The sequence below is a fragment of the Gavia stellata genome, chromosome 22, assembly GCF_030936135.1.
Source record: "Gavia stellata isolate bGavSte3 chromosome 22, bGavSte3.hap2, whole genome shotgun sequence".
Taxonomy (NCBI): Eukaryota; Metazoa; Chordata; class Aves; order Gaviiformes; family Gaviidae; genus Gavia; species Gavia stellata.
In genome coordinates, this window is record NC_082615.1 from 13075577 (window position 1) to 13329046 (window position 253470).

Consider the following 253470-nt stretch of genomic DNA (forward strand, 5'->3'; position numbering starts at 1 on the left):
CAACCCATCACCCCAACCCATCACCCCAACCCATCATCCCAACTCATCACCCCAACCCATTACCCCAACCCATCACCCCGTCCTTCCCTCCCCACCCCACAGCCGTGCCCGCGCCATGCCAGCCAGCTGCCGGCACTTTGCTCCCTGCTGTTTCCACTTTAAGAGGACATAAATCCAGTTAGCATGTCCAAAGAAGAAAAATCAAAATGTCACATCTGCGGAGACGGTTCAATTGAGGGGGTATTGATTGTCACAGAGAATATTCTCACTTTATTCACCTACTTAGTCCCTTCCCCTAGGCACATATGAATTCATCAAACATTGTCACACCACATAATAATACTTGTTCCCGGGTGTTGTCGCAGCAGCTCAGACTTTGTCTTGCCTTCCTGGCAAGCAGGAATTTAGGGAAGAAAAGCTTCACCGGCAGAACAGACGCATGATGGCAGCGGAGGTATCAATTAACCCTCCTGCGGCCGAGGGAGGACTCGAACCCCCTCACCGCGATCATGCGCAGGACTGCTTGGGCTTTGTTCCCAGTTCCTTGGGATTTTCAGTGAAGGGTATGAAAAAAAGTTGGAGAGAAAAGACGTTTTCCCTTTGTTTGCAGCCTTTTATTGTCACTTCTTCGCCGCCTCACACGGACCCGGCAGCCCTTTGGAGCAGGAGCCGGCAGAGCGAGGACGCGGTGGCTGCTCTCCTTCTCTGGAGGGGAAACAGGGCAGCGAAGGAGAAAATACAGCTGGAAAGGAGGTTTAGATGAGAAGGAAAGGCCACGGAGCTGGCAGCGTGTCTCAGGAGGAAAGCAAATGCCTCCTCCCCAGCCAGCCCCGCTGCCGGGCTGGGGTCCCACGTCCTGGGGGTGCCCGGTGGGACCACAGCTGGGAGAGGCAGGGAGGGAGTGATGGGTGCACGGCCACGGTCCCCAAAGACTCTCACTGGGGCAAAGCTGGAGGCACCGGACATTGGCATGGAGCACCAGGGTCATGCTCAGGTGCTGCCATTGCAGGTTGCTAATTCCTCCCAGGTAAAACGTTGCTACTAATTATAATTCCCAGTTACGAAAGGCTGGATGAGATGCTGTGGCTCAGGGATACAACCTCTGAGGGCTGTGCTGGGGGGTCCCTGTTGGGGTGCTGGTGCTATGGAGGCTGCAAGATCTTGTTGGGGCGAGCAGGATGCTGGTGGGGTCAGCGTGTCCTGGACCCCAAACAAAGGGGCTGGGTCACACCGGCACATCTCCCTGGGGATGTGCCAGGCTCCCTGAAGGCTAGTGACCCATGGGGACATGCCAAGTGGTGCCACTGTCCCCAGCCATGGAGCTTCTCCGTGTGTCCTCTCCCCTGCAGGGAGCTGAGCCGGGTGCTGCCACCGCTGTCCTCGGGCCACATGGGTGGTGGCTGCCACCAGCCCTTGTCTTCAGGTTGAAATAAATTGGAAGCATGAGCTGGTGCCTCTAACCATGTTTATTATTCATATTATTTGTGCGTTGATCTGATTCTGTGTAACGATTTAATCTGTTAATGGCCCCTGATTCAATCTGCTCCTCTCCACTTTAATCTCCTTTTGCCATTTGCACCTGATTTGCTGATTTATCTGACGGCCTTTTGGCAGCTCGGGGTCAGGTTCACAGCTCTCGGCACACCGCGGCGGCAGGTCACCGATGGGCGATGGCAGGTTGCCGGCACGCCGCGGCTGTGAAGGGTGAGGAGGAGGAGGCAACATGCAGCGAGTCCTTCCCGAGGGAAACCCCTTGGGGCTGCCCAAACCTGGGGACCCAGAGTGGGGCTGGGGTGCAGGGAGCATCTGGGCAGGTCCCAGCTCCATCACCACCCCTGGGCACGACGGGACCCAAAGGTGCACCTGGGTGCCGGTGCTGGATGGGGCTGTGCCCCGGGATGAGGGCTCGGAGGGGTGCATAGAGCCGCAGCCCCCCCACGCCTGGGCAGAGGTGGTTTGCATCGCACCTGATTTATAATTCATAACCTGGATTACGGTGGCGTGCCGCCTGCCGGGGTCGGTGTAATTTAGACCGAGGAAATATTTGCAGTGTTTTCAATTCCCCTGACATCTCAGGGGGGGACCTTCCCCCGAGCCGGCGGCGGAGGAGAGGGGCTGGGGACCCCCCTGCCGAGGGAGGGAAGGAGATGGGGGCACCGGCAGCCGGTGTGTGTCTTGGGCGCACAGAAATCTCTCCTGCTGCAGAGCCTTCGCCGAGACCCCCTGGGGAAAGGGCAGCTCTGGCACCACCGGCACGCGATGGCACGGTGATGCTCGTCCCCCGCCTGTCTGCTGCCCGCCCGAGAGGCGCTCACCGTGACATTGCCATTCCCCACCTCGCGCTGCCAAACCTCCAGGGCTGATTTATGGCGGCGCGAGGATGCAATCAAGGCCCCGGCCTCCGAGGATGCCGCGGCGGCTCCTCCGCTGCATTTTGACCAGGAGCACGCAGCAGGCGTGGCAGCTGCATGCCAATGGGAGTCGGTCCCGGCGGCGCTTGGGGACACGGCAGGTCTCCTCCCGGGAAGACGGATCTCTGCGCTGGTACCAGGAGATACTCACGGCAGGGCTGGAGGAGTGGGATGCACTTCTGCTAACGGGGACGTGGTGTTGGGAGAGCTTCGGGGGATGCGCTGAGCCGCATGTAACCGTAACGGGGCAGTGGCAAATGCCATCCCTCCAGGAAGGAGCCCCCCCGAGGCAAAGCAAATGTCCCCCCTGGCCAAAGATGACAGCAACCGTGGCAAGTAACAGGATTTGTCACCAGTTCCTGGGAGCAAGCCAGAGCCGAGGAGCCTTTTCATTCACCTCCCGGGGAGCCCTGGGTGCCCTGCGCTCCCCTGCCTTGATCCCGGCACCGCCGAGCCCCGAACGGCAATTCCCACCATTGGGCTGGTTTCTGTTCTGGCTCCTTTCGCCTGACGTGAAATGATTTTTGGAGGCAGTTGGTGGCGAGGGAGTACAGCTGCCGCTAAGTTATCCAAACGATTTATCTTAAGATTCATACAGAATTCATTGTGCAGGGAGCCTGGGCAATGTCGGCTTTTAATATTCATGCGGATTTGGAGGCAGTGTTAATCACAGGGTCTGACAATTTGCACTTCCCTTAATTGCCCATGCAGCCGGCTCTGCCCGGCCACCACTCCTCACCCAGCACCCCCGGGGACGGGTGCAGGGTCCCAGCTTGTCCCTGTTTGACTTTTCCTTCCCCGGGCAATGCTCGCTGTTGCTTGGCCGGCGTGGGCAACTGGAGGTGGGCACGGGGTCAGCTGGGGGGACTACTTGGTGCTGGAGGAGCGCTGCAGCTGCACCCCGGCCCCCTGGTCGGAGCATCCCCAGCATCCCGGGGTGAGCATCGGTGCATCCCGCTGCAGAGCTCGGGGGTCCTGGAACATCCAGCCCCCGGGGACTCTCCCCACCCTCCCACAGCATGTCCCAGTGTGGGGACTCGGAGCCGGACCCCGGCTGTGGGCGCAGGCAGAGCTGTGCCCTCGCTGCCGACCTGCTGGCTGCCACCATCCTCATGGCTGGTGTTACCTGTCACCGCTGTGACTCCGCTCCCATCCAGCCAGCTGCCACCGCGCGGGGACTGAATACCAATGAGGCTCACGGAGCTGCAGGCTGGCGGGTGGCCCCTCCGCGCGGAGCGGCACGGCGGGCACCCCCGGGGATGGGGAACAAGGTGTGCTGGGAGCAGGGCTGGCAGCTGCCCCCAGCAAGGTGCTGAGACCCCTCCAGTTCGTGACAGCCAGCGAGGTGGGACACAAACCTGTTACCAGCAGATGCAGCCTCTGGGTCCTGCGGCAGGACACCACCAGCGGTGCTCTGCCATGTCCGTGGCCAGTGGCATGCCCACGGGGACACATCTGAGGCCACTTCCCTCCCTTTGGGGCCGTGCACCCCAAAGCCGGTGCCACCCCGGCATGAGCAGCACCACGAAGGAGCCCGGGGCCAGTGTGTGGGGCTGGGACCCACCGACCCCATCCGTCCCCCCTGCAGAGCCAAAAAAACCCCAACCCCCCCCCAACGGCCCCAGTCCCCGCCTCTCGCCGGCGGCTCAGCCGAGGCGGCTGGTCGTGGTGCGGCTTTGGGTGGGTTTCAGCTGTCCTCGCGCTGTAATTGTCCTAATTAGATCTACATATTTTGATGAAGGTTTCACAAGGAAAAAAAAAAAAAGGGAAGGCAGGAGGAGATAATCGAATCGCAGATGACATTCCCATCACCCAGCCTCTCCGCACAGCCTCTGCTGCAGCCGAGTCGGAAAATTATGCATAAGGGGGGAGGAAAATTACCATAATCTTCCTCTGCAGGATGACACCAAATTCGGCTGGAGCTGCACGGGGTGGCGGGGAGCCAGGCGGCCACCGCAGCTGCTCTGCCCTCGCCCCGACGGTGCCACCACTGATGCCACCCGTCGGTGCCACCCGCCTGCCCAGTCTGTGTCCCGCGGCCACCGGCACTCTCCGGGGTCCTGGTCTGGGACCTTTGGGGCTGCCCACCCACTGCACCCTCCCTCCTTGCAGCACCCATGGGGTGGTGGTCCTGCCTGCACCGCTATCGGCCCCTGCGTGTGCCGGGCTGGTATTTGCATCGCTGGGTCACTGTGGGTGACTCCACATGAAGGCAGGTGCAGGGGACATCGGGGGGACGCGGGCCAGCGCTAGTGACATATGGGGACACGACGCAGTACCTCACACGCTGCCCTGTCCCCCTAACCAGGGCAAATCCCCTTCGCAGGTGGAGAGGGGCAAGCAGGGGGGTAGCATCGGGGCATCACCCTCAGCTCCTCCTGCTCGGGGACCGGGCAGGATGAGGCACCAGGACCTGTGGGGACCAGGCAGGATGAGGCACCAGGGTCCGTGGCTGGGGCTCCCCGGCTGCCTGCTGGGGCCCGTCCTGCAGCCGGTGGGTCCCCGGGGAGCCGGGCATGTCCTGCCCCATGCAGGGGGGTTGTCCACTGCTGGGGTGAGGGGTCCCAGCCTGCGGAGCACAGCCCACCACCCCAAAACCCTGCCCTGTGCCCCAGCCCATCGCACGCTGGAGCTGATGCCCAGGGGAGCAGTGGTGCTGGGCGGTGGGACTCAGCTCCTTTTTCTCTCTCCGACTGCAGAGGGGGATCCCAGAGCCGGGCTGCGAGAGGGTCCCCGGGGGGGCAAGGCTGGCACCGGGGGGACTGGGAGAGTCGGGCGTGCTGTAACGAAATGCAATTAAGATGGAGTTCTCTCCTCTCCCTTTTCTCTGCACATCTCCCCTGAGCTGCGGAAAAGCCCCTTTGGAGAGGCAGCCACTGTTCCTCTGCAGAGCACCTGCGTCTGCCTGCACCAGCACCCCGGGCCACGGGCACGCACCGTGCCACGCCGTGCCATGCCACGGACCACGCCGGTGCCCACTCTGCCAGATAAATGGCACACGGTGCCATCACACGGGTACGCCGGCAGCGGGCACACCGCCAGCACCACCAGCTTCTCCCAGCACTCGCCTGGGCATTGGTGAGCGAGGAGGGAGGGGAGCAGCCCTCGGCACCTCCAAGACGCCGAGCCGTTGGAGCCAACATCTCGCCCGCCAAGTGCTGGCGTGCCCCTCGGGGCCGGCGGGTTATTGCTGCCGTTCGGCAGCGGTAATTTGCAGGCAGGAGGCAAGAGCTGCCTGCCTCGGGGAGACGACGCACCCGGGGAGCGCGGGGCTCTGCTCCCACCGTTGCTGCCTGCATCGCTTTCGTGCTGCCGGGTGGGATGCTCGGCTGGTTTTGGCTGGATGCGGCCACCGCCAGCGGGTCCGATGGCATGGCCGAGCCGCTGCGCTCGCGCCCATCTGGGCTCAAGCCATTCATCCGCGTGGCGAACGCCTGAACTCCAGGAGCATGAGACGGGAAAGGGGGGGGCTGTGCCTCCCTCCCCGCCGCTATCTCGCCCTGCCTAAGCAGCCAACCTCCTGGGAACGGCTTCACTTTTACTCTATTAATATTTAAAGGCAGGAGAGCCGGTCCCTCGCCCCGGCATTGCCCACCACCCCCCATCATGCCACCTTCCCATGGGCTTGCACAAGGACCGCTCCCTGCGTCACCACCCCAGCCAAATCTCACCCTGGGCGGAGAAGCATCCTCACCCCCCCAAGACACCTCATCCCGCAGACCCCTGGGCCCTGCGGCTCTGCCCTGCGTGGCCACATGTTCCCACAGCCCTGCTGAGACCGGAGCAATTCGTGACACAGGTGGCCAGACACAGCGCTGGCGGGAGGGGCAGTGTGGGCTGCGGACGGGCACCCCAGTGCCTTCTGCTTTGCATCGCTTGGATCTTTTTTATCCCCTCAGTCTTTGCTCCTCTGCCTCCCGGGGAGGGACGCTGAGTGCGGTGGGCGACGGGGGCCCAGGTACGAAATGGCTTTTCTGCTGCAATGCCACAACCCATTAAACCTCCCCGGCTCAGGCCTCTCCCGGCCCCCCGAAACGGCTGACAGCAGCAAAGCAGGAGCCGCTCCACGGCCAGATGCTGATCCCGGCTCCCGTGCGGCTGCTCCGCCTGAGCAGGATCCAGCCCAGCCCTAATTAAAAAAAATATATATTCAAGAGCTTCAAACGGCTCCCGATGCCTGCGGGAAAACTTCCAGCCGCGTTTATTCTCCTTTTCCCGTCTCTGGCCGCCCCACGATGCCGCCACTGAACACCGATCCCCCCCCCCGGCTTTTTCCCCAGCCCTGTGTCCCCTCCCTCCCCAAATTTGCTCCCCCCTTTTCAGGGCATTTCCATGAAAAGAGGCTCTTTTGTTTCTTCGGATTTCATCTGCCTCCGCTGCCTGTTCCCCACCTCGAGCCTGCGCCCGCCTTTGTCCTCTGCAAATAAAGAACAAAAGGGGAAGAGATGGAGAAAATATGATCTCGCCTCCAAATGGGCTTTTTTTTTTTTCTTCCCCCAAGTCGTCCACGAAGCCTCGGATGCTCTTTAAGAGCCGCGCTGATGAATGCGAGGGCATGGGAGCTGCCATTAGGAGTGAATTGATCGGCTCTCGGCAGCGCGCTGCCAGGGCCCTTCGCTGAAAAACCAAGCAAGGGAGAAAGAATGAGAGTGTAGGGGAAAAAAAGAAAGAAAATGCCGAGTGATTGGGAAGAGTTTTCTGTCCCTGTTAATAATAAACACATCCAGCAAATTGCACTCGCGCTCCGGCGCAGGTAATCGCGATGCAAGGCCTTTCTTCTCTGCACCAGGGGGGAGAAACTTGAGTAAACGGGGGAAAAAATCAATTTCTGCTGCGGTTTGTTCCCTGAATAGGGGAATCTCCCGGCGAACATGTCCTTTCATGTCTGCTATTAACTCTGCCAGCTCCCCACCTCCGCCGCGCGTCGCCTCCCCGCACAGACGCGTTTGCACGGTAAAGAAGGACCCGAGATTCGGGAGAACAAAACAAGGGCTGGATGGCGGACGCCTGCGCCAGCGCGGTGCCTCCACGCCGGGACTGGCGCCACGGAGCCGGGCTGCGCGCGGGGACCGGAGGCCACACTGCTCGGCGTGCACGTCTGGAGCACACGTGTCGGGCGCCGGTGTGCACGGCTCAGGCGGGCATGTCTCAGGCGTGTACCGCTCAGGCATGCAGCACTCCAGCTGCATGCGTGGCTCCATCTTGCACGTCTCAGCCACGCTCATCTCAGCCATGCACGTCTCAGCCATGCACGTCTTGAGCTCGCATGTCTCAGGCATGCACGTCTCAGCCATGCACATCTCAGGCATGCACATCTCAGCCATGCACGTCTCAGCCATGCACATCTCAGGCATGCACGTCTCAGCCATGCACATCTCAGCCATGCACATCTCAGGCATGCACGTCTCAGCCATGCACGTCCCAGCCATGCACGTCTCAGCCATGCATGTCTCAAGCTTGCACATCTCAGCCATGTTCATCTCAGCCTTGCACCTCTTGGGCACGCACATCTTGGTCTGACCTGGGGCTCAGCAGCCGTGGGGTGCAGCCACGAAGCGGGGCTCCCGCAGGCAGCTCCCCGGGGTGCCCGAGGCGGGACCACGTGCCTCTGCGGACACATCTCCTGCGTGTCTCCTGATGTGCAGCTAGCGCATCATGTCCCCGAGGAGAAGCAATGCCTCCCACGCTCTAACCACCCGTGGGACCCAGAAACCGTGGGTTTTCCCTGCTGACTGTCCGGGACTGGCTCTCCCGTGCGTCCTCGCCGGGCAGGGGGGGACATCGGCAGCGCTGCTGCAGGGAGATGGGAGTGAACATCTGGGGGTGTCGCATGGTGTCCACGAGCAGGGGACGCTCGTGTCCCTGGGATGAGCAAGAGGAGAAAGAAACCACCCGCACTTTGGGTGGGCAGGGTGCTCCCCGGTCAGGGGTGGTGCCGGGGATGGGGAGAAGAGGAGGTGCTCAGCTTCCAGCGGGATGCGCTGGAGCCAAGGGTGCAGAGTCAGGCCCCGGGGTCCGGGCGGTGGGCACCAAACGCTGCTGCAGAAACACCTCTGCTCGCTCGCCCGGGGCTGCAGCCAGCACCGCCGTGGTTGGGACTGGTTCGGTAGCTCGGAGCTCGTCCTGACGCACGGACGAGCTGCGGTTCCCCTTCCCGCGCGGCCGCTCCCTCCCTCCACTAGGAAAAATGGTTTGCAACTCCATTAAGGACAGTGTAATTATGCGTAATAAAAATACAGCTGCCCTTGTGTGTGCAAACACAGCTTTGACGGAGTGCCCTTCCGCACCCAGCCCTTCTGGCTCGCTCGGCTCTCGGGCGAGCGCGTGAAGCCTTGGCCGGCTCCCAAGGAGAGAGCGGGACTCGGGCTGCCGCCGCCGGCCGAAGGCCCCCGAGGTCAAGGCGAGCGGTGCTGAGGGATGGAGCCCGCAGCAGATTATCTTCAGCGGCTGTTTAACTTTGAATCAGCCCTTTGAGACGGAGAGAGAGAAAAATCACATCGGCTTTTTCTTCCTTTTTTTTTTTTTTTGATTTCTCGTTGTTCCCCCCCTCCCCGCAGCCTCCGGTGCTGCTGCCGCTGATAAGGCGATACCATCTAATCGCCGGGTGACACACGCATCTCGCCGGCTGCCAACGCGCCGCTTAAACCCGCTGCTGCAAATAAACTCCCGCGGGAGCTGCCGGGGGGTCGCCACCCACGCCGGCCGGGTCCCCGCTGTCCCCAAGGGCGCTGGGGGACATCGCCCTGCCAGGCTCGGCGGGCAGCACCCGCGGGTCCCGGCGAGGGGTGCGTTTGGGGAGGGGGAGACGCGGTGCGTTGGATGTCGGCAAGGCGCCGGGGGCCAGATCCGGCGTCTGGGTTTCCTCCATGTGGCTCCATCGACATCCACCTCACCAGAGCCTCCCGGAGCTGCTGGTGGAGGAGGAGAAGGATGAGGAGGAGGAGGAGGAGGAGGAAGGCTCCTCATCAAACTGTTCACCAAACCCTGCGCCGGGGGGGGCGTGCAGTGCCCCCGAGCTGCTGGGTTAAACACAACCACAATCCCGGCACGGCACTTCCAGAGCAGAACCAGAAAGATTTTTTAATATAAAACTGGTAGCCAGCGGGTGAATTAAGGATGCTAATTGAATTTCATTAGGCAGAGGAGCCGGGCCGGTGGGAGGCAGGGAGGAAATGTATTTGATGTGTTTTAAAAGCCGCAGTTTCAGAATGTGGTGGTTTGGTTTTTTTTTTCTTTTTTTAATTTAAAGCCCGTCGTAAAAGGATCCCGTCTTTGAGGAGCTAATGACTCTCATGAATTATTTTTGTTGATTTATACACCCACTCGGCTTTTAAATAATATTAATAAAGTAAAAGTGAATCCGTTCCCAGGCAGGAGTGGGAGCGATGCTGCTCGGGGGGCGCAGGGGCCGCGGGATGGGGGGGACGGCCACCGCCTGACCCAGGCACCCCCCGACTCAGGCTCCGGCAGTGAAGCCACACTGCGCTTTGGGCCAAAACCAGGTGATTTTGGAGGCCGCCGCGGCATGCCGGTGTCCGCAGCCCCTCGCCAGAGCCGGACAGTGCCTCGCTCCCCTCGGCCGAGCGTTAGTATTCAGCGTCGGTGCCGTAATGGGCACTTTTCATGCCGGTTTGGTTTTATTATTATGCCAAGAAGCTTGCTTAATTCTCTGCTGTCTTTCTTCTGCACTGTTGATTTACACTGTTAGTGTTTTAATTATACAATTCAGCACTCCTTAAAACATGAAAAACTGCTCAACTTTCGAAGCAATTAAAAGGCAGCAGAGTAGATCAGCCCATCCGAGATGAGATAAGTAAATCAAACAATTAAAAAACTCATTTTGGGGGGGTTGGAATATCCCACTCCCTTGGTGGGAGCCCCACACATCCCGCCCCGGCTGCAGGCTTTGTCCCAGTAACTTGTCTTAGTGTGATACTGGGAGCAACTGGTGGGACTGCCACTGGGTGGGAGCGCTGTGGGATGCAGGGTGGTGGGGACAGGGTGATGGGGACAGGCGATGGGCATGGGGCGATGGGCACAGGATGGGCACGCAGGAGCCGTGGCGGGGACACTGCCGGTGTCCAGGAGCAGCATCCCTCCAAAATCCGCTCTCCCATCTCAGCGGGACACCCCGAGCACCCCTTCGGCCGGGAGCAGCGGGGCCGGAGAGGGGTGACCCCCGGTGCAGGACATGGGGAGAGCCATCCCTTCCCCGGTGTCACCTACCACTGCCCTTCTTCCTCCTCCTTCTTCCTCCTTGTAACTTAATTCCATCATCCAGGGGAGCTGCCGGCACCGATGGACTCGCATCCCAGGGGTTCTGCGTCTCCGGGATGAGCCGGGACGTATCCACGCTGCCGACACGAGACGCGGCCCCACGACCCTTCGGTCCCCTCGCAGGCACAGGAGTGCTGCCAACAGCATCCCCCCGCCAGCAGTAATTAAAAGCAGAAGGTAATTAAATATCCATCTCCAAAACCACCGTGGCTGCGAGGTCAGGAACCAGCAGGTAATTCATCTTTGGCAGCTTTGGCACCCAGCGCCGGCTCCGGCCACCCCAACGCGGGTGCCCACGGGGGTTCACCCCAGGCGGGACCGTGGAGGGGGGACCCACGGCGTCGGGGCACAGCCCCGGGGAAGGCTTTGCTTTGCGAGGCAGCCGGGATGCACGTGCCCAGCCGCAGCCCCCCAAAACCGCAGCCCCCGCGGCTGTGGGTGCGCCTGGTCCGACGGACGGGGACGTCCACGGGTGATGAGGAACAGGAGCGCGTCCTCCGGCTGCAGAGCAGAGGAGTCCCTGCGGGGCCGTAACTCCTCACCCTCCGTTAAACATTGTTGTTTAATAGGCCTGGAACAAAAATCCTGTTTTTTTCGTGAGTTACAGCCGTTTCTCCGCAGCGCGTGGCGGCGATCACCCCGCGCCCGCAGGCCCCCCCACCGCAACGCTCCCCACGTTCATGTCAGCTCGCAGACACTCGCTGGGCATCCACGGGGTCCACGTGTGCACGGACACCAGGGACCCCGTCGGAGCCCATCGCGGGGCGGCTGGGGACCCGCGCTCCCCCAGCCCCATCCCCGTCCCCGCAGGGCTGCTCCGCTCCCCCCTGGCTCTCTCCATGTGGAAAAAGTCCTTCTGCACCCGCCAGCGGGAGGGATGGACGCAGGGGCCGAGGTTGGGAAGACGCTCCTGGCACCCCGCAGGTGCTGGGCGGGAAGGGGGGACAGGGGCGAGCCGGAGCCCTCGGCCGTGCCACGCTGGGGACCCCTCGGGACAGCCCCGGCCGCGGTAGGGACCCTCCTCGCCGGCGCAGGACCATGTCATTTATGGGCTTGAATTTCCCCCAGTTCTCACTTCCATCCTCGCAGCCGCGTCAGGCGGTTGTCTTCCCCGATGGTTTATTCCCTTTTAATTTGAACTATCCATCAGGCGGTGCCCGTGCCGGACCAGGGTGCTGGGTCAGGGTGCTGGGTCAGGGTGCCGGGTCAGGGTGCTGCGTCAGGGTGCTGGGTCAGGGTGCCAGCTCAGGGTGCCAGCTCAGGGTGCTGGGTCAGGATGCCAGGTCAGGGTGCCGGGTCAGGGTGCTGGGTCAGGGTGCCGGGTCAGGGTGCCGGGTCAGGGTGCTGGGTCAGGGTGCCGGGTCAGGGTGCTGGGTCAGGGTGCCAGCTCAGGGTGCTGGGTCAGGGTGCTGGGTCAGGGTGCTGGGTCAGGGTGCCACATCAGCTCCATGGGAGCCACCAGCTCCATCAATTCCCTCTCTCCGCCCCGGGAATGCCGGACCTGGACAAGCTGCCCCCCAGGCACCCCGGGGGGGGCCAGCCGCTCCAGGTGATCGCCCGACTCGGGGACCCCTGCATGGATGGGGGGGACCCTGGCACGGGCCGAGGGGCTCCGGCGTTCATGGCCAGCGCGGTGTCACGTCCCTGGAGCCAGCGCGGGGTGGGTGACCCCCCAAAAAGCACCTCCAGGATGAGGCTTGGGGGCAGAGCTGGAAAGTGCGGCCAAGGGGAGGGCATGCAGCCCCCTGCCCCACTGCCCCCATCACCCCCCCTGCACCCGGTGACCCCACCGACCCCACCGCCCCCATCCAAGCACCGAAGCACCCGCAAACCAGCGCCACCGAGGAGCACCCCAGCACCCCCAAATACCGGTCCTGCCCCACATAGGGCTTGGCAGGGGGGGAGACGGGGCGTGAGGGACCGAGGAGGCGCAGGGACAGGGGCAGGGTGGGGTCCCTCGCCCCCCCCAGCCGCCCCCAAGGGTTTTTCCAGGGCTTTGGGGTGGTTTGGGGGGTTTGAGCGTGGCTGAAGCTCTCTCTTGCGGCAAAGCTGCTCCATTACAGCCCTACTCGAGCCGTCGAGCCTCAGCATCTCTCGGGGGGGCCCTGGCGCAGGGCTGCAAGCCCTGCGCCAGGGCCCCCCCCGAGAGATGCTGGGGCTCGGGGGGCTGCAAACTACCCGCCCGGATGGCCGTGCTCCTCCTTCTCAGCGGTGCACGGAGGGAGCGGGGAGGCCGGGAGTTGCCGGTGCTCCCTGCATACCCTCTACTACCGGTACAGCGGGGACTGAGACCCCACCAACTCATCGCAGGAACCATCGCGCTCGCGACCCTACCCTTTTTGTCCCTCCGCCCGAGCCGTAGCGGCGCTGTCAGGGGCGGGGTTAAGGCCCGGATGCGGAAGTGCGCGCTCACTTCCGCTTTCTGCGCCGTGACAGCAGCTGTGAGTACGGGGAGGTGGCGGGGGGTTTTGCGGGATCCGCCGCCATCCGCGGCTGTGCGGGGTTGGGCGGCCCCGGCGCGGGTCAGGGGAGCAGAGGGGACGCGGGACGACCCGATGGTGGGCGGTGGGCGCGGGGCGGGCGCGGGAGAAGCCGATGGTGGGCGGCCGTTGTTGGGCGGTGGGACTGCGCTGACGCCATCTTGGGTTGTTTCTGCCGCAGGTTGGACGCTCTGAGCCCGGTCCGGAACCATGGTGAGGAGAGGGCGGTTGGGGGGGACCGGGGAGGGCGAGCGTTGTCCCTCGCCTCGCCCCGTGGGGCTGGGGGTTGTCTTGTCAGCCCGGCAGGATGGGGGGCGGTTCCTCCCCCGGGTGTGAGGGAGCGTGGGGGTCTTTGGCTTGCCTGGCCCCGGGCAGGGTGGGGGTGTTGTCAGCAGCCTGCGGTGCTGGGGGGGTGACGGTGCCGAGCGCCACGTTGGCTTATGGCGGGGGGACTGCTGTCGGAGGAGAGGTTCTCCCTGACGTGGCTGCAGGGAAGAGATACCCCGTGCCCTGAGGCATCTACTGATGGGGGGTGTGGGTCTTGGCTGGGGGGGTAGGAGCTCACAGACATGCCAGGGCCCTCACAGAAGCCAGGATGTGCTCTGGGGACTGAGCTTCCAGCAGTTCTCTGTATGCTGAGTCTCTGTTTTACTTTTCAGCCTCGCAAGATTGAGGAGATTAAAGACTTTCTGCTGACAGCCAGGAGGAAGGACGCAAAGTGTGAGTGCTGAGGCTGCAGTGTGTGCCTCAGGGGAGGAGTGAGGCCGGACGCTCCAGCGCAGGAGCTGTTCTTCCCAGCCGGAGCAGGGCTGTGGGGCCATGTGTCCTCACAGAGCCTGAGGAGGTCCTTGGCTTGGAAGCGCTAAGGGACACGCAGTGCTGAGGCTTTCTGTGGGTACAGCATCGGTGATGTTTAAAGCAGCTTTTGCTCGGTGTTGACTGAGGTCACTGCCTGCGAGCAAAGCCACGGTGGGTAGAGGGACGCTGGGACGGACCCTGCAGGTGGGGTCTGCTGTTGGGGGCTTTGGGTCCAGGACCGGGTTTCTCCGGGGGCTGCTGCTCTGACACCCACTCAGCCACGTTTCTTCCGCTGCCGTTCACCCCAGAGTGTTGTGGCCAAGCCCCAGCTGCAGCTCGCTGGAAAATATATGTGGATATCACCCTGTCTCTGACTTGCTGTAGACTTTGAAAAGCTACAAGATGTCAGACGCTGGGGAGTTCTGTCAGAGTGACAAGCGAATCGTACTCAAACTCCAGTTTTCTTTTGTTGCAAATACAAAGACAGTTATAATTGAAACACGAGGAATGCCTTCTCTCAGTATTTAACAACGCATGAAGAGTTTTCCCTCTTCTCTTGCGTATTTGCATCCAGCTGTCACAGGGAAGAGGCGCTTTCATTCTGGAGATGTTTTGTTAACTCACGGGTGTGGGCGAGAAGGGGTAGTTCAACACCGAAACGCTATTGTAGCTGATGACAGCCCCTTACGAAGCGTTTCCGTGCCTTTCGGCTTGCGCCGGATTTTGCAGCAGCTCTCGTAACACTGAGCTGCAAGGGCTCTGCGGCAGGGAGGGAGAGGAGCTCACCACAGCTCTGAGCAAGCTGCTTAGCTAAAATGGCCTTAGGGGGATATAAAGGAGATGGGAAGCGCTGGCTGCAGAGTTCAGAAGCCACGTTACGAGCTCCAGCACAGCAGTTCGCTTGCAGATGACACCGGTAAATAACAAGCCCGGTGAATTGTCGCGCTCCATTGAAAATTTACGACGCAATAAATTTTTCACGTTGCTTGTTGTAAACCGCTGCTGCGAAGCAAAACGGCCTCAGAATGAAGCTGTTGGCTTCCAGAAAGGTGCGTGGCGTCTCTGCGAGATGGCGGGCTGAGCCCTCTGACCGGGGCAGTAGCCGTTGGTGACACTAGTGTAGAAAAAAATACTTAGTTGGGATTTTCTTCAGTGCAGGTGGGCCAGGCAGGGCTGCAGTCGTCCTCCCGGCTCGGGTGAGAGGGGACGGGTTGGGGTGGGCTCGCTGCCGTCCTGCTGACCTGTTCTTTAACCCTGCAGCGGTCAAGATCAAGAAGAACAAGGACAATGTGAAATTCAAGGTGCGCTGCAGCCGGTACCTGTACACCCTGGTCATCACGGACAAGGAGAAGGCCGAGAAGCTGAAGCAGTCCCTGCCCCCAGGTATCCCTCGGCGTCTGAAGGGGAAGGGCCCGTGCTGGGGCATGGCTGGGCCGGGGGCAGCAGGCAGAGTGGATTGAGGTGGGCAGGGAGAGCCCCCTCCCCAAGGAGGAGCTCCCGCTGTCCAGCAGCCTTATCCCAGCACATGTGTGTCCCCCATTCGGGGTCACTGACATGTTCAGGCCACTCTTCTTTTGCTGTCCCCGTGCCTGGAACCGGTGCTGCAGTTGGTTCCTCACCCAGGTAAATGGGGTTGCCCCTCTGATTCCCCAGTGTTGGTGTTCATGGGGAGCCAGTGGGCTCGGAGCACCCTTTCCTCGGCTGCGTCCCTCTGGGTGGGCGGGGAGAGCCGCCCCGGCCCCGTGCAGCCCCAGTGACAAGCCTTGGCTGCCCGTCTGCTGGTCCCCCGAGCAGGGAGCAAGCAGAGCCTTTCCAGCCATTAAGTCATCTCTTTCTCCTCCCCAGGTTTGGCCGTGAAGGAGCTGAAATGAGCCGTGGGTTTCTCCACGTTTGTTACAATAAATAAAAACCCTCAACTGTTGCCCCGTTTCACGTTTGTCCTTTCCTGACAGCGCCGGGCTGAAACCGTTCCTGTTCCTCTCACTGCTCAGAGGGGCGGCTCCCGGGGGGGGGGCCCGGTGTGCCCTTCTGGGGGTTCAGGAGCCGCTTTCGGTCTGTGCCCCAGCGAGAGCCGCTGGTGCTCCCCTTCCTCGGGGCCCAGCCCTGGGTGAAGGTCCCCGGTGGTGTCAGTAGTGGGCTTGAGGGGGGCAAGGTCTGCTCCTGGGTGGGCAGAGGGGAGCCCGGTGGGACTGGTGCCCACTGGGATGGCATCGCCCGCAGCAGGCGAGGGGGACTCGGCTGAGGGACTGCACACCAGGAGGAGCGAAGCTGTGATGGTCCTCTGCACCAGAGAACGTCCTGGTCCTGTCCCTCAGGTCCGCGGTGAGCAGCGGGGCGCTGCAGGAGCATCCGCAGCCGCTGCAGGAACCGCAGTGAGGTGGGCCAGGGACACCCGCACTTCGACTCACAGCTGGGCCTCTGTGCCGTGTCCAAACCAGCGCCCCGCTCTCTGTACCGGGCTGGCGAGGAGGAGGAGGAAGGGCTCTCGGTTTCCTGGGGCAGAAAGATTTTTGCAATGCAAAAATTGTTCCCTGCTTAAAATCACCAAATCTCTTCCCTGCTATCAGGCCGGGAGTTGCCTCACGGGCAGCCGGGGTGGGGTGATGGCCGAGCACTCGGGGCCCTGGCAGTGCCGCGCCTGCCGCAGCAGGGCCTGGAACAGCCGCAGCCATCACGTGTGGCCCTGCGCGTGGCCCCTGTGGCGGTGTCCCTTCCCTATAGCGCATGGACCATAGCAGCTGGTGAAGGAGTGCGGTGCCCCTATAGCGGGGAGGTAAGGGGGAGCAGTAGCCCTATAGCAAGGAAGTGGCATGGGTGTGGTGCCCCTATAGCAGGGAAGTGACGGGGTGCAGTGCCCCTATAGCAGGGAGGGGATGGAAGAGCAGCCCCTATAGCAGGGGTATGGGGTGCAGTGCCCCTATAGCGGGGAGGGGATGGAAGAGCAGCCCCTATAGCAGGGAGGGGATGGAAGAGCAGCCCCTATAGCAGGGAGGGGATGGAAGAGCAGCCCCTATAGCAGGGGTATGGGGTGCGGTGCCCCTATAGCAGGGAGGGGATGGAAGAGCAGCCCCTATAGCAGGAAAGTGATGGGGTGCAGTGCCCCTATAGCGGGGAGGGGATGGAAGAGCAGCCCCTATAGCAGGGGGGATGGGGTGCAGTGCCCCTATAGCAGAGAAGTGATGGGGTACAGTGCCCCTATAGCAGGGAGGGGATGGAAGAGCAGCCCCTATAGCAGGGGTATGGGGTGCAGTGCCCCTATAGCAGGGAGGGGATGGAAGAGCAGCCCCTATAGCAGGGAGGGGACGGAAGAGCAGCCCCTATAGCAGGGAGGGGATGGAAGAGCAGCCCCTATAGCAGGAAAGTGATGGGGTGCAGTGCCCCTATAGCGGGGAGGGGATGGAAGAGCAGCCCCTATAGCAGGGGGGATGGGGTGCAGTGCCCCTATAGCAGAGAAGTGATGGGGTACAGTGCCCCTATAGCAGGGAGGGGATGGAAGAGCAGCCCCTATAGCAGGGGTATGGGGTGCAGTGCCCCTATAGCAGGGAGGGGATGGAAGAGCAGCCCCTATAGCAGGAAAGTGATGGGGTGCAGTGCCCCTATAGCGGGGAGGGGATGGAAGAGCAGCCCCTATAGCAGAGAAGTGATGGGGTACAGTGCCCCTATAGCAGGGAGGGGATGGAAGAGCAGCCCCTATAGCAGGGAGGGGATGGAAGAGCAGCCCCTATAGCAGGGAGGGGACGGAAGAGCAGCCCCTATAGCAGGGAGGGGATGGAAGAGCAGCCCCTATAGCAGGGGTATGGGGTGCGGTGCCCCTATAGCAGGGAGGGGACGGAAGAGCAGCCCCTATAGCAGGGAGGGGACGGAAGAGCAGCCCCTATAGCAGGGAGGGGATGGAAGAGCAGCCCCTATAGCAGGGGTATGGGGTGCGGTGCCCCTATAGCAGGGAGGGGATGGAAGAGCAGCCCCTATAGCAGGGGGGATGGGGTGCAGTGCCCCTATAGCAGAGAAGTGATGGGGTACAGTGCCCCTATAGCAGGGAGGGGATGGAAGAGCAGCCCCTATAGCAGGGGGGATGGGGTGCAGTGCCCCTATAGCAGGGAGGGGATGGAAGAGCAGCCCCTATAGCAGGGGTATGGGGTGCGGTGCCCCTATAGGGGGAGCACGGGGCTGTGAGGGGGTGCGGGACAGCCCGGACGCGGTCCCGAGGCCGGGGCGGGGCGGGGCGGGGCGGGGCCGGCGGGGCGGGGCCAGGGGCGTGTCCGGGGGCGGGGCGGGGCGGGCAGAGCCCCGCGGCGTGGCGGCGCGGCGCCCCCCGCCATCGGCGGCCCCAGCCCGGCCCCGGCCCCGCCGGCCCCGCCATGCCGCCCGCCCGCGCCGACTACCTGGCGCCCTGGTGGGCAGCCTGGCTGCACGGGCTGCCGCACCGCGGCCTGCGCCTCCAGCCCGTGCCCGCCGCCTTCCGACCGCGGGACCCCGACTACCAGCAGGTACCGACCGCGGCACCCCCGCGCCCCTCGGCGGGACGGAGCCCCCCCCGGGCGGGGGTCCCGCCTGCCGGCGGGGCTGCCCCCCCCCCCCCGCGCCTTGCCGCGCCGCGATGGCCCCGTTGCTCCGGCGGCGCCCGGCGCCAGCTCTGATCTCACGGCCGCACAAAGCGCCCTTCTTCCCCGGGCGGGCAGCGGGGGCGCGGGGCCCCCCCGCCGGGCCGCCCGGCACCGGCCTCCCGCTGCCGCCGGGCAGCGCCGGCTGTGCGGGAGCCCCCCCCGCTTCCCCCCTCCCGGGGGGCGCAAAGGGGGTCACCCCCTGCTTTGGTGCTGCCGGGCCCCCGGCGGTGCCCGCAGCCGGCTCCTGGCACCCGCCGCAGCCCCCCCGCATCCCCGGGCACGGGCCGCCGTGACCCCTAAACCGGGGGGGGTCAGCGCCGGTGCCCCACCACCCCTCAGAGGGGCTGCTGCACCCCCACCTCAGCCACCCGCAGCTCGACGGCCCTGCGTGGGGATGGGGATGGGGACAGGGATGGGGACAGGGACACTTCCTCTTTCCCCGTGTGACCGTCCCGTGGGGCGCTGGACGTGGCCGCATCCTGCCCGCCGCCGGGTGCTCTGCGGCACATGACAGCCACGGGCACAGGCGCTGACTGTCCCCTCTCTCCTTCCCAGTCGCTGCTTTTCCTGGGCTTAGTGGCCGCCGTCTGCCTCGGCCTCAACCTCCTCTTCCTCACCGTCTACCTGATCTGCCTGTGCTGCTGCAAGAGGGACCAGGAGCCCGAGACCAAGCGGCCCCACTCCTGCTGTGTCACCTGGATGGCCGTCACCGCCGGGCTCATCTGCTGGTGAGGAACAGGGACGGGGACCCCGTGCTGTCCCCCTATCACCGAGGGGGCTGTACACTCCGGCCATGAGTCGCTTTAATTAGATCTGTGCAATTAAATACGGTCCATCCCTGCCTCCTTCCGTGCAGCCGCTGGTGCCGGGGCAGCCCCGGGGACCGGCCGCGGGCCAGCCCTGTCCCCATCCCCGCCACGGCCGTGCCGCCTTTCTGGCTAATCCCGGGGCGGGAGCGGGGCCGGGTCGCTAATCCCGGCCTGGAGCAGATGGCGGGCGGCAGCCGGGCGGCAGCGTGACCCAGCTGGCAGGTCCCGCGTGTGCCTGGCCTTAATTGTGACCGGAGCAATTAGGTGAGGGGATGCTTCTTCGCCCAGCAGTGCTCTGGTGGCTTTCCAAGCCCATCTCGGGTTTTGGCAGCCCATGGCTGGGAGGACCCCCCTCCAGCTGGCCCGGGTGCCCCCAGGCAGGCCTGGCCTGGGGGGGGGACGGGATGGGACACGGGGCCCTTCCGCTGCCTGGCCACAACCAGCTCGCCAGACAAAGGAGCTGGTTTTGCCTGGGCGGAGCGAGATGGCTGCCTGCGAGCGGTGTACGGAGCAGGGAAATGGCACTAATGAGCTTGGCGTGCTCCCCCCCGGCACCCCCCTGGGTCCTCCCGCTCCTCCAGCCTCAGGGCGCCCGCTGGCAGGCGGCAGGGGCTCCTTCTCCAGCCCCCCGGGGGCTTTGAACCCCCCCAGCAGCCACGCCGAGCCTGTTTGCGGCCATTAAAGGCCTCATCATGGCGAACAGGCCGGTGTCTGTTGGTTTTATTGGTGTCTGCCACGGGGAGGGAGGGAGCACTGCGTGCACCGGCCGCGTGCAGGCACGTGCCTGGCCAGGGCAGGGGCACATCCCTCCTCAGAGCCGGCTCCGACCTCCAGCCCGGCTTCGCTTGCTGGCGCACCGGGTGCCGGGGAGCACCGAAGCAGCCATGGTGAGCTCACCACAGGGCCTGGAGCAGCCGTGGCACGGCCCCCAGCCCACCGCCCGCCTCCCCTCCTGGGACTGAGCGCAGGAGCAGGTTTAATCGGGAGCGGCGTCGCATCCAGCGGATTCCCCTAATCTGCTTTGCCTGGCCCCTCCGCCCTTAATCTCTCGGGGTTTGGCAGGAGGAGCTTCAAACCCGCTGTGTCCGGCCCGTGGAGCAGCTCCGGGCTCGGGTGTCCCCAGGCCTGCGGGCACCAGCAGGGAGCAGGTCCCCATCACAGTGCTGTTCCTGTCCCATCTGCTTTGGCTCTGCCCTGCCAGGGGTGGAGGGTCCCCCAAAACCAGGATGTTCCAGGGAGTGTCCCCTGTCCGCCTGGTGTCCCCACGTCCTCCCTGGCTGCGAGGAAAGGCACCCATGTCGGCGTGAGCATCTCCGTCCCCTCTAACTGGGGGTTCCCTCTCTGCCCACAGCGCGGCCATAGGCATCGGCTTCTACGGGAACAGCGAGACCAACGATGGGGTGTACCAGCTGCTCTACGCCCTGGACCACGCCAACCACACCCTGACCGGCATCGACTCGCTGGTAGGGCCATGGGGCAGGGTCCCCCCATCTGACCCCCTCCGTGTTCCCCAGGGTCACGTCGATCCCCCATCCTGGGTTTGGTTAAAGCATTGAGGGGAGACATCCAGCTGGAGGGACCCAGGTGTCCTGCGCTGCCGGCTGAGCCCTGCCTGCTCTGGCTGAGCCCCCGGGGCAGCCGTGCCGAGCTGAGCGCGGGAGGGTGACGTCACCCCGCAGAATGGGGCCTTTGTGGCCAGGAAGGGGCGAGGGGGCCGCAGCGGGGGCGTCCTGGGGCATGGATCCGGCTCGAGCGTGGGGGGTTCGATATGGGGCCGCTCTGCCGGAGGGTCGGTGTCCCGCAGAAGGGGTGAATGGCTCTGCTCAGTGCAGGGCTGATGGCGGTGAAGCCCCTGGGGCCGTCCTGGCATGGCTCACCGTCCCTCCGTCCCCAGGTGGCGGGCACCACGCTGCAGATGCGGGTGGGCTTGGAGCAGCACCTGGCGCGGCTGAACGAGCTCCTGGCTGCACGGGGGGACTACCTGCAGACGCTGAAGTTCATGCAGCAGTTGGCCGGCAGCATCATCCTACAGCTCTCGGGGCTGCCCGTCTGGCAGGGTACCAGCGCCGACCTCACCGTGTTGGCCGGCGACATCGCCTACGTTGAGTATTACCGGTGAGCGGGGCCACGGCGCTGGGCTGCCGGAGCATCTCCTGGTGGGGCTGGGGAGGTGGGCGCGCGTGACAGAGCCTTCCTCTGCGCCCAGGTGGTTGGCTTATCTCCTTTTCTTCATCCTCGTCCTCACCGTCTGCCTCCTGGCCTGCCTGGGGCTGGCCAAGCGCTCCCGCTGCCTCCTCACCACGTGAGTACTCTGCGGTTGGGATCGGTGGTGCTGGAGCCGCCGGGGGTGGGGGGGGACAGAGCCAGACCCCGCAGCGTGCTCACCCCTCTCCCCCCAGGATGCTGTGCTGCGGGCTGCTGACGCTCATCCTCAGCTGGGCCTCCATGGCCGTGGACACGGCAGCGGCGGTGGTGAGTGGGGCCGGGTGGAGAGGGGTGGTACCGGCTGTGCCGGGGAGAGACGAGGGCTGTGGGTGCCTGTCCTGTCCTTCCCAGCCCCAGCGATGTCCCTCACATCCCCGCAGGGCACCAGCGACTTCTGCGTGGCCCCGGACAAGTTCATCATGAACCAGACGGAGAGCGACATCAGTGCGGGTGAGGGCTGGCCCCAGGGCGTGGCATGGAGATGAGCTTGGGGCAGGGACCCCAGCGCTCCCCCAAAAACTGCGTGGAGGTTTGGGGGGGGGCGGAGCTCTCCACTGCTGTGCTACACCCCCGTGCTGCTCTCTGCACCCCGGGGTGCTCACACCGTCTCCCGTTTGCTTTGCAGAGGTGGTTCACTATTACCTGTACTGTGACCAGAGCCTGAGCAACCCCTTCCAGCAGGTACGGGGGAGCTGGGCACCCCGTTTTGTGCTGCCTGGGGCGAAGGTGGCCCTGGGCAGCTCTGTGACCGTTCCCTGCTCCCCCTGCGCAGACTCTCACCGTCTTCCAGCGCTCGCTCACCACCATGCAGATCCAGATCCAGGGCCTGATACAGTTTGCGCTGCCCCTCTTCCCAACAGCTGAGGTACAGGGTGGGGGGACCCACGGCCCCATGCCCCCCCTCTGCTCCCCACCCTGCCCAGCGCTGCCCTGACCCCCGCCCTCTCCCGCAGAAAGACCTGCTGGGGGTCCAGCAGCTCCTCAACTCCTCAGAGACCAGCCTGCACCAGCTCACGGCCATGCTGGACTGCCGGGGGCTGCACAAGGTGAGGGGGGGCGGCCGGGACGGGGGCGTGCGGCTCTTGGGGTCGCCCCCCCACCACCGCCAGCCCTGCCCCATCCCGTCTCCTGCTGCAGGACTACCTGGACGCCCTTATCGGCATCTGCTACGATGGGGTGGAGGGCTTGCTCTACCTGGTACTCTTCTCCCTGCTGGTGGCCGCTTCCTTCTCCACCATCATCTGCGCCACGCCACGTGCCTGGAAGCACTTCGCTGGCCGGTGGGTCTGCCCGCAGCCCCTGCCCGCGCGGCCACCCTGCCTTCACCGCGGGGCACGGGGATCCCTCCGTGGCACCAGCTGGGCATGGGGGCGAACTGCCTTTGGGGCTGGGGGGGTGAGCGCTGGTGCCTTGTCCCCGCAGGGACCGGGACTACGACGACATGGACGAGGAAGACCCCTTCAACCCGCAGGCGCGTCGCATCGCCACCCATAACCCGGCCCGGGGGCAGCTCCGCAGCTTCTGCAGCTACAGCAGCAGCCTGGGCAGCCAGAGCAGCCTGCACCCCCCGGCACAGACCATCTCCAACGCCCCTGTCTCCGAGTACATGTGAGACTCACTTCCTCGGACGCGCTGACCCTTGGGTCCCCCCACCTCGGGGATGGAGCGTCACCCCGCATCGGGGACACAGGATGATGGTGGGGGTCTTGCTGTGCCCCCCGCTCTGACGGGCTCTCCCCGCTCCAGGAACCAAGCCGTGCTCTTCGGTGGAAACCCACGCTACGAGAACGTCCCCCTGATCGGCAGAGGCTCTCCTCCTCCCACGGTACGGTGGACGGCCGAGGCCAAGTCCTTCTTGTGATGCCCTGCGGGCTGGCGGGGGGGTTAGCCGGGTGGTGAGGAGCCCCTCTGCTTTGCTGGAAAGCGGCTCACCCGGGGCACCGATGAGGTCTGCCGGGGTGGGGACGGGGATGGGTGAGCTTGGCCCCCTCCTCCTGCCCTTGCAGAGGATGTGCCCTGCCTGTGAGCGCATCCCTCCTGCCCGTCTTGCTAACCCAGTTCCCGGCCGGCCCGTGGAGGCTGCGGGGAGAGGTCACCAGCCACGTGCTCAGAGGAGACCAAAATAGTCTTCCTTTCAGCTGCTCTTCTCTGCTTTATTTCTTATTTATTCTGACTTTCAAAGGACACTTGCCACAGTCACCCGTGCATGTTTACATTTCCCCGCTGTTTGTTTAAACCCACCCTGTCTGTTAACATCTGCTTTATTTTTTTTATCTTTTTTTTTTTTTTTTTGCATCAATTATTTTGGAGCTAAGTTGCCCATCAAGAGTAAGTTCAGCCGCTTCCTTCTCCCTCCTCGTCCTGGGGCAGCAGCTGGGTTCCCATCCTCCTTCCCCTCCTTGGTGCCTCCCTCCATCCCCTTTCCTGTGGGGCTGGTTTGCTTTTGGGAAGAGCGCAGAGGGCTTGGGGGGGACGGGACCAGATTTTGTCCCCAGCGTGGCCCAGGTACAAGAGGATTTGCAGCTCCTGTGCGTCAGGAGTGGAAGTGGTCCCTATCTCCATCCCCTTCTTGGCGCAGTTTTTCCCCTTCCCTTTCTGACAGCATTTAATCTGCTTCGATGCCTCCATCCAAAGCAGTAATGTCCCCCCCGGCTCGCCCCTCACGGGCACGGCACTGGCACCGTGGTGGGGCCTGGGACGTGGCCCTGGGCACGCTGCCACGGTAGGGACACCACACTCGCCTCTTCCGGGGAAGATTTTTGCCATCAGGTGAAAGCGTGGAGCCGCGCCAGCGCGGGAGGCTGTAATCCGATTGCGCAGACCTGGCAGCTGGCGAGCCTCTTCCCCGGGTGGGGGGATTAATTTGAGCACTTCTCCCTGCCCTGAATGGTCTAATTTAACCAGGATTCAGTTCCCTGAGGAAGGACTTTCACGGTCCAAAATAACAAACTCGGAATAATCTTCCTTAATGCCTGGCCGGGGTGTCCCTCCCTCCCTCCTGCAAAATGCTGGAGAAATTTAATTCTGCAGCGTTGGTGGGGTGGGGGGGAGGCTGGAGGTTTTGGCCTCTGCCCTGGGCCCCCCCTTCCCGGTGCGGCCGGGGGGACCTTGCCCTGACTGGGGAGCCACATGGGGTTCAGTCTGCAGCAGCTGCCAGCGCAGGCACCCAGTGAGCCCCGGCATACCTGGGGAAAGGTTTGTGTGTGGACAGGGAAGATCAGGGGGCAAAATGCAGCTCAGCTGCTGCAGAGACCCGGCCCCAAGCCTGGCTGCTCCCATGTGTCAGGACTAAACCCCATCCTGCTCCAGCGCCATGCCAGCCCAAGCCAGTGCCTGCAGTGCCACCATCCCCATGCTGACACAGGGAGGGGAGCCCAAGCCGGTGGCTGGCATCCTGCTGTGAGCCCCTCAGGGTCGGATGCATCCAGACTGAGTGATTGGGGGCTGACTCTGCTGCCAGGGTGGGGTTGGAAAGGCAGAGGATGAAGCCGGCAGTGCGGGAAGGGGCAAAGCAGAGCCTTGAGGCACCTGAAGTGTCTTGGGGCTCACCCCAAGAGCTGGGGGCTCTCTTGTCATCCAGCCCTCGAAGAGGCTGTGAACTGGGCCTGGCCCCCTTACCCACAGCAGCCTGGAAGATTAATTGGGGATTAATACAAACGGGAAGCAATCTTCCCTCTCCATCCTCAGGCTTTCTCTGGCGGCTCAGTGGCGGTGCAGGGTTGGGTTGGACGTGGCTGGCGGGGGCTTGGCGGGCCGCGCCATGGTTTGGGGGTGTGCTGACCCCCGTGTCCTCTCCCCACAGTACTCCCCGAGCATGCGGGCTACCTACCTGTCCGTCACCGATGAGCACGTCAGGCACCATGGCACCGAGTTCCCAGCCTAATGCGCTCGCCCCGAGCAGCTCGCGGGAGGAGAAAATGCCACCGGTGTTTCTGTAATGGAAACCAAAGACACCTGGAAAAGACACGGTGGGAAGCCCGCCGGCGGCGGCCAGAGGATGAGCCCCAGCAGTGGGGAGCCCTGTGCCCCCCGCGTGCTCTGCACACCCTCCTCCCCCTCGGAAGCGTCTGCTCAGTCTCAAGTCTTCCTGCCTTACAGCTGACAGCGACTCCGGGGCCGAACGCCAGCCGACATCGGGACAGCTTCCTCGTGCACCGGGAAGACCGGAGGTGCTTTACACCGCCACGTCGGCTTCTTTCCCTCCCCGTGTGCACCAGCTCGGGGATGTTTTACGCCATGGAGGGGAGCCTTCTCCAGCTCCCTCTGCCTGGAGCACAAAGCCTGGGACCACAGGCTGCCCCCCAGCACCAGCCCCTCGGGGAGGGGTCCAGGGCAGCGGCTCCTTCACTCCCATAGCAATGCAGTACCAACCACTAGTGATCCCAGCCCCTTCCCGGTGCCTGTGGGCGGCTTTGCCAGCCCCCCCGATGATGACACTGGCTGCTCCCCTCTGCCACGCTTCCGCTCTGCATGGGCAGAGCCGGCTCCCCGTGCCCCCCTTGCTGCCCCCCAGCCAGAGCCGCCCCAGCCCTGGGTTCGGAAGCTGTAGAATTAGGGATGTTTTGGCCTTGCTGGTTTTCCTTTGCTTTGCTTCTGGTTTTTATGAGTTCTCTGCAGGGCAGAAGCGCGGTTCAACTCGCTGCCTCTGTCCCAGCATGGTTTTACTGCAGTGCATGTTGGTAGCAGGTTTTTGGCTGGTTTGTAGGTTCTTTTTGGCAATTTGGCTCCCTGGGGCAGGCAGGCCGGCAGTGTGGGCTGGGGCAGGCTCCCCTCCTTCTGCAGGATGGCCCTGGGGTAACCACGAATCCCCTGGGAGAGGGTTAGGGACTACTCAGGCATCCCTGGGGCAGGATGTGGTCCCGGGGAGGGGAGGGCATGGTCCTGCCGCCGTGTCTGACTTGCCCAGCATTGCCGGGGCTTCAGGCTAAGCAGCTCTGGGGGCCAAGGAGCCAGGAGGAACCGGCATGAGCTGAACTGGATCCTTTATGGCTGCCCATTTTGGCACAGGCTGCCCTGGGAACCTTGGGAGGATGTGAGCAAAGGCTCCTTCCCCACAGCAGCCCCTCGCTTGCCGTGGGCAGGGAGAGCCCCTGCTCTGTCCCACCGACTGGGGATGGACCCAGATCTCTCAGCCCAGAGGGTGCGGAGGGGGTGATGGGTGTTTTCCTGCCCACTCACCCTTCTGGTCCCTCTCCCCCCCACTCAGGGTGAGTTCAGCTCTTGTAACCACGGTCAGCACCGTGGTGGTGGCTTAGCCGGGGCTGGGTTCGCTCCAGGGCTCTTCTTCACTGCGAAGGCTGTACCTTGCTGTGGGAGAGCAAAGGCTTTCCCTGTCTGATTGCAATTGGCCGCCGCCTCCTGTGCTGCTGATGGTGGTTGTCCAGCCCTTGCTCCCTGCTTTGGCTAACAGTGCTGCAGCCGGGCAGACCCTCGGGGTGGCCAGGCTGTCCCCCTCGGGCAAGCTGGGGGGTCTTACTTGATAGCAGTGACTCACTGTGTCTTTTAACGATAACTTGTACATATCCTTCAGTCCCCTAACGCCGTCTCTCCGTGTTACGTGTGACTAGCATTACTCGCTGTTGGAAACTTCCAGGGGAATTTTTTTTTTTTTGCTTTTAATGTTTCGATGTAACGGTACTGGTAGAAGAGCTGTTTTTAAACGCATGTGAACTAACCTCATTAGGACTCCATCTAGGAGCTGGAGTCCAGCCTGATTTGTATGTGCCCTTTGGGGAAAAGACAATAAACACTTGTACTAAACTTATCTTCTCCTTGCGGGTTTCTCCCGGCTGCCCTGCATCTGCCGCCGCTTTCCCTGCCGCCCCGGCTCAGGTTGCTCTGCCGGTCCTGCCGGGTCAGGACTCTTCACGGCCAGCGCAAAGGCCTCACTGCAAGCGCTGGTCCCAGTATTTCTTTGCAGACAAAGCGGTTTTTAATTGGGTTTAAATCCCATGGCTGGAGCTTGGACTGGTTTTGGCGGTGGCAGTGGCGGCTGGAGCAGTTTCAGGTGTGTCGGTGCTGGGGAGCAGAGGGGGACGTGGGCTCCGGGGGCGCAGCCTGCGTGGAGGCCTGTCCTCGGTGCGGAGGGAGGGCCGGCTGCTGCTGGGGCTGGAAGGCGACCGTCGAGAGCTGCGTCTCGTGCTCCTTTCCCAGTCGTTCTCATGTTGGAGCGAGCGCAGGTGTGTGTGGAGCAGTGCCGTCTCCTGGTGCCAGGCTGCCGGCGGGCACCGGGCCCGGGGGGACCCAGGCCTCTGGGGCCCTGCGGCAATGGCTGGGTGCCGCGGCCCCAGGGGGGGCAACTCCTGCCAGCTGCAGGGACGCTGTGGCACCCACACAGCAGCTCCCCCAGGAACCTGGCCTGCTCCCGCAGAAACCGCGGCTTTCCGCCACGGCCGAGGCCTGCGGCAGGAGGGGTCGGGGGGAGCAGAGAGGGCGGCCCCGCCATGGGGCTGGGCTCCCCTCGCTGGGGCCGTGGCCCACACACAGCGGTGGGGCCCAGCCTGGTTTCCAGCCCCTCACAGCAGAGCCAGCCCCGCTTGAGGAAGCCGCTGCCGCCCCCCATACCCTGTGCGAATTGCACCCCCCGCCATTAGCCAGGTTTTGCCCTCCCAACATGGCGGCAAGCGGCCGCCGTCACGTGACACCACCGCCGTGCCCTCCCCAATATGCCGGGTGGGTCACGTGGTCGCCCTCCGGCGTTGCCAGGCAACGGCAGACGCGGCCCTGCCCGTGGCTCCCAGCGAGGCCGCGCTGGGGGCGGGCGGGGGTGTCCCCTGCCGCGGTGGGCCCCCTCCCAGGGCCCCGATCGCTTTCGGGGCCACCCCACAGGGCTGGGGGCTGAGGGGGAACCCGCCACCCCCTCACGGGACCGCCATGGAGATCATCTACGTGTACACGCGGAAGCGCAGCGAGTTCGGCCGGCCCTGCAGCTTCTCCGACCGGCCGGCCAAGGTCAGCGTGGACATCCCCCCCGACCCCAGCGTGGCCACCAGCTTCATCCTGAGGAACCCGGTGGACAGCTACGTCCAGCACACCAGCCAGATGTCGGAGCACGAGGCGAGGGCTGCCCGCCAGCCCTCGATGGCCTCCCAGGCTGCTGCTCTGCCGGGCAGCGCCGTACGAGGGGGAAAAGGTGCGTTTTGCACCCGGTCAGCTCGATCTCTTACTCTGCTTTCTCCGTGCCGCTCCCCAGGTCAACACCGAGCGGGTGGAGGTGGAATCCCGCGGTGTCAACCACGTAGAGGGCGGCTGGCCCAAAGACATCAACCCGCAGGAGGTGGAACAAACCATCCGCTTCCGGAAGAAAGTGGAGAAAGATGAAAACTACATCAACGCCATCACGCACCTCGGCACCGTAAGGCCCTGCCCGTCCCCCCTCCTCGCCTCCCGTCCCCAGAGTCCCCCTGCCCGCCCGCTGCCGGTTCCCTCGCCTAGGCAGCTCCCCAGAGGCATGGCCTCTGCCTGTGCTTTCCCTGCAGCTGATGGAGCACTGCGTCAAGCAGAACAACGCCATCAACATCTATGAGGAGTACTTTGGAGAGGAGGAGATGGCAGAGGTGGAAGACGAGCCCCCCTCCGCGAAAATCATCAATGTCATCAGGTAGCACAACCAGCTGGGCTCACCAGGCTCTCCAGATCCACAGCGGGCTAGTGCGTGTTAAACTGCCTTGGGATGCAAAGGAGGTGGAAAACCCAGCGGCTTTAGGATAGTGCTGGATCAGTTTACGGGTGGAGAGACCTGCTGCAGGCCCCCTGCTCCGTAACTCTGTCTGTTCCTCCCCTCCCTGCCCAGGCACTTTGGAGATAGGTACCACAGTCCAAGGACAGAAGCAGCTCTGAGCATCTTCTAACAGTGCTTTAGAAAGGATTTATTTTTTATTTCTTTTGGTACCTCAAAGATTATTTTCAAATGTCAGGGGCTGTTAGGTCATTTGTAGAAGTCAGATCCAGTAACATAATTGGCTTCTTAGAAATGTATAGCTGGAAAGACTTTATTAAATCATCAAGTCTTCTCCCTCCGCCCAACCCCCAAGAGAATCATTTCCTGCACTCAATGCTCGAGGGCTGCAGCTTGTTTTAATTGCGGTTCCCACAGCTTCCTTTGGGAGACAGTCATCCCAGGGCATGACAAAGCTGTTAGCAAACTAACATCTTTCTTTGATGTCCTGTTATCAAAAAGGGATCCAAACGTAACCAAGAGGACGGCCACGCATCTCTCCTGGCACCCTGACACATGCAAGAAACTGGCAGTGGCTTATTCCAGCCTGGAGTTCCAGCAAAACATGAAAGACATGAGCTTTGACTCGTACATCTGGGATCTCGGTAAGGGGAAGAGAAAACTCACCAGTCAGTAATGCTGCCGCTGCGGAAGCACTTTGTGTCTTCAAAGAGTGAAATGAAGCCTCACAGCGTTCCGGAGGGGGTGAACAGGGGCTCGGTTTCTGCTTTGCCCACAGATCAATGCAGAGAAGGGGAGAAATGGGACCTGAAAGCTGGCCAACAGGTGGAAAATAACCGCTAAAATCCCACTACATGTCTTCATGAGCTAGAGTGCCTGCAACCACAACAGGCAGCTGAGCCACACTCCTCTTATGTGTTTCTTGTCTTTATATGGCTCAGTTGTGCTTGATTAAGAAAGAAAGAGGCAGCACAAGCCCAGGCTGAGAATTGTCCTGTTCTGTCAAAGACTCTCTCAGACCTGTTGTATATTGCAGTGAAAAACACAAAGAAGAGGGGTCAGGGTACCTGGGGTCGGGGTAGCAGGGGTCTGTCCCCAGGCTGGCAGGTGAGGACAGGTCAGCTCCCTTCCCTGGCTAAGGCATCCTGGTGACATGGCCACCTCATCCAGCACGGCTGGGCAAGCACCGGCGTGGCAGGGAGCCAGGTGTGGAGGCGCGGGGTGCGGTATCGGAGGGCTGGTTTAGAGGCAGGGGTGCTCACCCTCCGGACTGCCGTTTCTCTTTGCTCTTTACTCATCCCTCTTGGCAGAAAACCCCAACAAGCCGGAGCTCGTTCTCAAGCCATCGTCCCCTCTTGTGAGCCTGGAATACAACCCCAAAGACTCGCACGTCCTGATGGGAGGATGCTACAATGGGCAGATGGGTAAGGAAGATGGATTAGGCATGAGGCTGTACTAACAAGGGCCTGGCTTCATTTTAATTCAGCAAGAGCCTGGTTCCAGCACTGCTACACTCACAAAGGACGTAATGTCATTAGTGCTGCATCTGGGAATATCCCAAGCATGGCCTGAAGCCCTGGGCTTGGTGTGCAGAGGACAGGCATGCGCTCACCTAAGCAGGTACCCGGGGAGGGGAGGACACTGTGCCCGGGAGCCCTTCGTAGGCACTCGGGGCAGTGAGGCAGCTGCGGCCACAGCAAGAGCCCAGCAGGGATCGCTGGATCAGACGGCCGAGCAGCACGCACACTGCGCTCCTGCCTCGCCCGTGGCCCCGTATCTGTGCATGGCAAAAGCCCAGAGGAGTTGCTGTCACTCATGCACTGAATTGTTCTTGTGCTGTTGTTTCAAGTGCTTGGAAAAGGGCTTCTCTTTGCCAGCTTCATTTATGGCTCTGTTATTTACTTGGCCATGCGAGCCCTTTGATTTAATTGCTCTCATTTTGATGTTTTCCTTGCCATTTGGAGCAGCAATCAGATCTGACAGGCCATGCATTACGGAGCTGTTACTGCACGCTCCGCAGGTGACGGAGAGGAGGGATCTCACCCTGTCCATCGCAGTGCTCCCCAGGCGCGTGGTGTGGGCCCAGCGGAGCACACTCCGTCACATCCAATTGCCTAATTACAAGTGAGCGAGAGGGAGCGCGTGCGGCTTGGTGCCACCGCGGCCCAGCTGCCTAACCTTCGCTGAACTGCAGCCGGTCCTGCGCTGTGACTTGCCCTCTGATGTGTGTCAGAGGCAGAGATAGGGAAGGATGGCTGCTGCTGTCTGCAGGGGACCTGCCTTCGTTAGCCAGTGCCCTTCGGGCACGCAGGAGGGGAGCACAGCCGGGATCAAGTCACAAAGGCTGCTTTTTAGCAGCGTCGAGTGTAAGAGCTGCTGTTTGGAGTTGACAGAGGGCTGGGGGCTGCTTAGACCATGTCTGGTCCTGCTGCAAGCCCTTGTGCAGAGCAGGGGGGAGCCAGGGGGATTTATTGTCTCTTGGGGATTGTAGTGCATCTGCCACAGAGAGATGATCGCTGAAGAAATGCTGCGGCTATTTAGTATGTTGCCACCGTCTAGCTCAATGTTTGCAGAAGGTGCAAATTGCATTACCACTCAGAGTGGGCATCCCTGCGAGTGATCACAGCAGCAGGCTCCCAGCCCACAAGGCACATGCACGGTTCTTCTGGGGCTGGGAAGTATGGCATGAGCACCCAGTGAGGTCTGCTCCCCATTCTGGCTTGGAGAGTGGGGCAGCACCTCCTCGGGAAACGTGTGGCAAGCAAAGGAGCTGGGCGGGGGAGCTGGTGCAGGTCTTGACAGTTCCTTTTCCTTCCCAGCTTACTGGGACACCAGGAAAGGGGGGCTGCCCGTGGAGGTGTCCACCGTGGAGGTCAGCCACAGGGACCCCGTGTACGGAGCCGTCTGGCTGCAGTCCAAAACGGGCACCGAGTGCTTCTCGGCCTCCACCGACGGGCAGGTAAAGGGCAGGGGCAGGGAAGGGTGCCAGGCACTCACACGGGGACCCTGCCAGCAGGCACCGACAGCCCAAAAGAGCTTCCCCTGCCTGCAGTGCCCCTTGCCAGCCATGGCAGCATGAGAACCAGGCCCCCAGGCTGGTGGCGTGGCCTGGCACAGGGCAGCTGCCTGGCTCCAGGACACTCGGCTCCACTGCACCCGTGGCTGAGCCGGCAGCAGCCCCTGCCCTGCAGCCCCCTCCCGCTGCTTGTCCCCTGCAGGTCCTGTGGTGGGACATCCGCAAGCTGTCCGAGCCCACTGAGACGCTGGTCTTGGACATCACCCGGAAGGGGCTCCTGGAGAATGCGCTGGGTGCTGTCACACTGGAGTTTGAGCCCACCATGGTAAGCCTCCCTGCACCCACAACCAGTACCCTAACCTGGGCAGGAGTGTGAGCCAAGCTGGGTGGGCAGTGCCTGCTCACCCCCCCCGGCAGGGCTCCAGGGGCACGGCACAAGCGTCTGATGCCCAGAGTGCCCCATAGCACTGTGCTGCAGCCCACAGCGTGTTCTCACCCATCTTTAAGTATTAGGAGGTGATGTTCTTCCAAAACACAGGGTCTTGCTGGCGTTTCGGTCTCTAAATCCCCCAGATCATGGTGGGCCCAGGGCTCTGTTCTCCCCAGGTGCTGGCTGCAGCAGGCTCCCCCCTGCTCAAACAGCAAAGCCCTTTGCTGCCCCACTGCCCCCTGCACCGTGGGGTGCTGACAGCTTCTCTCTCCTGCTCCCACCCTCAGCCCACCAAGTTCATGGTGGGCACAGAGCAGGGCATCGTCATCGCCTGCAACCGCAAGGCCAAGACACCCCACGAAAAAATCACCAGCACCTACAGCGGCCACCACGGACCTGTCTACGCACTGGCCAGGAACCCTTTCTACCCCAAAGTCTTCCTAACAGTCGGCGACTGGACTGCTCGGATCTGGTCAGAGGACACCAAGGAATCATCAATTATGTGGACCAAGTAGGTGTTGGTGTGTGTTTGCCCTGCAAGAAATCTTTTTTTTTTTTGTGGAAGAGCGTGTTTGGGGCAGGTGACCAGCAGGGTCTGGTCTGCTCAGGTCAGGCAGGAGGTGGTGGGACAGTCACCAAGGCAGAGCAGTGCCAGCGCGCCCGAGGGTGCTGGAACGGAGGGTCCCCGGGCCTGGGCTCTTGGCTGAAGGTGCTGCACAGGCAGCAGCCATGGGGCCAGGGGGATGGAGGCTGCGAGCCCATCCCCGCTGTGTCGGGTCTGCTGGCAGGTACCACCTCTCCTACCTGACAGATGGGTGCTGGAGCACCGTGAGGCCGGCCGTCTTCTTCACCACCAGATCAGACGGGACCCTGGACGTCTGGGACTTCCTCTTCAAGCAGAAGGACCCCTCCCTCAGCCTGAAGGTTGGGTCCCCAGCAGCTCGGGGCCCCTCGCCCTGGGAGGGGAGCAGGGGCTGCCCCTGGCCAGCACCGCAGCGGGACGCTTGGCAGATCTGCCCTGCCCTGCACAGTCCCCTCCTGCCTGCGCAGAGCTAGGGATAAGCTCCATCAAGCAGCAGCTGTCCCCTCAGCCCTGAGCCGTGCCTGGAGCCCAGTGTGCCCAAAAATCGGCACGTCCACTCCTGTTGCTGGCAAGCACGTGGATTTGCCTCTGTCAGCTCGTCCTGCCTGATTTCCCCCGTGGGGCATCATGTCGGGGCTGAGTGCCACCACCCGCCCGTCCTCCCTCCCCAGGTCTGCGACGAGTCCCTCTCCAGCCTGCGCCTGCAGGACAACGGGTGCGTCGTTGGCTGCGGCTCAAAGCTGGGCACCATCACCCTGCTGGAAATCTCCTCCGGGCTCTGCACCCTCCAGAGGAACGAGAAGGCCCTGGCCACCGCTGTACGTGTGCTTCAGGCCGTGAGCCACTGTGCCGGGTCACAGCGAAGCCCTCGGCGCTGCTGGCACATCACTGGCCCCGTGCACAGCAGCTCTGCCAGCAAGCCCTGCGCTGTCCCTGTACAGAGCATGCTGTCCCATGGGGTCCCCTGCTCACCCTGCACCCCTCAGCATCCCCCCCACCCTAGATGTTCGAGCGGGAGACAAAGCGGGAGAAGATCCTGGAGGCCCGGCACCGGGAAATGCGGCTGAAAGAGCGTGCCAGGTCCGAGGGCCAGGAGATGGAGGTGGAGGAGAAGCCGGTGGAGAGTCCTCAGGAGGTGCTTGACCGTACCCGCAGGGAGTTCTTCGAGGTCATCGAAGCGGAGCTGCAGAGGAGGGCGCGGGCAGAGACCCAGCACCTGCGTGGCAAAGTACTGGGGATGGGGCAAACTGACAGCCGCAGTAGGGACTCCCAGCCGTGGGGCAGGGGACAGGGGTCAGCCTCTGCCTTTCAGGTTAAAGACTGCGTGGGAGAGGAGGCGGCTGCGCAGGGAGAAGAGAGCCAGCTGCCCGAGGAAGAGGAGGAGGAGAAGGATGCTGCCAAGGTCAGTGCACTCCAGCTTCGTGTTGCTTTCTTCGTCCTTGCTGGGGTTGCTGCTCCGTGGCTCATGCAGGGATGAGGCTGGCGTTCCTGAGCCGGGCAAAGCTCGTGGGGTCTCTGCCTCTGTTGGGTGACAAGCAGGGGACCCCACACAGCTCTCTGACCCCGTGCCTGCTCCCTCTGCAGGAGCCGTAGCCGAGACAGGACCGGTGGCTCACACAGAAACCTTCGCGTTGGTCACAGATGCTCCTGGCCCTTTGCCCTCCTGATTTTTTTTCTTCGGGTGAATAAACAGGACCTTTCCACGTCATGTTTCCTGTTTTGTCACAGCAGGGTTGAGCAGAGGGTGGGAAAGTCGCGTCCTCTCGCTCTTCATCTCCCCTCCTCGGGCCAGGCCACGGATTGAAGCCAGCTGCTGACCACGGCGGAGCACCCGCGGCAGCGGGGTGTCCCCTCAGTGTGTCCCCAGCCCGAGGAGCAGGGCAGAGCAGGGCAGCTCGTGGTGGCAGCGGGGTCCCGGTGCAGCACCATGCCCCTTCCCAGCTGGAGAGTGATGCTGAGCAAAGCCCTGTGACCCCAAGCTGCCGATTTCCCCGTGAGAGCAGCCTGCAGTGCCTGGGCTGGGGTTATCAGCACTGGGTAAACACAGCCCAGCCAGTATCGCTGAGCAGCCGCCCCGCTTGCTTACCCACCCGTCAATTATTAACGAGCTGCTGGTTGTGCTCGCTCCACGGCACAGCTGTCGGCAGAGGGATGGGGCTACCATGCGGGCAGCACCCCGTGTGCCGGGGCTGGGGGTGAGCCCTTCCATCGGGACCCTTCCGCAGGCTCTGCTCGGGGGTGGAGGGTGGGCAGGAGCTGTTGAAGCCATCCTGTGTGTGCGGGGTGGGTGCACGGTGGAGCAGCCGGGTGCAGGTCCTGTCCTGGCAGCATGGATAGAGCAGGAGAGGGAGTCCCACCTGCTGCCATGGGACTTGGGGGGACAGGGCTCGCAGTCCCCCAGCCCCGAGCTGAATGCTGCCGTGTCCCAGCACAGCCGGCTCCCGGGCTGGGAAGCGCTGCCCAAGGGGCAGGTTCTTCCCTGGCTGCGGGAAGGGAGCCGGGCACCGGCTCAGCCAAGCGCCTCATTATGGGCCAGACCTAATTGTTCCAGAGGTGGAAAGGCATTTCCCCAAGCTGTGCACTGACTGTGCCCCACGTGGGACAGGCGCGTTTCCACCCGGCTCACAGCACCCTGACCATGCCACAGGGCTGCGGGTGCAGCTGGGAGAGGGCGTGGAACGTGGCCGGAGCTGCACACGGTGCCAGCCACTGGGTCAACAGGAGCCAGCTGTGCCGCCGGTGTTGTGTGCGGCTCAACATCTCCAGGGGACTGGGGCGGACAAGTGGGATGGGGAGATGCAGCCTCTGCGGTGCCACCCAGCCCTGGCCAGGGGGGGCACCCGTGGGGCCAGGCCCACGGCCCCCCCAGGAGGGCAGAGGGGCTCAGCCCCCAGCCTGGGGCTCTGCCAGTGCCTGAGGAAGGGAAGCGCGAGAGCCAGGCTGGGCTGGAGGTGCCCTGCTGAGCCCTCCCGCTGGCAGTGAGGGCACTTAGGGACAGGGCTGCAGCGAGGGGACAGAGTGGGGATCAGCGCACCCCATGCACCCCACATGGGGCACCTCTGCTCATGGGGCTCCCCTCGGCCCCCGTGCCCTAGTGAGGACCCGAAGGCTCCAGGGGACAGCGAGGACCAGCAGCTGGCGGTGAGTCCTGGCCAGTGGCACACTGTCCCCAAGGGGAGCAGCACCACTGCCGAGGGCAGTGGGGACACCTGGATCCAGGGCACCCCACGGCTGCACCCCACAGGGCTGGGACACGGCAGGAGTTGGGGGTGACATGAGGGGGGACAGTGTGGCTGGCGTGGCTTGCCTGTCCTGCCGCCCCATGGAGCAGCACTCCCTGCCACACCTTGGCACCGTGGGGCTGGTTTGGTGGATGCCGTTGGGGCACCCTGGGGGGTTCGGGGGCACAGAGGCATGTCACCAGCACCCCCCATGGTGCCCCCACTCCCGCTGTGCCACCGCAGGCTCGCCCGTCCCTGAGCCACGTCGGCAAGGGGCCGGGTGCCAGCAGGAGGGCACGCTGCCCGGCTGCCCCTTTAAGGCCAGTCCCAGCGGTGTTTGCTTTCGTCCCAGGAAAATGAACCTCTAATTGCAGCGCCAGGCATGGGGGGGTCCCAGGGGCTTCGTCGACACCGCACCGCCAGCGTCTCGGTTGCCAGACCCCACCGCGATGGCTCGCGTGCAGGTCTGTGTCCCCATCCTCCTGTCCCTGTCCCCGCGTCCCTGTCCCCATCCCCACCACCCCACGCTCATCCCGGTGTCTTGCAGGTGGCTCTTCGCATCCGTCCGATGAGTGCCGCTGAGCTGGCGGGGGGAGCCAGGCCCATCGCCCACCGCGTGGATGACCAGGTACAGCCGCGGGACGGGCACCCACGGGTTCGTCAGGCACCGCCTGGTGCTTCACCCCCCCTGCTCGCCCTGTGCCCATCCCGCGGGGTCAACAGGGCCAGGTACCCCTGGGCAGAATGCGATCCTCGGCGCGGTGCACGCCCCGGGATGTCCCTGGCAGCACCCAGTGCTGTGTGCGATGCCCATGTGTGCCAGGCACAGGCACAGGCACAGGCTGGGGGGGGCACCCTGCAGCCTCGCAGCCCCTCCGGGAGACCCTACAATAACAAAGCAGTATGGTGAGAAACTCAGGGGGGTCTTGGTCAGGAGCCCCCCTTTCCTGCAGTGCTGTGGGACCCCAGCGCTGCCTGTCCCTGTCCCCAGTCCTGGGCGGAGGGGGGGGCCATGCAAGGGGGGGCAGAGGTGGAAGTAGGGCAGCAGCAAGGGAGCAGCTTGCATTATGGGAAAGGTCAAAAATCTGCATTGCAGCAGGAGCCAGCAGGGACCCTGGGAGCAGGGGACCCTTCGCGGGGCCATTCCACGCAGGGACAGGGACAGGGACACGCAGGGTCCCTGTGGGGTGCCTGGGCAGCGGGCACCTTGGCGGGCCGCGCTCACAGAGGTGCCTTTGTGCCGCCGTGCCCAGGTGGGTGCAGCGGGGCGGCCAGCCCGGCAGGTCCCCTGGCACCGCGCACAGAGCTGGCTTTGAGCCCCAGCCCGGCCTGGGGACAATGGGGTGATTCAGGAGCACAAAGGGCCCCGCGCCGCCAGCACTGGCACCGGCCCGGGCACCTCCTGCACCCCAGCACGGAGGGGACACTGGCCCCGGCAAAGCAGGGGACGGCTGCCCACGGGGTCCCACGAGGGCTTAGACCCACTGGTGAGCAAATCCCAGTGCCCCCCACCCATACCAGGGTGCCCCCCTTGGCTCTGGCCCCGCTGTCTTTGCTGTGGGCGATGCGGGGTACCCGGGCAGGAGTATGGGGGGAAGATGCAGCTCCGAGCAAGCCATTGCCCCACGGCACACACAGGCGATGCCTGGACAGGGTGCTCAGTCCCCACCAGCGCCTGGGGCTGGCAGGGGCGAGCGATTGCATTACCCAGCGCTGGGGTGCTGATGCCTGGCTCCCGCTTGGGGCCCCCCAGGGCTCCGGGAACCCAACCACCGCTGGGGTGATGTGCTTTCCCACGGGGCCCCTCGCCCACCGGCCGGGATGGAGCTGCTCAGCAGACACGGGCCATCCCGGTGCTCCTGGGGAGCCGTGCTGCAGGGGCACCCCAGTGTCAGGGCTGGGGAGAGCATCCCGGTGCATCCATCTGTCTGTGCACATCCCGGGGGATCTGTGCTCACAATGCCATCAGTCCACGGGGCTCCCAGCACCTCGTTACACCTCGAGGCCCAGCTGGGTGCTAATTATCACCGTTAACAGTGGTTCAATGCCCAGCATGTGCTGTGAGGCTGGAGGTGACCCCGGAACAGAGGGGTCATGGGTGCCCCTGGCTGATGCGTGCCCCCCAGCAAGCCCCACTCATGCCCCCCGGCAGGTCGTGGTGCTGCGAGACCCCATGGAAGACCCCGACGATGTCCTGCGTGCCAGCCAGTCCCAGAAGAAATCCTACATCTTCGACATGGCCTTCGACACCACAGCCACCCAGGTGGGTCCCTCGGAGCCGGGGGAGGCAGGCTGGGGTGCCTGGGGCAGTGGGTGGAGGTGGGGGGCAGCAGGATGCACCCCGGGGCCTCTCTCCCTCCCACAGGAGACCGTGTACCGTGCCACCACCCAGGGCCTCGTTGCGGACATCATCTCTGGCTACAATGCCACCGTCTTTGCCTATGGCCCCACTGGTGAGGGGTGTGGGGCTAGGGAGGGGGCCAGCTCCATGGCCATGGCAGGGGGTCCTGGCCCCCAGCGAGCCCCCCACTCTCCCCCAGGCTGTGGGAAGACCTATACCATGCTGGGCACCCACAGCGAGCCCGGCATCTGCGCCCGCACCCTGGGCGACCTCTTCCAGGCCATCGAGGACACCAGCGGTGACACGGAGTACGAGGTCTCCATGTCCTACCTCGAGGTCTGGCGGGGGGGCACAGGGACGTCCCTCTCCCCAAGGAGGGCAGGGGACAGCAAGTGGCACGCGGCCCCACGCCGGGCATCTTTGCACCCAGCGTGGGGTGCCGTGTCCCCGTGGGTCCCCACGCTGCAGGGGACATGCCCAGCTTCTTCCCCCTGCCCAGATCTACAATGAGATGATCCGGGACCTGCTGAACCCCTCGCTGGGCTGCCTGCAGCTGCGGGAGGACGCCGGCGGCACCGTCCAGGTGGCCGGCATCACCAAGGTCTCCGCCATCAACGCTGAGGAGGTGGGCCAGCGGGTGCCCATGGGGCATGGGGCAGATCCGGCAAGCCCCCGCTGCCTGGCGCTGCCCATCTGCCCCAGGTCATGCAGCTGCTGGCACGGGGGAACAGGCAGCGGACGCAGGAGCCCACGGCTGCCAACCGCACCTCGTCACGCTCCCACGCGGTGCTGCAGGTCACCGTGCACCAGCGGCGCCGGGGCAGGGGGCTGCGCCACGGCCGCCTCTTCATGATCGACCTGGCAGGCTCTGAGCGGGCGGCGCAGGTTTGGCACCCACCTGGGGGGCTGCAAGGCTGGGGAGCCCCCCCAACCCCTCTTTTGCCAACTTTTTCCCTCTGCCTTGCCCTCCGTGCCCAGACGCAGAACCGCGGGCAGAGGATGAAGGAGGGAGCCCACATCAACCGCTCACTGCTGGCCCTGGGCAACTGCATCAAGGCCCTGAGCGACCAGGCGAGCACCAAGTACATCAACTACCGTGACAGCAAGCTGACCCGCCTGCTCAAGGTGCGGCCAGGGGTCCTGGCTCTCCCCGGCAGGGTCTGAGCTTGGGGAGGGGGCACAGGCTGCCCGGCTCCCTCTCAGCCATGCTCTCCGTGGCCAGGACTCACTTGGGGGCAACAGCCACACGGTGATGATCGCCCACATCAGCCCAGCCAGCACCGCCTACGAGGAGTCCCGCAGCACCCTTGCCTACGCCCACCATGCCAAGAGCATCCGCACCACGGTAGGGCTGGGAGCGCGGGCACCTTCCTCCCCTGACCCCCTCCCCAAGCAGCCCTGGCCCCGCTGCACCCCAACAGGGAGAGCACGAGGTGTTCATCCTTACACTGCCCCACGGGTGCCTGGAGCAGGGGAACAACTTAGAGCACTGCTCTGCCAGCTGTAGGTTGCTCAGAATCTGCTCCATGGCCGTGCACTGCCTGGGGACACTGCTTGGGGACCCTATGGGGACATGCTCCACAGCCGTGCACTGCTTGGGGACATGGCTTGGGGACCCTATGGGGATACAGCCATGCTCTGCCTGGGGACCTTGCTTGGGGATCCTACTCAGAGACATACTTGAGGACCTGCTCCACCAGCTCTGTCCTGCTCAGGGACTCCACTTAGGACTCCGCTTGGGGCCGGGCTGTGCTGGGGCCATGGGACACTCACACCGGTCCCATCCCAGGTGAGGCGCAACCTGCTCGGTGTCTCATACCGTGTGGCACAGTATGGCAGCGTCGTGGCTGACCTGCGCAGGGAGATCCAGCACCTCAAGGGCCGTGGGGACGCTGAGCCAGGGCAGCCGGGGCAGGGTGAGCGCCCGGAGGACATCCCCTGTATCCAGGGCATGGCCCGGCCCCCCCTGCCCTCCCTCAGCCCCACGGGGCTCGGCGCTGACGCCCCGTGCCTCCAGCCCAGGTTCAGCTGTGCAGTGCCCGCTGCACCCACCCGCAGCTGGGCCGCATGCAGGAGGAGCTGCTCGGTGCCCACCGTGAGCAGGCGGCCCTGCGCCACCTCCTCCTCCGGCTGGAGGGCACCGTGCTGCACGCCCAGCACCTCCTTGCCCTCGCCCGGTATGTGGGTGCAAAGCCCCCCCAGGGATGGGGTCCTCCGGTGAGCCAGGCTGGGGGTGAGACCATCTCCTCTCTCCGCAGCAGGATGTGCCAGGGCTGGCAGGGGAGCAAGGAGGGGCAGGAGGAGCCAGACGGCCCCGGTGACAACGAGAGGGATTCAGACACGAGGGACAAGCGGTTGGACATGCCAAAGCCACCCGACGTGGCCGCTGCCCATGAGAGCATTGCGGCTGTGGTGGAGGAGCAGGGCAGGCTTCAGCAGCAGAAGGTTTGGGAGCCCCATCCCTACCACCGGCAGCTGAAACCCCATCACCAGGGAGCTGAGTTTGACAAGGCTCAGCCCAGCAGCACGGGTCCCCCAGCACTCCTGGGGGGACATGGATAGTCACGGACTGGGCTGTGGGCCAGGGGCAAGGGACCCTGGCAGGGACGGTGACCCCATGGCAGGGATGCTGGTGCCATGGGTAGGGATGCTGATCCCGTGGCAGGGATGCTGGTGCCATGGGTAGGGATGCTGATCCCGTGGCAGGGATGCTGGTGCCATGGGTAGGGATGCTGATCCCGTGGCAGGGATGCTGGCTGTGGGCAGGGACCCTGACCCCGCTGTGTGCCTGCAGGCAGAGCTGGCGCGGTGCTTCCGGCAGAGCCAGCAGCACGCGCGGCGGCTGGAGGAGGCCCTGCGGTGTCGGAGCAGCTCGGAGGAGCAGCGGGAGGTGCTGACCCTGCTGCGCCGTCTGCGCCAGCTGGAGCTGGAGATGACAGAGACACACTCCTGCACCCTGCCTGAGGGTGGCCTCCGGCACCCGCCGGCCGCCTCTACACAGTGCTTTGACCGGCACCAGGCCCTCTGCACCCATATCATCCAGCAGCAGCGGCAGCTCATCGCCGGTGCGTCCCTCCTGTGACTTCTGCCATGACAAAGGGGCCTCTTGTGTGTTGTCGCACTGGGAGTCCTGCAGTGTCACCTGGTTATTGCCATGGGACATGCTGCACCGCAAAGTCCCCCCAGTGTCATGACATAGCCACGACACTGCCACCTGAGCCCAGCGTGGCACGCAGCCTGGTTGATGCTCGCCGCCCTGACCTCTCGCTGGCAGACCACCGGCTGTCGGTGCCACGGCCGCTGGAGGAGCTGTACGAGACCTACCTGCGGGAGCTGGCGGGGGGCCCCAGGGACACTGGCACCCTCAAGGTAGGGCAGGGTGGCAGGGCAGCCCCCCCCACACCCCCGGCAGGACACTGACCCCTTGTCCCTGCCTAGGGCACGTCCCTGCCCAAGATCCCGCAGGCGAGCGCCGCGGAGAGCCTGCCGGACTCGGACCGGGACAGCGTGTGGGCACAGAGCTGCGACCACCCCACACCACCGTGGTGTGATGCCTTCCCACCCCTGCACCCCGCAGGGCACAGGTATGGGTGGGCATCCACCACCCCCCATGTGCACAGAGCTGTCACTGTGGCAGAGGGTAAGGGGTGTCCCCCCTCCAGCAGCATCGCAACCCCTGTGTTCAAGAAGACCCCACGGGCACAGCAGCTGGGGACCGCGGCGGTGCCCACCCCACCTCCTGGCCAGGGCACAGTGGCCCAGGTGAGCACAGCTGTGCCCCCAGCACCAAAGCCCTGGGGTGGGGATGCTTATGGGTGCTGTGTGTCCCGGCAGCGCACACCGCGGGCCAGCCTGAGCACCCAGCATGACTCGTCCCCAGGCAGCGGGACCGGCTCAGAGGTGGCGGTGGCAGCAGGCAGGGGTGAGCTGAGTGGCCGGCAGGGCTGGGTGGGTGGCCGCACCCCGCTGACGGTTCCACTGTGTGACAGAGCGCCGGGAGATGTTGAGCAGCACCAAGAGCATCGTGGCCAAGGCCACCCAACACCAGTCCCGCATCCTGGAGAGTGCCCAGCTGCACCCGCCGGGGTCCACAGAGGAGCAGGGTGGCCCCGGGCTGCGGCACACAGCCAGCAAGGACAGCCTGGCGGGGACGGCCACCCGCTCCTTGGGCACCTGGCTGCGGGTGCGTGAGAAGGGCAGCAAGGAGCTGGGAAGGAGGGAAGAATTTTTGGATGGCAGAAGGCGATCAAGGCGGTCACAGTCCTTCGAGGTCACCGGCTGTGGGGTAGGTGCAGGCATGGGGGGGCCGTGCCCCCCGGCAAGGTGGTGCTGACTTGACCCAGGAGGTGGTGGAGCTCTGGGAGAGCGGTGCCGTGCCCTGGGGAGGAAGGCAGGGTGGGAAGGCCACCCCCAGCTCCCCTTGGCATCCCTTTGCGCATCATTCGGGTGTCAGCACCCTACGGCATGCTTTGAGTCCCCACACACACCAAAGCACCGTGCTCATGGACCCCCTCTCTGGCAGCTGGTGGTCCCCAGGGATCCCCCGCCATCATCCAACACGCTGCAGAGCCGCTCGGAGCACACCATGCCAGCAAGGGTACAGGCAGCCAGCACCCAGGGTCCCCCCAAAGCTCTCCCTGGATCGAAGCCCTTGCACAGCCAGCTGCCAGGTGAGCCCTTGGCTGGGGACGGGGTGCAGGGTGCATCGCACCCTCCCTGCACCCCAGCCCAGCACCCAGGGCTGCTGCTGAAGCACCGTCCCCCAGGTGCTGGGGTCCCGGTTCTGCCTCACCCTCTCCAGCTCCCTGCCAGCCCCAGGAAGGGCCAGTGCCTGCGTCACCGGGAACAGTGCCAGGGCCTCCGGCAAGGATGGAGGGAGTCATTGGTACTGAGCCGAGCGCCTTGCCGAAGGGGGACCGGATCCTGTGCCAAGCCAGCAGGCTGACCGCCAGTCCTGCCAGCCCCAGCACCGCGTGGCATACCCTGTGCCGAGGGCTGCCCACGGCACCCCGAGCCTGTGCAGCCCCCCAGTGCCGGCACAGCTGGGGGCGAAGGGCAGGGAGCAGGGTGGGGGGCCAGCCCTGCCCATACCAAACCCACCCCGAGGCAGGGACCCAAGTCCCCGGGGAGGGATGCAGCCGTGCCAGGCAGTGACCCTGGCCAGAGCCACGCGGCTCCTCCAGGAAGGGCCCCTGTGGGTGCTCAGCACCCGGGGGCCGCTGCCAGCCACCCAGCACTGCCGGACATCGATGCGGCCACCTGGACAGAGGGCATCTGGACGGGTGTTCATCCTCCTGAGGGGTTACATTAAAAGGAGATGTGCTGAGCTGGGGAGTGGTGTGACTGCTGTGCGCAGCCTGACATGCTCCTGTGCATCCCCAGGGACAGGGAACCCCTCAAAGATGCTCCCGCACTCCCCACGCTTGTTTTCTGCTTTTATTAGGAAGGGGGGTGTGGGGTGCCGGGGCAGGGATGGGGCAGCTGCCGGCCGTGAGCAGGGACGGTGCCCCCCAAGCCTCCTCCGCCGGGGGAGGCAGCCGGACCACCCGCCCCAGCCTGGGCACGCACCCAGCTCACCACCGAGCCCTGGGGTGCTGCTGTCGGGGTACCCGTGCCAGCAACCGGACCCAGTGCTGCGGCCTCACTGCCCAGCACAGAGGGGCTCCGGTGCCACAGGGGTGGCATCACAGGAGGGCCTGGCTGTCCCTGTCCCCATCCTCTCGTCCGCTGGGTTTTGTGAGCCCAGCATGTGCCCGCGGCCGTGGGCTGCACATTTCACCTCCTGTACCACCCACATGGGGCTGGGGGGCTCCCAGTGTCCCCCATCCCCAGCTCCCTGCAGGCACCCAGGGACAGCGATGGGGATGGGACATGGCAGGGGGACGATCGGGGAGGGGTGGGTGGCAGAGAGCAGCCCTGGGGCCCCCCGGCGTGGGGACCTCCATCTACCTACAGCGGGAGGACCAAGTGCAAGCCCCCCCACGGGGCTGGGGCCAATCCAGCAGCGGGACCCGGCTCTGCCTCATTACTTCTTCACCTTGATGAGGGAGTGGTAGACGGGTTTGATGATGATGTGGAGGTGCAGAGAGTTGTCGATGAGGTACTCGGAGGTGCGCTTCTGCAGGTCGGCGTGGGCGAGGAAGTCGGCCGCCTCGTCCGAGCTCTGGTGGAAGCTGTAGGCGTGCTTCACCAAGACACGGCCCTGCTGCCGCACGCCCACCAGCACCGTCTTCTGGAAGCTGACGCCGGCAAAGTCAGGGCTGCTCATGGCCGGGGTGATGACAAGCCGGGGGCGACCGTCCTCGATGCGCACGGGCTGGATGGCGCCCGAGACCGAGTCCGAGTAGACAGGTCGCAAGCTGACGGGCAGCCAGCGCGGCGAGAAGAGGACGTTCCAGGTCACCCGCTTACCAGCGTCGTGGCTGCTGGGACCCAGCTGGGTCTGGAAGCTGGTGCTGCGGTCGTCCCGCGCCGGGTTGTTGATCACCCACTGGGAGCCCCAGCTGGGCGCGAGGTAGTTGCGGGGCAGGAACATGCTGCAGTTGACGTCAAAATACTTGGCGAAATGGAGAGGGGAGGCGGCGTGGAACTGGAAAGCCTGGAAGAGCAGGTCCTGCACCGCGCCATAGTGCCGCGCCAGCACCGCCGACTGCGCCTGCAGCCGGAAGAGCTGGCTGGGTGCAATCATGGGGTAGCGGATGGCGCGCAGCACCCGTTCAGCCACGGGACCCTCAGGCTGCCGGCGGCTCAGCCAGCCCTCCACAGCGGTGTAGAGCTCCAGCTCGCTGTGCAGCACCAGGTCGGAGCGCTCCAGCAGCAGCAGCAGCAGCTCCACGCTCACCGAGCCCCACTCCGCACTGCCCAGCACGGCCGAGAGGTTCCAGGCCAGGAACTGGAGGCAGCTCTCCTGCAGCGCCATGTCCCCGATGCGCACGGCGTAATGGTACCAGCCCACCACGTGGCCCTGGCTCGACTCGCTGGCCAGGTGGGTCTTCATGTAGTCGGCCACGCCGCGTTGCAGCCCCCACACCCGGTACTTGCTGGCCAGCTGGTGCATGGGGATGGCTTGGTGCAGCAGGATGGAGACCCCCCCGCAGTACAGGTACCTGGGGCAGAGCACAGGGCGGTGACACTGGTGTCCCCCAATCCCCTTCCCAATCCACCGCCCAGCCCCGGGGTCTGGCAGCACGGTCCCCAGGGGAGCATCCTCCCTCCTTGGCTGCATCCCTCCGGGCATCTCCATCCCATGGGCTCCCCGTGGTCCCCAAGGGAACATTCCCTCTCCTTGGCTGGATCCACCCCAGCATCCCCATCCCGTGGGGTTCCCGTGGTCCCCAGAGGAGCTGAATCCCTCCCGACGTCCCCATCCCACGGGGTCCCCATGTACCTGATAAACTTCTCGAAAAGCGCAGCAGTCTCGGGCGGCTCGTGCAGGGTGATGACACTCTGGTTGCGCAGGAGGGTCTCGAAGACCTCGCTCTGGAGGCTGAGCAGCAGCTGGTGGGTGTGGAAGACCTTGGCCTCGTCGGAGGCAGCCGTGCGCACCCGCAGCACCGAGTCGCTGCCGTTGCCGTTCTGCAGCAGCTCCTGCAGCCGCTGCAGCAGCGTCAGCGAGTGGTTGATGGTGGCTGCCGTGGCGTCACTACTAAGGTCGGCTTTCTGGGCTGCGGGGAGATGGGATCGACCCAGTGCTGCACCCCGGGAACCGGGCACAGGGTGCCAGGGCACAGCAGAGTGGGGCCCAGCTGTGGGGCGATGCGTGCTTAATGGGAGGCTGGGGAAGCCTGGCTCCGTGCACATCCTTCCTCCGCTCTCCCCAGTGCTGAAGGGCTGGCTGGTGCCAAGGGAGTATGGGGAGAATGAGGGGACGTGGGGACATTTGTGTCCTTGGGAGCCAAAAAACTGCTTTTTCTGCAGTAGAAGGGGTGAGACCACCATGTCGCAGGCTGGGACATGCTGGGAAATGGCCCTGTGCCGGGCAGCACTGGCTCACAGCCCAGTCTGCCAGCCCTGGTGCTGGCAGAGTGAGCCATGGGCATTGCCCCGGACGCCCTGCATCCCAGACTGACACACGGGGCATATGAGAGCCGGTAGGTGCAGGAGGCTGGGAACACTCTTCCCCCACACCCGGGAATGGCGTCCCTGTGGTCCGAGCAGCCTGGGGACACCAGCTGCCCCGGCACCGCTGCGGGTCGGTGATGCTGAGCAGGCAGCTGCCACGCCGTGCCTGCTCCCGGTGTGATCCCTGCCTCCTCACTGATGCCATGAACCAGCACCTCCTGCCCAGCCAAGTTTCACTCCCCTCCTCCGGCTGTGTGTGCCAGCAGCCCAGCCTGGTCCCGGCTTGGGCACGCACCGGGAACAACCATCCCCTCGTATCTGTGTCCCCGCAGAGCAGGGGTCCCAGTGGGGATAGAGACAAAGACAGGGGTCTCCGTGCTCCTGCAGGCACAGGGACCCTTCCTCCCTCTCCTCCTCTCCCTCATGCCTGGCACAACTCCCACCCCATCCCCGGAGCATCCTTCCCGCAGGGTGACTTTGGCCCCGTCTCTTTTAAATCCCCGTCTTGCCGGCCGGCGATCCGATGGATTAGCCTTCCCAGCGCCGGTTTAAGCCCCGCTGAGCAGGGATGGGGAAGGGGATTGGGAGCCCCTCACGCCGCGGTGCCGGACATCGCTGCCCACGGCACCAAGCCTTCCCTGGGCAGTGGCAAGGGCAGCCCAGCTCTCACCCCTTTGCACTTCCCGGGCACCGTGGGCACAGCCATGGGGCACGGCACATCCAGGAGCTGCATCCATCCCTCCCCAGGCGCCACGACGGCTGCTGGAGAGCCATGCTCAGCCTCCCGTGGGCATCACCAGACACCCATGCTGCGGTCGAGCCCCACCCCGGCACCCAGTGAGGGCAGCGGGAGCCACGGCACGGGGACCCCTCCACGCCTTCCACCACCACGGCTACCCTTACCAGCTTGCACGGTGAGGAGGAGGAGGAGGAAGGCAGCGGCGGCGCAGCCCCAGCGGCGGGCGGCCACGGGCTGGGCGCCCGTCAGCCTGGCCATGGCTTCGCAAGCGCATCTGCTGAGTCTCGGCGCGGCACGGGCGCACGGTGCCCGCCTGGCGCTTATGTAGGCCACGAGCCCTCCCAGCCTGCGCGCCCGCGCCGCCACATCGATTGGTGGAAACTGGGACCGGCCGTTACCAAGGGAACCACTTCCAGCCCCCGTCCATCCCACCCTGACCCCGGACCCCAGCCCCGCATCCCGGGGTGGCGCGATGGGGTGCCTCGACGAACCCTGGCACGGCATGGGGGCATCTCCATTTGCCACCGGCTCCCGCTGCCGCCAGGCACTGCTGTGCCGTGCCGCAGCCCTGTGCCGTGCTGGAGCCCCATGCATGGCTGCAGCCCTTTGTGCCGCCGGACCGCCGGGATGCAGCAGCGGGGTCTTTGCATTCAGGGCACAGCTCGGCGTGGCCTCCTCGCTCCCCCCGGCTCATGGGTATTCATGCCGGCAGCAGCCCATCACCATGGCATCCGGGCTGCCGGCAGGAACTGCCTGCCCTTTTCCCAGCCTTTGCAGCCAAGAGGCTGCCTGCACCGTGCCCTGTGCCGGCCTCCGCTGGCACCTCGCCCACCCCGACGGCTCTTGAGGGGCTTCGCAACAGGGCCGGGGTGACATTTGCCCCCCCCGCAGCCCTGGTGCCACACACCGGGGCCGGTGCGGCTCAGGCATGGGGCTGGGGGTGGTGCTGGGTGCCCCCACCCTGCTGCAGGACATGGGCACCCCTCTGTGTGGGAGCATTTGCCTGAGCAAATGGGGGGGGGGTGTCTGCACCCCACTTTTGGCTGTGGCCCCAGTACCAGCATGGGGTGGGGAGCCAGGACCGGGACTCCCTCGTGGCACACAGCCTTGGGGACAGGCCAGCACGGTTCGCACGGGCATGGCAGCCCCTTACCCACTGCCGGGGCTCCCCGTGAAGGCGGCGGGGGGCTGCCATGCCAGGCAGGAGCCCCCCCTGCCCCACAGCTTGCTGATCCCTGGGCAGGAGCTGCCGGCCACCTCACTCAGCCCCGGGACCACTGCGCAAGGTCACTTTGGGGTGCAGGAGGACCCCACATGCCGTGGGGGCAGCACCTGGGACACCCCCCCCCATCTGGGGACACCACCGGGGAGATGCTGTAACCCTCAGCACGTGGCAGTGCCGGAGCTGCACGGGGGGATATTAACTGTGTCCAGTTATCGAGTATCTGTCCGGGCTGATGGGATTAGCGCCAGTGCACACAGTATTGCAGCTCTGTGTTCAGCTGCCGGGCGAAGTGACAGCGTGGCATGGCAGGCACCCGTTTCACACCCTGCTCCCTCCCCGGGACCCACGGGGGGATGCCATACCGCAGCCGGCACTGCCAGCACCGGCACCCTGCACCGGGAGGGATGCCATGCTGCGGCCGGGGGAGCGAGCAGCTCGCGGGGCAAAGGTGGCCGCTGGTGCCTGCAGCGGGGTAGGACGGCGGTGGCCAGGGCTCCGTGCCGGGCAGGGGGCTCTGGCCGAGCGGGGGGTGCTCAGCCCATCTGCCCCTTTGCGTCAGCTTGCCCAGCCCTGGCACGGTGCCGGCCGGTGCTGCCGCCGCAGTCAGGGGTGCTTTCATGCCCGCGAGGGCTTCTGAGGACAGGTTTGCTTTGGGCTCAAGTGGGAGCCGGAGCACCTGCGTCCCCGAGGAGGACGGGGACGTGGGGCCGAGGAGCCCCATCCCTGAGCACAGCTGTGGCCCGGGGGGGCAAGCGAGGGGTCCGGGCTTAGACGGGGTCTCCAGATGTTGAGTGTGAGCAGATGTTGCCACAGTTCCCGGGGGGGTGGGGATCACCCATCTGGCCAGGGACAAGCCGCCCGGCCATCACTGTGCCGCGCTCCCAGGGCTCACCAGCTGCTCACAGGGACAGGCAGGTGGGTGGGCAGGCGGGCAGGCAGGTGATGCCATTGCTGATGTGGGACCGGGGCTCGAGCTCCGTGGCCCCATGGGGCAGGGGACCCCCAAGAGCACGGGGCAAGCAGAGTGCACGGCCCAGGGGGGCGTTTCTGCATCGCAGCGAGGCACAGGCCGGCTGGGGGACGAGGGGCCCCCGCCGCAGCACAGCCGGTTAATGGCTCACCGCATCCACCGATGCTTCATTTAACCACCCGCCTGCAAAACAACAGCTTGCCAGGAGCGTGCGCCTGGTGAGCCGCCGGCATGGTGCCAGCCCAGGCTGCACCCTATAGCCAAGGGACCCTCGTGTCCCCTGTCGGGGCATCAGCTGGCCACAGGGCAGGGTGGCATGGGCTGTGGGCCATGGGGGAACATGGGGGACCATGGTGCTGGTGCTGCGGGTCACCAGGGGACAGGACATCCACCCCCCAGCCCCTGGTGAGATGGCGAGAGCAGCTGTGCTGGCTCCGGTAATTGCGGCTGAGGCAATGGAGGGTTGGCTCACCATAGCGACCTGTGCCAGGCGGCTCCTGCCGGCCCCCCGGCTGTGCGCAGGGCATCGCCCTTGTGGGCTGGGGGGCACCAGGGGGGCAGGACTCAGGGGGCTAGGTGGCCCCAGGGACAGGCGGGGGACATCAGCCTTCCCACCCCTTCCCTGTGCTGCTGGGGAAACTGAGGCACGGGAAGGCTTTCCCTCCAGCTTGGGCCATCGGTGTGCCCTCTGCACGCCGGGGCTGTGCCGGTGGGCACCCAGGCGCACCCAGAGCCAAGCTCAGCAGGGACACGCAGGCAGGCACGCACGGATGCACACACATGCACGCTCATGTGCACACTCACACGCGCTCACACGCAGACCCACTCCCCTGAGTCCCCGGCGGTGGCCGTGGACCCTGGCTGCCCGCTTGCAGAGGGCAGGGGCTGGGGAACCTGTGCCAGCCCCCGGCACCCCACCAGGCTTGGGCAGCCCTGCCTGCCCGCACCCACCCACCTCTGCCCGGCCCACCTCGGGGCGTGCAGCAAACCCAGGAGAAGTTGGGGCTCCTGCACCCAAAAGAGGGGAGCTGGGGGTCTGGGCACAGGGATGATGCACCCCAGCTTGGTGACACAGGCCTTTGGGTATAATGGGGGGCCCAAGCTGTCCGAACCACCATCCCTATTGCTCTGGGGTGGGGACGAGCTCTCTCACGGTCACTCAGGGCTGGCACAGCCTTCCGGGGTGACCCCATCCCTGGCCCCCACGGGAGCAGCGAGGCCCGGGGACGTCCTCCTGCCCCGCTAGCCCAGCCCGCAGCTCTGCCCACGCAGCTCTCCCTCCGCCCCGCGTCCCTCGCGCCCCGGGAGGCTGTGCGATGCTGCAGGTGCCGGAGGGGACACGGCCACCAACGAGGACACGGCTACCAACGAGGACACGCCACCGGCGAGGACACGGCCACTCTCCGGGCCCAGGGAAGGTGGCACCCCACGCCCGGCGGGTGTCACAGGGGCCACCGAGGTGAGAGCCCATCTCCCGCAGGGCTTGGGGAGCGGGACCCTGGGGGGGGGGGGGGGGGGCAAAAGGGGGACCAGACCGGACCCAGACCCCCCCGCAGAGCAAAGGGGCTCAGGGCTGGGAAAGGGTTAACGCGTCCCCGCCGCAGCTGCAGCGATCGGTGCCCCAGTTCCCCGGGGGAGATGAAGGGACCGGACTCGCCCCCGCTGATGAGCCACATCTCATTTGCAGTTAATTGGCATCCCCCTGCGCATGTCCCCCGTGCCCCCCCCCAGCCCGGGGCTCTGCTCGGGATCCCTGCTTCCATCCCGGCGGGGCGCGGAGGCCAAAGCCCCCCCCGGGCTCCCGGGGCCCCCCCACCGCGGGCGCTGCTGGTGGGGGCCGATCCATCGCTGGGGGCCCGCAAAGGGAGCACCGGCGGGGGGACATGTGCCCCCCCCCCCCGGCCCCAGAGCTGTGCCGTGACTGGGGCTGGGCCAGTTCGGGGGCCCTGTGGGGCCAGGGTCGGACTGGGACCGGAGCGCTGCCCAGTACCCCCCCCGCCGGGCTCAGGACCCCCCCTGCACCCCGCATCCCCCCAGGCTGAGGATCCCCCCCGGCACCCCGCACCCCCCCCCGGGCTCAGGACCCCCCCTGCACCCCGCACCCCCCCCAGGCTGAGGATCCCCCCCGGCACCCCGCACCCCCCCCGGGCTCAGGACCCCCCCTGCACCCCGCACCCCCCCAGGCTGAGGATCCCCCCCGGCACCCCGCACCCCCCCCCGGGCTCAGGACCCCCCCTGCACCCCGCACCCCCCCCAGGCTGAGGATCCCCCCCGGCACCCCGCACCCCCCCCGGGCTCAGGACCCCCCCTGCACCCCGCACCCCCCCAGGCTGAGGATGCCCCCCGCACCCCCCCGGGCTCAGGACCCCCCCCGCACCCTCCTCCAGCACTAGGGCCCGGGGGGGGGGGGGGTGTCGCTGTCCCCCTCGGGAGATGCTAATTTTTGGGGGGCGGGGGGGGGTGATTCTGAGCAATCAGAACGCAGCGCTCAGGTTTGGCCTCCCTATTCCTGGAGGACGCCTCTCTGATTGGGTGAAGCCTGGTCCCCTCTAGCCAATAGGAGCGCAAAACTCGGGAGGGGGGTGGTGCCTCCCGGGTTTATGAATGGGGCGCAGCGTGGGCCCGATCCGGGCACGGGGCGCGGGGCGCGGGGCACGGGCTGAGCCGAGCATCTGGCAAAGGACCCGGCTGGCAGCCTGGAGAAGGCCACCACCCCCCCATGGCACTGCTGGGACCCCCCTCCAGCACCTCTGGGTCCCGGTGGGTGGCACCCAGCCCGGGCTGGGAGCCAGAGCCTCACCCCCCCGGCAGCCGCCCAAGAACATGGTGTTTTAATCCGTTTTTCTTCAAGGCGGTAAACGGAGCCAGGGGGATAAACAAGGAGCATCTCCGGTAGTGGGGCCACCTTCCGCTGCGGGGATGGGGACTGTCACCCCAGCGTCCCCATGGGGGTTGGATCCTGGGTGCCTTGTCCTGCGGCATCTGTGGACAGCGGGCAGCTCCAAAACGTGCCATCACAGGCGGACCTGGGGCAACTGCACCCATGGGAGCCAACCCACACCGAGCCCCCTGTACTGTGCCCTGAACCCCTGCCCGGGTGCCACCGGGGCCCTCCTGACGCTCCCTGTCTCCCTTCGCAGCTGGTCCGTAGCGGAAGGCGATGGTCCCGGTGCCCAACAGCACGGCGATGGTGTGGGCCGGCGAGGCGGCACGGCCGGAGCTGGAGCGGTCACCCTGCATGGTCGGCATCTTCCCCATTGTGTATTACAGCGTCCTGCTGGGGCTGGGGCTGCCAGGTGAGGGGTCTGGGGCACGGGGGGCTGCCCGGGAGCACCAGAGGCAGCACCCATCCTGCCTCATCCGAGCTGTGCACCCTCAGCCCAGCCTGTGGCCTCGGCTGCCAGCAGAGCCTCAGCTCCCATCCCAGCCGTGGGGCTTTTGGGGATGGGGAGGAGCATCCTCAGGGGTGGGGGAAACCAGCCTGCTCCCCACGGCTCGGGGCTGGCCCCAGCTGCGGTGCCCAGCCCCACGTGGCAGGTGCCGCAGCAGCAGGGACAGATGGTATTTGCGTTGCTTGGGCTGACACACGGAAGAGATTAATCAGCTCAGCGAATCCCCACCGCACCGTGATATTTATAGCTCCCCACCCCAGCCGGGGCCTCGGGCCGCTCGCCCTGCAGCCCTGGGAGAGCCTGGGCACCCCTGGGGTCCTGGGTGCTGTGGGGGGGGGTGGGCTGTGAGCCCCGGGGTCTCACCACCACACATCACTGCTCTCCCTCCAGTGAACGTTCTGACCGCCGTGGCCCTGTCCCGCCTGGCCACGAGGACCAAGAAGTCATCGTACTGGTACCTGCTGGCCCTGACCACCTCCGACATCCTCACCCAGGTCTTCATCATCTTTGTGGGCTTCATCCTGCAGACAGCCATCCTGGCCAGGGCGGTGCCCAGCGCCTTCATCCACACTGTCAATGTGCTGGAGTTCACCGCCAACCACGCCTCCATCTGGGTCACCGTCCTGCTGACCATGGACCGCTACGTGGCCCTCTGCCACCCGCTGCGGTACCGTGCCGTCTCCTACCCCCAGCGCACCCGCAAGATCATCGCAGCCGTCTTCGCTGTGGCTCTGGCCACAGGCATCCCCTTCTACTGGTGGCTGGATGTGTGGCGTGACGCCGACCCCCCCACTGCCCTGGACACGGTGCTCAAGTGGGTGCACTGCGTCACCATCTACTTCTTGCCCTGCAGCATCTTCCTGGCCACCAACTCCATCATCATCTGCAAGCTGAAGCAGAGGAGGCACTCGGGGGGCGGCCGACCCCGCCTGAGCAAGACCACGGCCCTCCTCCTGGCCGTCACCACCGTCTTCACCGTGCTCTGGGCTCCCCGGACCATCGTCATGATCTGCCACCTCTACGTGGCCTCGGTCAAGAGGGACTGGCGCGTGCACCTGGCCTTGGACGTCGCCAACATGGTGGCCATGCTCAACACCACCCTCAACTTCTTCCTCTACTGCTTTGTCAGCCAGACCTTCCGCCGCACGGTGGGCGAGGTGCTCCGGGCCCACCTCCGGCACAGCCCCCGGCCCGACAGCAGCCGCTTCCCGCCCCCAGCCCTGAAACCGCTGGAGCTGCTGGCCGGCACGGCCCTCTGAGCCGGGGCTGCCGCCAGCCAGGCTGGTGCTCAGCCGGGGGTCCCGCTGCTTACCCAGCACCATGGATCACACCGGGACCCAGCAAGACCCTGCCCCGGGGATGCTGCCCCCGGGACCCCCGCCCTCTGCGGAGCTGGGGGTTAACGTGGGTGCTGGTGGTGGTGGCAAGAGGAGGCGGTTGTGCCCAGCCGGCTGGTTGTGGTCCTTCGGGACCAGCGGGCTGCCCTGCCTGGTGGCAGCACCCACTGCACCCCGGAGACCCCTGCCCACTCCCTGCGCCGTGCCGGGATGGGCAGCTCAGCCCTGCCCGTGCTCAGCCCCTCGAGACACACACAGCATTCGCCCCCAGGGAGCTCAGCCACGGGGCAGCAGGGACGTGCCCCAGCTCAGTGGCAGGGGCTGCTGCCAGCTCCACGTGTGCCCCCCTGGCTGGGCTCCTCTCCAGCCCCACAGGCGTGGGGATCTTGGGGCTTCCGTGCCTGGCCACGGCCGGGGAGTGTGGCCGTGCTCTCAGCTGCTCCCCTGTGTCAGCTCCAGCCCACGCTGAACTGACACCCCGAAGGTCCCGGGGAGCCCAGCGGGCACGGCTGCCCCGTGGTGAGGAGTGACGGGCGCAGGTGAGCTCCTGTGGGCCCTGGCAAGGATGCGGTGCCTGCTGGGTGCCAGCGGGACGGTCCTCCCTCCATAAACTGCCGTGCTGAGACCAGAACTCTGCCTGGGTCCGGCTCCCTGCAAGCGGCCGGGAGGGGGGCACCCTGCACCAGCACCGCTGGGCACGGGGTCCCTCTGCCCAGCCCCAAGCTCTCAGCCCTGCCCACCCCAGTGCTCCTGCCCCGGTGCCCGGCGGGGTGCTGGGAGGGAGCGTCCACAGGGTCCGGCGTCCCCAGCTGTGGGGCACACGGTAGGACCCCAGCTCCGGGCTCTGCAGGAGCCGGCCCCCACCCATTATCCCCCCAGAGACACCCAGGAGAGCCGCCCTGCAAAGCTGCAGCCCCTGGGTGCACCCCACCAGCTGCAAGGGAGGGGGCTCACGATGCCCCCCTGCATCGAGTGCACCCAGCACCAGTGACGCCCTCCCAGTTACACCAGTGCCAAGCTGGTGCCACACTGGGCAAGCGGCCGTGCGGTGCCAGCCTGCCTGTCCCCAGCTGCCACCAGAGGGCAGGGACGGGACGCCCTGCGGAGCTGGCACAGCCCGGGGCAGAGACCTGGCACCCCCAGCACCCCCAGGCCCCCACACCAGCCCTGGCCACCCCGCTCCCCACCCTAATTCCCCCGTAAGGTCCTTAGCGTAATCCCCCCCAAACAGACCAGCCTTTCCCCTCTAATTCCCCGGAGACCGGGCAGGACAGCGCCCAGGGGGGCTGCCCTGGGGGGCAGGGGCTTGGCTGGCCCCAAGGGATTTGGGGTGCTCCAGACAGGGCACAGGCACCCCCCCCCGCCCGCCCCACCAAGCCCCAGCTGTGCCCAGCAGCGGAGTGCGAAGGGGCGCAGCATTTGCCCCAGTGCTTGTGGGATGAGCCCCGACCCCCCGGGACGTGGGGCGCACCAGCACCGGCATGCACCCGCCTGCCCGTGATGCACCCAGGGCCCCGCAGCCGGATCAGTCCCCTGCACGGGCAGACCCCACTGGCGGTGCCGCCTTACGCCGGGCAGGATCCGGCTCTGCCCGTACACCCGGTGATAGGGTTAAACCCCAACCGGGTGGCGCGGGTGATACCTGGGAGGTGCTCGCTCCATTAATTCTGGCATGTGAGGAGAGCAGAACCGGGAAGAGATTAGATATTAACCCGGCCAGCGCCTCCCGCCCGGTGGGCACCCGTCCCTGGGGGCTCCCAGGGCCTGATCCCACCCCGGGGCCCTTCGCCAGGGCTGGAGGGGCCACGGGGCAGGGGGGCTCTGCCGGCAAGGGCAGCGTTTGGCAGCAGCTCTCGCCCCGCTTGCGGCAGGCCGGGACGGCTGCCGGCCCCCCCTCGCCGACCGACATTTATTTACTTGGAGAGGGAGGTGGAAATGTGCTGACCGCGTCCGCCAGCGGCGAGGGGCTCCGGTCTGGACAGAACCGGCTCGGGTGGAAAACAGCTCCCCAGCCCCGGCCTAAGCAGTGGCGGCAGCGGGGAGGCAGCTGGGAGGGCGAGCGGGCCCCCCCGGCCCCAGGTACGGCTCTCGCCTTCCCGAGGTGAGCCGCCGCGGCTGGCCGAGCAAGAGCCGCCGCAGAGCCGGGGCTCAGTCGGCCGTGCCACCGTGCCAGCCACGCCAGCCGTGCCAGCCGCACCAGCTGTGCCAGACACACCAGTCGCCCGGCCCTGCGGCTCCGCAGGAAAGGTAAGCCTGGAAAAAATGCACCCGGCATGCCGATGTTTTCGGAGTGAGCCGGCGGGGAAGACTGGCCCAGGTCCCAATGCCGTGCCGAGCCATGTCCCAGCCCCTCACCACAGCTGCTCTGCCGGAGGGACCGGCTCTGCCCAGTCCCACCACAGGGACCGTGGTCTCCGGGGCACCAGGGAACCAGGACCGGGCTCTGCCCTCGCCGAAAGGGCTGTGCCAGGCACCAACCGCCCCGGCACGCAGCTGCAGGAGGGGACCAAGGGCAGCCGCTCCCTTGCAGCCTACGGTTGGTCCCTGCAAGGCAGCCAACACATGGTGGCATCACACTCAACCTACCCTGCAGCCGCCTCCCTTGTGGGGTGTTTCTGTAGGACCTACAAAAACCCCAGGGGTGTGCAGCAAGGGCTGGAAAGCCGGGAGGGTCCCCACAGGTAGGGGGGGAGGAAATCACCCACCATGGCGGGTACATGAGGGCAAAGGCCATGCGGCCGCGGGGCAGCCTCGGCGGGACGGACGCCTGCCAGCAGCCCCACGGTGGGTGTGGGGGTCGCGGGGGGGGCTCGTGCTGAGTCAGCAGCCGGGAAACCCGCCGGCCCCACGCGGCGGAAGGAAGTAGCCGGCAGGAAGCTGCATGCAGTGCGGCCTCTCCGCAGCCCGGGCCCGGGTCAGCGCCAGCGCGGCAGGGCAGCCGGCCTGCGCTCCCGGCACTGGGTATCCAAGGCTGAGCCTTTGCCGGAGAGCGAGGGCTACTGCCAGGCCTTGCGAGTCTGAACCTCGACTCCCTGGGGAAACTGAGGCACCAGAGGCCACTGCAGAGCTCCTCTGTCCGTGCCGCCCTGCTCCAGCACCCATGCGAGAGCACACGCGCGTGCACGTGCCCCTGGCAGGGAGAGACGATCCTCCCCCAAACGCCATCCTGAAGCCAAACGCTCTTTAGGAAGAAGAAGGGCAGGAGGGCGGGTGGCCCCAGCGCCGGAGGGACAGTGGCAGCGGGTGCAGCACGCAGCCCAGACACGCCGTCTCCTCCCCGCGGGCTCCGGCGGGTGCCGGTCCTCGTGCTGCGGGTGCTGCCAGCTCCGGCTCTGCCTCCCTTTCTCCTCGGATTGTTTTCATCCCGGCCCGGGCCGGGCTGGGGGAGGACCTGCCAGAGGCACGTTGAACTTTTGTCTGCATCCTTCACCCTCTTGCTTCACCCTCCCAAAATAGCAGCGCCTGCCTGGAAACCTCCCCCGGGGCTGGCAGGGCCCCAGGTCCCCCAGGGCACCCCGAGTCTCCTGGGGCTTTTCCCCGTCCTTGAGCCCCAGGGACGGGGTGACTGCAGGGTGCCCATGCCCAGCTCCAGGGTGCACGGCCACCCCCGCCGGGACAGGGACCACCGAGCCCCATCCGCTGCCCCCGGGCCGGGGCTGCCCTGGGCCCCCGGCCCCTCGCGGGAAGGGCTTTTCTGGGGCCCTGCCGCCCTGCCAAGGGCTCCGGCTTTAGCCGTCAGCTGACATTCCTCCGGGAGGCCCCTCCGGGCCTGCACCTCGGGGCTTCCCGGCGGGAGCTGGCGTATCCTTACACGGCGGGGCGGCCCGCGGAGCCCGGCTCCCCCCCGGGAGCCCACCCACCAGCCGGGTGCCGCCGGCCCAGCAGCGAGCGGAGATCAGCACAAGGCCCCGTGTGGGTGATGCTGCCCCGGCACAGCCCCCCGCCCCATCCCCTGGCCCCTGAGGCCCCCCCAAGCTCAGCAGGGCCAGGCTGACCCCGCTCCCCCGGGCTGAGACCCCACAGACTCATTCCACTGATGGCCAGGTGGGCTCCCGTGCTGACCCCCCGCCAGCCCGGGCTCTGGCCCAGCTCCCGCACCGTCCCCCCCCAGCCCCCTCCGTGCCCCCGGGGCAGGTACCCCCGCCCGGTGCGGGACCCCGGCCCGGCTCGGTCCCCCCGCCCGCGGCGGCGGGGCAGGTCCCGGCCGGCCCCGGGCGCGCTCCCCGGGCAGAGCCGCACCTCGGGGAGGGGCCGGGCCGGGCAGGCGCGCACGGTGCCGCGGGACCGGGGCTCGCCCGCCGGCGCGGCACGGCACGGCACGGCGCGGCACGGCGGAGCGTGGGGAGCGGCCGGGCACCGGGCGCTGGAGCCGGTGAGCGGGGCCGGGGGGGACAGGGAACCGTAACGGGAACGGGTCGGGACCCGGGACCCGGACCCGGACGCGGACCCGTCCGCCCCCGCGGGCTCGTCTGGGCGGAGAGTTGGGGGCGGCTCTGGCCAAGTTTGGGGTCCGGTACCGGTCGGCAGCGCCGGGGAACCGGGCCCGTCCTGGCCGGGAGGGGCGTGGGAACCGGGCCGGGGGGGCGGGGGACCGGGCCGGAGCCGCCGGGGAGGGGCGGGGGGGGACCGGCCGGGCCGGGCGCGGTGGAGCCGGTAGGACCCGCGGGGGCTCGGTCCCAGCCCGGGGCCGGGGGTCCCTGTCCCCATACCGGACCGGCAGCCCCGGGGGCGGGGCGGGGGCTGCCCGTGCTCCGGGTGCCCCTCGGGGGAGCGGGGGGGTCCCGGCCCCGGGCACCGCTCCCGCTCCAGCCCGGGGTCACCTTGCCGGAGGTCTCCCGCCGGGTTTCCCCCCACCCCGCAGCAGCGGGGCTGCAGCTTCCTCGCTGCCTCCTCTTCCCCGTGCCCACCCCAAGCTCCCCGGGGCCGCAGGAGTGGGGACAGGGACCCCCGTGCCGTCCCATGCCCGTGCCGTGGCGTGGCGTGCCAGGCTGCGGCTGCGTGCGTGCCAGCGGCCGGCAGCGCCGGACACGGGACCTGCGCTGGGTCGGTGCCCGGAGCCAGAAGAGGGAATTGGGCAGAAGTGGAAAGGGGAACGCGCTGGCACAGGGGGACGAGCCGAGGGGACAGCCCCGTCCCCAGGTGTTACCTCTGCCATCCGGCCCGGGCCTGCGTTCGGTGTTCCCGGGGGAAGCCAGCGGGCACGGTGCTGCCTGCTCTCGGCACTGGAGGAAGGGATCGGCGCAGCCCCAGAGCCGGCCGTGCTCAGAGAAATCCAGTATCAGGAGGGAGCGTGTGGGGTGCGGAGAGGGCTGAGCCCCCCCGGCTGCCTCCGGCCTCCAGGCAAGGAGCCGACGGGGGACGTGTGTCTGCCCGGTCCCGTCTGGGGCTGCTTTGGGCCACGCTGGGGTGGGCTCGGCTGTGCTGGCACAGACAGGGCTCCCCGGGACCCGATTGCTCGCTGTGGCCCGGCAGGAGGGATGCCCAGCCAGGGGCTGTGGGCAGAGATGCTCCGAGCCCTGGAGACGGCACAGGCAGCACCAGGAGCTGAGCCGCGGCCCCAGTCCCTGCTTCCTAATGTCCCCTCTGTCCCACAGGGTCCCTGGATGCGCCGCTCAGCGCCTGCACCACGGTGCAGGATGGGTGCTGCGGCGGTGCCGCCAGCGGCCGCCTGCGTGCTGCTGTCCCTGCTCCCCACGGCCGGCGGGCAGACCACCCCTCCCTCGGGCTGCGGCAAGGACCTCTCCTCCCTCTACTACAACCTCTGCGACCTCTCGGCGGCCTGGGGCATCGTGCTGGAGGCCGTGGCCAGCCTCGGCGTGGTGACCAGCTTCGTGCTCACCATCGTCCTGGTGGCCAGCCTGCCCTTCGTGCAGGACTCCCAGAAGAAGAGCCTGGTGGCCACGCAGGTCTTCTTTCTTCTGGGCACCTTCGGGCTCTTTTGCCTGACGTTTGACTTCATCGTGGGGCCGGATTTCTCCACCTGCACCTCCCGCCGCTTCCTCTTCGGCGTCCTCTTCGGCATCTGCTTCTCCTGCCTGCTGGCGCATGCCGTGGCCCTCAACTTCTTGGCGCGGAGGAACCGGGGCCCGCGGGGCTGGGTGACGCTGGCAGCGGCCCTGCTCCTCGCCTTGGTGGAGGTCATCATCAACGCCGAGTGGCTCATCATCACGGTAGCGCGGCAGGAGGGCAGCTCCCCGGACCCTTGCCGGCTGGCGGACGCTGACTTCGTCATGGCGCTCATCTACGTCATGTTCCTGCTGGTGGCCGCCTTCGGCACTGCCTGGCCGGCCCTCTGTGGCCGCTACGGCCGCTGGCGCAAGCACGGCGCCTTCATCCTGGCCACTACTGGCCTCTCCATGGCAATCTGGGTGGCGTGGACGGCTATGTACCTCTACGGGAACCAGCGCGCGGGCGAGAAGCCTGGCTGGGACGACCCCACGCTGGCCATCGCGCTGGTCTCCAACGCCTGCACCTTCCTCCTCCTCTACGTCATCCCCGAGGTGACGCACGTGACGCGGCGGGGCCCTGAGCAGGCCTTCGAGGACGACGTCTACCCCACGCGCGGGGTGGGCTACGAGACCATCCTCAAGGAGCAGAAGTCGCAGAGCATGTTTGTGGAGAACAAAGCCTTCTCCATGGATGAGCCCTCCTTCGGTAGGCGCCGCGGCTCACCGGGGACCCTCTTGCCCCACGACGGGGCTGGCGGCGGGCACCGGCACCGGGGCTGGCAGCGGTGGGCAGGCGGCGAGACGTCTGGCCGCGACCCGCCTGGGATCGACGCCTGCCGTTGTTGTGGCTCCCGAAAACTCGCTGGGCTGGGTCTACCAGTTTGGGTTGAGCTCAGCAGCTGCTGGGGTGCTCCCTCCCCGGCACGGGGTGCCCGCGGCTCCCAGCCCTCCGCCCCGGGGAAGCGGCTCTGCTCGCGAGACCCTACAATAACATGGGAAGGTGTTGGCTGCCCCAATGGGGACCAGCAGGCGAGCACCAGCCCTGCCCCAGCAAAGGTGTCTGCAGCCCACGGGGCAGGGTGGGCGCTCCCGAGCAGCACCCGCGTCACCCTGCCTCCCGAGAGACCCTACAATAACAAACCCCGGCCAGGCAGGGGCTGTGCCGGGAGCACGGTGATGCAAACCCCAGGGACATCCCTCCCGTCCCCCGGGAAAGGCGCGGAGTAAGCCGGCTGCTGAGTCAGCTCATTAAACCTGCTAAGGAGGACCGGCTCCCCGGTGGGGTGGGGGTGGCCGTGCAAGCCGCCCCCTTCACCGTCCCCGTCTCTTTGCAGCCAAGAAGCCGGTGTCCCCGTACAGTGGCTACAACGGGCAGCTGCTGACCAGCGTCTACCAGCCCACCGAGATGGCTCTGATGCACAAGGGGCCGGTAAGTGCGACGCCGCGCGGCACCACTGGCCAGCCGGGCTCTCGGCCTGATGGACGGGCTTTCAACCGGAGCGGCCGGGATGGGGAGCAGGGTGTGGGGGCTCCCCGGGCCCCCACGTCCCAAGGACTGCTGTAACAGGGTGCCTGGGGGAGTCACCCCTCGCCTTCCTGCCCCGGGACCCCGCGGGGCTGGGGGTGCTCCCGGTGCCTCTGCAGCCCCCCCTCCTCTGCCCCGCAGACCGAAGGCCCCTACGACGTGATCCTGCCCCGCGCCTCCACCGCCAGCCCGGTGGCCGGCAGCGCCAGCTCCACGCTACGAGCCGAGGACGCCTTTGCGGTGCAGGCCCGGCACGCCGGCGCCCAGCAGGATGGCAGGAGCTGCCAGGTGGGTTAATGTGCAACACGGCGGTCGGGGGAGCGGGCACCGAGGTCCAGCCCGCGGCTGGGGGCAAAGTCTGTCACTACCGCAGCATCTCCCGTGGGAGGGCAGGGACAGGGATGGCTCTGTCCGGCACTCTGGCTGCCAGCCTGTGCCACAGCCCTGCTGCTGCCACACCACCCCAGCACCACACCGCTCTGCCCGCAGGTGCAGTCCCCATACAGCAGGAACCGGTGGTGAAGCCCCCATGGCATGGACCCCGCGGTGCCGGCACAGCCGCGGCCCCACCATCCCGCTCCTGAGGTCTCTCCAAGCCTCATCCCGCCCCGCTGTGTACATCCCACCCCGTCCGGCAGCCGGAGCCGGTTCCTGTGCAGGGGATGCCTGGATGTGGTCCCGGAGCCAGCGCTCCTGCCTGCCTGTCCCGCCTGGCCGCGGCACCCACAAGCTGCCAGCTCTACCTGGACCCCCGCGTCCCTGCTGCCAGCCCTGCTGCAAGGACCAGCTCCCATGGGACCACCCCGAGTCATCCCCTCGCTGCCATCGTGACACACGGACACTGCATCCCTTCCGGGCCAGAGACCATCTGCTGCTGAGAAGCCGGGGAGCCGGTGGGACTCCTGCCCGGGGCTCCCCCCGGCGCTGAGCCCCCAGTTCCATGCTGACCCTCGCCAGCCCCAGGGACATCACAGGCACGGAGCTGAGCCGGTACCATCCCGCCGCAGGGCACAAGGTGACGCAAAGCTCTCCCCAGCCCTGGCTCCCACTGTGCCTCAGTTTCCGTATTGCCAGGGAAGGGGGGGCTGCTTGGGGTCTGGGGGATCAGTGCCTTGCTGGGGCTGGGGACCTCACCCCCCGTGGCTCCAGCCACCTTCTTGGTGCCTTCCCCCTTGGGACTCGGGGACCCCTCCCGGGGAGCAGGGAGGGAGCTGCGCCCCTCGCCCTCCTCGTGGCTTTCTCTGTTGTTCTTCCTCTTTCCCCTTTTTTTCAGGTCAGACCCAATAAAGGTGGTTTTTCCTACGCGGTGCTGTAGCAGGCGGCCCCGTGATGGGGAGAGGGTACCCAGCCGTGCCGCCGGCTGCTCCCCCATCCCCAGCCACAGGCTCAGACCCACATCCCGCTCCTGGGGGGCAGCGGGGAGCAAGGGGGGCTCAGGGCAGGGCCCTCAGCATCCCCCAGGCCCACTCCCTGCTCCCTGTCCCCCACCGTGGCAGCATGTGCCGGGGCCAGGCACACAGATGGGGCTGCTGGGCCGGGAGCTGGCACCCTCGGCAGGGCAGGCAGCGCGGGACCGGCAGCCCGCAGGCAGATGGGCTGCCTGGCGGGAAATGGCACGGCACAGAGGACGTGCCAAGGTCGGGGGCGGTTTCTCCTCCTCCGATTGCCTTTCCCCTCCGCAGCGATTTCTCCTGCCGGGCAGGAAGCCTGTGGCCACAGCCAGCAGTGCTGTGAATTATTCAGGGGCTGAAATGGCTCCGTGGGGGCAGGCGGGTGACCTGGTCTCCTTGAGCCGGAGCCAGGCCGGCGGCGGTGGGGCTGCCCATGGCTGCAGGCACGAGCACTGTGCACGGCCGTGGTGCCTGCACGAGGGATGCACAAGCAAGAGTTTGGCACGCATGATGTCCCGGCCGTGCCCTTGCCAGCCGGCACGTGCCCACGCTCCCGGCTGTGGGGACATGGCATTGCAGGCGTAGCCCCGAAGGGAGCCAGTTGTTTGCAGCAGGATCTGGCCGTGCCCCCCGGGGCTGCACTGCGTCACCCATGTTTACCTGGTGCCAGCCAGCAGCAGGGACGTCTCCAGGCAGCACCAGGCACTCGAGGTCCCCAGGGCTGCTGCCACCACAGCACACCCTCCTCCTGGCCGCTGGCACCACACGGCACGGCATGGCACGGCGGAGCCCCAGCATGTGCCCACCCCCCAGGAACATCCACCTGCAAGCTGTCCCTGGGTCAGGCTGAGCTGGGCTGGTGTGGGCAGCGGCTGCCCCCCAACCACGAATGGGCCACCACGGTCCCCAGGCACAGTACTGCAGAGCCCTGCCTTCCCAGGGTGCAATGAAGGAGGTGACAGCCCCAGGGACAGCACAGTCACCCCAAAAATGAGAAGCAAAGACTGTCCCCACTCAGCTCTGGCAAGGGACACCAGAGCTGCCGGTGGCTCTGCTCCCCATGTCCGGCCCCAGCCCCTCCGGAAGCCCGGGATCCCACCGGCTGCCGTCAGCGCCGGCCGCAGAGCCGGGGCCGGCCCCACTCCAACAGGCAACGCTTTGTGCAGGGGCCACGGCACAGGGCCGCCGAACAGCGCTGCCTTTGTCGCGCACAGGTGAAGCCGCTGTGCCGGCCCCACGGGCAGACATGGGCTGTGCTGTGCCGGGAGCAGCGCCCTGGACCCCTCCCAAGGGCTGGGACGTGGGGGGCTGTCAGCCCTGATGGGGTGTGTGCCAGGTCTGTGTGGGGCTTCACGGCTGTGCCGGATGGCACAGGCTTGGTGTGGGTACAGTGACGGGGCTGTGGCAGCATCCCTGGCAGCAGGGAGGGCACCGCAGTCACCATGACTGGGGTGTCTGCCAGGGACAGGCAGGGATGTGGGCAGTGCCAGGTTGGGTGGTGACACCGAGGGCAGGGGTGAGCGTGGCTGTGGACTAAGGGCTCACGCAATGTCCCTAAGCGGTGACGATGGAGGAAAGTGACACCATGCTGGTGAGTCCTGGGGGGCTGCGGGACGCTCCACGTCCCTGGGGCTCAGCTCCCTCTCCGCCAACCGGGAGCTGGGGTGGTAGCCAGAGGGGTCACGGCCAGACACTGGGGTCTCCCGCAAGGCTGAGCAACGAGGGTCCTGCCAGGGCCAGTGACATGCCCGCTGCGGACCAGGACTGCCATCTGCCGGCATGCCTGCCGGCACACTACCCGGCACAGCCGCGCACACACCAGCACAGCAGTGTCCATTCCCGGCCGCCACGCAGGAAGGAAGCCGGGCAGGTCGGGGAGGCACAGACGCGCTCACACCATCAGAACTCAACGGCACTTTTACTACAAGCAGGTCCATGGCACTGCAGGGCTCCCAGCTCCAGCGCCGAGCCCACGGGGTGCCCCGAGCTGAGGTGCGGGGCTGTGGGGAGCCCCAGGGCTCAGCAATGGCAACAGAAGAGCAGGGTCAGGGCAACTGTCCCCCTGGAGTCCTGGGGTCCCGTATTGCCTGCAGGCTGCCTGCACACCCTCGCCAGGATCAGGGAGGCCCAGCTCCTCCAGGCTGGGCTCAGCGGGGGACCCTGCGGCCGGCCTGGGCGCTGCCCCACGCCACCTCTCGCTGCTGCTGTTTGCGCCTCCGGATGTCCCGGTAGGCCTGGATGACGCGTGCTCTCTCCTCCTCCACGATGCGCCGGCGAGCCATCGACACCGGTGCTGCCGAGGACACTGGGGACGCCTGGCTCTGGCCCAGGCGAGAAGTCAGGAGGAGCCGCTTCCGTCCAGCCTGCGCGCAGAGATGGGACAGGTCACGGAACGTGAAGGATGAAAAAGCCAGGACCAGGCTCCAAGGAACTGTCACCAGGAGGCCGAGGCCACCGCTGCCCTCTAGGCCTGATTTCCAGCCCAAGGGAGGTGAGACGATCCCGGTCAAGCTCAGACCTGAAGGTACCCAAGAACACGAACGAGGGGCGGGAGACATCGCCCCCCGCAGCTCACCTGCTCTGCGGGGCCCCGGCCCCTGGGCCGCGAGGTGATGGTGGGCGGCTGCGTAACCACTTCACCGAACGCCACCATGTCTAAGAGAGAGAAGCAGGCACCGGTGTCAGGCAGGAGCTCCCCGGAACACGCTGCTCCAGCTCAGCCCCACCTCTCCGCGCGCTGCTGGGGTAGGGGGTCACTCCAGCCACCCCACTGCACCAGACCCACCTTGGAACAGGCTCTTCTCCAGCATGGCCTCCTTCTTCTCCTCCTTCTTCTTCCGAGCTTTTTCCAGCTTCTTATTCTGAAACCTGAAGAGCTGCGTTACGGCCAGGGCTTGTGACCATACAGGGAGCAAGTAAGTGAGTTCCTACCCCACAGGATCCCCCCCAAAACCTGGGGCCCCACAGCCCTCCCCCCAGCTCCAGCCCAGTAGCAGGAGGGTGAAGCAGGTCTGTGGCTCCAGTCCCAGAGATTTGGCCCAATGGAAATGAGGCCCACAGTGCTCCACCCCCACCCCAAGTCGCTGCCGGATGCCGGACCTGCGCTAAAGCACCGGCGAAGCACCCGCCACGCACCCAGAACCGGGCTGGGGCACAGGCCTGAGCTGACCCAGTCCAGCCCCGGCAGCCATGGTGGCTTTGCTCTCACTCTTTCTTTCTCTTGGACTTCTCTGGTGCCATCGCCTCCTTCTCAGGCTCCCGCTGCAGCTGGTTCTTGGTGAGGAACAGGACGCGCTGCACCTCCTGCTCCATGCGGCAGATGTAGGAGCGCTCTGACTCCCCCTTCCCCCTCCTGAACTTGGGCACAGGGATGTCTCCCTGGGCCTCGCGGCCGTTTGACTTGGGCTGCTGCTTCTTCTCTAGGAGAGACGGGTGACATTACTGCAGCAGTGACAATCTAGGAGTTCCCTCCCCCTGGCAGGGCAGGGATGGGACATCACAGGGGGGAGCAGGATGCCCCACTGCAGGATCCGGCCGCCTCCAGCTGCACCACGGCTCCGCAGGCTCCTCAGCCAGGCCCCGGGGAACCCTGCTCGGGCCAGCTCTGCACCCCACCTGCCGCCTGCCTCTTCCCGGTGTCGGGGCGCTTCATGGCCTCACGGCTCCTGATGAGCTCCTGCAGGCGGAAGGGGATCTCCTGCTCGTCGGGATGCTTGGGCTTCATGTTGTCCACCTTCTTCTTCCTGGGACAGAATGAACATGGTGTGAGGCCTGCCCTGAAGCACCGGGACCCGGGCACGGCGAGACACCAGGGCTCTGGCATGGTGGGACACGGGAACAGTGAGACACAGCGACCTGGGCACCGAGACCCAGGCACGACGGGACACGGGGACACGGGCAGGGCAGGATACCGGAGCTCCTGGACCTAGTGAGGCACCAGCGGACCCGGACACGGTGGGACACCGGGATCTGCACAGCGGGGGACACTGGGATCCAGCTTACGGAAGCGGGGACCCCGCCAGGGCCCAGCCGACCTTGGGGACCCCTAGACCCCGCGTGGGACCAGGCCGCAAACCGGGAGCCAGCCAGGCCCGATCCCGACCGGATCCCCTGGGCACTGACCTGCCGGGGCGCGGGGCGGCCGGGCCCCGCCCCGGTGCCGCTCCCTGTCCCGCTCCCTGTCCCGATCTCTGTCCTGGTCTCTGGCCCCGGCCCCGGCCCGGCCCCGGCCCCGGCCCCCGGCCCATGGCTCCGCCGCTCCTCACGCGGCCGCCCCGCCGCCACTTCCGGCTTCCCTCCGAGCCCCACCGCCCTGGCCCCGCCCGCCGCTCCCTATTGGCTCCGCCCGGCCGCCAAACCCTCATTAACTGGCCGCGCTGGGCTGCCATTGGACGGAAGAGCTGCCTCTCGGGCGGGGCCGTGACCGTGGCCAGGACGCTGCGACCGGATGTTGCTGCGGGGGGCGCGCGGCCTGGCGGGGGCGCGACGGGGGGGGTTTGTATTGGGGGGGGCCGGGAGGGCCCCACGGGAGAAGGGGCTGATGGAGGGGGACCTGGGGGGGCAGGAGGGGATGGGGTGGGGGACCTGGGTGGCCAAGGGGTGCTGGGGATGGGGGGGGAGCTGAGGGGAGGGATGGGGGGTGCTGGGGATGGGGGGGAGCTGAGGGGAGGGATGGGGGGTGCTGGGGATGGGGGGGCACTGAGGGGAGGGATGGGGGGTGCTGGGGATGGGGGGGAGCTGAGGGGAGGGATGGGGGGTGCTGGGGATGGGGGGGGGTGCTGAGGGGAGGGATGGGGGGTGCTGGGGATGGGGGGGAGCTGTGGGGGACAAAGGGGTGCTGGGGATGAGATGGGGGAGCTGGGAGAATGGGGGGCAGCTGGGGATGGGGGGGCAGGGGGTGCTGCTGGGGCTGTGTGAGCTGTTGTGGTGGATGGGGGGGGGTACACTGGGAGCAGGGTGCTGTGGGGCAGGTGGGGGTTCTCTGGCCGGGGGGGCGTGCAGTGGGCACGTGCCCCCACGTTTCCCCCCACACCAGTGTCAGCGTGGGGTCATGGTCCTCAGGAGCCCCCGGACGGCGCCGGCAGCTGTGGGGGGGTGCTCAGGGACCGGGCCCCGCACCCCCACCCCGCCAACACCTCCAGCTTTCGGGAGCTTTCGGACACCCTGCCAAAGGCCGGCGGCCCCTCGGACACCCCAGGGAGTGACGGTGGGACGGGCAGCCCCCAGGGCGAGGGGGGGCTCCCTCCTGCCGCCCCCCCAATTCCCCCCCCCCCCACGCACTGCTGCGGGACCGGCTGTCCCAGCTGCGTCTGGGTTGGGTACGTGGAGGAGCTGCTGGAGCAGTACCGGGACGGCGGCGCGCGGGCCTTGGCGGCCGTGGAGGAGCACGTGGAGGACGAGAACATTAAAATGATCCTCAAGATGGAGATCAAGCTGCGCATGGAGAAGGACTGATCCTCCCCTGGCCCCCAAAAACCGGCAGGTGACACCCCCCAGGAGCCTCCGCTCCAGGTTGGATGGTGGGATCTGGACTCAGCTTATTTAAACTATTTATTATTTGTGTGTTGAGCTCCGGGGACAGTGGGCTGGGGATGGTCCGAGCCCCCCCTGGGGACCTGCATGGCATTGTGCACGGGATCCACCTGCGTTTCAATACAGGCGGTGCCCAGGTCATGTCTCACTTCTTGTCTATGGGGAAACCTGCCCTTGGGGACAGGCAGCGGCTCACGTGTGTCCTGAGCCCCGGATTTCCCAGCAGACGGATGCTGCACTCCCCCGGGGATGGAAAATCCCTGCCAAGGACAGGCTGGTGCATCCCCCCCACACCGAGCCCTCCCCACACCGCTGTTCTTGCCTCGTCCTTGCACTCCCCAGCTTGGATTTTAAGCGCCTTCAGCGGCTTGGCCATGACCTGGTGATTGGGGAGGGCTGGGGTGCCGTGCCGGACCCCCCCACACCCCGCCGCTGCACCAGACCCCCCTCCCCACCTGTGCCATAAGCCTCTTAGGGGCTTCTCCACGTGAAGGGCTTGCAGGGGAGGCACCAGGGGCTGCCGGCCCCTTCCCCGAGGAGGTGCGGGAAGCGTGTGTCCCCGAGCACGTGGGGCCCAGCAGCCTCCTGGCAAGGGCACTGGCCCCAGCTCCGGCACCGAGGTCACAGCCCGGCAGGCTGTTCTTCACAGTGCCTTTTCTTCCTCAGTTGCCTTTGCCTCCATCTTAAAATCCCATAAATTTGGCCCAGCACATCGCCCCCTCCATCCCACCCGGCTGGGCTGGGGGACTCGCAGGCTCCTGGCCATCGAGACCCCCGCAGAGCCCCCGTCCTGGGACGAGCTCCTCGAGGAGCCACGAAGCCCTTGAGCAGCACTCGCTAATGAAACCCAGGCTGGAAGCAGCAATTAACACCAGGGCCCTGCTCTTTACCAGAGAAGTAGCTGGTTCTGCCGGCTTCGTCGAAAACGCTCCCGGATTCCTGTAATCCTATTTGTTGGAGTTCAACTAATTGCAATTAGTGGCAGGGGCTGAAGTTCAATTAAAGTGTACTGAGATTATTCCTTTTTGTAATTGCTTTAGTGTTGGGATTAAGGGAAGCTTTAGAGCGATACCGTCCCACGGGCAGTGGGGCTGCTGGGCAGGGCTGGCAGGGGCTGCCCAGCCCTTCTTCTCCCAGATTTTGGCCTGCAATGCCCAGGCAGGGCTCGGGCTGTCCCCTGGGTGCCGGCATCCGCGGTGGCACCAGCAGGGACAAGGCTCGGAGGGCAGCCCTTGTGCCAGGACCTCCACCGGAGCCAGGGTGGAATCTGGCAGCGTCTGCAGGCAGGAGCCCTGGCAGCAGTACCGGGCAGCCCTCACGCTGGGGGCCAGATCGTGCTCGGCACCAAGCACGGGCTGAAAGCCTGGCACGTCCCGGTGGTTTCAGTCACGCAGGCTCTGCTGCCGGTATTTCCCAGCACAGCCTGCCTGCGGCTGCCTGCATTACTGCCTTGCCCTTTTGGGGTCAACCCACAAAGGGTGTTTGGTTCCCAGCTTGCAGGACCATGGTCCCAGGCAGGCTGGGGGGCCCATCCCTGCCCCTGGGATTGAGGGGCACAGGGGTGTTCTCTCGGGGAGTGGGGGTCCCCTGGGAGAGAGACACCTCGGTGGTTTAGGGAGAGGAGGCAGGATCCCCCACGGGTGGTTTGCTGCCCGTCCTGACACCATCAGTCCCAGCGGCACTAATCTGGACACCCCCTCCCCATCCACCCCCCCCCCGCCCCACCAGGGTGGAAGGGGGGGGAATGACATCAGATTACCCCTTTGAAAAGAAGGGACATAAATAATCCTATTACCCCAGGGCAGGATAAATCTGCCCTCCCCTAAAAGCCACCCAGAGCATCTATAGGACGTGCACTGGCAGGAGCGGGACGGAGAGTCTCCCACGGAGCAGCGCTGGCCTCGGGGACCGCGGCGGCTGCGTAAGTCGGGGGCTCTGCTCTATGGGTGGTTTGGGATCCAGTCTCGGTGGCACCGGGGCTCCCGGGGCAGGGCGTTGCTTTGCTCCAGGCAGGAGCCTGCTGTTGCCTCCTGCAACTGGGAGCGGGTCTCTGGCATCTCTCCGGGCCACGTCCTTCTTGCCCAGGGTCCGTGCTCAGGCGCTGGGCTCCACAGCGGGGCCAAACCCCCTGGCACCAATGCCAGAGCCATCTCTTGTGCCACAAACTCCTGCACCCGGCCCATGGCATGGCTGCTGTGCCTGGAGGAGGCACGACCGCGGTGGGACAGAGCCCCTGTGCTGCCCTGCGATGTCCGCCCTGGCTGCTGCCCTCCCCTGCCACCACAGCTGCCCGCACCCCAGCACGGGTCCCGAGGGGTCCACAGCCCGGGGCGCCCACCATCCCTGAAACCCATCCCACTGCAAACAAGCCCTGAGGGACGCCTCGCTCCCATGCCAATGCCAACCCACCGCGGCACACGCGGCTCGGCACAGACCCTGGGGTGAGCCATGGTGGGGGCTCCCGGCAGTGCCGGCGAAGGGCTTTGTGGGTGTCACAGCCACACTGGGGTGGGGAGCAAGGGCTGGAGGAACAGCCCCAAGGGGAGGCAGCGGCTCTGCTGCCCCCGGGGACGCCCTTCCCTGCCTTCAGGGTAAGGGGATTAGCAGGCTCTGAGCTGGGCTAAGTCAAGGTTGCGGGCAGGGGGCTCTCCTCCGAGGCAGCCTGGAAAGCCGATCAGCGACAGCCGAGGGGCCCTGGGGCAGGACAGGGTGGGAGCAGGGGCGCAGGGTGCCCATGGGGGGTAGGAGAAGCCGGTGATCCCCCGTGTCTCTCCTCCACCAGGTGTGAGGAGCCATCCCGTGCCAGCACCGGACCCGCAGGGACAACCGTGAGCCAGAGCAGGCTGCCAGCCCCGGCACAGCCATGAGCCTGGAGCTCCCCAAGCCAGAGATCAAATCAGCCACGAGGGTGACCGGGGGACCCGCCACCCCCCGGAAGGGACCACCCAAATTCAAGCAGAGGCAGACAAGGCAGTTCAAAAGCAAGCCCCCCAAAAAGGGGGTGCAGGGGTGAGTGAGGCAGGGCCGCGGTGCAGGGTCGGAGGGGACATGGCCCTACGTGCCAGCCTGCGGTGGGTGGGGGCTGGCCGGGGGGGGTCAGGGCAGATGTCCTCTCTCCTTGCAGGTTCGGCGACGACATCCCAGGAATGGAGGGGCTGGGAACAGGTACGGGGGTCCCGTCCCCCCTTGGCAGCGGGGGGGAGTGGGGCTCACTGCAGGCACAGCTGCCCGCAGCAGGGCGGGGGGGGGGGGGGGGTTGTGCTGACGCAGCCTTTCTCCTCTCCCCAGACATCACCGTCATCTGTCCCTGGGAAGCCTTCAGCCACCTGGAGCTGCACGAGCTGGCTCAGTATGGCATCATCTAGGCAGGCTGCGGCCACCGTCACCCACCCCGTAGTGTTGCGTAGGTAGAAGCTGCCCCGTCCGCACGGCGGGGCTCAGCCTGGAGAAATGCTCATTAAAACCCAGAACGAGCGTGGGAGCCTGGTGTCGTGGTCTGGGGTTGGCAGGGATGCGGGTGGAAAGCATCTCCCCAAGCTGCAGGGTGGGATGGACAGGACATGGGTGGGGTTCAGGCTTCTGATGAGGTTTATTTTGGGCTGGATCAGCCCCCCCACACACACACATCCCCGACCCCACGGTGTCCCCCACCCTGGGTGGCAGCCAGCACACCCTCAATCCCGTGCCCCGACAGGCGCGATGTCTCTGAGCACCTTCAGTGCCATGAGCACGCCGGCGGCCTCAACCAGCACCAGCACGGCCGCGCCAGCCACGATGCCGCCCGCCTGGCCGCGGAGCCAGACGCTGAGCTGGGCCACGCAGCCCCCCAGGTGCACGACGCTGCTGGCCGCCACGTCCCCCAGGCGCAGGGCCCCGAAGGCGCACTGGGCATTGGCGACGGTGCCGTTCTGCCAGGGGTCCAGGCAGCAGGAGGCAGGGACGCTGCACGCCTGCACTCCCGGGGCACTGCAGTTGAAGTACCTGCAACAAGTAGGAACAAGCAGGGGATGAACAAGCAGAGCTGCCGGCTTCAGGCACCTTCCCGGTGCAGGGACAGACCCCCCTGCCGCTACACCCCCCGGCACCCCGACTCACGGGTTGGTCTCCCAGTCGCGGTAAGAGCCGAGGCCGCAGCACCGCAGGCTCCGCTGCACCTCGTCCACCAGGAACCGCAGGTCGGGCTCCTCCTGGTAGCGTAGGAGGCAGAGGAGCAGGGTGTCCCGCAGGGCGTCCCGCAGCCGGTGCCGTGCCGCCAGCAGCAGCAGCCCCCCCAGCACCTCCAGCCCCACGAAGGCGAGCACGGACCCCACGAAGAAGCGCAGCAGGCAGGGGCTGGAGCGGAGGGCACCCAGGCAGCCGGCCAGCGAGACGGTGCCGGCCCCCAGCCCCGCCAGCACGAAGAGCAGCATGGGGTCGGAGCCCAGTGGGGCTGGGCGCTCCCCCCCCAGCGAGCCCTTGGCCAGCAGCCCCCACACCCCCACGGCCAGGGCCAGCAGGCCCAGCAGGAGGAAGAGGAGGTTCCAGAGGAAGGCCAGGTACCGCACACACTGGCTGAAGGTGCCCGGCTTGGTGGGGACAGGGCACCACGGCCCAGGGTCCCGCTCGGCCACAGGAAGGTCCGTGTCCCCGGCCAGCGAGCTGTCATCGTCATCGGAGGAGGAGTAGGGCAGCTCCACCAGCCTGGATGCCTGGACGGACAGACGAGCCGCTCGCAGCCCCAGCAGACCCCCAGAACCCCCCTCCTTAGCCCACATAACCCCCACCCCGAGGCTGTCACAGGCTCCTGGAGCCACCATGCACCCCCCCTGCAAGAGCGCCCTGTGTGGGGTGCCCCACAGCCCCCCCCCACGCTGTAACCCTGCCCCTCACAGAGACCCCGGGGGCTGAGTAGATGGGGAGCATGGGGTGCTCTCCCAGAGCCCCTGCCCCTAAGAGGGACCCCCAGTTTCGCCCCTATGGAGACCCCCAGGGATGCAGGTGCGGGGGGTTACCTGGGGCAGCAGCCGGCTGCTCTCCCCACCGCCGGCCGCCCCCCGGGGCCGGGAGAGCCACGCTCCGCTCAGCGCCATCCCGCTGACGGCTCAGGCAGTCACACTCCCATCATGTGAGGGGCTGTGGCCGGCGCTTAAATAGGGCTGCGGCTCCCGGCCCCACAGCTGGGCCCGATCCGGCCCGGCCCTGCTGCAGCGGCCGTGCCCGCCGTCCTGCTGGCGGGGCCGGCAGCGAGGGCGCAGCAGGAGGCACGGGGGGTCGGGGCGAGTGGGGGGGCAGGCCCCGGCAGAGCCCCCATCCCGCTGCCCGGCCGATGGGACCCCGAGCCCCGTGCAGGGATCGAGGGGGCACCGGGGGGCCCCACACCCGGGCCGGGCCCCGCAGCGGGTACAGCCGGAGGGGGGCCGGGTTGTGGGCGGAACGAAGGGGCACGCAGAGCAGTGGCGGGGGAGGGACGGCTGTGGCGGTGGCACCGAGGCAGCGCGGGGGACAACTGCGGCGGTGGCACCGAGGCGGCGCGGGGGACAACTGCGGCGCTGGCACCGCCCCGCCCGGCCCCGGAACCTTCGCGCGGCGGAACGCGGGTGCCGGGGCGCGGGGCCCGGGCGGCGGCGGCGCAGGCGGCGGGCCGGGTCCGGGAGGCGGCGGGCAGGAGCGGGTCGGGCCGGGCGAGGCGGAGCGGAGCGGAGCGGGCTGGGCCGCAGCGAGCCGGGCCGGTAGCTGGGCGGCGCGGCGAGCCCCGGGCCCCGGCGGGCGGCACCATGGCGGAGACGATCGTGAGTGGGGCCGGGCGGCGGCGGCCGGGGGGAGGGGCGATGAGGCAGCAGATTCCTGTGGGGCGGCGGGGCCGGGCCGCGCTCACCCCGCCCGGCAGGACCGCACCGGGCCGCCCCGGGGCCGCGCCGGCCTCTGGAGACGGGGCGTCCCGCCGGGAGCCGGCCGGGAGCGCAGCACTCCCGGGGCCGGGCCCGGCCGAGGACGGGCCCGGCGGTGTCGGAGGCGGGCAGCCCCCCGGAGCGGTGCCGTGGACGGATTCCCCGTGGTTTTGCCCCAGGAAAGTGCCCCCTCGGAGCGTGTGGGATTTGGGACCGGGTCCCGCCCAGCCCCGGGCGGGGATGCCGGGGGGGAAGGTGCCCGATCTTGGCCGGGATGGGGCGAAGGGGCTCGCCGGTACCGTAAAGGTCTCCCGCTCGCTTCAGGCCGGGCTTGCTCCCGTGCTGAAAGCTGGGAGAGCGTAAAGGGGCTCCTGCGGGGTAACGCCGGGACGGCGGCAGCCTCCCGCCTCCTCCCGTGTCCCTCCTGTCAGCACACATGCTGCCGTCCTGATCGTGGCTCTGCGTTAGGTGTCGGCGGGTGACCGTGCTCCTTGGAGCAACTCGAGTCCCTTCTCTCGTCCCCGGCAGCACGAGGCCGCCGACATGTACGTTCGCCACTTCCCTGCCAGTACCTAAAGAATTGTGCCTGGCTTTTCCCCGCAAAAACTACCAGTTTTTCCCATCTCCGACTTCAGGCTGCAGCAAAACTGCTCTCCAGTGTCTCACGGGAATAGCCTGAGCCTTGTGGCTCTTCTCTTCTTTTCATTAGCGTTACTGCACGTCAGTAACGTGGGTTGAAACATAACGACGGCGCAGGTGCCCATTAGCACCAGTTAGGCCAGTGTTTGTGTGTAGGCACCGAATAAATCGCTCAGGTGGTGGAAGCTCTGATTCACCCTCCTTCTGAAAGTTTAATTCCGCATCTGAGGTCAGAGCTTTGACAAAATAAGCAGCGTTAGCCTTTTTCTCGGTGCCAGCTTCTTGCCGTGCCTCGTGCATTAGGGTAATTCATCCTGCGGCATGCAAACATCAGTCCAGTGCTGCCCTGCCGCGAGCAAATTACTTCCTTGTGCATTTGAACTCCCTGATGAAGAGCAGCGTTAAAAGCAGGAGGGAGGAGCGGTGGGGATGGTCTGCGTCGCGTGCGTGAAACTTCAGCGTGGCTTCAGGAGGCTGCGAGCACAGGGTGGGCTCAGTCCCCCCGTCACTAACTCGGGCTGTCCTCTTAACCCCGCAGATAATCCGCGTGCAGTCGCCGGAAGGGGTGAAGCGCATCACGGCCACGAAGCGAGAAACGGTGGCGACGTTCCTCAAGAAGGTACCCCGAGCCTCTCTGCGCCTTCCCCGCTCGCCTGCGGGACGAGGCCGGGCTGCTGCGGCTCAGCCTGCGCTGCGGCTCTGTCTCATGGGAGACACGCACTTCACCTCGCTGGGCAAATGTGCTGACGGCAGCGAGGACCGGCGTGCCTTGCGGAAAACGGCATTTTTATTGGCGTAGCCAAAACCAGTTTTCTCATTGCTGTTCCGGAGGGAAAATAACAAAATGAAAGAAGAAAACTTACTCAGCTTTTCAGCTGGAGTTTCCTGGGGTGGGAGCTTTCCTGGGGGAGGACACGTTTTTAGTGTTCTCCCAAAGAAATGGCAGCTGGGGAAGCAGAGGCTGACAGCGACACAGGAAAGCTGTTTGATAGTCAAAGCCTGCTGCAAGGGACTGGCCTCTTCAGGCGTGAGCCAGTTGAAGCGCAGCTGCTTGATTTGTGCTTTGAGTAACATTTGAACGTGCTTTGTGCGCCGTTGGTTTTCCAATACGGTTTTGGAGAGGGCAAGGAAGGGATTAAGGTGAGATCTTAAGGCGATGTGAGAGCCTCCAGGGTCTCCTGGGAAAGGTTTCCACCCTGAGATGAGGAGAACACACTGAGTGTTGGGGTTGTCGGATTTGGAGTTGGCTGTAGCTTGTTCTTTGGTCTGATGCAACTGCTCAATGTTTAAAGTTTGCTACTTAAGAGTGAGCAGTTCTCCATTTCCTTCCCTCCTGGAACTCCACTGGAACCTGGAACCCTCAGATTAGGATTTCTTTGCTTCATAAGAGAAGTACTTTGTGTTCCTGTGCCTGAAGGGCCATTCTTTTAGTCAGCTAGATTTCCTTTCCTCCTGCGAGGGGGAAGGGGAGCAGACTGAAACCTGCTGGTGTTTGTGAGTCATTTGCTTTGTTCGAAGGTTGGGCCCAGACCACAACAGTGATCCCCACCTGACCAAGCAAAAATCCTGACGGATTTCAGGGCTGGTTCAGAGACACCCGCTGCAGTCTCCGAACAGCCTCACCCAAGGGAAAAAGCGTTGCTTTCAAAATCTCTGGAACCTGTGCAAAACAAGCTGCTCGGTTTCAAGGGTTCATATTACCCGAGGCAGCGTGGAACAATCGTGCTTGCAACGAGTTACCGTCAGAACAAAAGCATTGGCACTTATTAAAATTGCCTGTTGATCTGAGGAAAACTATATCCTCTTGCTGAGCTGAATATAAGAAATGTTTGGGTTTCTTTCCTAATAGAGGGCTTACTTGAAAGAGAAAAGTTGCAGATTTTACCACCTAAGATCTGTGCGTATTAATAGCTGTAGATTTTAATGCTGAAATGTTAATCCATATGGTGGATTTCATATTTAGCTAGATAGCTGTAATTAAAGAGGCATCAGATTGCTGCTTCTGTGTTTGCGATTAACATCTCCTCCGTGATGACTCCAGAGAAGCTGCAAAAGAAGTGTGCAAGAAAGCACGTTTCAGAGCGGTAAGGGCCTCGGTAATCATGGTTCTGTCTCTTGGAGCACATCCTAGGTAAGAGTACTAAAAAAGTAAACTCTCAGGTGCATTCGGGTTAGAATCACATTAAGAACTAGCTCAAGCCTTTTGTTAATGTATTGTGGAATTTGTCTCCCCCCCCAAAATTGGTGAAGTCTGTGGCCTGACGAGCTAACATTGAACTGCGGCAGGCGTAACGCAGGAGGTAAACCGTTTGAAAGTCATGCGTCCATTCAAACAACAGATCGCTTGCCGCTACAAAACGCAGCGAAGCTGGCAGCAGAGAACCTGCTTCCCATGACTTTGCTCGTGTGACAGTTGTGTTTGTGGCTTGTTAGATTTGTCCTGTGTGCAGTCACTGTCTCTGAGCCCTACCAAAGCTGCAAAGGGATGTATTTAATAAAAATAAAGGCTGTTGACTTAGGAATTTAGGAAGAAGCTTGTCATCTAGAGAAACTTTTAACGCCACTTTTAAACCGATGATATTTTTAAGTGGCCAAATGTGAAAATTGCTCTTGCTGTGAAGAGGCGTTTGACTGATTAAGAATAAAGCAGCCTTAAACTGAACTGGTGAGAGGATGAGCAGGGAAAAACCTGCCTGGAGACTGAGAGGTGGTTATTGTGAGGGTAAGTTCCATCAGGAGAAAAGAGGCAAGTGGAGGGAAACAAAAAGGGAAACAGCAGGAAGAGCTTGAGTGAAACTCATGTAGCAACTGGTGGGCGAGAGCGGAGCTGAGGGCAGAAAAGGATGAAGGTCTGGACCAAGGAATTCTGGCCACAGGAAGATGAGAATGACTTGGCTGTTGTGTGCTGGCAAGGCTGGAGCAAAAGAACGGGGATAATGGAGAGGATAGTTTCCCCCTTCTAGTCATAACTGGGCTTGCCTATATTTAGATAAAATACTGCATTTGTGTTGTGTGAGTGAGAGACACATTCTGTTTAAGTTGCTTTTTTTAATATATTGCTTGTGTTTTTCTCAGTTATCCCGTGCTCTTCAGAAATGCAGGTGAATTCAGCTAAAGTTTTGCAATAGAAGTTCCCTGGACTTAGCGCTAGTTCTGAGCAGCTTTCAGCATCTGACGAGGGGTGTGAGGTATCTTAAACCCTCTCATTCTTCTCTCTCTTTCAGGTTGCAAAAGAATTTGGTTTCAGGAATAATGGGTTTTCTGTCTACACCAATAGAAACAGGACAGGAGAGATCACAGCGTCGCAAAACAAATCCCTCAACTTACTGAAAATCAAGTGAGTCCTGACAGAGAGCGCTGTGGGCGCCGGGGGGGCTGTGTCCAACGGGGTGCCTCTTCTCTGAGCTTGCCTGAACTCTTCCCTCCGAACTGGGCGGCAGCAGGCAGCATCACGTTACAGCAGTCCTAAGCTTTCAGCTGTCACTCGCCTGCTACTTGAAGGGGCAAGCTTGACTGACGTGCCGAGATGGGGGTGATCGAAATGACTACGTGCGAGGCTGCGGCAGCCATTTCTTAGGTCGCTTCCTGCGTTGTGTTTGCTTGTTGTGGTCAGGCAGCAACAGGCCTCCTGTTTGCTCTTTTACAGCCTGCAGCAAGCTCCCCCATCCCTGCTTTCACTCGCACTATCCTTTTTTTCTGCATCAATGCCAGAGTCTGATAGTCCCCTGACAGAGGCGAGGGTTCCTGCCTTCAGTAGCCAGGCACCTCGGGAGATCAGAGGTGCCAAATGGTGCAATCGCTTCACGTTTGGTTGGGAATGTCTTCATTCTGTTCATGTCAAGAATAATGTTAAACTGGTTAAAAATACAAGAGCTGTTACCACCACATGCAGCTTGTCACTTGAATGTGCCAGCGCTGGCAGCTGCCTTGGGAAGGCTGTGACTTGAGGGATCCGCACGAGTCCTTTTCCCTGCTGGAGCTGTTACTTCTCTCCCTAGGCTCCTTTCGCCTTTTTCTTCATCTTTTTCCCTTGGCCCCTGATGAAGAGATTTGCATTTGTTGTGCGAATGACCAAAGCAGCAGAAAGAGATGGCTAATGGAATGGCCTCAGAGTGCCACGTTTGCGAGTCTGTTTATAGTTTGTGATAAATTACATGCTCCTCCGTGGTCCGGGAGCTTTGCTACCCAGAAGCAACTGCTGATACCTGTGTGTTGTTTTTCCACACCCACAGGCATGGCGATATGCTGTTTCTCTACCCCTCGAGCCCGGCGGGCTCCTCCTCAGAGACCATGGACACCTCTGTCTCCCAAGGCTTGCGGCCTGTGGGGGCCCCCCAGGTGGTGGAAGATGAGATCGACCAGTATCTGATCAAACAGGATGGGAAAATTTACCGAAATCGAGACCAGCAGCTGTAAGTATGGGTGGACTTTGTTTCTGCCGATGCGTCTGTGCCTCACCGGAGCTCGTAATGTCTTGTCTGAAACCGGCGGCCAGGAAGTGTGGTATGGGAACTGCCGTCTGAGCCACTGCTCTATCCCTCACTGCCTTTGAAACGTTCACAAGGGAAAACAGCCCTTGCCATTGTCCTGGAAGGTTAAATCGAGCTCTGGTGAGCTGAGGAAGGAAGCAGATACCAAAATCCCAGGGTCTTTGCCAGGAAGGACTCATTCAGAGCATCTATTGTTCTGATCAAGGTGGCCCCTGCTATGGGACTTGTGATCGTATATTTTGTGCTCCTAAAACATTTGGAGTTCTCTAGATTAAAATGAATACTTTGAATTGTTCCCCGGGATGTCCTGGCAGCCGGTGCTATGCAGAAATACTAGGTTATGCTCTGTGTGTGGCATATTGCTTAATAAGCAGGGGCCTGCTGTCTGCAGTAGCTTCTGTTCCATATGGTCTCAATATGTAGCTCCCCGTTGTTTGGGTCCCGAGGTGACGGGCCTGCGGGGCGGCAGGGCCCGCTCTCCATCTCGCAGGAGAGGCGCGGACGGGGAAACGCACTTTCAGCCAGAGCTGCTGCCTCAGCATCACCCAGCCAGCGGTGGGTGAGCATCGAGGTCGGATTCGTGTTTTACATCGTGGGCAGCCCCTCTGTCAGAGCGGAGACCTGAGCTCTGTCACCTTTTCTGGCTGCTGCGCAGTCTCTCCCTGCTCGGGCAGAGCCGACACAACTGTGCAGCGCTGTCTTTGGCACTGCGATGGGTGCATGTGGCACCTCGCCTAGGATGTCCCAAGCAGGAGCACTTCTGTGTCTTCAGATCCAGCCGCTCCTTATAAAGGAAAAACAAAGAAGTGAGGGGAAAACCAAAGACGTGAGTGGAAGTATCCAATGGCAAAGATGTGGAAGTGGGACTTGGGTCTCTGCCTGCTTGGTTTTTGGCTTCCTTTCCATCACGTGCCTTTCTAACCTTTCTGTGAAAACAGGAGTCCGTTTTGCTCGCAGAAATGCAACAAAGTCTAACTTTGCCAAAGCTCCTCGCTGCAAGAGGCTTAGGTAAACAAAGCAGCTCATATTTTTTTGTAAAAGTAGTAATACAATGGTGGCTTAATACCACCATAAATCTACACTGATGCTACTAAAATGTCCTCTGTCTGTATGGTTGGTTTTTATTGCTCATCGTTAACGACGTCCCAGTTGGCTCCTGGCCTGATGCCTGTACTGATTGTTGGCTTGGGGCTGGACCCCTCTGCAAAGTAACTTCTGAAAGGGCTTGAGTGAAAATTTTGAAGGCGACCAGGAATTCTTTCTCAAACAGAATAGCTTGCCCTTCCCCATTGTGTTGTCTTCCATATGGTTTATCTTTAGTGCTGCAGCAGCAAGGAAGTTTGGAGAGACCTAGCCTTTACGTGGAAAATCCTATCTAACCTTTTCAGGCTGATGATAAATGAGGGAAATGTCACATTACTGAAACAATAAAGGCAAAACCTACCACTCCGTGGCAAAAACATTGTCTTTAACTTGACCACATTTTTCAAAAGAATAAATGAAGGTATTGTTCTTAGCAGGGAGCCAAAGCACAGCGGTGGATATTTATGATAAAAAGAGTGTGTCTGGGCTTGTTCCTGTATTTGTGTGTGCATATCAATCTAAACACGAAGGGATGCTGGCGTTCGGCTGAGTGCATTAGCAGTCTTTAGTGGTCCTTTATGTCCATTATCTGCCACAATACTTTGTTAAAAGCAATGCTGCAACTGGATCCCATCCATTTTGTCTTTACAAGAGCCAAGATCCATGCTCCTCTCTAGAGGCCTTCCTTTGAAAACTAGCACTGACCTAGTGCTGGGGCAGAGGTGTGGGGGGAATTTTTTGTTGTTTGGGGGGGTTTTAAAGCGATTGCCTCTAAAGGAGATGTTTTCCCCTCTGTTTTGTAACTTTACACAGCAGGTCTTTATCTGTCCGATAAACACATGCTTCCCTGTTTGTTCCAGACCATCCTCTAGTGACTGATAAAGGATGAATGTTTTGGTTGTCTTTTTATTAAAACCACACAGGCCAGTCCTGTGACGTAGGTTTAAAATTCTTTGAATTGAAACGCAACCTCAACGCGGGGTTGTAAAACTTGAGAAGCTGTGATCTGACATTGGTTCACGTGGCTGTTCAGAGAGCAGAGCCACTTGCCAGTGACACGGACGTTAGGAGGGCTTGATCTTGACGTGGGACTCTCAGATTTAACCTGAAGCTGTCTCTTTATGTGAAATTATCTTGCGGTGACCCCTCTGTAATATTCCCTAGTGGGTGGAGAGTTGCTCAGAGCCATATGATTGTACAGGTCTTCCACACCAAAACTGTTAGTCTAGAGCAACTTTTACAGTCTGACTTTTCCATTATTAAATAAGATTTAACGCTATTTCTCTTTCTCTTTGCGTAGGTGTCGCCATGGCCCCTTGGGTAAATGTGTGCATTGTGTACCGCTGGAGGTAAGAGCCTCAAGAAGGTGCTCTAGAAGCCACACAAAAGCATGTCCTCTTGGATTCAGTTTCTTCCAGTATGATCGCTTTTCCTTGGAGCGCTGCCCACGTAGAGATGGCAGCTCTGGGTCAGAATCCTGCCGTGCACTGTCAAAGGTGCTGGCTCGCATCCAGGATCGCCGAAGCTCTAGGCCTTCGTGACCCTGGGTTTATTCTGGTTCATGCTCTGTTTTTCTGCAGTGATGGGTTTAACAGAAAGTGCTTTAGAAAAGCTCCAGTTTTCCTCCCTCTTTGCTCTTGCCTGGATCTACTTGTTTCATCTCCTCTCTCGTGGATCCCAGCACTTCCCAGTTTGACCACGTATTATTCAGGTTGAAGGCAGCTTTGGTAGTGCCTACAAATGCGCTAAGCTGTATAATTTACAGCATGAAGCAGTGATTCCTCAAAAGTCACTGCGAGCCAGGATGGCTGTTCCCCCGCTTCCCCGCCGTGTGCTCTGGAAGTTCTTTGGTCTTGTTTGAGCAGCTGGGCTTTTTGTTTGTCATTAGATATTGAAAGGAAAAAGCGTTTTGCCTTTGAGGCTCGTTCTGATTTGTGGAGCCAATCTGTTATAAAAGTAGGAGGCGATAATAAAACTCGCTGTTGTAAAGCCCCACTGTTTCTATCACAGTAGTAGCCGCCTTGAAAATGAGCCTAAATTTTCTTGATTGTTTCCACGTTGAGAGCCAGTGGGGTAGACTCTAGAACATCCATTTGTTTAGTGATCAATGTCTTTTCAGACAGGTGTCTGACCTGGCTTTTCTTTGTGTGGTGTTTTTGGCAGCCTTTTGATGAGGATTATTTAAACCATCTGGAACCTCCTGTGAAGCATATGTCGTTCCATGCCTACATCAGGAAGCTGACCGGAGGGGCAGACAAGTAAGAAAATCTGTGTGTTTAAGGGAATCTAGTTGTTCTTTTTAAAATACAAGTGAAAGTACAGACAGATCTCACCGGAGTAGTGTTGGATGCAACTATTGAATGGCAAACTGAGGAGAAAACAACATGTTAAAAAAAGAAAAGGAAAAACAAAAAAGAAAAGGCAAGGAAAAAAAAAGATTAAATCTGTCTTTTTCTTTTTGTTTTTTGCTGTGGCAATGTAATTGCTTCCAGGAAACACTACTGATGGGGGGAGAAGGCCAGATGGAAGGAGAGAGGTTTCCTGATTAGACCAAGCTCCAAGCCTGGATCTCAAACCTCACGGAGAGGCACTGAGACTGTGATGGATCTGGGGAGCTTTTATTCACCAATGGCTTTTCTTACCTACAGACATGAATAGGACAGAAGGACGAGCGTAACATTCCTCAGGGCCTGATTCTGCTCTGTCCCATGCTCTGTGTGTTCTTAATGAAACCCTTTCTTGTTGTGGTGCCGGAGTTTACCGCCCACTAACTGAAAAAGAAGGTGTCCTGCCCGGCGATGGGGTGGAGGACGCTGTGGTGACACAGGCCAGATAAGTGCTGAGCAGAGGAAGCGCTGAAAGAAGTGTTTATTTCTTTCTGCCTCGCTGTGGCACATGTGTTCAGCGAAGGATCTAAAGTCCTCTTCAGTGATGTCAGGGAAGCCACCGCGTTCTGAAATGCAGCTCTTTTAAATAAGTTATGCAGAGGTGTAACCTTCTCCCTCCTATTCCTAAATGCCGTCGGGATTTTTTTAATGTCTTTGTGAGGTGCGGCTCAGATCTGTAATACTTTCATTTGAGGGAAGTTCCCTTTGCAGGAAGCCTTGTGCACATGAAAGGGGCTCTAATTTGCCCTAGTGGTATAATCTATTACTCCCCACGTGCTGCATAAATTATTTAAGCAGGGTCCTGTGAGTTTTCTGTCTCTGCTCTTGCTCAAATATCTGCTTAAGAGCTGAGTCAGGGAGCACATGTCAGCCTCTTGACCTCCCTCGCTAAGTGGGCAGCAGAGGTTACTCGGGGACCGAAGGAGCGGAGCATCCCCCCGAGGGAGTTTGCAGGGCGCTTTGAGATCCTCTGAAGATGCAAAGCATTGGTGTCGCCGTGTCTCCTCTGCCTTGCATCCTCTGTGATATTTCTAGCCACTTGTGCTTTTTTTGAGACTCAAAAGCATTTACTGTGATAACAGCAGCCTTCTCTTTTCCTTCTTGCAGGGGGAAATTTGTTGCTCTGGAAAACATCAGCTGCAAGATCAAATCGGGCTGCGAAGGGCACCCTCCTTGGCCAGAAGGCATTTGCACAAAGTGTCAGCCAAGTGCCATCACTCTCAATAGACAGGTGAGACAGAGCTCGCAGGAGCCCTTGTGCCTACAGCTGAGAAGGGACTTGACTTTTATTTTTGGAGAGATGACTTCAAGAACAGCCAACTTGGAGCAAGAAGCCTTTGCGTATTGGCAGTTGTGGGGGAAATGGCTGTTAAGGTCTTCAGTCCTTGCAGAACGGGACTCCAAAATGTGTCTCGTTCAGCAGTTTCCTCTTAACTTGGAGGACATCTGAGCTGGCACCACTAGCGATGAATCTCCACTCTTTTTCCTCACAGGATCCAAAAGGCCACCCACTGTTTCTTCTTGTTTCCTCTTAAATTTCAGTGTCTTTTTCTAGTTGCAAAGGCTCTTGGGGTAAGGGCCCTAGTAAAAAAGCCAAGCTAATGGGGTGCTGGGGGTGCTCGGCGCTTCCCCACGCTCCAGCCCGTGGTGGGTTCTGCTTGCTGGGCAGGGGAGCGGTGCTGAAGGGGGAAGCTGCAGCAGAGGGGAGAGCGAGGAAGCCAGCTAGCTTTCCCTGTCCCGGCTCTGGCAGGATTCAGCTGTAAGGGGTGGTGTGGTATTGGCGATAGGCAAAGTAAACAGACCTAGTCGAGGATGGCCTGACGCTTGAACTTTGTCAAACAGAAATACAGGCATGTTGACAACATCATGTTTGAGAACCACACAATTGCAGATCGCTTCCTAGACTTCTGGCGGAAGACAGGAAACCAGCATCTTGGGTATCTGTACGGCCGGTACACAGAGCACAAAGACATCCCTCTGGGGATCCGGGCGGAGGTTGCTGCCATCTATGAACCCCCACAGGTAAAAGCTGGGTGCCGTGGCGTCAGTGTCGACTCGTAAAGATAATCGGGGAACACAGAAACACTTTTTTGTTTGGGAAACCTCACATGATATTTCTGACTGCAGCTCCATAAGGAAAATGGTCCCATGGAAAAAGATAATGTGATTTATGTCTTTAATGTCACTGACAGTTATTGCCACTGAAAGAATTTTAAAACCCAGATTTGCTTTGTGTTATTTTTATACTTTCTTTTACATTACTCTGTGCTCAGATGATTTAAAGCTAGAGAGACTTCATAACAGTAGATTTCATTTGATATGTTTCCTTGATCACTGGATTTCCAAGGTTATGGTACGGAAGAGCTTGAGAACAAATTCCGTACTAGGAAAAAAAGGTTGCAGCCCTTGCTTCAATTTCTTATCAGCTCTCTGGGAAAATTTAAGCGGCTTAATTAGACAAAAATGAAGTCTGCTGCCTTGATCGAGAGGCCAAGGATGAGGTTCGATGCCTCGGAGCAGCCGGGAGTCCCCGCTAGATGGTGCACGGCACCGTGCAGCACCGCGCTCGGCACCGCCGAGTCCCGGGAGGCTGCAGCCAGAGCGGGTCCCGCCGAGCCTGGCCCCCCGGGGAAACCAAAAGCTGAGTTCGGTGTCGGAGAGCTGAAAACGGAGATCAAAAAGCCACTCTGCCCACAACACAAGGTTCGGCTGGAAGTTGAGTTTGCCTACTGGCTTCTTCACCGCTGATCAAAGTCACTATTCTAAGTGCAGACACTATCTATACAAACATATCGTGGGGGGGTCATTTGTTTTCTTCCTCCTGATGATTTCTGCAGGGTTGCTAGAGTAAGATGCAACAGATTTGTCAGTGGAAAAAGAACAAATGGATCTTTGGGACTGTGTGTATGAGAGCAGAATTGCAAGCCTTTTAGAAGTTCTTCCCTTTCTTTCCAATATGAGCAGAGCCATGCCCGCTGTTGTTTCAATATCGCTGTTAAGCCCCTGCTTTGGAAGTTCATATGCTTCTAGTTGTGCACGGTAAAAGCAAAGACGCTTTTGCTCTCCTGGCAAGCAGTCTCTGCTGTGCTACTTGACACGGCATCTCCCCACACGAGAAAGCTTGCCTCTGAAACGCACCCAGATGGAGTCGTGCTTTCCAGAGCGTGGGGGGACGGCCTGGGCGTGGGCTCTTGGATTCACTGGATTTCTGCCTCTCTGCCGCTCAAAGATGCAAACAAAGGAAACAGCGGTACAAAACTGGCAGTTTGAACACAAAGCTTTGGAAAAATTATATAATCTCTTGCCTTTTCCAAAGTGTTCGGAAACAGCGGTGGCCTGTTTGTAGATGCTGAGTCTTTCATTCATAAACCCCGAAGTAGTTTGCAAACTTAGCAGAAGAGCTCCGACAGGATGGGTCTGTGAGTAGAGGTCGTCTCCAGGGTGAAACCGGTCAGTGCTAATGCCAAAGGGGAAATCTAGACCTCTGCTTCCGTCCTCTGCCTCACTCCTGACAATGGCTAAGTGTACTATGGTTTTTCCTGTTCTGTCTTACTAGCAAGTTTTTCTTTGCTGCAGATTGGTACACAGAACAGCCTGGAGATCCTGGAAGATCCAAAAGCCGAGGTTGTGGATGAGATTGCTGCAAAGCTTGGACTGAGAAAGGTTAGGATGTTGTCGGATCTCATGCGTCTTTGTATGGCAATGAAGAAAGTCGTCGGCAGTTCTCTTCAGCTCCACAGGGTTATTCAAGTCCGTTTGGGCATACCTGAAATCTAGTTTAAGTGTCGGTAGCTCTTATGCTTTTAGGTATGAAAAACAAAACGAGAGCATTTTCTTGAGCACAAGCATTAGCAGGGCTGTGCAGCTGAAGTCAGCAGTCCTCTGTCATGAATGACATCAAAGGGAGTGGCAAAGAAGCAGAAACACAGTTTTCCCTTTATTTCTCCTCAGATAGGAGCCATTCCTGGTAGCATCTTGCCGGTGAGTGCTGATTTGGCGCAGACGTAGCTGGAGCTGCCTTCCGAGTTTGTTCTTCCTTTTGACAGAACCTGTGCTCCACTTCCAGGAGCAGAGGCTCCTGCTTGTTTTTTATTCTCCTCTGTGGTTCCCTGTCTCTTGGTGCTGCTCAGGCAGGCTGTGGCGAGTTAATCCGTGCATTGGTTTTGAGGTACAGCTCCCCCAGCAGCTGAGCCTCAGTCCTCTGCTCGCCTCGCGCCCGCAGCCTGCCAGGCATCCGATCAGGAGCTATGGGTGTTGAGATCCACTGGTTTGCTGACATCTCTCAAACCTGTACTGATATTTTCCGGTTTGGGAAATCTTTTGGTATCGTGTGAATGCCAGGAATGAGAAGTACACAAACAAGATTTGACTTGCTAAAGAAAACACAAATCAGAGAAGGCTCAGTATGGTAGACTATAAACATCTGTGGTGAGGTCTTTTGTTCTCTGAAGATAAGATCTTGAGCCTTTTGCCAGTGTCTGAAGCAAAGCTTCTGTGTGTGTTATTTATTTCCATGCTTTTCCTCTGCTTCTCACATCAGATATTTTTAATCAATGTGACTTAACACTTAACTTACTGCTGGTTGCAGATTTTTGTCTGTCTGGGCTCTGCTAGGAATCTGCATCAGCAGTTCTTCCCCTGAAGGGTTAACGCTGTGGGAGCTGGTCACGAGGGGGCTGATCAGAGCTGTTTTTAGCACATGTGTAGAAGGGTTCACGCAGCGGTGTGTGTGTACACATCTATACTCCTATGTGCAAACAATGCAGAAAGCAGGAATGTGTTTTTTGGATTGGAGCAGACTCTGATTTGAAATGAATCATACTCCGGTGGGAACATATGAGCTTTATCTTAACTAGTGACCGCGAGCTTCAAAATGAGATCATGTGAGCTGCTTTGTCATCTGCTGGCACTCCTGATGCTGCTTTGCTCTCAATGCTCGATAGGAAATGCTTTTTGCTGTGGGTGGGAGGAGGTAGCAGCTGAGAGGCCTCTTGCAGCCTCCAGATCTTTCCATGAAAAAATATTCCATAGTGAAACATAAAGCTGCAGGTGCCCCCGGCCGGCCAGCTGGCATGCTGCTCCTGGAAATGGGATTCAATGAGCCCGGCACAGCTGGGAGAGCCATTTCCTTCAGGCAGCATACAGCAGGGCCGTGCGAGGAGCCAAGAACATCTTGTCCTGCTAGGAGAAAATGTATAAGCTCTTTTCTGGTTTGGGATGGTTTTTGTGTGTGTGTTTTTTTTTTTTTTTCTTAAAGCAACTTTCTCCATAACACTTCTTTATAGGTTGGCTGGATATTTACTGATCTGGTCTCTGAAGACACACGGAAAGGGACTGTTCGATACAGCAGAAACAAGGTGAGATTCAAGCGTGCAGCTAATTACAGCTGCTGGTACTGAGAGTTTGTGTAATCGCATAAACGCTGGCTGTGCCAAGCAGACTACTGAGCCAGGGCAGCACAGGGCTGGAGGTGATGCTGGAATTCTTGTGAAATTGGGTTTTTCAGGAGCTTCTGAAGGAAAAGGAGCTTGAGCTCGAAGCGCACTCTTAGGGGGTTGAAGCTGTTCAGATAGTATGCGAAGCTGCCTGCAGTCCTTCACCCACTCTGCTTTAAGAAAATGGTGCTCGTGGTTTGAAAAGAATTTAGTAGAGTGGAGGGAATGGGGTGGTGTGAGGTGCAAACTCAGTGAGCAAAAGTGACTCAATCAGGAGATGTTCCTATGGGCTGGGCTTTGTGAGATATACGTGGCTCCAACTTTGACCTTCTCAGCTTCCTGTAATTCTAAAATCAATGATATCCTTATTTGGAAAATGAAACTCCGTTTTAAAAAAAAAAAAAAAAAAAAGGTGTGTAAAGGTGGGTGGAACTGGAAGTGGGACGGTCCTTCTGGCGAGAGCCAGGCTCAGGGCTGGGGAGCTGACATGTCGCATTCTTTTCCCAGTCTCTGCAGCAACTTTCTACGAAAGCATGTTTTACTAGGGTGTTGGTAGCTTTCTTTGGCTGCAGACCAGGGAAATAGGTCTAGGCTACATTGCGTTGTCCTTTTTATTGACGTTTCTGCTCTTCCCTCAGGACACGTATTATCTAAGTGCAGAAGAGTGCATCACAGCTGGAAACTTTCAGAACCAGCAGCCCAACATCTGTCGCCTTTCTCCAGATGGTCATTTTGGATCCAAGTTTGTCACAGTTGTGGCTACAGGTATAAACTGGCCTCGGCTTGCTCCGGCTCTCTTGGTTACACATGAATTATCTTTTGTTAATAGAAGAAGTTCTGCAGCTCTGCCAGAAGAAGTCAGATGTCCTGGTCCCCATCTGTCCTATTTAACAAGGGTTTTGCCTTGCTCTATCAAGTAAAATACTTTTTTGTTCTTTGTGCTATCTTCTCTGCAATTATTTACCCTGTCCCCTGCAGGAAACTTAATTGAGGCTCAGGCCTGGAGCATCCACCTCTCTGATCCCAAAAGCATTTTTTGCCTGCAGCCAGGGGAATAACTGTTGCTCGCTTTTCTGTTTCGAATCTTTAAGCTCCAAATTCTGTTGCCTGAAAGCGGCAGTGCAGAACCGTGGCAATCCGGATCCCGAAAGTTACTCTGGCTGGTTCAGCATAAAGGAGGGACCTTTATCTCCCTTGTGTCGCTGTCAGGGAAACCCTTACGTAGGATGCTGTGCTCTTCCGTGCATGGAAGCGTTTTTTGTTTGCCTGAATAAAACAGAGAAGCCTGCAAAATGCTTTGCTTTTGTCACCTCTGATTTTAGCCATTTTCACAGCAAGTCTCCAGAGGCACTGTGGAATAGTTTGCGCTGCCCGGGCTGCGAGGGGAGATGTTGGCATCTGCTGGGAGAGTTGTAGTGTTAGAAGTTCAATCTGCTGTTCTCCACGGGATGACACATGTATTCATTTAAAATTTCCCTGGAGCAGATACGCTGGGTTCTGGGTCTATTTAACACAATGAAAAAACCGCATGAATTCCAAATAGCATCCAATGTAAAAACTGAAAGTGTGATATTATATTGCCTCCTCTGAGCCCAGGTTTTGTAAGTGTTCCCGGAGCCTTTTTCAGTGAAAACGTTCTCTTTCTGTTAACAGGCCCATGCAATCAGACAGCTGCCTGTACATTCCAGACTGCTAAACGCATCCATCTTTCATTAAAGATAGATGTGTATCTCGCTCTTTTATTTATTTATTTATTATATTAATTTTTTTTAAACAAGGTGTTTTACTGAGAAAATGATGGCTAGCTTTGTTCAGGCCTTCCCTGTGTCTTGGTCTATGTTTAATTTCTAGGAGTGTTTGTTCTGGAGCAGTGAGTGATTGAGGTTAGAGATCAAAGGGTAGAAAACGAATATTTCCTCTTTTCTGTTCCAGATAATTTCATTCTCTTCTGTTAAATCAGCCCATCAGGTTTCTATTTAAACACTTGATTCCTTCCTTTTGTGCCATATAAATATATTTGGATAGTTTGCATCAACTTTGCCTTTAAATCCTCTACATGGATTAATTCCTATCCCCTCCTGAATTCCTAGGTTTGGAAATAGTAACGTTTTCCTACCATCTGTCTGTATCTTCTCTTTCCAGTTGTATTCTAATGACATATGAACTGATGTTGCTTACATTATCCAAATTAAAGCGCCAAGCATGTGATCTATCAGTGAGCCAGGGTCTTAATTTCCACTTTCCATGTCAGATTTCCACCAAGCCATCCATTACAGGCTGAGAAAACACTTTTTCTTCTGTGCCTGACATTACCGGGTGACCAGCCCTGAATCTGCAGCTCATGGTTCCTTGGAAATGAAACAGGCTCACAGGAGCTGTGTGCCTGGTTTTTGTTTTGAAAGAGAGAAGATACCTGCAGGGTAGTGGGAGGGTGATGCTATCAGGAGCCTTCCAAAAGGGCGGCTTCGCCTCCTTCAAGCTCCTGGCAGAGCACTCTTGCTGTCACTCCAGGGGCCTGTCCTGTTAGGCTAGCTGTGAAAACGTGGGTTACTAAATAAACGTGGAGCTTAGAGGGGATTCTTGCCTAGAAGTACTTCCCATGCAGCAGCACCAGCGGTTTCTTCTCACCATTCTTCGCTGTTAGCAAGACTCGTCATGTTTAACGTTGCTCTTTGAGTCGTGCCTCTCTGAGTTACACTGGGCAAATCACTCTCGGGTGGGTTTTTTTAACCAGCCTTTTCTCTTCCAGGTGGTCCCGACAACCAGGTCCACTTTGAGGGGTACCAGGTCTCAAATCAGTGCATGGCGCTGGTTCGAGATGAGTGTTTGCTGCCCTGCCGAGATGCGCCGGAGCTGGGCTATGCCAAGGAGTCCAGCAGTGAGCAGTACGTGCCTGATGTCTTCTATAAGGTAAGGGCTGTGTGCTTGTGGGTGGGGGGAGCTGCAAAAACAGCTCTGCCGCGTGTCTGGAAATCGGTATGGCCAGCTCAGGAAAGGATGTCTTTGAGGTCTGAACTATTTTCAGTAGTAACCATTCACCACATGTCTGCAAAGTAATTGCATAAGCTCCATTTCCCCCTCGTAAACGTGCTGTTATGGTTTCCAGTGCAGCAGTAGCCATTGGCTATCCAGCTTCTAAATGAGGTCTGCAGCAATCCACCAAGCGCCCATAGCAAGTGCTCTGAATTCACCTCCTCTTCCATATTTGTTGGCAGTATTTGCCACGCTTCTCCGTTGATTTTAATCCCCAGCTGAGCTGAGCTTCCTCCACTGCACAACCATATGATGCGTGCTAGCACAAATGGCACGGTGAGAGCGGTGGGCTCCTTATGCAATGCCAGGGATTCGTTCGTGTATGACACGCTTACAGGCATCAACTGGGCAGCAGATGCAACAAAAGATAGTGTAGCTCATGCAGCGACAGACAGCCCTGCGCGTGCTTCTCTGCAACAAAAGGAAGGTGCGAAGGCTTTCGGAGCAAGGGCAGGACCGGCGTGTGCCCCTGGCTTTCCTCTCTAGTACTGGGGTTGCTGCCTGCGCCCCGGTCCTGTTCTTGGGTCAGACAGTAAGTTCCCAAAACTGGTCCTGAGGAGCAGTGGCGGATACATGCATCCAGAGCGGATCCAAAATACTCTTGCTTGAAGTATCATGCGAGAGCACTGCCAACCTGTCTGCTGCAGTTTTCAGTAGTTCGTTAGTGATGAATGGACTGTCATTATTCCCTTGACAGTTGGTTCTGGAGATCTTCAGCTCCCCTGCATCTGCAGGGCCGAGTTAGAAACTTGGGGACAGGATCTCTGCAGAGGCTAATAGCCCTGCTTCTCAAACTTGTGTATGTTGGTGCCCCGTGAGCAAGGACAGAGGAATTAATTAATGGCACTGCTTGCCAACTAATTAGCCATCCATCACCCAAGTTAGTTATCTCATTCTTGTCTGTGTCTGCTATTCACAGCCCGCTGAGCCTACAGCGCTCCTGCCACCTGTATTAAAGCTGTCTGTTAAGGAGTGTAGGATAAGCAAAGCTACCTTCATTTGGGACAACCGAAATGAGCGTATTGTGCACCAGCAACAGAAATGGAGCTGGTCGGAATGCTCTTGTATGCCCTGAACCTGAGACCGGGAAGTGCTGGCCTGGGTCAATTAGCCCGTGAGACTCCGTCTTCCCCCTCCACCCCTTAATGCTGAACTTCAGGCTTGTCTTGACACCACCTGAAAATGAGGACCACCTCTTGGTGAAATTCAGTGCTTGAGAGGAATCTGCCCTCTCGGAAAGGTAGATGGAATCCGTGCCTTTTTCCTTAGCATGCCGACAGCTTGCTCTTAGGAGCTGATAAGCCAGGTCTGATTTAGATACAGCGGAGCTCGCTTGTGCAAGGGTTGGCCCTGAATGTGAAGATGAGATCATCTCCTGGCGTGCTGCGGTCCTGCTCCGGAGGAGCCCGTGCTGTGCCACAGTCAGGGTGCAGCCTTGCAGGAGGTCCCGTAGGTCTGTGTCCCACATGTGGGCCACCCTGGGTGTTCGGAGTAGCAGGAAGCCAGTGGGTGTTCCCATAAGGTCTTCACTCCCATTTGTAATCTGAAGCAGGGAGATAAACAAAATGCTAACTGATGGCTCCAGCCTTCTGTGGAAATTTCCATGAACCACTGATTCACTGGGTCGGGCTGCAGCTTATTTCATATGTTTTATAACTTCTATCCGTAATTGCCTTTTTCATGATGTGCTCAAGAAAGGCTTGAGGACTGTGCTGGCGGGTGTAATTGTCCTTCAGCCTTAAACGTGTTTGGCTGTAGGATCTCTTAATTTTTTTGGAATGTTCTTAAATCAATGGAAAGCTTAGTCACTCCTGGCTTTGAAAACCTTTGGGGTCTCATTAAATGTGCGAGGCTTGAGGTCAGAGACACTACCTCATAGTTACTGGGTTGGTGACAACAATGGTGTCAAAGCATTGGTTAAAGGCAGTATGAGGAGCCGGAGTCCAGTGCTTGGCCTCGCAGCAGAGAACAGCTGCTTCGTGGTCCAGCGTCCTGCTCCCCCTTTCTCTGCTGAAACTGCAGGAGCCAAGCAGCTTTCTCCCCAGTCCTCGATGTGGGGGTTCCCCTCTGTGCTGCCCCCCCCAGCTAACTTTGGGCAGAAAGCTGCACGTTTGAGTAGTTGCTGCACTACGTCTCGGACCGAGAAGCCATCACTGGTAGAGAGGAAAAGTCCATATATATATATTTCTATGTAATAAGCAAGTATTCATTTGAAAAGCCCTTTAGGATGAAAGGAGCTATACAAATTTATTCTAATTAGATGAGAACCGGAAGGCCAATGTTTGTGTAGTATGGATGTATTTATAGAAGAACTATGCATCCAGATGCAAGGCAAAATCTGTTGAACTCTCGTGTCTGTTTACAGCAGGGTGAGGCAGTAGATTCACCTTCGGCTTTGCGAATTGGAGAAGGTGCTGCTGTTTGCATCTCTAGTGAAGTGTAAGCCAACAGCTGTACTTCAGTCACGTTGTTCAGAGAAGATGTCTTGTACCTCCGCTCGCAGTAGGTGTTGTTATTTCAGCGATGACTGTTTAAAAAACGCATCTGGACTGGTAATGCTGCAGGCGCAGGAAGGGTGTGAGGAACCTGCGCTGAGGGCAGGAGAGCTGCAGCTTTGGGGATTTCACTGCACAGGCGACGAGGTGCCTGGAGAGGAACGGCTGTCTTTGGTCAGCAGGCTGTTTTTCCACAGTTTGTACCACGTTTTGTGTTTGTGGAGTAGGAGCAGGGGCTGCCGCGTCCCCTGGGGCTGCAGCTGTTCCTGCCTGAACGTGACTCACCTCGATGGTGTTAGCATAGATGGGCTTTTCTTCCATGGAAATAGGAAAACTGATGGCACCAGCGTTGTCCTGCCTCAGGAGGCGAGGCGTTTTTCCTGAGCCTCTAGCCTTGTGATTTCTGTATTTCTTTACCATTCTCTTTATGTTGGCCACTAGCCCTGCTGCTTAGAGGAACCACCCCAGTGGAATTGGCAGTATGCGCTTTCTACATGTGGCCATTGCTTTCCTGGCTTGTGAAGGCTGGAGTTCTGCTCCAGCATGAAAGTCAAGGGCTTTGGGGACCATGAGCACAAGTTACTTTGCTCTGAGATGCCTCTCCAGGTAAGATTAGCCAGAAGGAAGCAAGCATCCCCCTTCGCCTCCTGGGTTGTCTGTGAAGCATCACAGCGCAGTGCGGTTTCCAATTCGAGTGTTGCACAATCCGCATGTGCTTCTTGGCGAGTTCAGTGCAAGGAAACTCATGAAGGAGTCGCCCTTGTCAAGGCACTGACACACAAGTCGGGGTAACCGCTCTCTTTGTGGGTGAAGATGACGATGTTGCAACGGCCGCTTCACCCTGTTTCTCAGCTGGGTGAGGGGGAGCCCAGTTGAATATTACACATGGGCATTTTCCATTCCCTGTCTTCTGCCCTCGAGTAGTTTCCTTTGTCCATCTGGTTCTAGAAAATAACCGTATTGATTCTGATTTCACTAAGAATGTACCTTCCAAACCATGGGTTGATTATTCAGAGCTGAAGTTGCTTGCAACTGGTGCTCAGTGCCCCAGCCGGGTGTGATCCCTCCCGTTGGGCTGCCTGTACCCTGTGCCTGCTGTCCGCCTGCTCCCTGCACTCCGTCTGCCGAGCCCGTAACTTCGCGGTGCTGCAGCATTGCCTAACTGCTCCCCGGAGACCTGCGTGCTCTGCTTAGCTTCATGGGCACCTCAGCCTCCCACCAAATAGGGGAAGGAGATTGCTGTGTTTTATGGACCCTTTGAAACACTTGAATAATTGGATTTTGGGACTGGCTGGCTTTGTCTCTTATCACAGGTATTTGCCTCAGCTCAGTGCAAACATGAAGGTGTCATCCTTGCAATTAATTGCATTTTACAGCTGCCTTAATATTCCCACGAGTTTCTTTGGGATGGTGTAAGACAAAAGCCCTTTCCAATGGCACCGGTGTTGTGAAAGAGCCCTTTGCCCCCGTAGAGTCCTGCGGGTGCTTTTTGCATTTACAACGGCTGAGGCGGTGTCTGGGCCTTGGCTTGTCATCTGTTACCTGTGGTCCCATCTGGCCCCGGGAGAGCCCTGAGCCAGGGCACTGCTTTGATTAGATCCGAACGGGACCTCTGCGCCAGGCTCTCCCCAGTGTGGCACGCGTTGCTTCCGCCCGTTCGCTTTGAAATCCTCTTCGCAGGGAAAACACGATAGCCAGGCTGCGTGGCGACTTCTGCGGGGAGTTTTCACTAACAGCGAGGGACTTCCCCTGCCTGGCCTCCTACCAATGGTTCATGTGGGACTGGAAAAGCCTTCTTAGCCTTAAATGTCCCAGCTGCTCTGGGGAGGAGGATGCTTGATTAGCTCACGAGGAGTCTCCTGAGAAGGGTTTCAACTCTCACTGACCTATCACTTGCTCTTAGAAAAGTCACTTCGTTTCTGTGCGTCAGCTGCTCTATCTGTGCAAGGGGGCAGGACTGTCCGGTAAAGCTCTTGGAAATCAGCGGAGGGAAGAGCAAGGCTGGGCTTTATTAACACACAGAAGGGACAGACAGCTGCTCAGCTCCACGGTACCTTCAGCAGAGTGAACCCCTGGGGAGGAGTAACGGTATGGGATGCTAACGGCATGGGATGCTAACGGCTGTCCAGCCCTGGGACATGGAGCCGGAGCCTCCCTCCTGGCTGACAGCTGCCCGGGCTCCTCGCTTGGCTGCTCCCCTCAGCCTTGTCTCGGAAATGCCAAAGCCACCCAGAAGCCTTTCCCGCTGCAGCCGTCCTGCAGTGCCGCAGAGGTGTGCGACGCGGCCGGCTGCGCTCCCTGTGGGCGCGGCCATCCTTTTCCCTGTTTGTCCTCATCTGTTTGCAGCTTCTGCCTCCGAACAGTGGTTTGAAAGGCTCTAATCGCAGCGCCTGACTCTTCGGGATGATTCATTGTCCAGATCCTCCAGGCCTTGCTGCTTGATTTTTGTCCAGGAGCCAAATACTTGCGCCTTCGTTAACCCCTTCCTGGCTTCCCTTTGGAGCGGTTGCCGCTGCGTGCAGCATGTGGGCGTTTGACTTTGGGGGTCTCAGGCTCCGGGGCTGCAGCAGTAATGTGCTGAGAGGCGCTGCCGGCGACTGCCAAGTGCAGGATGAAGACGTCTTTCTCCCAGCAATTCTCCCAGCTTGATGTTGGTTAAGGCCTTTAAAACATAATTGCCTAATAAAATGGTGCATGGGGGTTGGAGAAAAGTGCCGGCATTGGCGGGGGGCTTTTCTCTCTGGGGAGGGACAGGGTCGGGACATGTCCTTGACTTGGGGGGAAGTGAGGTTCCAGTTTGGTAGCAACAGCCTAGTGCATGTCTTGAAGGCCTCAGCAGCATGACATTAAAAAGAAGGCATTTAACATGGAAATCCCCAGAGGCGGAGATTAAAGCGAACAGGTGCTGGAAAAATGTTTCTGCATATTAGAACTTAATTAGATTTGAAAATGAATTCCAGATGGGCTAATTATGTGTGAGTTGTTGCAGGTTCTTTCTTGCAGGGGCAGGATTGTGTTTGGGAAGCTGATTTGGTCTGATTGGATTGGATTCCTGACTCTTGCGGTATCGCCGAGATCTAGGAGCAGGTTAGCTTTCAGGTCCTGTGATCTCCCTGAAAAGGCTCCACGTCTCCTCCTGCTCCTGTCAGAGCCAGAGAGATCTGAGGCCGCGAGCCACCAGGCTTGTTGCTGAAATAACCACAGGGCCAACAACCTGTCATGTTCAAGGAGAAAAGATCCTTATCGGAATTGCTTTTAAAAGGAGCTTCAAAGACTGGAAGGTAGATTTTTTACAAAGGGAACCGTTCCTAGGGACAGAGGATGCTTGGGGAGGGGTCTCGGGAAGGGGGGCTGTTGCCTGGAGGGGAGCAGCATGCCGGAGCCTGCTCGGGCGATGTCCGTCTGGGTGTACCGGGAAAGCAGAGCGTGAGAGCGGGGTGCTGGCTGCCGCACCGCATATTTGTGCTGTGTAAATACTAGCGTAACCGAGAAATGCTGATAGCGGGGGAGTGGCATACTCCGGGAGAAAATACGGCTGGGGAGAGGAGGGTGTCAGCCGTGGGCAGCTCGTCCTGATGCACGGTGCTCGCTGGCTCGGCCTGAGGAATGCCGCCCAAAACCCCGCGGGGGTCACGGCCTCTCGCCGAGCTCCCCCAAACCACCGAGGTGTCGGGGTGATGTCTCCGCTGGCATGCGGCGGCTCTGGGTCTGCCTGCAGCCACTGGGACTTCTGAGAGCTCAGTAAATGTAAACTTTAATGTAAGGTCCCTGATTGGAAATTATGGGCGTATGATTTATACGGGGTTCAATGAATGATTTATAACATGTTAAGTGATGATTTAGGTAGAAAATACAACCCCCTCTTACAGAATCTTTAATGAAACGTGTCAGTTCTCATGAATTTATTTCTGAAGCTGTGTTTGAACTCGGCATGTTTGACATAAATCACATCTAATTGTCATTTTATGATTAATGAACATATGCTGGCCGTTTTTCTCCATAATTAAACTTTATGTTCAATTCGTCTGGCAAAGCAAAACAAGTTTATGCGTTGTGATATGCTGGCTCTTCAGGTCTGCGTATGAGAAAGTGCCTGGATTTCCAATTCCCAAGCGAAAGCTGGATGAGAAACTCGTGGCTGGTTTTGCAGAAAGTCAGGTTTGCCTTGGCTGAGGAAGCAGATGTGGCGCTGTCCCTCCCTTTTAAGGCAGTGCTGCTCCTAAAATGGCATTTACACTTCTTAGATAATGCCGGGCATCTCTCTGGTGGTGATGACTGAGGCAGAGAAGACCAAGGTGGTTTGTGACCACACGTCCCCTTGACTCACGAGGAAACAGAAGGCCTGGCTTATGGAGTTACAGAGATCTCTAGCTCTGAGGAGCTGCAGGGAATTGGGCAGCTCTGCAGCACCCAGACACATACAAGCAGGTTCTTTTCTACAGCCTTAGCGATCTGCCAGAGCTGAGGATCCCCAGGCTCCTGTGCAGGCATCTCCAGGGCAGGATCCCTTAGGCTTCACGCCACTTCCACGCTGAGGAGTAATAAGACTTTTCTTCTTTCAGGACATAGACAAGTTTGGCAATGAGATCACGCAGCTGGCTCGCCCGCTCCCGGTTGAGTACCTAATCATAGATGTAAGTATTTGTTGCACTTGTTTGCTTGCAGCAGAAGATGGTCAGGGCGGAGCGAAGTTCTTAACCCACCTCTAAAATTCGCATTGGAGGTGATTCATAGGACAGGTTTTCTTTCTCCTTTTCCCTCTGCTGCCAGGCGTTTCTAGCACAGAGGTTGGTGTGCTCTGGGGTAACTGCAGTGCTCCTTGGGATCGGCGTGGTGCCAGGGAACACACTTGCTTCCTGGGAAGGCACTGCCTGGTGTCTTATCACGGCTCTGAACTGGCACGTAGCCACGCAGCAGGGGAAGCAGCCAGCCCCATGGATACATGTGCCGGGCGCTGCCTCACGGGGAGCTAATTAGAGAGCTCCAGTTGTCTGTCTCTTAGCAGCAATTAAGAATCCAGCTCCTTTTAGTGACTCAGCAGACCAGGTTGGTTGTACAGAAATGCCTTTTTTTGGGGGAGGGAGTTCACGCTGCAGCACAGTTTGGCTGGAGCAGGGCTGCTGCCTGCCCGTGAGCAAGCGCTGCCAGGCACTGGGGCACAGCTCTGCCCTTTGGCTTGAAAGGAAACTGTTATGGTGTGGAAGGCAGGAAAGCAAATAATTTGGATGACAGATGATATTACTGGAGTTAGAGGTGGTGCCAATAACAATTAAATCCACCCGGAGCGACTGGTCTGGTCCAGCTGCCCCTGGCACAGGCAGTGTCCTGCGGGCACAGGGAAGCTGGCAGCCCGGAGGCTTCCACTGGCTCGTCCTTCTTCCCCGTTTACTATCTGCTGTGCGTATCGCTTATCAGAGCGGCACTCAGGCTGACGCTGGGACGTGTGACTCGCACAGAGAAATGTCGTGCCCGGAACAACGGGCCCATTGTGCGGGGCTCTCCAACGCCCCACGCCAGTCAGCAGCGCTGGAGCATATTTATTACTCAAGTAATAAAGGCTTCTGTTTCTGGGCTACCTGGGGTGTAATTAAGATGAAAACGGATTGATGGAACATGCATTTAGGAGCAGTCTGAAAAGGTGTATTTCTGAAGCATCTTGTTTTGTCTTTTTTTTTTTTTTAAAAAAAGCATTATTCCAGTTAATACTGTCCTGGCAGGTATTTCTGCATCTCTGTTTACGAAGGGCCTTGCCAACAGGGCCCAGCAGTCACTGACTGACACGAAAGCTTTAAATCCCCCAGACTCAGGACTGGTTTAAATGTTAGAAGCTGGCCCAAACACTGGCTGGTGAGCTCAGTAACGTGGGCACAACGTTGTGTTGCCCCGTTCCCCATCCCTTTGGCACAGGGTGCAGGGAGGAGGCAGGGTGAGTGCACCCAGAGCATGGGGTGACTCTGTTCGATGAAGTGCAAAGGTGTTTTCTTGGGACCCGTTCCAGCCCCAAATGGAGCAGTACGGTCCCCTGGCTACCCCGTGGCCAGACGCGGGGGCCACGCTCTCCCCTGTCACCCCTTGGTGTTAAGGTGACCCCTAGGGTGACACTCCCAGCATCAGCTGCCTGGCACGGGGCAGAGCTGTGCTGGGAGCTGCCACGTCCCGGTGACCTTTGCAGAGAGGGATGCTCTCCACGGCATCGTGCTGTGCTCTTGTCAGGACCGAGCTCAGTACATCTCCCTCCAGCTTCATTAGAAACGATTGCCAGGAGCTAAGGGGTGTGCTGGTTGGAATATCACTTTAAATGTTAAAGCCGTCAGAAGATCCCTGCTGTAATTGCCTTGCTGTCTTCCTGGCTGAGCTCCAATGTGTATCCGTGGCTGCCGTCCCCCATCAGGAGCCTTGCTTCCCGTATCCCACTTGCCTTTCCTGCTGTCAGCGCTCTGATCGTCCTTTCTTGGATTTTTAGATTACTACAACTTTCCCCAAGGATCCAGTCTACACTTTTTCTATTTCTCAAAATCCATTCCCCATCGAGAACCGTGATGTGCTGGGAGAAACTCAGGTAAGGAGTGATTCGTACCAAAGCTGTGTTTCATACCGATTGGTTGCCTGCCTCCCTTGCACTTACTAATATCCGCAAAGGGACGGCTGCCATTGTGCCCTTAAATCACCCCTTTGCGGTTCAGTCCAGCGCTTGCCAAACACCTTCCTGCACGGAGCAGCGTCTGCATGCCAATCAGCTGGCTGGATGCCTTGCTCCTCGCCTGCTCCGTGGTGGGGACCGCGGCTCCGTGCTTTGTGCCGGGGCTGACGCCTCCCAGGCAGCACCAACGAGGTCGGGGGGGGGGCTCCAGCCCCATGGTGGCAGCACAGCACCCACTTCTCCCTGCAGACAGGAGCGGGACGAGGGTTGTTGCTTCAGCTCTGAGAGGGCTGACTTCTCTTCCTGGACTGATTTTTAAAATGCAGAGACCTTTTACTGCAAGAGGCCCATAGTGTTGAGCAGAGGCAGCTGCCCGACAGCTCGAGGCTCTCGCTGGGTGTTGCCAGCGTGCAGAAGGCTCGAGTTGCTTTAAAGCAGCAACAGCTCGTTTCTGTAAGGAGGCCGTGCCAAAGATGTCAGAGACTTCCTCCAGAAGTCATCATGAGAGAAGGGTTGCTGCCCTTTGTGGCTCTGTCGGCAGAGCGGGAGAGGTCAGCTGTTCAGCGACAGCTTTGGTCCTCGTTTCTGAGGACACCCTGGGTTCAAGAGCAGAGAAAGTGAAGAGGACGGGGAAGGAGGCCAGCTGACTGGCCTCTGCTCAGCATCTCCCGGGTCTCCAGCTCTGTACATGCTGGGGTTGTCCAGGTGCTCGGATAGGGGAGCTAGTGTGGGCTCAAAGATCCTTTTCTTTGCAAGTTGTTAGCTGCAACTCAGTCAGCCAGCCTGGCATCTGATTTTGGGAGGACCTCTGCAGATTGCAGCCGATGCCCAAAAGAGACAGGAATGTTACGCTCTGTGTTAGTGGATGCAGATAGGAAAATAAAGGTATTGCCTGGGGGGGGAAGTGACTTCTCTTTATTACTGTCCCCTCTCTCTAGGACTTCCACAGCTTGGCCACGTACCTGTCCCAAAATACTTCCTCCGTTTTCCTAGACATCATTTCCGATTTCCATCTGCTCCTCTTCCTGGTCACGAACGAGGTCATGCCCCTGCGGGTACGTAATGGGGAGGAGGAAAGGGTCGTGTCAGCGTCGCCGTCCCCGGGGCCCTGAGCTCCTCCCGGGACCAAGCGACCCAGCCTGCCACCCCTGGGCACGTCCCCCGGCTGGGTGCCTGTGCAGGGCAGGCCGTGCAGCTGGCCCAACGCCTCTTCTTCCAGGCTGAGCTGTCGCAGAGGGTTTAAAAATTGAAACCAAAGCCCCCGACTAGGCCAAGAGCTCTCAACACGCTGCTCAGAGCACTGAGCGGGTGGTGGTTGTTAGCACGGTCACAGACCGGACAGAGCCAACTTGGCTGCAGCTCTGAGAGCTGGAAACATTTTTAAAAATATCTCAGAATCAGAAATTCCTGTTGTAACGATAACGAGATCAGAGCCCCCAAATCTCGGTGAGGCCAACGACTTCCTGGCTATACAGCTCTGCCTCTCTTGGCCGGGCGCTGGGGGCTTGGCGGCTGCCCAGGCCCTGGGTTCACATCTGCACCGCCGGACCTTCCTGGTGTAAGCAGCACGCCAGCGGAAAGGGCCATGTGTTTGCCAGAGGCTTCGAGCGTGCCGAGGACTGCGCATGTGTGGGGCAGCCGGGCTGACGCTGGGCAGCTGGAGATCAGGCCGGGGCTGCGTGCGTGGCCGGGACCGGGTGCCAGCACGCTCTGGCACAGTGGGTTTGCAGCCCCGGGAGTCAGGCTCAGCCCGCGGTGCCGGCATGCTCTCCCACACGGGGCAGCGCAGCGGTCAGCTGCAGCCTGGTTAGGTGATAATCTCCTCTAAGAAGAGGAAAAGGAAGCATTTGGGTTTTAGGGGTACGTCTGAATGCTGGGGAGAGCAGAATGGATAAACTGCATCTTGCTCCCTGCTGGTGAACCTCACGGGGGCAACTCAACGGGCCTTGTAGAAAGGGGCAGCAGCTCAGACTCGCAGCTCTGTCTTGCTCTGGCTGGTGGAGGAGGGCAGGGAGGCAATTCCCTGGTCACAGCTCCAGCCTGGGCACCGGAGGAGTGTCCAACACCGATTTCCCTCTTATGGCTTCCAGGACAGCATCAGCTTGTTGCTGGAAGCCGTGAGGACCAAGAATGAGGAGCTCGCACAGACCTGGAAAAAATCAGAGCAGTGGGCCACCATCGAGCAGCTCTGCAGTAAGAAAAGGGGTCCCTCTGGGAGGGGGTCCCGTGTCCCTAGGGCCAGGGCTGGGCTGAGCCGGCCGGCGGCTGTGCTCTCAAGCTGCCGCGGAGGCTGCTGGAGGCTCAGGCGGGAGGAAGGGTATTCCTTGGTCCCGAGCAATCCTCACTGCACCAAGTGGGAAGTGGGGCTGGGCTGGAGGGCTGCAATGTGGGATCTGCGGTGCTGAGCCGTGGGGGGCTGAGATCTGCCACCACCTGCGAGCCTCCCCGGGGTGCCAGCCTCAGGGGTGAGGGCAGCATCTCGGCAGGGACCCTCCTGCCTGGGTCAGGACAGGAACCTTGCTCTGGGGTTAGGCAGGGGACCTGCCTGGTCCCAGCACTTCCCCCCCTGCTCTGACTGGGCTCTTTCTCTTGCAGGCACAGTCGGTGTCCAGATCTCAGGACTACAGGAGTACGGTGCCATGGGTGGCTCGACACACGCCGTGTCAGCGGCCATGTGGGCCTGCCAGCACTGCACCTTCATGAACCAGCCGGGCACGGACCACTGCGAGATGTGCAGCCTGCCCCGGACCTAGCCACGCCGGCCGGCGCGGTGGCAGACTCCAATACAGAGCAAACCCTCGAGCAGCAGGAGTGGTGCTTCTCCCTTCCCCGTCCTCCCTTCCGCTTCCCGCCATCAGGCACCCCAGGGTGTGGAGCCGGGCAGGGGCTGGGGTGGCTCCAGCCCTCCCCAGTTACTCCTCGCTCCCTTTCAGGGGCAGCCGCATAGTCGCAGCAGGAGCCAAGCGCCCTGGCTTTATTTTGACGCTGGCCCCCAGCCTGGGAAACCAACGCTTAACTTCAGCCTGCGCCTAGCGGGGCTGGGCTCTCCCCCCGCCACCCGCAGCTGCTATCCTAGCCTGCTCCTGGGTGAGCGCTGGGGGCTCGGGGGGGCTGTGGCCAACCAGGGCCCCTCCCTCCCTGCCCGCTTGCCTGCCCAAAGCAGCCTCCCGGCATAGCGGAGGTGACAGGGAGGCCGTGGCATCTCTCTGCCTGCAGCTTTGCTCCCCTTTCCCTGCCTGCGTGGGTTGCTGCCGCCAGCCGTGGGTGCCCGGGTGCTGACAGCTTTCACGCTAAACGACCCAGGCAGGGCGAGCAGACGACTGTTAACAGTGCTGGGCCAGACGGCAGCTCTGCCAGGCTGGGCCCCGCACGCTGGCAGCGCTCCCGGAGCAGGACGGGCCCCCCCTTGGCACCGGGCAAGGGGTGGGCATGTGCCAGCTCTGGGCTTGGCACCGCTCCCACGGCACGTACAGTGCCGAGCCGCGCTTGCTCTCTCTCGTGCGCCAGAGATGCTTCGGCACCCGGCTGTGTGCGCCGGGGCTGGCGTGTGTTTGGCTGCCGGTTGGGTGCACCCCGCATCCTGCCCGTTCACCACGGGGGCTGCGGGAGCAGTGTGTCCCCTGCCCCGTGTGCCGTCTCACCCCGCAGAGAGCAGTTCGGTTCCCGGGGAAGGTGCGAGGCGCCTTGCACAGCAGCTCATCCCCTCCTCTGGAGCGAGGCCGTGTGGGGGGAGCCACGTTAACTCAGCACCCACCTCGCCTCCCGCGTGCCCCGGCACTGCCAGAGAGCTGCCCCCCCAGCTGGCGCCTTCGCCCGTGCCCACATCCCTTCTGAGCGCGTACTCCCCGGTGCGGAGCCGGAGCTGGGGGTCAGGCCGCCCTCTTGCTGCTCGTTCCCCCCTTTAGACCCTGGCTGGGGAGGGGGCAGGTAGATGCTTGCGGTGCCCCGGGGGCTCAGTCCTCCTCTTGCAGGGCCTCTGACCCCCTGCCCCATCCTGGAGACCCCCATGCCCTGGTGCTGCGGGTTTGGGCCTTAGTTAAACCCCCGGGGCAGTGGCTCCAGCACTGCCCCGTGCCCTCCTCGTAGGAGGCAGGCGTGAGGCCCCCTCCTGTGCCAGGACAGCATTGCCCCTGACTTCTCCAGCCGGGCAGTGGGGCAAGCAGGGACCCTGTGCATGCATCACAGGGTGGGCAGCGTGGCAGGGACCCCCGGCACCCGTGTGCCTGACGGCCTCCCTTGCCCCTCGCTGCTGCTGGCGAGCACCTGCCTGGGCACTGCCGAAAGCTTCGTCCCGCCGGCGTTAGTGGAGCAGCCGCCCGGCCCCGCTGCAGGGCTCGTGGGCTGCAGTTTGCTTTTCCCCTCGGTTTGTTGGTGTTTGGGGTTGCAGCGGTGTGCGGTGCCTGGACTGGACTGACCCGGGCGTAGGGTCTGCGAGTAACGTTGAATAAAAGCACCTGAAACGAGAGCCAGCGCCATGCCTCCTGCGCTCCGTTAGCCGCGTGGGGGCTGCGCCGTGCCGGGACACTCAGCTCTCCTGGGGGAACCCTGCGCCCCATCACCGGCCACTCAACACACCGTCCCCTACCCGTGGCTCTGCTGCAGCCGGGCAGTCTGTTTGCAATCAGCGCCGGAGCCGCGTGCGGCCGGGCCCGGCGCCAGACCAGCGCGTTGAAAAAGGAAGGCAGGAGCCACACGGAGCCAGAGCCGGGGGAGCCGAGCCCGGCAAGCGGCTGCCTTGTCCGCGCCGGCTGGGACCTCAGCGCAGGTAGGAGGCAGAAGGGGCTCTGACGGCACCAGGTCCCACGTGCCCAGCCTGGCCGTCAGGGCCGCGACACCCCACAGCCACCCAGCCTCGGGGTCCCTGTGCCGGGGCCGTTGGGGACGCGGTGCCCTGGCTCCCTCCTGCCTGCAGCCAGGAGCTGGCCGGGGCCTTTCTCACCGCGCTCTCCCGCAGCAGCGCCATGTCGCGACTTCTGCCCCTCCTGCTCCTCGCGGCTCTGGGCTGCGCCGCTAAGGTGAAGCGGCGGCCGGTGGCGTGGGACCACGGAGCAGACGGTAACCCCCCGCCGCTCGGGACCCCCTCCCCGCCGCGCAGGAGCTGCCGGTGCTGGGATACCGGCAAGGCCAGAGCTTCCCTGCCCGACGCCGGCCTGACGGCAGGCAGCTGCCCCCGGGTGTGGGGCCAGAAGGGTGCTGGGGTCCTGCCCGCGGCCGGGCTCCTGGGGCCGCTCGGGGTCCTGCCCCGGCCAGCCTGTCCCCTCGGATCCCCGCAGCCGAGAGAACGCCGGTGAAGGGCTGCGCCAACCTGACGCTGGTGCTGGACAACTGGAAGTTCGCCATCACCTCCCAGATGAGGAACCTGCTGCTCTTCGACCACCAGACTGTGCTGCCCGACTACGGGAGGTGAGGGGGCGGCGGGGGCCGGCGATGCCCCTTGGTGGGTGGGGGGGGGCTTGGCGGGGGTCCTGCGCCCTCACCCCTCTCCCCCGGGCAGGATCCGGTCGCTGTCGGGGGCCCTGGACGATCTGTACCGGGACTTCAGCGCCCTGAAGGAGCAGCTGGGGCGGCTGTCGGCACGCTTCGCCGAGGTGGAGGCCTTCGTGGACCAGCTGAGCCGGGCCCGCGGCCCCGGAGCCCCCCCGCGCCGCCGGGGGCTGCCCCAGCCCGCCCGCAGGCCCCCCAACACCCCGCAGTAGCCGCCCCAGTACCGGCCCCGGCACCGAGGGGGGCCCAGCACGGCGGGCATCAGCCTGAGGGCCCTCAGTCAAGCTGGGGAGGGGCCCAACCCAGCGGCGGGGTCGTGCCCGCACCCACGGGGCAGCCGTGGGGCAGGAGCAGGCCTGTGCTGCGGGGCAGGCCTCTGCCCCCCCGGGGGGGGCCCCAACCCAGCCCCCGCTCGCCATTAATAAAGCCTCAACCGCCAGCATCGCCTCGCTCCTCTCTGCGCCCCCGGGGCGGGCCCTCACCCCCCCGAGTCCTCCCGGTACCGACCCCGGGGGGTGCGACCCCTCCCCGCCCCTCCAGCCTAGGGCCGCCCATCGAGGCTTTACGGCCTGTCGTAAACTCCCCGCCCATTGCGGCGGCCGCCGCGCAGCCGTAAAGCGAAGCCGCCCGCGCCCCCCGCCCGGTACCCGCAGTCCCACCGGGAGGCGATGACGGGGGGAGGGGGGGCGGGGGGTTGTGAAGTGTGGGGTGGAGGGGGGAGCGAGAGAGCCCGGGGGGGCGGAGCAGGTGGGGGGCCGAGGTGTGGGGCGGGCTGGGGGGGCTGAGGGGAGAGTTTGGGGGGGTCGGGCGGTGGGGGCTGGGCCTGCGGGGCGGGTCTGGGGGCTGTGGGAATGGGGGGGGCTGGGATGGGGACTAGGGGGTTGGGGGTTGATGTTTGCGGGGGGATGGGGTTGTGGGGCTGGGCCTGGGGGGGGATGAGGGTCTAGGCCTGCAGTATGGGGGGCGGGCATGGGGTTGGGCCTGCGGTGTGGGGCTCAGTCAGGGCTGGGGGGGGCTGGATCACCGCGCGCCTGGGGCTGTCAGTGGCCCTGGGGGGGGGCCACCAGGCTCAGCCTGCACCCAGGGTGCTCACGGAGGGGCCCCATCCCCTTCCCCCTCGGTGCCTGCTTGAGCGTGGGTGACCCCCCCAGCGCTGACCCCCGTCCCCGCACCCCCAGGCTGGCACCGCGCCCCTCCCGGCACCATGGCACACGTGGGCCACAGGGTGGACTACCTGGCCGGCTTCTGCTGCCCGGTGGGGGGGCTGGTGGCGGGCAAGCCCCGGGTGCTGTGCCACGAGAACGAGATCTACCTCTCCAACGGCAGCGAGTTCGTCTACGTCTACGACCAGGAGGGGAAGGTGCTGAAGGTGAGCGGCCTGGCAGGGCGAGGGGCTTCGTCCCGCGTCCCCTGTGCCGGGAGGGTGCTCTGGGGCCAGTGTCCCGCGGGGCCGGTGTCCAGGGACAGGGCGAAGGTGGCAGGGACACCAGTCATGTCCCCTTTCACCGGTCACGCAGTCTGGGGCCAGAGTCCTTCCTGGGGTCCCTCCGTCGGAGTTCCTCATCTGCAAACTAACCTCAGGAGCAGCACCAGACCCCCTTACCCGGCTCCAAGGCCCCTTCGGGGGGTGGGGGGTGCTGCCGCATGGCCCCTCTCTTAAACTTGCAAGACAAACATTTAATTAAACCAGAAAGGTTTTTTTTACTCCCTGAGCGAAGTGATGTCTCTTTCATTTCTCACCTACAAAGGGTTTCGCCATTGTCTTTGCTGTGACTAACAGCAGTCGTCGTGTTGAGTTATACATGGCTTCTTTTTTTAATTTGTTCTTATTATCATTTCTAAGAAAGCCATCGCTGTAATATCAGGATTTGCCTCCTACACTGCACTCCTTCTCGGGAAAGTAGATCACATACCGACTTTCTGATCGCTATTTTCCTTCCCCTTTGGGAGCGGGAGCGACGGGCTGCGTCGTTACATGCAGCCATTCTCCCGACCCCCTGCCGCTGTTCACCGAGGGCGGCTGCCCCTCGCCCAGGAAAGCCCAGCTGGGTCTGCAAGCTGCGGTGCTCCCCAGGAATAGATTTATTCCTGGAAATTGCTTATAATCTCCGTTTGCAGGAAATAACCACTTTAATTTGCAGTTGTGTTGGGGTTGCCTGGGAGGGAGTGTTGCCCAACGAGCCGTTTCTTTCTTTACCCCGCACGGGTGAGCAGGGCTCTGCCCAGCCTGGCAGCGTGGGCACCGTGGCTCCCTTGGCACTCGCACCTGCGGCGAGCAGCCCTGTCCCCACCACCCCTCTGGGTGCCGTAGGAAGGTGACATTTCTTTTTGCTTTTCCACCCAGGCTGTGTACCGGTGCCCCGACCAGGTGTGGCATGTGGAGCTGCTGCCCCAGCCCCGGCAGCTCTACATCCTCTGTGCCCACAGCGGCATTTACTGCGTCTCCCTGGACCAGCAGAGCAGGTGAGCTGGCTGTCACCCCTGGGGACACAAGCCAGCCCCGTGCCATTAGCCCTGGAGTCCCGGGGCTGCTTCTCGCGGCTGGGGTCATGCGTTGGGCTTCCGCCGCTGCCCTGTCCCTGCCCGTCCTCCCTCAGGCACGGGAAGCATTACGCGTTTTGAAGCTCTGGCTCTCTCCAGATCACCGCTCTTGCAGCAGATGCTAAAAGCTGTGCTGCAGGGAGCCTGTTTCCGAGGGCCAGGGTAAGAGGCGGCCAAGGGAAGCGCTGGCTTCGCCCCACGGCTTGGCTGAGACCTCTTCCCTGTTTGCTTGAAGGTTAATGGAGCAGACGGATGGTGACGGCCAAGAAAGCAATTGCCCTTCCGGCGTCTTCCCTGTGGACTCGGATGCCTGCATCTTCCCAGACTCCAGTCTGTGCATGTTCACTCTGCTCAACAACTTCGTCATCACCTTGTCCCAGGCTCACAGCAAATGGTGGATGAAACTGCACGAGCTTCCGCACCCCGAGCAGGAGAGTCCCCCATATCGGCAGGTCAGCGAGGTGGGCTTCTGCCCCGGCCCCCAGCCCCAGGACGAGGGGGACGGCCCGCCCTCCCACTTCCTGCCCGTCCTGTGCTGCGCATCCTCCCCAGGCACCATGGGGTCCGGGGAGGGGCTGTGGTGCTCAGGGGGCTTCGTGCTGGAAGAGCCCCTCTTCAGCCTGCTCTTCGGGATCGATGCTGCCATGCTGGAGTCTCCTATGATCCTCTGCGGCTTCCCGGACGGACAGCTCTGCTCCGTGCCACTGAAGGCCCTCAGCTCTTTGCCAGCTGTCGACGGCTGCCATGACGTTTCAAACCAAGACTCCCCCGTGAAGATCCTCCATCATTTGGAAGAGCCTATCGTCTTCATTGGGGCCTTGAGAACGGAGCGGAGGGCAGCGGAGGATGCCGAGGACGAGCAGCTCTTCGGAGACGCTGGTTGTGACTGCGTGGTGGCCGTGGGCCACTACGGGAAGATGGTGGCCGTCAAGGCAGATCAGAGGGAGGAGGCGACGGTGCCGGAGCTCAGGGAGTACTACTTGCGTGGGCCCATTCTCTGCGCCGCCTGCGGCAGCGGCAGCCGGATGTATTACAGCACACACTCGGACATCTCCGCCGTCGACCTGGACTGGGTTGGCGATTCCTCTGACCCTGAGGACGCGGAGAGCTGTGCCGGTGTCCTGCCTCCCGTCCTGTCTCCGGCCAGTTTAAGTATCTGTAGCGTTGTGGCTCTTTCCTTGTCTTCTCGGGCGTCAGAAGGTACTGCCGGCAGCGGGGCGTGCGCTGGGTCTTGGGGTGGAGCGGGGCAGGATAGCTGCCTATTCCAGCCCGTACGTCTCCACCCCTCCTTACAGTCCAGATTGGGCTCCGTCCTCCATCTGTTCTTGTTGACTCCCCTCGTTTTTGTAAGTCGTTTCTGTCGAGCATGCCGACTCGGGCTGAACGCGAGGCGTTCTCACAGCTCCGGCTCTTCCCCGCCCGCTCGCGGTTCCTCTCTGCTCGGCATCGCAGGAAGCGGCCGGTCCGCACAGGTTCCCACGGGATGTTCGCAGCAGCCCTGCCTGCCCCTTTGGGCTCCCCGTGCGGAGGGCAGCCTGCGGGGAGCCCTGAGCGAGCTGGGATGGTGCTCACTCCAGAAAGGGGGTTCAGGCGTGCCGCTGTCCGGACTGGGGGCTCCTGCGTGGCCGCTCGGAGCCTGCACGCACTGCTCTCTCCAGCCCCACAGCTTGGGTGCTAACCGCTCCCCTCCAGCAAGGGCAGCATGCAGTGCCTGACCATGGCCTGGGCACAGAGCAAGGTGCGGTGCTCGCCCTCAGAAGTGGAGGAAGGGAGCAGAGGGCCTAGATGGGGGGGAAAGCATCTCGTAGCCATAGCTGAGCCCCTTGCGTGGGGCAGCACGAGGAGCAAACGGGGCCAGAACAGGCAGGCGAGCGAGGAGAGGGTCCTGGGGCAACCAGGCGAGAGCAAGGCAGGCAGCCCTGCCTGCATCTGGCCCCGCTCACTGCCTGCGGAGCTGCATGCGTCTCGCCGCCGGGGACCCTGCATGGCAGCGCTGTCTCCTGGGGCGCTGCGGCCCCCCCCCAGCACCTCCCCCAGCTGCTGCTGGCCTTGGCTTGGGGGCGTCCAGCTCCGGGAAGCATGGCTGGGGCAGCGGGGCTGTCAGCGAGCAGGAGCTGCAGGGACAGGACAGGCAGGAGGGGTGGCATTTCCCTTCCGTGGGGCCACCCCTTCTCAGGGAGCTGTGTGCGTGGTGGGCATGCTGTCGTGGTCCGTGTCCTGTCTCCGTCGTACCCCTCTGCAGACGGAGGCGATACCTCCAGCTCCCGCTGTCTTGGGGCAGGCAGTGCTGTCGTGTGCTCCCCCGTCCCACTGCATCCACCCCCACAGCCATCAGGGAAGCCCCGGCTGCCTTCCCGGCCCCCCCGCTGCCCCTCGTTGTCTGACCTGTCCACATCTCTGCCCGTAGGTGAATCGGAGCTGCTGGCCTTGTCTGCCAAGGGCCGCCTCATGACCTGTGACTTATGCAGCCCCGAGGACGCTGATGTGGAGCTGACACCCGCCGAGGCCGGACGGAGGATTAAGGAGCTGCTGTCCGGAATAGGCAACACCTCGGAAAGGTAAAGGGCAGAGGGCTGCTCAGTGCCGCGTGCTCGTGCTTTTACTCTGCGAGCTGCCAGGTTTATGAGCGCCGAGCGGGGCTTTTGTGCATCGGCTGTGAGGTCTCTGGCAGTAACCACGCCAACGTTTACCTTTGCGGAGTGCAGGAGCCTGGCTGGGAAGCCCCCCCCGACCTCGATAGGCACTGCGGGCGGGCTGGTGTTTACAGCCTCGGCGGCAGAAGGTGGGAGAGGCAGGGTGCCAGGCGCTCCCAGACGCCCTGCCATGCTTGCCAAGTCCGCAGTAACAGGCAGGGCAGGCGCATGCCTCTGGCCTCTGCGGCCATCTGCGTGTGGGGAGGGGACGTGGACAAGTCCCTCTCTTTTCACAGGGGGATTCCCGGGGTCTGGCTGGCCGGAGCTGCTCCTCAGGGTCAGCTCAGCTGATTGGCCTCGTGGGCAGAGTGGCCCCGCAGGCAGCATGGTTCCTATCTGCCTTGGAGAGGGAGCCGGGGAGTTCCTGGGGTGACTCAGGGCGCCGGGCTCATGCCAGGGGCTGCTTGGCTCATCTGCCGCCACGGCGCAGTGCCCTTCCTGCAGCAGCCTTTGGTGCTGGCCTCTGCCATGCTCCCGTCACTGACCCGGCGTCCCGGCTGCCGTCCCTCTTGCTATTTCAGCGGCGATGCTTTGTCCTTGCAGGGTTTCCTTCCTGAAGAAGGCGGTGGACCAGAAGAACCGAGCCCTGGCCAGCCTGAACCAGGTGATGAATGTGAGCGCGGCTTTGCTGTCCAGCCAAGAAGGCCAGAAGCCCATTGCTTGCACTGTCACTGCCAACTGGAGCTGCCTCCTGCTCCAAGATACCGTCACCATCTCCTGTCTGCTGGAGAACTGCAGCGAGTACAGCCTGGAGGAGGGCTGGACCCTCTGCGTTCAGCTCCTGGCCAGCCCTTGTGCCTTAGAGGAGGAGTCTGTGGATTCGGCCACCACCTTCACCTTCCCCATCGACCAGCTCCTCCCTGGGAACAAGAGGGAGCTGACGCTGCCCCTCAGCTCCGCTGCGGATGCCAAGCTGGACCTGCCTCTGACCATCTCCTGTGCCCTCTACTACAGTTTACGGGATATTTTGGGCAGCGGCTCCGACTCCTCCGAGGCCCTGGACGACCTCCTGCCGGACGACTCGCCCATCCTCTCACCGGACAGAGAGGGGATCTGCCTGCCCCTCAGCGAATGCACCATTGACATGCTCCAGTGCCTCCGTTTTGAGAGCAGCCCCCCTGGGCCAGATGCCTCCCCGCTGGCGGCTGCCCCCCCTGCCCCCCCAGACCCTGTGGAGACCTTCCTCAAAGTGTCCCGGGAGCAGACTGAGCCTGAGGGGGCGAAAGCCGGCGAGCTGCCGCACACCCCGGGAGAGAGAAACCTGCCCCCCTCGGCAGCATCCATCAGGGTGTCCTCGGAGCTGCTGAAAAACGCGCTGAAAACCTCCAGCTCAGGTGGGTCCCTGGAGAGGAGCATCCTGGGAGCTCCTGAGGTATCTCCCTGGGGACAGGCGCTTGAATCCCGGCTTGTGGCCATCCCAGGAGGGGCCGGATGGCACTGTCACAGCCCGTGCATGCAGGCTGGGGCGGCCACCAGCCCCTTCCTTGGGCAAGGAGGGCTGCGTGACCCCGCGCAGTCACCACCCCAGCACGTGTCTGCCCATGAGGCTGCCACGTGGACGCAATGGCGGTTGCATGCCCGAGCTCAGCTTGTCTCAGCAGAGAGGGGAATGGCCCCCGCGTCAGCCTTGGCCTCGCAGGGGCTGCACCAGGCACACGCCACTCCATCCTGCGTCGCTCCAGCCTGAGTGGGGCTGCTGAGCCGCAGGGAGGACGTTCAGCAGCGTCACAAGCTCTGCTTTCTCTCCTTTCGTCCCCAGATATCCCACTGAGCTGCGCCACGCTGCGCTGGCTGCTGGCTGAGAACTCCGGGGCCGAGGCGCTGAGCAGCGGGGAGGTGGCATCAGTGCGCGGCGCGGCGCCGGACGGAGGCGAGGTGCAGCTGCTTGTCCGAGAGGCAAGGAATGGGTTAGCCCTGCAGAGAAACTGCCCGTGTCCCCATCCTGTGGAGCTGGCTCTGTCCCGCAGCCCCTCGCTGGTGCCGGGGAGCTGGGTGATGTATGGCCTTGCTGTGCTGACCCCAGGCTGTCCTCTGTGGGTCTGGATGCCTGGGTGCTGCTTGGGGTCTGCTGGTTGCCTATACTGTGGGGCTGGGGCTTGTGTGCTGGGCTGGATGGGCTGCGTCACTGGTCCCCTTTCTGCCAACCTGGGACTTCCCAAAGGCTGTGGCCACTTCCCTCCCTCTCCGGGCAGGTATGTGTCCCCCAGATGATCTCATTTCCCTGCCAGGCAGGGCAGTGGGCTGCTGCTGTGTCCCGGCACGGCACGCTGGCTTTGTGAGGGCAAATGCAGATGCCCACTCCCCTCCCAGCATCCCTTTGCTGATCCTCAGGATCCTTTTGGGTGCTCTTTGCTGCTGCCTTTCCGCTGGGGTGGTGTGGCTCCTGCTCCTGCCCATCTCTTGCCCAGCCCCACTGAGTTGCAGTAACGTCAGATACTCGCCGTGCCCCGACCTGGTGTCGGGCTCAGCTGTAGGAAGAAATGGGCTTTCCCTGCTGCTTTGGCTGGCTCTGCAAAGTGAGGGGAAGACGTAGCTGGATTGGGGTGTAAATCTGATCTGCTGCAGCTCGTCCCCCTTTAACGTGAAAATCCCCTTCTAAGCACAAAGGAGAAATGCTGATTGCTGCCCGGCTCTCCCACTGCAGCTGGTTGACCCTGTGCCGAGGGGCCCTGCCGCCTGCGTGCTGGCAACGACCTGGCTCAGGTTGATTCACGCTTGAGAGCACTAATATTGCCGATGTGATTAGCGACAGCATTAATTCTGCTTGGGCTAAGCCTGACGGATTAAATCCCGTCGGGTGGCAGCCTGCGTCCCGTCAGGGAACGGGCATCCACTCGCCCTCAGCGGCACCGGGCAAGACTGGCGGCCACTCTCCTGGCTGCGGTACCCACCTCTGCCACCACTCCCAGCCGGGTTGGAGGAGCGGGCGAGCGCTCTCCTGGGGCCTGATGGCCACCGGGGCGGGGCCAGGGGCAAATGCTGCTCAGAGTGGCTGGGCAAGGGGTCTGATGCACCCAGCCGGGCTGGCAGCATCTCTGCTGCGTTTGCCTGTACCAGGCTGGAGGGCAAATGGGTTGGGGGGATGCGGGGAGTAGGGATGGGGGCGGAGAGCCTCTTGGGGAGCCCTGTGCCCATGGGGAGGGGTCCTGAGGCCGCCCTCGCCCCCTCTCCTGCCCGGCAATGATTGCAGTGAGGATGTGCTGCCTGTCCCAGGTGGCCATGAACGACCTCAGCCCAGCGGGCCCCATCCAGGCCGTGGAGATCCTGATGGAGAGCCCCACCCTGGCCGACATGTGCAGGATGCACCACGCCGTCATCCGGCGCATCCAGGTACGCGGGGCCGTGCCGCTGGCCCCAGCAGCCGTGGCCCTGGAGGGCAGGGGGGACCCTAAGCAAGCCAAAACCCCTGTGCCAAAGCCTGGGGCCACAGCTGGGTGCTCTGGGAGGGTTTCTCTGGCACCACCGTGTGGTAGACCAGCCCGGCATTGGGAGCCATCACGGACCCCGCTCCCTTCCCGAGCCCCGGCCTTGGCTCTGGGCATTTGGGCCACGGAGCGCCGGGAGGTGCCTGCTGTCTGCCCCGGGAACGGCCCCGGTCAGTTTGGCAGCTAAACAGAGCGGGGCCCCTGTGGCACGTGGGGGCTGGCAGCCTTCCCGGAGGTGCTTCGGTGCCGGCAAGCATGGTGCCAGGCTGGGGAAAGCAGGGCAGCGTGGCTGCCAGGTGGAGACCTGCATTCTGCCCGGTGCCGTGTCGGGGCTCCCCGGGGCTGGGTGCTGCCGCAGCCGGCTCTCCCGGTGCCCACCCCAGCAGAGCTTTCTGCTCCCCGCAGGCGCTGGTGCTGGAGCAGGCGGCACAGGGCTCCGGACCCCCCGACCTCCGCATGCAGTACCTGCGCCAGATCCAGGCCAACCACGAGGTGAGCCGCAAGCCCGTGCCAGGCGTGGTGGGCACCCACTGCGCCCCAGTTCCCTCCCCATGGGGTGCATGCCGTCGGGACCTGCCGCCGCAGCCCCGAGCCGACGTGTGTCTCTCAACCTCCATCTCCTTGCGCAGATGCTGCTGAAGGAGGCGCAGACCCTGCGTGACCAGCCGCCCCTCGGCGAGGAGGGAGCCGCGACGGCAGAGAAGCTCCTGCACATCTACAGGCAGCTCCGCAACCCCAGCCTTGTTCTCCTGTGAGCAGGGGGGCGGCCAGTGTGCCCCGGGGGCCCCGAGCCCCGCGGGCCGGGGTGGGTGCCCACCGGGCCAGCAGCGGGGAGAGACCCCCACCGGAGGAGGAGCGGGCCCGGGCGGGAGGGCTGGCGGCGAGGGCAGGGATGCCGCGGCGGTGGTCTGGGTGGGGGGATGTGTGTGTGTGCGTGTTTCGTGGTCGTGTTGTCGGCAGCACCGGAGGGTTACGGGGCTCCGGCGGCGTCTCTCCAAGAGCCGTCCGGTGGCAGAGCGGGGGCTTCTGGGCTGGCTCGGCCCGGCCCTGCCGCCCCCCCAAGCCCGGCCACGCCGGCGGGCAGCCCCCGGAGCCATGCTGTCTTGTGGATCGTTCTAGCCGTGGTAGTTTAGCGCTCTCCCGGCGCCGTGCCGGCTGTGGGCTGTGCCCCCGTGCCGCCTTGCCTTTCAGGATCAGGACAAACAGGGTGCTGTGCCAGGGTGCCCAGCGGGCGCCCGCCCGGGGGAACCCCGTTTTCTGCTGGGCAGGGGAGGGGGTTTTCCGCTCCCCCGTTGTTTCTATAAATGATCTTGTATTTCTGTGGTGGTGCAGCGTGTTTTGGCCCAGTCCTTCCCCGCACCGCTCCACTGTCTGTAAATCTGTCGTCTGCCATGAAAACGATCGTGCCGCTCAGCGAGTGCCCGTCTCTTTTCCTTTCCATCTCCCAGTAGGGCCCTGCCAGCTCCCTGGGGGGCTGCCACCGCCAGCCCCCGTGGCCCCACCACATTTAGGGTGATGCTGCCAGCTGCAGCCGCAGGGCCATACCCCGCGCTCGGTGTTGGAAGCACTGCATCTTCCTTGCCCCATGTCACCCTGCCCACCCGGAGGTCTGCAGCCCTGGCAACCCCTCTCCTCTCGTGCCTGCTGGCGCTGCACGGGGAGCCTCCGCTGGGGCCCTCCCCTATAGCCCACTTGCAGCCCCCTCCTGCTCCCCTAGCCTGGCGGAAGGTCCGTGGGCATCCCAGCCCCTCTGGGCTCCAGCTCCCTGCGCAGCCCGGAGGGGTCCTGCCTGCAGCAGGTTCGCTTTGCCGTGCGGCACCCCAGGGCCCTGCGACCACTGCCTGGCAGCTCTGCCTTCGGCAGCCCGGGGGTCCCTGCGTCCCCCAGCGGTGACAGGGCCAGGATGCCCAGACAGGATCAGCCCTTTCCCAGCGTGTGGGGGCTCCCGGGCTGAGCACAGGGAGGGGGACGGGGGGATTCCGGGGCTTCACCTGAGGAGCCCTCGGGGCGCGGGCACCCCTGCCCTTGGGGGACTGTAGGAGGGAAAGGAGTATGAGGCGCTGCCCTGGTGTGATCCAGGCTGACTTTAATGCCATGAGTCGAGGGGGGTCGGGGACACCCCTGCCATGGATGGTGCCACCACTGGCTCCACCGCCATCCTTTGCCTGGGGACGAGCTAGTGCCCCCGGCCAACCTGGGAGTGGGGCGGGCTGGGGGACGCTGCGGTGGGCAGCTGGTGCCAGGCAGGTCAGTACTCCCAGAGCGTGGCCCGCAGCACGGACTCGCTGTCGGCGCGCAGGGTGCCGGCTGGGTCCCCACGCAGGTACCGGCCGTTCTTCCCTTTGATGGCGACGCGTCCTCGTTCCCGGAACTCGAAGAAGAAGTCCTCAGAGAGGTCCCCATCGCTGCACACCGACCCGCTGCTCGCCACGTACCAGAACTTGCCCCCCTGGCCTGCGGAGAGTCCCCGGGGACATCACCGGGGCCTGGCCGGACCCCCGGCAGCCCCCTGCCCTGGTAGCCCCCCACCCCATCGCCCACCTCGGATCTGGTAGGCGCCATCACTGAAACTGATGTGGAAGACATCATAGACAGAGCGGTTGGAGTCGAGCAGGTTGGAGCCGCGGTGGTAACAGACGAAGCCGTGCTCACCCCGCAGCACCAGCATCGGGCGGTTGATCAGCTTCAGGGTGAACTCCTCATCCTCCCCTGTGCGGGAGCCCGGCCCTGAGCACCCTGGGGTGGGGGGCCAAGGCCGGGACCCCCCGGCCACCCCTGGCACTTACCCACGGTGTCACTGACGGCTGCCAGCTGCCCGTTCCTCTTGGTGCAGACGTACCGGCCGTTGCTGGCGCGCAGGGCCACGCGCCGCCCGCGCCACTCGATGTCGAACATGGTGTTGGCAGCGCTGGTGGCGGAGGGAGAGCATGAGCTGGGGCAGCCTGTCCCCCCTAGACCCCCTTCCCAGCCCCACGCTGCGGCACGGCCGCACTCACACTTCGGTGGCCACAGCCTGGATGCCCCCATGGGCCACGAGGGTCCAGTAGCTGCCGGTGTTGGTGTGCAGGCTGCACTTGTTGGTGTCACTGTCGATCTGGAGCTGGAAGGTCTCGTGGTTCAGCTCCTCGTCCTGGTTCGCCGAGACGTTGACGCCTGCGGGCGGGAGTGGCCGTCGGCACCAGCCCCGCTCCGGCCACGTGCGCAGATGAGCCATGGCTGCGCTCTCCCTCCCCCGGCCCCTCCCCGACAGCAGTAAATCCTTCTGCGAACAATCATGCTAATTGGGCTGGTTAATCTGATTGCTGCCGAATCCATCTGGTTAGCCCCGCAGCGCACAAACCCCCTATTTATAGCCTGCGTGCCACCGTCACCCGGCCCTAAGCCGCTTGGCACAGGGGCAGGCATGTTCCCGGTGCCCGGGGGACGGCAGGGCAGCCGGGGTCATGGCACAGCCACCGCTGCCCGGGCGATGGGGGCCCCTCGGGGACCCCCACGGGCTCCAGAGGCCGCGATCCCATCCGCTGGCCCGTGCCCGGCTCCCTGCTGCGGGGTCTGGCCGCAGGCAGGGCTCTGCCCATCCCCTCCTGCCTGCAGCTGCCTGCCCTGGGCTGCCGGGCTCAGCCCCATGCCACGGGAGGACACACACGTGCGCGCGTGCCCCCACGGCTGCGCAGAGAGCCCCACGCGTGCCCACTGAGCTGAGCCCTACACGTATGTGCACGTGTGCAGCACTGCAGAGCCGTGCACACACAAACACGCGTGCACGCACTGTGCTGGGAAGAGCCCTGCACGCATGCACACACGAACAGGCTGCGCGCACGCCTGTGCACACAGCATCGTCCACGCACAAACACGTATGGGCTGCATGCACGGAGCCCTGCTCACACGCACACGCACGTGTACAGGCGCACCCCTACGCGCGCCCACGGAGCCCTGCGCACCCACACACACCTGCGGAGCTCTGCGCAGCCCCACTGCTGCTCCCACCCTGGCCCCGCCGGCTGCAGCCTCCCCCTCGTTGTTATTGTCGGGTCCCCTCCCGTGGCGGGGGTCCCAGGGGTGCTCCCACAGAGCCCTCCGCGGCTGTGGGAGCTTTCGGCTGAGCCGATCCCCGGCGACAGCCGGGGCTCCCGAGGCGGGCAGGGAGCAGGCAGCGGGGTGCGGGCAGCCCTTACCCTGCCGGATGGAGACGTATCTGCCGTTGGCCGCCGTGAAGACCACCTGGGGGTGGCTCTCCTCCAGGTCGAAGAGTTCGTCTTTGCCTGGCTTGGAGCTGCGGCCGGACTTGAGGGTGCCGGTGGGCCCCGTGGGCGCCAGGTATTTGCCATCACAGTCCTTGAAAGCCAGCTTGCCCGCCTTGAACTCAAGGGTGTAGCCGGTGCGGGCGCCGGGCTCGGGGACCAGCGTGCCGTCGCAGCGCAGGTAGCGCTCATCGGCGGTGCGCAGGCTGTACTTCTTGTCCTGGAAGCAGAGGGTGATGAGGGCGTCCACCCCCCAGGGCAGGTTGCTGTCGGTGGCGATTTCGTCCTCGTGGGCGCTGAGGTGGGCGTAGCGGCGGCGGCTGACGCTCAGCAGGTTGGCCTGGGGGTGCATGGCCAAGTGCACGGTCCAGAGCTCGCCCTCCGTCACGCTGGGGGCGAAGCAGGAGAGCCGGTCCTCCCGGCCCCCGAAGAAACGCCGGTGCGGAGCCGACTGCAGCGCCCAGCGCCCGTCCGACTGGGTGATGATGCTGAAGCGTTCATCCCGGCCCGGCTGCTCGGCCTCGCACCGCACCTTCCCGTCCTTGTCGGCACCCAGGTACCGGCCCAGGTGGCTCTTGAGGAAGACGACGGAGCTGTCAGCTTCATCCTGCTCCAGCGTCCAGATCTGCTTGCGCTTCAGGCTGGGCGCCGAGGCGTTCACCTTGTAGCCGAAGCTCTCCGCCGTCAGGTACCGGCTCTCGCAGTTGATCAGCCCGAACTGGATCTTCAGGACCTGGTGGATCCCATTCGTTGGCATCTTCCGCTGGCGCGGGGCGGCCCCCGGGGGGGCGGCGGGGGCTCCCCGGCCCTGCCAAGCCTGGGCGTCGCGGCGGGGCCGGCCAGCTGTGCCCACGGGGACGTCTGCGCTGCCCCGGCGCCGCTGCTGCACTGGCCCCGCGGGGCGGCTCGGCACGGCTCGGTGTGGCACGGCGGGGGGGTGCCGGGGGTGGGCCGGGGGCCGCAGCCCGTTTAATTAGCTGCAGGTAGGATTAGTCCGGCCAGATTGCGGCGGGCACCGGGGTGGCCGTAACCTGCGGCGGGGCTTTCGCCGAGACCCCGGGCGAGGGGACACCGTGGCAGCCCCCGGACGGCTCCTCGAGGCGCGCGGCCGCACCACCACCCTCCGTCGCCGCAGCCCTGGCTCTCGCCCTTCGCGCCGCGGAGCCACGGGTGGAAAACTTGGGTGGGAACCCGATCCGGGCGCGGGCCAGCGTATCTGTTCCCGGCGGGCTAAGGTTACCGGCCCCTCGGATTCAGCAGCAGGTCACCTCCAGCCGCGCCGCCTCCCGGCCAGCCCCTAAGCGCCTTACCAATTAGCCAGGCATTTTGATTAGTTTAAACCTTTTATCCTGCTTTGGGGCCCTTGGCCTCCATCTGTCCTGTGGCCCCAAATCCCTCCTGCTGCTGTGGCTCGGGGTCACGGCCGCCCCGGCCCGCTGGAGCGATGGCTGGGCCCCCCCATCGCCCGGGGTGCGAGGTCCTCCGTTCCACGGGGCTGAGGCTGCCTGAAGCTCATGACAGCAGTATGGCTGGGCTGCCTTCCCAGGGGACGAAAGGGGACAGGGGTGCAGGGGACAGTCCCCACTCCTGCCCTGCAGGCACCTTCCCCCCAGCCCAGCCACAGGGACCCCCCGAGCGGGGCAGGCACAGCCGCAGGGACCCCCGGCCTCGGCCACGCTCCACCGCAGGGACATGGGGACGGGCTCTGCCCGCGCTGGCACGGGGCCCCGCCACCGCCTGCGCCCCAAAGCACTCGGACACCCGGTGCCAGCCCCTGCGCCGGAGAGTGGCCATGCGCCGGTGATGCTGCTGTGCCGCAGCGAGGCCCCGGCCGCGATGGCTCCCGCTGCTGCCTTCCCCCCGGACCTGCGGCTCCGGTGTCAGTGCGGCGCCCGGTTATTGTTCCCGAAAATAGGTCCCAGGGATTGGTTGCCTCATGACTTTTTCATGGCCGGGCTCTCTCTTACCACGTCGGGGGGTGCTGCGGCCCCCCAGCCGCTGCGTTACCCGAGCTGCGGCCGCACTGCCCGGTGCGGTGTAACTGACCCTGGCCGAAACGGATACGGGTCGGCTTTCGGGCCGGGGGGGGATAAGTGGGTCAGGGTCCTGCAGGTGCTGGGGGGCTCGAGGGGGCTGGGGGGGGCCTGGGGGGACGTGGGCTCCCCGGGGTCTGGCAGTGCCGGCTCTCGGTGGGTGCACACCGGCACCTGCCTGGCAGAGCAGCCGGGAGCTGCATTTATATGTGCCGGGCCCCCCCGCAGTGGGGGTCAGGTTCCCTTCGGGGGGGGGGGGGGGGTCCGCCTGGGCCCTGCCCCGAAGCCACAGCCTGTCCCTGTGTCCCTCCCGGCTTGGGGACAGCTGGCCCCCTCCCCGCGCACACTCCCAGCCCCGCTCCCCGCTGGGGCTGGCGGCTGAGACCTGACACACTCGTGACAGCCCCTCCCGCCCGGGCATCGCAGGGAGCCGCGGAGGGTGGCCCCACCCCGGTTTCGATCCAACACCCTTCCCGGGAGGGATGGGGGGTGCTGGGCTCCCCGGCCGGGGGGGCCCCCGGCCCCCAGCGTGGTCCTGGCCCTGGGGGGGTCGGGGGGGGGCTCAGCCGTGCCCCAACAGCCCGGGGGGGGCAGGGCTTGGGGGGGGTCGGGGTTTGGGGGGGGAACGGGGGGGTCAGGAGGGGGGGGGGGCAGGAGGGGTATGGGGGGGCGGTGCTCGGCCGTACCCCCCGGGGGACCCCACCCCGTCACCCCATCACCCCTCCCCGCGCCAGCACCCGCCCGTCACCATGGCGACGGGAGGGGACGATGACTGTGTGTCACCGCGGCGACGGAGGCTGCGCACAGGCGGGGGGGGGACGGGACACACCCGCATCACCGCGGCCACGGGCAGCGGGGAGGGGCGCGGCGCCTTCCTCCTCCTCCTCCTCCTCCTCCTCCCGTCCCCCCCCTCCTCCTCCTCCCCCCGTCCCGGGCGAAGGTCCCCGCGGCGGTGCGGGGCGGTGTCGGGGCCGGGCGTCCCGCTGCCACCGGCCCGATCGCTCCTAATACGGCCGCGACGCGCTGCCTGCGCCCGCCCCGCATGGCGGGGGCCCCCCCGGGGCCGCCCCGGCCCTGCCCGGCCCTGCCCGGCCCTTCCTCACCGGCCGCCGGGGCGGCCTTCTTTGGGCAGGAGGAAGCGCCGGGGCAGAGCCCCGACACCGCCCCGGGCCCCCCCGGCACCGCCCCGGGCCCCCCCCGCAGCCCCCGGCGTCCCTTCGCCCCGCGGGATCCCGCCCCGCAGCGTCGCCTTCGTCCCCCGCTGTCTCCTGCGCGGGACCCCCCCAGTGTCGGTGGCCCCGGGGGGGTCCGGAGCCCCGGGCAGGGGCTGCCGCCGCCGGGGAGCCCACCGCCCTGCGCCCGAGCGGGGGGTCCGGCCGGGCCCCGCGCCCCGGGATGGGGCTGGGGGCTGCGGCTGTCACCCCGCAGCCCCCCTGAGGCAGCCCCCAGCCCCCGGTGCCGGTGCCCACCGGCCGCCGGCCCCAGCCCTCCGCGGCCCACCGGGACGCTGGGCCAGGCCGGCCGCTCGGCGCTGGCACGGGGGGACGTGAGACCCCTCGAGCTGTGCCGGGACCCGCACAGGACCCCCCATCCCTCTGCCACCCACCCAGCGCCAGCACCACCCTGTCCCGCACCCCGGCACCCCCGGCCTGCTGCCGCTGCACCGCTGACACCCCGCCACAATGCCCGGCCAGGCTCAGCTGGCGGCGGCACCGGGGCCTGCCAGGGAAGGCCTGGGCGTGCGGTGTTTTGTCCCCGAGCGGTGCTGGGAATCCCTCGGAAGCTGATGAGCTTCCGCTGCCGGCTGCTCCTGGCACAGACGCGGGTGATGGCAAGGCCATCACGCCTCAACACTCCCAACCAGCACGGAGGGGCTGGGGGCTCAGGAGCTGCCACCACGGCACGTGGGTCTCCGGCATAGCACGTGGCTATCTGACATGGCGTGTGGCTACCTGGCACGGCGCAGGGGCCTCTGGCATGGCACATGGGTCTCCGGCATAGCGCGTGGCTATCTGACATGGCGCAGGGGCCTCCGGCACGGCACATAGGTCTCCAGCATAGCACGTGGCTATCTGACATGGCGTGTGGCTACCTGGCACGGTGCAGGGGCCTCCGGCACGGCACATGGGTCTCCGGCATAATGCGTGGCTATCTGACATGGCGCAGGGGCCTCCGGCATGGCACATGGGTCTCCAGCATAGCACGTGGCTATCTCACATGGCGTGTGGCTATCTGGCACGGCGCAGGGGCCTCCGGCACGGCACATGGGTCTCTGGCATAGTGCGTGGCTATCTGACATGGCGCGTGGCTACCTGGCACAGCACACGGGTCTCCAGCATGGTGCGCTGGTGTGAGCCGTGCCCATGACACCCAGCAGCAGCGCGGGGTGCACAGGCGGTGGCACCCCTGACAAAGCAGGGGGGCTGGGACGCACCGAAGGCCCCAGGCTGCCGGGGGCTGCCGGGACGGGGGTGCCAGCTACGCTGGTGGGGTTCTCCCTGGGGAGACGCTCTGGGTGGGGCGGTGCAGCCGGGGGGTGCCCGTGGGGGATGCCGTCCCCAGGCAGGGTGCCATCCGTAGGGTGCACGGCACCGTTCTGTGGGGTGTCGGCACCGTCAGCGGGTGTGCGGCAGCACTGGAGCCGGGGCAGAGCGTTTTGGGGCGCCCGGCGCTGGCTGCGCGGTGCTGCGGGTGGGACGGCGCTGCTGGGGCGCGGGGTGCTGCCTGCGGGGCGCGGGGTGCTGCACCGGAGGCACGGCCTGCCTATAGGAGCTGGCGGGAGCGCGGACGGGGGGTCAGGGGTGCTTATAGCTGTGGGACGCCCGCGCCAGCGCGTAACCTATAGGATACGTGGGGTTACCTATGGGGGTGCAACGGGTGCGGGGCGCTGCCGGGGGTGCACGGGGCTGGCGGGGAACGGCGCTGCCGGAGTCTGGGGGTGCAGCTGGGGGCGAGCCGGGGTGCGGGGCGCTGGGCTGGGCGGTGCGGCCGGCGGGGCGGTGGGCACCGGGGGTGCCCGGTCCCGAGGGGCGGCCGGTGCTGCCGGTGGGGTGCAGGTGCGGTGGGTGGGGGCGCAGGTGCTGCCCGGGGGGTGGCCGGTGCAGCGGGTGGGGGTGCTGGGTGCTGCCTGGGGGTGCCGGGTGCTGTGGGTGGGGGTGCACATGCCGTGAGGGGGGTGCACGTGCTGCCTGAGGCCGTGCACGTGCTGCCCGGGGGGTGCCCGGTGCCGCCCGGGGCGGGGGGGGGGGGGGGGCGCGGTGCCACCTTCGGGGTGCGGGGCCAGGCCCGGCGAGGCCCGCGGGGGCCCGGCGCCACCGGAGGGGAACCGGGCGCCGCCCGGGGGGGGGTGGCCGGTGCTCGGCGGGGGGTGCCCCGCGCTGCCGGGGGTGCTGCCGGGCGGCGCGGCCGGGGGGGTCCCCGCCGGGGCCGGGGGTCGCCGCCGCCCCCCCCCCCCCCCCCCTCACCCCATGCAGGTTCCGGGGTGCCGCGGGGCGGGGGCAGCCCGGCGGCAGCCGCCCCACGTGGCCGGGGCCGCGCCAGCCAATGAGAACGCGTGTTTCTGAAAGATCTCCATATATGGCGATGTTCTCGGCCGGGCGGGCGGGGCCGTCGCCCCCTGGGTATAAAAGCGCGGGGCTGGGAGCCGGACGGTCTCACTCAGCCGGCGGCAGCGGACCAGGCGGCACCGTCTCCCCAGCGCCGAGAGCAGCCTCCCCCGCACAGGTACCAGCACCGGCCCCGCGGCACCGGCGGCCATGGGGCGTGGCCCGCGCCCCTGCCGCCCCCTTCTCCTACAGTCCCCGGGGGGGGTGGCGGGCTCGGTCCTGGCCGGCGCCCGTGTGGGCTGTAGCGGTGCCCCTCCTTCCCCCCCCCGCCCCCCCCGCCGTGGTGGAATGGTCTCGCCCGTTTGAACGGACCGTTGGGGGGGCGCGGCGCGATTGGCGGCGGCGAGGGGTGACGTCAGAGCGCGGGAAATTCAAACGCGAGGGGCGGGCGGGGGCCGGGGTCCGTCCCGGCGGAGGGAGGGAGGGCGGGGGGGGCCGGGCCCGCCGCCAGCGCGGCCTCCCGGGGCGGGTGCGCTGACCGGGCCGCCCCTCCACCGCAGAGCCTCCGCCATGGAAGAGGAGATCGCCGCCCTCGTCATCGACAACGGCTCCGGCATGTGCAAGGCCGGTTTCGCCGGGGACGACGCCCCCCGCGCCGTTTTCCCCTCCATCGTCGGGCGCCCCCGGCACCAGGTAGGCGGGAGGAAGAGGAGGGGAGGGCGGGCCGGGGCGGTGCTGCCGCCGGGCGGGCGCTGACTCACCCTTGGCTTCCCAGGGCGTGATGGTGGGCATGGGGCAGAAGGACAGCTACGTGGGGGACGAGGCCCAGAGCAAGAGAGGGATCCTCACCCTGAAGTACCCCATCGAGCACGGCATCGTCACCAACTGGGATGACATGGAGAAAATCTGGCATCACACTTTCTACAACGAGCTGCGTGTGGCTCCCGAGGAGCACCCCGTGCTGCTCACAGAGGCTCCCCTGAACCCCAAGGCCAACAGAGAGAAGATGACGCAGGTACCCTCGCTCGCCTGGTGTCCACCCCTCGCTCATCTCATTCACAAACCTTCTTTCGTTATGGCATCTTAAACCTGAGTTTGTCTTTTTTTTTTCTCCCGACATTTTCAGGGCTCTCTACTCCTGGCATTTCTTCCCTGACGCCTCAGGTTTCTTTTGTTTGTGTTTCTGCCTGCATTCTTTGCCTTTTCCTTCACACATGGGTTTTTTTTGCATGTCAGCATGTGTGTTCTAACATGGGTGTGAGTGACCCAGCTCGTTACTTGGCGCTAATTGATTTTTGTCCTCTTTCCAGATCATGTTTGAAACCTTCAACACCCCAGCCATGTATGTGGCTATCCAGGCTGTGCTGTCCCTGTACGCCTCCGGTCGTACCACTGGTATTGTTATGGACTCCGGGGATGGTGTCACCCACACCGTGCCCATCTACGAGGGTTATGCTCTGCCCCACGCCATCCTGCGTCTGGACTTGGCTGGCCGTGACCTGACAGACTACCTCATGAAGATCCTGACAGAAAGAGGCTACAGCTTCACCACCACGGCCGAAAGGGAAATTGTCCGTGACATAAAGGAAAAGCTGTGCTACGTCGCCCTGGACTTCGAGCAGGAGATGGCCACTGCTGCCTCTTCCTCCTCCCTGGAGAAGAGCTATGAGCTGCCCGACGGCCAGGTGATCACCATCGGCAACGAGAGGTTCAGGTGTCCAGAAGCTCTCTTCCAGCCCTCCTTCCTGGGTAGGTGTGGGCCAGGGCGGTGCCCCCAGGGTTGCCTCCCTGCTGTGGGGTTGGTGTGACCAAAACGAGCTGCGGCGTGGGTACTAATGAGCCTGCAACCCCTCTCCCCAGGCATGGAGTCCTGCGGCATTCACGAGACCACTTTCAACTCCATCATGAAGTGTGATGTGGACATCAGGAAGGACCTGTATGCCAACACGGTGTTGTCTGGAGGCACCACCATGTACCCCGGCATCGCTGACAGGATGCAGAAGGAGATCACAGCCCTGGCGCCCAGCACGATGAAGATCAAGGTAAGAAACGTTCCCTCCTCCTGGAGCGGACGGTGGGGGGGCACGTGGGAGGCGGGAGAAGGCTGGACCGCTCTGACCACTGCTTGCTCTCCTTGCAGATCATCGCCCCACCTGAGCGCAAATACTCGGTCTGGATCGGCGGCTCCATCCTGGCCTCGCTCTCCACCTTCCAGCAGATGTGGATCAGCAAGCAGGAGTACGATGAGTCCGGCCCATCCATCGTCCACCGTAAATGCTTCTAAACGGACTGCTGGCAGGTGCGCTGCGCCTGCTGCATGAGTTGTCTCACTAGTGTATGTTTGCCCAGGCAAATCTATACACCTCATGCTAGCCTCGTAAAACTGGAATAAGCCTTCTTTCAAAAGAAACTTGCCCTTGGAAAGTCCGTACCTGATGTTAGACAAATGTCAGCACTGGATGGTCGAGCCGTCGCTCGATTTGACCCTCTGTCCGAGTTAGCCGTCCCCTCGGTGTACGCCTGAGCGAAATACCCTGTACCGACCCGCTCCCGGCGCGGGGCTGGCGTGGCGCCGCACCTCGGAGGAGGGCCTGCGCCTGAGTGGGGCTCCCACCGCTCGCTATGCTGACAGCGGCCCGTCCCCCTGGGCCGGGACCGGTGCGTACAGGGTATTTGGAGTCAGACTTGCCGTACATCCAGTGTGGAGTATTCCAGATTTCCTGTAGAGGCTGGTAGGAGTCCATCGAGAATTCACTTCTGTCGCTGCCGTTCTAGCAAGGTTGGGAAAACATATCGCGTCCGAGCCTTACGAACCAGTCTTCATTCTCCTCCCCCCCGTCTCCCAGTCGCCGTCACAGGGCTGAAGTTACTCAACACGAGTTGCTGAAACTTTGCATTGACACCTGTAAATTTCTGCATCGTTTAATTTATGTAAGAATTTTTTTTTGTACGTTGCCTTAATGTTCTCACATGACGGTAGGAAACCAAAATTTGTAAGTCATCCTAAAGTTGAGAAATTGTAATGCCCAACAGCACATCATTGTGTAAGGAAAATAAAAAAGCGCTGCAGTAAACTCCACCCGGGGCTGTGTCTGGTGGGTGAGGGGGGAGCTCAGCGGCAGCTCCTCGCTCTTCCGAGGAGCTGAAGCTGTGGTGGTGCTTTTGGGCTAAAAAGGACTGTTCAGGTGCCAAGGAAGGGGTGGCAATGGGTGCTGCCCTTGGCCCCTGCCTGCTTTTGGCAGAGCTGTGCCCCTGCTAGAAGAACCAGTGTGGCACAGCTGCCTCTCCAGCTTTAAGCGTGCGGTGGTACCACAGCTGCCCCATGCTGTGGCCAAAGGTGTGCTGGATGGGACCCCCCCAGCCCAGCGTGCAGCTGGAGCAGGGCTGGTGCCACTGGCCTGGGGGGGCCTTGTGCTGCAGAGCCCCACTGTCCGCCCCCCCCCAGCCCTGCACTCGGCCTGAGCCCGCTGCCAGGAGCGTGTCTGGGAGGGAGTGATGCCCCCGAGACTGGCGTGCGGCTGCGGCCGGGCCCTGCGGCACTGCTGTGCCGGTGGTGCTGCCGCACGCTGCCCTCCTTTCTGAGGGGAGTGAGACACCCGCTAATTAATGGAAGTACCCAAGGTCAGGCAGTGCTGCTGCAACGAGGCCTTTGCTGGGGCTGCTGCCAACGTGGCTCCACTCACCACTGTCCGATGCCGCGGCAGTGCAGGGGCTCCGGGGAAATGCGCTGGAGCCCGTCCATCAGCCACGCGGCACAGCCGGGCACAGGCTGCTGTACCCTCCCGGCACTGGGTCGGTTCTCTGCCAAAGGCCGGGTTCCTCTCGCCCCCTTCCCTGGCACCCTCTGCCGAGCCCGGCCCCTGCACAGGTGTCTGCAGCCGGGCCGGCGCTCTTCCTCCCCTCCTCTTCACCGGTGCGTGGACCAAAGCACCCAGCATCCATCATGGCAGGTGGGATCCGCTTCGGGGGCACCCAGCCCGCGTCGAAGCCCTCGGGGTGCCTGTGGTGGCCACAGGCTTGTGCAGATCCACACCCGCCCGTCGGCACTCAGCATCCCCAGGAGAGCGGGTGACTGTGGGCATGACGGATGGCTGCCACTGCCGAGGGGACGGCGGCACATCCATCACCCAGGAAGGGGGTGTGCAGCGGGGCCAGGGTGCACTGCCTGCTCGGGGTGGGTGTCACCGCACCGCAAGGACACCGGCTGCGGCAGGGGAGGACAAGCTGCAGCTGGGGGTGCTTGGGCAGCCCAAAGCAGTGCCAGCACCGGCCCACGGCCCCTCTGCTCGCTGTCGAGCGCTGCCGTGCTGCATGGCACCGGCTGTACGGCACGGCGGTGTGGTGAACCGCAGGGCGCTGTGCTGGGTTGTGCTGTGCCGGGTTCATGGTACCACATCGTGTTGTGTTGCACCGTGCCGCGCTGTGCCACAGTGCTCCCTGCCGCTTTGCCCCAGGTGGCTTCCCGGCATGTCCCACGGTGATGCCACTGCCCGGCTGTCCCCAAAGCGTCTCCATTTGTCCTTGCCCGCGCCCAGGCCATCGGAGCCGCTTTGGCACTGGGAGCCCGGCATCAGCCGCGCATGGGGCCTGGCTGAGCCACAGCCCCTCGGTGCGGCAACACCGTGGCTGCCCCGGCACGGCGGCAGGGACAAGCAGTGGCTGCAGCACGAGGTCACCATCACCTCCGTGCCAGGGACACCGCTGTTGATTTGGGGGTGCAGGGGAAGGGGTGGGTGTGCACCCCTCCTGGGGGGGGTCATGGGGGGGCAGGATGGGGCCGTGGCTGGGCACAGCTGTGTGTGCGAGCGAGTGCTCAGTGCCGGGGAGACGCAGCCTGGGCCGGGGTCAGGCCCAGTGGGTGGGGGGTCTGGGTGCCCCCCCCAGTGCCGGGGAGACGCAGCCTGGGCCGGGATCAGGCCCAGCGTGTGTAGGGGTGTCTGGGTGCCCCCCAGCACTGTCCCCGCAGCCTTTGCCCCCCCCCAGCCCAGCGGAGCCGTGGCCCAGCACCGGGGCTCCCTCCCGCCTGCCCGGGGGCCGGCGCAGGATGAGTCCCGCCAGCACCCCCAGCACCCCGCCCTGCTGTCCGTCTGTCCGTCCACCCGTCTGTCCGTCCGTCCGTCCAGCCCTCTGCCCACCCCTCTGTCTGCCCATCCCGCCCCGCACCTGCCCGTCCGTCCGTCCGGCATCCGCCCGTCTGCCCCTCCACTCGCCCAGCCCGGCCGTCCTGCCCTCCCTTTGTCCGTCTGTCCATCCACACCACCCGCCCCCCCACCGCCTCCGGCCGGAGCCCTGGCCCGGGGCGGCCGCCAGGGGGCAGCACGGCTCCGCCGCTCCGTCGCACGACACGAGTTTGCGCGGTCTCAGCTCCGCGGGCGCCGGGGCGGGCGGGGCCGGGAGGAGCGTCCCGGAGCGCCCCGGCCCGGGGGGGGGCAGGAGGCCGCCGCCCGGGCCCCCCCGTCCCCCGTTACAGCCCCCCCGCGGCCCTTCCTGCCCCCCTGCCCCGTCGCAGCCGTGTACCCCGCCCCCTCCAAGCCCCGCCCCCCCGCCGCTGCCGGCCGAGGGGAGGGGTCAACGGCAGCCGGGTGGTGAGAACAAAAGGGCTCCCCGCCAGCCAATGGGCGCCGGGCTCCGCATCCCGTCACCCTCTGGTTGGCTGCGGCGCGGCCAATGGCGTGCGAGCCCTGCCTGTCCGTCTGCCCCCACGTGGGGTGGGAGCGCTCTGCCCGACCCCCCCTCCCCACTGCCCCCCCCCCGCTGGGGACGGGCCCGAGCGCTGCCTGCGGCTTCCCCCTGCCTGCACCCCCTGCACCCCCCTGCACCCCCCTGCACCCCCTGCCTGCACCCCCTGCCTGCACCCCCCTGCACCCCCTGCCTGCACCCCCTGCCTGCACCCCCTGCACCCCCCTGTACCCCCTGCCTGCACCCCCTGCCTGCACCCCCTGCCTGCACCCCTGCACCCCCCTGCACCCCCCTGTACCCCCCGCCTGCACCCCCTGCCTGCACCCCCTGCCTGCACCCCTGCACCCCCCTGTACCCCCTGCCTGCACCCCCTGCACCCCCTGCACCCCCTGCCTGCACCCCCTGCCTGCACCCCCCGCCTGCACCCCCCTGCACCCCCTGCCTGCACCCCCCTGCACCCCCTGCCTGCACCCCCTGCCTGCACCCCCCTGCACCCCCCTGCACCCCCTGCCTGCACCCCCCGCCTGCACCCCCCTGCACCCCCCTGCACCCCCCTGTACCCCCTGCCTGCACCCCCTGCCTGCACCCCCCTGTACCCCCTGCCTGCACCCCCCTGCCCCCCCGCCTGCACCCCTGCACCCCTCTGTACCCCCTGCCTGCACCCCCCTGTACCCCCCTGTACCACCCCTGTACCCCCTGCCTGCACCCCCTGCACCTCCCTGCCTGCACCCCCCTGTACCCCCCCTGTACCCCCTGCCTGCACCCCCTGCACCTCCCTGCCTGCACCCCCCTGTACCCCCCCTGCACCCCCTGCCTGCACCCCCCCGCACCCCCTGCCTGCACCCCCCTGCCTGCACCCCCCTGCACCCCCCCCGCAGGTTCCTCCCACCTGCACCACTCCTGCCTGCATCCCCTTGTCTGCATCCCCACCTGCATCCCTCCTGCCTGCAGCCTCCTCCTGCCTGCATCCCTCCTGCATCCCCCCTCCCCCCCATCGGCAGCCTCCTCCTGCCTGCACCCTCCGTCCATCCACCCGCCCTCCCCTCTCCTGCATCGCTCCTGCAGCCCCTTCCTCCCTCCTCCTCCTCCTCCTCCCTCCTGCATCCCTCCACCTTTCACCCCCCCTGCCCCACAGCTCTCCTGCCTGCAGCCCCCCCGCTGCTGCAGCCCTGTCCCCCCCATCCCCACAGCTCTGGGGGACCCCCATTGCTGCTGCACCCCCCCCATCCCTGCCCGCGTCCCCCACCCCTGCATTCCTGCACCCCCTGCGAGGCACAGCCCTGCCCAGGACAGGGTGCCACCAGGACGGGGGGGCCCACCAGGATGGGGGGGCCCAGGGGTTTCACCATCACCCCGTCGCCCAGTGGCCCCGGCACCCTGCTCGGCTCCCGCATGCACCGAGCTGGGGAGGCCTCTGCGGGTGCCTGGGAGGGCGCCCGTAACTGGGGGTGCTGGGGGTGGCCGTGCCAGGAGGGAAACTGAGGCAGAGCAGAGAGCAGAGCCGGCGCCAGCAACGGTTCATATATTTATTCATAAGCCAAGTTATCAATAAAAAAGTTCCATACTAAAAGGCCTTTACATAGAGTTTGCTGTTCATAAAACCTTTGTGTTTTTAATCCTTTTTTTCCTTTTTTTTCCTTTTTTTTTAATTGTTGGTTTATGTGGGTTTTTTTTTTTTTTTGTCGTTTTGTGTTTTTTTAGTGTTTACACTGGAAAAGCCCCCGCCGCCGCGCGGCCTGTACACATTTACACGCGGGGCGGCGGCGGGCAGCGGCGGGCAGAGCTCGGCGGGACGGGCCAGCGTCCGCCGGCACCGCGGCCACCCCGCTATTGCACTGGGGCCGGGCGGCGGGACCCCCGCCGGGGGGGCGAGGGGGGGTCCGGGCGAGCCGCCCCGCCAGCCCCCCGCCCGCCTCCGTGCCCGAGCCGTGCCGGGGGGGCCGAGCCCCCCACCCCGCCGCCGCGGCCCCCCTATATACAGAGCTCCCCCGCTGTCCTCGTCCCAGCCAGGCTGGGGGAAACAGTGCACTGAAACGGAAACGCGCCCCCCCCCCTCCCCACCCCATATTATTATTATTTTTTTGTTGGTTTTTTTTTTTTTTTTTTTTTGTTGGTGGTTTGTGTTTTCCATAAAACTTCCCGGAAGAAATACAATATTTACACGCAAAATAAATAGAACAACACACCTGATTTCTGCTTTACCTGCTGGCAAACAGTCAGAGGTACTAGGGAAAGTATGGCTTGTAGGGGAGCCCCCCCCCCGCGCCCCCCGCGACGACGATGATGCCCCCGCGCGTCCCCCCTCCCCGGCCACCCCGGGCTTTGCATATTTGCCGGGAAGGAGCCCCATGGCGGAGGGGGCGCGCGGGGGGGGCTGCCCGTCCCCGTCCCCCTCCCCGTGCCCGGGGTGGGCCCGGGGGGGTCAGCAGAGGATGGGGACCCCGTCGGCGGTCACCAGCCGGCCCGTGGTGGGGTCGTAGGTGCCCGCCAGGTAGTAGAGGTCCTGCCGGTCCTGGTACTTCTTGCTGCGGGTCATCTGCTCGTAGTGCTCCCGTCCCACCACCTGGCACTTGTGGGAGATGGTCTGCACGTCGTTCTCGTCCTCGTGGCACGACTGGTACAGGGCGTTCTGCGGGGGGGACACGACACGGCGTCACCGGCCGGCCACCTCGCCGGCGGGCCACCCTCCCCACCCCGGCGTGCCCCTCACCTTGCCGTCGCTCTGCCGCTTGCCCAGCTTGGTCTCCTCGGGGTGGTAGAACCACTTGACCTTGACCACCATGTTGCTGCCCCAGGACTCCCACATGCTCTCGATGCGCCCGATGTAGGGCAGGTTGGGCCGCCCGGCCGAGAGGAAGACGGCGCAGTCCCCGATGCGCAGCGTCTCCTTGCCCCGCACGATGGCCTTGTAGAACAGCTTCCGTGCCTTGCCCTTCATGCCCCGCCGCTGCCGGGGGGAGCAGGGGGTCAGGGACGGCGCACGGACCCCCGACCCCGCAGGCACCCGCTCCGCCAGACACCAGGCACCCGGGGAAAGCGGTGCTGAGCCGTGGCGGGATGCTCCCACAGCAGCCGTCCAGCCCCGTGCGCCCCGCAGGCACCCTGTCCCGTGCACCCAAGTGCCACAGCCGCTGTAACCAGCACCCTGCGCTGGGCACCCAGGCACCACACCCAGTGAGCCCACGCCAACGTCCTGGTGCATGCAGGTACCCGGCCCCGTGCACCTGGGTGCCACGGCTGATGTACCCAGGCACCCTGCCCCCATGCACCCATGCACCCTGCCCTGTATCCCCAGGCGCCCTGCTGTGTACCCATGCACCCTGCACCCACGCCCCGTACACACAGGCACCCATGCACCCCACCCCATGCACCCTGACCCATGCACCTGCACCCAAGCACCCTGCTATGCACCCATGCACCCCACCCCATGCACCCATACTCTACCATGCACCCATGCACTCCATCCCATGCACACTGCACCCATGCACCCTGCCATGCACCCATGCACTCTGCCCCATGCACACTGCACCCATGCACCCTGCCATGTACCCATGCACTCCGCCCCATGCACACTGCACCCATGCACCCTGCCATGCACCCATGCACTCTGCCCCATGCACACTGCACCCATGCACCCTGCCATGCACCCATGCACTCCGCCCCATGCACACTGCACCCATGCACCCTGCCATGCACCCATGCACTCCACTCCATGCACCCATGCACTCCACTCCATGCACACTGCACCCATGCACCCTGCCATACACCCATGTACCTGCCCCCATGCGCTCCACCCCATGCACCTCTACACCTGCACCTGTGCACCCCACCCTCTGCAGAGGCACCCTGCCATGCCCCCATACACCTGCACCCGTGCCCGCTCCTTCCCTCGCCGCCCTGCCGAGCGGTGGGTGCCCGCGGCAGGCGCCGGCCGTACCTGCGTGGGGTTCCCCGACCACCTCCAGAGCTGGCGTGCGGGCAGGAAGGCGGAGATCTTTGGCCGGTTTTCCACCGAGGGCAGGCGCTGCCTCCGGGAGAACTCTTTGGCTTTGGAGAAGCTGAGGGCCTCCTTGCGCTTGAGCTTGGCCTTGGGGCCGGCGGCAGCGGCCTTGGTGAGGAAGCAGCGCTGCGGCGCGCCGCTCTTGGAGCGCAGGGCCTCCGGCTGCGCCAGCAGCGCCGGCACCGGGTGGGAGAGGCAGGTCTGGAGCAGCAGTGTGGAGTCCTCGTCCTCGGAGCTGTAGGAGGAATCCTCGTTGTCGGAGGAGCAGAGGCTGGAGGTGGAGATGGAGCCGGAGCTGGAGGAGGTGGAAGAGCCCGAGGAAGAGGAGGAAACCGAGAGGCGGGTCATAAAGCGCGAGGGGACGTCGGCGCCCAGCCCGCCCGTCTCCTCGTCCTCGTCCATGTCCGAGTAGGAGCTGTGGCAGTCGCTGTCGCAGTTCAGGGTGAACTCGGCCTGGCCCGAGTACTTCCGCAGCGCCAGCCCCACGGGCAGCTGGTGCACAGGTGCTCGCCCCTTCCTATCCTTGCCCGCCAGGGCCGCGTGGGCATAGCCGTGGCTGGCCAGGGGCCGCTCCAGCTTGGCCCCAAAGTCCTTCTCGGCCAGCAGCAGGGCCTTGCAGTTCTTGTTCTTGGGGGACGTCACCCCTTCGTGGTCCAGCTTGACCAGGTACTCGCTGCCTGCCCTTCTCCGGCCGCTTTTGCCCATTTCTGCCTCCAGCCGCTCGGCCTTCTTGGAGCGCAAGAGTTTCTGGGCAGCCGGCAGCACCAGCCCAGCCCCGGCCCCGAAGGAGGCGTAGGAGCTGGCGATGCGGCTGAAGGAGTCGGCCCCGAAGCCGTTGCCGAAGACAGGGGCGGCGAGGTGGTGGTGGTGGTGCACGGGGAAGATGGCCTCTTTGGCCCGCAGCTTCTTGGCGCTGCCGTTGACCTGGAAGAGGTTCTGCAGCACGGCTGTGCCTTTGCTCGCTGCCTTCCGCTTCGTCTGTGCCACCGCCGACCAGCTCAGCAGCGGCCCGCCACGCCGCCCCAGGAAGGGGTCGCTCAGCACCGGCGCCTTGCCGCCCGACAGCACCTCCGCAGCTTTGCCTGGTGGGAGACGGGGGTCAGGAAGGGCCGGCGGTCACGAGGGAGGACGGACGGACAGAGGGAGGGAGGCAGGGATGCTCCGGGACTGCCCTTGTCCCTACACGTCTCTCCCTGCAGCCTGATCTCCATTTCCCCCGTCGCTGCAGCACCCTGTGCCTCCCCCCTTCTCCATCCCCAGCCCTGCACCCCTCCCTGCATCCTGCCGTACCCCACTGCCAGCCCCCCACACCCCATCTTCCCCTGCATCCCCTCCTCTGCCTGCCTCCCAGCATCCCGCCCTGCATCCCAGCATCCCGCCCCGCATCCCAGCATCCTTCCCTGCATCCCACCATCCCTCACACCAGCTCTGCCGGTGCCACCTCCCTTGCGCACCCCAAGGGAAGGTGGTCTGCGGGTGGCACCCCCCCACCCCTACCACTTTTCTCCTTGCTGGCCGCCTTCTTGCCCGAGTTCTTGGGGGGCTCGGGGATGTCGTGGCGGTCCGGGCAGAGGCTGGGGGGCAGCTCGCCGGGCGGGGGCATGTCGCCGCACGACCGCTTTGTCCGCCGGCAGGAGCTGGAGACCAGCAGCGCGGGGGACGGCTCGGTGCCTGCGGGCAGAGTGCGGGGTCACGGCCAGCCCCGCTGCCCCCCCACTGCCCCCTGCCCGCGGCCCCCGCCCCGGCCCACTCACACTGGATCTTGAAGTCGGGGGGCAGCAGGCGGATGTTGGAGACGGCGATGTGCCCCGTGTCCCCGTCGTCGAACTCCACCATCACCGCCTCGGGGTCGTCCTCCTCCTCGTCGCTGGAGGAGCCTGCGGCACGGGGAGGGCTGTCGGGATGGGGCAGGGGTCCCCGACACCCCCCTGCCCCGCTGGCCGCCCCCCACCCCGCCAGCCGCCCGCAGCCGCTCCTCACCTCGCACCACATTCCCCGGGTAGAGGCACCGGGATTTCTGGCTCCAGTAGGCGCAGACGCGGGTGCCCGGCGGGAGGCTGCGTCGCGACTGGGGTCGGACGTCGAGGACCTGCGAGGAAGCAGCGTGCTGGGCTCTGCGGGGCGCGCTGCCCGCCGGGACCCCCGCCCCGGCCCCCCGCCCCACTCACCGCCTCCTGCAGCAGCTGCTCCTGCGAGTAGATGCGCTGCCGGTTCCCCCGCTCACCCTCGATGATGATGCTGTAGCTGGGGAGGGGGCACAGAGGGGGGCTCAGCGCCCGCCCGGCCACCCTGGCATCCCCACCCACAGCACGGACCCCCACCCCGGCCCCCACTCACATGTCGGGCGGCTGGATGGTGCGGACGCTGCCGGCGTAGAGCAGGCTGTCCTCCTTAGGGATGAGGATGTGCAGCCCGTCCCGCAGATCCTCCTTCTGGATGGCGCAGGCGTGGGGCAGGGGGGAGCGGTGCCCCCCCCGCGGTACCCCCGCCAGGCAGCCCCCCTCCTCCTCCTCCTCCGAGAAGCTGCTGTTGTCATCGAAGTCGAAGTCGTCCTCCACGGTGAAGCTCTCCAGCAGCTTGCTGACCGCCCGGCCCTTGCACTGCAGGAGAGGGTGCTCAGGGTGCCTGGGGGGCACATGGCGATGTGCTGGGGGGGTCCGGCCCCCGTCTCTCACCTGCTTGGTGGCCACTTTGCTCTTCACCTTGGCCAGCTTCTTGCCCTTGCTCAGGATCGTCTTGGCGCTCCGGGGGGAGAGGGCCAGCGAGAGAGCCCCGTTCTTTCGCTGCGGGAGGGGTGTCAGAGTCGGCCGACAGCCCCCCCGCAGCGACCCCGGGCCTCTGGGGCTCGCCGGTGCCTCCCAAGCACTCCAGCCCCTGCACCCCACGGGTGCTCCCAACCATCTCAGCACGCCCAGCCCATGCATTGCTGCCCCCCAGCCCCACCAGCACCCACAGCCTGTGCAAAACCTGCAGCCGTCCCTCTGCACCCCATGGTCCCATTGGACCCCCCAGCCCCAGCAGCACCCCCAGCCCCTGCACCCATCCCTCTGCACCTCATGGTCCCACTGGAGCCCCCCGCAGCCGCACTGGCAGCCCCAGCCTATGCAAATCCTGCACCCAGCCCCTGCGCCCCAAGGTCCCATCAGCACTCCCCTGACCACCCCAGCACCCCCAGCCCCTGCACCCATCCCTCTGCACCCCATGGTCCCATCAGTGCCCCCCAGCCCCAGCAGCACCCCCAGCCCCTGCACCCATCCCTCTGCACCTCATGGTCCCACTGGAGCCCCCCGCAGCCGCACTGGCAGCCCCAGCCCGTGCAAACCCTGCACCCAGACCCTGCGCCCCAAGGTCCCATTAGCACCACCCCAGCACCCCCAGCCCCTGCACCCATCCCTCTGCACCCCATGGTCCCATCAGTGCCCCCCAACCACCCCAGCACCCACAGCCCCTGCACTCATCCTTCTGCACCCCACGGTCCCATCGAAGCTCCCCAGCACCCCCAGCCCGTGCAAACCCTGCACCCATCCCTCTGCACCCCACAGTCCCATGGGTGCCCCCCATCCTCTGCCCCCCACGCTCACCCTCAGGGCCGACTGCAGCACCTTGCTCTTGCGCGTGGCCTTCTTCAGCCTCTCGCTGGCCAGGCGAGCCCCCTCGTCCCTCGGCCCAAAGTGCCGGGGGTCGGTGCCGGCAAAGAGGCTGCCGGCGGGGGCCGGGGCGCTGGGGCCGCTGGGGGCCGGCGGCCGGAGGCTCTCCTTGGGCTTCGCCTTCAGCTTCTTCTTGCCTCCCTCCTCGCAGCTGCCCGCCTTCCGCCGCACCGGCACCTTCTCCAGCTTGCCAGTCCCTGGTTTCACCGGCCGCCGCTTGATCTTCACCTCACCCTCGGGGCTGCCGAGGCGGCAGGGCCCTGCGGGGACAGGGATGGGGCTCAGGGCACCCCGTGGGTGCCCACCCAGCCCCGGCACATGCACCCGGGGGGTCCCCGTCCCCCGGGTCGCCCTGGCATCCCCGTGGGGCGATCCCGTTACCTAGCAGTCCCTGCCTTTCCTTCTTCTTCTTCGCCTTTTCGTTGGCCTCCATCTTCACCACGGAGGACGGGGAAGGTCCGAGCACGGCCACGGGCACCGAGGGCAGCAGGGACAAGCCTGGCTCGTCGTCACCGTCCTCGCTGTCTGTGTCCCCATCGTGCTCGTCTGCAAGAGGAGGGGGCAGCGCTGAGGGACCCTGTGCACCCAGGGGTGGCCCCTGCACCCCCCCCATGCCTGGGGAGATGCCGCTTCCCCGTGCAGGACAGGATGAGCTGAGGCCCCACGTGGCCCCTGGCACAAAGCACCCCCCCGACCTGCAGCTAGATGCACCCCCCTGTCCTGGCCTGTTGGCACCCACTCTGCACCTCCAGCCCCGTGCTGGACCCCCGCACCCCAGGCCCCGTGCCGGACCCCGCACTCCCATCCCTGTGCCGGACCCCTGCACCCCCAGCCCCATGCCGGACGCCACACCCCCAGACCTGTGCCCGGTGCCGGACCCCACACCCCCAGCCCTGTGCCGGACCCCGCACCCCCAGCCCAGTGCCAGCCTTGCCTTTGAAGCCTGCCGGCTGGCGGGGGTCTGGGTCCTGCGGCTGGTACTTGGTGGCCTTGGAGCTCTTGGGACGGGACAGCTTCTTCTGGATGCGGCTGCCGGGGTTGGGGTCTTTCCGGCGGAAGGGGCTGATGCCGGCGGGCAGCCCTTTGCTCTTCACCTTCTGCTTCAGCTGCGACACCTTGTGAGCCACCTTGCAGGCCAGCTTGCCCTGCGAGCCGCTCTTCTTGCACCGCACCTTCTCCTGGGGGGCACAGGGAGGCTCAGGAGGGGACCAGGACCCCCCTGGCCCCGGGGTGGCTTTCACCGGCGGCGGGTCCGGACTCACCGGGGAGCCCTTGAGACTGCCGAACGCCGCCTCGGCCAGCTTGCTCCGCTTCTTCTTGGGCTCGGGGTCCCCCCGCAGCTCGGCACACAGCAGGGACAGGCTGGTCTTCACCGCCCTGGCGGGGAGCACGGCGTGGGCACGGCGCCCGCCGGACCCCCCGGATGGGTCCTGCACCCCAGCCCGGATCCTCCAACCCCCTCCCCGCCCCGGGCTGGATCCTGCATCCCGGCTGGATCCTGCACCCCCCAGATCAATCCTGCACCCCTGGTGGGATCCTGCCCCCCCCGGCCGCCACCAGCCACCAGCTCCCCCTCTTCTCGCCCCCCCCATAACCTTCACTCGCTCACTAACGTTTTGTGACATAAAACCTAGAGATTAATTTTTTTTTTTCTTCCCCTCCGTCTTAATTGAAGGAACCATTTAGCGCAGATTTAACTGTTATTACCGAACGGGGGGGCCGGGGGCCGCGCGCGCACACGCGCTCCGAGCGTGTTTGGACTCGCTCGGAGGATTTATGCAAATGGGCCTGTCGGGAGAGGCAATTTGTAGCGGAGAAGGACAATTATACAGGGCCCGGGAGTGGGGAAACGGCTGCGCCGGGCGGCTAATGGGTAATAATAAAGCGCCGGCAGCGATGAACGCCGCTGCAGCGTGACCAATGGCTTTATACGGCGCAGATAAAGAGGCTTTTATGCAACGCTGCTCCCGCGGCCGGTGGGGGGGGACGGTGCTGCCGCCCAGCCGAGCCCCCTCCACTGCAAGTGGGTTGAGAGTGGGAGCGCGCCAGAGCGAGTGGCCGGACCCCCTGAAATGCGTCTGTTGCTGATGGGGGGGGATGCGATGGGGGTCCCAGAGCACCGCCACCCCCGCGGCGGGATGGCCGGACCCCCTGGCAGCAGGGCTGGTGGCCCGTCCCCAGGGACAAGGAGGGCACGCGGCACCGGTCACTCACTTGACCTTGCGGCTCTCGGCCCTGCCCAGCGTGCTGGAGTGCTTGCGCTTCCTCGGCCGCCCTGGCCCGCGCCGCGCCGGGCTCCGGGAGCTCTCATCACGCCTGCAGCCGCAGCAAGACCGGGGGCACCCTGAGCTGCGCAGCCACCGCAGGCGGTGCCCCTCCACCAAGCCAGGCTGAGGACGGCCCCAAACTCATCACACTGGTGACCGCTACTGCTGTCCCACTCAGCGGAGGGCGCTCCCTCCCCAGCCTCCCCTTTTCCGCAGGCTGCCCCCCACCTCCCCCCAGGACCCAACAGGGATGGGGACAGGGACATACTCGTGGTCATGCCGCCTCTGCAGCTTCACCAGCTCCCGCTGCTTCTCCTTGTAGCGGCGCTGGAGTTCGGCCAGCCGCATCCGCACCTCCACCTCCTGCGTGTTGAGCTGCTCGATGGCCGCCTTCAGGGGGCAAACCTGGGGAGCAGGGGGGTGGTGGGCAGCTCACAGCGTCGGCAGCCTTGGTCCTAGGGCTGAGACCAGGCACAACTCATCCCACCTCCCACCCCAGCCACACATGAGGAGACACTCACGGCCTTGGTTTTGGGCGTCCAGGTGTACTTGCGGCGGGGGACACGGGCACGGGGCGGCGGGGAGGCGGGCAGGGGGCTGAGCGCGGGGGGGCTGCCCTCCCGGCTGGCCGCCTCCACCAGTGACCAGGCGGCCGCCACGGTGGCCAGGTTCTGCAGGTTGAAGGCCAGCAGGTCCTCGTCCTCCCCTGCCAGGACGGGAAGTCAGTGGGGCCAGCGCGGGACATGCCCTGGACCCCCACGCTGCCCCACGCGTGCTCTTGTGCAACGGCCCGCGTACGCACACCACGGTGACACCGAGACCACTGCCGGGGCCGTGTGGGGTAAGGAGGGGTGTCTGTGGGGCAGGGTGTGCCGTGGGGCCATGCCGTGGGGAGCCGTGTATGAGCGGGGTGCCCTGGGGTGGCCGTGGGGTCACGCGGCAGCGGCGGCAGGCAGGGGGACAGTGCATAGGGCGCTGCGTGCACAGCATGGCCAGCGTCCGCAGGCGGCCGTGGGGCCAGCGGGGCCGGGGCCGGGCGCACAGCAACGGCCAGCGATGAACTCATCGGCGAGCGCAGCCAAGGCCAGGGCTGGGAGGGACGCGGTGACGTGCCCCATCTGGCCGCCCCATCTGCGGCGGGGCGAGCAGTGGGGAGCGGGGCCCCACGGCTGCCCCCCACCCCATAGCGGCACGGCCCCGCACACCGTGCACGGCCCCCGGCAGCACCGAGCATGCAGGGCCCCGCCACCGCGCACCCGCCCTGCGCCACCCGCCTGCGGCAGCGCTGGGGACGCGCCAGGACGGCCTTCCCCGCCGGGGCCCCCGGGATTCCCTGGGGAAGTCGAGTCGGGAGGGAATCCCGGCGCCTGCCTGGAGCCAGCGCTGGAGCAGAGCCCCGGAGACGGCCCCGGGCTGCGAGCAGGGCCTGGCTGCTGGGCACCGCACCGCACCGCCGGCACGCACGCAGCCCGCTCGCTCCTCTGCCGCCAGCATGCATGCAGCCCCACGCTGCAAACAGGCATGCAAGACTTCACTGCCGACACGCATGCAGCCCCCTGCACCAAAAAAGCACGTGCAGCCCCCCCGCACCGCCGGCGTGCACACAGCCCCCTTCTCCACTGCACAACACGTGCACTGCTTAGCCGTGCTGGCACAAGAGCTCGTGCAAGAGGAGCCCCACTCCTGCATGCACTGCGCAACCCCTCCACTGCACACACGATGCCTCTGTTGCACACCCTGCATAGAGCACCCGCTGCGCACCCCCGCGGGCAGGGGGCTCCAGGGCAGACAGCCGCGGGACAGGGGGCACCGGGGGGGGGACAGGGCGCTGCGGGGGGACAGGGGGCACCGGGGGGGACAGGGGCACCGGGGGGGGACAGGGCGCTGCAGGTGCAGGGGGTGCCGGGGGGCACTGGGGGCCACTCACCTTCCAGGGCCAGGTCGCAGCGGCGCCGGCGCAGCTCCAGGTCGGCGAGCTCGCTGAGCAGGGCGATGCCGGGGATCCCTGAGGCACGGGGAGCGGGCGAGGGGGGAGCCGGGGGGGGCTCCCCGGGTGAGCCCAGTGCTGGCAGCTCCCCCAGGTCGATGCCAGCAGCGATCAGCGCCTCCAGCCCGCCCGGGCAGCCCTGTCGCCCACTGGGGCCATCGCCATCCTCCTCGTCATCCTCCTCGTCGCAGCTGCCCTCCGGCTCTGAGCCATCGCTGTCGCCCTCCTCCTCCTCCTCCTCCTCCTCCTCCACAGTGGGGGGCAGCGGGGAGGCCCCCACCACGGGCACCGGGCGCTGCTGCTCCAGCGAGCTCTGCTCCGGTGCTCCCTGAGCCGCCTCCCGGCGCACCCCAAAGGGTACTGGTGCCCGCTCCTCTGCAGCCCCCGCGGCCGGAGCCGGCCCCCGCTCCCCGCAGAGAGGGCCCGGGCTGAGGAGGAGGTGGTGGCGGTGCAGCAGCGCCCCGGGACCCTCGGCCATCGCCCCCCCGGCCGGTGGCTCCCGGGGGGGGCCCGGCTCCCGCAGCATCTCCCCAGCAGGGCTGAAGGTCCGGGACTGCTCGGGCTCGGCCGGCGGGGAGCCGGCGTGCATAGTGTCGGGGTCGGCCGGCTCGGCGGAGTGTGCTTCGGAGAAGCCCATGCCGGCAGCGGGGTAGCTGTAGCCGGGGGGCAGGTCTGTGGGGAAACAGGTGATGCTCAGCGGGGACCCCCGGCACCGCGGCCACCCTCCTCCTCCTCCCCGTCCCGGTCCTACCTGGCTCCAGGGACTTGGGGTAGTCGCGGGGCGGCTGCCCCTCTCCGCGCTTGTCCTCGCCATCGCTGCCCTTGCTCTGGACGGGCAGGGGGCTGTCGGCCGGGGAGCGGGGGGCCACGGTGGAGCTGGCGGCGGGGCAGACAGGTAAAGTGCAGGGGGCCGCGGGGAGGGTCACGGGGCACTTGGCCGGGTGCCGCAGGGCCGGAGAGTGGCAGCAAGGGGACAGCTTGGGGGGCCCAGGGGCCGCCGAGGGCAGGCCCTTGGCCGAGGGATTTAAGGCAACTGCTTTGTGGGAGGGTTTGAGGGGCTTCTCGGGACCCCCGTCCTCCAGCTCCAGGGGCTGCTCCTCCGGCTTCCGCTGCAGGGGACACCGAGGTCGGCACATGCCAGCCTGGCGCCCGCCCCACTGCCCAGCCCCTGCCCCACATCCCAGCCCTGCAGCCCACAGCCCTGCCCAACAACCATGCAGCCCAGCCCCACAGCCCAGATCCCGCCCCACTGCCTGGCCCCAGCCCTGCCCTGCATCCCCCTACCCTGCCCCACATCTCACATAGCAACATCTCGCACCCCAGCCCCACACCCCGCGCCCCAGCCCCGCATCTCCTACTGCAGCCCCATCCCGTGACGCTGCACCCCAACCTCCAACCACCCCATATCCCACAAACCAGCCCCACATCCCATCCCAAAGCAGCCCCACAACCCCAGCCCCCTTCACCCCCCCGCCGCCCCCAGCCCCACGGGCACCTGGACATGCGCCTGGCGCTGGATCTCAAGGGCCTGGGCCGCCCGCTGCTGCTGCTGCAGGGCGTAGAGCTCCTGCTGCCGCAGGAACTGGGAGCGCGAGTACACGGGCAGCTGCCCCGTGTGCTGCAGGTGGGCGCCGGGGCCCCGGCCCGGGTACATCGGGGGCCACAGCGACGCCTGGTCCATCACGTCGGCTGCCGGCGGTGGGGGGGGTCAACCAGGGACCCGCCTCGGGGTCACCCCTCAGACCCCAGCGGTGCCCCCCTCAGCCCTGCGCCCCTGGCAGCACCTGCAGGGACCCATCTCCCACCCCTGCACCCCTAGTTCCACAGCAGCACCCGCAGGGACCCATCTCCCACCCCTGCACCCCCAGCAGAACCCGCAGGGACCCCATCACCCTTCCCTGCACCCCCAATCCCACAGCAGCACCCCCAGGGTCCCCCATCTCCCACCCCTGCACCCCTAGTTCCACAGCAGCACCCGCAGGGACCCGTCTCCCACCCCTGCACCCCCAAAAGCACCCACAGGGACCCCATCTCCTCTCCCAGCCCCAAACCCCACAGCAGTGCCACCAGGACCCCCCAGCCCAAGGCCACCCCCCGTCCCAGCCTCACCCAGCGTGTGGGGGGTGCCGTGGGCGGGGGGCTCGGTGGGCAGGATGACGAGCTGGGCGGGGGGGTCCTGGGAGAGGGGGAAGACGGGCTGCATGGTGCTGGGCATGGAGGTGGGGAAGGCAGGCGGCAGGTTCTGGTGCAGCGCGGGGTGGCCGATGCCTGCGGAGCCATGGGGGGGGCTGTCAGCGCCGGGGCTGGGGGGCAGCACCCCGCTGCCGGGGGGGTTGGCACCCAACTGGCCCCGCTCCCACAGCCCCCCCTCCGTTTGTCGGCGGCACTGACCGTAGGAGTGTCCCCCCATCCAGATGGAGGGGCTGCGGGTGCGGGGCAGCCAGTGCGTGTGTGCCGGGTGGGCATGGGCAGCGGGGTCCCCCCCAAGCTGCCCCGCCGGCAGCGAGGAGCCCCCGGCGATCATCAGGTGGGGGGTCAGCTCCCCGGGACACCCCCCCGATGGGTGCATCCGGGCAAACTCCACCAGGTCCTTGTTGTCCCTGCGAGAAGAAGGGAGACACGGGGCATGGTGCAGCGTGCCGGCACCACGCACCGTGGGGGACAGCCCTGGTGGGCAGGGACCCCCCCGTCCCCCCGCCACGGCACTTACTGGAGAAGGAGCTCTCGCCCCGGCAGCCCCAGGCGCTCCTCGCAGAGCCGGCCCCGCTCCTCCTCTGCCTCCAGGTCGATGAGGTGCATGGGCCGTGCGGTGCCCGCTGTGCCGGGGACAGGACGGCGGCATCAGTGCGGCACCGCTGGCCCCCCGCCACACCCCGGTCCCCGCCCCGGGCCCTACCTTTGATGCCAGCGGCCGCCCGGCCCTGCCGCCCTGAGCCACCGCCGCCGTAGGAGGGTTCGGGGCGTCCGAGCGTGTCCTTCTGCCGCGCCACAGCCACGGCGATGCCGACGGGCGGCTGCCGCACCTCGCCCTCGCCGGGGGCCAGCCCGTCGTGTTCCCGGCCGCGGGCACAGTCCGGCCGCTCCAGCTCCGGCTGCCCCTTCCCCGGGGGGAACTTGGCGTCCTGGTGGGCGCAGCTGCCCTTGACGCCCCCCAGCCCCACGAAGGGGGGGCCCTTCTGCCCCCCCAGCAGCGCCTGGTTGCTGTATTTCAGCAGGTTCTTCATGGCCGAGACCTCGTCCGGGGCGGCCGGCACCTCCTGGCCCAGCACCGGCCCCTGAGTCATCAACGCAGCCTGCTGCAGACTCGTGCCGAAGGGGTCCAGGTAGGGCCCCTTCCGCTCCTCCGCCACGGCCAGGGGGGGCCCCTGGCCCTGCACGCCCCAGGGGGGCAGGGGGGGCCCGCCGTAGCCCAGGGCGCTCAGCTCCAGGGGCTTGCGCTTGCCCTCAGGGCCAGCACTGGCCGCCTCCGCCTCGGCGTGCTGCTGGTGCCGGATCCGCGCCACTTTCTGGGGACCTGGCCCGGGGGGGGGGTCCTTAGGGGGGCCCTTCTCTAAAGTGCAGCAGGAGGGGCCGACCCGGACGCCCAGCGGGTCGGGGCGGGCGGCACGGGAGCAGTCAGGCGCCGGCGGCACCTCGAAGTAGCTTTTCTCCAGAGCACCCTTGGGTGCCGGGCCCCGGCCGGCGAAGGGGGACCCCTCGGCTGCCCCCCCACCCAGGTACTCCAGCCCCTTCAGCCGGGCGCTGGGACCCCCCCACTCCAGCCGCCGCTCCGCCGGGCCCTCCGCCTTCAGCGGGTGGTGGAAGTGGCCACCGTAAGTGGCCGGGGGCTCGGCCCCCACCTCGCTGTGCCGCTCCTTGCCCTCGGCGCGCTCCAGCCCGCCGGCCTCCGCCGCCACCTGGAAGGAGCGGCTCTTGTCCGTCAGGTGTCCCACCGAGGGCACCAGCGTGGCCCCGCTCAGCTTCAGCTCCCGGCCGGCCGGCTCCGGCAGCGGGCACAGCACCTCGGGGCCGGCGTGCAGCTGCAGGCAGGGGAAGGAACCGGCAGCGGGGCCGAGCGGGGCCGGCCCGGTGGGCACCGCGTAGGAAACGGCGTGGTGCAGCATCTGCCGTCGCTCCACGCACTCGCTGTAGGGCTGGGGTGCCTCGGGGGCACCCGGCTCCCGCTCGCCCCGGCACGGCTCCTTGGCGCTGCAGCGGCCGGCGCGGGGCAGGGCGTTGCCGGCACAGCTGGGCAGCACGGCGCGGCCAGCGTCGCCCTCCAGCCCCTTGGCACCCAGCAGGCAGGAGGCGAGGTGCTTGGGGCGGCCGTCACCGGCCCCCCGGGGGGGCAGCCCTTCCTTGCAGTGCCCCTCCGGCGGCACCGGCAGCACCGCCTTGTGCCGCTCCTTGGGGTCCTCCTCGGGCGGCCGCTCCTTGGGGTCCCCCTTGCCTGCCTTCTCCTTGCCCGCCAGGAAGCGGTCGTAGTCCTTCGGGGTCTTGGGCAGGGGTCCAGCCTCCCGCTCCCGGCTGCAGGAGCCGGCGGGGGGCCCGGGGGCGGCACGGGCGATGCCAGGGAAGCCGTGGCTGGCGGGGAGCAGGGCGGGCTGGGCGGGCAGGTTGCGCAGGTAGAAGTTATCTGGAGGGGAGGGCGATGGGTGAGCCCCCCGCGGCCCCCCCGCCGAACAACGGCGCGGGTCCAAGCACCCGGGGCTGTGGCCGTGCCAGCGCCGGCTCCCCGCTAACGAGGGGAGGAGCGTGGGGGAAGGCACAGCCTAATTAGCTCCATTTCCCACCCAAACAATGTTCCCTATTAAGCGCCCGCCACAATATTGTGAAAAGCGAGAGCGGCGGCGGCGGCTGGGCCCGGTGCCCACCACCCTGTGCCCGCCGGCCCCGCTCCTCCCCGAGGACCTGGCGCCTGCTCCGCCGCCGGCCCCCCACCCCGACGCCAGGCATGGGCACCGGGGACAGGCGCTGAGCCCCCCACCCGTGTCTGGCTGGGGACACGTGCCCCTGCGGGGACACCAGCCAGCCCTGGAGGTTGCGGTGGCACCGCGGTGCCGTGCCGGGACCCCGGTACCTGCCTTTCTGGCTCTCGTAGAAGCGGTGCTGGCCATAGAGGACGTTGCTGTTGCCATGGTGGTCCAGGTGGCTCATGGGCAGGAAGGTGGAGGCCAGGCTCCCGGAGAAGCGGGGGTACCCCGGGGCTGGGGGCACGGCAGTCAGGGGGGCCAGGGCGCGCTCGCAGGCGCATGGCCCCCCGCGGTGTCTCCGTGCTGTGCCACGGCGCGCATCGCACCGCAGCAGCCCGGCCACGCACCTCCCTGGCTATAAACGCTTTGCTGGAGGCTTTAATCGCCTCTGGGTCAGGGACCCTCCCGCCCCCCCAGGAGCTGCCGCTGGGCTGAGACCCCACAGACTCGTGTCGGCAGTGGCTGTTATCGCAGCAGCTCAGCATGATGCTCGCAGGCTTGTTAGCCGGCGCGCTCGGGCAGGCTGTCCGTCAGCGGCGGGCGCTGCGCTGCTGGAGCCGCGTGCACTGCCCGGCCCCCCCCACACCCCCCCTCCGGCGCGCCGCGCAGGCCCCGGCACGCCGGGAGCCAACTGGCAGCCGGTCAAACTACCAGCTGGGCCGGCTGCCAGGGCCCCGCGCCAATACCACCTCCCCGCTCCTTAACTCTGTCGGCCCTCGCTCCGGCCGCTCAGGTGAGGACGGGGACACCCAGTGTACCACGGGGCACCGGGGGCAGCGCCGGGTTGCAGGGAGCCCCCGCTCCCACCGCACTGGGGAAGGGGTGTCTGTTTAACCGGGGCTGCGCGCGCTGCCCCGGGGGTCCCCATGCTGCAGCCTGCCCTGGCACGAGGGTCCCCACCGCGGGAGGGGAGCGTGGTCCCCAGTTCATTGCCAGTGATACGAGCTGGCCTGGCCTCAGCCCAGCTCCCGGCACGGGGCAGGGGTCTGCAGCGCGGCACAAGCCTCTCCAGCCCGCCCTGAGCCCCGATTGTGGGGGGCTGAGCCTGGTCCCCGCGGATGCCCAGGGGGGTCCATGGGGCATGCTGCCAGCGGTGTCCCCCCCACCGCCACCCCGAAGCTCGCTGCATGCCAACTATGTGCCCGTGCCGGCCGGCTGCCACGACCACCCCATGTGCCAGCGCCTGGGAGGTCTGAACCCCGTCTGCGTGGGCGCCGGCTGGACGTCACCCACTGGCACCCGGCAGAGCCCCGGCCGCGTCCCAACCACCCTGCAGGGACACCCCGCAGGGACACCCTGCCCGCCCGCCCCGGGGTGCTGCCACCCATCCCTGCCCCGGCGCCCGCTCACCTTCATGGGAGTGCGAGAACCAGATCTGGGAGGTGCCGGAGTGAGGCCCGCGGAAAGCCGGCTCCGGGGGGGACGCGGTGGGGCCGGCGGGGTGGCTGGGTGCCCCCGAGCCCAGGCTGCTGCTCAGGAAGCCCCCCATGAAGGAGGAGGCGGGCGCATTCCCCATCAGGCCGCTGCCGGCTGCGGTGGGAGAGGAGAGAGTCAGGGAGGGCTGCCCACACCCCCCCTCGCGCGCCCGCCATGCTCACCCGGGCACGCTCGTGTGCACGCGCCTGCTGCATTTGTGCATCCCTCGTGCATACACGCTGCTTGTGCGTGCACATCCCTTGCGTGATCACACCCCTCGTGCACACTCGCCCCTCGTGTCCGCTCAGCCCCACAGGGCTCTCGCACGTGCACCGGGGCGTGCGAGGCGCAGCGGAGTCCTGCCCTTGGCCCCGTGGGCATGCCCTGGGCACACACGTGTGCCGGCACATAGGAGGCTTTGCACACGCGTGTGGCTCCCCACGCTGCTGCTCTCCCCCCGGCTCCAGCAGCAGCTCTGAGCCGCTGCTGGACACCGGCTGCCCCCAGTGCCGGGATGAGCCCGACCTCCCCGGGGCTCAGGCTGTGCCGTGCTGTGCCAGGGCGAGCCAGGCCATCCCGCTCCCAGCATGGGCAGCTGCCAGCCACGGCAGCCGGAGCCCTGCCAGAGCCCGGGAGGCAGCGGCAGGAAGACTGGGGACATGGGGACAGCTGCCTGTCACCAGGACAGCAGCTCCCCAGGGCCGGGACACCACGGGGGGGGGGCACTGGCTGCGGGCAGAGTACGGGGGCAGAGCCGCAGGTATGCGTGTGTGTGTATGCACATGTGTGTGTGCATGCGGGCGCAGGGAGGAGCAGGCGTGTGGGGAGGACACGGCCAGCATGGGAAGCGCAGGGTGGGGGGGCAGCCCCCACCCTGACCCCGGTGGCCTCCCCCACAGCCTGGGGGGGCCCCAGCACCCCCCAGGGAGGCCCAGGCCAGCGCTCCCCACCCCAGCCGAGCCGTGAGATCATGGTGGAAACATCAGTCGGTGGCCAGCAGCCGGGAGAGAGCCGGGAGGAGGGAGCATCGTCCACCCCTCGCCGCGTGGCCCCGCTCCCCGTGTCCATGTGTGTGCCGACGTGGGCTGGCGAGGCCGTGGCCACCCGCCCCCCCTCTGGCACGGCTCGGCACGGCACAGCGCGGTGCGGAGGAGCCCGGGCTGGCCAGCCGCCCGGCCGGGGCAGGAAGCGATGCTTTGCTCTCTAAGCCGACCCACGCTCCCCGGCTAATCCCTCCGGGATGCCTCTGGGATGAGTGTCGGGGATGTGGTTTCAGGCAGCTCGCTCCTTCCTGCGCCGGCCGGCCGGGGGCTGAGCCAGGGCAGGGGCCGCGTGGGCCGGGGGCACGGCCGCACCCTGCCCACGGCCCTGGGAACCGGCACCGCGCACCCCCGGGGCCGGACGCTGCCCACCCTGCGCTGGCACGCACTGGGACGGGTGGGTACGTCCCACCGGCCGGTCCAGCCACACCAACGCATCCCGGAGGAGCCATGGCTCGGTGCTGCCCGTGGGCAACCGCCCCGGCATGCCCCCGGCCCCGGCCGTGCCGGGGGACCCCGCTGCAGGGCGTGGAGCCGGCAGCGTGCCGGGTGGCTGTGCTGGGCAGGAAGCCGAGGTTTCCAGAACGAGCCTTTTCTGGAAGCTGTGAAACAGGCTGTAAAAAAATAAACCCCCCCCCCGATGGCGGCGGGGCCGGGCTGGCGCAGATCGTCCCGGCGGGGCTGGCGGGGCCGCGGCCGCCGCTCCCCACACCTCCCACCCGCTGACTCACGCCCACTGGCACGGCCGGATCCCCCGGCGCGCACCGGTCCCGCGGCCGCGCCGTTCCCACCCGCATGCACGCTCGCCCTGGCCCCTCGCACGCTTGCACCCTGTCCTGCGCTGCCACAGCTTGGCATGGCGTGGCACGGCTCGGCATGGCATGGCGCAGCTTGGCATGGCCTGGCACAGCTCAGCATGGCGCACAGTCAGAGAGCACCCCCCCCGGCTCTGCCCCCTCCGGCCGCGGTGCTGGCGAGGACAGGGAAAGGTCCCCAAGACCATGCACAACTCATCTCACCCATGAGCAGGCAGTGCTGCAGGAGCCCCGCGCCAGGACGGGTACAGTGCCGTGGGGCCGGCTGCCGGCACGGAGCAGATGGGCAGCAGGGTCCCACCCCGGCCCCCCCGCCGCCCCCCGGCAGCGTCAGCCTGGGAACTCCCTGGCCAGGCTCTCCGCAGCCAGCGCCGTGAGTCAGCCCCGTGGGCACTGCTCCCGGCTCCAGCACCGGCATGGCCGGCAAGAAAATCCCCCGTGCCGGGCGCCAGCGGGGAGGGAAGGGTGGTCTCAGCCACGGCCACCGGCTCCAGCGGCTTTCGGGGGGCTGCGTGGGGCTTTGCACCTCACGGCCACGCCGGGAACTCGGGCAGCTCCGGCACAGCCACGCAGGCACCGTGCTGGCCCCGGCCACCCCACAACCACCCCGGCACGGCCCTGGTCACACCACACTCTCCCCCACGCCGAGCCGGACCCTGTGGCATGGCCGGGCAGGGAAACCGAGGTGGGGGGGGTGTGCCGGCGGGTTTTGGGGCTGGAGGCGCCCAGGACCCCCCAAACGGGGCTGGGGGGAGGCAGCAGCCGGAGGAAAGGGTTAAGAGGGAAGCGAAGGCACTTCCCCCTCCTCACTGCCAAACCGCAGCGGGGGGGCCGGGGGGCTTTTCGACTTGGCCCCAAATCCAGGGAGGGTCACACGTGTGACAAGCATGCCAGGTCTCAGCACAAGCGCACCGACAGCGCTGGGGAGGGATGCAGGTTGGGGGGGTGGGCATTGGTGGGACCAGGGTGGGGGTGGCAAGGGGTGCTCCCCCCCCCCAAGCCACTCTTCGCCCCCGCACCGAGCGCGGCACAGATGGGAATGTGCCGGGAAGACGGAAAGTTTCCCTGGCCAGCAAGCAGGGCCAGGGCGGGGGGGGGGGGGGGGCAGTGGCCCCGGGGGGGGGTCACTCCGGCCACGGCTGCTCCGGCCCGGAAGGTTTCTGGGCGGGGGGCCAGCAGCGGGGTCCCCAAGGCAGTGCTGCTGGGAAAGGGAGGGGGTCCCCGGCCCCCCTCTCCGGGACGTCCCGGCCCTGCCCCTCCCCGTGGCGCCAGGAAGGTGGGGGTTGCACCCCACCAGCCCCCCGGAGTGGGCGCACGGCTGCACCCCGATATTTATGGGCTCCGTTTTGAGAGGGGGCCAGGGAGGCTGCAGCCCCCCGGAGCCCCAGACCCACCCGGGCGAGGTGACGGTCCCCGGGGCGGCAGGGACGTGCGCGGGGCGCGGGGTTGGGTTACTCCCTCGGCTATTTCAGGGCTGGAACATTCCTAGCGGGGCCGGGGCCGCACGCAGAGACGCCGGGAGCTGGCAGGGACCATCCCGCACCGCGTCCCCACGGCGGGGCACCCCGGGGAGGTGCCACCCCTGGTCCCCGGACCCAGGCGGGGGGCAGGATGCGGCCCCCGCCCCCCCCGCGCTTTGCAACCCACGCGGCCCCTTTAAATATTTGGCAAATAGGAAATAAGTGTAATATAATTTCCTCGGTGTTATAATTTAAGATTAATCCATATTGTTATGGCACTAAATAAATGCTGTAATATTGAAATGCAGTTCAAATTAGCTTGACAGAGTGCCAGAAGTACAATTAAAACGTTATCCGATGGGTAATCACACGGCAGTCGCTCCGCGCTAAGTGCCACTCGCAAGCTGTCGGCTTTCGACGGAGGGAAGGGGAGGCCGGAGCCGCCGAGAGGCTGCGCGCTGCCGCACGCTTGCACGCTCGCCGGGGCCGTGCGCCGCACCGGGGCCGTGCGAGCACACGCAGCTCGGTGCACGCTGCTTGCATGGGGCTCGCGTGGCCGATGCACGCAGCTTGCCCGGGGCTCGCGAGGACAGCGCAGGGCCGGCGCGCGCGGCTCGGTGCACGCTCCTTGCACGACTGATGCACGCTGCTCGGCGCGTGCTGCCTGCGCCGCCGGCACGCGCGACTTGCACGCCCGATGCACGACTTGCACGCCAGACGCACGTGGCTTGCAAAGCCCAGAAGCCATTTTGGGAGCAGCCGCAGGCCTGGCACGGGCTGGGACCGCGGGGAAGCCAGCGGTCCCGGTGTCACAGCCCCACGGGCGCCTGGTGTCCCCCAGAGGCCAAGCACGCGGACCCCCCGGCGAACGCCCTGAAAATTGGGGCCCATGGTGACCCCCTGCCACGCGCAGCCCCCTGCAAAGCGTCACGCGGGCAGGGTGCCGGGCTGCCCGCGCACGGAGCAGGACAGAGCAACCCCGAGGGGCTGCGAGGACTCGTCCCCTCCCTCCCCCGGGCCGAGGGACCCCCGCACCCAGCGGGGTGGGATCCTGCCCCGGGGCGATGCTGCGGGGCGGGCAGGGCGGCGGGCAGGGCCGCGCTGTGCCCATCTGTTTCGTTTTACGGAGCGGATAAAGAACTCCTCCAAGAATGAGATTATCGGGTGAGTGTTTATTTACCGGGGGGGGGGGCAGCCGGGGGCGAAGCCCGTGTGAATCTTTGCAGAGTCACCGAATCGCCAAATCCTGTTATTTTTATTTTCCACTGTAATTCCCCACTCGGCTGTGGCGTATCGCGGCCATCAGCGCCAGGAGAGGAACCGGCCGTGGGGGGGACGGGGACACTCCGGCCCGGGGGGTCCCAAGGAGCCAGGGGTGCCCGGAGAGGCACCCAAATGCTCCGTAGAGCCCGTCAGCACCCCCAGTCCCACCTCAGGGATCAGCCAAGCCCACCGCGCACACGGTGCTCGGCCCACGGAACCCGGTGGTGGCACTGCTGGTGGCACTGCCCCCAGCCCCCCCAGCACGGGGCCCCCCCAGGTCAGGCAGCCCTGGGGGTGCAGGGATGGGAGGCAAAGGCCAGGCGCCCACAGCCCAGGGTGCTGAGACCCCCCCCGCGCTCCCCAAGTTTGGGGCAATCACCACATTTACGGCGGTGATTGGGGCTCACAGCAGCTGCCCGGATCGTGCCGCACGGCTGCTCGGGTTGCCCGTCCCCCCGGGCCCCGGCGCGCAGCAGAGTCTCCGCGTGGATCCAGCTAATTGCTAACGAACAGATGCAACCACTCCCGGGTAATTCCACGGGATCTGGGGTTCCCTGCATCCCGCTCTTCCCGCTGGACACGCACGCGTGTCCGCCCCCACCACGGCCGCCCCGGCACAAGTGTGGCTAACGAGGAGCAGACGAGTTAATCTCAAAATCTGTTTTAACTTTGACACCTACTTTTGAAAATGCAGCGCATGCGGCGGCGTGGCCAGGCTGGCATGCGGTGCCGAGGGAGGGAGCAGGGAGCCCCCGCGCCACGGCCACGCCAGTGCCGTGCCGCGGCCTCCCATCCCCTCGTCAGACCCTGTCTTCGGTCGTTAATGAGGAAGCTGCGATGTGGAGTGGCTGCAGTGCTGGCACCCAGCCCCGCGTCACCACCCCGGTCAGGGGCCACCGTCCCCACCTGCCCCCCACCACCCCCCCTCCAGACACGCCGGGGAACCGCGCAGCGCCGGGCCCGAGCCTGGCCTGCAACTTAATCCAGGGAGGGGGACAGCTGCAGGAGCCCAGCCGGCCGCCAGCACCACGCCGCCGGCTCACCATCCCGTCCACCGCCACCGGGACGCACACCCACACCGCCACAGCCGGGCTGCACGCCCACGCCGGGATGGAAACCAACACCGGGCTGCAAACTGACACGGGCAGGCTGCAAACCGGCACCGCTTTGCAAAGCGGCACCGCTGGGGTCAAGCTGCGCACCGGGAACGGGCTGCACAGCGGCACTGCCACGGCAGCGGCGCTCCCGGCAAAGCCCTACGCTTGTGCAAGCCCCCCCGGCGCTGTTATACATTGCAACGCACCGAGGGCTCCGCCGCGGTGACAAACAGCCCGGCGCGATCTCAACTATATATTAGTCCATAAAAACGTCAGAAGGGCAAAAATTGAGGCCCCGGCATAAAGCACGGGCTCGGCCGAGCCTCTGCTTAAGTTTCCCGCCCCCCTGCCCGTGGCACGGGTGTTGGGACCCCCGGCCCGGCTCGGCACGGGCGTGCTGGGGCGGTGGGACCGCAGCCTCCGGCAGCGCCGTGATCAGGGAGCGGGGGGCTGCACCCCAGCCTAGGCTAGGCTCCCGGCAGCTCCGGGGGTCCCTGTCCCCCCCAGCACCGGGCAGGGCCGTGGCTCCCCACGCTCCGGCCCCCAGCGCCGTCTCGCACCGTCATTTGCATGGTCCCAGTGCCAAAACCAGACGCAAACCGAAGCATTTGTTTGCAATAACTGCGCAGCCCTGAATTATGGCTTTAATAAAATCAAGCTAAACAGTTTTTATCTCCCCTTCCCAGGGCGGCCTCCAGCCCCCGGCGCTCGGCAAAGGCTCCTGGGAGGTGTAGTCCGGCCCGCCGCCGGGAGCCATTTGGGGGAGCATGGCCAGAGCCCCCCCAGCCAGCGCGGTGCCCCAGGGCTGCCGCGTGCCGCGCCGGCACTGCCACCGCCACGGCCGCCCGGCAAACCGCGGGCTGGCTTTATTTGCTGGGTGGGGTAATTATCAATCATCGGCGTTAATTACCGCTCCACGCGCTGCCACGGCTCCTGGCCCCGTGGCACAGCCGCGCCACGGGGACGCCGGGGTGCCGGGCCCGGGGACCCCCTTCCCGCTGGCCCCAGCACTGCGCTGGGCACTAAATTACCAGTTTTATTCGCTCGAGCAAGGTTCCCGTAGGCGCGGGAGCTTCCGAGCACGGCTTGCCGGGATGGGCTCCGGCTGCGCCGGCCCTGCCAAAGCCGGGAATATTTTTAGCTCTTTCTGTTGTTGGGTTTGGCTTCTCTTTTTTTTTTTTTTTTTTTTTTTTTTTTTTAAGGCAAGTTTCTGCCGGGGTATTTTTAGCCTGATCCATGTTATTTTAACAACCTCCGTTGCATTCGGGCTCCCATGTGTCGCCCAGGGCCCGGCGGGCGTGAGGGTCCGGCCACCGCCACAGGGACACCGCCACGCCGAGAAGCCACAGGGAAGCCAGTGGCACCCCAGCGCCGGCGTCCCCCAGGGATCCCCCCCGCCCCAGTCACCGCAAGCCGGAGAGGGGCCGAGCCCCCACCCTCATCCCTCACCCCAGGACAGGCCCCGAGCCCCCACTCGTGTCCCCCGCACCCCAAAGGCAGGGCGAGGCCAGGGCGGCCCCCCCCCAGCCCAGCGGTAGTCCTGGGGGGCCCAGCCACAGCGTGGGGGCTGCCGGCACAAAGTGAAACCGCCCCGGCCACGGGCCCGATCCGGCGCCGCCTCCCCAGCACCCCCCAGTGCCCCCCGCTTTCCGCCTCCTTCCAGGAGCCTCGGGCCCCCGCCGCCACCCCCCCGCGCCGGCCCGGCCGTGCCCCCCGCCCTAATCCACGCACTAATTGTAATCCCATTAAAGCAGATATAATTTTATTAGTATTCACAGCTCATCAAGGCGGCGACAATAACCGGCGCTGCCGCCGTGCCGCGGCGAGAAAACCGCCTGCGCCGGCGGGAAGCGGGGGGCCCCGGGCAGCACCATGCTGAGCCGGCACGCTACACACCGGATCCGGCGCTGCTCCCGCTTCGGCTCCATCCTGGAGCTCGGCGGCAGCAGACCGGTTCCCCGCTGCCCGTGCCCCGCTGGCTGCCCCTGCATCCTCGAAGCCCCCCCTTGCGCCGTGCACCCCGCTTTAGGCACCCTGCGCCCCGCTTTAACCCTGCGCGGCGGCAGCCCAGTGCCCTCCGCTGCAGACAAAGCCGAGCGGGCGGCGCACGCTGTGGATGCCGGCGCAGTGGCTGGATCCGGCGAGTCCCATCCCGGTGCCGGCACGGTTGGCCGTGCCGTGCTCGGCCGCGCACCACGCTTTGTCCGTCTCCGGCTGGACACCAGCTGCAGAGGCGAACGCACGCGCTGCAAACCCCTTCTCACCCTGACACTTCGGCGCTTTATATAGAGCCGGGGTTTGCCGGCCTTTCCCCGCTGCCGCCGCACCACGGCACCGCCGCGCTGGCCCCACGCATAACGGCCTCCTTGTTCGCCCAGAAAGCGCTTCCTTGTTCAGGCACCGGGATCTCGCCAGGCCAGCCCGGGGTCGCGCTCCTCCCGCGCCGGCAGGCGGGGAAAGGCCCCCCGTGTGCGTGAGCCCCCATACACCCACCCCCCAAAACCCACCGGCGCGGTGACAGCGGGCACGGCACAAAGGGGAGGCCGAACCCCCGGTGCACCGGGCCCCCGCGCCCCTCCCGGCCCCCCGCGCTGCCGCGGCCCCTCTGACCTGTGTGCGTGGCCATGGAGATGGGCGCGGGGAAGTACTTGGTGGGCTGGAAGTGTCCGGGGGGCTGCACGGCACCGTGCGCCGAACCCGCCACGCGCCCCGTGCCGTGCCGGTGGCCCAGGCTGCCCCGCTCCGACAGCAGCCGCGGCGGGGGCGCGAAGTCACGGCCGTCCATGCCGGGGGCACCCACCCGCCCGCGCGCTGCCCACGGGGGGCACGGCGGGACCCCGACGCGGCTCCTCGGGGCGGCCGGCGATCCTCAGCGCCGCGGCGGGCCGGGCTCGGTGGCGGCGTGCCGCGCTCCACGCCGGGGCTCCCGGCTCATCCTCCGCTCCTGGCGCAAGGGAGAGAAAGGAGAGCGTGAGAGCGCGGCCAGGCCGGGGGGTCACGGCCCCCCCACGGCCCCAGGCCCCCCCGTTCCCCCAGTACGCGGCCCCCTTTTTCTCCGGCACCGCCGGTGCACGGTGCCCCGTTTCCCCGCCATCCCGGAGCGCAGCCCCTCCGTCCCCCCAGCACCCCCGCTGCGCGGTTCCCAGTTTCCCCAGTACCCCCCCCCGCTCCGTGCACGAGCCCCGCTTCCCCCCCCCCCCCCCGCCGTTCACGCCCCCCCCCCCCCCCCCCGCGCCCCCGTTTCCCCCCCCGCTCCTGGAGCGCGGCCCCGGCCTCCCCGCCCGCCCCGCCCCGGCTCTCCCCGGGGCACGGCCCCGCGGCCGCCCGGAGCTCGGGCCCGGCCGCTCGCGGGGCCCCGCCGCAACGCCCGTTATTCCCCCCCGCCGCCCGCCGCCCGGGGCCCGGGGCCCGGCCCGGCCCTTCCCCGGGGCCCGCCGCGCAGGCCCTTCCTCCCCCGGCCGCTCGGGCCCCGTCTCCCCCCGGCGCACGGACCGCGCCTCCCCGCCGGCCCGGGCCCCGCTTCCCGCCGTGCCCCCGGCGCCCTCCCCTCCCCGGCCGCCGCTCTTCCCCCGGTGCGCGGACCCTCCTCGCCGCTCCCCGCTCCCCGCCCGGAGCGCCGGGCCCCGCCGGGGCATTGTTCTCGGCAGCGCCGGGGCCGGCGGGCCCGATCCGGCGGGGAGACCGAGGCCGCCGGGGCCGGGCCGGGCCGCGGCGAACAAAGGGGCGGCGGAGCGGCCACCGCCGCCCGGGCCCCCCCCCCCCCGCCCCCGGGGCCGCACGGCCGCGGAGCGAGAGCGCGGCCGTATTGTCCGGGGGGGGCGGCGGAGCGCGGCCGCGGGGACACGGGATACGCGCGGCCGGAAAAATAACGCGGGGTTTGAAGTAAAAGGGAAGGGAAAGCAGCGTGGAAAAAAAACCAAACAACGGGGGAAAGGCGGATTTTAGGGCAAAAAAAAATATATAAGGCGCAGGAACATCGAAGGGGAAACAATTTAAGGCCAAAATAATTTTAACGCCGGAGAAAAATCTGCAAGGGGAGAAGGTTTCCGCGCACGAAATTTGGAGGCAGCGCTTCTGAACGCGCTTTTTGAGGGCAGAGATGTGTAAACGCGAAAAAAATGAAGGCGAAAAAAAATATTTGCGTGCAGGAAAAAAGGCAAAAAAAAAAAAATTTGAAGGCGGAAAAGAGGCAAAAAAAAAATACCTGAAGGCAGAATAAAGGCAAAATAAAAAAATTTAAGGCGGAAAAAAGGCAAAAAAAAAATATTTGGAGGCGGATAAAAAGGCGAAGAAATATTTGAAGGCGGAAAAAAAAGGGGAAAGAAATATTGTGATGCGGAAAAATCGAGCAGAAAAATATTTTAATGCCAAAAAAGCAAGCAGAAAAATATTTCAATGCAAAAGAAAGCCATGCAAAAAATATTTTAAATAAAAAAAGGAAAAATAATTCAGTGCAAAACTAAAAAAAGCGAAAAATAATTTAGTGGGAAAAAAGGCCAAAAGAAGCAAAAAATATTTTAATACACAAAAAAAAGGGCAAAAAAAAAAAAATAATGAAGGCGACAAAAAAAAAATACCGGAGCGCCAAAAATTAAAATAACCCCCAACCAACCACCGCCACCCCGAAATCCCCCGCACGATCGCAGTTACTCACCGGAGGGGCGTTCCGCGCGCGGGGCGAGTGCGGTCCCGCCGGCGCGGGGCGGCCCTGGCGGGGTGCGCAGCGTGCTCCTGCCGGTGCCCGTGCACTGCCCATGCACCGGCTGCTCCTGCAGCAAAGGGAACCGGAGGGGGGGGGTGGTGGCGGGGGGGGTGGAAGGGGGGGGGGGGTTGGAAAAGGCGGGGGGGGGCGGGGGGGGACCCCGCCGCGCCTCCCCGCTCACGCCGCGCACTCCGCCGGGCGACGCGCCCCGCATGCTAATAAGCGCGTGCCCCGCGCGCGCGCCCCCTGATTGGCCGCCGCGCGGCGCTCGCGCCCCGCCGGCTTATCCCCTCCCCTCGATCTTCACTCCGCCCTCCCCTTCTCCTCCCGCTCCCGCCCCCCCGCCTCTTTGCGCCGCTCCCAATAGGCTGGCGCCCCGCCAGCCGCCTGCCAATCAGGGCGCGGCGGGGGTTGCGACGCCGAGCGGCGGCGCCTAATTCAAGCCCGGCGGATGAATGGGAGGGGAGGGAGGAGCGCGCATGCGCCCTACATCGCAGCGGGGGGGGGTTGCGCTGCAGCGGGGGTTGCATTGCACCGAAGGTGCAATGCAACCCCCGCTGCAACGCAACACCCCCCCCGCCCCCGCGCCCGCCCCCAGCTGCTGATTGGCTGGCCGCCCGCCAGCCCGCTGTCAATCACGCAGTGTAAACAAGGCGCTGATTGGCTGGCGCCTGCGAACGGCGATGACGGGCCCCGAGCGCGGTTTCAAGGCGGCCCCCGGGGCGGAGGGGAGGGGGGGGACCGGCGAGCGGTTTCTAGGCTCCCCCCCACGCCCCCCCCCCCCCCCCCCCCCGGTTCCGCCACCCCCGGGTGGACCCCGAGGCCCGGGAGCGGCGAGAGGGAGATCAAAGGCGGCGGCGGCGGCGAGAGGGGAACGGGCCGGAGTCGCCCACCGGCTCCGCCGCGCTGCCGGTAGATCTGCGGGGGGGGGCGGCTGCGGGGGGGCTGTGCAGTGCTGGGGGGGGTGTGCAATGGGGGGGGGGGGGGCACTGCTGGGGGGGCCATGCGGTGCAATGTTGGGGGGGCTGCGCAATGGCGGGGGGGGGTGCAGTGCTGGGGAGTCATGGAGTGCAAGGTGAGGGGGGTGCAATGCCGGGGGGGGCGCGCAATGGGGGGGTGCAATGCTGGGGGGTCACTGCGGTGCAAGGGGAGGGGGGCTGTGCAATACGGGGGGGGTGAAATGCTGGGGGGGCCGTGCAGTGCAAGGTGAGGGGATGGATGCAATGCTGGGGGGCTGCACAGTGGGGGGGGCGCAATTCTGGGGGGGGGCCTTGCAGTGCAAGGGGGGGGCAGTGCAATATTAAGGGGTCGCGTGATGCAGGGGGGCTGCGCAGGGTAAGGGGATCTGGGGCCCATGCATCCCGGCGGCCGTGCATCCCGGCGGCCGTGCATCCCGGGGCCCGTGCATCCCGGCGGCCGTGCATCCCAAGACCCGTGCGTCCCGGGACCCGTGCAGCGGCAAGGGCGGCGAGCAGGCGGCGGAGGCAGAGGAGTGTCGGGGAGGCCGGGGCCGGTACCGGTACCGGCAGCGCCTGCCACAGCGGGTCCCGGTCAGGGCACTGCGGGGCTGTTGGTTTTTTTTTTTTTAAATAAAAGGACGTAATTGATTGAAAATGCTCAAATAAATCCAAATAACTTGTAAAAGCTATTAGATTACAGCGGAGCTATTCATTACGCCGGGACAACAATCGAGTTAGGAGGGCGAGCGGCGGGGGGATGCGGCACAGCCTGGGAGGACCCTCCGGCACCGCGGCCGCACCGTGTCCTGGCACTGCATGGACAGACCTGCGCACACGGGGACGCACGGACACAGCGTGCTCCCGCACCCCCGGGGACGGGGCACAAGGACAGACTGCGGGGACAGACGGCCGAGGACAGACGGCTGCACCGCAGGGCACAGCCCTGGCACACACGCGCTAGTGCACGGGGACATGCGGCTGCAGCCGGGAGCGATGCACAGGGACAGACGGACACACGCACAGAGGGACACGGGATCACACCGTGAGCACGGAGGCAGCGCGCACCCGGCCTCCTCTGCGGCCGCGGTGCAAAGGCCGCGGTGCCGGCAGGCAGCGGCACGGTGCAGGCAGCGCTGCCCGGGGTGAGCACCGCAGTGCCGCGGGCCCGTCGGCGCAGCGGGGATTTCTCCTCCAGCCGGGTGAGGAGCGAGGTGGGGGCCGGGCTGCGGGGGGGGGGACACGCACTGGGACCCTCCGGGGACGGAGCCTTGCCGTCCTGCTGCCCCGGGACACCCCCTCCCTGCATGCTGCCCCCCAAAAAGCTCTTTTCCTTCCTCGATGATTTTCCCTGGGGTGTTTCGGGCTGAGCTCTGCGGCCGGATGCGGGGCTCCCCCTCTCCCCGGGGCACCCTGCGGCGGGGAGCGGGGCTGGCCGCATCCTGACCGCCCGCGGAGCATCCTCCCGTGGATGTGCACGGCAGCGCCGAGCCGCAGCCCGCGCTCACCCTGCGTCTGGGAAACGCGCTAAAACATCCCCCTTGGATCCCTCTCCGTCTGGGAAAGGCCGGGAAAGGACTCCGGCACGATAAATAACGTTACGGATTAACCCAGCGCACGGAATCGTTGCCGAACGGGAGCGTGCGAGGCAAATCCCGGTGTTGGGGTCACGGTGTGCCGGGTGGGAGCAGCGTGGTGGGTTGGGGCCGGCGCATTGTTCAGCCACCGGTGTTCGGGGAGTGCTCGGCAACAGTTTCTTGCCTGCAAAAGAAAAGCCAAAACCCCCCAAAAAAGCAGCTGTGAGGCTTGTCCTTCCCCCAGTGAGCGCCGGGGGGGGGAGTGGGAGTGGGAAGGGGCCGGGAACCCCCCTGGTGCCGGGTGGGAAGAGGCTGAGCTGGGGGCTGGTGGAGCTGGGAGATGCGCGAGCCCCAAGCCTGCATCCCTGGGTACCGGGAGCAAACCCCCGTGGGTAGATATCCCCCGTGGGCAACCCCCCCCGTGGGTACACATCCCCCGTGGGTACAACCCCCCCCCCATGGGTACACATCCCCCATGGGCAACCCCCCCCCGTGGGTACACATCGGCCGTCGGCAGATCCCCCCCTGTGGACAGACACTCCCCCCCCCAGCGTGGGTTGTCAATGAAGTGACCTCAGGTGGGTGCAATTCAAGCCGGTTTAATAACGTGTGTCCCCCCCTTTGTCCGTGTCCCCACCAGGACCGGAGACAAAGGGCGGTGGGAGGTGCCCGATCCTCGGAGCCCCGTCCCGGGGATCGGGCCCCTCCTGCCGCCCATTGCCAGGGTCTGGCCAAGCTCTCCGCTCCCCCCCCTTTCCGCCTGGGTGCATGGGCTGCACGTCGCCGCAGCCCCTGCATGGCACCGGTGCGTGCATGCACATGCATAGGAGCGCGTGAGCCTTCGCCCCACCGGCCCTGCGTGCTCCTGCGCGGCTGCGCGGTGTCCGGCGGCGGGACCCAGGCCGGCGCCGTACCGTTGCGGAGCACCCTAAGCACGAGGGCACCCTTGGGTGGGCAAGAAAGCACCCCCTGCAGTGGCAGAGGCAGGGGCTGGAGCAACCCCCTGCTCTCCCCGGCCCCCCCCGGCACCGCCGCGGTGGGAACCCCTGGCCGGTGTGACCCCGCTGCCACCTGTGCGTGGCCCATCTCAGGGCTCTGCGGCACGGCACGGCGTGGCATGGCATGGCACGGGCGGCTCAGCCTCCTGGCGCTGGGGGTAGGCAGGTTTCCAGCTGGCGGCGGGTTTGCCGGCGTGGCACAAGGCCGTCGGCGACCAAGGGTCGTGTTTGCAGGCGCGGAGGGAAGATGCAGCTCAGCGCTGCCGTCGCCTCCGCTCCCAGCCTGGGGACGGTGTCCCCCTGCCCCGTGGCCCGGCGGGGGTTCTGCGGGTGGGGGGCGGTGGGGGGCACGGAGCCTCAGCCGCTCTGGGGTCCCGAGGAAAAGGGACGGAACTTAACTCCCATTAACTGTCCCATTGTATCAGCCGCGGCAATAATCGGGTTTGCTAATGCAATTGCTGCTGCGATGCGAAAATCCTGCTGGAAAATGTATTAGAGCAATTATCCGCCTCACGCCGCAGCCGGGTGTAGCATTAATATTCAATTTTGATGTGGAAGCCCTATTATGTTAATGACTTCGGTGACAAAAGTCGTTAATGTAAGACTTTTCCTTTATGGCGCGGCATTAGCCGGGGTGAATACCACCGCGACACCGGTGCGCCTGGCGGGATTGAGCGGTGCACGCCGCAAGGGCGGCAGGCCGGGGCCGCGGTGCGGCTGGGGAACCGGGACGGGCCCCTTCCCCCGGCTCCCCACGGACCCCCACGTCTCGGGCTGAGCAGCCCCTTTCCCCAGCACACGGTGCTGCTGGTGCAGGGCACGGCCGGTGCACCGGGCCACGCGGGAGGGCTGTGCCGGGGGCATGCCGGTAGCGGGGGCATGGCGGCAGCGGGGTGTGCCGGGCCCCGAGGAGGGCGCGGGGCGGATTAGCTGCGCTGCAGCGCATCCGGCAGCGGCACTCCCTCTGCTGCAGATGCCCTCCTTTGTTCTCTCCCCGAGCCAGGGGAGATGCACCGGTGCTTCCCTGTCTGCCGGAGAGCGCGGCGGTGCTGGCCTGGGCCTCGCCGGCATCCTTGCCTCCCCCGGTGACACCGGGGCTGCCCCCCTGCCCGGCTGCTGCGGTGCTGCTGCTGCGCTTTGGGCAGCATCATAGGCAGGCCTGGACGGACAGACGGATGGACGGCTCCTTCCTCGGGCTGTGGTGGAGACACGCGGCAGCCGGCCCCGGAGCTGCAGCCTGAGCCCGGCCCCGCGGCAAACCCGGCGGCGGGGGCAGCACCCCTCGCTCCAGCCATCGCCGGCCACTGCCGCAGCTCCCGTACGGGAAGGGCAGCACCGGGGCCGGCGCAAGGCTGAGCCCCCGCTGTGACAAACAGCGTCCTGGAGCGCTGGAGGGGATTGGAACCGGCAAACATGGGAGCCGGGAGCTGCCTGTGACGGTAAAACCGATGGTGACCTTCACCTTCCCAGCAAAGGGCTCGTCTCAAGCAGCCGTGCTCGCCGCCGCCAGCCTGGGAGTGACTTAACGCACCGGCTTTGCCGCGAGCACGGCCCGGCAGCGGGCGGCCCTACGGCACGGGCACGCAGCCGGCCTGGCGCTGGGACCAGTTGGGAAGCAGGAAATTTCTCACGGCCGAGGAGGGGCTGGCGGTTCCCGGACACAACCCAGGCGCCGGCTGGGATTTCCGGGTGTCCCTTCCCGGGCCCCTCGGGAGGCTCCCGCCCGGTGCAGCCACCACCACGGCAGCTCCCTGCACCCTCCGTGCAGTGGGTGCTCGGCACAGCCGGGTCCCGGCACACGGCTTGGCACGTGACTCTAAGTCCCGGCCCCGAGGGTCCACACACGGCGCAGCTCCGGCTGCGCGGGGGGGCTGCAGGCGGTTGGGCTTTGCTGCCCAGACCCCTCCCCGACACGACGGTCCCCCCGGACCCGGCCGCAACGGGTGAGTGGGGCTGCAGGCATCTGAGCACGGCGTAGCCCCGATGCCGCCTCTGCTGCCGTGTCTGCTCCGGGCCAGCCTTGACCCACAACACGCGCGGGACGGAGCCCGAGGGACCTGGCCAGGGCTGGGGCCACTCCTCACCACGGCCCCCCCGGGCACCGCGGGGGCTGCCGGGGCAGGAGGGTGCCGAGCCGGTGCCAGCGGCCGGGGCAGCCTCCGCACACGGGGGCAGGCGGCCTGGCATCGATAGCGCATGGCCGGGCACGTCTCCTCGGGGCTGCTGGGGACATGGCACCCTCCTGGGGACACAGCACCCCACTGGGGACACGGACACCATCCTGGGGACACAGCACCACACTGGGGACACGGACACCATCCTGGGGACACAGCACCCTGCTGGGGACACGGCCACCTTCTTGGGGACACGGCACCCCACTGGGGACAAGGCCACCCTCCTGGGGACACGGCACCCTTCTGGGGACACAGCCACCTTCCTGGGGACATGGCCACCCTCCTGGGGACACGGCACCCCACTGGGGAAAAGGCCACCTTCCTGGGGACATGGCAACCATCCTGGGGACACAGCACCCCGCTGGGGATGCGGCCACCCCCCTGGGGACACAGACACCTTCCTGGGGACATGACAACCATCCTGGGGACACGGCACCCCACTGGGGACATGGCCACCTTCCTGGGGACATGGCCCCCCACTGGGGTCAAGGCCACCCCCCTGGGGACATGGCCACCCTCCTGGGGACAGAGCCACCTTCCTGGGGACATGGCACCCCACTGGGGACAAGGCCACCCCTCTGGGGACATGGCCACTCTCCTGGGAACATGGCACCCCCCTGGGGACACGGCCACCTTACTGGGGACACGGCCACCCCCCTGGGGACACAGACACCTTTCTGGGGACATGCTCACTCCCCTGGGGACACGGCCACCCCCCTGGGGACACAGACACCTTCCTGGGGACATGGCCACCCCCCTGGGGACACGGCACCCCCCTGGGGACACGGCCGGGTGCCGGCGGTGCTGCCCGGAGCACCGTGCCCCTGGGGCAGACTGGCAGGGCCGGGCGGGTCCCCCCGGCAGCGCATCCCGGGGGGGGGAGCACCCCAACCGCGCTGCAGGGCGCGGGGCCCGGGGGTGCCGCGGGCGGGGCGTCACGGCCACATCCCCACGCGCGGGGAGCGGCTGCGGGCGGGCGCGGGCTCGGTCTTCCCGGGAGACGGGGGGACGTGAGGGGAGCGGCGGGGCCGGGGCACGTCCCGGGGCTGCTCGGTGCCCCCGGGCCCGGCGGTGGCGGCTCCGCGCGCACGTGGCCGGGCCGGGCCATAGGCAGCCGCCCCGCCCCTCCCCCCGCGCGCCCATTGGCCCGCCCTTCCCCCTCCCGCGCGCCCATTGGCCCCGGCGCCCTCCACAAACAAAGGCCGGCTCCCGCGGGGGGCCCGGCGCGCCGCCCTGATTGGCGGGGCCGCGGCGAGGGGGCGGGACGAGGGGGCGGGACGGACGCGGGCAGGCCCCTCCCTCTGAGGCGCCCCAGATGCCTTATAAGGGGCGGGGCGGGGCGCCGCCATTCATGCGCGCAGGGGAGAGGCGGGTTCACCGCGTGGCTCCGCCCACGCTGGCGGCGCGCGCGGGTTGCGGGGCTCGGTGCGGCGGTGCAGTGCGGGAGGACCGGCCCGGTTCGGCTCGGTAAGGCTCGGTGCGTACGCTACGCGCGGGTGGGCAGCGCGTGCATGCGCGGGTGTGGCCGTACCGGGGCTCGCGTGGGGCGGGCGCGCGCCGTGGCCGGTGTGGCGCGTGTCCTGCGTGTGCGTGGCTGAGTGTTCGCGCGTAGATCCCTGTGCGTGTCCTGCGTGTGCCCCTCGGGGGGGGGGGGCATCCCCGGTGCTGCCCACCTGCGTACCCCCGCACGCCCCTGCGTGCTTTGCACGAACACGCGTGTGCGGCTGTGCCCCCCGTGCGTGCCCACGCGTGTGTTGCGCTGGGCCCCCCCCCGCCCCCCGCCCGGGCAGCACCCGCCTCCCCACGGCCTGGGGACAACCTCCCCGCCATCCACCCCACGGCGGGCACCGCCTGCGGGGCCCCACGGCCGCCCCACGGCTCGTGTGCAGGGACATTGGGGTGACACGGGGCGGGGGGGGCACCGCTGCCTCTGTCCCCAGGGCGGTCTGTGCTGTTTCACCCGCGCTCCTTCGCTCCCACCCGGGGAAACCGGGTCCCTCCTCCGTTTTCCTACCACTGACCGTGGATTTATTCCCGTCCCCTCCGCAGGTCCTCACCTGATGCGCGTCCGCCGCAGCCCCCACCGCAGATACGGACTGAACTTGACTCTCGGAGCAGTTACGGTGCCTGGAACTGCACTTCATTAATGGTTGTTACGCAATAAAACCGATAAAACTGCCCTTATTTGCAATATAAAACCGCAATTTGTTTTAATTTATGTTTTTCAATACTTGCCGGGTCGTTCCCGGGCTCTGCCAGGCATCTGTCATCGGGGCGGGGAGCAGCGCGGATCGCCGGCGGGTGCTGGGCCCCCCCAGGGAGGGGGGACACCGGGTGCTGAGCCTCGGGTGCACCCACCTCTGGGCTGTGGCGTGGGTGGGCTCTGCCCCGGCAGCCTGGGAAGGGGGTTCCCCGTTCCTCTGGGACCCTGCGCTGGGGCCCCCCACCCCGCCGTCCCCTCGCTGTGCCCCCCTGGCCCCAGGGAAGGGAGGGCAGGGACGGCCCCGGGGGGCTCATGGTCCTGGGGGAGAGCTGCCCTGTGCCCCACAGCCCGCTGCGGCCCTGAGCCCCCCCCACCCGGAGCCGCCACCGAGGTTGGATTCTTGCAGAGACAAACCGGGATGTTTTCCTGGGACGACATCACCCATGAGAATTGCAAACCTGCCTCTGCACGGCTCTGCTCAGCACCATGCATGTGTGCAAGCACACACGTGCACATGCACACACAAGCACGTGTGTGTGCATGCATGGGGGTGTGTGCACCCCCTCCGGAGCAGCGTCAGATGAAGCAGTGGCCCCCACCGCTGCCGGACCTCCCGGGGGGGTTTTGCGTTCATAAGCCAGCGTGGGATCCCCAGCCGGCCCTGAGCCACCTTTTTAAAGACAGTAATTGCGGCTCCGGCAGCCCTCGGGGCTGCTTATTCTCCATGGCTCCCAATCCAGGCAGGAGGAATCTGGGCCGGGGGACAGGACCGGGGAGGGCTCCGAACCGCTGGGGCTTCCCAGCAGCTCCGGCGGTGGGGACGCTGCCGCCGGCTCCGTTCCTTTCTCGTGCTAACAAAACCAACAGGGCCTTGCTTCGCCCTGTGCCGGCTCCCAGGAGCCAGCTGGAGCTGTGCGGCCCCACGCCGTGCCGGCTGAGCGGGCTTGGGGGTCCCCGGTGCAGCCCCGCTGTCCCAGTCCCCATCCCGGTGGCATCCCCTTGCCCTGGTGCCGCTGCTTGTGCCGGTGGCCGGCCGCGCTCCCGGGGGTGCAGGGGGCTTCGGTGCTTTCCGGGGAATTTTGCACTCGCTCTCGGCAGGTTTGCGGTGGGGAAACAGCCTCGGTGCTGCTGGGGAGGGTCTGGCTGTGGCCGGGACCCCGACCGATGGGTGGTCAGAGCCCCCGGCTCGTGCTGGAGGCAGGATTTGGCCCTGGGCTGTTAGTAATGGCCGAGCAGCTTGAAGGCACCTGAGGAGCTGGAGAGAACCGCGGTCCCTCGGGACGGGCACGGACAAGCCCTGGGAGCTGTGGAGCAGGAGGAGGGATTGGTGCCGGGTGGGAGCTGCTGCTCCCGGGGCTGCTGGGGGGGATAAATAAATAAAATAACCCGAGGAGGAGGCAGCAGCAAGCGCACAGCCGCTGCTGCAGTATCGGGCGGTTATTGCGAGCAATAAATACATTTGCTGGCTCGCAGGGAGCCCTTTGGGCTGGTGGTAATTGCCCTTCGCAGCGGCTCCGGCCGGGGGCTGCGGGGTGTCCCCAACCCCCCCGTGCGCAGTTGGTGCCGCTTTCCTGCGGTTCACTCCTTATTTGTCTAATTATTTCACCCCTTTCACAGCCCGTCCCCTCTCCCGTTTGCCGAGCAGCGGCGCAGTGAGCCCCTGCGGATTTGGGGGGAAGGAGGTGGGTTGGCCGGAGCGGGGACCTCGTCCTCCCCCCAACAAGGTGACGCCGGTGAGGGGGAGCGATGGGGGGTCACCCCGGCTGAGCCTGGCACCGTAGGGGGGGATTGGGGCTCCCCAGGACCCTGAGCAGCACTCAGCACCCAACTTGGGTTGCAGCCCCGGTGCCAGCCTGGGCATCCCAGTCGTGTCACCCCCAGCGCCATGCACGGTGCAGATGGTGCCGGTCTGGAGAGTGCGGCTGTCCCACGGCACTGCGAGGGGATGCTGGCAGCCGGGCCATGGGCCACCGCAGGCGCCCGCCGGCGGGACGGGCTATTTTTGAGAGGATGCACGTGCCAACGGTGTTCCCGGGGATGGGGGCGGGATGGAGAACACCCGGCACGGGCAGGGGCTGCCCCGGGGGGCTGCAGGCAATGCCAGCCCCAGGTTTGCCCCAGGAAGGGGCAGCTGCCCGTCCCTGCCCGCAGTGCCGGGGTGAGCGGTGGCAATCCCGCAGCGTGGGGCTGCGTGCGATCCATTTGTTCGGTAGCTGGGAGCTGATGGGTTGCAGGCGAGCGGCCGCAGGTGGTTTGGATTGCAGTGGGGCTGGGGACACGGCGATTGGAAACACATTGTCCCGGCAGCACCGGCTGGCACCGCATGGGGAGCCAGGCAGTGCCCGAGCTGTGCCCAGCCTGTCCCGGTGACCCACGCCGGTGGCTCCGCTCGTGCCGGTGACCCCGTGCGATGCCTGCCATGCCGGCGAGCGCTGGGGCAGAGGAGCCGGGGCTACTGTGTCCCCCAGGCTGGTGCTCGCTCACCTGTGTGGGTGACAAGGTTGGGAGCCGCAGGGGTGACAGAGTGGGTGCTGCTCCCCCAGCATCCCCATCCCACGGCACAGGGGCTCGCGGCCAGCTGGCTCTCCGCGCTTGCCGGGGCTCCTGGCTGCCGGCGGCTGCTCGGCACGCGGAGAAGCCACCTGAGCCCTTTTTTCTGCCAGTGCTGAGTTAGGGGCCGTGTAACGCTAATTGGATAAACATGATTTCCCCTCTAACTCGCTGCAGATGTCTCCTCCGCGCAGGAGCAAGGTGCTCTCCCTTCCTTTCCCGGCCCGGCCGGTGGCTGACCCGGGCGCCCGGCAGCGACTCTGCCCTTCCCAGTGGGTGCTTGGGCACCCATGGGTGGGAGATGGCCGGCCCCAGCCCCACACCGGCACCCCCAGCCCATGGAACAGGTGGGTGGCAGGGCAGGGCTATGGGGTGCTCCTGGCCCCATAGCGTGCACACACATGCAGGGATGCGTGTGCATGTGTGCGCACGTGTCCGTGGGTTTGTGCACGTGTATGGGGGGACCTCTACACACGGGTGTGCAGGTGTTGGCGCAGATGGGTGGGTATGCGCGTGCATTTACACACGTGTGCGGGGTGAGCGTGTGCATGCCACTCCGTGCCCAGGGCTGCTGGCCCCAGGGGTGGCCCTGGGCAGGTCTGGGGCCGTGGCAGCTTTTGGGGGGGACACATGGGCCTCGCTGCGTGTTCCTGGGGGCACGGGGGAACCCCCACAGCACACAGGGGGTTCCCTCCCCTGCAGCCCCCCGACCTGTTCCTGGGTACTGCATCCTGTGTCCGTGTACCACATCGCGTGTTGGGGTACCATGTCCCATGTCCAGGTGCCACGTCCCATACCTGGGTACCACGTCCCGTGCCCGGGTGTTGCAGGCCACGACAGGGGCTCCCCCAGATCGGGGCATCAACAGCCCCGAGGGGACCCCTCATCCCACCCTGGGGACATGCAGGAACGCGGGTACAGCCCCGGCGCAGGAGGCAGAGAAACGCAGCCGGTGCTGCCGGCGGCCCCCGAGCCCGCGCAGCACCTGGAGGGAATTAGGCAGGCGTGTTCACCTCCCTGCAAACCTTTTGTAGAGCAAATTCCTGCGGTTACCCATTGCAATTGCTGCAAATTATACAAGCGCCGTGTGTTTCGTTCCAACGGCAGCGTGCAGTTGGCGCACGCTGCTCCGACCTGCCGCGGTGCGTGGCCCCGGGGGAGCCGTCCGGAGGCTCCCGCATCCTGCCTTTTATTTTCTTTTTTTTTTTGCTTTCTCCTGCCCAGGGGGTGGAGAGCGAGCAGGCAGGGCCGAGGGGAGATGCCTGTGGCGGGCAGGGAGCCCCCGGGTGCTGGGTGAGTGGCCGCCGTGGCCATGCGGTTGCCCAATGGTGGTTAGCATCCATGGCGTGCGCCACGGTACAGGGCTCAGGGTGCAGCACCCGCAGCTGGTTATCTGCACACCGCAAGCCCCCTGGGGAGAGGAAACTTGGGGTGCTCGGACTCCCCGAGAGCAGGCTGCTGGGGGGAGGACCCTGCTGCAGACAGACAGACCCACAGCCACGCCGGAGTCGGGGACCACTCCAGCCAGGATGGGGACCAGACCTGCTGCGTGCATTGTATGTGCACAGCTGGATGCATGCCCAGATGTGCACCCAGGCCTCTGTGCCCCCAGCCGGGTGCCACTGCTGCTGCAGGGGCTGCATGTGCGCAGCGTGGTTCACGCGGTGCTACAGCCCGGAGAGGTTTGGTGGGCACTGGCGGGGGTTCGGCCCCACAAACACCGATGCAGAGCGTGGCGTGGGCAAGGGGCCTCGGCCCCCTGCAGAGCCCGGGACCGTGGGGTGCGAGGCTGTGAATGACCCACTGCCGTGAAGCTGCTGATCCTGCAGGATGCGTGTGCATGTGTGTGCGCGTGTGTGCACGCAGGTGCATGCACCTGTGTGCGTGCACGCGCATTTATTTGCACGCATGCACCCGCATGCCCATGTATATGCGAGTGTGCATGCACGCGTGTGCATGTGTGCACGTGTGCGTGTGCATGCCCTTACATGCTTGCACGTGCATGCGCCTGTATGCACGTGCATGTGCGCATGCATGCGCAGGCCTTTACATGCACGCGCATGCCTCTGCATGTATGTGCACGTGTACATGCCCGTGCATGCGTGTGTGCACGTGTGCATGCCCGCCTGCCCGTGCGCGTGCCCGGCGGTGCCCCCAGGCCGGGGGACACCCCGCTGTCCCTCGCGCCCCAGCGCTCCCGGGAGCCGCGAGCACGGTCCTCCCAGGCGGCAGGAGTAGCCCGCTCGGCGCCGCTCTGCCCCGCGCTTCTCGCTGCCCGGCGCCTCAACTTCCCGGAAGCGCCAGCGGAGCAGCGGAACCCGGAAGTGCCGCTGTGGCCGGTGCCGGGGCCGGCGGCGGGGGCGGGTCGGGGCGGGTCCGGTCCTGCCATGGCGGGCACGGGCGGCTGAGGAGTCAGCCGGGGGCGCGGGCGGCGGCGGCGGCGAGCCGGGCCCCGCGCCGCGGGGACCCCCCCCCCCCCCGCCGCGGGCCATGGCGGCAGCGGCGGGCTCCAACTGGGGCCTGATCATGAACGTGGTGAACAGCATCGTGGGGGTGAGCGTGCTCACCGTGCCCTTCTGCTTCCGACAGGTGAGCGCCCCGCCGCCCCCCGGGCCGCCCTCCCTGCCCGCTGTGGGCGGGGGGGCACTCGGAGGCCGCACGTTTGGCCCTGGTCCTCGTTGGGGGGTGGTTGGTAGAGGGATGGTCAGCGAAGGAAGCGCTAGAGACGGAGGTGGGAGATCTCTGGTACCAAGCGACGTGTTTTTCTTCGTCGTGAGGTCTCTGAGTGATCAAATCATCGCCTGGACGCGTTCCTGTGCAGCCTGCTCTGGGTGACCCTGCTCTGGCGGGGGGGCCGGACTAGGTGATCTCCAGAGGTCCCTTCCAACCCCTGCCATTCTGATTTCTGCCTTTCTTGTGAGTAGAAGGGAAAAAAATTGAAGAATTCATCCATACCATACACGTGGGTCAGCTGGGAGGCATTTGCAAACCAGCTGTTGAGCCCTTGTGCTGAGCTGTGCCCCCGCTCCCCCCCTCCAGGAGCTGCCGCCCTCCCTGCGGCCGCACCAGGTTTAAATACAGCAGAAAAAAGGGCGGTTGTGGTTAAGATCGGGCATCACTTGGGCCTGGTGAAAGTCACCTGCTTAAAAAGTGTCCAGTGTTTAATGTCCTGCTCTGCAAACGCGTGAACCAGCAAAGCAGGGCAGCGCTGGTAGCAAGCTGGGTAATTAGTTTATGCTGTCAAATAGTTCTTCTTAAAAAAGTTTACACGCGAGTTTGCACCTCGGGATTAGGTGCGGTCTCTCTTTGCTCCATGTGAACCTGCTGAGAGCTGCGGAGAGCGCTGGGGGATGAATGAGGGGAGCGATGGAAGTTTTGCTCCACGAATGGCTCCCAGTTCACTCTTAGGTGCTTAAACTGGTGCAACTGGAAGCTGTGGGAAACAGGTGGCTGCTCTGCGTCGTCCTTGGACTGCGGAGAGAGTAAAATTGAGCTTGTACGTCATGTTTTTCCCAGCTGCTTTGAGGTTGAAGAACTCCCTTAACAGGCAAAAGTGTGGCTGGAAGTGTGTGAGGGAGCCCAAAGGTGATAAGGGACGGCAGTAAGGCCGTGCGGAACGACTGACTTTCCATCTTGCGCTTGTCTCTTCCCCCCTCTTCTCCCGTTTCAGTGCGGCATTGTCCTGGGAGCTCTGCTGCTGATTTTCTGTTCTTGGATGACTCATCAATCCTGCATGTTCCTGGTGAAATCCGCCAATCTCAGCAAGCGCAGGACCTACCCCGGCCTCGGTGAGAATTTTCAGCTCTTTTTTTTTTTAACTGCGGTTTTACTTTGACCTCTTAATTTACAACTTTCATACCGATATTGTTGGAAGAGCAAATGGTTTCTTGATGTAGTTTTCAATTTGCATTTTGTTCCTTTGTCAGTCTCTCCCCCCTGCCCTGCGTCCCTAGGGGAACGCGAGGGTTTAATTCTGCTCTTGACAGTGAAGTTAATAGGCGCAGAATTGTTTTGACTCTGCAGGGCAGGGGAGGAGATGCCGCGCTGACTGATCAAACCCCAAGTTTTCGGGAGCTGGCGTAGCGGGTGTCTGGTGTAAATTATTGGTCTCGGCATGAAAGCCGCGAGCTTCCCCGCCCAGTGTGCTGCCGAGGACATCGGGTTCTGCCAGTGGAGAGCCTGGCATGGAGCTCGGGCTGCCTGGATCCGAGCTGTGTGCGCGTTTATGGCAGAGCAGAGAGGAAACAGCGCGCAAGGTTCCAAGCGGCCAAGAAAATAAAAACATCTGCAAGATCCATGTGTGGGGTTTTGGCAGAGCCTGCCAGCCCTCTTCCATGGAGCTCGTCGCCTCTGCGCTGGCGCCAGGGTTGGCCTCTGCTTGTGACCTCTCTGCTGATTATGACTGACTTGGGGGGCAGGAGGAGGTGGTTGGGTTCCAGTCCTCTCCGTTGGCATGTGAAACGACAGGAAAAGTCTTCTTTTACCCGCTTTCCCTTATTTCTCTGGGGGAGGAGGGAGCTGGCTTGGTAAAAGAGCTAAAGAAACGCATGGCTCGCTCACTGACCGTGTTGTTGACAGACGGGTTTCCTCCATCCTCAGAGTGCCCGAGGTGCTGCCACTGGGCTGCACGTCTTGGCTTCTGCCAAGTTCTATCTGCTAGAAAAGCAAAAGACCAAGAAGTTCTGTGGTCTCGGAGGTTGTGCCTGTGATGTCGGAGGGAAGGGGGAGCCCCCAGGTAGCGTCTGACTTGTCCCCGCCGCTCCCAGCCCAGCTGCCTGCGTTGCCTCTCCCTACCCCCTCACAAAAGGTCTTTGTGTGCCGCTTCCCCGAAGTACAGAGAGTCCCCTCCACCTTGGAGCGTCTCCCGGGAAGAAGGGATCCTCTGCACTCTCTGAAGCCAAGGGGCTCGAATACACAGAGGGCCAGTAATGCTTCTAAACTTCCTGGCACACAAACGCTGGCGCTGAAAGAAATGCCTTTGCCCTGGGAGAGGTGCCACCGGGAGGGACAGCCCTGAGAGGAAAGGCAGCGCTCCTATAACGCATCCTAATGCATCAAGGTTGAGCAGCTCCACACAGACAGCCTTTGTCACCGTGGGCTTGTGCCCTGGTACATCTGCGAGAGATCCTGGCAGCCCCTGCAGCTGATTCTGTGGGAGGCTTTGGCAGGGCTGAAAGATGTAAGAAAGTTTTGCAAATTAACTTCAGTCAGCCAGTCCCTTCCGGAGGAACATTGAGAGCGATCGTTACAGCTAAAAAAAGAGCCAGGGTCGTAACAGACTGATATCTGGCCCAGACGCCTTCACTGCACAGCGCTCTGTGCCTGAAGGGGTTGGGTATTAAAAACATTTTGCCCTTCACCGCTGTTCTGCTGCACTGCGTGGAAGGGAAGGGCCTTAGGCAGGTGTGTGGACAAGAAGGGAAGCGGGATGCAGTTCCCAGATAGACTTTAACCGGGAGATGAGTTAATGCCTCCCCTTACAGCTGCTGAAAGTGGCCTGGGTCTTTGCAGACCATCTGTGCTGGGTTCCGACCCCGGCAGCAGCACGCTGCACCCCCGGGAGGCAGCTCGGCCCCGCTCCCTGCAGAGAAAAGTGCTGAAACACAGGTTGCCCGTTCTAGTAGCCACACTTGGTTTAAAAGGGCTTCTCTAATTACTGAGCGGATTCAGCTCTGCCCAGCTTGTTAGGCATCTAGAGATCCCATTCTGAAGATGCTCGACTGTACAATTTATTTTACAGTCATCATCTTCCTCCCTGAGAAGATAAAGGATCCAGTTTTTCCAGTGTGCCCAGGTGGGGACATCTGGCATAATGTCTGAAGGCTTGTTCTCGTTAGAACGTCACTTCAGAACAGCCAAGGAGACTGATTGTTTCTCAGCATCTCTGGCCTAGGCTATCGCCGGCAGCCGTAGCTGTTACCTGGAGGCACCTACCTTCCTGTGTGATGTAAAAAAGGAGCTCGCAGGAGCAGTGCAGCAGCAGCCGTCCTTCTGGAGCTTGGCTCGTTAATGACCCACTCTCCAGAAGGATGTTTTCCTCTTGCTGGTTCCTCTCTCTCTCTCTCTCCCCCCCATCCCTGGCCCGTTGGCTGTGTGACCGAACCCCCCAAGGGCTGTTGCCTTTTCCCCTTATCGTCACACGTTCCCAAACGAGGGGAGAGCCGGAGGCCGAAGCGGTGCGGCCGCTCTTTGTGCTCGGGCAGCGCGCCTGGTGGCGGCTGTTCCACCCGGTCTGTCACCGAGCCATCGGCTATTTTCGGTGCTACCCTACATAACAGCTCCGGTTTATTTTTCTGCTGTGGGTCTCCTTGCTATGCTTTTTTCTCATTCTGTGGGAGAACATCTTGTTTCCTTAATTTTTAGCTCAGGCAGAGTCCAAAGAAATCAGAGTTTGTAAGTTAATATTTAAAATAGCAGAAGATGCTTCCAGAAGCGAATCGTGTTTGTTTTCTGGCGGCCTCCAGGAATGTGTGCTGTACCTTGAGAGAAGACAAAGGGGAGTCCAGGGTGGTGGTTTTCATGTTGGACTGACAGTTAAAGACTGACAGAATCGGGCAATGTGGTCTGTGTTTGGAACTGGAGGTCTCAATTCCCATTCTACCCAGTAGGATCTAAAAATATAAGCGGAGTTTTCTTGGCATTTTCTTTTTAAGAAAAAACACAATGATTTAAAGACTACTGATCATTTTCTGCTACAAGCTACAACCCAAGTAAGGGAAGGGAGGGAAAAAAAAAAAGTCTCTTGGCAGCAGCCCTTTGGTGTGGGTTGTGAGTACTGGGTATTCTGCGTATGGGATTGAACGTTCTGGGCACTATCTCAGATCTCCCATCCAGCAACGTCAGGCGGTTCAGTTATAGTGGGAAGATAAAAATAAAAATGAGAGTTTGATTGAAGTTTTGCACTGCAGTAACTTTTTGCCACACAGCATCTTATACATGCATATTTTCTCTTCCGCGCTGACTTTCTTTTAATGGTTGCCATGTGTGACTGCTACTTCACACTACTTTTTTTTAAATAGAAAAAAAAACCCAAACTGCTTTCTATCTTTCCCTCATCTTTGTTCCTGTCTTATGTGGTTTTCAGTTTGCAGAGGGCATGTCTGAAAAAGAAAGTGGGAGGGTGAGCAAAGGAAGCAGCCCCAAAACACAGCACCGGTGGGTTCCTGCTGCACTGCCCTTTGTCACTATTATTGTTTAATTTCGAACTGATGTGTGCGCCACGTTCTGGACTTTCTTTGACTAACTACAACTCTTTTTTTCTCTTATGTCAGCATTTCATGCCTATGGAAAAGCAGGAAAGATGTTGGTGGAAACAAGGTAATCCGCTACTTTCTTTAAAGCTTGAATAGTTTGGCTTTCTTTAATGAAACATACTGCTCTGTAGCCTCTTGTGGCCTTGCTGCGCTCTCATTTCTTACCCTCCTGCATCCTCTGGTCCCAGAATTCTTCCTTGCCACCTAGAATTTGAACAAGAGCGTGAGTGAGATCCCCTCAGCGCAGCTCGCAGGTGTCGCCTTCAGTGTGTCCCACCCGTTCCTGAGTGGAGACAGGAGCGCTTTCCAGCTAGTGGGAGCACAGAAGTCGGGGAATGAACTCATCTCCCGCTCTGCTGCGTGTGCTATGAAATCATGGGCATGTCGCTTGTGGCCGTTTTCCAGGGGTGAAATCCCTGCCAAGATTGCCATGAGTTAGTGGGAGGGAGAGTGTTCAGTACCTCGGATCCACCCTTTAGCTGCTCTGGTCGTGCCCGCTCCTCGCAGTGGGTGCCGCTTTCCTCCGCGAGACGCCAGGCATTAGGAGATGCCTTGTGGGGGAAATCCTGTCTCCCTTTCAGGACAGACTGGTTCCTCAGATGACCCCAATGCAAGTAGAAGCTCCCCCGCAGGTCTCGTTCAGCAGTCGTGATGGGCGATGGGACGTCGTTGCAGCACTGCTTTTTCTAGTAGAGATTCTTTGGTGGAGGCATCTTGAGCCCAGGCCAGTCAGTGGTGCTGGCTCTTTCCCTCTTCCCAGCTGCAAACTGCTGCAGAACACTAAAAATACACAGAATATTTCTCAGATGTTCCTTGTCCGTGCAAGCAATTGCTGTAATTGCCACAGGGATGTTTTATAATTGGAACTGGGAGGGAAAGTGGTCCGTGCAATCATGAATGGGAGGAGAAGCAGTTCATAAGACAATCTTTTCATTAAAGTGTGGTCCATTTTGTGGAAAGGAGTTTGAGAGCTGATTTGGTATCGAGACTTTCATGGTAGGCCCCTGCTGCGGGGCGTGGGGCTGAGAGAGCCTCTTGTTGATTCTTTTCAATGTTTTTCCGAGAAATGAAGGAGTTCTTGCCATCTCCAAGGTCTGTTTTTTTCTGTGGCTCCAAACAGCAGTTAAACCCATGCAGGGGTCGTTACCAGAACGGCATCTCTAGCCAAGATGTTAGGTGTGGATGCGAGGTGGATGGATGTTCTCTGGTTGTTATTTTACTATTGAATGTAGAAGTGGTGGCCTGCCCTTCACAAGCCTGAGGATAAAAGCGTGGTCCTCCCCTCTGGCGCCAGTAGTGATGCACAGCCTGCTCATACAGCTATGAGAGTGAGCTCGCAGCCCACTGTATCCCTGTAGACAGAAAACCTACTTTATTACTGGTTGCCAAACGTGTTTTTCAGTGTGGGTTCAGCAAAATCTGGGGCTTGTCTCCACCATGAAAGGCCAGAAAGTTGTGTTAGAGGGTGGATGTATGCTGAAGCAAGGCATGCTGAGGCTGTTCTACCTCTGAATACAAGCAAGTGGCTGCGCGAGATTTTTAAGTCACTTTGAATGTACCCTGTTAGCTGTTTCTGTCTAAAACTGGTTGTTCCTCAGTAAACAGGAGGTGCAGTAGGATCCTAAGCAATCTTCAGCTGTTGGTGTGCAGGGTGTAGCCCTTGAGATCTTGTCGCTGCTAAACCTCTATCTTAATCCTTCACCAGCGGCTGCAGTGTATGTAGGATGTTTCTTGCTCCCAGCCTATGAACTGTAGCGGTGTTCTCACTGCTCACGTGTTATCGGTGGGGGCCCCATCGCTGCAGGTTCCGTTACGGCAGTCCCAGGCAGCGTCTGCAGGTGTCTGTAAGATAGCCTTAGCATTAACAAAGCCTCGTCCTCTCGTGAGGGCTGTACAGAGTACAAATCCGCTGGGAATGTGGCTGCTGACACACACCTGCCCAGGAGCAGAAGCTGCGTTCCAGGGTTCCTGCTCCAGCCTCCTAACCTGTGTGTATTTTGTTGGTTTTGCAGCATGATTGGGCTGATGCTGGGAACTTGCATTGCTTTCTATGTGGTCATTGGTGATTTGGGGTCCAACTTCTTTGCCCGGCTGCTTGGATTTCAGGTAAATAAATCCTCACTGGATCACATCTACAATGCAGACAGTGGTCCCAATTCTTGCATCGAGCCGTGTGTGCCTTAGATACAGCAAAGAGTGTCCCGCCTTAGCAGTGTGCTCAGCAGCCCACGAGGCGTGGGGTCATTTCATGGTGAGCTTTAATGGCACGCCTTGTGCGCAGAGCATTTAGCTCTATGAAGTCCTGGAAGCCCAGACATATGGCGAACAATCAGATGTGTAAAACCTAGAATAAGGCACTTCCAACAAAGGAATTCTTTTTAACTTGGTCTCTATTAATTCTGGAGCAGATTCCTGGAGGAGATGATGCTTCCTGTCTTAATTCCTGCCCCAATGGGTAGTGACAGAGAGTTCCTCTGTCCAAGCTCTAACCCCCTTGCAGTCCCCTAGTTCAAGAGGGGGTTTCGTCCTGTCCCTTGCTGTTTTGGTGGCTGAAGTTACTGTGCGCCTGCCTCCTCTTTAAGATAAAATAAGCTGTGTGATGGGCCTGGTCTTGGCTCAAGACGCATGGTGGCGAAAGGTGCTCCTCGTGGGCAGGCGGCTCTTGCTGCTCTTCCTGGAGACCTGCGAGCAGCAGCATGCGGAGCCGGTGTGAGGGCCGTGCGGGGAAGCAAAACGGACATGTGGAAAGATTTTTGGCGGTGCTGTTATCTGCTCTGCTTGATGCCGCTAAGCTCCGATTGAGGGACTGTGAAGTTAAAAAGATGTGTTGTGGCTGCAGCCCAATTAGTTATTAAATATTTCCAAGCCCTTCAGACTGTTCTGCTATAATAAATACCAGTGCAAGGTTTTGATTAATTTTCTGGATCAGAATTTTCAAGACTTCAATCTCATGTTTCCCAAGTAAATTTAGTTTTTATTTAATTGCATGAAAATACCTAAATAGCTTGTGCTGGATTAGCATTTAAACACCCGCCCCCCCCCCCCCCCCCCCCCAAATACTTCCACTTCAGGATGGACCTGTCACGCACTGTGTAGAGCAACAGTGGCACCCAGTGACTGTATACGCTAATCACAGACCTAGCCAAAGAAATGGCAAGCTTTCAGCATCAAATCTTTAAATACGTTCAGAAGCAGAATTTCACATTTGAAATCTGTCCTGGCTTTGTATTGTTTCTCACTCTGGAAGATTTAACCACATCAGGGAGTTGCTTTGCTAATTTGGTGGGATGTTTTGAGTATCCTCCGTGCTCCAGTTCTTTATGCAGGTCGCTTTTGCAGGTGTCGGGCAGTTTCCGGATAGTCCTGCTCTTTGCCGTCTCCCTGTGCATTGTACTTCCATTGAGCCTCCAGAGGAACATGATGGCCTCCATACAGTCATTCAGTGCCATGGCTCTGATCTTTTACACGGTGTTCATGTTCGTGGTGAGTATCGACGCTGGGAATGCTGTTTTCCTATTGTTTTAACACAGATGTTCCCGCTGGGACAGCCTGCAGGTGCAGGCCTTGAGTTTAAAGTGTCCTTCCTGATAATTAGTGCTGCTAGTGCCGGGCGTAATGAGTGATCTGGGTGTCCATGCTCTTGAGCTGGTGGAGGTGGGGAGGTACAGACTGTAGAAACTGGCCAGTGGGTCTGCAAGCTATTACAAATGCTAGGGACTGTGGTGGCACAAGTAATAATAAGCCACAAATCGAGTTGTGGGTTATCCTGCTTGTTGGTGTCTTATAATTTAGGGCTCTGAACTTTAAATCAAAGGATGGAAGATGTGGGGAAGAGTGCCTGGAAGTGGGGGGACTTTCATTATGTGTTGGTGTTTTGCCTTGAAAACCTCAACGCTTCTAATCTGTAGGGGGAAGGCAGTTCTTGTTAAGAACTCAAGCATGCACTCTGCATGCGTTTTTGCAGCTGATGATTAATGTCTTTCAGGCTGTAAGTAATTTTATTAGACACCAGCACTTCTATTTCTTGAGTGTTGAAATCTTCGTAAAGTCTTAAGTCTTGTACATGGCGTATACTTGTTCGTAGATATTTCTAGAAAAGTTTTTCTTTGCTGAGGTGAATGGATTCTTGACCATTTGGATTAAGTAGGGTAAGCTGAGAGTTACCTAAAGCTGGCCCTGTTTGGGTTGGCCAAGCCCTATTGTATAGCACCATTTACTGAGAGGTGGAGACTTTCACTTGCTTTTTAATGACTTCAAGTTTCACCTCGCGGATGCTCATGTGGTTTGCTCGTGGAGCCCCAGCCCTGTCTCTCCCAAATTTCAGGACTGGAAGAGCTGAAACAAAAGGAAGAAAAGGGAGGTGTGGAAATTCTTTCCACTTAACTTTTTTTTTAGTAGGTTGTGCTGGGTCACGCTTCTGAGTTTGCCTCTGTAAGGAGGCTGGAAACTGTAAATGAGTGTTTTACAAAACTGCCGTGTTCCAGGAGCTGTGCCTTTAAGAAAACCACAACATTTCATGAGAGTTGGCTGCACTAAAACATAATCTCTGGGGATTAGAAAACCCCCATTCAGGCGATATTATAAACAGGCATTCAGACATATTTACCTTCTGTTTCCTGTGCAACCCAATGCCTGCCAGTTTCCCTGTCAATGGCAAAAGAGCTCCCCTGGCCTCGTCCGGGTGCCTCGCTCCCCCCGTTTTCATGAAGTTTATCCTTGTCTTTGGCGAACTGGTGTCGTTAAATGGCTCTGTAGTAGCAGTGTGCAGGTGGGGTCCTGTTTTAGGAACCTTTGTCTCTCTGTTGAACAGGATTCTCCAAGGCAAATGTCGCTTCCCGTTTGGATTTAAAAATGTGTTTAAAAAAAGTGCAAAAGAAATTGCTGGGAACAATAATTCTCCCAGTTAAATGTGTCAGTGGAAATTGTTCCACCCTGGTGCGTGCTATGATGTCTGATGGCATCAAGCAAGGGGGGAATGTCATAGATCTTCTAACATACCCCCCAGGATCCTTGGTGGCAAGGGGCCTATGGAGGTTGCTGGGAGCTTTAATAAAGTGTGTGGGTGGGGAGCTGGGGAATTTGACTAATAGGGATCGGGCTGTGGTAGGCAGCGTAAGCTCTTCCTCGCAGAGCTGCCACACGCTGCCTTTTATCCCAGCACCGGCGTTACTGCTGCCACGGAGTTTTTTGGGTTTGGATCTTAACCCCTTTTCTTTCTCTTGGCTACAGATTGTGCTGTCATCCTTCAAGCATGGCCTCTTCAGCGGGCAGTGGCTGCAGCGAGTTAGTTACACTCGTTGGGAGGGCATTTTTCGCTGCATCCCCATCTTTGGCATGTCTTTTGCCTGTCAGTCGTAAGTACCTGTCATTCCCACTTCTAGCAGTTGTGTGCAGTGAGTTTTTCTGAGGGCAGAGGGTCATGAGGATCTGCAAGGGATAGATACCATCTGGTTTCCTATTTTATTTTAATCGAAATATTTTACAGCCCACTGAAGTACAGCATCTCATTCAGTTGTCACCCTTTTGTTACCTAGATGCGGGAGGGAGTTATATTTCACTTGGGAGTTATTGTACTCAAGCAACACAAGATCATTTGGGCCAAACAGATCCTCAGTGTAATGCACGTGGCTTCTGGTACAGCTGCATAAGTGATGAATTTCCCCTGTTTCTTGAAGGGAATGATTTAGTACCAGGAAAGGCGGCGGGGCTGTGTCGCCTAATGGCCACAGGGCTCCCTGCAGGGTAGCGTACACTCGTGGCTGCTCTCTGCTTCCCTGAATTTCTTTGAGAATACTCAGAAGATGGCACAGTCGTCGACTTTGGAGAGTTGTTCGCTCATTTCCAGTTACCTGCTTTTAATGAGGGCTTCTGTTGGCACGTGGAAGGATGTGACGGCAGACCAGGCTATTTTCATGTTTCTAGCAGCATTACCTTCTGCATCAAAATGGCAAGCGAGCCGTACGTGCCTGGCCAGAATAGTAACAGACTTTAAATAGAAGTGTAAATCCAAATGTGGACACGGAAAAGACCATCCTCATTTGGAAGGCTGGCAGAGTTGGGCTTTCCCCCCTGTAGTTCTAGCAAATGGGTAGCATGCCAACAGAAAATGAATGTGACAGATAAAATTTGTTCAGACTGCTGTGTTTACACCCACACGCAAGATCCAAATCATCATTTTCCACTTATCGGCTCTCTTGGCAGCTCGGTTCCTACCCGAACACGCTCCAGTCTTGCTGTTCGATGTCTCCATTACAACTGGCGAAGGGAACTGTATTCTTTTACAGCTTTACCTTGTTAACATTCTAGAGTTTTTAAATTCCAATTCTTTTTCTTACGGTAGCCGCACAGTACCCAGCACAATTTTGCTGGGAGTTGGAAATGCAGGGACATCGTTTGGTCTGGACCAGTGTGCGCATACCTAAATATAGGCTCCATTACAGCACTTACGTGGCAAGCTGAACCTAAAGCTATGCGTTTTTTTCCAAACATCAAGGCAATACGCTGTCCCCAGCCCAGGCAATCTTTATAAGCATGTTATTCTCAGCTAGGTAGGTTTAATTTTGCTAAGCTCTGAATCACCTTTTTAAAAAATAAATAATTCTAACATAAAGCAGAAATCCTTTTCCTTCAGCACGTAAATGCAGCATACAGTAAGGACAAATAAACGCACTATTATTCTAGCTTGAAAAACTTGACCCTGCTTCACTTGGGTGTTCAATACCCTTCACTCTTTAAAAGCTATCCTGTTGTTGCTGAAGTTGCAAAGTAGGTCACTCCTCTACAGTTATGTACCGTGGAAATTTGCTGTAGAGCTGAGAGCTGGGGGTGCGAGGACCCCAGGGTTACCTTGCATGACCTTGGTCAAGTGACTGAACCCTCTAATTAAAGAGGAGTCAGTAGAGCGTTCCAGGAGAAAACTTCTGATTTCTGGAGATGCCTGTTCTGGTGCAGATGGATGCAAAAATACTGAATTCCCAGGGATAATAAAGGCCAGAATGTTGTTCATTGCCTCTGTGAGCATCAGTTCCCTGCAGGCTGTTAGTACTGTGCTCAGAGAGCCTGTGCAAGGTGGTCCCTACCGTGAAGGTGAAGAACAGGTACCCTGAGGTAGTTCTGGCTGTCTCTGAAGCAAGGCTGCTTTCTCCAAGGCTGCTTTTAAACGTTTGTGCTGACTTGCCTGCTCTCTGCTCAGGAGGAACCATCTGCTTGCGCCCTCTTTGAGGTGCAGTGTAACAGATAATGTGGGGAAGGGTCCCTGATCCTTCGCTGGCCTTCAGCGCCGTCATTTTGCTTAAAAATAAACCCCTGGCTTGTCAGGACATGCTGCCTGTTGCTTGCTTCTTGTCCTCTTGCTCTGCCTTGAGAGGTGGTGATGGTCAGGAGGGCTCAGCAGCGTCGGGGGGGGCTTGAGGGACACTGTGCCGGTCCTCCAAACCCAAGTTGACCAAACGGGTGCTGTTAGGAGATCGCAGGAGGCCTGGGTGCAGCTGGACTTTGCATGGCACTTTTCCCTGTGTCGCTGCTGTTGCTCCTGCACTAATACGAAGCTGGCCTGGCTGTGCCATCCCACGCGCTGCAGAGCCTCCCTGCTTCCCCCCTTTCTTCTCCTTCCCGGGCCTGGACGTTTGGCTGGCCCCTTTCCCCTCGTGGGGCTGAAGTCCGGGATGCAGTCAGTTAATCTAGCAGAGGTGGCTGCACTGAGGGCAGGGAGGAATCCAAAATGGAGAGACTCCTGGGGAAGCTGGTCTCCTCGCTCCCTGCCGGTAAATGGCTGTCACGGTGCTGCATTCGCAGACCCCCCGTGTCTCTCGAGACGCGGGTTCCTGCGAGCCGACGTGCTCAGCTTCCTTTGTGCAGAACCGTTTGATGTTAAGGGATTAAGGGTTAAGGATTTCTCTGCTTGGCCTCAGCTTGACACACTTTCTGTTAATGGCTTTGTGCCCACTGGAGCTGGGGATACCCTCTTCCCATCTAACTGGATGCTCCCCCCCACCTTCTCGTGAGAGTTCCTTCAGTAACATGAAGCCAGGATGTAGCCACTTGAATTAAAGTAGCAAGAGGTTAATGAGTTGCTAAAATATGCACCTGATGTCAAAAAGTACATTCCACATGCTTTCCAAGTCTGTAAATACCCCAAAATCCCACGTAATTGGCGCTCCCAGCTTTCTATGAACTGAGCTCTAGCAGCAGTGCTGAAATATGACAGGCACTGCATTTCGTTTTGTTTGTTTAACTTTTCTTTTAGACAGTGTGATGCTCTAACCTTCTTCCTGCTTTTACTCTGTAAACACTGCGTTGCCTTAATTATCAGCATAGAGAGCTCCAAGAACAATAATCTCCAATGCGCTGCCTGGCCCGGTGCCACTGGTGTTTCACTGGAACAAACGGTCATTCATTTTGCAACACTTTTGAACCAAAATGTTTACATCACACGTTTAGCTCCACGTGGTGGGGTGGGGAGAGCCGGAATATTTTTGCAACACTTAAAGTTATGAGTGTTCTGAAATCTCTTGGCATTAGCAATATAAATTGTGGAATAGCAGCGAGTGTTTATGCTCCATAGGGGGAAGGTGTCAGGGATTCTTTGCTGCTGGGCTGAGGCAGGGAACGTGCTGGAGCTGGGTTTTTCTCTCTCTCTCTCTGCGGAAGGTTTCCTTAAATAATTTACCCTTTTCTACAGTCAGGTCTTGCCTACCTATGATAGCTTGGATGAGCCGTCTGTTAAAATCATGAGCTCCATATTTGCTTCTTCCCTAAACGTGGTCACCACCTTTTACATTACGGTAAGAAACTTCCCCTTCTCTTTCCTTGCCAGAAGTCACGCTCTGGAGGGGCAACAGGGATGATGATTTATCTTCAGTTGGGGCTGGTTTCTGCTTATCTGTATTTATTCTGAAAGATAAGTCGTTTTGCTGAAAGCAAAATTAGATGGGAGATGATGAACCGAACAGTGCAGGAGGCATTTGGAGAGTCCAAATTTTCAGCGTGGCACATTTCCTTGGGCGGAGGCAGAGTGGAGACCCAGCTCTTCCATGCGCATCAGCCTGCTGTCTGCCTTCCAGGCCCAGCCTGGAGCAGGAGATGCTGCCCAGAGTTTAGGACAGCTTTAGGCCCGTTGCGGTTGGAAAGATGTGAAGGAAGTTATGCCTCATAAAGCAGCAGCTAATAAAACCGAGTTAATAATTCCTGAGAAGAGCCTTGCCTTGTGAGCTACGCTGCTGTGGGGAATTGTTACGGCCGCTCCTTCGTTGGAGGGGGCTGGTCCGTGGGCCTGGCAGCGAGCAGAGTGTCTCTGCTCTGTGTCACGGGCAGTGGCAGCGTTCCCTCGCTGCAACGTCCTCCATGAAAGCCCCCTGTACTTAGTGAGAAACTTGCCTCTGTTTTTAGGAAGGTCCCACTATTCTTTAACGGTTTGTCTCAGCTTTTGGGGGTGCTGGAGCTGGGGCTGCTGGCGGGTTGCCCGTGGAGGTGGCCCCACACTCCCTCCTTGGCTGGCCGGTCCTAACTCATGGGAGGTCGCTGACCTCCACCCTTTGGTAAAGAGCAGATATGAATGTGCTTTGGAGTCAAATCCCATCCGCTCACCTCCCCTCCTGCCGGACAGGTGGGCTTCTTTGGCTACGTGAGTTACACTGAAGCCATTGCTGGGAACGTCCTAATGAACTTCCCTTCCAACCTTGTGACGGAGATGATTCGAGTGGGATTCATGATGTCGGTAGCTGTGGGGTTTCCGATGATGATTCTCCCGTGCAGACAGGCGCTGAACACCCTTCTCTTTGAGCAGCAGGTAAGATCCTCTTGTGTGGCCAGGAGCAGCTGGCTGCCTTGGTGTGCACCTTTGAAACTTGCTTTTTGAAGGGCTGCTGTGACTCTTTGGCTTCTGCTACTGGCTGCCAACCTGGGCTACAGACGTGCCTTGGTTCTGTGAGACTCCGTTGACAGCTGCGTATTTCTGACTTGTGGTAGGTACTCGCTATCCAGAGGGACAAATCCTCAACTCACAGTGAAATCGTAAGTGCCTGCTGTGTGGTAATGGTGCAGCAGGAGGCCCGTGGCAGTCTGTAAATCCTGCTCTGCAGAATGGTTAATCTCTGGTACTTTGAGGTTCTTGTCCTCTCTGCAGAGGAATTTTGTGGGCAGAAGTGCTGGAGTTGCGAGCCTGAAGCCTGCTGTTGCTCTGCTGCGCCCCAGGTCCTGCGACTGCTACTTCCCTGCTCCGCTGGGGATTTCAGCTCTTGTGCGGAAGTGTTACACAGTTCAGAGCCGAGGTGGTTCTCCCCCTCAGAAGGAGGGAGAAATGTGCTTTTGGAAACAGAGGAGCCTCCTTATTTCCTGCTGCTCCAGCTGGCATCCTTTTGCTGGCCAACTCAATCTTGCTTTGCGTTTAGCTCAAGCTTCTGTTCCTGGCCTCAGAGCCCAGCCCGGCCTCATTTCTTCTTGCTTCTGTGTGTGCCTGCTCATTTCTGCTCTTTTATTATTATTCTCATCCTTGCACCTTTGTCAGTAGCACCCCGAGCAGCCTCCGGGTTCAGATGTCCCCTTCCTCCAGTGCCTCCCCTGGCTGTTTGGTGCTGGTCTGGTGCAGAAGCACGCGGTGGAATACAGCCCTCTCCCACACGTTCACCTTTCCCAGGGTCAGATCTTCAGACAGCCTTTGTGACTATAGTTGGTCTGTCTGATTTAGACTGTAAGTCCCTTGTGGCAGTAGCGTGTTCTCCTCTGTGTATTGTACAGCACTAAGCATGCCGATGGTATTCAGTAAATAACAGTAAGAGATTGTGGGAATGTTCTGAGGCCTTTGTGTATCTGCATAAATAGAAACCTCTTAGGGCAGGAAATAAAACTTGAGCAATTTATAGCTCTAAATCCTGCCACTTCTGCCTGTGAGAAGCCCCCGGCTCTTTTCTCACGTCGGGAGGGCCTGAGGATGGGGGGAAGATGATCAGTGAAAGCCGGCGGGTGCAGAGGAGTAAGCGCTGGAAACACTCGCAAAGACTTTGGTTCTCGCCTGGGCTCAGCTCGTTGCTCTTTGGGCTCTGAACCTGTCACTTTGCTTTCCTCTCCCATCTGTGCAGCCAGGAGAGCGGGGACCCGCTCGTTTTCCAGGGCATGTGGGTTCACTGCATCCTCTGCTTTCCGCATCTCCTGCTCGGAGAGTGGGGATGGGATGGGAAGCGGAGGGCCTCTGGAAACCCTCCAGCATCAGCAGCTCCCCAGCAGCACAGATTATCCTCTCTGCGATCCAGCAAGGGTGTCTTCCGTCAAGTCGGAGGAGCTGGTACACGTGGTGTAACACAGTGGGAATAGCCCTGCTCCTGGAGGTGTTAAGGGACACCTTGCCATAGCAAAACCCAGAGCTCTTCCGCCAGCGACTGTTCTCCCTCCTGCCTTCTCAGCTACGCCTCTTTCTCATGCCCTTGGCCTTGGGGCCGCTCGCTGAGGCTGGGTGGCTGCAGCACTGGCACAGGGACTGGGATACAGCTGTACGGTTCACATTTGGGGCAGGATGGAAATGGCAGCTTTGGCTTCGTGCCCCCCTGTCACTCTTGTTTTGAAGGTTTGAATGCAGTTGCGTATTAAAACTGCTCAACCATGTCTAACTGCCCCCCCCCGCCGCGTTCACCTCTTCAGAGACCGTAGCGTGGAGGTGAGGAAGCTGCTGGAGCCTGCTGGGGTAATTGCTTAGGAGCTGTGGGGTTGTGACACAGGAGCTAAACTCGTTTTCCCCCTCCTGCCCTTTCTCTTCCAGCAAAAAGACGGCACCTTCGCTGCTGGGGGTTACATGCCCCCGCTTCGGTTCAAAGCCCTGACGCTGGCTGTTGTGTTTGGAACCATGGTAGGAGGCATCATGATCCCGAACGGTGAGTGAGGAGCTGGGGGCAAGGGCTGGTTGCTTGCCTGTTTTCTCTGGTCTCTTTTAATTGCTTTGCTGGGTGGCATGGCCTGGCTGGCTGGGCTCGCGCCCCAGCTTGCTGGGGGACTCAGACAGCCGCCACGTGCCGCTGCTCTGGCTGTCCTAGAAGAGGGGCCTTTGCTGACTTCTCTTATTCTTCCTTGCCAGTGGAAACAGTCCTCGGCCTGACAGGTGCGACGATGGGAAGCCTCATTTGTTTTATCTGCCCAGCTCTTATTTACAAGAAGATCCACAAGAACGCACTTTGTTCACAGGTCAGTGCCGATGCTGCTTGACAACCCCCTAAGCCCTCTGCAGAGCCTGGGAACGTAGTTAATTTAGCTGCAGCAGAGAAACCGCTCGGCACCTCCTCCAGCCTCCCTCTCCAGTCTGCCCAGTACAGGTGGGAGCTGTTCTGGCCGGCTGCTCTGAGCAGCGTCGCTTACGGGTGTGCAGACAGCAGCAGAGGAGGTGCTGGCCCGGTGCGTGGCCTGCCCCGTGCTGGAACACCAGCTCTTTTTGTCCCTCCAGCAGCGACGCATTCATTTGGTGCATAAAATGCTGCTTCCAGTCCGCCTTCTGGTGGGCTTCAGGTTCTGTATCCGCAGAACGGGAAATCCAGGCAGCCTATAAAACCTTAACGGGCCTTACATCCCAACCTGCCTGCGCTGGGTAAAGTAAACACAGTTTCTCAGCGATGCGGTTCTTGCTGCTGACCCTCAGCTTTCTAGTTTCAACCAAAATAATAATAAAAAGGAACACACACATAGAGGTGTTGCTTCAGGAATTGATTTTTAAAAAATTGGGGTCGTTCAGAGGCTGTTAGAAGTTTAGCTTTTCCTTTTGCTCCAGTTTGAATTGGCCTCCTCGGGGACTGAAACAAAGCGGCTCTTTGCTGGGCTTGATCTCTCTGCTTCTGCAAATACTGTGCTTTTGTGGGGCTGAAATTAACATGTTTTGTTTTTTTCTAACAATAACTTAATCCACTGCCTTTTAGCAGGCCTCTGCCCCAGCATTACCAGTCACGACAGTGCTGGGCTGGGAATAAGGCTTTTGGCAAACTGCAGAGTCAGCAGGGGGAGAGCACGACATTTTTGTGGGTCCTACAGAACTAATGGCTTTTTCTGTGTTTAATGACTTGTGGGTTTGCAAACGTACATGAAGTTTTTAAGCAGGGCGTATTTTTTCTTTCCCCATGCTTTATCTGACACAAGGAAATAGTCCAACTTTCCAGCTTTCACTCTGAATTCTGACACTTTGGTCCTAACTTCTTTGACTGAAACCCCAAGCAGGAGTCTGAATGCCAGCCTGGATTTTTCAGGGAAACAAAGAGCACTTTCAAGAATTGCTTTCTATTCCGGCTGAGCCAGAATGTTTCTCTGCAGTGCCTTGAAACTCCACTTAGGATGTGCTGAGCTCTTAGACTGGCTGCCCAGAGGCGACTGTCAGCTGCCCGGGGTTGAACACTGGGGCCCTCACAATGCTTGACCTGAAACGCTGGTCACGAGGCTGGTGAAGATGTTTGTCCTGCAGAAATCCACTCAAAGAAATAAGGGCTTATCTAAAGCATCAGCCCCCAGGTTACCCTAGCATTTCAAGGGGCTGGTAGCAAGCTGTCCAGCCTTCTCTTGAATGATCCATTGCCTGTCAAGTTTGCATACTTGCTTTGACCGATGCTCTGAAGTGCTGCAGCAAGGGCACACCTGCCTTCACAAACGCGCTAGGCTGCTGAGCACCTCCCCGCCTCCACTCTGGAGCCGAATTCTGGGCCCACCCTCTCCTCGTTCCTCCAGGTCTTCTGCAAAGACTCATTTATTCTTTCCCTGAAGCTCCGTCTTTGGTCTCCTCCTTCATTCCTGCTTCTCTTTGATCAGGCGCTCCACTCCATCAAAATATGCTCCTGTGAAAAGTGGCAGTCAAGGGGCAGAAGGAGCCAGCCCTGGGCATAGCTGTCCCTCCCTGCTTTTCCCTGTCTAAACAATGTACGCGTATGTTCTCCCTCCCTCCATCATCTTTAGCTTTCTTCCAAAGCAGCAGACCTTCTCAATGCCAGCTCTTAGCTTCCAGCTTCTGCCAGCGAGTTGTTAATTATCGCAGCCGCTGGTCAGCCGACCGGGGCTGGGGACGGCAGCTTGGGCTAGGGCTGGGGGTGGCTTTGTTGAAAGGCTTGCTGTGTTGGAAAGACGATCAGGTAACAGAGCAGTTAAAAAGCTTGAAGTCAGGCGTGCAGAGCTGGGAATGAACTGGGGAGAGCGTTCCCTTTCTTGTGGTTAAGCATCAAGCGTGTTTCTGTAAAGGTGCGGGTCTGTGTCCTGCTGCCCTCCGGGAGCCTTGAGCAGGGGGACATCGTGAGGTTTGGCAGAGTGCTGCTGAAGGTCGCGTTAAGGTCTGTAAACAGACTGTTTAACTTCTAACAGGAAGGTGTTGGCTTCCCAGTGTTGACACAAGCCTGTCCGAGAGGCCCCTCCTAGGGAGGCCGGAGTTGCTGTTGTCCCAGTTGGGGAAGAGGAGCTGCGGAGAGGCTGCTCGAGGTCAGGAAATAACCCCTCGGTCTCGCTCCTGTGCGGATGGAAAAGAGATTCCCCTCTGCCCTCCCCTGGTAGCGCAGCGGCCAGCACACCTTCACCACAGGCGTTTTTGGTCGGTACAGCCCTTCAAACACAGCGTCTCTGTCGCAGCGCAGCGGAGGAACCCGGCAGTGACCGGGGCTCTGCATTCCTTCGCCGTGACTCCGTCCCTCCAAACGCTCAGTGTCCAAAACAGCACAGTTTGGAGGATGTCGTCACTCTACACAAATGCAGTTTTTTGCTTCCCGCTGATGGCTCAGGCGTGGTTAGAGGAGATGGTCTGAGCTAATGACACTTCTGTACAAAGTTCGAGTTATCTTCTGGGAGGAAGGACGGCCGAGGGAGAGCAACCAGCTGAGGAAACGGCCGCGTAAACTTCCTCTCCTGAATTCCCGTCCGTGCTCAGAGCGCTCCTCTCGGGAGACAGGCCCTTGCCTTGCTGACCTGCCTGTTGAGGATGCTGCAGCCAGAGAGGTTTGCGCGTCCTCTTGCCATGTCCACGTTGAGAGGTGCTTCTGGAGAAGGGTCTCTGCTCTCAGTGGGTTTGCTTTTCAGAGGGGTGGGGGAGATCCTTCCTGTGGGACCAGACACTGGCTTATAACTGCTCTGCAGTGTTGTCCCTCTCCTTGCTCCAGGTCCTCAGCTCTTCAGCTGGACGCTTTGGAGGTAGGTGGCTCCTCTGCCTGTGTTTCGTTCCTTGAGCCACCGGGTCCTTGCACCCCATATTCCTGTTCCTTCGTTGCCAGATTAGCCTTGGTGGTCCCTTGAGTACAACTGCCTGGTTTTCCATGTCATAAGTATCTCCGTGCAATTAAGCCAAATTGTGGACCTCTTTATTCTGGTCTTCAGTTGCTGACAGGGTAGGTGAGGAGGAGGTGTGCTGACAGGGGGGAACTGAAGGTGAGGGACTGATGCTGGTTCATGGACAGTCCAGCCTGTGGGACTGGTCATGGACTGCCACATGTGCCCGTACCTGCTGCTCTGGGAAGCTCACAGCTGAACTGCAAATGTTAAACAATCAAAGGGGTTTGAATCCAAGGCATTCAAGACCATGGTTCCCCACTAAGATAAGAAACAACGAAAATCCTTTTGGAACATTTAATGTTTTCAGCCGTTTCCTACAGTTCCCTTCTCTCCCACGTTGCTCCTAGTTCCTGTGGTACCAGAATAGATCCTCTTTGTGGAAACGCTCTTCCTCTCTGCTGTTGTTTCTGGAAAACGCCAGAACAGCCTTCCAGTTGCAAAGTGCATTTCTGCTGGGGCTGTAGATTGTGTGAGGGGAGGAAGTGGACGACCTCCAAGCCGAGGGCAGCAGTGGCAGGGACCTGCTGACTCCGCTTTTGGCCCGAGCGGGATGGCAGGATATCTGCTCTTTGTGCACCCACATGGCAAGGCAGGGAGCAGATTTTGCTTCTGTTTCCTTTGCAACGTCTTTAAGGTCTGGCCTCTGCTCCCTGGCCATGCTGCTCGTCCCTCGTCCAGACCTGCTTCACGTCCCGCCAACCTTTTCCTTCTGAAGGCGTCTGTCTGTCTGCAGGGGTGTGCTGAGAACGGGGTCTCCTGGGCTCAAGGCTCTGACTGCGCTGGCCCACGTTTCTGGGCAGTCCGCTTCAGTGCGAAGAAGGAAAGGAAAGTGTTAGCCTCTCCTCCCTCCTCTGGGGGTGCCAATGTTTTAACCTCTCCTTTCAATTTCACTTCTCCCCTTTATTTTCAGTTTTCTCCCTCCGGCAGCTCCCAGTTGTAGCAATGCTCCCCTGTGGCTGTTCCTGGTTTTCCTCACACTGAGTAGCATCCTTTTGTTGTGCTTTTTGTGAATCGAGATGTAAATGCTGCAGGGTAAGGATTTCGGGGTAAGAGGATGAGTCCTGCAGGACGTGGCCACTCTGTGATACCTGCTGGTATCACAGCCCAAGGCAGAATCACCGGTACTGTGGGTGTTGCACCGCTCTGCAAAGGCAGCTTGTGGGGTTCCTACTGAGCAGCAACAAGATCGCGTACCGAAGCAGCAGGTTTCCTTTGCAGAGAGACTTTTATACGATTGCCTCATGCAGCATGCCCAGCAAGTTGTTCTTGTTAGGCATGTGGTGGAAAAAGCGGTGTCCTCTCCCCAGCAGCCTGCGGTCGTCACGCACGCAGCAGGGGTGGGGATGGGAACTGGCAAAAAGCAGAGGAGAGCCAGTGGCGTGCTGCTCGCAAGGTCTGAGGATCATGCAGGGCGGCCGTGAGGCACAAAGAAAAGATGCGGTTTGCAGCATTGTCTTGGATCCTTTGCTGCCGTATGCAGAGCTGCAGAAATAAGCCAGATCCCTGGTGTTTCAGAGAGCAGAATATACTTAAAAAAAAAAAAGATGGGGGGGGAATTGCTGCATCATAAATACCAATTTGCTGCAAACTTTCAGCTTCCCAGCTTTGCAGAGGCGTTTTCTGTTTTGCATATGATGGTTTCTGTTGCTTCCATGGTCTCTTGTGAAAAGGAGTTTATGGGGAGACCCGTGTTTCTAGCGGAGGCTGCTGCTTCTTTGCCTGCTTCCTTCAGCACAAACTCTTGCAGACTTTCTTCTACCAGTCATTCAGCACTGCTGACGCATTGACATGCGAACTGGGTTCCATGAGAAGCCCTTTCTGTGACAACTGCAATGATTAACTAGGTAAAAATAATATATTAGAGTTTAATTAAATCTCCCCAGTCAGTGTTGTCGGACAGCAATCCATCCGCTTGGCCCTTTGAACTGGTACCGCTCTCGTCTGGAGGAGCAGGCGGGCGTTTGGCAGCCCTGGCACCGAGCGTGGCAGACGTTCCTCTGCCCCTGTTGCGCATCGTCTTGCTTGTCCTTCTCAAGTTACCCTGTGAGTTGCTTACGCTCCCAGAGATTGTTTTTTTTCTTCAAAGGCAGAGAGTTTTTTATTCTTTCTTAAGGCTCATGTGAAATCATTTTTCTTCTTCCTTAAGGATCATGATCCTTTTATATCAATTTATCATTAGATAATAAGCTGTATAAATGTTCTTTTTGGTGGTGGTCACTTTCTCCTTTTTGAGTTAGAGATATTTGTGGAGCCCTTCCCTCCACAGGATCCAGATTCTCTCTTACTATTTTTATTCTGTTTGGTCCCAGCTTTCTGGAAATCAGTGAGTTACTTTTAACCAGCTTCTTGAGCACTGGCCACCAGGACTTGTGTGTGGACATCTTATTCTTGCTCTCAAAAACGAGACTTTTTAAACAGCTCCCTAGAAACCTTTCTAGGCTGTAAACAGGTTGGGCACCTCTCTTCTCAGCCAGACCTGATTTCACGGTGTTCTAATATAGCTGCTGGAAATACCAAGGAATGAGTCTTTGCAGCTGGACGCTTGTCTGCCACATGCATTTTTCTATCCGTACATCCTGTCCACTTGCTTTTGAGCCCTTCTGATACAGGAGTCGCCTTTTCAACAGCTTCCAGCATCTGAAACTCTCATTCGTATGTCTCTACATCCAAATACAAACCTCAGCCAAAAGCTACTGTTTTTCTTTATGGCCTCTTAAATTTTTCTCCTCTTCTCTCCTTCTTATTGACATGTGTAATTGCACTGAGCTTTGGGTTGTTTGGAGACCCTGTTTGCATGAAGAACGCTGTACAGAGCAGTCCCGTTTGTTTTGCTGTGCTAACCGAAGCTCTGGCACATTGTGCAGATTATACTGTGGATTGGCCTGGGAATACTGGTTATCAGTACGTATACCACCTTGTCTGCAACGGAGGACGCCCCTGTGAAGACAGAAGCGATGGGCTTGGAGCACCTGGACGGAGAGGAGAACAGAATTGACCAGGATTCAGTCAAAATCCCAGGTATGTGTCTGCTTGAGTTGTGCTCCCCAGCCCTGCTCCCAGCTCCACTTCTTTAAAAAAAAAATAAATTTTTTAAAAAGTGTGCTGGAAGCAGGGTCTTTTCTAGGCAGCTCCCTGCATCCTCACAGCACCCTGGGGGCTTTTCCCAAGAAAGGCTGCAGTTTTGTCTTCTGGAAAAGCCTGGTGCGAGCTCCGATGGTACCATGTGGGAGTTGTTCTTTTTGGGAAGGAAAAGGAAAGGTATAGGGTGCGGGGGCTGGAGTCCCCCGTAAGGACGCAGCACGGATCTCCCCGTTTGGGGTAATAAATGCAGCTCTGTGAGCGCGGCCCAGCGATGGCTCCGCGCTGGCCACCTGTACGAGGGGTGCGAGTGGCCAAACAGGGCTGCTTTCACCATTTCTGCCAGCGCATTGTCTGCGGTTCCAATAACAAGCCATTCATTGCACTCAAAGGTATGTAAATTTATGGGCACTGACTTTTTTTGGTTGTGAGGGTATAAATTTGGATTCGGTTTTAGCTCTGACAAAGCCTGTGATTATGCCTCAGCTTTGTTTACTGGTTCACGTTATTTATTATTTGTTTACTGTGGCCGTTGATAGAATTACGGCCGATCCCGCCCTTCCCCAGCTGCAGGCTTGCCTTGCAAGGCCATGGCTAGCAGGTGTCGCGTGACCCGGCGCTGCCCCTCATCTGTGGCTGTGTCCTGTTTCTTTATTTTATTTTTGTTTGGTTCTGCTCGTGCTTTTTTTTGTTCTTCGGGGGGCCTTGAAATATCCTCGCAGAGATTGAGAACGGAAGCGAGAAAGGGGCTGTCTCTTCTGGAGATTATCCTCCCTCCTGGTTGTTGGCTGTGTTCCTGCCGAGCAGCTTTGAGTGTCTCTGAGACACCGGTGCTGCTGCCGATAACATTCACTCCTGGGTTGCTCCGTCCCCGGCAGCGGTGGGGTTTTATGTGTTTGTGCTCACGGTTCACCCGAGGCGTGCATGCCTTCTCAGGCACTAGGATGCCCGTGAACTCTGAGCAAAAGATGCTCTCAATCCCTTATCGTGCACACTCAGCAGGGCTGGGAGGAGGGATGCAATTGAATTCTTCCGTCTTGGTTAATTTTGGAGCAGTAATGGCCAAAGAACAGCTGCTCCTTTCAGGAGGAGTCGCTAATGACACGTGTTCTTGTGACTGGGAAAATAAAATAAGTCCCATAAAAGATGGTGTCCGCTGGAGTTTGCTGAATCTCTTCTCCACTTCTTCTCCGCGTGAGCCGGGGCGGCAGAGCAGGGCGCCTGCGTCTCATCATCGTGGAGCGCAGCGACTCGTCGGTCGCCCTGCCGTACCCACCGCGTGTGCCCAGAGCTCGTCGGCATTAGCCCTTATTGCCTGGTACTTGCTGCTGGTTTAAATAATCCTACCTGGGAGGAAGGCGGTTTTAGTGCTCTTGGTTCGTAAACTTCCCGGGGAGGAGCTGTGCAGCTCCTAACGTGCTGATGAGCGCCTGCCCGGGGAACGCTCAGCTGCCCTCCGAGTCCAGCGTGGTCCCTTTTGTAGCGGGGGGTGTTGCTGGCTCTGCCCCGGGGAGCGGAGCTTGGCCGGGGCGCTCCGTCCCCTGGGAGGAGGAAGCGGGATGGGGCTGGGGGAGATGGAGCCAGGCAGAGGAAGGGGGACAAGGACCTCGCAGGACGGACGGCGCTGGGGGAGCCATGGTCCCGCTCTGCTGCTACGAACCGCCCCGCGCCTTGGATCCGTGCCTCCCTGTGCCTCTGCAGGATGTCGGCTTGACTAGCAATGAGAAGCATTAAATGGTGCCCTTCTTCCCCCCCGCGGCTCCCCCCTCGTCCTCGCCTGGCTTGTTTTGCAGAGGCAGGAGCCTGCAGCCTGGAAAACACTGCAGCAGCTGCATCCTGTCATTCATGGCGCGCGCAGGATGCGGGCTGCCCCGCATCACCTGGGTGCCCTCGTTGGAGCACATCTGGTTCGTATTCCTCGCACGGGGCTTCAGCAGAAACACACGGCTTCTCCCCGGGCACCAGTGGTGGGTGCTCGACCCCTTTTCCAGGCGGAGGGTGCCTCCGTGCCCCTTCCCCGCGCCCCCCCGGCCGGGAGCTGCCTGGCCGAGGCAAACCTGGGGGCTGCGCGGGGCCTTTTCCCAGTCCTGCCTTCACCGTCTGACTTTTGCCTGTCAGCATGTGAGAGGAGTTTTATTGGCCTCTTTGATGTTGTGGAGACCAGAACTGTACAGACTTTCATTAAAACCCTGCCCTGTGGGCCCTGGGATTATGAATATTAGAACATTGCCCTTTTATGTGAACACGTATTGACCAGCGAACTCTGAATAGTGTTTTTACTAACGACACCCAAGTGCCCATTACAGCCCCTGCCTGTATTGCTTGAGGTTTACTGTCAGCAGCTCTTCGGGAAAGGTATAAAACCCCTTTCAGAAACGTTCTGCTGCTCCATGCAGCGTGTGCGCCTATGTTAAAAGGTTGCTAAGCTGCCTGTGAAAGCTCATGAAGGCAATTATCCATTTAAAAAAAAAAAAAAGCTAATTAGGCAATTTCTCTCTGTATTTGAAAGCACCCTAGAGGGTCTCATGGGGCGGATTAAGATTTTGTAATATTTTTCAGCTCCTTACTTGATCGTTGCTGCTTCATTTTCTTTCTCTGGCGTTGTGCAATATCGGGTAACAAAGACCTGATTCACGCTCCTTATGCAAGAGCGCCCTTTCCCCAGCGCTCCGGGGAGCCCGCGTGCGGGGGACCCTCCTCCGTCCATCCCACGTGCCCTCCTGGATGTGGTGGTCTGCGTTACGTGGACTTGGGCGAAACTTGGGTCTGCGGTTGGCTTCGCTGCCGGTGTGCCGCAGGGCGTGATGCCGAGGGCTCCTCCGTCCCTGCGCCCCATCTGTGTTTGCCCCCGAAAAGAGACCTGCCTGGCCGCGGGCTGTGTCCCCGCCGGCGTTATTAGCCAGAGCAGCCCCGAACATGTGTGAAACGTGGATTATGCACAGCTCCTAATAGCTGCAGGAACAGCTTGACTCTGCTGCAGCTCTCCCTGGTGCTTTGTGTGAGCGAGCTTTTAATAGTGCCTGTGACACAGAAAAGGAACTATCAGCCTCTTGTAATTTGGGTTCGTTTTTACTGCTGGTGCGTCAGGAGACAACTGTGAACTAATTTCAGTGATGCCATTCGATAACCTTGTGAAATCTGTCACCGTTTCAGGGGGAGGGGGGGCTCCTGGAGGCGCCGCTGGGCCAGGGGGGTGCTGCGGGGGCTCCCCGGGGAGGGCTTGTCCCTGCCCTGCTTGGGGCTGCAGGGCTGCTCGGCTCCTTTGAGGGGAGCGGTTTGCCCCCATCCCTCTGCCCCGCTTGTTGTTCTTGGTTTTCCTTAGCACGAGCTCGTGGATCTTGCTCCATTTCACTGCGCTGAAGCAATTTAAGCGAGTCTGGAGCTGGACCGGCACGAGCAGGTCCTGAACCCCATGTCCCTCATCAGCCTTCAACCGATGGTCCCTGCTCCCATGCTCCGGGCATCGCCCAGCAGCAAGGAGAGGGTGGTGTCTCCCCGAGCTCCCTGGGCTGTCCCTGGGGCTCCCCTGGTCCCTTTGCCGGATCCCCCTCGGCTCAGGGGGAGCAGAGCGGGGCCCGTCTCGCTGCCTCTGCCGAGAGCAGGGTGGGTGGACGCAGCTTTTGGCTACGGTCGTTGCCGTGGTGGACGAGAGCGATAGGAAAACCATGTGAGGAGGGATTTAATGCCTTTCTGGGACCATTGCTACTATCCGAACCAGGAGCCGGGGGGGGGGGGAAGGGAAGCTTTTAGGTTGCTAATCATGAAATTTTATTGCAGCCTAGAGAGGCTGTTGGCAAACCACAACACATACGCGCGCACACGCACACACACAAATCAGTTGCAGAAAGCCCTTGGTTTCCCTTCGCCGCCCCGTAAGTGTGAGCGGAGCTGCTGAAGAGCGTCGTGAGCTGGGGCGGCTCGGCAGGACCCACCGGCAAAGGCAAAGCAAACCCTCCTGGCGCTGCCTAACGCCCAGGTCCTGTTGTTGTAAGCCAAAAAGCTTTTACAGCCTCTCAGCCCTTGCCTGTAAAGTCCAACGCCACTCATAAAACATTAAGAGGCACAGCATTACTGTAACGCTCTCCAAAGGGACCTGGAGGGCGACTAGACAGTTAGAGCGATTATTACACATCCTGAGCAAAATTGTTCTCTGCAAACCACATATAGCCCCTTATAGATTTCCATGCAGCGTGAGAGGTCGTTAATTCACGCCCTGATGATGAACTTAATTTTGTTTCCTGCTGAGCAAATGATGGCTTAGAGGCAACTTTGTCTTATTACGGCACGGAGACTTTTATTTTTGTTTGTGTTTTGTTTGTGTTTTGGTCTTTTCTTGCATTGTTTGCAGAATGCGGAACATGCGGCCGCCTCTTGATTTACGATTGACGCTTCTCCCAGCAGCGGGGCCTCCCCCGTGTCCTTGACACACGGGGGTTTCACCTGCTGCAGGGTCCTCCGGCCAAACCCTGCCGTGCACGCAGGAGTAGTTCTGGTTTTAACTCCTCCGTTTCCCGCTTGCGTGGAAAGCTTCCCCCCTCCCCTTTTTTTTCTTTTTTTTTTTGATCCCTCTTAAACATCGTCTTGCTGCACGGCGTCCTCGGGTCGTCGTTCCCTTCTGCCGTGGGAACGGCTTTACCCGTGTCGCGATTCTCTGGATCCTCTGGTTTCAGATGCGCCGCAGTCTTCTCCGAGTGCAGCCGTCTCCCTGCTTCATGAACCAATTAACGAAAAACTTTGCTCCAATAGAGTAAATAATTTTTTGCTGCGAGGCCAGAATTTAGCTGGGAACATCCGCAGGCGTGCCGAGCGCTCCCCTCGCCGGCCTCAGCCTCCTGCTTCCCAGGGCCCCCGTCCAGGGCTGGGCACGGGTTCCTGCAGTCCATTTTTTCCTGAAAGGAGGAGTGTCCTGCCGTGACTTGCTGAACCCTGGGAAGTCCCTCAATGGAGAGAGGGGACCCTTGGGTACCAGGCTCGAATTTCTCAGAAAATCCGAGTCCTTTTCCCCTCCCACCGTCATTCCCGAACCAAAGCAGCTTTGAAAGCCGGCCAGCCCCCGGCGCACATCCCTTCAACTGGGTGCGGAGCTCTGGGCCAGAGAGTCCAGGTTTCTGGAGCGGCGCTGGGTCCTTCTGGCACCGATCCCTCTGGGCCAGGATTTTGTACTTATTTTGTTTTTGTTTTTCCCCCCAACTTGGGTAAAGCCCACGCAGCTGAAGTTGTGGCAATCTCTTCTTTCCCATGAGTTCATCTTGTAATAAATCGCACCAGCCCTGCGGAGGGGGAGGAGAAAATTGAAAGATGTTTATAGAATTAATTCCCCAAAGGAAATCGCATGGGGGAGGGCAAATGGGGGGAAGAGTTGGGAATTTTTTTTTTGTTACAGAAGATAGATTTTTTTTTTTTTCTTCAGAGTTTGTTGGATGGAAAAAAATCTGCAGAACAACTTCAGTGCTGGGAAACAATTAGATTTCCTCCTCTGCCGCTCTTCTAAGGAAGAGTTCACTCCCTGTTCGCGCTGTGTGGGTTGTCTTCTCCCACCCTGGGGTCGGAAGGGACCGTTCCCATTCTGTGGGACGTGCCACGAATTCCACGTGGTTACTGCAGCGCTGAACCCTGTAACTGGTCTGACTGGGATGCGTCTCCCAGAAAAACATCCCGTTTCTTTGAGGGAGGGATGGGGAGAGTTTCCCCTGATGCCTGTTTAATCACGCTCCGCAAAACTTCGTGCCTTCTGTGGGGTCGCGCGACTCTCCTCCCTCCCCCTCGTCCTCCTTGCAGCGTTCGAAGGGCTGGGGAACTGCTCGTGCACAAAAAGGAGGAAAAATAAAAATAAGAGGTTTTGAGCTGCTTTGCAGCATGCAGGCGGGCGATGGGGGGGCTGCGGCCGGACCCCACCTCGGTTTCTGCCGGTGCTCGGGGGGAGCCGGGAGGATGCTACCATCTGGCGGCATGGGCTCGCAGCGGCAGCCGGCTCCATCCCGGCCCTGCCTCGCTGCCTGGCCTGGGCTGCTGCGCCAGCAGCTCCATAAAAAGCCACGGTAGGGAAAACAAACAGGCGACCCCAGAACAAAAGCCCCATCCCCTCCACGCTAACGCTGGAGGGAAAATAGCTGCTCGGCTTGTGTTGGTAAAGGCGGTTGCAGCAGACAGAGCGATTGCCTTGATCCTGTCGGTGGACTGACAGTGCAGCCGTGCGTAACCTCGTGCAATTAACTGTCCTGCGTTTGCAGACCAGAACCCGGCAGTAGAGGAGGCGGAGGATGACCGCGATAAACCGAAGCTGCTGGATGAGAAGGAGGAGATGGAGCAGCCACAGATCAAGGTGCCCATGGAGGTACCCAAGAGAGAGGAGGAGAGAGGAAAGCTGGAGGAGAAAGTGCAGCTCGACCGTCCCGACCAAGGTAAGGAGGAACCTGGGGAAGGGTGCCAGCTTTGGAGCTGGCAGGCGTGCGTTGCAGGACTATTTCAGGTAAAGATCCTGACCTCTGCTCGTTGCCTCGTGGACTGAAGGTGATTTAGTACTTGGTGCTCTCGGGGCTCCTTAGGAATGCAGCCTCCTGATGCGGAAGCAAAGGCAGGGCTGAAAAAGGGCAGCAGGGTGCTGGGTGTGCTGTGAACCTGCTGCCTGTTACTTTCTCCCATCAGTCTCGAGCCCTCTGACCCTGCCTGTCGTCCGCCCTAGGGATTGCCCTGCCCGTGGGGGAAGCGCATCGCCACGAGCCACCCGTCCCGCACGACGAAGTCATCGTGGACATGGGGCGGGAGCGGGAGGAATCCGATGAGAACAAGCTTGCACCCGGAGGAGCCAACAATCGTCTGCTTAAGCCGGCGCTGGAGGAGCCAGCAGCACTGAATCCCCAGAAAGAGGGACTTGGCCCGAAACAGGGGAAGGAAGCGATTGCTGAGAACCAACTGCAGGGAGGGACTGACGAGCCCGTTAAGAATCCGAAGAACGTCCTGGAGGTGATGGTGCAGCAGGATGGCAGGCCGCCATACAAAGAGCTGGAGCCAGACAAACAAGGGCTGAAAGCCAAGGCGCAAGCTGCTGTGCCGGACGGCGAGAAGAAAGCTGAGGCTGCAGGTGACAGGGAGAAATCAAAGCTCCAGCTCCCCAGGAAAGCAGAGGAGGCTGTGAAGTCCGTGGAGAAAGAAGCCGAACCTGGTAAGCTCCCTCCACGGTGGCTCGTCTGAACAAACTCTCCTCTTGGCCCGTAATACCCCCTGGAGACTGGGCAATTTGTTTATTCCTACCTACATCCTGGTGTTTCCTTTTAATTTCACGAGATTAGCATGTGAGCGTGCACAGCCCCTTCAGCAGCTGTTGGGGAAAAGGAGGAATCTGGTGGCTTTGACAGCTACTATAATATCTGTCAAACAGTTGTTTGCTAGCCTGCTAAATGTCAGGTGCCATGCTGTTCCTGTGCGTCTCCGAACTCACTGGGGACACGGAGCCGGGAGATCTTGACAGGTAACACATTGCTAAGTGCCCGTCTAAAAGCTAGTTAGAACCATTCTTGCATTTTAATTGGCTGAGGTAGTTAGCACTGGCTCGCTGCCACGAGTCTATAAGATTGTTAAATTTTTTTTTTTATTACTTCCCTTGCAGTCATCGGGTTGAATATAAACTGTGCCGGCTTAGGCAGGGAGGGACAACACGATGCGGAGTCATTTTAGAGAACGTCTGCTCCTGGAGCGTCCTTATTGACTGCAAAGGTCTGTCGATCTGTTGGTCCGCAGGTGAAAAGCAGGAGCTGGCCCTCCCAGACAGAGCAGATCAGCTGGAGCCGAGGGAGGCCCGAAACACCGAGGAGAAGCAACAGGAGAACGCGGAGAGCAAGCTGGAGGGTGAGCGTGCGTCCCTGGGGTATGTGGGGAGGGGAAGGCACTGGGTTCCCCCCAGGAGCCGGGGCTGCGAGCGCAGGATTTCTCTCTGCAGGAGAGGAGCGTGCCAGCCAGCGCTGTTCTTGGCTCTTGCCAGCACATAGCTTTAGGCCGTAGTCACCTCCGTGACAGCAGCAATTAGTGCCTGTCTCCAGCGGGCTCACGCCTGCGGCGCAGGCTGGCTGTTCCACGGCACAGCCCCTGGCAGGGCCGCTCGAGGACGTGAGTCACGCTGGCACCCAGGCCTGGCTGCTCCCCGGTTTCAGCTGCTCGAGCGCAGGCGGTGCTGCTCCGGCAAGAACGTGACCGCAGTGAAACCTTTTGGCTGGTGCGAAACGGGGGGACGCGGCAGCATGGTGGGGAGGTGGGTGGGCATCACCCTACAGCCTCGGGGCATGGGGCAGGCGCAGGCTTTAGCGCGTGGGGAGACCTGGGCACGTGGCCATGTGGGGGAGCGGTGGCGAAGCCCCGTCTGCTCCTTCCACGGAGCCTTGGCGCTAGTACTGTGCGGTGAGCCCTTCCTCAGGCTGAGCTCGCTGCCTTCGACCTCTGTCTGCCTTGCGAGAGGGGTTGGAGCCCGAGCTCGGACTCGCAGCCTGTGCGTGGTGAGGTCCCGTGGCTCTTTGCCTTCATTCTGATCTGGAGGTGATGGGCTTTTGGTCGGATGAGCGATGGCAGCGGGCAGGCGGGCTCTGCTCCTGGGGAGCGTATCACGCTCCTCTTTGTTTGATGGTTACATCTTGGCTTTCTAATTAATTTCTTTCCATTCTGCGTTGCAATGGGACTTTAAAAACTGAGCGTAAAAAGCTAGTGGTGGGTAAGGACTACGAGGGCTCTTCACATTTCAAGGAGGATGAAAGGACCTGAGTTTCCGTGGGGTTTTCCATCTCAGTCTGTGTGGGACTTGCCGGGGTCGCTCTCCCATGAAGATGTCACCAAAAGGTGCTCTGGGCTTGTTCTGCTCCTCTGCCCAGAGCTGAGCTTCATACCCGGAGGCTGGGAGAGGGTGGAAAGGGTGAAAAGGCGTCGCGGGAGGAAGGCGGAGGGTGCGTAGCTCCATAGATGCTCTCTGCAAACTGCTGCCTCGCTGGGACTGTGGTTGAGTGCTCCGGCTGTAGCTGCCCTAGGCCATGTGAACTCAGGTACTTCCACTTTATAATTGTTTAAGATGTTTTTTATGAAGAGTGCCTGTTAAAATTCAGCCAAAGCACCAGCTGGGGCCTGCTTTCCCCACGATCAAAGGAGGAACCGGGAGATAGCGTCGCCTTTTGTTTGTGTGGAAGAGGTGTGCTGCACAAATACAGGAGTTACATGTGTTTGCAGAGCTCTCAATGAGAAACGCTTTGATTTGGCATTAAACCTCTGCCTGCTGCGTGTTCAACCCAAACATTCCCATGCCGAGCTGGGACCTGGCAGGCTCGGAGAGCGAGATAGTAGAAATGACTTCTGTTTTCATTGTTTATTCTGAGCAAAGTGCGAAAAATAAACAGATCTCGAGAAGTCAATTGCTCTCTTGAAAGGACCGAATTCCCCCTCACAGCCCAGCTTTCTGTAAACGGAGTAGAAGGGGAATTCCAGGGGCCCTCGGCTAATAGCGCCGTAATGTGAACTGGAAATATTTCTCCGTAATCACCTTCTGGGTGATTAGCGAGACGGGGGAGGCAGTGCGTGCTGGAGAAGGATTAACCTGGACAGCATCCCTTTTTAATTTAAATGGCATTTTACAGGCTATTAATTTTGACGTTATTTCCTGTGGGGCATAATAGTCTAGAACACCTTGAGTTTCGGAGGAAGGCTGCTTGTTGGTGTGGGAGGCAAGTGACACACAGGTTCATACCCTCCAGATACGCTACGGTACGTCTGGGTGTCTGTCCGGGGGGAGAAGAGGCAGCGACGTTTCCATGCAGACCTGAGTCTCACGGTTTGGGCGTGACGTGTCGCTTGCAGCGAGTGAATCAACGTGAGTCACTTCTGCTTGGCCCGAAATGCACTCGTCTCTTTTGTGCGACTTCGCGGCTGCGAAGGGCCGGTGGGCAGGGATTTCCTCCTGTTACGTGGCACGGGGAGCTCGGTTTTATTGTGGTGGCGGCTCGGCTCTGTCGGAGGTGTGGCTGCCTTTCTGCACCGCTGTGGTTTCAACCTGCCTGACCACCTGTGCTGCTGCGTGTGAGAGTACTCGGACGTTAAACCTTTGATTGCTGCTCGGATCCCAGCCCTTTCACCGTGCTCAAAGCCAAAAACTTTGGCAGGATTGTTCGGTGGGTGTTTTCCTGCCGTGGGCCAGGCTAGACCTTCGCTTGGCTGAGCCGGGAGGAGACAACAGTAGCCTTTCATCGCTCTGTCTGTAACCCAGGACTTGCCCCCTGAGAAGACCCAGCTCAGTGTCTTTATCTCGCATGTTGGGTCAGTGTTTCTGTGTGGGTTTATCCCACGGTGCGGGTAGTTTCCCTCTGAGGGAAGCTGTGCCTTAGCTGACTTCTTCCAGTTCTTGCTAAGAGTGCACATTTGCTGTTTGTGGCCTTTCCAGGTTTGGTTTAGCTGGGACAAAGTCTTTGCAGTGCCTTCGAAGAGATGATCTGGAGAGCCGTTCTGCAGCAGTGCTGGGGCTTCCCCAGGCACGCAGGCAGCTTTAAGAGCAGCTCGTCTTGCTTGGGCAGCCGAGCCCCTCGCTCTTGATCAACTTCTGACGGTCCTGCCCTCTTCCAGCTCCTGTGCCAAGCAGCCGCCTCGTCCTTCCCCGTGCCAGGACCCCAGCAGACCTGCTCCCCTGTTCCTCTTCGCGGCTCTTCCCCCTGAGCAGCTAATGAGAGCTGGGTTTTGATCTCTCCACCCAAATCTTCTTGGGAGGGCAGTGTCCTGTCTTAGCGCTGCGCTAGTGAGTAGCCAGTCTGGGCTTTTGGCTGCCGTCCTCAGTGGAGGTATGCCGGAGCGGTGCCGCCGTGATTGCCGTCAGCGCCAGCAGCAGAGCCGCACCGTGTCCTTCCCTCCGTCCTGGCAAATGGGCAGTGTTTGCAGAGGAGGACCTTCCTGCCGAGGAAAGCCCCTGCAGCCCCTCCAGCGCTGAGAGGATTAGTGAGGGGTTTGGGTGATGGATATTTTTTTTTTTCTTTCTTATTTTTTCTTTTCTAGAAGCGGGGCAGGCGAAACTGCTTGATCATGCTGTGCTGCTGCAGGTGATCAAAGAACAGCAGGTACAGCACAAGCAGCTACTGGACCAGCAGGCAAAACTGCTGGCTGTAATTGAAGAGCAGCACAAGGAGATCCACCAGCAAAGGCAGGAGGAGGGAGGAGAGGAGAAGCCAAAGCAAGGTAAGGACATTGCCAAAGAGCGTGACATCTCCGTAGGCTGGCTGATCACTGCTCAAAGCAGCTTTGAAATCAGGCTGGGAGAGATTCGAGTCCCTTTGGCATGTGGCAGTAATCTCTTCTCCTGTTCCCTGTTGTGCAGAACGCGGTGGCAGGAGAAGGGAATCTCTCGCTTGTAAGAAAAAGCTTTTACATGTCGGTTTTTGTTCTGCAGCGGAAACGCAGCAGGATCCTGCTGCGCCTCTCTCCAAGAGCAAGGAGGACGAGGGCCGCGGAGCTAAGCAAGAAGCTGCTGCAAAGCCGCTCAGCAAAGAGCTGTTGGAGCACCCTGTGCAGGGCCCGGGCAGGCAGCCTGCTGACTCCGCGGAGCAGCACAGGGGGACTGCAGGAAGGCTGGAAGAGGCTGGGCACAGGCGTGAGATTCCTGGGGTTCCTCCCAAGGAACGGAAGGTGCTGCCACAGGAGAATGACAGAGCTGTTAAAAATCCTGCGGAGAACTGGGATCCCCTTCACGGGGATGCCCAACACATTCCAGCAGCCAGAAACCACCTAGAAAAGAAGCCCTTGGCGGAGGATTTAGGAGGAGGTCATGAAGCCAAAGCTGGAAGAGACGTCCATGAGAAGAAGAATTCCCTGAAAGCCGTGGAAGTAGCTACAGCTCCCATCCAAAGAGAACAGCTGGGGGCTGCCAAAGTTCAGGGAGTAGCAGGAAAGAGTCTGGAAAGAGACTCAGGAATAGACCTGAAAGCCAAAGCTCTGAGTCAGGTGGAGCCCAAAGACCTGGCAGTTGTGCTGGGCTCCTCCAGTAAAAGGAACGTGGCGGAGAGCGAGCAGCACCTACGGGAGCGTCAGAGAGGCGCAGACACCGAGGGAGGTGAGGGTGCTGGCGGACGGCAGCAGGCCTCGCAGAGGGACCTGGCTGGCAAAGGTGGGGCGGAGGAAGAAGCTCCTCGGGAGAACGTGGCGGAGGTGGCCCAGGACCCGCAGGGAGGTCTCCGGAGCAAGCAGAGGCACGGGGATGGGGGTCTCTCAAACGATGCGGAGAAGAAACCGGGCCCTGAGAATGCTCCTGCCCAAAAGCCTGAGAAAGGAGCAGCTGCCCAGGGGGAGCAGAAGCTGGACCATGATGTCAAACCGAACCGGGACCTGAAACTGCAGGCGGACCTGGACCTCCGCCGGAAGAGACGGGACCTGCTGCCTCCCGAGGAGGAGGAGGAGGAGGAGGAGGCTGCACAGGGGGCGGGGGTCTTCATTGGCCTGAACCCCCTTCCAGATGTGAAAGTAAACGACCTCCGGAGTGCTCTAGAGACACGATTAAACCACGTTGCGGAGGGGGCTCAGCAGGTGGTCCACAGCCGGCAGATCAAGCAGATGACGCAGGCGGACGGGAGCGTGTGAGCGGGGTGGTCGTGCTCGGTGGGTGGCTGCGGGTCTTGGCCACAGGCACGAGGCTGAGGAGCTCCGTAGGGAAGGTTCAAGTTAACCAGCTGTTTTTTTGGCCACTGTTGCTGAGGCAGTGGTTGGTCTAAGCCAGCAGCGCTTTGCTGGCCGCAGTGCTTGGACCCAGAGGATCTCCTTGGACCGGTGAGCACCGTCTGGGGGACCGTGGGCTTCTCGAGTCTCTGCGACTGTAGCACCTCCCTGCGTGTGTGTCTGCAGGTGGCTGAGGAGATGGCAACCGTGAAAGAAAAGCTCCCGCTGTCCTCCGGCTTTCAGAGGTTGCCATCTACCTTGGTTCCCTGCCAGGCCAGCTTTCAAGGACCTTTTTCAACATCTCGTTCATATCGAATTGCCTTCTCCATCTGGCTCTCGACTCCCCTTGTGCAACCGAGGTGGTCGTCCACGAGGTTCCCCTGTGGAGAGGCTTCTCTGGCACCTGCCTTGGGTTCCTTCACCCAGGCTGTGCGGGGCTTCGGTCCGGGGCTGCGGGAGGAGGGGAACCAGGGATGGCACATCTCGGGAAAGGCTTTCTTTTGGAGAAGCATCAAGTCATGAGTTGAGGACCAGCTTAGCTAATTGCTTTGGTGTTTCTCTTGAAATGGGAGCTGTTAGTCTTGCATGTTTAGGAGATAGTTGTGGTTTAGGAACCTAGTTTAGTAGAAACGCTGCCTTAAACGGGCACAACTGCCGCTGTTGTGCTGCCTCTACTCCCAGGGATTTAATTGGTTGCCCACACACTAGCAATAACACGGAGCTTTGCTCTCGCCACCCTCCCGGATGCTCAACTCTCATCTCTGCTTTCAAGCTTGACTTCTCCTGTCCAAAGTGCATTACGAAGCTCAACCCAGGGGCTGCACACTGCCCCCCCGCCCCAAACCAGCTTGATTTTTCTGCAAGAGGTGACTAATTTGGGAACAAAAGACGTGGCTTAAAAGGGCAGACTCGGGGGGCTTGGCTCAAGCATACCTACCTCTTCTCTCTGTCACTTGGTGGAGCGTGTTTGTTTTGTGTGCTCTTCCCAGCCCCCCTCTGCGCTGTTTTACATCCATAGATGTCCGTAATCCACCCCTGGAAATGTATTTTATGAGCGAGGAAGGGAAGAGCTTCTATGAGAGCCCTGGTTCGTTTCAGGCTCCCAGACAGTGATTCATCCCTCTGGTGTTTGTGGTTTTTTTTTTTTTTTTGTTTTTACATCCTGACTTGCGAATGTAAGAAATCAAATCCCAAAGCTCTCACTAGAATGGCTGAAATTTCCCAGCCTGGAGTCTACAGACCTCATCACTGTGGTGGTTTTTATATCCGTATCTCAAAGTGTCTTTGGTAAACTAGCCTCGTCGAGTTTGTGTCCGATGGGACCTCGCAGAGCCAGGGACGGGTCGTTATCGGACACGGGGGACTGTCGCACCGGCTCTGGTCCCTCGGGAACTCTGCTGCCGCCTGCCTGGGACGTGTGCCTGTTGCTCGAAGGATGTCATCTTAATTTCTCATTAAAATGACACAGAGCCACAGGGCAACAGCCACGGATTCAGGTGTACTTCAGGAGGACCACCTGCGCTACTTCCCCGTGCCTGTCATGGCCTTAACCCTCAGGACTGCCCCCATAGTCCAAGTGAGCTTCTCCATTACGCTGTCTTAAAGCACAAGCACACGCGGCCGGGAGTCCTGGAGCCGCTCCGTAGCCATCCCGCGTATGTGTCGGGGCAGGGATGGCAGCGGGCTCTGGAGCACGTCTCCAAGCCTGCGGTGGGGAGACGGGTCCAGGCTTCGTCCCCTGCGGCACCAACCGACCTTTGTAAAGCGAGAGGGAGCCGGAGCAGGGGCTGGATCTGCCCCTTTTGCCCTCTGCTGCCTGCCAGGGTCTGGCCTGGGCTGTCCCGGGCAGCGAGGGCAGGGCGAGGGCAGGCTCCTGCCCCGCAGAGTCAGACCTGCCTGTAGCCTTGCCCTGTGTTCGTTGGCGTTGTCTGCGTGAACACAAAGGACCAAAGATGCTCCTGACATTCCTCAGCAGCTGGGAACGGCGCGGGCCGCGGGCACTCTGAAGCCGGGCTGGAAGCCGGCAGGAGCTGCATCGCCTCTGCCTGCCGGGGCTGCTGGTGCTGGGGTGGAGTGCTTGGCGAGAGAGAGCGGAGGGGAGGCCGAGCTGATCAATAAAATAAGCTGAAGCATTTTGATCTGAATTCTCCTTTTTTTAAATTAAAAAAAAGACATCGGTAAGCCCTACCCAGCCCCTGGGCTGTGGCTCCCCGGGGAAGGCAGTGGCATCTGCCTTGCTCTGTACCCGCAGGGAGTTACGTTGCTGAAGGAAAAAGAGGCTTTTGTGCTTTCTTTGAGATTTGCTCCTCCCTGCTGCTGGGGAAGAGGAGGGGAGGCTGCGATCCGCCCGCTGCCCTCGCACACGGCGCCTGCCTTGGGGAGGAAAACGCCTCATTTGACAGTCAGGGGATCGAGCAGCTGCAGCAGAGCTGCTGCCAGAGCTGGAGCATCCAGAAGCTGGCGGCAGGGATGCGGGCTGCCTTCGCCCTGCACCCGGCTGGTCCCCGGGGTCCCGCCGCCCTGCGTCATCTCGCCTCTGCCGGAGCCTGCGCGGAGCTCAGCACCTCGGGCTGCGGTTCCTGCTGCTGTTGCAGGAAATGTTACTGTTGAGCGAAGCCAGAGCTCGGCACAGCGCCGGGGAACGGGTCTGAATGCGGGACCGCAGCCAGCGAGAGGAAAGGGCTCCCTGAAGTGCACGTTAAAGCGCGGTGTGCGTAAGGGGCTGCTCCTTCCAGGCCGGGGGGCAGGTGGGATTTCGGTCTCCGCTCTGGGACCCTGGGCTGCCTGTCCCATGGCCACTCTGCCTCTTCGGGCCGCCCAGGGCCGGGCCGCGGCCTCCAGCAGCCCCGGGGCCGGCGGCTGCCAGCGCCTGGCAGTGACCACGGCCCCGAGGAGCCGCGGCGAGGGCCGGGCAGCGGGCGGGGGTCGGCTCTGCCCCCCTCGCCCTTCGTTCTGTAATTGAAGGACAAACCGGGTCGGGTTTGAGAGGTTTTTTATTTTCCCGAAGCGTCTCCAGGCCGGGGCGCGGGGCGCGGGGCGCCGGGGTCGGCCCCGCGGTCACTTCGGCGTCGCCTTCGCCTGCAAAGAGCGGCGGTTCAGGCCGGGCCGAGGCCCCGCGGGCCCCGGCGGCTGCCGCAGCCGTGCCGGGGGCCGCTCCCCCGCCCCGCCGGCCCCGGGACCTACCGCCCGGGCGAAGCAGTCCTGCAGCGCCCGGAACTCCTCCAGGCAGACGTCCCGCCGCAGCTCCGCCGTCCCGGCCGCCGCCGCGGCCACGCACCGGCCGTAGGCAGCCGCCTGCGGGGAACGACAGGAACCGGAGCGGGGCGCCGGGCTCGCCGGGCCCCCCCCCGCCCCGCCCCGATGCCGGGCTCCCCCCCGGCCCGCCCGCGGCCCCACCTGCTCCCCGCAGCCCGCCAGCAGCGCGGGGAAGCGCCGCAGCCGCGCCCGCGCCCGCAGCCAGACGCCCCGGCCCGACATCACCGCAGTCGCTGCCGCCTCACGGCCTGGGCGCCGCCATGGCGGAGAGGCCACGATTGGGCAGCCGCCCCGCTCATCAAAGCGCCGCGCCCTCGCATTGGGCGCCGGCGGACGCCCGCCCCTCGCGCTCGTCGATAGGTGAAACGGTGCGCCTATCAAAGCGTATGGCTCTCTGATTGGGTGGTGGCGGAAGGTCGTCCCCTCGGCCTTCTCGTGTTGGCTAGGTCGGCCTGCCGAAAGCGTGGATTGGTCACACGCGGCACCCACCTTCTGAGCCCCTACTGATTGGACGCTCGTCGCGGGCAGCTCTGATTGGCGGAGGTGCCGGTTGTTTACTTCCCGTCTCCCGCCCTTTTGCCGCCGGCGTCAACCTCGTGAGCTACTTCCGCCAGAAGCTCCGCCCTCCCTCGCCGATGACTGGCCGAGCGGCAGCGCCTCGCACTCTCATTGGCCTGCGGCGTCTTCCGGGGGGCGGAGCCTCGAGGCCTCTTTCGGGCCGGGCAGGGCCGGTGCCGGGAGTGTCATGGCGGCGCCGCTGAGAGACCGGTTGAGTTTCCTGAGCCGGGTACGGGCCGGGCCGGGCCGGGCAGGGCAGGGCAGGGCAGGGAAGGGAGTGGGGGGGGCTGTCTGGGAGCGTGATGTCACTCCGCCACTCGTGGTGTCATCGCTGCACCTTCCCACCTCCCGCGCTGGCAGAGCCCGGGGCCCCTCGGCCGTGCCATGGCACCGCTCCCCTGCCCTTCCACTCTGATGTCATAGCCGTGACGTCACGTATTTCGAGGGCTGTGATGTCAGTGCAGCGGTATGGTCTCAGCGGGGTGTGTGTGGGGCGTCTGGAGTGGCCTCACGCAGCGCTGGCGGGGCCGGGCCTGCACCGGGGCCGGGTCCCGCTCGGGGTCCAGCCCCACGCCGGGTCGGTGCCGGCCGCCCCTCTGACGCCGTCCCTCCTTCTCCTCCTCCAGCTGCCGGTGCTGCTGAGGGGCACGGCGGACGACGACGTCCCCTGCCCCGGGTACCTGTTCGAGGAGATCGCCAGTATCCTTCCGGGGAGCGCGGCGGGGCGGGGGGGGCCTGGGCCGGGGCCCGGTCCCCGGGGCCCGGGCTGGGTGCGGGAGGGCTGCGGGGCTGGGTGGGAGCGGCCGCGGGCCCTGGGCGCAGCTGGGGCTGGAGGGGGAGAGGTGCTGGCAACCGGGGGGGCTGCTGCTGCCCCCCGACCCGGGCTGCGGTCCCAGCTGGGGGGAGCAGGATCCCTAACCCCCGCCCCAGAGATCTCCCACGAGTCTCCCGGCAGCAGCCAGTGCCTGCTGGAGTATCTCCTCAACCGGCTGCAGAGCAACTCCTGCCATGTCAAGCTGAAGGTGGGTCGATGATGGGGAGCGGGGGGGGCTGCGGCGGGACTCCCCCGCTGCAGAGGCGCCCCGGGGCCGGGGTGATGGGCCAGCGCCTGGGCATTGCTGCAGGGCCGGGGGCTGGCGGGGCAGCCATGGTTTGGCCTTCTCACCCTGAGCTCTGTGTCCGCAGGTGCTGAAGATCCTGCTGCACACATGTGCCCAGGGCTCCCCCCAGTTCGTCCTGCAGCTGAAGAGGAACGCCTGGTTCATCCGGGAGGCAGCAGGTAATGGGGTGAGAAGTGAGGGAGCTGGGGCAGAAAGCGGGGAGTGGCCCTGTGTGGTGCTGGAGAACCCAGCCTGGCTGCTGGGGAGGGCCCAGAGTGGCTCCTGTCTGTGGGGGCTGCTCCAGAGGCCAAGTGCTGGCCAGGGCTGGGGTCCTGCCCCACCCTGCCTCGTGCCTGGGAGCTGCGTGTGCCCCAGCCCTCCCGATCTCGTGCCTTGCAGTGTTCACTGGGCCCCCAGACCCCCTCCACGGCAACAGCTTGAACCAGAAGGTCCGGGCAGCCGCACAGGTGAGTGCCAGCCCGGTTCTCCCTGTGCTGGGCGGACTGCTCAGGCCCCGCCTGGAGCGGCAAAGCAGCTTTGCCTCCCAGACCCCTGTCTCCGGGCCAGACCACGGAGCCCAGCGCTCTCCAGCTCTCTGCCCACGCTCCCTTCTCTCCCGGCAGGACTTGGCCAGCGTTCTCTTTTCGGATGCGCCGCTCCCCCAGCCTGCCGTGCTGCCTGCCCGTCCCCTGCCTCCTGCAGGTAAGTGCAGGCCCCTCACGGCCCTGTTACCTCCCATGGGCTGTGCTGGCAGCGCCGGGGTGGTCCCCTCCGCTGCAGCTGTGGGTGTGCAGAGGGTCCGCTGGCCAGGGGGGCTGTTGGAGGTGAGGGCAGGGTGCCTCAAGCTCCTGTGACGGGTGCCTGGCTGCTGTCCCAGCCCCACTGTGGGCCCTGGCTCTGCTCATGGGTGATGTCCTGCAGCTCTGGCCAGAGCCGGCTGCAGGGTACTGTGTCAGAGGGAAAAATGTGCTCGGGGGAGCGGAGGGACAGGCTGCCCCTAGCTTCCCTCTGAGGCGTTCTCCTGTAAGTGCCCTGCCCTGCACCCCAGCTCCTCCCAGCCTTCCCAGACACTCCCCTCTGCTTGCAAGGGGGAGGAACAGCAGTGGAGGGCGACCCTGAACGCCTGTGCTCCCTCTGAAGGTTCCTTGTGCCTCCCCCAGGCATGGGCTCCAGCCCCAGCCCCTGCAGCTCCTTGCAAGGATTCGGCTTCAGCTGTGAGAAAAGTGGCTCTGGTAAGTCCTGGCTGTGCCCTCTCCTGGTGCTGTCCCCTCACCCCCATGGGTCCCCTGCTTGGTACTGCCCTGCCTGCCTGTGATGCCGCAGCTCCGGGGATCCTGCCTGGGGTTGGGACCAGGCTCCCAGCGTTCGGAAACGCCCAACCTGGTTGCTGGTGGGTGTTTCTGGGTGGCTCAGAGCAGAGCCCGCTGCACGCTTGGCTTTGTGCAGCTCTCCCTGTCCCTGGTAGCTCCCAGGTTTTCCTCGCTCCCCTTATCCAGCCAGAAGTCCGGGCTGTGCCTGGAACCTGGCTGCTGGGGCTGCTCCTCTCTACTGGCAGGTCCCCACCGTCCCCTCGTTTCGCCCTGCGGGGCGGTGGGTGCCCGGGGACTGGGTTGGGCTCCCTGGGAAGTGCCTGATACCCTGACCTCTGCCCAGCTTCGACAGGGGAAGCCCTGCTCAGCACCATCCAGCGAGCAGCCGAAGCGGTGGCCCACGCTGTGCTCCCCTCCCCGGAGGCGCCCCAGCCTTGCCGCAGGGAGCTCCACGAGGACGCCTACCAGCCCGTGAGAGCCCCCTCTCCCTCCAGGAGCCCAGCCGGGGCTGTGAAGCCACCAGCAGCCACCGCAGCACACAGCACCAGAGGTAGGTCCCCCCGCCACTGGGCTGGGGCGGCCACCAGCTGCTGGGGGGCCTGGTGGGGGTCCCCACGAGGTACTGGGGCTGGTTTGGGGGTCAACACCTCACTGCTGCTGTCCCTGCAGTGACCCACCAGCCAGGGCTGGCCGGGGGAGGCTGGGAGGAGGCGGACAGCGGGCACAGCTCCCAGGACTCCTCACAGGGGAACGGCGAGTTGAGCCGCACCTCGGACTCCTGCAGCAAATCGGGCAGTGACAGCCACTCCGGGGCCAGCCGGGAGCTGACCCACGTGGCTGAGAGGTGAGAACGGGGCCGTGGGCAGCTCCCCTTCCCCTGGGACCTTCTGAGGTGCTTCCCTCGTCTCCAGGAACGATGCTTTCATTTTCCACACTATTAATTTGAGTCCTCTGGCGCTGCTGGGCTGGATTCCTCCTGGCACGTTTGGCCTCCCAGCCCGGGCAGCCTGTGGGTGGGCAGAGCCATGGGCAGGGGAACTGATTTGGGAGGGACTCCCCGCCTGCAGGAGGGTGGTGGGGTCTGCGCTGGGGTCCCCAGGAGTGAGCAGGGCTGGCTCCTGTCCCCACCAAGACATCTCCCTGGGCAGGGTGGACGCTGACAGCCTGGGCGACTGCGTGCGGGAGGTGAGCCTGGTGTCGGCGCTGACCCGCGGTGCCAGGGTCTTCCTCACCAGGGAGGAAGCACAGCACTTTGTCAAAGAGTAAGTGCCCGAGGTGGGTGCTCCCCGGCACCATGGGTGCTGCGGGGCCGGGCAGGGAGCGCTGTGGGGGCTTCGAGGGGCAGCCTGAGCCCTTCTCACCCCCGTGGCTGCCTTGCCCCAGACCTCTGGGGCCAGAATGCTGCCAGGCAGGAGGGCTGCCCGCTCCCAGCTGGCTCCCAGGCCTCGGGGTGCTGCGTGCAGCCGGCGTGGCCGTAACCCCTTCCCCTTGGCCAGGTGCGGGCTGCTGAACTGCGAGGTGGTGCTGGAGCTGCTCAGCCGGGCACTGGAGGACCCCAACGACAGCGTCCGAATGGTAAGCGCGGGGCAGTCCTGGTGTGCCGCTGGCACGTGCCCGTGGTGCCGCCTACTCTGGGCTGTGCCGCTGCAGGCACAGGGTGAAGGGAGGGGGGGAAGAAGTGCCACCGAGCTGGGATGTTTTGGTGCCTGTCCTGCCTGCCGGGCTCAGCCGTGCTCAGCCGCGCTCAGCCATGCTCTTCTCCCCGCAGAGGTCCATGTGTGCCATCTCCTCCCTCATGTGCTCCGACCTGCTCTCCCTGGACCAGATCTTTGCTGTGACTCGGCAGCACCTGCAGCAGCTCAGCCAAGGCAGCCCTGGCGCTGTCGCCAACCGAGCAACGAAGGTGATTCCTGGGATGTCCCCGTGCCCTCTCCCCGGGTCAGGGGGCTCCCAGGGACCACCCTGCCCATCCCTGGGGACACCCAGCTCTTGGGAACGGTTCCGTGCGTGTCCCAGAAGGGTGGGAATTGTTCGCCTCTCCCAGGAGTGGGGAGCCTGGTGGGGTGTGATGCTCCCTCCCCAGGAGACAAGGCTGAGCCCGGGGAGGGGACGCTGGGGCTGATCCCCAGGACAGTCTGTCCACCTGGAAAAAGGTGCCGGGGCTGGGCCCCCTTCCCGATGCCGCTCTCACTCCTGCCTATCCCCCTCTTCTCCTCCCAGATCCTGCGGCAGTTTGAGGCTCTCTGCAGAGGCCAGCCCTCCCCGAAGAGCGCGCGCCCGGACTCGGACCCCTCTGGCCTTGCCATGGGCTCAGCCCCGTGCACCGGGGACCTGCTGACGGACATCCCACCCCTGGCAGGCGAGAGCATCCTCACCCCCCTGAGCGCAGCCCCGCTCCCCGTGGCCACGCCGGCCCGCGGTGAGGAGCAGGGGGTGGAAGCAGAGACGCACGGGCAGCCCAGTGCCGCGGTGCCAGCCTGTCCCTGCGAGCAGGAGGCGGTAAGCAGGCTGGCAGGGGACATGACGGGTGCCACTGCGCCCTCCCGCAGCCTCTCCCTCTTCGCTGGCATGGAGCTGGTGGCCTGTCCCGGCGCGGTGCTCTGCCCGGACTCTCTGCCAGCAGCGCCGCGGACACTGTCCCAGCCCCAGGACAGGCAGACGGACACAGAGGGCAGCTGGCAGCCGTCAGCCTTTGCCTTTCTCAACATGTAGCTGCTGTCGGGCTCCCGGGGGGCTGCGGGGGCTTTGCCCTCCCTCCCTGTGGGGCCTGTTGTGCCGTGGCCCCCCAGGGGCTCCTCCACGGGCGGCCAGCTGCTCCCGCACGGGGATCAGCAGGGATGGGGGCCCCGCGGGGAAAGCAAATGAGCAGCCCTACGTGCCCCGTCCCGCAGGGGCGAGGGAAAGGGGGGCTGCCATGGGGCTGCCAAGAGGACACGGGGTGTGAAATGGCCACGGGGGCCAGGGCTTTGATCAGGTTATAATGTCCCTCTCACTCTTTTTTGCCAAAAGTCCCCGGTTTCCCGGGGCTGGCGGAAGGGCAGGGCTGCTAGCACCCCTCCGTCGCCGCTGCGCCCAGTGCCCCTCGCTCGGCTGGGCTGTGGGGGGTGTGCAGGGCCACCGGGGCGGGGATCCGCCAGCGTCTGCCGGGGCTGACCTGGGGGGCGGTTTGGGGACCCCGGCACGGCCATGGGGCGCTCCTGGGTGGCTTCTCCCTCCGGCCTCCCCTGCCTCTGGCCACGGCGGCTGTGGGGCTGGGGTGGGAGAAGGCACCGTCCCAGTGGGGCTGGGACCCACCAATAAACCCCCACACTCGGGTCTGGGAACTTGTGACTTCTTCCTGCGCCGTTGCTGGAGCCTGCCCCGCAGCTGGGCGTGCCCCACAGCTTCCCCCTGCCCCACAGCTGGGCGTGCCCCACAGCTTCCCCCTGCCCCACAGCTGGGCGTGCACCACAGCTCCTCCTGCCCCACAGATTCCCCACAGCTGTCCCAGAGCTTCCCCCTGCCCCACAGCTCCCCCTGCCCCACACCTGGGCCTGGCCCACAGCTCCCCCTGCCCCACAGGTTCCCCCCAATCCACAGCTGCCCCAGAGCTTCCCCCTGCCCCACGGCTCCCCCTGCCCCTATGGGACAAGCCCCGCCCCTCTCTCCTTTTGGCCCCGCCTCTCACCTCCTCCCAATGACTTGCCCCTCCCTCCTTCCTCAGGCTCCGCCCCTCTCCCCTCCCTCCTTCCCCAGACCCCGCCCCTCACCCTCTCCTCGTTCCACAGGCCACGCCCCTCGCCCCTACCTACCACCCAGGCCTCGCCCCTCCCTCCTCCCCGGCCCCACCCCTTCACCCCTCCTTCCTCCCACCCCCTTCTACGCCTCAACCTATCCCCGCTCTCCTCCCCGCCCCGCCCCTCCCTTCCGATTGGCAGCCACCTCCCCGCCCCGCCCAATGGCTGGGGCGGGGCGGTCCGCGCGGCGGCGGTAGGCTGCGCGCGAGCGGGCGCGGGGCGGCCTGAGGGGAGGGGGACCGCGACCGGGGCCTGTTCCGACCTGGGGGGGGGACGGGACCGGGACGGGGGTACGGGGGGGGCGTCGGGGCCTTTTTGGGGGGGCTGGAGCTGGGCCAGGAGAGGGGCCAGAGCCTCGGGTGAGGCCGGGGGCCGGGGCCGGGGCTAAAGCCCCGGCCCCGGCCTCGCCCTCGGTGCTGCTCCCTCAGTAGGCCCTGACGGGGTGCGGGGCCCTCTCACCACCCTCTGGGCCCTTCTCGTTGCTTGGAGCCCCTCACCCGTGTCGCCCTTCCTGCCTGGGGTGGGTCTCAGGCCTTGGGGGCCTGGGCTTGGGGGGTCCTGGGCCTTGGGGGCCTGGGCTTGGGCCTGCAGCCTGGGCCTGAGCCCTGTTTTCCCTGTGTGAGCCCAGTGGTTTCCATCGAGAGCCTTTTGTTTACGCGGGTTGTTGGAGCCCGAGGCATTGCCAAGGTCTCTGGTGGAGCCCCAAGGCGGGGTGAAACCAGACCTGCTGGGGGAAGATGGGTTTAGGGATGGTTTGGGTAGTGCTGTGTAAAGAAATAAAGCGATGTTGCGCTGGTGGTGTGGAGTTTGCCTGGAGGCGGCGGCGGGTTCTGGCTCCGAGCACTGTGGCGGGAGGGGATGCGAAGGGGTAAAGTGGGGAGCGTGTCGCCTCCGGAGCTGGGAAGGGGGGCTCGGCTCTCCCTGTGCCTGCGGAGAAGGCACAGCTGCTTCTGAACAGCTTCTTGGCAGAGATTGGGAGCGCACTGTGGGGGAAAGATCCCTTGGGAGCTGCCCGGTTGCTTCTTCAGCATCCCTGCCTGATGCAGGGCACTGAGTGAGCTGAACCCCCGGCTTCAGCAGAAGGGGCTGTTCTGGGCTCCCGTGATCCTCTGCCAGCCCCAGTCTATATGGAGTGAAGGAGCTTGCTGCGGGGAGTGGGGCTTTTCTTCTCTGTGTTAGTCGTCTGCTGGCTTTGAAGCGAGTGTCAGGGCCTGTAAATGGGGCAGCAGGATGTGGGACAGCCAGGGCGCTGGGTCAAAGCAGTAAGGAGACGGCTGCTGGTGTCGGGCACTGCGAGGAGCTCACCTGGAGCCTCTCCAGGCCTTGTGTTCAGGTTTATTTGGCATGTGGAAATACAGAGGAAGGTGCTTTATTCAGTTTGAAAAACGGCTACGTCTCTGTGTGCTGGCGTTTGTAGGAGACAGCTGGGAGCAGAGCGTGTGGTTTGCTTCCCGCACGAGGCTGGATGCGCTCCCCGTGCCTTCACTTCTCCGTCTGCGCTGTGCTTCCAGGGCCCCTTCTCTCTGCTCGAGCATGAAGAGCACCCGCAGCAGCTCCTCCTTCCAGGGCGCCAGTTCTGGCGGCGTGGATCTGAGCCTGACGGGCCTCCCCGCGCCGATCTTACGGCGCCCCAGCAGCGCCTCTCCTGCCAAGCACATGGCGCGCTCCGTCTCGGTCACCGCCGATGGCAAACCGAAGAGAAACGCTCTGGTGAGTCCTGGGCGGGAGAAGTCCTTCATCCCTGCATCCCTCCTGCTGCTCGGGGCAGGGAGGCACGTGTGCGCGGGCTGTGGGATGCCTCGATGCGTGCCCGCTCCGCTGCCTATCTGACGCTGGGCTGCGCCGACCCTGCAGCCTGAGCTTTGAAGCTCAGCCTGGGACGGGAGGTGGCACTGGGGAGGGCCCTGGCTCCCCCAGGAGCGTTTGGCAGCGTGGCATGGCTGCGTGTTGATGGAGAGCAGCCTCACCACCTTCGGGAGTGGAGAATCGGGCTGGCCCAGGTGCTAGTTGGAGCTGCAGTGCTGCGCACTCTCTCTGAATCTGATCATCCTCAATGATCGGCTGCTCGTCAGGTCTCTTCTCGACCCTTTAATGTACAGAGAAGGGCAAGCAGGAAAGCATCAGGCTTCACCCTTTTCCCTTCCTTGCTCTTCACCTCCCTGCACCAATTTCCTTCTGGAAACTCCCCAGTTCCTGGTATCTTCTGCTGGATGCTGCGGTGTTTTCAGGCCCAGCCTGTGCCTTGCCGAGCACCCTCCGTTCCTGCCGGGGTCAGCAGAGCTGGGGCCTCGGTGTCTCGCTGAGTGGGGGTTTCTGTGAGTGTTTTTTCAGCAGAGTGAGCGAGCCCCAGGTACTTACTGGGCTCTGTTAACATCCCGTAGCGGAGAGCCTCTGCACTCTTTGCTGACTAATCCCCGCTGCCTTGGCAGTCTTCCTTTGCGCTTGTTCCCAGGGCAGGTAATGAGCACAGCCCTTCTCGGCTGGGGAGCTCACACAAACGAATGCGTTCCTGCTGGCTCAGCAGCAGCGTGGGAGCCCAAGGGGGAGCAAGTTGTCATTGCACTCTGCCTCAAGGAGAGGTTGGCAGCCACGGGGATATCGGAAACATCGTGTCGGGGCTGTGTTGAAGGGGGTGGAAGGGTAGTACCACCAGTGGTGCTATTTTAGGATGCCTGACTCACGGGAGGGAGCCTGCCTAGGCCAGGCATCCCAGCTCCGCCTGCCCCTGCTTCTCCTTAACATGGCTGCTGAATTTAGCTCTCTCCTCCGCAGGAAGATGCAGGATCCCGGGCAATGAACAACCTCCGGAGGTCCAACAGCACCACCCAGGTTAACCAGCGGGTGAACAGCACGCGCAGGTACAGCTCCAGCCACCAACGCGTGTCCGTCTGTCCCGTGGATAGGACTGTGAAACCCCACCCATCTGTCTGACCTCTCTTTCCCTGTGAGGGAACCAGAGCCTTTCAAAAATATACATGAAGCTCTGTCATACACATCGGGAGTTATAATCTGGCCTTAGAGAGCCAAAGCCTGGGGTTTTTCGGGGCTTGTTTTTTGTTTTTGGAGGGGAGGTTGCTTGATTAGAATTTGGGGAAATAGAGTGTATTTCTGTGGCTGGGAAGCCTCTGTCACAAAAGACATTCAATTTAATTCCAAGGGACAGAACCATTCACTTACAACAGCTCCTCGTGGACCCTCCAGACCGTAGCTGGGCTGTGTTAGGAGACAAAAGTTCTCCTGTCTCCAGTGACCTCCTAGGGCTGTCTGAATCGTGACTTTCCGTTCTCTTGTTGCCCTGTGCCCATCCCTTTAATACATTCTGTCTCCACACATCATGCTGAAATCTAAAGCTGTGTATAAAAATGAATCATTCATAGATTTTGTGGCTGTGTAATGATTCTCCAGCCCTTTCCTCCCCCGTGTCGCGATGGCAGGTGGTAGGTGTGCCTCAGCTCTGTGCTGTGCGTGTTGTCAGGGTGCCCTGCTGCGATCAGAGTGCGCTTCTCGCCGAAGCAGCCTGTGCGGGATGAGAACCCTGCTATCGCTGTCTTGTTGCCGTGTGTCTGCATGCAATATTAACTCCGGAACACGTGTTCTCTCCTCCTCTATGCCTTCCCTGCGTTCGGGCTAAAGCTCAGAGCAGACGGGAGACTTCCTGACCTTCTTCGAGAGCAGTTCTGGGGGAAGAAAGAAACCGTCGAGTCTGAGCAAAACCTCCCCGGAAAAGAAAACCACGTGGAACATCTTGGTGAGGACGGTGGCCTCCTGGGGCGGGTGGGCTCTCAGCTCTGCCTGCCTGAGGGGTCGGCTGGGTTTGGTGGAGGGAGTAGGAGGGTTTCCCTAGACCTGAGGATGGGATGGTGCAGCTCGTCTGTGACAGACAGGCTGGTCCTTCCTCAGCCTGCGATCAAAGCTGGCACGGTTCAGGTGGCCAACATGCTTGGCCGGTTGGTCCTCTGGCCTGTGTTGGTCTTGTGTCTGACCCAGGGCTTTTGGCCCATCACCTCCGTGCTCCTGGCTTCTGGTGGAGGCAGGCAGAGGCACAGGCAAAGCCTCGAGGCTGCCATGCCATGGAACAGAGGTTTCTTGTGTGTGGGAGAAACTGGCTTGTGAAGGAAGAGGACGGCGTTTGAGGACGTGGGTTTGGCGCTTGCTTGCGTTTATACCTGCTAACTCCGTGGCAGGACGATCAGCCGCGAGCGTTCCTGGGCCACTCCGGCTCCCGTGGCGTTGAGCCACCAGCGGGCATGAGGAGGAAAGAAGCCACCGTGCTCCTGGCAGCCAACTTCACCGCCAACAACAGGTAGGAGGGGCGGCACTGGACTGGATCTGGTCTGGTGCTGGGAGGAGCTACACCGAGAAAACACCGGGGCAGAGGAGGTGGTGCTGGTGCTCTGCCTCTGCCAGGGCACGGGGGTCAAGTGCGGGGCAGACTGATGACGGTGTGCCAGGCTGGCTGGCCAGGATGTGTTTGGAAGCTGTGCAGGAGTTCGATTGATGGGTGGGAGAGGCTGCTCTCGCTCTAGGAAAGGGAACGAGTAAAACTTGAACCCTTCAGGGCCAGGAGCGGCTTAAGCCAAGGCTGCATGTAGAATAGCCAGAACATCAGGCTGTTAGGTCTGCTCGGGCTGTGTCTGTCTGTCTGTGTGTCAGGTAACAGCTACCGAGGAGTGAGCTCTAGGGAGTGGACAAGTCGCTTGTGAGGCCTTGCCTGCTCCTCGCCTTGGGGGACGCTCCAGACGGTCACGGTTGGGTTGAGGGTTGCCACCCAGGGAGCGTCCGCGGTGCATGCTGTCCCCTTTGGATCCAGCAAGTCCTAATGCCTCGTCTTCTCTCCACAAAAGGAGCAACAAGGGTGCGATGGGCAACTGTGTCACCACCATGGTGCACAACAACTACTCCACCGCTGAGAAGGGCCCGGCGCTTAAAAGCTCCAACCAGGCACCCAGCTCCCTCAAGTAAGTGTGGTGAGGTCCTGGCTTGGAGGCTGTGCTGACCCCTGTGCTGATGTGGCACGGGATGGGGCAGGATGGTGCCAAGTAGCTTCATCTTCTGCCTTAGCAACGTTGTCAAAGCGACCTCAAACGAGGACGGAGAAAGCAGCAGCTTTGTGAAGTCTCAGAAGAATTTCTCCAGCAACAACATCGTGACTTGCAACAATAACAGCAGCCTGCCCCGGAGGACGGAGGTGACTGAGGAGGAGGCAGAGAGGTGAGACAGAGCTGGTGCGTGATGGCTGGTGGGAAGAGGCAGGAGGATGGTGCCAGGCAGAGGGGTGAGCTCCAGGGGAGCTGGTACTGGTTTGTTCCTCTCCTGTGGGGCTCCAGATTTGGGAAGGGCCCCTCTTAGTGCACTCGCGGTGGCTGATTTACCCTCCCTGTGACTTGGCTCTGTGCTTTGAGCTGTCCTTATCAAAGGCACAAGAGTCTCTCCCACGCCAAATGTCAGCCCAGGAAAAGGCCTCGTTGAGGCGGGGTGTGAGGGGACAGAACAGGTCCCGGTGCTGTGGGTGAGCAGCCTGCGCTCTGCTGCAGCAGGATGGGGTGGTGCTGCCTGGCTGGTGGCCGAGGAGGACCCCGGGGCTGCGCTGACCCTCCCTCTCCCCGCAGGTTCATCCAGCAGGTGAACCTGGCCGCCGTGACCATCCAGCGCTGGTACCGTCGCCACTCGCAACGGCACAGGGCGGCGGCAGCGGCTCTGGGGCGCTTGCTGGCTTCCAAAAGGGAGGTCAGTCCTGTCCGCTGCCTTGTAGCACAGACCCTTCTGACACCCAGGTGTCCCGCTCGCCTCACTGGCGGGGGAATTTGAATCCCTTTAGTCACCAGACCTGTGCTGTTGGAGATGAGGGGGCTTTGGCTTTCCATCTAGCCAGCCCCTCGCGGTCCAGAGAGGTGGGGAGGGTCCCATCCCCGCGGAGATTTGCTGGCCGTGTAGGGGGGAAACCCGGGTTTGGTTCCAGGGGGAGTTGAGTCCAGGAGCCCCTGGGCTCAGCGCTGCACGGCTCCGGTCTACCAGCTCCCTTCAGCTGCGAGCAGGCAGACGCTTGGCAGTAGCAGCACAAATCCTGCTGAATTCTTATTGTCTCGGACATGCTCGTGGCCAGAGGAGGGATACCCTGTCTTGGCTCATCGTAGCGAATCAGGAACAAGTTGCCTCATTAGAGAGTGACGAGTCATCTGCAGCTATTTGTGTTTCTTTGTGTTTAATTATTTATTCCAATAACAAAAAGTACCATAGCTCTTGCATGTGAGAGTCTATTTTTAAGCCTTGTCTCCTTGGTGGTTTCAGACCCAGATGACTAATAATTGCATTTAGTATCTAAAGAAAATAAGCTGCTCTAAAGTGGAGCTTTTCTGAGGGCTCTTCACCTGCATGGAGGGGAGGACCGGGAGGGTGGAAAGCCTGGATATGGGGTGACCTCAGGTGCGGTGTGCTCTTTCCCACTTCTCTGCCGTGGGTGGTGGATGCTGGAGAGCTCTCAGTAACATTTTTTTTTTGACCCTTCTCTCTGGAAGGAAAGGCAGCAGCGGATGGAGGAAGGGAATATCCTGGATTTGCATGAGAGGAAGGATGAGGAACGCCGTAAGATCCGAGAGGAGAAGGCGCGCCTGGCCCGACATGCTGCCATCCAGGTAGGGACAAGGCAAGGCCTGCGTGAGACCAGTTTGTAGGCGTCTTCTTGTGAGGCAGCGAGAAGGCCTCTCCTGTATCTCTAGGGGCTTTGCATGAAGCAGAATTAGAGCCAGCCTTGGAAATGAAGTGCTCCCTACGGAGACGGAGGTGCCATAGAGCGGTTTCCCGTTGTGCTCCTGCCAAGCCTTGGCAGCTCATTCGGAGCTTGTGAAGACAGTGCTGGTTTCGATCTAGTTCTCGGGGAAAGGGTGACCACGTTGAAACAGGGAGACTGTAACTGCAGCTCCTCCGAGTGGCCGAGGATGAGAGTGCCCTGGGAAGGGGAACCATCCTCGGGAGCGTAGTCCCTCCAGGGTGGGCTGAGCACCGTGCTGTGCCTGCTGCCAGGAAGCACCTTGCCGTCTTCACCCTGTTCTTGCAGCCCCCTTGCAGGAAAGGGCTGGCACTCCTGGGGCACAGATGAGGGGCTGGCACAGACTATGGGGAGTTGCATGTTGGCTTGCAGTATAGCTGAAGACTTTTTTTAAACCCCCGATTTCTCTTTGCCCTAAATGGAATCATATTTCGGTGGTGGAGGGGTCGGGAGAGACACAGCAGTGAGCAGCTGGAAGACAGCAAAAAGCTGCAACAGCCTTGCAAACACGTGCTTGTGACTTCCCAAAACTCGGCTAAGGCAGCCCCCTGGGCACTGCGGCGTCGCTGCACTGTGCGGTTCTCAGCCCTTGGGATTCGGAGGCCCTTTGCAGAGCAGCAAAGGACACTGTGCAGGGGCATGTGAACAGCCCTTGTTCACATGTGGAGCTGGTGAGACCCAGAGCTGTTGTTCCTGTGCTTTCCCTTTCTCTAGTGTGGTCCTTGTTAACCCTTCAGCAGCAAGTGTGTGGGTTGTTGCTGTCTCCCAGGCCCTTGCTAGCACTTAAAGCAGTGCAGGGACGTGTCAGAACACACCCTATGCTGGACAGGACGCTGAGGGCTTGTCTGTCCCCACAGGAACTGCACCAGAAAAGGGCCCAAAAGGCTTCGGACGCAAAGCGCTTGGCAGAAGAAGAGCTTGCGCTGGTGAAGGAGAGCAGAAGGGTAGCAAAGAAGAAGCCTGCCAAACCTGCTTCTGCAAGGAACGTCAGTCCAGCCAGCAGTGTCACCAAAGCCAATAATGCTGGTGAGTCCCTTCTTCAGGTCTCCGATGCTTTTGGAGCAGTGTGTGACATGAGGGGGAAGGAGGAGGATGGAGGAGCGGTTCTCACTCTGGGGAGCTGCTTCGAAGGGGCTGGTTGTTGCAAGTGCCTGAGAACGGTCTGGTTCCTGCAGAGGCCAACTTCCAGTCGGTAGCTGCAGAGCCAGAAGAAATCGGCCTTGCAGACCTTGGCTCCGTGCCCTCGCGGAACCCTGGGGCAGAGGACAAGCTGCAGGTGGGTCTGGCTTTGCCTCATGGGGCTCCTGGCACCAGCTGGTCTGCCAGCGTGGCTTTGGAGGCTTCGTTGACTTCTGGGGAGATCCGTCAAACTCTTTTACTGCAAGGTACGTTGTCTTCTCCCATAGGATGTGAGCTCCAGAGAGACGGGCGGTGAGGATCTGGACACGGTAGTGACTGCTGTCAGTGGGGCTCAGTCCAAGGTCACTCTCAGTGAGCTGCTGGACACGCTCAGACTGTTGGAGGAAGAGCCAGAGCTGCTGCCCCCACCAAAGGTCTTCAAGAAGGACAGATATGCCTGGATAGATGGGGTAAGCAGAGGGCCGAGGACGGTTGCATCCACCCTCAGACAGCGACGGCTGCCTGGTGAGAGCAGGTTCCCCTATGGGCTGCCTTCTCCTGGTGCTTGCTGGGTGGTGGAAGGAGAGAAACTCAGCTGGTTCACTGCCAGAGAAGGCGGTGGAGGAGGTAGAAGGTGATGGAGGAGCAAAACCATGCGGGGGCTGTGGCAGGAGTGGGGTTAGCACAGAGGATAAGGCTGGTTACTGGGGTGCAGTGGGAGGACTGGGCTGCAGTGATGGAGAAGAGCCAGCACCTCTTCTCCCGAGCCTTCCCCTGGGTGCTCATTCACAGCTGTGTTTGCCCAGCAGGAGCCCAGCTCCAATTCCCTGACTGCTGATAACTTGGAGAAGTTTGGGAAGCTGAACCACTCCCCAGGGGCCCCTGAGGATGGGGCCCTGCTCTCGGAGGCCAAGCTCCAAAGCATCATCAGTTTCCTGGACGAGATGGAGAAGTCGGAACAGGAGAGGCCCAGGTCGGCCGCTTCAGCCACGCAGCGGGAGGTGAGCACTGAAGCAAGAGCCTGTTTGTATTGGAGAAGTGGTGCGAGACCCTGGTGGGAAGGGTCTCTCGTCTCCTTGTTCTGGTTCCAGGTGGTCCCCACCACATTTTAATCGGTTTTTTTTTTTCCCTGTGGCAGGGTCTCCTCTCGGAAGAGGAGCTGGCTCACTTGGAGCAGGCATCTGCTGTTGCCACAGAGGTCACGAGCTCCATCATGAGGCTGAAGCTGGAAGTGGAGGAGAAGAAGCGAGCCATCAGCCTGCTGCAGACAGCCCTGGTGTGTGAGCCAGATGTGCTCGCTTGCTGGGGAATGAAGACCAAGAGCCCTCAGCAGATATTTCTTGGGGCAGTGGCTTTGAAGCACAAGATTAGGGCTCTGCGAATAGGGCTTTCCATCTGTGTCCGCAGCAAAGTACTGCAGCGCTCCCGAAGCTAGTGCTGAGGAGCCGGAGGGCCAGAGGCTGCTGGGCATGCCACAGTCCCAGTCGCTGTTAGCGTGGGAAGGATCTGCAAAGTCCTTCCCAGCCCGGTGTGGGCCTCTCTCTGATTTTTCCTTGCTGCCCCCCACCCCGATTTGAAAAACTTCCTCAAACTCCCCTCCCTGGCAGGTGCTTGGTTAGTCCAGAAACCCTCAGTCAGGACCTGGGCTGAATTCTCTTTTCCTGTGTCCCACGGGGGTTTGGGTGTTCTTGCTGACAGCAGGTCAGGAGGTGAGTCCCTGTGAGTACCAGGGACTTTGATTTAGCTCTGTTCCTCCTTGTTCTGGCCCGACAGTGCCTTCCAGGTTTGGTAGTTATCTCCTGTACACAGGCTGGGCTGGCGTAACTTCTCCCTCCCTAATGTCTTGTGGCTATTTCGCCCCTGCATCCAAAAGGGTCAGCAGAGGGAACTGACTGTCCGGCACGTCAAGCAGACCGAGAAGGAGCTGGGCCACCAGCTCAGGCTGCAGAGGGAACAGTATGAGGCAGCTATCCAGAGACATCTGGCCTTCATCGACCAGGTAATCTCTCATCCCAACTCAGACTGATGCTTCTGAAGCCAGAAGCTGAGGTGGCTCTACCCTGCCTGGTTGCCTGATGCCTTTTCTTCACCCTGCCCAGCTCATTGATGATAAGAAGGTGCTGAGTGAGAAATGTGAGGCTGTGGTAGCTGAGCTGAAACAAGTGGACCACAAGTACGGCAAGAAGATCACCCAGATGCAGGAGCAGCACGAGCTGGTGAGGGCACAGGGAAGGTGGGGGGTCAGGGAGAGGAGACATGCCATGGCCAGAGTTGGTTGGTTTTGCCCAAATGGGGCCTCTGCCCAGAGCAGTACAGTCTCTCTCACCTTGGTGGGGCCTGGTTGGTCTGGGGAGCCCTTCTCTCTGCACAGAGGGTCCGTGTCACCCGCAGAGCTTTGTCCTGGCTCCCCAGGAGGCTGCTGTCTTCTGCTGCCCAAAGCCAGGTGCATGGGACTGACCAGTGCCAAGAGACAGTGCCAGCTCCCAGGGGTCTGCTCGGAAAGACCCTTTCCACACATCCTGCTGTGGACAGAGCTCTCCCCCAGCTGCGGGGTGACTGGGGGACCTCGCTTCGGCAGAGGTGAAAGCAGGTGCTGGCTCAGAGCCGATGCCACAGAGGAATTTGTGCCTGTGGCCATACCCTCCTGAGCTGTGTGACTTCGAGCCCCCTTTGCAGGAGCAGGGAAGCTCTCGGAGCTAAATGGGGATAAGATTATAAAGGAACATGGGGTGTATAAGCAATAGTAACAGACCTCTGTGGCTTTTGCTGGGCGGTTGCCCTGACCAGCACCCAAACACACAGAGGGTTGTTTTCTCGACAAGCCTGCGCAGCAGGGTCTGTGCCTTGGGGCCCCTTTCTGGGATGTGCTGCCTGCTTGTGGGAGCTGGCTGGCAGCTTCCCTCGGGAGTGTGCAGAGAGCTCCCTCTCCCGCAAATGGAGACAGCTCGGCTTGCCCTGTGCCGGGCCTGGCAGGAAAGCAGTGCCGCTGGCTCGCAGCTCAGCTGCAGGGCTTGTCCTGGCTCTGCTGCCCCGGTCCCTGCTCACCCTTGGCCCTGCAGCCGAGCTCATGCCCAGAGCTCTGGAGCGGGGCAGGCATTTGCACCAGTCTGAGCCTGTTCAGACAGATGTCCTCACGCAAACAAAGCGAAGGCTAGCTTGGCTCGCTTTGCCTTACTGTTTAAGCCTGAGTTTTGAGCCTAGCTGAGAGGAAGAAGCCAGCGCAGTATTGCTGTGCTTGGTGCCTGGAGGGGCCCCTTCCCGTGGAGGCATGAGGCTGGTTTTGTTGCTGCAGCCTGCATGGGGCAAAGGAGGTGCCTCTGTTACCTCTTGTTCCTCACTCGCAGCAGAGCAGCAGTGGTGGGAATGGCCCAGGAGCCTGTCTCAGCTCTGTGGCCCCTTCCTTGTCCCTACTCCCGGTGAGTCGGGCTCTGACCATGTGGCATGCTCCTTGGCAGGGCTGGCACTGCCCCAGTCCTGGAGCTGCGATTGCCATCGGTGCTACTGGGCCCTCGGTGCATCTGTGTAACTGCCTGTTTGGCTGCACCTCCCCTTGCTCCCGTGGGACCCCTGCCTGGTGCTCTCGCATACGCACGGCTGTTTGGTCTTGCTTCTCTCCCCTCTCCCCCATGACTCTGCGATTCCCCTTCTCTCTCCATCCCCTCCTTTCTTTCTCCCCAGGTCTGGCGCACTTTGGGCCCCTTTTGCGAGGTAAATGTGGTCTTTGCTCTTTTTTTGTGCCTTGCCCTTCTGATCTCACGCCCTGACCTGCTCCGGCTCCGTAGGTGCCTGCAGGCAGCGGGCCTGGGTTGGGAACTCCTCGCTCAGCAGCAGGGTCAGCCCCGGGAAGGAGCCCCTTCACCCTGTCTCCCCAGGCCACGTGCTCAGCTGCTACCTTCAGGCTGTCCCTGTCTTCCCATGCCAATTTTTCTGCACTCTTTTTTCCCTAAGAGCAAGTCCCGGCCTGCGCGGGCGGCCCCCTGCTATTCCCTGCTCCTCTCTGCACAGCGGTCATTGGATGTCCTGCCACACGCTCATCCTCTGGAGCTGTGACATGTCCCATGTCCTGCATGCGTTCGTCATCTGCTTGTGATGAAATGGAGCTGTTTCTGGCTGGCCTGGGCCTTCCACTGGCCGGTGCCTTTCTCACCAGAAACCCCAGCACAGAAGTACATGGCCGCGTGCTTTGACCGGCTTTTGCCGACAGGAGTGCTGGGGAAGAGCTCTGTGGGCAGCAGGGCCTGGGTGTTTCTCCAGCTTTTTTGCTGGAGAGGAGAGCCGAGGAGGTAAACGCAGGCAGAGGAGGAAGCAAGTGCAGCAGCTGTGCCTGAGCTGTGCAGCTTCTGGGTCTTTGAAGAGTTTTGGGGTGCTGCAGGAGCTTGGTCTGCAGTGGTACCACAGTGTTGGGAGGTGTGCCTGTCTGTCTGTCCTCCTGCCAGAGGGTCTTCCATGCCAGGGAGAGGGAAGGTTGGAGAAGGAAGCATCTTCGCACATGACCCTTTGTCTGCCGACAGACGGACTGCCCTGCACACAAGGACCGTCAGCAGCCCCAATTCCCCTCTCCCCTCCATTGGTGCTCTCATGTCTCAGCCAGCAAGTGCTTTCCCAAGGGTTTTGCTCTTCTACCCTGTGCTCAAGGCCTGTGGGGCAGCAGCAGCCCCATCCTGTGAAAGAGAGGAGAAGGCACTGGGAGAGCGTATGGCTGCTTCTCTGGACAGGGAGAACATGCCTGGCCAGGGCTGTGCGAGTCTGTGCGCAGCTCAGGCCATCTGCTCTTGGCTACATCTTCCTTCTCAACAGCCGGGCACCCAGGCTAACGGGTTTTCTCCCCTAGCTTGTCTCTGAAGTTTTCCCATTTGCTTCCAAACAGGAGATTAAGAAACTGAAGGAACTGATGAGTGCAACTGAGAAAATCAGGCGGGAGAAGTGGATTGATGAGAAAACCAAAAAGATCAAAGAAATCACTGTGAAAGGTATGGGCGTGTTCCCTCGGTGGTGGCTGGAGTCCGGCCAGTGCAGAGGTTGCGTCTGTGCTGGCCCAGGAGAAGGGGCTGTGGCTGCAGAAGCTGCTGGCAGCTCCGGGAAGAGCTCAGCGTGGACAGTTTCTGCTCCCTGTGTTTGGTAGAGGCTGATGCTAGAGGGCAAGAAAGCCCATGTGTGCTCACCCGCCTTTTCTTACCAGCTCCTCTTTGCTAGTTGATGAGTCCGCAGCCTCCTCGCCAGCTGGCCAGGGCCAAGGGCATCGGTGTTGGCGTCCGGACGGCCCTGAGGCTGAGCGATAACTGTCCTTCCTGGCTGTCCCAGGGCTGGAGCCGGAGATCCAGAAACTCATCGCTAAGCACAGGCAGGACATCAGGAAGCTGAAAATGCTGCACGAGGCCGAGCTGCTGCAGTCGGACGAGCGGGCTGCCCAGCGCTATGGCCGGCAGGCAGAGGAGCTGCGGGGCCTGCTGGAGCGGGAGAAGGAGGAGCAGAGCCAGCGGGAGAGGGAGCTGGCCCGGCAGCGGTATGTTGTCACCGGGGGAGACTTTAGCGTGGTTTGGGGCTCACAGCATGGAGGCGCTGTCCAGCACGCGTGTGCCGATGCGTTCCCGATATTTGCAGCAGTTAATATCCATGGGGAGCCACCCCTTTCTCTCCGCCAGCCTGAGGTGGGAGATGCCAGTGAACTAGGGGCATCCTCCACAGTCAGACCAGCCCTTGGCCGGCCGTGGAAGGGGTTGGATGGCACAGGGTGGAGAGGCAGACAAATGTCCAAAGCCAGGCGTGTCCCTGACGCTGCTCTGCCTCACAGGTGTGAGCAGCAGCTGGAGCAGGAGGAGCAGGCGCTGCAGCAGCAGCGGCGCCGGCTCTATGCGGAGGTGGCCGAGGAGAAGGAGCGGCTCAGCCAGCAAGCAGCCAGGTGAGAGGGCAGCCGCAGGGCCCACGCGGTGGCCGAGGGCTGGAGGCAGCCCTGAGCTCAGGAGCAGTGGGGCCAGTTTCCCCAGGCTGGGCTGCGGTGGGAAGAGGGCTGGTGTTCAAGGGGGAGCAGCCTGAGGAGGGGGTGGCAAGGCTGGGCCGGCACGGACGTTGGGAGCTGTGGTCTGTGTGCGGGCAGGCAGAGAGCGGAGGCAGAGGAGCTGCGGCAGCAGCTGGAAGCGAGCAGCTCAGCCGTCACGAGGGCGCTGAAGGAGGAGTACACAAAGGAGAAGGAGGAGCAGGAGAGGCGGCATCAGGTCTGGTGTCCCCCTCACCTCTGGGCCCTGGATTACTGTTCTTGGGTGCGAGCAGTCCAGTCCCCAGCACGTGGCTGCGGTGACACGTGCTGGCACCGCTGAGCCCTGTAACTGCACCGGGGCGGTGCCGGGGGCTGCTCCCAGCCGGTGTGGGGTGCTGCAGCTGCTGGAGCTGAGCGGTTGTCGTCCTGTCGCTCTCTCAGGCAGAAGTGAAGATGCTGAAGGACCGGCTGGAGATCGAGAAGCAGGCCTGGGAGGCGAACTACATTAAGAAGGAGGTAACAGCAAGGGCCGCCCTTCTCCAAAGGTGCCACCCTTGAGCTCTGAGAGGGATCAAAGCAACGTTTGCCATTTCTGTCCCCAGGAAGCCTGGCTGCTCTCCCGGGAGCGGGAGCTGCGGGAGGAGGTGAGGAAGGAGAGAGACAAAGAGATCGAGCTGGTGATCCAGCGCCTGGAGGCCGACATGTCCTCGGCCAAGGAGGAGTGCGAGAAGGCAGCAGAGAACAGGTAGGGGGGAGAGGGAGGAGGGAGCCTGCGAGTCCCAGCTCCTCACAGGCTGGTCCCCTTCCCCTGAGCCCTGCGCATCTCTCCAGCGAGCTCTGGACACCGCAGCTTGTGGGTGTGAGCAGCCCTAGTGCAGGAAGGAGCGGCTGGCAGGGGAGAAGTTTATTTCTCACTGAAAAAACAGCCCTGGATGCCCCGTGGGGCAGATCCCGCACCTTGCTGCTGTGTCGTGATCCCTCCTGCAGCGTGAAGGTGCCTGGGGATGGTCCCTGCAGCGCCGGGCTGAGCCAGGCTGCCTGTCCTTTCCTCCCGTTAGGATTAAGAGGATCCGAGACAAGTACGAGGTAGAGCTCCAGGAGCTGGAGAGGTCTGAGCGGAAGCTGCAGGACCGCTGCAACGAGCTGAAGGGGCGGCTGGCAGAGCTGGAAGGGGAGAGCATTCGTCTGCAGGGCCTGCTGAAGCACAAGGAGCAGGAGGTGGAGGAGATCCAGAAGGTGGGAGAGGAGCAGAGCCTGGGGCTCTGGCTCCTCTCCCTGCTCCGTGCCCTACGTGGCTCTGTCCCCCTGCTTCACCCTGTGCCTGCCAGTGTCTTGATGTCACCTCTCTGCCCTGCTGCAGGTGAGGGACCAGCTGGCCCAGGAGCGGAGCAGCCTGGCAGAAGTGATCCGGCAGGAGTTTGCTGACAGGCTGGTGGGGACAGAGGAGGAGAACAAGCGGCTAAAGGCGGAGATGGCGGAGATGAGAGCCCGACAGCGCCTGGAGCTGGACAGGGTAGTGCGGGAGAAGGACAAAGAGCTGGAGGAGGTTCACAGGAGGTGAGGCTGCCTGGGCTTCGCTGCCCTGGCCTGGGCTCATAGCTGGGGCTGCGCGCGCAGAGCTGGCCCGGGGTGCATTGCAGGAGTGTGTCCGCAGTGCTGCATCCTCAGGCATGGCTTCCAGTCCTGTCGGGGCAAAATGGGCAGCAGAGTCTCACCCGAGCTGGCTGCCTGCTCAGCCACCGTGAATCCTCTGGCCCTTGTGACTTCTAGCCTGCTCTGTGTCATCCTGTCCCCAGGGCTGCTCCCTTGCATGCCTGGGGGACGCGAGTGTCAGGGCAGGCAGCTGGAGCAGCGTGAGGGCTGCTGCCAGGAGAGGCCAGTGGTGTGCAGCTCCTTCTGCGGTTCCTCCCTGGCAGGAGCATCACGAGCCGTGGGTAGCACATGATACGTGTGATTGCAGCAGTTTTGCCGCTCTGGAGGGGCCAGGCAACCGATTCCCCCCCAAGTGTAGGGGAGGGAACGGCCCTTTGCTGGGTCGGGGCTCGGCTGGCTGCTGCACAGCCGCAGAGACCGAGGGCAGCTGTGACATCCCCAAAACATGCTCGGGCCCCCCGCTGTCGGCTGCACAGCGCCCCAAGACTTGCTGGTTTGCAGGGAGCAGGGGCTCCGGCGCTGCAGGGCTGTGCCGTGGGGCTCGGCTCCGTCCTGCGCTCGGTGGGGAGATGGTGCTGGGGCCAGGCTCAGCGTCAGGCAGCAGCGTAAGGCTTCCTCTTCCCCGAGTCTGCCTGCGGAGGAGGGATTGTGCAAGTGAAAGGAGAATGGGAAGGGGAAGCGCGTCGTCCTCTGCGGGAGCTCTTTCTGCGTGGGGTAGAGCGCTGCGCTAACGGCTCCAGCGTGGTGCAGAGCCGTCCCTCCTGTCAGTGTCTGTGCAGAACTCCTCACCAGCAGCTGTAACGAGAGGCTGTTGTACGAGCACATGGAGCTCGCTGGCTTTCCCGGATCCTGCCGAGTGATTCCCACTCGCTCTGAGAGCCAGGGTCATACCCTGAGTATGAGATAATGAGGATCCCCTTTCCCCTTCCTTACAGCCTGGCAAAGGTTGAAACACAAAGTCTGGTGCTCTGAGAGCTGTGGGAGAGTCCAGCCATGAGGCAGCAACCGTGAGCTTGAGAAGTGGGAAGAAACTTAAAATCCCCTCCCTGTGGTCCTGCTGATTAATTAAGTCTTGCGAAGTTAATGTCCCCTTCTTCCTATAGATGACTCGATCCAAACTATGTAATGCTCACCAAGGGAATAAAGGCGCTTCTAGCGTGTAGCAGTGCCCAGAGCTGCTGCTCTTTGGCTTGCTGCAGCGTGCCGGGTGGGGGGAGAGGGGCTGCGCTCCCCCAGAGCTGAAATCGCCCTCCTGGGGCACGGGGCCAGCCTGGGGTTCAGGGCTGGGCACTGGGGCTGGGGTCCTCAGCCTCTCTGTGTCCGTCTACTCAGGGTGAAGACGGCTGTCGTGAAGAAGGAGGAGAGCGTGAGCAGCCTTCGGAAGCAGTACGAAGTGAGTGAGGGGGGCAGCCGGCCCCCCCTGCCCCTCGGGCTGCGGCTCTGCCCCGGGGCGCCGCGAGCTCTCCCTCTCGTGTGCTCTGTTGCAGGCGGCCGTGCAGAGGGCCGACCGCCTGGAAGCCCTCCTGGAGCAACAGCGAAAGCAGCTGCTGGCCGTCAAATGACCACCCTGCCGTGCAGGGCTGGGGGTGCTCCGGGGCGCCCGCTGGACCCCCGCTCGGGGGGAGCAGGCACCCATGCGTGTGGGGCTGGGGTCGGGCTCTCCCTTCCCTCCCCTCTGCCCTCGTTTTTCACAGCCTGGTCCCGGTGCCGCGGCTGTGAGCCCTGCCAGGGCCCTCGGCAGCCTTCAGGCGTTGGTGGTTGTGTTTTAACAATAAATCTGCGCTCGTTTCTACAGCCGTTCCTGTTCCGTCTGTGTCCCCCGGGGGAAGGGGGGGCCTCTGCCCCACTGGCATTCACGGCTTTTTTCTTCGCTGCGCGTGTCGGTGTTGGGGCACGAGCCGCTCTTGCTCGTGGTGCGAGCAGGTGGCAGACGCTCCCTACCCCATGTTCCTGCATCCCGAGGCCTTTCCCGCAGCGGGATGCGTGGGCCCTGCGGGTCAGGGCTGAGCTGGGGGATGGCAGCCTCCTCTTAGGAGCAGCTGGAGATTTTGAGGTCCCGGGGCTGGACTGAGCCCCCCTGTTCCCACCGGCTGGCAAGGGGTGGGTGGAGGTGGGAGCTGTCGCCCAGCAGCCCGAGCACGTGGGTGCTGGCTCTGATGGTGCCCAGCTCCCCGCTCTGCACCTCGCTTCTCCTTCTAAAACATAATACCCGGGATGGTGCGGGGAGGCGCAGCCAGGGCAGGATGTGATCCCGCAGCCTCTGCTACCTGCAAATCTCTCAGCACCCTGTGACAGCGACGGGAAATGCCTGGGCCGGGCCGGCGGCATCTGTTTCCTCTCGGCAGGGAGCGTGCGACTGCTCCTCTACAGCCTTTTCCCTCCGAGGAGGCCGGGGCTCGGTGCGGGGGGCGAGCAGATGTTTGCTCCTCAGAGTCCCGGGGTGTTTCCCATCCATCCTGCCGGCTCCTGCACTCAGCCGGGCAGCGCGGGGTGGGAGGTGGCCCTCCCTGCGCCCCGCGGCAGCGCTTCCTCCCGGGGAGAAGTGGCCGGGGAGACCCACGATGTGGAGCTGCAGGTGAGGTGCAGAGGGACCCTTTGTCACCCCAAGAAGGTGTGGGGGAGTTCGGCCGCTTTTCCGCGCTGGCATTTGTCCTGGTGTGTGGGCTCCCGGCTGCAGTTTCCTGCAGGGACGCGGTCCCAAGGCACCCATGGATGCCATCAGCCCACGGATGCCCCTCAGCCCTGCCCGTGCGTTGGCACTTGGCATGGATGTCTGGGGGCACGAGCGGCTCCTCCAGCCCCGGGGCGCTGCTGGCTGGGTCCTGCCCGGCTCCTTTCCCTTCTGGGCTGGTCTGGCGGAGCTGCCAGCCGTGCCGGTCCCCGCTCCCCCCTTGCTGAGCTGCCCCTCTCAGCCATCCGAACAAGCAGCAAGGATGGGGAGGAGCACGCGGCCCCGTTTTGTCGGGAAAGGCTGGGCACGCTGCTTGTTTTCACTGTTGTTGCTTTTCTAACAACCGTTTCCTGAGCACCGCTTCCGTCTTCCACCCCTTTGCAGCCTCCGCTTGGGCCACCCAGAGCCCTTTGCCGGCGTCTCCTGCTCCCGACCCAGCGCGGCCCCGGCTGGGCACTGGACGCTGCTGTGGTTATATCGATTAATCGTGGCAAATCTGGCGTGGGAGAAGAGGGGATCACCGCCCTCGCTGCCCGTCCCGGGGGGCTGATGCCTGTGTGTAGCCCTGTTGACCCTGTGTAGCATGGCAGCACCCTGTGCCCCATCTGGCATCACCGGCTGTGAGGTGAGCACCCGTGCACGGTCCCCTGGGTGCCCCATGCGCTCCCGCAGCCTCCCCTGGGGCTCAGCCCTCCCCTGGGGCTCCGTCCTCCAGCGTCTTCCCAGCCCTGCCCCTCCCCAGCATCACGGAGGCTAATTTCTAGGCCAGTGCCTGGTTCAGGCATGAATAAATCAGCGGCGTTGCATAACCGGGGATGCAGATTTTCACCGGATGGCTGCCTGTGCCCTGCTGCTGCGCCAGCGCCGGACTCCCCCCTCCCTGCACCCCAAAGGTCCCCTGGGCCACGTGGCACAAGCCCTGTCCCTGCCGGCCAGCGGCACGGCAGGCGGTTAGCAAGGCTGTCGGTGGCACTGCGGCCGTTGCAGGCTCTGCCGAAGATCCCCAATTAAGGAGCGCCTCTCCCACCCTGGATTAGGTGGGATGAGCGGAGCCCGTTGGCTGCCAGTGAGCCCGACCGCTGGGCCGGGAAGGAGGTCAGGAGCACAGGGTGCTTTTGGCAGCCGCTGCGCAGAGATCGCGGCTCAATCTGGTGTCTGCCCCGGAGGGGATTAACCGCAGTCCCAGACAAATCAGCTGGGAAACCGGAGCAAGTTGGCAGGATCCGTGCGGGGTAATCTCCCCAGCTAATTGGGGCGAGCGTGCTGCTCGCCTGCCCGAGACGCGGCAGCAGCACTGCCTGCCCGAGGAGGGGATGCTGGTTGGGGTGGTGCCACGTTGTGGCTCTTGCTGGGCGTGGGGCTCTGCCCGGGGTGGGACCGTCCCTGCCGCAGCCCCGAGCTCAGGGCTGCACCCCGGGTGGTGCCTTGGGGGGTCCTTGCTGGGGCTTCTGGCCGCAATTCCTCTTTGGGATCTTCTCTTTCACAGCCACGACAGAGAACTGCAAGGAACCAGGGCGAGCGGCGGGCGGCTGGGGGCACAGAGCGGGCCCAGGGGCGGTGGGCAGCACTGGGTGTGGTGGTGGGTTTGGGGGACCCAGACACGGCTCAAACCCGCTCCCAGCTGTGTCAAAGGGAGCTGCCGGGGCCGAGCACTGGGGCTGTCACCTGGGCAAGGAGGGGTGCTCGGGCATGGGGCTGCTGTGCACAGGGTCCCGGCTCAGCTGGGGGTCCCAGGTCTCCCCAAGGAGGGCAGGGCAGCGCAGCCGGGCTGGGCAGGCACACGCACCACCCCACCCCTGACCTCATCCTCATCCCCCATCCCTGTCCTCATCCCAGCCCACCTCTGTCCTTGTCCTCTTCCCCATCCCATCCTCATCTCCATCCCATCCCAGTCCTCATCCCCATCCCATCCTCATCTCCATCCCATCCCAGTCCTCATCCCCATCCCATCCTCATCTCTATCCCATCCCAGTCCTCATCCCCATCCCATCCTCATGTCCATCCCATCCCATCCTCATCTCCATCCCATCCCATCCCAGTCCTCGTCCCCATCCCATCCTCATCTCCATCCCATCCCATTCCCATCCTCATCCCCATCCCATCCTCATCTCCATCCCATCCCAGTCCTCATCCCCATCCCATCCTCATCTCCATCCCATCCCAGTCCTCATCCCCATCCTCATCTCCATCCCATCCCATCCCATCCTGCCCTGACAGGAGCTGTGCTGGACTCAGGAAGGGGATGGAAGGGGAGGGAGGGGACACTGGGCACCGGGGCTGCCTCCGCAGGGAGCTGCCCTGCCACCCCCAAACACCACAGCCAGCTGATTTCATCCCCTCACACGCACCGAAGCCATCGCTGCCCCTGCCCAGCGGCGGGAAGGCCTCGAGCTCGTCCTCCTCCCGCTCCGCCGTCGGGACCGGCTGCGTGTGCTCGAGGTGCTGAAGGTGGTTGGGGCGGGTGGGTGCCGGTGAGGGCTCTGCGCAGCCGCCCGCCCCCGCCTGCATGCAGGCTCGCCGTGACTCAGCCGGCGCCAGCTCAGCCGCACGAGGAGCGGTGCCGGCCGTGCAAACCGCCCCGGCGGTGCGTGGCTGCCTTCTCCCCATGGCACCACGGCTGCTTTGGTGGGTGCAGATGCCACCGCAGCTCCGCGAGAGCCCAAATTCCCCCCAGGGTGCCGGGTGCTGTGCCGGGGCAGTGCTGGGTTCGCTTGGCTGCTTTGAGGCCCGGGAAGGCGTATGGGGGAGCTCGGGGGGCTCCCAGGATGCGCTGAGCGGGCGCGTGGGGACATGCCAGGAGGGACTGGGGGCCCGGGGGGTGGCTGGCGAGGGCAGAGGGGTGCGGTGGGCTGTGCCCCGGCTGGGGGGCACCAAAAGTGACATGGGTGATGGGGCTCAGCCATCCCCTGCTGCCCCTCGCAGAGGGTCCTTGGGGCTGCGCGGGTCGGAGCTGCTCCGGAGCAGCGAAACGCGGAGGTTTGGGAGAAGCGAGCTGGCTCCGGTTGACGGGCGCGTGTTTATTCTCCCAGCAGTCTGTAATTTTTCCAGCCCTGTATCTATTTGCGGCGACATGACATGTGCAGCGTGGTGTTCTTTGCAAGCTTGAAGTCTTGTAAAAAATTAATTGTGTACACAAAATTTGGCTTTAAATATTAAAACTGACTGTGGGGAAGCGCGAGCCCCGTGCTGAGAGCTGAGCCCTGTGCGGGGTGGGCCGATGTCCCGCAGTGGTGGCTCCTGGACGGGGGCTCATGGGGATGGTCCCACCACGACCCTGAAGGAAAGTCCCACCCGGGTCCCGGCTGCTCTCCGGAGCCGGGTGGGCTCGGTGACCGGCTGCACCCACAGCTTTGCCGGGGTGCCGGTTGGGAGCTGGCTGGGGCTGCGGGCGAAGCCGTGGGCTGTTCCCTGCCACGGGGTGGGGACCGTTGGGTTTTTAGAGGATCCCATGCTTGGAGGGCGCAGTCCCCCGTGCCGGGGCTGTGGCGTCAAGCACATGAGGCCGAGCTGGGCGTCCCCGCAGCGGGGCAGCCCCCCGGCCCAAGGGGTCCCCACGCCGCGGGCTGGCCTGGGTGGCTTCACGAGGTGCTGCCGGAGGGGCTTTGCCCCCCCTGTGCCGGGCTGGGGGCTGCGGGGCCGCGGCCGTGCTGGCGCCCGGGGCTGCAGGTGCAGAGGTCTGGGGTGCGGGGGGGTCCAGCTGGGGTGCGAGGGCGGAGCACGGGGTGTGTGGGGCTGGCTGGGGGGCGAGGGGCGGCTGGGGGGCAGAGCCGCCCGTCCTGTCCCTGGTCCCTGGGCCCCACCACTGCTCCCGTCCCCGGTCCGGTGCCCGGGGCGGGTCAGCACCCGAACAGCTCCGTGGGGCCGGGGGGCGGCGGCCCCTGGGGGGGGTCCCGGCCCCGCTCCGGGGGGGGTCCCGGCGCGTCCCGCCCGGGCCGCGCGAGGGCGGCGGCGGGTCCCGCTGCGGGCCCGGGGCTGCGGCTCCGCCACCTGCCGCCCCCCCCCCCCCCCGCCGGAGCCCGCTCCTCGGCGGCGGCGGCGCGGCCCCTCCCCGGGGCACGGGGCGCGGGGCCGCCGCGGCCGCCATGGAGGAGGAGCCGCCGCCGCCGCCGCCGCCGCCGCCGTGCCCAGCGCGGGGCCAGCGGCAGCCGGCGGCCGTCAGGCTCCCGCCGCCGCCGCGCCATGGGCCGCCTCGCCGCCGCCGCTGCCATGTCGGCCGCTCTCCTCAGCCCCAGCCTCGCCTTCAGCTCCCACTTCGACCCCGGTGAGTGCCGCAGCCCCGGGGCCGCCCGGCACCCGCGCCCCCCCCCCCGTTCCCCGGTGCCCTCGGGGGTCCCTCCCGGGCAGCCCCCCGCGCTCCGCCGCCGTCCCCGCTCGGCTCCGCTCAGCCCCGCGCCGCCGCGGGAGGCTCCGCTCGCCCTCCTCGCCGCGGAATGCCACTGCCGGGGCCGCCCGTTCCGCCACCCGGGCCCGACCCGCCGCCTTTGGCCGCGACCAGGCTCCGGTGCGGCGGGAGCACCGCTGCCGGCGGCGTCTTGTGTCCCCCCCCCCCGGGCTGGAGCGCGCGGAGGAATCCCGGGGGCTGCGGTGCCTCCGAAGGCATCTCCCGGGCTGACGGCGGGCGATCAGAGCGGGACGAACGGGGACGGTGAGCGGGAGGACGCGGTGCCCGCGGCTGAGCCCCAGCTGCCCGGGACGGCCCCCGGCGGGGGCGCTCCCCCGCGGGCTGGGGGGGCCGGCGGGGCTCGGCGGGGTGCCGGGGGACAGGGAGCGGGTTTTTTGGGGCGCAGGCTGTTATGTAAGGCGGCGTGGTACGGCCCCGGCCGCGTCGCAGCTGCGGGAGGATGCTGCGGCCGCGGGAGCGGAGCAGGGGCTGGCTTTTGTGTGTGCGTGTTTTGGGGCTGCTGCAGCGGCAGCCTCCCCCTCTCCGCCGCCTTTCGCTCCTCGGCTGCCGAACACCGCAACCGCCTCTGGCCTGGCATCCCTCCCGCTGCGGGCATCGCACCCGCGCGGGGCGTCGGGAGCCCCTCGTGCGCGGGACCCGCTGCCCGCGGAGCAGCCGCAGAGGTGGGAAGCCCCGACGAGGCGCGGGAACGTCCGGCGGGGTTGGCAGCACACTGGGCCCCGGCCCTTTGTTTACCAAACCGGGGAAAACGCGTGTCAGGGTCCGGCAGCCAAGCGGCAGTGCCACGGCTCCCGCGCCTCTCCCGTCGCCTCCTCCATCACCGCGAAGGAGGCGAAGCGTCGCCCATGCTGGCCGCGGTGGCGAGGGAGGCTCTGGCTGTCGGTGCCGGGCTCCGGCGTCCCTCCCAGCCGGGGTCCGGGTCCCTCCTCCCTTCGCAGCACACCGCTCCCGCTCCCCTGGCCCTGGGTCTGGCGGCTGCGGACGGCCGGGATCCGTGGAGGGATTTAAAAATGAACCACGCCAGGACTCACCAAACATGTCCCCGTTGCCAGAGACTTTGTCCCAGCCCACTCGGTATTGATTTCTGTTCGGGAGAAAACCTCTTTATTTGCATCTAAAATGTGGTAGCGCTGGGAACGGAGCCGTGTTTACTGTCCTCAGCCTCCGGTGTGATTTTTCTCTGGGTTTTCGTGAGGCGCCCCATTTGCTGTGCTAATCCCGTCAACCCGGGGATTTGCAGGGCACGTTTAATTTAAAAATCCTTCTGCAAGAAGGTTTCCATCGCTGCCCGTCGCCGTGCTGCCGTGCGCCCGGGCCCAGGGCTCGGCTGCCGCCATGCAGCTGCCACCCACGGTTACTGGCAGGGAGAGGAATTAAAGGGGGGAACAAACCGCATTCTCTGTTTCACGGCTTTGTTGATTTTGTCCATTTGGCAGCACCTCCTGCCTGCGCGGTGTCACCGGCTGCCCGCGCCAGCCCAGTTTCCCCAGGGTTTGCTTGTGCCGGTGTGGAAGAGGAGGAAGCGCTTTGCGGGGCTTGGTGGCACCGTGGCACCGCAGCCGGGGGACGGGACGGCCCCGGGGGCTCCAGCTCCGCAAGGGGAGCAGAGACGCTCCGGGCTCTGTGTCCCCGCATCCCCTGGGAAGGGATGGTGGGAAGCTGCAGCCACCAGAGCCGGGCTGTGGGCTGAGCCGGCGGCGGGGCACGGTGGCAGCGGTGTCACCTGGGGTGGAGGTGCCAAAGGCATGTGCCGACCGCGGCAGCCCATGCTCTGGCCTCAGCTGCTGTTTTCGATGAGGGTGCTTGGCTCGGCCATCAGATGCACCCGTGCCGGGCTGTGCCGGCTGCCCGGGCCGGCGTGCACCACTCAGGGGATACGCTCGCTCCCAGCGCTGGGGGCTCCGGGGAGGGGTCACAGCCCGGCGGCCTCGTGGTTTCTGTCTCGCTGTGCCCATGCACAGCCCAGACCCAGAGATGCTCCCATGTGGTGCACGGAGCACCGGAGCCACCAGCGGAGCACCGACCGCCGGCGAAAGGCACCACTGCACTGCCTGCCCCAAGCCTGGAGCCCAGATCCCCTGGGCTTCCCGTGGGAATTGGGTGCCCGCTCCCTGCCCTGAAAGTGCCGTGACCGGCGGCAGCCCGGCCGAGCAGACACTGCTTGGAGGCACTGGGCAGAAGTGCCGTGTCCCCTGTGCCACCCGGGTGGGCAGCGCTTTGCTTTGGGGTCAACGGCACCCCTGCCCTCTCGCAGTGAAGCCGATGGCAGGTGCTCGGGGACATGAGGACATCTCTGCTGGGGGAAAGGGCTGCTCCCCTCCTCACCCCGCTGCCTGCCCTGCGTGCTCCGGCTGCCCCGGCTGCCCTCTCCGCTCCCAACCCGCACTTCCCCGTCTCAGACCCAGGAATGCGTTTTGAAATCGTGAGAAACATCCTCTTTCCCCCACCTATTTCTTCTTCCCCTTTTTTCCTCTCCTCGGCTGCCCCAGCCCTTCTCCCCGTCCCGTGGCAGCCAGTGAGGTGTCACTGGCTGCTGGTGGCTGCAGCGTCGCCGCTGCCTGCTCTGGCTGCGGGACCCTGCTCCCGGACCCTGTGTTTCTGGGGGGGTCGTGTGCCAGGGCAGTGCAGCCACGCCGGGGTCAGCGGGGGCTCGAGGCGCTGGGGAAGGATGGGGGCTCGAGGCCAAGGGAGGACGGGGGTTCCCCTAGCCCTGTGTTTTCGGTCCCGGCTGGCACGTGCTGCCATCCTCTGCCCCAGGCCACGCGGCGGCAACAGCTCGAGGAGTGCTGGTGTTCCATGTCCGGCATCGCTGCCGACTGCTGGCATGGGGATGGGAAGGGACTTGGGGGACCACGGTGGCAAAGGGCCATAGCACCCAGAAGGACCCCAGCAACTGAAACGCGGGGCTGGGTACCCTCCGTGCTCCTGCCCTAGCACCAACCGTGCCGCTGGCGGCTGGCGGTGCCGGGGGAGGACGGGGAAAGGTGCCGCTGGGGCTGGGCGCAAAGGGGGGATTTGGGGCAGGGAGGTGGGAGCTCCTCGGGCGGGAGATGAAGGTGGCAGCTATGGGGAGGCCTAACGCCCTGCATGGCCGGGGCGGCACCGTAGCCGGCATCCCATCTCGCCGCACGTTTCCCACGTCTCGCCGCACGTTTCCCACGAGGGGACCATGCGCAGGAGGTGCCAGCGGCGTGGGGCCTGTCCATCTGTCCGGGCTGGCGGGCAGCAGGAACCAGGCACACAGGCAGGGGGGTGAATCCCGGTGCCTGCGGAGGTGCCGGGGGTGGGCAGCGGCGGGGCGGTGTGCGGCGAGCCCCCTGCCCCGCCGGAGCCTGGCCGCTGGGCTGCCGTGGGAAATGGCGTTGGCGCAGCACTGCAGTGCAGCAGGGCAGCTGGGTCCCGCTCGGCGGGGCGGACGGATCCAGCGCCGCTCCCCCGGGGGTGCTGCTTTGCTCCCCGCTTCTCCCCTCCTTCCCTCCCTCCGCGTGCCGCTCCCTCCCCGCTCCCCCGCCCCGCGCACATGGGCGATTGCGTTCTGGATGGCGATACGGATCCCTGTCAAAGCCAATTAGGAGAAATTAATACGCCGGGGTTGAAAGGGCTCCGCGCTCCCGGCGGGGGAGCGGGCTGTGACTCACGGGCTCCCTGCCCGGCGCTCCTGGCCTCGGTGGGACACCATGTGCCAGAGCAGCCCACGGGCTCTGCCCGCCCCAGCACAGCGTGCTCCTGGACGGAGCGGAGCTCCGGTGCCCACCTCGCCATGCCACACAGCTTGCCTCGGCCTGAGCCTTGCCACCCCGGCAGCGCAGGGGGACGTGGGGCAGAAACGGCACCGCCAACGTGCTGCCTGGCTCGGGGCTGCGGTGGGGGGCTGCACTGTGCGCCTCCATGCGTGGCTGCAACCTTCCCGCTGACACGAGGGGTCTGTATTTAGCTGGGGGGTCTGCATTCAGCCAGGGGGGTTTGCATCTAGCTGGGGGGTGGGCATTTAGCCGGGGGCCTGCCCGGTCCTGGCTGCCCGTGGCCAGGGCGGGCAGAGCGGGTGACTCGCGCTTCCCAGGTTTTGCCTCGTTCATGTTACGCTGCTTCGCCATCCGGCTAATTCCCTGGGCTGGAAAGCCCCCGCCGGGTCAGGCAGCTCCTGTGCTGGGGTCAAAGGGGCTGTTGGGCCACTCTCGTCCCGCGGCTGAGCCTGTTTCTACCCCGTGCCGCGCCGACTCGGCGAACGCTGAGGTGCCGGACCCGCTGCCCGGGGTGGAGGGATGGAGGTCCCGGCCGTGCCCTGCAGCCGCTCGGGGCTCTGCTCGTCTCCGGCTGCTCCTGCCCCGGCAAACACCCTGCCACGTCCCCGGCGGGGCTTTGCCCATCGGGGTGGGCTGAGCCAGAGGGACTCCATGGGGATGCAGTTCGGTGTGGGGCTGGAGGGTGACGGGGCTGGCACGGAGGGGAGCCGAGCCGTGCTGACTCAGCGTGCCTGGTGGCAGGAAAATAAATCTCCTCTGGGCATTAATCCCCCTGACAGCCCGAGGAAGTGTTGGCAGAGCGTGCTGCGTGGCTGTCTTACAGCAATCCCTGCCGTAATATCGTTTGCCATCGGCTGAGCTCCGAGAGCCGCTCCAGCCTGGCCTAACGGCCGGGGGCGTGGAGGGGACGGGGAGCATCCCGGCTTGCACCGGAGCTGGTGCAGGGCTCACCATGGTGCTCGGGGCTGGCCGAGGGATGTAGAGGATGTGGGGCTGGTGAGAGTGGGAGGGCTCGGCACCAGAGGAAGGGGGAGCAGGTCCAGGATTTCCTGCAGAGACACCGTCCCCCAGCCCAGGATGAAGGCAGTGAGCGTCAGGGGGTCCCGCTTCCCGTCCCTTCCTCTCTGCCAGCCGCGGCCAGTGTCCTCCTCCGCAGCCTGGTGCCAGCAGCTGTGTTAAAACGGTTTGTTTTAATTACTGGAGCGCAGGAGAATTCCAGTGTAGACAAACGCAGTAAATGGAGCAGCGCTGCCCGCCTGGCTGGGCAGGGGCCGGCTCTGCCCTCCGCGCCTGGGCAGGGAGCGGCTCTCCCATGGGCGCTCCCAGGCTCCCATCCCAGCTGTGCTGGTGTGTCCCACTGCCAGGCCGCCGCATCAGCCTCCACGGCCCTTCGCGTTTCCAAAATACCTGTGAGGTTGTGTGCTCCTCCCGGCGCTCGCCTGCTCCGCAGCGGCGGTGGCTGCACCCCAGGCGGGTGGTTGGGAGCAGGGCTGAGACCTGCTCCTGCCCGTGGGTCATCCCTGCCGCCATCGCTACGGCAAAGTAGGGTTTTTTCTGGGCTCCCCGCTCTGTCTGTCCCATGTACATGGGTGATGGGTGATTTGGGTGCCGCGGGGGTGGCTGAGAGCGGGTATGGTGCAGAGGGGTGCCGGGCTGGCTGGTGCCGAGCATCCCCCCAATTCGTGCCCTGAGCGTCCTCGACGCTGAGCCCCGCTCCCTGCCGTGCCGCGGGCTGGGGCAGCCGGGGTCTGGGCTGTGCCGGCCTTCCAGGGCTGTGGTGGGGGACACCCTGACGGCTGCCCGGGAGCCGGGGTCTCTGTGATGCCCACCCAGGTGAGCGGCCACGGCGGCGGCAGCACGGGGTGGACGCCGTGCCCAGCTGCCGTGCCCTGGCAGGGCCGTGCAGGGCCCTCGGCACACGCTGCTGCTTGGGGACGGGACTGGCCACCGTGGCTCTGGGTGGCTCCGGCCACCTCCCGCTCTGCCGGCGCCGTCGCTGCAGCAGCCGTGGAGGATCCCGTTGCCGGTGATCCCCAGGGTCCGCTCCGCACGCCTTGCCCAATCCACCCGGGCAGTCTTTGAGCACGCAGGGCTGTGACGTGCCCTTGGCTGCTGCCAGGTGCTCGGCGGTCATCGCGGCAGTGGCACCGCGTGGCTCTGAGGTGTGGGGCAGGCGAGAGGGGAGCCCCTGGGGAGCCCCGGCTTCGCTGCCGGAGCAGCCCGAGGCTCGGCGGCAGGGAGGGCTGCCCTGCGGCGGGGGGCAGAGCCCCTCCAGGGCTGCTGCAGCTGCCAGACCCCGCGCCCAGGTTTCTGCCTGCCCCGTGGAGCATCCCCTGCCCGCTCGCCCCTCGACCGCCTCCTGCGCCGGGCCCTGCTCCTCCGCCGCTCCATTCTGGAGCCGAAGCTTCTCGTTTCATAACGCCGCCGAGCATTTCTGATAAAAATAGGCTGCCCCGCTCCACGCTGCCTCTCTCCCGCTGTTACGTAAACGCTCTTCTGCCGGCTGGCGAGAGCCTCGTCTCGGCCGGTGCCGCACGCTGCCGGTGGCGGGACCGCGGTGCCGTGCTCGCGGGCAATCCCAGCTGCCGGCACCGCTCCCGGCACGGGGCTGGCGGGGTCCCTGCCGGGGTGCAGGCAGGGGAGGGGTGGATGCTCCCCCCGGGCGCGAAGGGCCGAGGTCGCTCCCCGTCCCCTGGGACAGCGGGTTTGCCGTGATGCAGCCGTAGTATCCCTGCCGGCGTGGGAGGCTTTACAGCCCCCGATTCAGACCTGACTTAAAACACCAAGCAAGAGAATTTGGTTTAAATGATCAGTTGGATCTTGCTTTGCGTGCTTTTTTATATATTGTTATTTTCTCAGGAAATGGAGAAAGTTGATCGCGGTTGGGCTGTGGGAGCTGGAAAGCCGGCTCTGCAGCAGGGCAGGCTTTGATGGAGGAGCCTGATTTTTTGTTTCTAATCAGGCTGACACGCTTGCTGTATGCACAACAATGATGCGGCTTGGCCTGTACTTATTACAGTCCTAATTTTTATTTCATCACATTAGAAAATGATGGATGATCTTTTTTTATTTTCCATCTAATTATTTTTTTACTGCTAATTCATCCCAAGATGATAAAACCGGAATTAAGAGGCAAGAATCAATCCTTTTAAAATACTTCTGCATTGGTTAAATAAGCCCACATTAAAAGATACATAAGGAGAACAGATTAACAAGGCGTGCCTTGCATTTAAAATTAACCGATCTATTAATCACCGGAGAGGTTGCCCAAATGGCTCTGGCTGTTTCTGGTGGGAGAAGGTCTCCAGGGCTGGGGGGGTACAGGGTGCTGCTTCCTCGCGCCCCAGTTTTGGCCGGCGGCTGCGAGGGGATGCGCGGCTCCCACGGCATCTCGGTGGAGGATGCTGCGGGTACCGGCTCCGTGCCGGGCTCCCGGCTGGCACCAGTGGGCAGTGCCAGCCCCGACCCTGCTCCCCACTCCTGGCTGCTCCCGTGGCAGGAGGGGTCGGGGCTGGGGCCGTCCTGCTTCTTCCCCACTGCCCAGCTTCCCGCTGCCTCAGTTTCCCTCTGGAGCTGCAGGCAGACTGTGAGGAGCAGCCTCGTGTTTGCGTGCTAAATGGCAGTGGATGGTTTCTTGCCGCCTGGATGCGTGTGGGTGAGCAGAGCGCTCGTCCTGTGGGGTGTAAAATTGCTTTCCTGGAAGCTGCCCATGGACCTGGGGATTAACAGGAGACCAGGGCTGTGTCTGTGCTGGGAGAGCTGCCGGGGCAGGGGAGCGCTGAGCCCGCGGCTGGAGGTGCCTGTGGGTCCTGTGTGTTGGGATCCTGCCCCGCACCCTGCCCGAATCCTGCCCCGCACCCTGCCCGAATCCTGCCCCGCACCCTGCCCGAATCCAGACCCAGCACCCTGCCCGAATCCTGCCCTGCTCCCTGCCCAAATCCTGCCCCACACCCTGCCTGAATCCAGACCCAGCACCCTGCCCGAATCCTGCCCTGCTCCCTGCCCAAATCCTGCCCTGCTCCCTGCCCAAACCCTGCCCCGCTCCCTGCCCGAATCCAGACCCAGCACCCTGCCCACATCCTGCCCTGCTCCCTGCCCAAATCTAGCCTCTCCCAGCTGGGCATCTGCTGCAGGGTGCTGCACCCTGGTCCAGGGGGCTGCACCCTGGGGTGCAGGGCCTGGCAGGTTCGTGGGGTGGGGTGGGAGCTGCGGTGAGGTGGCGAAGGGGCAGGGGGAGATGTGCAGCCCATGCTCCCGAGGCAGTGGAGCATCCATCGCCTCCTGGACGGCTCTGCGAGCCCTCACCCTGCTGTGCAGCCCCTTGGCGGTCCTGGGGGCAGCCACCCTCTGTGAATTACAGATGGGGAAACTGAGGCACGGGACTGTGCCTTGCACCAGGTCCTGCAGCGAGAGGCCAGGCGGGAGCATGGGGCTGTCGCATGCTGTGCCCCGCGCCCCGCAGCTTTCTGCCCTGGAGCTATCGCATGTGCTCTGCCTGGTCCGGGAGGGTGCTGGGCAGCCCTGCGTGCACGCGGGTGGGTGGGCAGGAGCCGGGTGCTGCCTGTCCGTGGCTGGCCCCGCGTGCAGGCTTCGCCCTGGGCTGGGAGCCCTGAGCTGCCGCCGGGCTCTGCGGGAACCCCCGGCTCATCCCTTCCGCACACGTCAGCCGCCGCTCGCCGTGCTGGGCTCCGCTCTCCGCCGGGGAGAGACGAGCGGCGGCCGCAGCATCGCCCCAGCCCGCAGAGCGGCCCAGCGGCAGCGTGCCATGGCCGGCGAGGCGGCCACAGGCACCCGGCAAACGTGAGTCAGCAAAGGGAAGGGCTGTGCTTCGCCGCCGGCACGGCGGCCGGCAGAGCGGGCAGTGGCGTCGTGCTGCAGGCCGGGACCCCACGCCTGGGTGCCCCCCAGCCTTTTCCCATCCCCGTTAGGAGCCGGCGTTCAGGGCTGTGGCCTGGGCTAGGTGGGCAACGCAACAGGGTGGGGGGCGCGGGCAGCGCTGGGCAGGGCTCTGCTGGCTGTGGGGTGCGTGGCAGCAGCTCTATGGGGTGGGAAGGCAGTGCGTGCCCCGCTGCACCCCGCTGCACCCTGCTGCACCCCGCTGCGCCCCACTGCACCGGCATCCCCGGTCTCTCTCCGTTGCTGTTCTGCTCCCGTTTGCCGGGGCTGGGGCAGGTGCCCGTGGGGCTGGGGCTGTGGCCCGGCTGCTGCCCCCAAACCCCCGCCTGTCCCCAGCCCGCGGGGCTGCCCCGGGTGAGGGGTGGGTGTTGTCTGGCTTGCACGCAGCCACCGGCGCATCCCGGCCCCGCTGCCGGGCAGGTCGCTGGCCCGGGCTGGCCCTGGGTGCTGGGGGCTGTCCGAGTGATGCAGCAGTTCCTGCTGGCCGGGCTGGAGGATGCACTGAGCTGGCCGTTCTCAGCCTGACCTCCGCGGCGAGGCCGGCTCTGCACGAGCAGTATGGCAGCGCGGGGAGGGCTGCAGAGCAGCAGCTGGAAGAGTCCCATGGGACCCCCATGGCCGGGGTGGGGGGGTTCATGATGGTGCCAGGCAGGGCTGCACAGGGGTCCTGGCACGCCTGTGCCAGCGTGGTGGGCAGGGCTCAGCCATGGGGTGCTGCTCCCCCAGCCCACCAGCGCTGCCGCCGTGCTGTGTGCACCCACCTGCACCCCTGCTCGGCTCAGGCCGGCACCGAGCACCCCAACCTTGACCCCGAGACCATTGTGGTGGGTGAATGTCCGAGCAGGCTGCCGGGGAGTGGCTCAGGGTGGCACCAAGCGCCAGGGCTGGGGGAGGGCATGGGGCCAGTACCAGGGGACCCTGCTCCTCCTGGGAGAGTGGGGGGCAGAGCCTCAGGATGGGGTGCAGGATGCAGTGGGGCCCCTGGCCCTGGGGTCCTTCACACTGCATGCAGCTGGCCCTGCTCCCTGCGCCCCCGTGCTCCCTGTGCTCTGGTGTTCCTGGTGTCCTGGTGCTCCCTGTGCCCCCGTGCTCCCTGTGCTCCGGTGTTCCTTTGTCCTGGTGCTCCCTGTGCCCCCGTGCTCCCTGTGCTCCGGTGTTCCTGGTGTCCTGGTGCTCCCTGCGCCCCAGTGCTCCCTGTGCCCCCGTGCTCCCTGTGCTCCGGTGTTCCTGGTGTCCTGGTGCTCCCTGTGCCCCAGTGCTCCCTGTGCTCCGGTGTTCCTGATGTCCTGGTGCTCCCTGTGCCCCAGTGCTCCCTGTGCTCCGGTGTTCCTGGTGTCCTGGTGCTCCCTGTGCCCCAGTGCTCCCTGTGCTCCAGTGTTCCTTGTGTCCTGTGCTCCCTGCGCCCCCGTGCTCCGGCAGCCGCTGCTGCAGGTGCATTTGACCTGGTTTTGGGGGCATTTGGCCTCTGAAATGATGCCACATTTCCCGTCACCATACCGAACGCCTCTGCTGCGGTTACGGGGGAGGGCAGCGCTTGCTTGCCTGGACAGTCAACCGGTGGTGGTAGTCATGGTGGTGGTGGTGCCCCTGACCCGGCGCGGCACCCTGCCCAGTCTGGGCTGGTCATGGCTCCCAGGTTGCTGGTTGTGCAGGGGGGGAAACTGAGGCAGGACCAGCCAGACCTCACAGGCTCATTGGTTTGGAGAGTGGTTCATTTGCACAGCTCCGGTTCCCGAGCTGCGGCCGAGGGGCGGCTCAGCTGACGGTCCCTGTTGGAAAGGCTTCTGTCGCCACGCTCTGCTCCCTGTTGACGTTCAAAAGGCTCTTTTCAGTGAGTCATTTTCTCTCTTGCTGTCCCACTATCCAGGGAAAATGGTGACATTCGCGGTACAAAGTGTGTTCACCATGGAAACCAACTGAAAGGAGGGGGAACGCCACCCCCCGCTCCTCCCAGGTTTGGCTTTGCATCCACGAGCCTCAGAAGATGGCTCGAGCTCCTTCGCAAGCACCAGCAAAGAGTTTGGCGTGGCCCGGGCTGTGCCAAAGCACCCAGGGCTGGTGCATCCGCTCACTGCCGTGCTGGGAGCCAGGGTGCTCTGTGCCTGCGCCGTGCGGTGCCGGGCAGTGCCTGGGAGCAGCCGTGCGCTGCCGGCTCCCGCCGGGGCTGCAGGACCTTCTCCCAGACCCTCTGTGCCCTTCAGGTGCCTTTCTCAAGGACACACGGGAGCTGGCAGTACGGTGCTGAGCCCCAGCGCAGGTGGCAGCAGAGGGGCAGTGCAGTTGGGGCGCAGGGCCGGTGATGGGGCAACGCTCCATGGTCCATGCACAGGAGCTGCGTGTGCGCCATGAGCATCCCCAAGGGGCTCAGCACCGCGCTCCGTGGCCTGGGGAGCGACCGCGGCACTGGGTGGGGCTGTGGGGGTACGGCTGAGCGGGACCGTGGGTTAGGGCAGAGCACCCATCCCAGCCCCGAAGTCCTGCGGGGAGGGCATGGCGCTGGGCACTGCGGGGCTGTATGCGGGTCCCCAGCGAGGCTGGCTCCGCCGGCAGCACCGTGGCCTTCCGGCTTCCTCCCACCACAATCGCGCCGGTTGTTTGGACAGGCTCTGGGCAGAATAGTAATGTGGCAGCTGCAGCCGGCAGCGGGGGCCTGGTGGGGACTGGCAGCTGGGCCCCGGCCACCACTGCTGCCACCGTGCTCCCTGCCGCCCGCGGGGGACACGCAGCCATGGCATGGGCTGGAGCGGGGCGGTGGGTGCCGGATTTGGGGTGTGCTGGTGCCTGGAGGGTGCGGTGCCTGGCTGGAGCAGCAGCATCCCCATCCCCGTGCCCGGTGGCTGTGGTTTGCCCAGCAGTGCTTGCACAAGGGATGGCACAGGGCAGCGGCAGAGGCAGAGCTGTCGGTGGCAGCGGGAGCAGGGCCGGGGGCTCCCGGCAGCGCTGGCAGGTCTCCGGCAGACCCTTCCCTTGCGGGATCTTGTTTCCGGGCTCTGTGGACGGGACGGTTCAGGAGCCGGCTATGCCCAGGCACTGGGGACGAGCTTCCCGTCCTCCCGGCTCCCGCAAGTGCAGCATCCGTCCGGCCTTGGGACGCCGCCTCGCCTGGGGCTGCTGCTGCTGTGGCTGTACCCGCCGGAAGGCAAACCCCGGTGCCGGGGCTCGGCTGGGCAGGGGTGCCTGGGACCCCGAGCCGGTGCAGCCCCCCCCTCCACAGGGTGTCATTGCCAGCCTGCATCCGGGGGGGCCCTCCATCCCCCTCCATGCAGGCTGCCGGCAGGGTCCTGCCTCGGCCGTGGGTCCCTCCTGGGCTCCCCACCTGTCCTGGCCGCGAGCTGAGCCAGCAAAGGGGGCACAGTGGTACTGGGAGCCCCCTCTCCCCCCCGAGTGGTCCCCACCAAAGCCCCCGCGAGCCCCGATGTGCCCCCGCATCCCATGACCCCCGCCTGGGCAGGATCCCCCGGCACAGCCTCATCCCTCCCTGGTCCCCCCCTGCCCTGAGCCCGCGCCCCTCCTGTCCCCGCAGACGGCACCCCCCTTAGCGAGCTCTCCTGGTCCTCCTCGCTGGCCGTCGTGGCTGTTTCCTTCTCGGGGCTCTTCACCTTCATCTTCCTCATGTTGGCCTGCCTGTGCTGCAAGAAAGGGGACATCGGCTTCAAGGTGAGCTGGGGGCGCGGGGTGGGCGGTGGGTGGGGGTCTCCCCAGGCCAGGCTTGGTGGGACTTGGTGGGGCTCCTCCCAGGGAGCCCAGTGAAGGACGGAGGTGCCCGGAGGATCCGGGTGCAGGATCCGGGTGCAGGATCCCCCACTGCTGCCAGGGCCAGCCCCAGCACTGGTGCAGGATGTGTCCTGGCTCAGGATAGCGTTGCTCGGGGGGAGCTCAGCCCCCCCTGCCTGCCAAGGTGCTGCCAGGGCTCAGCATCGCTGTGGGCTGTATCCTGACCCAGCCAGGATCCCCACTTTGCACAGAGCCTGGATGCTGCGGGGCTCAGCATCACTGTGGGTCGCATCCTGACCCAGCTGGGCTCCCTGCTCTGCAGAGCCTGGATCTGCGGGGCTCAGCATCACTGTGGGTCGCATCCTGACCCAGCTGGGCTTCCGGCTCTGTGCGGGGCCAGGCCACGGCATGGTTAAGGGCCGTGGCGGTCCCACCCGCATGCCCCCGGGGGTGGGAGGCACCCTGACCTCACAGGCACAGAATGTGCCGAG

At 63.2% G+C, this 253470-nt stretch overlaps 18 protein-coding genes across 21 annotated transcripts; 13 read left to right on the forward strand and 5 right to left on the reverse strand.

Annotated features, from left to right (window-relative positions):
• Nucleotides 1-13094: 13094 nt before the first annotated feature.
• RPL38 (ribosomal protein L38) lies at nt 13095-15887 on the forward strand. The gene is made up of 5 exons (XM_059828228.1): nt 13095-13129; nt 13350-13381; nt 13828-13888; nt 15227-15349; nt 15812-15887. Exons 2-5 carry the CDS (start codon nt 13379-13381, stop codon nt 15835-15837), a joined length of 213 nt encoding a protein of 70 aa, XP_059684211.1. The 5' UTR covers nt 13095-13129; nt 13350-13378; the 3' UTR covers nt 15838-15887.
• A 2437-nt stretch (nt 15888-18324) lies between these two features.
• Nucleotides 18325-25467, forward strand: TTYH2 (tweety family member 2). The gene is made up of 14 exons (XM_059828249.1): nt 18325-18453; nt 19126-19298; nt 20731-20842; nt 21274-21494; nt 21586-21681; nt 21779-21851; nt 21965-22034; nt 22210-22265; nt 22357-22449; nt 22538-22630; nt 22722-22864; nt 23007-23192; nt 23331-23409; nt 25387-25467. The coding sequence occupies exons 1-14, from the start codon at nt 18325-18327 to the stop codon at nt 25465-25467; spliced, it is 1605 nt and encodes a 534-aa protein (XP_059684232.1).
• A 2990-nt stretch (nt 25468-28457) lies between these two features.
• Nucleotides 28458-34896, forward strand: DNAI2 (dynein axonemal intermediate chain 2). Its single transcript, XM_059828248.1, has 13 exons — nt 28458-28640; nt 28777-28938; nt 29063-29184; nt 29764-29906; nt 30573-30686; nt 32082-32221; nt 32481-32603; nt 32996-33219; nt 33497-33632; nt 33963-34109; nt 34295-34511; nt 34590-34693; nt 34876-34896. The coding sequence occupies exons 1-13, from the start codon at nt 28458-28460 to the stop codon at nt 34882-34884; spliced, it is 1824 nt and encodes a 607-aa protein (XP_059684231.1). The 3' UTR covers nt 34885-34896.
• Nucleotides 34897-36339: 1443 nt separating this feature from the next.
• KIF19 (kinesin family member 19) lies at nt 36340-43745 on the forward strand. The gene is made up of 18 exons (XM_059828400.1): nt 36340-36432; nt 37060-37140; nt 38665-38775; nt 38878-38965; nt 39053-39189; nt 39353-39478; nt 39556-39738; nt 39832-39978; nt 40076-40198; nt 40643-40769; nt 40871-41030; nt 41112-41298; nt 41654-41918; nt 42128-42222; nt 42292-42493; nt 42843-43138; nt 43376-43523; nt 43672-43745. Exons 1-18 carry the CDS (start codon nt 36340-36342, stop codon nt 43743-43745), a joined length of 2643 nt encoding a protein of 880 aa, XP_059684383.1.
• A 1133-nt stretch (nt 43746-44878) lies between these two features.
• BTBD17 (BTB domain containing 17) lies at nt 44879-47911 on the reverse strand. The gene is made up of 3 exons (XM_059828216.1): nt 47818-47911; nt 46241-46517; nt 44879-45959 (listed from the first exon to the last, which is right to left on the reverse strand). The coding sequence occupies exons 1-3, from the start codon at nt 47909-47911 to the stop codon at nt 44879-44881; spliced, it is 1452 nt and encodes a 483-aa protein (XP_059684199.1).
• Nucleotides 47912-53008: 5097 nt separating this feature from the next.
• On the forward strand, nt 53009-54499 carry GPR142 (G protein-coupled receptor 142). The gene is made up of 2 exons (XM_059828217.1): nt 53009-53144; nt 53631-54499. Exons 1-2 carry the CDS (start codon nt 53009-53011, stop codon nt 54497-54499), a joined length of 1005 nt encoding a protein of 334 aa, XP_059684200.1.
• Nucleotides 54500-58496: 3997 nt separating this feature from the next.
• Nucleotides 58497-62572, forward strand: GPRC5C (G protein-coupled receptor class C group 5 member C). Its single transcript, XM_059828252.1, is given in 6 exon segments — nt 58497-58542; nt 58545-58621; nt 60172-61231; nt 61860-61954; nt 62192-62338; nt 62540-62572. Coding segments are annotated over 6 exon segments (1458 nt in total).
• A 3016-nt stretch (nt 62573-65588) lies between these two features.
• Nucleotides 65589-67688, reverse strand: CCDC137 (coiled-coil domain containing 137). Its single transcript, XM_059828401.1, has 6 exons — nt 67564-67688; nt 67057-67184; nt 66650-66860; nt 66227-66309; nt 66017-66096; nt 65589-65804 (listed from the first exon to the last, which is right to left on the reverse strand). The coding sequence occupies exons 1-6, from the start codon at nt 67686-67688 to the stop codon at nt 65589-65591; spliced, it is 843 nt and encodes a 280-aa protein (XP_059684384.1).
• Nucleotides 67689-71836: 4148 nt separating this feature from the next.
• Nucleotides 71837-72338, forward strand: PDE6G (phosphodiesterase 6G). The gene is made up of 3 exons (XM_059828266.1): nt 71837-71982; nt 72098-72138; nt 72262-72338. The coding sequence occupies exons 1-3, from the start codon at nt 71837-71839 to the stop codon at nt 72336-72338; spliced, it is 264 nt and encodes an 87-aa protein (XP_059684249.1).
• Nucleotides 72339-72647: 309 nt separating this feature from the next.
• Nucleotides 72648-74042, reverse strand: TSPAN10 (tetraspanin 10). Its single transcript, XM_059828402.1, has 3 exons — nt 73965-74042; nt 73069-73661; nt 72648-72954 (listed from the first exon to the last, which is right to left on the reverse strand). The coding sequence occupies exons 1-3, from the start codon at nt 74040-74042 to the stop codon at nt 72648-72650; spliced, it is 978 nt and encodes a 325-aa protein (XP_059684385.1).
• Nucleotides 74043-74701: 659 nt separating this feature from the next.
• On the forward strand, nt 74702-103933 carry NPLOC4 (NPL4 homolog, ubiquitin recognition factor). 2 transcript variants are annotated; one of them, XM_059828109.1, is made up of 17 exons: nt 74702-74741; nt 76018-76098; nt 78704-78816; nt 79712-79891; nt 82353-82401; nt 83216-83310; nt 84547-84670; nt 85282-85461; nt 87016-87102; nt 88725-88796; nt 89513-89639; nt 91609-91784; nt 98965-99036; nt 100866-100961; nt 101981-102097; nt 103133-103235; nt 103638-103933. In XM_059828109.1, the coding sequence occupies exons 1-17, from the start codon at nt 74727-74729 to the stop codon at nt 103793-103795; spliced, it is 1845 nt and encodes a 614-aa protein (XP_059684092.1). In that variant the 5' UTR covers nt 74702-74726; the 3' UTR covers nt 103796-103933. The 2 variants fall into 2 exon arrangements, with proteins under 2 accessions (XP_059684092.1, XP_059684091.1); XM_059828108.1 differs by having other exon boundaries at nt 91624-91784.
• Nucleotides 103934-107730: 3797 nt separating this feature from the next.
• FAAP100 (FA core complex associated protein 100) lies at nt 107731-115940 on the forward strand. Its single transcript, XM_059828201.1, has 9 exons — nt 107731-107895; nt 108871-108989; nt 109303-110267; nt 111475-111625; nt 112304-113094; nt 113520-113656; nt 114974-115090; nt 115591-115677; nt 115815-115940. The coding sequence occupies exons 1-9, from the start codon at nt 107731-107733 to the stop codon at nt 115938-115940; spliced, it is 2658 nt and encodes an 885-aa protein (XP_059684184.1).
• A 1493-nt stretch (nt 115941-117433) lies between these two features.
• FSCN2 (fascin actin-bundling protein 2, retinal) lies at nt 117434-120183 on the reverse strand. Of its 2 annotated transcripts, none has more exons than XM_059828319.1 (5): nt 119361-120183; nt 118182-118338; nt 117972-118093; nt 117727-117894; nt 117434-117639 (listed from the first exon to the last, which is right to left on the reverse strand). In XM_059828319.1, exons 1-5 carry the CDS (start codon nt 120181-120183, stop codon nt 117434-117436), a joined length of 1476 nt encoding a protein of 491 aa, XP_059684302.1. The 2 variants fall into 2 exon arrangements, with proteins under 2 accessions (XP_059684302.1, XP_059684301.1); XM_059828318.1 differs by having other exon boundaries at nt 117727-117935; nt 117968-118093.
• Nucleotides 120184-125141: 4958 nt separating this feature from the next.
• Nucleotides 125142-128083, forward strand: ACTG1 (actin gamma 1). 2 transcript variants are annotated; one of them, XM_059828309.1, is made up of 6 exons: nt 125142-125182; nt 125565-125697; nt 125780-126019; nt 126315-126753; nt 126865-127046; nt 127145-128083. In XM_059828309.1, the coding sequence occupies exons 2-6, from the start codon at nt 125575-125577 to the stop codon at nt 127286-127288; spliced, it is 1128 nt and encodes a 375-aa protein (XP_059684292.1). In that variant the 5' UTR covers nt 125142-125182; nt 125565-125574; the 3' UTR covers nt 127289-128083. The 2 variants fall into 2 exon arrangements, with proteins under 2 accessions (XP_059684292.1, XP_059684293.1); XM_059828310.1 differs by lacking the exons at nt 125142-125182; nt 125565-125697 and adding an exon at nt 126131-126168 and having other exon boundaries at nt 125901-126019.
• A 4998-nt stretch (nt 128084-133081) lies between these two features.
• On the reverse strand, nt 133082-157412 carry BAHCC1 (BAH domain and coiled-coil containing 1). The gene is made up of 26 exons (XM_059828104.1): nt 157238-157412; nt 148887-149066; nt 147648-147770; nt 145481-147199; nt 145295-145400; nt 144976-145184; nt 144694-144852; nt 144080-144273; nt 143336-143693; nt 142525-143256; nt 141119-141303; nt 140866-141002; nt 140545-140646; nt 139593-139707; nt 139265-139436; nt 138712-138876; nt 138265-138590; nt 137359-137466; nt 137021-137283; nt 136852-136927; nt 136664-136772; nt 136438-136560; nt 136181-136354; nt 134621-135765; nt 133394-133630; nt 133082-133312 (listed from the first exon to the last, which is right to left on the reverse strand). The coding sequence occupies exons 1-26, from the start codon at nt 157410-157412 to the stop codon at nt 133106-133108; spliced, it is 7599 nt and encodes a 2532-aa protein (XP_059684087.1). The 3' UTR covers nt 133082-133105.
• Nucleotides 157413-172262: 14850 nt separating this feature from the next.
• On the forward strand, nt 172263-208052 carry SLC38A10 (solute carrier family 38 member 10). The gene is made up of 16 exons (XM_059828185.1): nt 172263-172376; nt 173458-173575; nt 177059-177104; nt 179053-179146; nt 180380-180523; nt 182270-182394; nt 185721-185823; nt 186645-186827; nt 188790-188901; nt 189102-189208; nt 195169-195322; nt 201613-201783; nt 202065-202544; nt 203120-203227; nt 206393-206572; nt 206784-208052. The coding sequence occupies exons 1-16, from the start codon at nt 172278-172280 to the stop codon at nt 207965-207967; spliced, it is 3408 nt and encodes a 1135-aa protein (XP_059684168.1). The 5' UTR covers nt 172263-172277; the 3' UTR covers nt 207968-208052.
• Nucleotides 208053-212042: 3990 nt separating this feature from the next.
• Nucleotides 212043-217227, forward strand: TEPSIN (TEPSIN adaptor related protein complex 4 accessory protein). Its single transcript, XM_059828231.1, has 13 exons — nt 212043-212084; nt 212482-212554; nt 212786-212877; nt 213041-213134; nt 213355-213422; nt 213579-213657; nt 214116-214187; nt 214609-214815; nt 214935-215109; nt 215414-215527; nt 215762-215840; nt 216034-216168; nt 216486-217227. Exons 1-13 carry the CDS (start codon nt 212043-212045, stop codon nt 216975-216977), a joined length of 1722 nt encoding a protein of 573 aa, XP_059684214.1. The 3' UTR covers nt 216978-217227.
• Nucleotides 217228-219489: 2262 nt separating this feature from the next.
• CEP131 (centrosomal protein 131) lies at nt 219490-235125 on the forward strand. The gene is made up of 26 exons (XM_059828115.1): nt 219490-219751; nt 220814-220899; nt 221675-221789; nt 222226-222344; nt 222886-222999; nt 223103-223252; nt 223651-223768; nt 224557-224673; nt 225665-225833; nt 225983-226083; nt 226214-226396; nt 226736-226927; nt 227065-227202; nt 227800-227925; nt 228026-228142; nt 229605-229634; nt 230794-230896; nt 231228-231429; nt 231718-231825; nt 232021-232138; nt 232342-232416; nt 232503-232645; nt 232959-233136; nt 233261-233457; nt 234886-234946; nt 235041-235125. The coding sequence occupies exons 1-26, from the start codon at nt 219575-219577 to the stop codon at nt 235113-235115; spliced, it is 3312 nt and encodes a 1103-aa protein (XP_059684098.1). The 5' UTR covers nt 219490-219574; the 3' UTR covers nt 235116-235125.
• Nucleotides 235126-253470: the final 18345 nt, after the last annotated feature.

Excerpts from the sequence above, each read along its gene's own strand:
- RPL38 (XM_059828228.1), top strand. Across the intron at positions 13,889-15,226 it reads CAGGAGGAAGGACGCAAAGT|CGGTCAAGATCAAGAAGAAC; the intron begins GTGAGTGCTGAG and ends TTAACCCTGCAG. Across the intron at positions 15,350-15,811 it reads GAAGCAGTCCCTGCCCCCAG|GTTTGGCCGTGAAGGAGCTG; the intron begins GTATCCCTCGGC and ends TCTCCTCCCCAG.
- TTYH2 (XM_059828249.1), top strand. The coding sequence starts at position 18,325 with ATGCCGCCCGCCCGCGCCGACTACCTGGCGCCCTGGTGGGCAGCCTGG. Across the intron at positions 22,035-22,209 it reads GGAGAGCGACATCAGTGCGG|AGGTGGTTCACTATTACCTG; the intron begins GTGAGGGCTGGC and ends TTTGCTTTGCAG. Across the intron at positions 22,266-22,356 it reads TGAGCAACCCCTTCCAGCAG|ACTCTCACCGTCTTCCAGCG; the intron begins GTACGGGGGAGC and ends CCCCCTGCGCAG.
- DNAI2 (XM_059828248.1), top strand. The coding sequence starts at position 28,458 with ATGGAGATCATCTACGTGTACACGCGGAAGCGCAGCGAGTTCGGCCGG. Across the intron at positions 28,939-29,062 it reads CCATCACGCACCTCGGCACC|CTGATGGAGCACTGCGTCAA; the intron begins GTAAGGCCCTGC and ends CTTTCCCTGCAG. Across the intron at positions 32,604-32,995 it reads TGGAGTTTGAGCCCACCATG|CCCACCAAGTTCATGGTGGG; the intron begins GTAAGCCTCCCT and ends TCCCACCCTCAG.
- KIF19 (XM_059828400.1), top strand. The coding sequence starts at position 36,340 with ATGGGGCACCTCTGCTCATGGGGCTCCCCTCGGCCCCCGTGCCCTAGT. Across the intron at positions 37,141-38,664 it reads CCCACCGCGTGGATGACCAG|GTCGTGGTGCTGCGAGACCC; the intron begins GTACAGCCGCGG and ends GCCCCCCGGCAG. Across the intron at positions 41,919-42,127 it reads GCAGCGGCAGCTCATCGCCG|ACCACCGGCTGTCGGTGCCA; the intron begins GTGCGTCCCTCC and ends TCTCGCTGGCAG.
- BTBD17 (XM_059828216.1), bottom strand. The coding sequence starts at position 47,911 with ATGGCCAGGCTGACGGGCGCCCAGCCCGTGGCCGCCCGCCGCTGGGGC. Across the intron at positions 46,518-47,817 it reads CCTCCTCACCGTGCAAGCTG|CCCAGAAAGCCGACCTTAGT; the intron begins GTAAGGGTAGCC and ends ATCTCCCCGCAG. Across the intron at positions 45,960-46,240 it reads CTTTTCGAGAAGTTTATCAG|GTACCTGTACTGCGGGGGGG; the intron begins GTACATGGGGAC and ends GCTCTGCCCCAG.
- GPR142 (XM_059828217.1), top strand. The coding sequence starts at position 53,009 with ATGGTCCCGGTGCCCAACAGCACGGCGATGGTGTGGGCCGGCGAGGCG. Across the intron at positions 53,145-53,630 it reads GCTGGGGCTGGGGCTGCCAG|TGAACGTTCTGACCGCCGTG; the intron begins GTGAGGGGTCTG and ends CTCTCCCTCCAG.
- CCDC137 (XM_059828401.1), bottom strand. The coding sequence starts at position 67,688 with ATGGGCCGGGGGCCGGGGCCGGGGCCGGGCCGGGGCCGGGGCCAGAGA. Across the intron at positions 66,861-67,056 it reads CGGGAAGAGGCAGGCGGCAG|AGAAGAAGCAGCAGCCCAAG; the intron begins GTGGGGTGCAGA and ends CGTCTCTCCTAG. Across the intron at positions 65,805-66,016 it reads GCCGGGGCCCCGCAGAGCAG|GCTGGACGGAAGCGGCTCCT; the intron begins GTGAGCTGCGGG and ends CTCTGCGCGCAG.
- PDE6G (XM_059828266.1), top strand. The coding sequence starts at position 71,837 with ATGAGCCTGGAGCTCCCCAAGCCAGAGATCAAATCAGCCACGAGGGTG. Across the intron at positions 71,983-72,097 it reads CCCAAAAAGGGGGTGCAGGG|GTTCGGCGACGACATCCCAG; the intron begins GTGAGTGAGGCA and ends CTCTCCTTGCAG. Across the intron at positions 72,139-72,261 it reads AATGGAGGGGCTGGGAACAG|ACATCACCGTCATCTGTCCC; the intron begins GTACGGGGGTCC and ends TCCTCTCCCCAG.
- TSPAN10 (XM_059828402.1), bottom strand. The coding sequence starts at position 74,042 with ATGGCGCTGAGCGGAGCGTGGCTCTCCCGGCCCCGGGGGGCGGCCGGC. Across the intron at positions 73,662-73,964 it reads GCAGCCGGCTGCTGCCCCAG|GCATCCAGGCTGGTGGAGCT; the intron begins GTAACCCCCCGC and ends CTGTCCGTCCAG. Across the intron at positions 72,955-73,068 it reads CGCGACTGGGAGACCAACCC|GTACTTCAACTGCAGTGCCC; the intron begins GTGAGTCGGGGT and ends TACTTGTTGCAG.
- NPLOC4 (XM_059828109.1), top strand. Across the intron at positions 83,311-84,546 it reads CTGACCGGAGGGGCAGACAA|GGGGAAATTTGTTGCTCTGG; the intron begins GTAAGAAAATCT and ends TCCTTCTTGCAG. Across the intron at positions 87,103-88,724 it reads CAAAGCTTGGACTGAGAAAG|GTTGGCTGGATATTTACTGA; the intron begins GTTAGGATGTTG and ends ACTTCTTTATAG.
- FAAP100 (XM_059828201.1), top strand. The coding sequence starts at position 107,731 with ATGGCACACGTGGGCCACAGGGTGGACTACCTGGCCGGCTTCTGCTGC. Across the intron at positions 107,896-108,870 it reads AGGAGGGGAAGGTGCTGAAG|GCTGTGTACCGGTGCCCCGA; the intron begins GTGAGCGGCCTG and ends TTTTCCACCCAG. Across the intron at positions 108,990-109,302 it reads TCCCTGGACCAGCAGAGCAG|GTTAATGGAGCAGACGGATG; the intron begins GTGAGCTGGCTG and ends GTTTGCTTGAAG.
- FSCN2 (XM_059828318.1), bottom strand. The coding sequence starts at position 120,183 with ATGCCAACGAATGGGATCCACCAGGTCCTGAAGATCCAGTTCGGGCTG. Across the intron at positions 118,094-118,181 it reads CAGGCTGTGGCCACCGAAGT|CGCTGCCAACACCATGTTCG; the intron begins GTGAGTGCGGCC and ends CTCCGCCACCAG. Across the intron at positions 117,936-117,967 it reads GTCAGTGACACCGTGGGTAA|GCCCCCCACCCCAGGGTGCT; the intron begins GTGCCAGGGGTG and ends GTCCCGGCCTTG.
- ACTG1 (XM_059828309.1), top strand. The coding sequence starts at position 125,575 with ATGGAAGAGGAGATCGCCGCCCTCGTCATCGACAACGGCTCCGGCATG. Across the intron at positions 126,754-126,864 it reads CTTCCAGCCCTCCTTCCTGG|GCATGGAGTCCTGCGGCATT; the intron begins GTAGGTGTGGGC and ends CCCTCTCCCCAG. Across the intron at positions 127,047-127,144 it reads CCAGCACGATGAAGATCAAG|ATCATCGCCCCACCTGAGCG; the intron begins GTAAGAAACGTT and ends CTCTCCTTGCAG.
- BAHCC1 (XM_059828104.1), bottom strand. The coding sequence starts at position 157,412 with ATGGACGGCCGTGACTTCGCGCCCCCGCCGCGGCTGCTGTCGGAGCGG. Across the intron at positions 145,401-145,480 it reads GGCGGCCGCTGGCATCAAAG|CGGGCACCGCACGGCCCATG; the intron begins GTAGGGCCCGGG and ends TCCCCGGCACAG. Across the intron at positions 139,708-140,544 it reads GCCGAGAGCCGCAAGGTCAA|GGCGGTGAAGACCAGCCTGT; the intron begins GTGAGTGACCGG and ends GCTCCCCGCCAG.
- SLC38A10 (XM_059828185.1), top strand. The coding sequence starts at position 172,278 with ATGGCGGCAGCGGCGGGCTCCAACTGGGGCCTGATCATGAACGTGGTG. Across the intron at positions 201,784-202,064 it reads GCTCGACCGTCCCGACCAAG|GGATTGCCCTGCCCGTGGGG; the intron begins GTAAGGAGGAAC and ends CGTCCGCCCTAG. Across the intron at positions 202,545-203,119 it reads GGAGAAAGAAGCCGAACCTG|GTGAAAAGCAGGAGCTGGCC; the intron begins GTAAGCTCCCTC and ends GTTGGTCCGCAG.
- TEPSIN (XM_059828231.1), top strand. The coding sequence starts at position 212,043 with ATGGCGGCGCCGCTGAGAGACCGGTTGAGTTTCCTGAGCCGG. Across the intron at positions 213,423-213,578 it reads AGGTCCGGGCAGCCGCACAG|GACTTGGCCAGCGTTCTCTT; the intron begins GTGAGTGCCAGC and ends CTCTCCCGGCAG. Across the intron at positions 214,188-214,608 it reads CTGTGAGAAAAGTGGCTCTG|CTTCGACAGGGGAAGCCCTG; the intron begins GTAAGTCCTGGC and ends ACCTCTGCCCAG.
- CEP131 (XM_059828115.1), top strand. The coding sequence starts at position 219,575 with ATGAAGAGCACCCGCAGCAGCTCCTCCTTCCAGGGCGCCAGTTCTGGC. Across the intron at positions 220,900-221,674 it reads CGGGTGAACAGCACGCGCAG|CTCAGAGCAGACGGGAGACT; the intron begins GTACAGCTCCAG and ends TTCGGGCTAAAG. Across the intron at positions 224,674-225,664 it reads CCCGACATGCTGCCATCCAG|GAACTGCACCAGAAAAGGGC; the intron begins GTAGGGACAAGG and ends CTGTCCCCACAG.